Below are 288,358 nucleotides of genomic sequence, written 5' to 3' on the forward strand. Positions count from 1 at the left end.
TAAAGCTGTCAGCCACAAACAGATTGGCCCTCCTGATTTGTCGACCAATGCACCAGACCCCAGGCCCCACAAATCACGCCCAGGCGCCCAGGGACAGGGGGACGAGGGGGCCGGGGTAACAGCCTGGTGTCACCTGAGTAGGCCTGGGGCTGGGGCTAAGGTAAGTCGCTGGACATAGCGTGTCTGTCGGCTCCTGAAGAACTATGGGGAAGGTTGTGTACATGACTCTGTCTGACACTTTGAAATATGTTATGTAACATTATAACATGACACATATGTTGTTTGTGTCTGTGTAGACTGGGTTTTTTTTCTATGTCTGGAGTGCCACCCAAAAAGACTGACTCGTTGCTGTACAGTTGTTTGCAGACGCTGACGAGGGCGAGGCTAATGTTTCTAATATTTGTCCCACTGGGGGCACACAGGTTGAATCAACGTTGTCTGCACATAATTTCAATTAAATTACATTGAACAAACGTGGTATAGACATTTAATTGATGTTGTGCCCAGTGGGGTTTGTATATCTCTTCTCCCTCGTGCCGATGCCTATAGCAGGTTGCTATAAACCAGGGCTTCTGACCTTTCACATCAGCTTGCTAAGCATTGGGACTGCTGTGTCAGCCGACATCACACTCCTGTGACACGAGCCCACATCATCACCCCACCCCCTATGTAAGGGCACAGCTCCTACTGTGGTGATTGGCAGAGCTGCTAACCTGTCACAACCCCATTTGATTTACAGAGAAGGTGAGCACTCTCCTGCTTTTTTGGGGATAATATTGCATGCTCCTACTCTTGATACTAGGTCACTTGAAGTGACCCACTTGTGGGTGAGTGACTGTATCTTGTGTAAAAAGTTATAAATTAATGAGTGAATCCCAATGGGAACAAGGGAGAGCAGAAAATGATTTAGCTTTATTGTAAATCAAACTTTGCTCTCCCTTACCTTAACTAGGCCTGTAGGAGCTTACTCTCCTAACAACTTCCTGGAGTCAGTTGTTCTGACCTAATTAGCTGCTCAAACCTGAAGTCACAGACAGGTTACACGAACGTCTATCCTTTTCCCACAGCTGTCTTGCCTTGACTTCACCATTGAATTGACTAGAACCACATCTGACTGTAACAAGTGTTTAGGTTGATAAGGTTCACCTATTGTTTCATTTCTGCTTCCCTCAGCACGTTTCTGTTAATGAGCAACACACCTGTTTTCAGTCTGAGGTCTCCTCTAGACTTTCACAAACATTTTTGTTGAATGAAGGAAGCTGGTAAAATCCTTCACCGTGCACTGCTACACACCACATTACAGACAGTCAAAAACGTTGACTTTGTTTCTCAGATGGGGAAATGGTTCATTGAACAAGCATAGGAAACTGTGTTTAAACCTTTTACAATGAAGATCTGTGAAGATAATTGGATTTTTACAAATTATCTTTGAAAGACAGGGTCCTGAAAAGGGCCGTTTCTTTTTTTTGCTGAGATTAGATTATTTAGGCAAATTGTAGGGTTAGTAAAGTATAAATCATACAAACAAATGGTTTGGAGAGACTTTACGCATTAAATATATTGATGAATCAAAAATACAGTAGTTTGATGGATCCTGAAAGATGTCAATTTCAAGTTCAATTCATGAAATATTGGAAGGTGGGAAGAAAGTCCTATAAATCTACCCTAATTCTCACTAATCATGAAACTGTGAGACGTCGTGAACCATGCACCAGTCTTCAGGTTGAACCTGCTGGGTGTGGTCTGAATTCCATAATGATTCAAATAGGCTACATGTTCCAAATCATTGCACAACATCAGCTTAATATGATCCACGAATTCTAGCATGGATGTGACAGAAGAAAGAAAGGTAAACGGAATGGAACGAAGCAAAATGTAAGCTACAAATTGAAAACTAAAGTTACAGTTATAAATGTATGTGTATTACTGAGGGTGACTCTTGATAGTGGCTAATATTTAACATTATACACCTTGTAAAATAAAACTGAGAAAAGCTGTGGCATAGGCCACAATTAAAACATTCTAAAGCGCATACATCAAGGTTTACTCCTACAGAAGACTGAAGCTTGGGTGTCTCAATTTCATCCATGCAAATTATGAGGGCACACAATAAAAGTTCTGAAGAAAGGTGCAGCCATTTATAGCCTACTTCACAGTGGAAAAGGGGCTACAATGCATGTCATGTTGGTATGATTTCCAGTTTGCCTCCATATGGCTGGTTTCACATTCTTCCCCAGGGACCATAAGGAAAAATCATATAAAACAAATGTGTGTATTTACAATCCCCTTCTCCAAATGGATTACTCACTAACTCTTATAATAGCCCTTATCCATTTATCCATTACAGTGCATGGAGAATGCTATTATTTCTATCAGAAAAATTAAAGTAAATGCTTTTTCCACTTGGAACCGGTAGGTTCGCTTGAACTTATTCATGGTTTCCTCGCTCATTTTTAGGGAATTAAGTCAAAGTCAGAATATGGTGTATCTGTAGACACCTCCACCTGACCTTCATTTATTTGATTTCCACCTCAAACGAATAGTGGGTGAATAGCATGCTATTCTAATGCTTAAGTTCATGGTCAGAATAGCATGGAGAAAAGCGCATAAAAAGGGAATTGTGTATAAAAAGGGAATTCAATTCCATTGACGCCCACATAACTTGGTCCCGAATCCGGGACCTAACGAATAGCAGGTGAATAGCACACAATTCTCATGCTTGAGTTCAAGGTCAGAATATGCATAGAGAGAAAAGTGCATAAAAGGGAATTATGTTCCAAATCGGGTTGGGATCGGGCCTCTGGGAATGACCATTTCTAGACAGGATTTATTCCTGAATAATTCTATTATTTTAAGCTTCACATTTTAGAGACAGTTTCACCCCATGCACCATGTCACAGTATGAATTAGGCTACTGTAAATGTTGATGCGTTTTTTTAAATCAAATCTATAGGGAGTTTATATTCACTGCACAAAAATATAAACGTAACATGTAAAGTGTTGGTGCCATGTTTCATGAGCTGAAATTAAAGATTATTTGCACAAATGTGTTTCCATCCATGTTAGTGAGCGTTTATTCTTTGCCAAGATAATCCATTCGCCTGATAGGTGTGGCATATCAAGAAGCTGATTGAACAGCATAATCATTACACAGGTGCACCTTGTGCCGGGACAATAAAAGGCCACTCTAAAATGTGTAGCTTTGTCACACAAAACAAATCCACAATGCCGTTACACCTACTCCCGCCCCCCCTCTCAAGCACTCGACGTTGCCGGTCTACTAACCACCAGTTCTGACAACCATCATTATGCACACCTGCTCCCCATCATTATGTACACCTGCTCCCTATCATTATGCACACCTGTTCCCCATCATTACGCCCACCTGCTCCCCATCATTACGCCCACCTGCTCCCCATCATTACGCCCACCTGCTCCCCATCATTACGCCCACCTGCTCCCCATCATTATGCACACCTGCTCCCCATCATTACACCCACCTGCTCCCCATCATTACGCCCACCTGCTCCCCATCATTACGCCCACCTGCTCCCCATCATTACGCACACCTGTTCCCCATCATTACGCCCACCTGCTCCCCATCATTACGCACACCTGCTACCTGTCCACCTGAAAGTTTGCCAGAGAATTTAATGTTAATTTCTCGACCATAAGCTGCCGTTAACGTTGTTTTAGAGAATTTGGCAGTACGTCCAGCCGGCCTCACAACCACAGACCATGTGTATGGTGTTGTGTGAGTGAACGGTTTACTGATGTCAATGTTGTGAACAGAGTGCCCCATGGTGGCGGTGGGTTTATGGTATGGGCAGGCATAAGCTAAGGACAACAAACACAATTGCATTTTATCGATGGCAATTTGAACGCAGCGATACCGTGACGAGATCCTGAGGCCCATTGTGAGGCCCATTTTGGTTTTGTGTCTGTGACCAAAAGATGCATTTCTGTATTCCATGTCATGTGAAATCCAGAGATTAGAGATTAGGGACAAATTAATTTATTTCAATTGACTGATTTCCTTATGAACTGTAACTCTATGTAAAATCTTTGAAATTGTTGCATGTCAGCGTTGGTGTTATTCCTGAGAGACAGTAAGGCTGCCTTAGCCTCAGTGCAGTATGTTCACCAGCCGCTGGTAGGCCTCCCTCTCATGGTCCAGGCAGTGGTGCTCCTCAACATAGCGCTTCCCATTCCTCACCAAAAGCTCCCGCAGCTCCCCATCTACCAGCACCCTCTGGGACACATGCACAAATTCCTGGAGGAGGAGGGACGAGTACAATCAATGCTTCAGTATAAATATTTACTCGTATTTTACTCAAAAGTAAACTACTTGCTAAAAAAATTGTTATGAAAGAAGCCTCTAAGAGTTTATGAGGTGTAACCAACAACAGCAGTGAATAACATGAGGGAGTGTTGCTATTCTGAAAGATAAACTCATATTGAATATGCTTTGCCTTGCTAATTGATGGAGATATCTGTGACCAGTTCCAAATAGGCCTGTGCAATGGCCCTTTGCAACCTATTCTGATGTCTGCTGCTTCCTATTTGCTTATGAAGGGAGCAGAACACAAACCGTGTCTGTCTGATGCTATTTAATGGCCCTGCCACACCAGCTGTCAGGAGGAGATGGAGGAGATGGGGAGAAATATCAAGCAATTATGAAATGAGTAATGACATTATCCCTGAGCGCCGGTGGAAATGTTTGGAGCCCATAAGGTCCTTTTTGGATTCTGGCAGCTCATTTAGTGGCCTGGGAGGCTGGGACCAGACCCGTAACATAATACAGACTCACACAGCCGTTCAGTGAGGACTCCTGCTCCGGCACTGCAGCCAAGATCTCCTGGAGCAAAGAGCCTTGTGGGTAAACAGAGCTGCAGCCAACGCCAGAACAGCAGGCTGTTTCACTTCACTCAAGTGATGTGATCATGTTTGGAGGGCATCTTCATTTGAGATGGAGCCATACGAGGAAGCCATTAATTCCCAGCAATAAATACAATAAAACTGTATTAGTCACATACACAATTCACAGCAGGTATAAAAGGTGCAGTGAAATGATTTTGTGCTAGCTCCCTCAACCAAGCAGTACTTTGAGCAATATAAATAACAATAAGAGAGTCAAGTCAAAAATAAGAAGTGTTAGAAGTAATGGAAGAGGTAGTATGCATAGTAATAATGCACTGTATTTAACAATATGAAGTGGGTAATGACAAATAGTATACATTGCATTCGGAAAGTATTCAGACCCCTTGACTTTTTCCACATTTTGTTACGTTACAGCCTTACTCTAAAATGGATTTAAATATTTTTTCCCTCATCATTCTACACACAATACCCCATAATGACAAAGCAAAAACAGAGTTTTAGAAATGTTTGCAAAGAAATTTTAAAAAAGAATATCACATTTACATAAGTATTCAGACCCTTTCATCAGTACTTTATTGAAGGACCTTTGGTAGAGATTACAGCCTCAAATATTTTTGGTATGATGCTACAAGCTTGGCACACCTGTATTTGGCACACCTGTGACACTTGGCATTTAAGCCAAAGAGTTCAATCTTGATTTCATCAGACCAGAGAATATTGTTTCTCATGCTCTGAGAGTCGGGCTGTCATGTGCCTTTTACTGATGAGTGGCTACCGTCTGGCTACTCTACCATAAAGGCCTAATTGGTGGAGTGCTGCAGAGATGACTATCCTTCTTGAAGGTTCTCCCATCTCCACAGAGGAACTCTGGAGCTCTGTCAGAGTGACAATTGGATTCTTGGTCACCTCCCTGACTAAGACCCTTCTCCCCCAATTTCTCAGTTTGGCTCTGCGGTCAGCTCTAGGAAGAGTCTCGGTGGTTTCAAATTTCTTCCATTTAAGAACGATGTAGGCAACTGTGTTCTTGGGGACCTTCAGTGCTGCAGAAATGTTTTGGTACCTTTCCCCAGATCTGTGCCTCGAAACAATACTGTCTCGGATCTCTACCTCAATTCCTTCGACCTCATGGCTTGGTTTTTACTCTGACTGCACTATCAACTTTGGGACTTTATATAGACAGGTGTGTGCCTTTCCAAATAATTTCCAAGCAATTTAATTTACAACAGGTTGACTCCAATCAAGTCATAGTAAAGGGTCTGAATAATTCTGTAATCAAGTTTCAACATTTTTTTTTAACCTGTTTTCACTTCATCATTATATCAGATTGATGAAGAACATTTTTTATTTAATCCATTTTAGAATAAGGCTGTAACGTAACAAACTGTGGATAAAGTCAAGGGGTCTGAATACTTTCCAAATGCACTGTGTAACAGAATACCAGCGTTGTGGTGTGTGAGAAAGAGTTCTGAGTGCATGTATATTTTTACTTAACTAGGCAAGTCAGTTAAGAACAATTTCTTATTTTCAATGACGGCCTAGGAATAGTGGGTTAACTGCCTGTTCAAGGGCAGAACGACAGATTTGTACCTTGTCAGCACAAGGATTTGAACTTGCAACCTTCCGGTTACTAGTCCAACACTCTAACCACTAGGCTACCCTAAATATAATTTTGTGTGTGTGTTTATGGGTGTCTATGTGTGCGAGTGTGTGTTTGTGTGTACGTTTGGGTGTAATGGTTGGGTGTGTTGGTCAGCGAAAATCATCTCTAAGGTGCAGGTCTGTGCAAGGTGACAGCTAGGGTTAGCTGTTCAGCAGCCTGATGGCCTGGTGGTAGAAGCTGTCATGGAGCCTGTTGGACCACGGCCTGATGCTCTGATACCTCTTGCCAGATGGTAACAGAGTGAACAATCTGTGGATCGGTTGACTGGAATCCTTGACAATCTTTCAGGCCTTCCTCAGACCACCTGGTGTAGATGTCCTGGAGGGCAGGGAGCTCGCCCCCAGTGATGTATTTGGCCGTCTGTTACACCCTCTGTAGAGCCTTCCGGCTGAGGGTGGTGCAGTTGCTGTACAAGGCAGTGATGGAGCCGGCCAAGACCCTCTAGATTGTGCAGCTGTAGAACTTCTTGAGGATCTGAGGGCACATGCTGAGCTTGGAGCTTGGAGGGGACTATGGTGTTGAAAGCTGAGCTGTAGTTGAGGAGCAGTATTCCACATAGGTGTCTGTTTGTCCAAGTGGGATAAAGCATTGTGCAGAGCAATGGCGATTGTATCATCTGTGGATCTTTTTGGGCGGTATGCAAATTGGACGTGGCCCAGGGTGCCAGGTAAGGTGGAGCTGATATGGTCCTTGACCAGTTTCTTAGTTTGCTTGGGTATAGACAAAATGGTGGACATCTTGAAGCATGTGGTGATCACAGACTGTTACAGGGAGAGATTGAATATGTCCGTAAACACTCCCGCCGCTTGTCTTTACATGCTCTGACGATGCCCCGGCTGGGCCGGCTGGTTTGCGAGTATGCTCACACTTGAAGGCCTTAGGTCGGCCACAGATATCGAGAGCTCACTGTCCTCTTCAGCAGTGGGGGCTCTCGTAGGAGGATCAGTGTTGATAACCTGTAAGCGAGCATAGAAAGTGTTTTTGCTCATCTTGGAGAGAGGCAACGGTGTTTGCCGCGCACCTGGTTTTCCCTTTGAAATCCGTAATGGTTTCTAGTCCTTGCCACACGCATCTCGCGTCGGAGCTGTTGAAAAGCGAATCCATGTCCCTGTACTGAAACAAAAGACTGCAACATCGGCTAGGCGCTAGCAAGAGGGCAACCATCGTTGGCGCCATCTTGCTGGTCAATACAATTAAACGACAAGTTATGAGCAGTATGCTATAATAAATGGACTCTATAATAAATATACTACAGTTGTTCTGGCTCCAGGCATTCAAGTGCTTGATCTATAGTGCCTTTCCAACACTCGTGAGGAGTGTTTGTTGTGTATCAAATGAACAAGTCAACACCACAAATGAATGAATGGCTGATAACACATTGCCAGTGCTGGGAAAGGCTTGTGCAACATGCAAATGATCCTGTGTGAGAAAGTTGTGTCAGCCAGAGAGAGTTCCAATTGAAACTAGGTAGAGGTCATGGTTTAGCTTACCCTCGTCTCTGCAGCCATCTGTGTGTGAGGTTCACCGTTAGAGTGATTTCTCCATGGCTCAGCTGAGCACTTGCGTCGTGACCTTCCCCGGAGAGGTGAGCTATGCATTCCTAGTTTGTTCATTTAGCCTAGCAGATGCTCTTATATTCCCATGCCCTAATCACAGTCAACACAAATCTGTTGTAACAACAATATCATTGAGTAAAATAGAATAAATTAGAAAATGATAGTTTCCCAAATTAAAAAAGTTACAAGTGCATTACCTGATAATATGTGGTTGCTGTGTTGAATGGCTTTTTCTCAAAATCATTGATGATCAGATACTTCAGTTGTAGCTGGTTCTGTTGTTCTACATTTTTGAAGTTGACAGACAACTTTAGCACTGTTCCAAACGTAGACTGTCCTCTTTTTTAACAACAGCCTGTATAGATATCAACACGTCTCCGGTGCTGCAGCATAAGCTCGTTTGTTGTCATGCTCTGTTGTGGTATTATAAAACATATTCTGCTTGTCTCCAGTCATGTCAAATGAGGTATAATTGCATGAAATACGTTTATTAAAGGCAGTTTTTTTCTCAGACCGCAAATAAGATAAATTTATGCAGTGTTTTTAATGGATATCTTTTCACTTTTGTCCGTGGTGGTTTGCGAATCCACAACCTTTTGGCTACTTTGTCATGTAATGCTTAGAAAACAAAGAACAGTTTCTAAAACTGCATATCAAAGGCTCTGGTCTGTACTAGGAGTGAGGTTAAATGGTTGGCATGTTCTCTGCTTTCCACTTTATGTTTTCATTCATATCTTGGGTATAGGATAGGGTCACTTTTTGTTTTCAAGCGTTCAGGTAGGGTCGGGTAAAAATATATTTCACTGAAGAGAGGGCCATCCATTTTCATTTCAGAGAGATACGATTTTCTCCAGGTAACCCTCATTATAAATAATGTACAGTCCCTTATCTCATGGCATCATAGTAGCCTCACGCTAATGTCGCCCTCCTGCCTGCCACCACGCCAGGCTGAGAACGTACCCCCTGCCAGCTGACACCTACCTTTACTCTTTTCACATCAAACCTCTCTTTGAGCAGTTAAAGAGACCCTTCAAGGAACTCTCTTTTTCTCCACATGCTTGGTTGCTAATGTGCACCATTATACTGTGTAGTTCAGTGGATACTATTGTATCTTGACTCTTTCACCTGAGTGTACATTCTCACGAAAGTCTAAGCCTCTGAGACATGTCAAATTATGGTTGTAATTTTAAGCCTTACAAAAAACAATAGCATGAGGAGAGTGTGTCTAGTTCAGTAGGTTAATCCTCAGAAACAGCAGACTGTGTCAGGGGAAAGACCGCCCCATTCTAAGTGGGCCTGATACACCTCAGTGGTCGTAAGCCTCTCTTCTCATACCTAAGTAGCCAAGTAGCCAAAAGTACTGCTATGCTCAGTTATGTTGCTACAGCTGGTGGCTATGTCTTTCTTCTGCATTTCCACTGGTACCTCCAGATCCATTGCCTGAACAACACAGAACATGAAACAGACACAGCTACATCAAACCCCACACTCCTCACAACTGCTATTGTTAGCTAGCTAGATACCTACCTGCCTTTATTGACTTTACTTGTAGGTATCCCCTTGGGACTTCATTGTAATTCATTCAGGTAATACCCCCTCAGCAGGTTGTTGAAGTGAAACATGCTAATCAGGGTTTAAGCCTTCTGTGGATCGTTTTAATCTACAGTAATTAAAACAGATTAACAGGATTACACCCCATTCTCTATGAGAAGAATAAAAAGATAGTATGACAAGCTATTCATTATTATAATTGTTCTGGCACGGGTCAGATAACACTAAGCAAATAATGAGGTCCCCAAGTTGGAGTAGTAATGAATATTGGTGCCTTGAAAGAACTACACCTTACACCAACTGAGCTGGATACAAAATATGCATTGTGATATATTTTTGGGGCGGAGCATGCCACTGAAAATTATGACAATGATGACTATGATGATAAAAATATGTTTCCTGACTATGCCCTATATAGTGATCCCTCACTCTCCGAGGACATCCCCTCTGAGACTGAACTGTTAACCTGGGCTTCTATCCTGACCCCTGTTGACCTGGAGAAACACAGCAGTAGCAGCGCACTGTGTGACACAGGGCTCACCACAGGGCTCACCTCGGGGCTCACCACAGGGCTCACCTCGGGGCTCACCTCGGAGCTCACCACAGGACTCACCTCGGGGCTCACCACAGGACTCACCTCGGAGCTCACCAATGGACTCACCTCGGGGCTCACCACAGGACTCACCTCGGAGCTCACCACAGGACTCACCTCGGGGCTCACCACAGGACTCAACTCGGGGCTCACCACAGGACTCACCTCGGGGCTCACCACAGGACTCACCTCGGAGCTCACCACAGGGCTCACCTCGGGGCTCACCACAGGACTCACCACAGGGCTCACCTCGGAGCTCACCACAGGACTCACCTCGGGGCTCACCACAGGACTCACCTCGGAGCTCTCCACAGGGCTCACCTCGGGGCTCACCACAGGACTCACCTCGGGGCTCACCACAGGACTCACCTCGGGGCTCACCACAGGACTCACCTCGGGGCTCACACAGGACTCACCACAGGGCTCACCACAGGGCTCACCTCGGGGCTCAACACAGGACTCACCTCGGGGCTCACCACAGGACTCACCTCGGGGCTCACACAGGACTCACCACAGGGCTCACCACAGGGCTCACCTCGGGGCTCACACAGGACTCACCACAGGGCTCACCACAGGGCTCACCTCGGGGCTCACCACAGGACTCACCTCGGGGCTCACCACAGGACTCACCTCGGAGCTCACCACAGGGCTCACCACAGGGCTCACCTCGGAGCTCACCACAGGGCTCACCTCGGGGCTCACCACAGGACTCACCTCGGAGCTCACCACAGGGCTCACCTCGGGGCTCACCACAGGACTCACCTCGGGGCTCACACAGGACTCACCTCAGGGCTCACCACAGGACTCACCTCGGGGCTCACAGGACTCACCTCGGGGCTCACCACAGGACTCACCTCGGAGCTCACCACAGGACTCACCTCGGGGCTCACCACAGGACTCACCTCGGGGCTCACCACAGGACTCACCTCGGGGCTCACCACAGGACTCACCTCGGAGCTCACCACAGGGCTCACCTCGGGGCTCACCACAGGACTCACCACAGGGCTCACCTCGGAGCTCACCACAGGACTCACCTCGGGGCTCACCACAGGACTCACCTCGGAGCTCACCACAGGGCTCACCTCGGGGCTCACCACAGGACTCACCTCGGGGCTCACCACAGGACTCACCTCGGGGCTCACACAGGACTCACCACAGGGCTCACCACAGGGCTCACCTCGGGGCTCAACACAGGACTCACCTCGGGGCTCACCACAGGACTCACCTCGGGGCTCACACAGGACTCACCACAGGGCTCACCACAGGGCTCACCTCGGGGCTCACACAGGACTCACCACAGGGCTCAACACAGGGCTCACCTCGGGGCTCACCACAGGACTCACCTCGGGGCTCACCACAGGACTCACCTCGGAGCTCACCACAGGGCTCACCACAGGACTCACCTCGGAGCTCACCACAGGGCTCACCTCGGGGCTCACCACAGGACTCACCTCAGGGCTCACACAGGACTCACCACAGGGCTCACCACAGGGCTCACCTCGGGGCTCACCACAGGACTCACCTCGGAGCTCACCACAGGACTCACCTCGGGGCTCACCACAGGACTCACCTCGGGGCTCACCACAGGACTCACCTCGGAGCTCACCACAGGACTCACCTCGGAGCTCACCACAGGACTCACCTCGGGGCTCACACAGCAGTGAATAATGAGCAGGAGGAGTGGCAGGGCGTGATGCACGGCATGATGCATGATAACAAGTTAGATTACCTCTTTTTAATTTGCATTCTGCTAACACTACAGCAGACATAAGCAACGTTTGTTTACATGCTCTCTTGGGTCACACGAGATAAAGCGTAAGATAAGCCGGGCGGGGCGTCTTTGAATTTCTCTCTCTCAGAAATGGCAGGCTCTAGATCAGTTTGGCATATCTTTAGTCAGCCCTAAAGTTCTACTTAACTGATAACCATGAAAGAAAAGGCTTTACCTTTTACTGATTGCTTTTACTTCTTCAATAAAAAAAAGAATTCATCTAAGACAAAAATTGGAGAAAAATAACCATTTTAAAATATACCTTTTGACATGATTAATCTGTTGGTAAATAGTTTCTACATTCCAGTCAAAGCAGGTTAGACTTTATGCTGTTTAACTATGTATTAATCTTGAGCATTTGTTGATTTTTCAAGAATGTATTGAAATACATGCAGGGCACTCTACAAAAGGATTATGTGACTTCCTTGGGAAGAGGACTGTTCTGATCTGTACTGAATACTGTAGGCTACAGAGATCTAGAATTGAGTAGTAGCCTAGGTACTGCATAGTGCATACTTCTACCTTTTACAGTTCTGGGTCCATACCTCTACCCTCCATGAGATAATGACAGCCATGCCTTAATCATGACCATAAGATACACAACAATGGCACAGCTTATCATTTCTAACATAGCCAAATCATTCTCTGAAAATCCTGTATTTTCAGAGATTAATCCTGTATTTTCAGAGATTGGGGTCAGGGTGGGGTGCCCAATCTGATTAATTGTGCTGTGGGATCTGCGTGCATTAGCTGGCCCACTGCAAAGTCCTAGCAACATAGCAATTTAGGTCAAAGATGCTGCAAGCAAGCTGCTGTTTTCTTTTCTTTGTTTTATTGTCATGCTTATCGCTTTCAGAATTTAAATGTGATATTTGATGCGCATGTGTATCTTACTTACTTGAAAATACTCATCGTCCAGAAGCAACGCTGGGATTTACAAAGATAGAAGGGTCAGGGAGACAATATAAAGTATGACATCAGTGATTACTCGTCAATGATAGTCATGATACAGATAGCAATATAGTAACTTTAGTGGACAGAATAACAGAACCTGTGTGAAATTGTTTGCAGAAAGACATCATCATACGCATATATACCCTCCCTTCCCTGATCAACCTTAAACAACATTATCTTGCATTAAATAATTAGCAATACATCACCAGCATACTGTTATGTTTAAAACAGATGGATATGTTGTTGCTTTCATATCTAAGTGTGAGCACAGACACCACTGTGGTTCATTTGATGTCATCTACATGAATCACGAAAGGCTCTGCTTTCACTGAATATTTTTTTTATCAAACAACAACACAAACTACAACAGAGCAGGAAGCACCAGTAAAACATCAGTTTAGACAGTGGTGTAACCCTGACCAATTCTACTCAAAGGCGCCTTCGAACACAAAACACAATATGCAGTGCATTCGGAAAGTGTTCAGACCCTAACGCTTTTTTCACGTTTTGTTAAGTTACAGCCTTATTCTACACTCAGCAAAAAAAAGAAAAGTCCCTTTTCAGGACCCTGTCCTTCAAAGATAATTCGTTATAATCCAAATCACTTCACAGATCTTCATTGTAAAGGGTTTAAACACTGTTTCCCATACTTGCTCAATGAACCATAAACAATTAACGAACATGCACCTATGGAACGGCTGTTAAGACACAACAACTTACAGGCGGTAGGCAATTAAGGTCACAGTTATGAAAACTTAGGACACTAAAGAGGCCTTTCTACTGACTCTGAAAAACACCAAAAGAAAGATGCCCAGGGTCCCTGCTCATCTGTTGGAACGTGCCTTAAGCATGCTGCAAGGAGGCATGAGGACAAAAATTCTGGATAAATTGCAATGTCCGTACTGTGAGACACCAAAGACAGCGCTACAGGGAGACAGAACGGACAGCTGATCGTCTTTGCAGTGGCAGACCATGTGTAACAACACCTGCACAGGATCGGTATATCCAAACATCACACCAGCGGGACAGCTACAGGATGGCAACAATAACTGCCCGAGTTACACCAGGAATGCACAATCCCTCCTTCAGTGCTCAAACTGTCCGCAATAGGCTGAGAGAGGCTGGACTGAGGGCTTGTAGGCCTGTTGTAAAGCAGATCTTCATCAGACATTTAATTTTAATTTTTAATTTTTAATTTTTTAATTTTTTAATTTTTTAATTTTATTTTACTAGGCAAGTCAGTTAAGAACAACATCACCAGCAACAACGTCGCCTATGGGCACAAACCCACCGTCGCTGGACCAGACAGGACTGGCAAAAAGTGCTCTTCTCTGACGAGTCGCGGTTTTGTTCCACCAGGGGTGATGGTCGGATTTGCGTTTATTGTCGAAGGATTGAGCGTTACACCGAGGCCTGTACTCTGGAGCATGATCAATTTAGAGGTGGAGGGTCCGTCGTGGTCTGGGATGGTGTGTCACACATCATCGGATTGAGCTTGTTGTCATTGCAGGCAAACTCAATGCTGTGCGTTGCGGGGAAGACATCATCCTCCTCCCTCATGTGGTACCCTTCCTGCAGACTCATCCTGACATGACCCTCCAGCATGACAATGCCACCAGCCATACTGCTCGTTCTGTGCGTGAATTCCTGCAAGACAGGAATGTCAGTGTTCTGCCATGGCCAGCGAAGAGCCCAGATCTCAATACAAATTGAGCACGTCTGGGTCCTGTTGGATCAGAGGGTGAGGGTGAGGGCCATTCCCCCCAGAAATGTCTGGGGGGAATGGTGCCTTGGTGGAAGAGTGGGGTAACATCTCTCAGTAAGAACTGTCAAATCTGGTGCAGTCCATGAGGAGGAGATGCACTGCAGTACTTAATGCAGCTGGTGGCCACACCAGATATTGACTGTTGCTTTTGATTTTGACCCCCCCCCCCTTTGTTCAGGGACAGATTATTCCATTTCTGTTAGTCACATGTCTGTGGAGCTTGTTATGTTCATACAAATATTTACACGTGTTAAGTTTGCTGAAAATAACCACAGTTGACAATGAGAGGACGTTTATGAGTTTATAATGGTTTATATCAATAAAAATTCCTCATAAATCTACACACAATACCCCATAATGAGAAAGCAAAAACAGGTTTTTAGAAATGTTTTCATATTTATTTAAAATAAAAAACAGTATGCCTTATTTACACAAGTATTCAGACCCTTTGCCATGAGACTCGAAATTGAGGTCAGGTGCATCCTGTTTCCATTGATCATCCTTGAAATGTTTCTACAACTTGATTGGAGTCAACCTGTGGTAAATTCATTTGATTGGACATGATTTGGAAAGGCACACCTGTCCGGGACAGGATTGTGTCAAGGCACAGATCTGGGGAATGGTACTAAAACATTTCTCCAGCATTGAAGGTCCCCAAGACTCTTCCTAGAGCTGGCCGCCCGGCCAAACTGAGCAATCGGGGGAGAAGGGCCTAAGTCAGGGAGGTGACCAAGAACCATATAGTCACTCTGACAGAACTCCAGAGTTCCTCTCTGGAGATGGGAGAACCTTTCAGAAGGACAAACATCTCTGCAGCACTCCACCAATCAGGCCGATACAATAGAGTGGCCTGACGGAAGCCACTCCTCAGTAAAAGGCACATGACAGCCTACATGGAGTTTGCCGAAGCCACCAAAAGGAATCTCAGGACATGTTTTATTTTTTATTTCACCTTTATTTAACCAGGTAGGCTAGTTGAGAACAAGTTCTCATTTGCAACTGGCCAAGATAAAGCATAGCAATTCGACACATACAACAATACAGCAATATACATACAACACATACAACAATACAACATCACAGAGTTACACATGGAATAAACAAAACATAGTCAATAAACAAAAAGTCTATATACAGTGAGTGCAATTGAGGAAAGTTAAGGGAGTTAAGGCAATAAATAGGCCATGGTGGCGAAGTAATTACAATATAGCAATTAAACACTGGAATGGTAGATGTGCCCAAGATGAATGTGCAAGTGGAGATACTGGGGTGCAAAGGAGAAAGATAAATAAATAAATACAGTATGGGGATGAGGTAGGTAGATAGATGGGCTGTTTACAGATGGGTTATGTACAGGTGCAGTGATCTGTGTGCTGCTCTGACAGCTGGTGCTTAAAGCTAGTGAGCTATGAGTCTCCAGTTTCAGAGATTTTTGCAGTTCATTCCAGTCATTGACAGCAGAGAACTGGAAGGAAAGATGATCAAAGGAGGAACTGGCTTTGGGGGTGACCAGTGAGATCTACCTGCTGGAGCAGTGAGCTGAGATAAGGCGGGGCTTTACCTAGCAGAGACATGTAGATAACCTGTAGCCAGTGGGTTTGGCGATGACTATGAAGCGAGGGCCAACCAACGAGAGCGTACAGGTCGCAATGGTGGGTAGTGTATGGGGCTTTGGTACCAAAGGATGGCACTGTGATAGGCTGCATCCAGTTTGTTGAGTAGAGTGTTGGAGGCTATTTTATAGATGACATCACTGAAGTCGAGGATCGGTAGGATGGTCAGTTTTACGAGGGTATGTTTGGCAGCATCAGTGAAGGATGCTTTGTTGCGGTATAGGAAGCCAATTCTAGATTTAATTATGGATTGGAGATGCTTAATGTGAGTCTGGAAGGAGAGTTTACAGTCTAACCAGACACCTAGGTATTTGTAGTTGTCCACGTATTCTAAGTCAGAGCCGTCCAGAGTAGTGATGCTGGATGGGCGAGCAGGTGCGGGCAGTGATCGGTTGAATAGCATGCATTTAGTTTTACTTGCGTTTAAGAGCAGTTGGAGGCCCCGGAAGGAGAGTTGTATGGCATTGAAGCTCGTCTGAGAAACAATATTCTCACAGAGAGATCCTTGATGAAAACCTGCTCCAGAGCTCCCAGGACCTCAGACTGGGGCGAAGGTTCACCTTCCAACAAGACAAGGACCCTAAGCACACATTCAAGACAACGGAGGAGTGGCTTCAGAACAAGACTCTGAATGTCCTTGAGTGGCCCAGCCAGAGCCTGGACTTGAACCCGATCGAACATCTCTGGAGAGACCTGAAAATAGCTTTGCAGCGACGCTCCCCATCCAACCTGATGGAGCTTGAGAGGATCTGCAGAGAAGAATGGGAGAAACTCCTCAAATCAGGGGTGCCAAACTTGTAGCGTCATACCCAAGAAGAACCGTGGCTGTAATCACTGCCAAAGGTGCTTCAACAAAGTACTGAGTAAAGGGTCTGAATACTTATGTACATGTGATATTTTTATACTTTTGCAAACATTCCCAAAAAACGTTTTTTGCTTTGTCATTATGAGGTATTGTGTGTTGATTGACGAGGGAAAGAAACCATTTTATCAATTTTAGAATAAGGCTGTAACGTAGCAAAATATGGAAGAAGTAAACTGGTCTAAGTACTTTACGAATGCACTGGAGCCTAGCTTTTTATGGTACTGTTGTATTAGAGAGAGTTACAAAAAATTTGAGTAGGGGGAAGAACAGGCTAAATGATTTGATGGTTTATTTAAAGCAGTATGTTGGAGGATGCCCACACATAATCAATAGGAAATGGCCAATGGTGAAGATCACACAGGGAAACAGCAGGAGTAAAAGTAACAAGGTGCCCATTGATACAGCCACTCTTTGGCAGCACTTCTCAGAAGATCAATAATCAAGCACGGAAAGTAGACTGCTATCAAATCAGTGGACAACTTTCTGGTTTTAGTGCTGGAGGTGAGAACTAACTCTTACTATTGATAAGAGTGAACCCGACCTGAGGACTATTTTGCAGTGGCTCTCTACTTATCCTCCTTCCCAGACATCTTGTGTGGCCCTCTGCGTGACTGTGCCAGGACCTCTCATTAACAGTGGTGGAAAAAGTACCTAATTGTCATACTTGAGTAAAAGTAAAGATACCTTAATAGAAAATGACTCAAGTTAAAGTAAAAGTCACCCAGTAAAATTCTTCTTGAGTAAAAAGTCTAAAAGTATTTGGTTTAAAATATACTTAAGTATCAAAAGAAAAGTATAAATAATTTAAAATTCTTTATATTAAGCAAACCAGATGGCACCATTTTCTTGTTTTTAAATTTGTGAATAGCCAGGGGCACACTCCAACCTTCAGACATAATTTACAAACGAAGCATGTGTGTTTAGTGAGTCTGCCAGATTAGAGGCAGTAGGGATGACCAGGGATGTTCTGTTTGTCAGGATTTGGCCAGGGTTGTTCCGGTTTTTGGTCACTAGATGCCCCCATTGTGCTTTTTGACCTTTTGCTTTCCCTTGATCCCCATTATTATTTGCACCTGTGCCTCGTTTCCCCTGATTGTATTTAAACCCTTAGTTTCCCTCAGTTCTTTGCTCTGTGTTTGTATGTTAGCACCCAGCCCTAGTATTCTGTGTACTCTTGTTGATCCCGGTGAACGCTCTTGTGGAATTCTGTTTTTTTTGTTCTTGTTTATTTATTTTTGAGTATCTTTTGAGGCTTTTTATGCTTTACCTACCACCTTGTGGATTTACCTTTTTGTCTTGGAGGATTACCTTGTGGATTACCTTGTTCTTGTGGAATTCCTTTTGAGGTTGTGGAGTTACATGTTTTCCTGAAGGACTTCACTTTTTACTTTATTAAATACACCGTCTCAAGTACTGCTGTGTCTGCCTCATCTTCTGGGTTCTGCTGACTATTCTTGGCTCAGTTGGTTAAGTGACTGTTTCTCACTCCGGAGACCCGGGTTCGTAACCGGGTCCTGACACTGTTAAGTGTGTGTATTGGACCATTTCCGTTTCCTGCTAAGCATTCAAAATGTAAGAAGTTGTTTTGGGTGAAAAGGTATGGAACACAAAGTACAATATTTTCTAAAGGAATGTAGTGAAGTAAAACTAAAAGTTGTAAAAAATATAAATAGTAGAGTACAGATACCCCCCCAAAAACTAAGTAGTACTTAAAAGTATTTTTACTTAAGTACTTTACACCACTGCTCATTAATACCATTGCCCTCAGTTAACACACAATACTGTATGTGACAGAGAGAGAGAGTGACATCAGTGGCCTGATCCCATGCTGCCCTTTATGACACTGGTGCCCAGTGGAGTGTGACCTTACCCCAGGCAGGGTAGAAACACCCGACGGGCCAGACCATAATCTAGCCCAATAGATGTCCTGGTGCTGTGGCTCGTCAAGCGGTTGCACTGCAGCACCACAGTGGGCTGGCTGCTCTGAGAGAACAGGCAGGGTGGGAGTCAGGCAGGTGGGTCAGCCCAGCACTGAAACAGTAACTTGCCCCTGGCTCCTAGGGTTCAGCTCGGGAGATGCTCAATGTCGCCCGTTATTCCAGTTTAATGCCGGCTAATGCTGTTATCTATGCTACATCCAATTAGAGGTACCTTTGACCTGGCTCCGGAAGCACGTTGCAGTCCATGCAATGATCTGCTCTAACAGACCAACGCAGACAGTAAAGGAGGCACAGGAAGCTTGACCTCTCAGCTGTACAATCACCCTGATCCTATTACGGTCACCCACCTTAAGCCCGATGATGATGAGCACTACCAGGGGATTCTCAGTGTGCCACTCTGAAAGAAATCAACCAGAGACAGTGGCTGACAGCCAACCAGAATTCAAGTTACTTTCTTTCCCTTTGCTTCTGTGTGGAAATGCAAATATAAGAATAGCTCAGGTACCAGATTAGATAATGTAATTGTGGCAGGGCTTCTGTCCAGTGAAAGTCAAGGCAGAGGATCTATTTAGGGCAGCATATTGGGGCTACTGGGTAATCTTGAGGTTGCCTCCAGCAGATTGAAGGATCCTCTCTCACCCTCCTCAGGCCAAAGACCAACAGGAACACATACTGTTCCTCAGGCCACAGACCAGCAGGAACACATGCAGGTCCTCAGGCCACAGACCAGCAGGAACACATGCAGGTCCTCAGGCCACAGACCAGCAGGAACACATGCAGGTCCTCAGGCCACAGACCAGCAGGAACACATGCAGGTCCTCAGGGCACAGACCAGCAGGAACACATGCAGGTCCTCAGGCCACAGACAAGCAGGAACACATGCACATCCTCCCCACTCACACCTGGGAACAGACAGACAGGCACACAGACAGGCACACAGACAGACACACAGACAGACAGATGGCAGAGTGTATCACAACCCATTATAATGAACAGCGCAACTACCACAGCAGATAATGAGAGCCATTCATCAGCCAAGGTCATGAGGAGAAGGAGACAGCAGTGACTAATGCTCTAACATAACTCTTAGATCACAGCAGAAACATCGACGGAGAAGAGAAGTGGTGGAAGTTGGGAAGTTGTCCTACAAGCTGTGAGTCATGCAAACACAACAACTACAGACAAATCAGTTTCATCGAAATGTACAACACAGAAATTGGGAGTCACATTGATGCATTTAATTCCTAAATTGACTTTGACTGACTCCATATCAGACTAACCACATCAGTGTTTTTGTAGAAGTGACCTTAATTGAGATGCAGACTTAATCTTCTCTTTTCCCAGATCATCCACCTTCCATGCTCCCCCCCTCCCCCAGATTAGTGGGGGACTGGCTGGCCTGCAGTGGGCCTGGACTTCCATGCCAGCTACCACTGCACTTGTCCTGCCAAGCAGATCAAAACACATTTTCCCTAAATAACCCCTGGCCCTAAATAACACGTTGGCCTACTAGGCACCGCAGTGTGACTCTGTCAACAGTATGACACTCCTAGTAGCATTACCCATGTGTCATTCAATGTGACAAAAGGGACCAGCAATGGTAGAAATTCTGCTACAGTCAATATAATGAGTTGTTTAGGACAAGGTCTCTCAGGAGAATGCAGGACTGTAGGTAGGGGGTTACTGTTGTGTCAAGGTATAGGTTGCAGGCAACCAGGATACAATTGAGAGTGCCCTTACCAGAAACAACCTATAGAAATTCCCAGAATTCAATTTCTGTGTCGAGGTATTCTCCAATTCCCACACTTGAACTCTTGGTTTATAATTGTCTATAATTACTTAATTCTGTAATTTAGAATATAATAATATGGATAATAGATATTATCATAATATAACACATTAATATGGATATAAGATAATAATAGGTTACCAATCAATTCGTAACAAATCTATTCCTTAAGTACACATACCAAACACTGAGTGTACAAAACATTATGAACACTTACTCTTTCCATGACATAGACTGACCAGGTGAATCCAGGTTAGTGCTATGATCCCTTATTGATGTCAGTTAAATCCACTTAAAATCAGTGTAGAAGAAGGGGAGGAGACAAGTTAAATAAGCATTTTTAAGCATTGAGATAATTGAGACGTTTTTTCTATGTGTGCCATTCAGAGGGTGAATGGGCAAGACAAAATATTGAAGTGCCTTTGAACAGGGTATGGTAGTAGGTCTCAGGAACACCGGTTTGACACAACTGTGGGAAGCATTGGAGTCAACATGGGCCAGTATATGGAACGCTTTCGACACCTTGTAGAGTCCATGCCCTATTGAATTAAGGGTTTTCTGAGGGCAAAAGGGGGTGGGGATGCAACTCGATATCTTAATGTTTTGTACACTCAGTGTACATACTAACCCCTAACATAGACTCACAATAAAATATGATTTCACTCACAAGCAAATAAATACAATTGCTTGCACATACACAGTACCAGTAAACACATGACCGTGCTACAGTGAAATCCCTTCCTACCAGTCTAGATAAGGCCAGATCAGGAGGATAAGGCAACGCTATTACAGAACATCTTAAAATGACAGTACAGAGTGTGACAGGCATGCCACTAACCCTGGACCTGCTGGAGCTGAGGGAGGAAGCAAGGACCCTACAGTATCACATCTTCAATTCATGTAAAACAAAGCAATAAAAACGCTGTGTAACCTGGGGTATTGGTTTGTGAGATCAGCAAAATCTCCCGTCTGTGCCACAGAGGCCTCTGCAGCAGGGACATGGAAACCTGGCGCCGCAGCCGTGCTTGGTTTCTCCTTCGCTCTCTCAACCTGTTCTTATGACTTTCTTACAGCTTGTAAGGAAGGGCCACGTGAAATGTTCACAGGTTTATGATGCAATAGAGAAAAGATACAATGTTAGATTTGAGCTGAATTGCATCCCACCAATTCAGGGGAGGACAAACGGTGTCGACAAAAGGGTAAAACCTTTTCACAACTTCAGATCAAATCAAATACAGCAGGTGTGGATCTTACAGTGAAATGCTGACTTACAAGGTTAACCAACAAATGCAGTTTGTTGGTTAACCGGGGCACCGGTCAGTCGAGGTAATTGAGGTAACATGTACATGTAGGTAGAGTTAAAGTGACTATGCATAGATAACAAACAGAGACTAGCAGCAGCTTAAAAGGGGGGGCAATGCAAGTTGTCCTGGTAGCAATTTTATTAGTTGTTCAGCAGTCCTATGGCTTGAGGGTAGAAGCTGTTAAGAAGTCTTTTGGACCTAGACTTGGCACTCCGGTACCGCTTCCCGTGCGGTAGCAGAGAGAACAGTCTATGACTAGGGTGGCTGGAGTCTTTGACCATTTTTAGGGCCTTCCTCTGACACCGCCTGGTATAGAGGTCCTGGATGGCAGTAAGCATGGCTCCAGTGATGTACTGGGCCATTCGCACTACCCTCTGTAGTGCATTGCGGTCGGAGGCCGAGCAGTTGCCATACCAGTCAGGATGCTCTCGATCATGCAGCTGTAGAACTTTTTGAGGATCTGAGGATCCATGCCAAATATTTTATAAGAAATAGAGAAAGAATGGAGGGAAATGTATTTGCAGGCCTGTAAAAGCAAGCAGAAGAACTCAATAAAAATAGAGAAAATAGAATTCCCCAGAGATTTAGAAACTATTCATCTTTCTTAAGGGGAGAAACCGAATTGGATAAATTGTCTGTTGTGCCAGCAGCGTTTTTTTGGGCCTGTCTCCTGTCCCTTGTATCGCAGAAACACTGTTTTGTTCTTCTGCCTTTGATATTGAGGGACACTTTGCATAGCTCCCTGTCATTGCGTGTGTGTGTGTGTGTGTGTGTGTGTGTGTGTGTATGTTGTGTGTGTGTGTGTGTGTGTGTGTGTATGTTGTATGTGTGTGTGTGTGTGTGTGTGTGTGTGTGTGTGTGTGTGTGTGTGTGTGTGTGTGTGTGTTCCGCGGCTTTTGTCAGTGCGCCTGGAGACTTCCACAGTTTGAGACACACTGAACACAGAGGCTAAATAAGAGCTTCTGAAACACTTCAGCTTTCAAATATGATTTAAAATCGAATTTAGGGCAAATTATAGGGAGTTAGACTTGGAACTGATTTCCACCAAGAATATTCCCAATAACTGCCAGGAAATATACGACTCTTACACACTTTTTACTCTCTAGATGTGGCAGCACTGGAGGAAATCAACAGAATATTGTTTATAAAACCTGCTAAAACCTGCTCCACCTCAGAAGACCCAGCCCTCACTCCTGCTCTCCCCTGTCACTCACCAGCTTGCTCTCCCCTGTCACTCACCAGCTTGCTCTCCCCGGCCCTCACTCCTGCTCTCCCCTGTCACTCACCAGCTTGCTCTCCCCGGCCCTATTGGGCCTATTCTAACTTGCCTACAATACAAGAGAAGAGTTTTAGGTATCTGTCACTTTTATACTGTGTGTCATTGCGCAATCGCACAGGAGGGCAAAACAAGCCCTGTTTGGCAGAACATGCTCTGATTTACTCTGAACAAAACAAAAACAACTGGAAACAAAATAATATTGAAAAAGAAAACAGGCAGATGAGAAAGTGTCCCCCACTGTGCCTGAGTGTGAAGACATGGAGGGGATAAATGTTGACAGGACAGGCTAAGGGTTTGATCTCTTTCTGATACTGGAGGCGTTGATTCTGCCAGTGCGTTTTCTTGTGTCTGAGAAGAGCCGAGAAATAAAGTTATGAAGGATGAATATGAATTATTCTGGGAGGAGAAATAGAGCCTCAGCGTGTCAAGGCTCAAAAGAGGGACTAGAACAACTAGTCTGGTAAACAACATGGGCACAAAGGCATCTAACAAGGGTCTAATAACAACCACAAAACTGCATTAAAATCAACTCCCTTTCTGACACTGAAAAAAAAAAATCTTACCAATTTGAAACTGTTAATTAATTCTGGTTGACATGTTACAAGGTACTCTATGCTTTCTCAGACATACATGCAGAGAAACACACATGCAGTCATGTCACTACAAAAAATCATACAGAAACTATATTACATAGAAAACACAACAGCTGAGCTGGCAGAGACTCTTCTCTCATATATATTGACTGGGGTAGTGACTGTTGGGCAATTCCACGCCAGGGAGGCCCAAAATATTTTGGGTATGTTCTCAAATTATTTGTGATACAAATGTAAAAAGCATATCAAATATCCTTCCTCCCAATGAAGTTTCAATGTGAGAATTGCCAGAACAATCTGAGAAACCCCCCAAACCCCCCAGGGCCTTCCTGGAGTGGACAGTACTACTTGCACCAGTGTAGAAAACTGGTGAGGAATAGCCCTGTATGAGAAAGCTATTAATCACAGGGTGTTGGAGAGCTGCATCCCTGAACAGTTCTGAGCTCTGATGTACCTGGGATGGAAATCGGCCCACAATTTTAAATTTAAAGTCAGGGCTGTGGGGAAGCTGCTTTGAGTAATGACATACATTTACAATGGTGGTGAGATGAGGGGCTGACAGAGAGAGTGGGTGGGCAAGAAAGAGATGAGTAGATCTAAAGAGAGAATGAGAGAGAGAGACACAGAGAGACAGAGAGTGCGAGATAGAGAGAGATACAGAGAGAGAGAGACACAGAGAGACAGAGAGAGAGTGCAAGAGAGAGACAGAGAGAGAGAGACAGAGAGAGACAGAGAGAGAGAGACAGACAGAGAGAGATACAGAGAGAGAGAGACACAGAGAGACAGAGTGCGAGAGAGAGACAGAGAGAGAGAGACAGAGAGAGAGAGAGAGAGAGAGAGAGAGAGAGAGAGAGAAAGAAAGAAAGAAAGAAAGGTCTTCAGGTCTTTTTTAACGCTGTTGCTTAAAAATCTGTCATCTATGGTTTTTTCCCCGTTTGTCTCCAGGTTAACTGTTGCGAAAAAGGGACAGCACCTTAGTTCCTTAGAAATTCACACCAGCTGAAGCTCTGAGCTTCAGAACCAAAGAAAATAGTGTGTCTGTGAAAGGTCATTGTAATTACAATTATAGAGTTACAGTATCATCAGCTTGGCCTCCTCCAAATGAACAGGCTAATGTGCTCTGAATCTCCGTGCAACTTATCACACATACTCCACATGGGGTGATGAAAATTAGCAACCACTGTGTGACATATAAATGAGGTAAGATGACACACCTGGGATTGCTACCTGCTGATAGGGGTATAACACGCATGAGTCATTGCGGTATTTCTCCGGGTGTTTTTTTGTCACTCCAACATGTTTAGTAGGTAATACAGTTGGTTAGCAGATCTGGTCTGTTTCGGTGGGGCTGAGCTGGGGCACTATTGGCTCAGCAGATTTGCGGCTTGGAGACCTACACTGCTCTGTGCTGCTTTGGGCTGACCCATGTGGTGTGACAGACAGCCAATGGCAAGAGCGACTCAAAATACTCTACAGCAGCAAGTTATAATTGTGGGAGAACTGCTAAAGCTGCTTAATTCAACAGCAAATACTGCCACAGACAGATAGGGAAGAAGAGCTATTGGCAATGAATATTTCATCCTGCAGAGCTTACCTTGAAGCTGGACGTAGACGTTGCTGCTTTCAGACAGCTGGGTGAATGAAAACAGAGGATATGATATTGGCAAAAATACCGAAAGTTTAATGAAACAATTTAAACATACTACATGATTTGCATGGTCAGACATACCCCATTGAGTAGCACTTAGCAGTATGGAGACATTTTCATAATGGATAAAATTTCCCCCACAGATAACAATAGTTTGTGTTTATGTAAAGTGTATGGTTAACAAATATTGTCATTAGGTGGTACCTAAATTATTATATTGATATAGGGGAAATGGATAATCACAGCAAATGTATAATTCTTGGTAGTCTAATTCAACCCTGGCATATTTTTATACAGTCACGGCCTCAAAATAAGCAGAAATAGTGTCATCCCAGGAAGAGGGGGTGAGCCCATGCAAATAACTCACAGTTGATGTAAAGGAAATTGACTGGATGTTATCACACAGAGTTAGGCCAGATCAATCCCCCATGTGTGTTTTCTGTCTGAATAAAAAGTGTGGCCCTTCCTCCCTGCGCCTGTACTGACCGCATGCTGTCACTGCTAGATGACAGAGATAAAGTGTGGCCCTTCCTCCCTGCGCCTGTCCTGACCGCATGCTGTCACTGCTAGATGACAGAGATAAAGTGTGGCCCTTCCTCCCTGCGCCTGTCCTGACCGCATGCTGTCACTGCTAGATGACAGAGATAAAGTGTGGCCCTTCCTCCCTGCGCCTGTCCTGACCGCATGCTGTCACTGCTAGATGACAGAGATAAAGTGTGGCCCTTCCTCCCTGCGCCTGTCCTGACCGCATGCTGTCACTGCTAGATGACAGAGATAAAGTGTGGCCCTTCCTCCCTGCGCCTGTCCTGACCGCATGCTGTCACTGCTAGATGACAGAGATAAAGTGTGGCCCTTCCTCCCTGCGCCTGTCCTGACCGCATGCTGTCACTGCTAGATGACAGAGATAAAGTGTGGCCCTTCCTCCCTGCGCCTGTCCTGACCGCATGCTGTCACTGCTAGATGACAGAGATAAAGTGTGGCCCTTCCTCCCTGCGCCTGTCCTGACCGCATGCTGTCACTGCTAGATGACAGAGATAAAGTGTGCCATTCTCCTCAACCTGCAGCACACGGCTGGAATCTAATCTGGAAATAAAACATGGTAATATTGTTTTAATGCCACACTAATATGGAACGGGGCAGGATATTGTGTTTTGGGTAGTAAAACCCTTCTGTTTATTTATTGACGCTGTCAGGGCCCTGCTGTCTCTTGATGTGCTGTAAATTGGAAGTGAAAAACATTTCACTCGCTCGCTTGCACAATGACCTCTGAGATGTCTTGCTCTTTTAGACTGCCATGTTTTCGCTATCATTACATATATCATGCACATGATTTCGCACAAAATCAGCACATAATGCAGTTACGACTGCCTCAATACAGATGTAGATTAGAATTGTCATATGTGAGCACTGTACTATGAATAGTTGTGAAAACTGATAAATGAATCATAGCTACCAGAAATACTTCAGCCTCTTCTTTCAATTTGTTAGTAAATGCAACAGCAAATCAATAATATATATAATTTTAAAGTAAACAGTTACAAGGGCCTATGGACGGCAGGATGCATATCTCTTTCCTCATCACGATAATACAATTGCATTTTAGGGTTGGCATCTATGCCACTCCTTACCAAACAATAACAGTTGAGAAAATGTCAGAGCAGAAATCAAAGGCGAATGACAGCAACTCCATAAGAACTTCCTGAGGATGAGTAGGTGAGGGTGGAGAAGCTGCTGCTTCGGGTGTGAGAAGCAAGGATTTCTGCATGAATATACTAAGAATACAAAGGGAATGTTGAACCAAAGACAGTAGTGCGATGTATTGCTTAAGGAGTTTGAATTGGGCCAACAGGTTCTAGTTATGGATGACTGACTTTCATGATCAAGGTTCTTGAGGACAGGCAGTAGCAGCAGGGATCCTCTGACTGAGAAGTTTGAAGTCATGGGACCCAGATTGCACCAGTACTCCCCAGAGGCAATTATCCCTTTACACTCACAGTAGATGGGTGTCTTATTGCCCATACAAATCTAACAACACCATTGAAAATAAAAGACACAAAGTTATCTGTGAAATGAAAGGTATAGGCCCAGTTATTGATGAGGTCAATGCACCATTAGCCAGCAGAATTAGGGGCAGGGCGGGATGTCAAGAAGAGAGAACCACAAACAGCACAGCTGGGGTTAGCTCCCCTGGTAAGCTGGGGTTAGCTTCCCTGGTAAGACAGTTCAACATACTCTGTTTCATGCCAGTAATCCATATCCTAGGTCTCCTAGTGGTAGCTCAAAGTAGGCCTAATCCTGTCTTTGTTTTCCCACACATTATTTTGGTTCTTAATGGGAACCACTATGGTGCGTTATGCACTACTGAGACTATAGAAAGTGATAGATTGTAAATAAGTGCTGTTTGTGGGATTAATGGCTTTTGCGTGATTAAGTAGAAGTAGTATGATGGCTCAAGTCTCTGGGATGTTTTGTCTTACAAAGTCATAGTGAAAGAGAAAAGTGTTATGCTGAAATTGAGTGTGTCGGTTTGTAAACATGTCTGTGCACTCCCGGTGACTGGAGACCTCCAACATGTTATCTGGAGGAATAGTAGGACGAGAACAGGATGTGGCACAAATGATGATTCAACTATTGTCAGACGGGGTCTTAAATCAGGGTGAAAGTCAACCACAGTGGAAAACTGCTGAAGAAGTTTGGGGGGAGGGGAGTGGAAGAAAGTCCTACGCCACTCGAGACGTACAGTATGTATACAGCTGTGCCACTCGAGGGGTGCGCATTACAGCTGTTGCATATTTGATATTAAACAATTGAACTTCACTCTGAGTTTTGACTTTTTGTGTTAAATAAGGTTATTGAATATCGAATTTAACTTATCGTTAGTAACATGATACAAGTGTTGTGTCTGTATGGTTATATTTTTCAGACCAACTGCATGGGCTTTTTGGCTTTTTGGTATCAGAGCCCCAAGTCAGGCACCAAAAGGCTCCTGAACAGCTTCTCCCCCCAAGCCATAAAACTGCGACTGTTTGCATTGAACCCCTTTTATTTCACTGACTCTTGCACTGGCTCTATGCACTCACTGGACTCTACACACACACACACACACACACACACACACACACACACAGGGATGTATAGTGGCCGTTTTACAGGCTCCTTACCAATTACGTTATTTTGTGTGTTTTTTTTTGCTGTGATTTAAACTTTTTTTGTACATAATGTCTCCACCGTCGTTTTCCATGGCCGAAAAAGCTTTTGGACATCAATTTGGATGAATAATTCTAATTCAATGACTCTGAGCGCAGAACATATTGCTCACCCGGGAACAGGATCTAATCCCTGACACTTGGAAGAGGAAAAGACGGGGATATAGAGGCTGATGTCGGGGCAGCCTGATGAAACTACGGCGGTGAGCAAATAAACCACCACTACCCTCTGTTCTATCGGCGACTGTACAATCACTGGAGAACAAACTAGACAAGCTCCGTTCGAGACTATCCTATCAACTGGACCAAACAAACGGTAATATCCTATGCTTCACAGAGTCGTGGCTGAGCGAGGACATGGTTGTTTTTTCTATGCATCAGCAGGACAGAATAGCGGTGTCTTGTAAACTCAAAGGCGGGGGAGTGTGTCTCTTTGTGAACAACAGCTGGTGCGCAATATCTAATATTAAGGAAGTCTCGAGGTTGTGCTCGCCTGAGTTAGAATACCTCAAGAGTTGTAGACCATACTATTTACCAAGAGTTTTCATCAATATTTTTCGTAGCCATCTATTTACCACCACACACCAATGCTGGCACAAAAACCTCTATATAACCTCTATCTATCTATATAGGGCCATACAGGGCCTTCTAGTGGTCAGTGATTGTAATACAGGAAAACTTAAGTCTGTTTTACCTAATTTCATCTGTGCAACTAGAGGGAACAAATCTCTAGTGCACCTTTACTCCATACACAGAGACGCAAACAAAGCTCTCCCTAGTCCTCCATTTGGTAAATCTGACGATAACTTTATCCTGCTGATTCCTGCCTACAAGCAAAAGTTCAAACAGGAAGTACCAGTGACACACTAAATTCGGAAGTGGTCCGTTGAAGCAGGTGTTAAGCTACAGGACTGTTTTGCAAGCACAGACTGGAATATGTTCCAGGATTTATACGATGGCTTTGAGGAGTTTACCACCTCAGTCACCAGCTTCATTAATAAGTGCATCGATGACCATGTTCCCACAGTGACCGTACTTACATATCCCAACCAAAAGCCATGGATTACAGGCAACATCTGCACTAAGCTAAAGGCTAGAGGTGCTGCTTTCAAGGAGCGGGACACTAACAAGGATGCTTACAAGAAATCCCACTACGCCCTCAGACGAACCGAACCATCAAACTGGCAAAATCGTCAATACAGGACTAAGACGGATTCCTACTACACTGGCTCAGGTGCTCGTCGGATGTGGCAGGGCTTACAAATGATCACGGATAACAAAGGGAAACCCAGCCACGAGCTTCCCAGTTACACAAGTCTACCAGATGAGCTAAATGCCTTCTATGCTCGCTTCGAGGCAAGCAACACTGAACCAAGAGTGAGAGCACCAGCTATTCCGGATGACTGTGCGATCATGCTCTCCGTAGCTGATGTGAGTAAGACCTTTAAACAGGTCAACAGTCACAAGGCCGCAGGGCCAGACAGATTACCAGGACGCGTACTCAGCTGGCAAGAGTCTTCACCTCTCCCTGACCCAGTCTGCAATACCTACATGCTTCAAACAGACCACCATAGTCCCAGTGAACAAGAACATCGATGTCTTACATCAACACCATCATCCCAGACACCCTGGACCCACTCCAATTCCCAAACTGCCCCAACAGATCCACATATTACACAATCTCTATTGCACACTACACTGGCCTTTCCTACTTGGACAAAAGGAATACCTACATGAGAATGCTGTTCTCAGCATTCAACACCATAGTGCCCTCAAAGCTCATCCCTAATCTAAGCTCCCTGGGACTAGATCTTGGACTACCAGAAGGGCCACCCCCAGGTGATGAGGGTAGGCAACAACACATCTGTAATGCTGATGGGGCCCCTCAGGGGTGCATGCTTAGTCCCCTCCTGTACTCCCGGTTAACCCACAACTGCGTGGGTTAAGTTCACCGATGACACGACGATGCTAGGCTGATCGTGGACTCCAAGAAAAATAGGGCAGAGCACGCTCCCCATTCACATTGACGAGGCTGTAGTGGAGCGGGTCGAGAGCTTCAAGTTCTTCGGTGTCCACATCACTAAGGATCTATCATGGTCCAAACACACCAACGCAGTTGTGAAGAGGGCACGACAACACATCTTTCCTCTCAGGAGGTTGAAAATATTTGGCATGGGCCCTCAGATCCTTGAAAAGTTATACAGCTGCACCATCGAGAGCATCTTGACTGGCAGCATCACTTCTTGGTGTGGTACAGAGGGTAGTGTGTACGGCCCAATAGATCACTGGGGCTGAGCTCCCTGACATCCATGATCTCTGTACAAGGCAGTCAGAAAGGAAGGAAGGCCCAAACATTTTTTCAAGACTCCAGCCACCCAAGCCACATATTGTTTTCTCTGTTACCCCACAGGAAGTCTGGAACCATCAGGACCCTGAACAGCTTCTACCCTCAAGCCATAAGATTTCTAAACAAGACTGATGAATTGCTAATCAAATACCTACCCGTACTAACAGCATTTTGCACTAGCTTTCTTGCACTGAATCTATGCACACACACTCGACTCCACCCACACACTCACAAATACTTACACTGACATCCCAACACACACACACACACACACACACAACATGCAAACATATGCATACTGACGCCACACACACACACTTTGAAACTCACAACATACGTTACTGCTACTGTCTATTATCTATCCTGTTGCCTAGTCACTTTACCCTTACCTTTATGTACAGTACATAGCTATCTCAATTACCTCGTACCCCTGCACATAAACTCGGAACACCTGCTCTTTCCATGAAATAGACTGACCAAGTGACAGCTATAATCCCTTATTTATGTCATTTGATATCAACTGCTTAGGGATTTCACCATGAGGCCAATGGTGACATTAAAACAGTTACAGAGTTTAATGGCTGTGATAGGAGAAAACTGAGGATGGATCAACCTTGTAGTTACTCCACAATACTAACCTAAGTGACGTAAGGAAGCCTGTACAGAATAAAAATATTCCAAAACATACATCCTGCAAAAAATGGGGAAAAGAAATACACTTTGTGTCCTGAATACAAAGTGTTATGTTTGGGGCAAACCCAATACATCACATTACTGAGTACCACTCCTCATATGTTCAAGCATGGTGGTGGCTGCATCATGTTGTAGGTAGGCTTGTAATCATTAAGGACTCGCAAGTTTGTCCGGATTAAAACGAAATCGAATGGAGCTAAGCACAGGCAAAATCCTAGTGGAGACCCTGGTTCAGTGTGCTTTCCACCAGACACTGGGAGATGAATTGACCTTTCTGCTGGGAAATCTACACTGGAGTTGCTTAACAAGAAGACAGTGAATGTTCCTGAGTTGCTGAGTTACATTTTTGACTTAAATCTGATTGAATATCTATGGAAAGCTTTTAGAGACGTACACAGTGTAAGAATATTTGAAGATAAAACACAACGCAGTGTACTAACTGTCAATAGGGAATTAACGATCAATGGAAATGGTTGGTTTTCAGTTCAACATCGGTTTAGAATCTGTGTAGGAATGTCAGTCCTGGACTCATATCTACGTGTATCACGTTTTCATTGGTCTGAATTGTTTGTACATTGAGCCTGAAACAGGATACTTTATATTTGGCCATTGGCCCAATTTTACTGCAAGGAATTCTAATTGGTCAACCACAGGCTAGGGTTGAAGGTCATAAATTACACCCTGTTTCCTTGTTCTGTTGATAAAGTCACCGAGGACTGAGAATGAACCATCTTCTTCCCAGCATAACATTCATGATTTGTCCTCCTTGAATAAACCTATTTTTCAAATCCCCTTGATTTGCTTTGGGGTCCGTGTTATTGAAGAATAACATCAACTGCTAACACCAGAAAAAAATCACAGCTGAAATCACTGCCAAAGGTGCTTCTTCCAAGTATTGACTCAGGGGTGTGAATACGTACGTAAAATAGATATTTCTGAACATAATTTTCAATAAATGAGCAAACATTTCGAAAAACATCTGTTCACTTTGTCATTATGGAGTATAATGTGTAGATGTGTGAGAAGAAAAAAACATTTTAATCAATTTTGTATTCAGGCTGTAACACAGCAAAATGTGGAATAAGTCAAGGGGTATGAATACTTTCTAAAGGTATTGTAAGTGCCTTTGAACGGGGTATGGTAGTAGGTGCCACGCGCACCGGTTTGTGACAAGAACCGCAACGTTACTGGGTTTTTCAACAGTTTCCCGTGTGTATCAAGAATGGTCCACCACCCAAAGGACATCCAGCCAACATGACACAACTGTAAGAAGTATTGGAGTCAATATGGGCCAGCATCCCTGTGGAACTCTTAACACCTTGTTCAGTCCATGCCCGACAAATTGTTCTGAGGGCAGCCTCAATTAACTCTGCAATTTTGGAAAAGGAAGCGCAAGTAAGCATTTCACTGCTAGTCTTTTTTATTTTTATTTTATTTTATTTCACCTTTATTTAGCCAGGTAGGCCAGTTGAGAACAAGTTCTCATTTACAACTGCGACCTGGCCAAGATGGGGCGGCAGGGTAGCCTAGTGGTTAGAGTGTTGGACTAGTAACCAAAAGGTTGCAAGTTCAAATCCCTGAGCTGACAAGGTACAAATCTGTCGTTCTGCCCCTGAACAGGCAGTTAACCCACTGTTCCTAGGCCGTCATTGAAAATAAGAATTTGTTCTTAACTGACTTGCCTAGGTAAATAAATAAATAAAGCACACAGTGCGACAAAAACAACAACACAAAGTTACCCAGAAACAAACACAATAACACAATAGAAAAATCTATTTACAGTGTGTGGAAATGTAGAAGAGTTGGGAGGTAAGGTAATACATGGGCCATAAAGGCAAAATAATTACAATTCAGCATTAACACTGGAGTGATAGATGTGCAGATGATGATGTGCAAGTAGAGATATTGGGGTGCAAAAGAGCGAGGATAAATAAGGATATGGAGGCCACGGAGGCGGTTAAAGAAGCGGAGAAAGACTATGGTGGAGTGGGATCCACGTCCCGTGCCAGAGCCGCCACCGCGGTCAGACACCCACCCAGACCCTCCCCTATAGGTTCAGGTTTTTTTTTGGGGGGGGGGTACTGTCACGTTCTGGCCTTAGTTATTTTGTTATGTCTTTGTTTTAGTATGGTCAGGGCGTGAGTTGGGTGGGTTGTCTATGTTCTTTTTTCTATGATTTGGGATTTCTGTGTTTGGCCTAGTATGGTTCGCAATCAGAGACAGATGTCAATCCCTATAAAGAGGCAGATGTCAATCCTGCTATAAATGAGCCCTAGTCCAAAATTAAACAAATGATTATGGACTGCTTTGATTGGACTTATTATTATGCATACTGGATCGACTAGTTACCTTATGCTCTTCTCCAAACTTTCTATCCAGGAGTCTGGGAGATAATGTATAGGCCTAGGTCGATGCTGTTGGTTCATTGATTGTGCAGGGCAGCTTACAGAGTTAGCCTATGATAATAGTGAATTTGTATTTGATTTTGAATAGCCTAGTAATAGGGCATTTTTTATATTTTCATAATTAATAGGCTGACATATTACCTTTAGCTACAGAATATCTCACCAACGTGCGTTTCCACCTCCGACTCGCTGTCCTTCATTCCTTTCTCGAGCACGCAGATAGAGGGGCTGTCAACAGTTTAATTAAATATGTTTTGTTGTGAAAACATGTTACTATCATGTTCCCGGACTGATTTCACTTGGTTTTCCAAATGAAGCACTGGGCAGATGCAGGAACAGGGTTGGAGAGGCAATGGCATACAGAGTTTGGGTGGAAGATCACGTCCTGCAGCTAGAAGCTGCATACTCCTCAAGCAGTGTTTGATGTGTGAGGTGAAATAACCGGCGTCGCCTACCAGGCATGATTGAAAAACCAACATTCGCTATTCAACATGTATTTTTTCCCCTGGCCCTGTTTCTGCCCATTTGATAATGGGCCATTCTAAATCTAAAATAATTGAACATATTTTTAAAGACAAGGTTAAATTGAGAGTAATCTGATGGGTGAAAATATGATAACTTGATGAGAGAACAGCGTGTGCAACCTGAGGCAAGGAACAGAGCGCAAGCTTTTTTGTGACTTTCTCAAATCATTAATAGCTTATGGTCACTGTCACGGTTGTCGTAAGAACAGGACCAAGGCACAGCCTTAGAGTTCCATATCTTTATTTCCAAGTGGAACTTAAGCAAAACAAAAACTATAAACGAACAGCAAACTGTGACTACGTGTGCACATGCACAAACACAAAACAATATCCCACAAACACAGGTGGGAAAAATAGCTACTTAAATATGATACCCAATTAGAGACAACGATTACCAGCTGCCTCTAATTGGGAATCATACAAAACACCAACATAGAAAATATAAACTAGAACACAACATAGAAATTATAAACTAGAATACCCCCTAGTCACACCCTGACCTACTACACCATAGAGAAACAAGGGCTGTCTATGGTCAGGGCGTGACAGTCACACCATGCAGCCCATCTATGTTTGGATTTCTAAGACATGCTAAAGTTTGTATCATTCACAACTACAGTTGCCAAATAATTATAAATCTAGCGTATAGGACCTGTTTCAAATGATCACTTTTACGCTCAACATAGCCACTTCATACGTGCACTCAGAATGGGAAAAATATCCTTTCTATTTTATTCAACTGTTAAATTATATTTTTCCTATTATAAAAAAATATGTATATAAAATAATGGCATGGGACTTATAAGCATATCTTGTCTGCTAAATGAACAAGCCTGCAGCCGATGGCATGGCACATAGCCAGATTGTCACGTTCTTGATAATGGACGGACCAAGGCGCAGCGTGTGTAGAGTTCCACATCTTTATTACGGTGAAACTTCGAACAAACAAACAAAACAATAAACCAAAAGCGAAACCGTGACATCAGTGGTGCAACAAGCACAAGCACAAACACAATATCCTACAACCCAGGTGGGAACAATGGATAACTTAAGTAAGATCCCCAATTAGAGACAACCATAATCAGCTGCCTCTAATTGGGAAACATAGCAAGTACACCAGCATAGAAATAGGAAAACTAGAACACCCTGTATTAAGCCCCTTACAACAGCCCTCAGAGAACCAAGGGCTCTCTATGGTAAGGGTGTGACACAGATAACATACTGTAGGACAGCTCATATTCTATTTTCTTGAAATACATTTTCTTCATATCATAATGTTTCTTTAGACCTGCCTAAAATGAACAATGGATTTATTGTGATGATGTATATTAAATTGATTTTTAGACTTTTTAAATGTAGACGTTCCAAAGGTGCGCATCAGCGGTTTGTATGTGGCTTGTAAGAGTGGAGATGCTAAAGGTGTTTGTTAATTAACTGTCAATTACCGTGAGACCGGCATTCTTTTGCATGACAATAACCATGACAATAACTAGCTGAAAAAATGTCATGACCGCCACAGCCTCATCTTTTCAAAGCTCTTGTAGTGCATTCAGATGTCTGTCATCTGAAGCATATATAGAACCACGTAAAGACATGCACAAGCCTGGCAAGTATGCATGCCTCTCGTGCATGTATTTTTATCTTGTGTGCATGCTTCGCTTTAGGCGATAGAAATCTGAATGCAGAGTTGATGTACTTATACTTTCCTGTTTATATACTGTCTCACATTCCTACCGCCAAATGGACCAAGCGCACAGACAACCAGCTTGTAGAGGTCATGAGAGGAAATTAGTGATTCTAACACTCAACGTTTGGTTTCTAGGCAACTTTTACCCCTACCTACATGTACAGTACTGTAAATATTACCTCAATCACCGCTTACCCTCAGCACATTAACTCAGTACTGGTACTTCTTGAATATAGCCTTGTTATTGTTATTTTATTGTGTTACCATTTCCTTACTATTGATTTTTTGCTAATGTTTGTACTTTTTGACTCTGCATTGTTGGGAAAGGGCTCGTAAGTAAACATTAAAGTCTACAACTGTTTTATTCAGCATGTGACAAATAAAATTAGATTAGATTTTTGGTAATGTGTTTAGGGGTAGGCTTACTTTAAAAAAATAACATAATATCAAGGGAACTGCCCATAGCACAGTATTTGAAAATGGTTAGCGTGCCATGCAGTCAGCATAATCTGTGGTTCTACTGGACATGAATTGTTTCCCTTCATATATCTACAATCTGAGAGGCGTGCCTTTGTTACCCTTTCTATGAGCTTATAATATAAACTACAACATGAAAGGTACAGTTTACTTCACTTTTAATCATGTCAGCACATGTAACAAGCCTTTATTCTTCGTCTCCCCAATTCACTTAAACTATCTCTTTATTTCCCATGGGTTTCACTAGAGTACCCCCTAGTGGCTGGAATACCACTGTATTAAGCCCCTTACAACAGCCCTCAGCTGTTTCAATATTTACCCCGGTCATCTCTGGGCTCTCTCTGAGGACTGGCTGGCACTCCTTCACAGTGAAGTTTCTATCAGTCTGAACCCATTCCTCACCATTATCTGATACTAGCTGTGTGCTACTCTGTCTGCTCTTTTCATCCCTACGTGGCCTATTGATGAAAACTGGATAAGAATCCTCATCTGAGCTCTCAGACTCAGGACTCTCCCATTTTGCTGCTGCTTTAGCTGGTGTGGTTCCCTTCTCCACAGACCTATTGGGTGTTTCAACAGGTTCTTCAAATGGTAGGGAATTACATGACTTGAGCATATTGCAATTGCAGAACCCGGGCCCAGTCTGTACCCCTCTCGGATTTGACCTCATAGACAGGGCTGTTATCACCATTCCTGGTTACCATCACGTGTATTTGGTCTTCCCAGTGTGATCTTGGTTTTCCCGGACCCCTCACGTTCTGACATGGTCCTCACCAGTACACGATCCACTGAGACCAGAACCGAACTCATTTTCTTCCGATTGTAGTAGGCTTTTCCTTTGCTGATGATTTCTCCAGGTTTCTACTGGCGATGTCATAGGGTTCCGTCATCTGTTGCTGCCACTTCTTAGCATTATCCTGGTATGATTTCTCCTGTTCCTTTATCTGTAACCCAAAGACAAGGTCAACGGGTAGCAGTGGAGACCTTCCAAATAGCAGAAAATATGGTGAGATGTCACGGCATTCGTCTGTAGAAGGAGGAGCGGACCAAAATGCAGAGTGGTTGTTATTCATTTTACTTTAATAAAGAAACTGTACACGAATAAACTAACAAAACAACAAACGTGCGAAAACCTAAAACAGTCCTATCTGGTGCAAAACACAGAGACAGGAACAATCACCCACAAACACACAGTGAAACCCAGGCTACCTAAATATGGTTCCCAATCAGAGACAATGACTAACACCTGCCTCTGATTGAGAAACATATCAGGCCAGACATAAAAATTATGGTCAGGGTGTGACAGTGCCCCCTCCCCGGCCGCAAAACCTGAACCTATCGGGGAGGGTCTGGGTGGGCATCTGTCTGCGGTGGCGGCTACGGTGCTGGACGTGGCCCCCACTTCACCGTAGTCTTCCCCCACCTTGTCCACTTCCGTGACCTCCTAGCCACGGCAACCTTAATAATACTTAATAACACGGGACAGAGGGGCAGCTCGAGACAGAGGGGCAGCTCGGGACAGAGGGGCAGCTCGGGACAGAGGGGCAGTTCGGGACAGAGGGGCAGTTCGGGACAGAGGGGCAGCTCGAGACAGAGGGGCAGCTCGGGACAGAGGGGCAGCTCGGGACAGAGGGGCTCTTCCGACTCCGGCAGCAGCGACGTACAGGCGGGAGACTCCGGCAGCACAGGAGAGGAGGAAGGCTCTGGCAGATCCTGGCTGACTGGCGGATCTGGAAGAGTCTGGCAGACTGGCGGATCTGGAAGAGTCTGGCAGACTGACGGATCTGGAAGAGTCTGGCTGACTGACGGTGCCGGCAGATCCTGGCTGACTGGCGGATCTGGAAGAGTCTGGTTGACTGGCGGATCTGGAAGAGTCTGGTTGACTGGCAGATCTGGAAGGGTCTGGTTGACTGGCAGATCTGGAAGAGTCTGGTTGACTGGCAGATCTGGAAGAGTCTGCAGATCTGACTGGCTGACTGGCGGATCTGGAAGAGTCTGGCTGGCAACTGGAAGAGTCTGGCTAACTGGCGAATCCTGGCAGACTGACGGCTCTGGCTGCTCCATGCTGACTGGCGGCTCTGGCTGCTCCATGCTGACTGGCGGCTCTGGCGGCTTCTTGCAGACTGGCGGCTCTGGCTGCTCCATGCAGACTGGCAGCTCTGGCAGCTCCTTGCAGACTGGCAGCTCCTTGCAGACTGGCAGCTCCCTGCCGACTGGCAGCTTCTTGCAGACTGGCAGCTCCTTGCAGACTGGCAGATCTGGCTGCTCCATGCAGACTGGCAGCTCCGGCTGCTCCATGCAGACTGGCAGCTGTGGCTGTTCCATGAATACTGACAGCTCTGGCTGCTCCATGCAGACTGGCAGCTCTGGCTGCTCCATGCAGACTGACAGCTCTGGCTGCTCCATGCAGACTGGCAGCTCTGGCTGCTCCATGCAGACTGACAGCTCTGGCTGCTCCATGCAGACTGACAGCTCTGGCTGCTCCATGCAGCTCTGGGCTGGCAGCTCTGGCTGCTCCATGCAGGCTGGCAGCTCTGGCTGCTCCATGCAGGCTGGCAGCTCTGGCTGCGCTAAACAGGCAGGAGACTCCGGCAACAATGTATAGGAGGAAGGCTCCGGCAGCGCTGGAGAGGCGAGGCGCACTGTAGGCCTGATGCGTGGTGCTGGCACTGGTGGTACTGGGCCGAGGACACGCACAGGAAGCCTGGTGCGGGGAGCTGCCACCGGAGGGCTGGTGTGTGGAGGTGGTACTGGGTAGACCGGACCGTGCAGGCGCACTGGATCTCGTGAGCACCGAGCCTGCCAAACCTTACCTGGTTGAATACTCCAGGTCGCTCTGCCAGTGCGGCAAGGTGGAATAGCCCGCAATGGGCTATGCAGGCGAACCGGGGACACCGTGCGCAAGGCTGGTGCCATGTAAGCCGGCACAAGGAGACGCACTGGGGACCAGATGCGTAGAGCCGGCTTCATGGCATTTGGCTCGACGCTCAATCTAGCCCAGCCGATACGCGAAGCTGGAATATACCGCACCGGGCTATGCACCCGCACTGGAGACACCGTGCGCACCACAGCATAACACGGTGCCTGCCCGGTCTCTCTAGCCCCCAGGTAACCACAGGAAGTTGGCGTAGGTCTCTTACCTCGCGTCGCCATACTCCCTGTGAGCCACCCCCCAATACATTTTTGGGACTGACTCTCAGGCTTCCATCCGTGTCGCCGCGCTGCCTCCTCATACCAGCGCCTCTCAGCTCTCGCCGCCTCCAGTTCTTCTTTGGGGCGGCGATATTCTCCAGGCTGATCCCAGGGTCCTTCTCCGAATAATTTGTCCTCCCATGTCCATTCCTCTTTTTGTTGCTCCTGCTGTTGCTTTTGCCTGTTACCACGCCGCTTGGTCCTGTTGTGGTGGGTGATTCTGTCACGGCATTCGTCTGTAGAAGGAGGAGCGGACCAAAATGCAGCGTGCTTGTTATTAATTTTACTTTAATAAAGAAACTGTACACGAATAAACTAACAAAACAACAAACGTGCGAAAACCTAAAACAGTCCTATCTGGTGCAAAACACAGAGACAGGAACAATCACCCACAAACACACAGTGAAACCCAGGCTACCTAAATATGGTTCCCAATCAGAGACAATGACTAACACCTGCCTCTGATTGAGAAACATATCAGGCCAGACATAGAAATAGACAAACAAGACATCCAACATAGAATGCCCACTCAGATCACACCCTGACCAACCAAAACATAGAAACATACAAAGTAAACTATGGTCAGGGTGTGACATGAGAACCCAGTAGCATCACTGGTGGTTCAATTATATGCATGAATGTGTCACGAGTGTCGTATAGAGGAGACCAAAGTGCAGTATGATAAGAATACATTCTTCTTTTAATAAACAAAGAACACTTAACAAACTAACAAAGTAACAAAACGAACACGAAGCTATATAACACGAGTGCAGACAGGCAACTACACATAGACAATAACCCACAAAACCAAAATGGAAAATGGCTACCGAAATAGGATCCCCAATCAGAGATAAACAGCTGCCTCTAATTGGGAACCAACTCAGGCCACCATAGACCTACATTACCTAGACATATAAAAAATTGTACATGTTGCATTGGGGCCCTAGTTATTACACTGGATTTAATTTGTTTGATACACTTATACACTTTCTTGATAAACTGTTCAATGTCATGCTGCATGCCTGGCCAATAAAAGCATTCTCGTGCTAAGTTCAACACTCTTTCTGTTCCTAGATGGGACATTTCAGTGTGTAAGTACTTGTAAATCAGTGTTCTATACTGACTTGGTACCACAACTTGTGTCCTTTTTGCTGTTTTCCTTTGTAATAATCCATCTGGTGAGACATGGAGCCTGTTCCACTCTTGCAGTAACTGTTTGACTTTGCATGACTCTTGTTGACATTCTGTTGGTTTAGGCTTAGTCCTTTGACTATTCAGCTGCATCCTTTAACTGAGCCTGATGAGATCGTGTGGAGACAGTCGGTCTGTAACTGCCCCCCCCACAATGACAGCTCATCTTGCACTGATGGCTTTAGTGTGACCACGGATATCCAAGTTACACAGTCATTCTGTTGTGTCTGAACAACATTGAGTGTTGCTTTTACCATCTCAAGTGAGTGTCTCTCTGTGCATTCTTTCATGTAATGTTCAGCATGCAAAGGAGAGCGTGACAGAAAGTCTGCGTCAGTGTTTACCTTTCCAGGACGATACTTCAGTGTGAGATTAAAGTCAGACAGCTCTGCCACCCAGCGATGACCGGTGGCATTCAGTCTTGCTTTAGTTAGTACATATGTCAAGGGGTCATTATCACTGTACACTGTCACAGAAGGAGCATAAAATAGGTCATCTCGGAACCGCTCAGTCACTGCCCATTTGAGGGCCAAGAATTCCAGTTTCCCTGAGTGAAGGTGATAGTTTCTCTCTTCCTGAGTCAGGGTGCGGGAGCCATATTCAATGACCCTCAGTTTGCCACTTTGTCGTCGGTATAACAAACCTTCCAATCCCTCTTCGGAGGCATCAACATGCAGGATAAAAGGGTCCTCGAAATCTGGGTAAGCAAGCACAGGTGAATTAGTCAACACACTCACCAAGTGTTCTAATGCTCTCTGGTGAACATCCTCCATTATAACTTTCTGGTGGGGCAGAGCCTGTGCCGACTGCATAGCTATCTTGGTCCTTCGCTTCCCGGATGCTGGGGTCTCCGAATTCACTGCTAGTAAGTCATAGAGACATTTAGCATGTTGTGAGAAGGTCTGTACATAACCTCCATAGTACACTAGAAACCCCAGAAGTTTCCTCAGCTCTCTCACGTTTGTTGGTGGCCTGTTGGTGGCCAGTTCTTGCACCGCAGACATTATTTTTCCTAAATAACAGACCTCATTCTTGAATAGGTCACACTTATCAGCCCTGAGTTTAATACCCCATTCATTTTGCTGCCTGAGTAGCTGACGGACATCTTCCACATGTTGTTCAAATGACTGACTAAAAATAAGAACATCATCCAAATATGGTATACAGATATCTCTTATACCTGTTAAACTTTCCTCCATGCTTCGTTGGAAGGCAGATGGACTGTTTGATAAGCCAAAGGGAATTCTATTCCATTCATACAAGGGGAGCTGAAGGCAGTCTATTTTCTGGACTCCTCTCCCACAAAGCCTTGGTGGTAAGCCTTTCCTGGATCTAAAACTGTAAACCATGAGTTTTCTCCCAAATCATCAAGTATTTCCTGTACATGGGATATGGGATGCCTGTCCAGAACATTATTTCTTGTTTAATCCCCTGTAATCAACACAAAGTCTTAAACTCCCATCCTTTGTCCGTACATAGACCAGAGGTGATGCGTATGGTGAAGTTGACTTCCTGATTAAGTTTTTTTTCAGGAGCCCCTGAAGGTGGCTTTTCACCTCAGCATACAAGGGGCGTGGCACACCGTTGGATCTCTTTGTCACTGGTATGTTATCAGTCAATGTTATCTCCACTCTGAGATTTTCAATACATGTCATCCATGTCATCTTTGGCGAAAACAGCTGATTCCTCTCTGAGCATCTGTTTGACTAATTCTTGTTGTTTGTGGCTCAACTGCTGAACATCTACAGTTGGGTCTCACCACTCTATGTAACGTTGTCAGGGCCAGGCTCCAGTGGGGATCTGTCCTGAACCTGTGCTACGGTAACCTTTTCTCCACTGGGCACAGGAACCTGGTGACACGCTACTACTCTCTGTAATGTCCCTATCACTATTTGTCTTGGTAAGGTAATGTCATGTTTGGTAGTATTCACCACTGCAATGTCAACTTTTCTAGATGGCTGTTTTGATGTTTTCATGACCTGTCTTTGTTGGTCCAGGCCACAGATCACTCACGTCCGGATCAAATAACACAATTTCATCATTGAAGGGGGCCTCTCTTGGGGTACAGGGATGAATCCATTTTGTTTGTCCACCTGGAATGAAAACGACACGTCTGCCTGCTTCAATCAAGCATTCCTCTGTGTACTCTGAGTGCTGAAGCAGATTGAGTAGAGTCTTTGCCTTTCCCTGTCCTAGCTCAAGTGCATTTCTAAGCATATTTACTGTATACATCAGCTCGGAGGGCTCCTTGTTACATTTTGTTTGAACTATTTCTTCAATTACATTAAATGCAATGATTGGATTCTCCAATCTGACTAATATCGGAATCCTCAACTGTTTTCCTGCAATTATAAGGGTATAATGCGAGACCCAGATGCAGACACGGGAGGCAGATGGTTTGAGTCTTTAATATTTTTTTATCAATCCAAAAGGGGTAGACAAGAGAATGGTCATGGACAGGCAAAAGGTCAAAACCAGTTCAGAGTCCAGGAGGTACAGAGTGGCAGGCAGGCTCGAGGTCAGGGCAGGCCGAATGGTCAGGCAGGCGGGTACGGAGTCCAGAAAACAGGCAAGGGTCAAATCCAGGAGTACTAGCAAAAATAGGATAGAAGCAGGAGTACGGGAAAACACACTGGTTGACTTGAAAGCCATACAAGACAAACTGGCACAGAGAGACAGGAAACACAGGGATAAATACACCAGGGAAAATAAGCAACACCTGAAGGGGGTGGAGACAATCACAAGGACAGGTGAAAGAGATCAGGGTGTGACAGCAATGACCTCAGCTTTGGCATCAAGCAAACTAAAACAAATGTCCATCCAACCCAGAAAGGGAATTTCAGTGCCATTGGCTGACCTCAGATCTAGTTTCTCTGTATTGCCCATGATGGCTGCCAGTGGTCTAATTTGTGTTGCGTGACAAACTATGTTTTCTCCATTCCTCACTTATGATGGATACCTGAGCCCCTGTGTCCCATAGTGGTGCTAGGGTCTACACCCTCCATATAACACCACACTTGACATTTTTTTCCAATGAGCTGTACTATATTACAATGTCCTGTGGTAGCTGGGGTAGTTGGCCCCCATTCTCTCTGCCATGGGACAAGGGGCGTTGTGGTCAGTCTTGTGGGCAGTCTTAAATGTATGTTGGTGCTGTTTCCAATGATCCTGTTGGCACACTTTGGAACAATAGGCAGCTTTATGACATTTGCACTGCAGCCACTGCAACACTGGATGGAACTAGATGTATCTGAGGTCATTCCCCGTTCCATGGTTGTGACCCCCAGGCATCTTCCGATGGATGTGCGTTGCCCTACATCCTACTGCCTACTGTCCAATGGCTATCACTGCCACATTTGTAGCAATGATGGCAGGTCTCCCTGTTGGTTGGACTTGGTTTTCTGTTGGAGCGATTCCTCAGTGAACTGTCACCCTGGCCCTGCTCTGACTGTACTAATGAGGCTACCTGACAGGGCAGTTCTTTGATTGCTTCATTTGCATCAATTTTACTCAAGAGAGGATTGTAATTTATTTTGTTTTCAGACTTTGGTCTGTGAGGGCTCTGCCTGTGCACATTCCTCTCAGCTATCCCCCTTAACCTCACTCTGTACTGCGTTCACTCGTGTGGGTGTGAACTTATGTGAAATCCAGGCCTTTTGAATGAGTTCACTTTCATTGCCCTGGACAATTTACAATTTCTCAAGCAACAGTTCATCACTGGTGTTTATATTCTGGAGGTGCATTCTCATCTCTGCCCTGACATCATCATTAGTTAATCCTGTAACAATGGCCTGCAGGCATTGGCCCTTGACTAACTCTGTGCCATATTTCAGTCCTGATTGGGCACGAGCTGAGGCTGATAACACTATCTGTCTCAGGTCAACGAATCGGACTAGGAAGTCCAAGGCAGACTCTCCCGGCTCTTGTGTTGCTTTAGTCAATGTGTGATACAGCTCAGTAGCATCCTTCTCTGCATAATGTGTCCTCAAGATTTGCCTTAGTGCGTAGTGTCATGTCTGTTTTTCCCTCCAGATAACTCCTCATATTAAGCCCTGGGCTCACAGCTCTGATTATTGCTGCTTCTACTGCTTCCTTTATTTCTTTATTTCACATGGGCTTCACCAGAGTACCCCCTAGTGGCTGGAATACAACTGTATTAAGCCCCTTACACCTTCACTTGGCTTTCAGCAGCACCTTCTCCATAACTGCATGCTTCTGTTCAACTGTCACATCTTCATTAATGTCCCTTCCCCCGAAGACTACTCCTAAGGGCACTTGGATATCAGGTATAAAAAGTAAAAACAAACTTTATTTTTGAAAAATAAGTTCATATTATGATGTTGATCAAGTTGAAGGAGTTGGAACCTTGATTCCTATATTATTAGCTAGCTAGTTAACTATCATTGACATTATCAGTACAATTCACTTAAATTAAAGGGTGAATCAATAAGGGAATAGAAAAAGATGATAAGAGGATAATATAACTTCACTTAGAAGGAGCCTCCCTTGTTTGAAAAGGCAAATGGCAATAGCACCCTCAAAGGATGGCTTCTGCTCTGTCAAACTGGCCACCTCTGCCAACGAATGGAAATCCTTGGCATCTCGAAGCTCACAGGTGTGACCAACAGATCCAATGTGTGCCCTGAATTCAAATGATTGTAGCGAAAAAGTTGGCTAGCACTATATACCGTGCTATGTCTTGAAGTGTAAGTTGACTGGCTAGCTAGATGTATGAGCACTGATCCAGCTGGTTAGCTATAAAATAATGTTAAATTAGTGTAGAACTACCTGAGTTACAAGCTCAGCTGTTTAACATATAGCTAGCTCATCCAGCTGAAAGCTAGCTTGCTACTTACGTCAAAGTTTGCACACGTGGGACTATTGTTTACATGTTCTTCATAGGATCCTTGGGGCTTTGCAACTCTGACATTAGAAAATTGCTATGTAGGCATCATGGTAAAAAATAAAATAAAACAACAGCCAGGCTAATCCATTCCCTCAGGTTTTTTAAAATCTATTCCCTCTGTTATTTAAAACCATTCCCTCAGATGGTCGGCCTGATGTCATGTACACGGTTCCAGAGTTTTATGATACACATGATTACTTGTGTGGTGCATGTGTCACAGGAGGACATAAGCAGCTGCGAGGACCAGTGTGTCCACAGTCATGACATAGCTTGTGATGAGGAGGTGTACACCCTGTGCTCTTACATCATTGCAGAGAACAATCTTCCTGTTCCTGCAGGTGCATACATGACACTTGACCTCTACCCCATGCTAAGAGAAAAGCTGAAGGTACTTTCAAACCTCTGAGAGTCCATGGTGGGATGCTTGACTGAGACTGTAAGCCTATTTCATTCTCCCTCTACCACTCATAAATGCAGTGTACTAGGTATTTACGAGTCATTATTTGAGAATCAATAGATAAGAATTGTGTCTTGAAGTAACAGTACATGTTCAAATTTTCTGACAAAATATAATAAATGTCTCCTCTGAACAGTTGATGTTGAGATGTGTCTGTCAAATTCTGTGAAGCATTTATTTGGGCTGCAATTTCTGAGGCAGGTATCTCTAATGAACTTATCCCCTGCAGCAAAGGTAACTCTGGGTATTCGTTTCCTGTGGCGGACCTCATGAGAACCAGTTTTGTCATAGCACTTGATGGTTTTTGGGACTGTACTTGAAGAAACTTTGAAAGTTCTTGAAATGTTCTGATTGGCTCAAATGCATTAAGGAAAGAAATTCCACAAATAACTTTTAACAAGGCACACCTGTTAGTTGAAATGCATTCCAGGTGACTACCTCATGAAGCTGGTTGAGAGAATACCAAGAGTGTGCAAAGCTGTCATCAAGGCAAACGGTGGCTACTTTGAAGAATCTCAAATATAAAATATATTATATATTTGTTTATTTGTTTAACACTTTTGGTTACCACAAGATTCCATATGTGTTATTTCATAGTTTTGATTTCTCCACTATTATTCTACAATGTCGAAAATAGTAAACAACTGGTACTGTATATGTTGATGTCAAAGAAGGGTGGATAAGAATTTGGTGGATGGAAAGTTACTGAATGAGACAAGGGGAAGTGCAGAAAGTTCATATTCTGTTCCTAAGGAGGGAGGCAAATGGCAACAGTCTAGTTTCAGTTCCTGAAAAGGCAGGCCAGCTGCGGAACTAGGGAGGAGCGGGGAATTCGGCTCAAGGTCAAGTCAACAGATGAAGTGAGAAGAAACCTCTGGGAGAGGGGCCAGAGGGGACCACCACAACAAGCCTCCTACTACAGTCCTATCTCACACGCATACACTTCCACACCCACGAAGGTTCTAGCATCAGGCAGGGCCATGACAACACCAGTGAGAGGAACCAATTAAGTTCCTGCCTAGCAACAGAGATGTATTGCCTGTCTAGATGTGTAAGGAGTTGACCCTGCCTAGTAAGAGGTTATACATATTTGTGATTGTGTAATCATGCTTTTTCTTTGCAGCTGTATGAACCAGTGGGTGAAAAAACTTGGTTTGAGCTTTTTCCAGTTGTCCGTTTTAGTTTTTACTCTGTTTGTTCAGAACCCAACACAAGCTTTCGTCGCCAGATGAGGAAACATTGATGATTCTGCTGTACTTGGTTCTGTTATTGTTCCCTGTGGAGATAGAGGAAGCTGCCATGAGAGTTTCATTTGCTGCACGATGGGGTTTTTTGCTGGAAAGATATCGTCTTAACATTTTTACTTTTCTGAGTTCGTACTGTTTGACTAATGAAGTAGTGGGTCTAGCTCTTGGTGAATTCAAAATTATTGACATGTCCTAGTTAACTTTTTCCACAGTTTTGCCACAGTAGCCGTCTTTGGTGCTTTTAATTGTCTTGTCCCACCACTTTTTTCTCTCTGACTTGGGAGAATGAGTTGAATCCAACTTTGGAAAGTAAGCTCTGTTTTCTTAGCTTTGAACTTTTCACAAAGTTTTGCTGACTTCTCATGACTTTTATTTCTGTGTTAAACTTTTTCCATAAGCCTTTCTGCTGCTTTGGACGATCATCACACGATCATCAACTCTGGGCACGTATTTTGGGAGTTCGGCATCCATCATGACCTCGACTACAGTGCAGTCAATCTGAAAACAAAGATATTTTTTTCCATGCATCATAAGCCTAGATTTATTTGTTGATTTACAGTGCATTCGGAAAGTATTCAGACCCCTTGACTTTTTCTACATTTTGTTACGTTACAGCCTTATTCTAAAATAGATTATATAAAAAAATCCTCATCAATCTACACACAATACCCCATAATGACTGAGCAAAAACAGGTTTAGACATTATTGCAAATGTTGAATTTTTTTAAAACATTATTTTTTATCATCCTTGAGATGTTTCTACAACTTGATTGGAGTAAACTTGTGATTGGACATGATTTGGAAAGGCACACACCTGTCTATATAAGGTCCCACAGTTGACAGTGCATGTCAGAGCAAAAACCAAGCCATGACGTCAAAAGAATAGTCCATAGAATTCCGAGACAGGATTGTGTCGAGGCACAGATCTGCGGAAGGGTAACAAAAAATGTCTTCAGCTTTGAAGGTCCCCAAGAACAGAGTGGCCTCCATCATTCTTAAATGGAAGAAGTTTGGAACCACCAAGACTCTTCCTAGAGTTGGCCGCCCGGCAAAACTGAGCAATCCCAGGCAAGGACTGGGAGAATAGTCAGGATTGAGGGAAAGATGAATGGAGTAAAGTACAGAGAGATCCTTGATGAAAACCTGCTCCAGAGCGCTCAGGACCTCAGACTGGGGCAAAGGACAATGACCCTAAGCACACAGCCAAGACAACGCAGGAGTGGCTTTGGGACAAGTTTCTGAATGTCTTTGAGTGGCCCAGCCAGAGTCCGGACTTGAACCCGATCTAACATCTCTGGAGAGATCTGAAAATAGCTTTGCAGCTACGCTCCCCATACAACCTGACAGAGCTTGAGAGGATCTGCAGAGAAGAATGGGAGAAACTCCCCAAATACAGGTGTGCCAAGCTTGTAGCTTCATTCCTAACAGGACTCGAGGCTGTAATCGCTGCCAAAGGTGTTTCAAAAAAGTACTGAGTAAAGGGTCTGAATACTTATGTAAATTTGATATTTCCGCTTTTTAATTGTAATAAATGTGTTTAAAACCTGTTTTTGATTTGTCATTTTGGTGTGTTGTGTGTAGATTGATACGGGAAAAAGTCAAGGGGTCTGAATTCTTTCTGAATACACTGTATCTGTCATTGTTTGTATTTACAGGGCAGCTGTTACATGCGCCGATAGGCAGTCTTGCGGTAATATGACTGCCTTTAGTGGCTTTAATATCTATTTTATTTTGTGAAGCTCTTCAGCTGTTAATGGTTAGATTAATGGACAACATTCTTTTGATGTACCTGATTTATGTGGCTAGAATGTTGTTGCGACGAGACACTTTTCTTTGATGCTTTGAACTGCATTTATTTGTAATTTAATTTCCTTACAACTTTTGGCAATTACAATAGCTTATGAATTCATTGCTTGTATACTATTACAATATATTATTGAGACAAACTAATTTACTGCCTTTTTTGCTGCCTTTTCAGAACCATGGCTGATATGGCTGACTTTATAGTTAACATGAGTCTACTCTCCCAGGCTGTGTCACAGCTGAACGTCACCGGGAGCGGCTTAAAATTGGCACAGCGTCGTCCGAGTTGGTGGTTGACCTGTTGCGCTCTAGCAACTCCTTGTGGCGGACCGGGCGTCTGTAAACTGACTTCAGTCGCCAGCTGGATTGGTAAGGCTGGCTTCCGGGTTAAGTGAGCAGTGTGTCAAGGACCAGTGCGGCTTGGCAGGGTCGTGGTTCGAAGGACGCATGGCTCTCAACCTTCTCCTCTTCCGAGTCCATAGGGAAGTTTCAACGACGGGACAAGATCTTAACTACCAATTGGATATCATGAAATTTGGGAGAAAAGGGGGTAAAAGTAACACAAATACATACAGTATATAAAATAATAAAAAATAACATGAGTCTACTCCAGACTCTGTGGATTTGTGTAGCTCTAAGAACGGCATTCTCCTTTAGTAGACTTTCTGTAAGGTTCTATATTTATTTTCTTAGTCAACCTTGTGTTCTGTTTCATTGTGTTCTTGAACGTAGCCCTGTTTCTTTGTGTTCTTGAACATAGCCCTTTCTTTCATTTTTGTTAATTGATTTCACCTGTGTTAGTTACTCATTTCGTCTCATCAGTTCCTTATTTAGTTCAGTTCATTCTGTTTGTGCCTTTGTGAGGTATTGTTCGTTTTGAATCTACTAAGCCTTTTCCTAGCTCGTTTGTGAGAACCAGTTCTCCCCTCCAGTCCTAGTTTTGATTCAACTGCCTGTTTGCCTACCTGTGTATGACCATTGCCTGCCTGTGACCACGATTCCTGCCTTCTGTGAAGGCGAAATAAACACCTGCCGCGCTCTGCATGTGAATCTACACCTTTTTCTCCCTTAGTATTCATTACACTTTCAGGCTTAATCATTTCAATAACCTGAAAAGTCAGGACCCTCGCTAGCTGTCATAACCAAATTATGCATGTTTGTGATGCAAACGAAGGACACTATGCGCAAACTCCGATGTATGCCACATGAACAACAAGAACAGCATCATCTGCTGGATTATTTTAAGATCAGATCATGAAATAGCACTGTAACATGCCAATGGTTCAGGTTATTGAAAAGTATGTTTTGCCTACTCCTTACCGTACTGCTGATTTGTAAATATAGAGCACAACCATGCAGAGAGCCATGCAGAGAACACAACTTTCGCCACCCAGAAATAAATTTGCTTGCTATAGAGCCATCATGATTTGATTCAGGCAAATGCCTAGATGTGTTTATGATTGTTTCATTGTCAGAGGCAGAAATGAATCATTTCTTGGACTCGAGGCTTCAGCGTTAACAGGTGCAATGAATGTCAATGATGCACTCTCATCCCTGCACTATAGCTATTTTGTTATAAAACCAATAAAAGTTAGCAACCACATTGCCAGGCCTACCTTTTCATTGACGATGGTCTGTACAAGATCCTCATCCACCCCTTGTTGATCTCTCAAAAAGCGCAAGAATTCCTGACTCTGCTCCATCTTAGCTAGCCTATACTCCGGAGGATAGAGGAGGCAGACTCTGGTTAGCTAAGTATCCTAGCCTGGCTATCAGCTAAATCAAATCAAATGTTATGGGTCACATACACATGGTTAGCAGATGTTATTGCGAGTGTAGCGAAATGCTTGTGCTTCTCGTTCTGACAGTGCAGTAATATCTAACAAGTAATCTAACAATTCCACAAATACCCAATACACACAAATCTAAGTAAAGGGATGTAATAAGAAAATATACAGTGGGAAGAAAAAGTATGTGAACCCTTTAGAATACCTGGATATCTGCATAAATTGGTCATAACATTTTATAAGTCGCAACAATAGACAAACATGGTCTGCTTAAACTAATAACACACAAACAATTATAATTTTTCATGTCTTTATTGAACACACCTTGTAAACACTCAGAGTGCAGGATGGAAAAAGTATGTGAACCCTTGGATTTAATAACAGGTTAGCCCTCTTTTGGCAGCAATAACCTCAACCAAACGGTTTCTGTAGTTGCGGATCAGACCCGCACAACGGTCAGGAGGAATATTGTACCACTCCCCTTTACAAAACTTTTTCAGTCTCACAATATTCTTGGGATGTCTGGTGTGAAAACCGCTCGAGGTCATGCCACAGCATCTCAATCGTGTTGAGGTCAGGACTGACTGGGCCACTCCAGAAGGCATATTTTCTTCTGTTCAAGGCATTTTATTGTTGGTTTACTTCCTTCTTTTGGGTTTTTGTCCTGTTATAACACCTAACTTATGTTGAGTTTCAATTGGCGGACAGATAGCCTTACATTCTCCTGAAAAATGTCTTGATAAACTTGGGAATTCATTTTTCCGTCAATGATAGCAAGCTGTCCCAAACCATGATGCACCCTCCACTATAGTTTACAGCTGGGATGAGGTTTTGATGTTGGTGTGCTGTGCCTTTTTTTCTCAACGCATAGTGTTGTGTGTTCCTTCCAAACAACACAACTTTAGTTTAATTTGTCTACAGAACATTTTGCCAATAGCTCTGTGGAAATCCAGGTGCTCTTTTGCAAACTTCAGACATGCAGCAATGTTTTTTTTGGAAAGCTGTGGCTTCTTCCATGGTATCCTCCCATGAACACCATTCTTGTTTAGTGTTTTACGTATTGTAGACTCATCAACGGAGATGTTAGCATCTTCCAGAGATTTTTGTAAGTCTTTAGCTGACAGTCTAGGATTATTCTTAACCTCATTGAGCATTCTGCGCTGTGCTCTTGCAGTCGTCGTTGCAGGACGGCAACTCCTAGGGAGAGTAGCAACAGTACTGAAATTTCTCAATTTATAGACAATTTGTCTTACCGTGGACTAACTTTTAGAGATACTTTTGTAACCCTTTCCAGCTTTATGCAAGGCAACAATTCTTAATCTTGGGTTTTCTGAGATCTCTTTTGTTTGAGGCAAGGTTCACATCAGGAAACACTTTTTCAAATTTTGTGAATGTTTTTAATGGGGCAGTGCAGCTCTAACCAAAATCTCCCCCCAAAAATTTTTCACCTTTATTTAACCAGGTAAGTTAGTTGAGAACAAGTTCTCATTTACAACTGCGACCTGGACAAAATAAAGCAAAGCAGTGCGACACAAACAACAACACAGAGTTACACATGGAATAAACAAGTGTACAATCAATAACACAATAGAAAAAAAGTATGTCTATATACAGTGTGTGCAAATGGCTTGAGGAGGTAAGGCAATAAATAGGCCATAGTAGCGAAGTAATTACAATTTAGCAAATTAACACTGGAGTGATAGATAAGCAGATGGTGATGTGCAAGTAGAAATACTGGTGTGCAAAATAGCAGAAAAGTAAATAAAAACAATATGGTAAGTTAGTTGAGGTAGGTAGATTGGGTGGGCTATTTACAGATGGGCTATGTACAGCTGCAGCAATCAGTTATCTGCTCAGATAGCTGATGTTTAAAGTTAGTGAGGGAAATATAAGTCTCCAGCTTCAGCGATTTTTGCAATTCGTTCCAGTCATTGGCAGCAGAGAACTGGAAGGAAAGGCAGACAAAAGAGGTGTTGGCTTTGGGGATGACAAGTGAGATATACCTGCAGGAAGCACGTACTATGGGTGGGTGTTGCTATCGTGAACAGTGAGCTGAGATAAGACAGAGCTTTACCTAGCATAGACTTATAGATGACCTGGAGCCAGTGGGTCTGGCGACAAATATGTAGCGAGGGCCAGCCGACTAGAGCATACAGGTCGCAGTGGTAGGTGGTATAATGGGCTTTGGTGTCAAAATGGATGGCACTATGATAGACTGCATCCCGTTTGCTGAGTAGAGTATCAGAAGCTATTTTGTAAATGACATCGCCGAAGTCGAGGATTAGTAGGACTGTCAGTTTTACGAGGGTATGTTTGGCGGAATGAGCGAAGGAGGCTTCGTTGCGAAATAGGAAGCCGATTCTAGATTTAATTTTGGATTGGTGATGTTTAATATGAGTCTGGAATGAGAGTTTACAGCCTAGCCAGACACCTAGGTATTTACAGTTGTAAACATATTCTAAGTCAGAACCGTCCAGAGTAGCGTCATGAAGTTGGCCTGGGGATAGGTTTATGACAGTCATAAATACCTCTTCCCCCCTTTTTCCTCTCTCTACCCTGCTGATATTACATTTGCAAACCCCTTGGTTAACATAGAGATTCTGGGAACATCAGAAGGTGGGGGGAAATGAACTATATTCTGGTAATCCGACCAATTGAACATATGCTGTGGTACTTAATGAATATGATGTCAGTTCGGTTGTCATCTGAGACATTCTCATCAATGATAAGATGACATAAACTCTACAGTGGAATGTCTACACATCTGATTTATCGGATTCACATGGAATTATTGTTCAATTTAAATGTTTGAATATGAAATTATTTGTGATGTGATGAAATGTGATTTTAGCTTCTAAAATGTGAGAATTGGGTTTTCACAAGGTTAGGGTTCTGCTAAATCAGTGGCCCGTCCCTGTGAAGAGTCATGGGCTATAAAACTTTTCAGACACACCCTTCTGGCTCTACTATATAAAGCCTTGACGACAATATAACCTCCTGTTCCGAGGATGTGGGGATGACGGTCTGATGTCAGAATGGTTCAGAAAATAACTACAGAACGAAGCCAACTTCAGCGTGAGCTTTGGTTGTGAATGGTATGAACTTTGAACTCTTATTCACTACAGAAGTGATACCTCCTTGCCGTTGAGTTAGCAACAGCAGCTGCAAACGAGGGTTAGGAAGGAACAGACAGAGTATCCCGTCTATCACACAACGACGCTACTACAACATATCCAATGGACCACCAGAGACATTCTTCAAAGGACAAAGGACTCGGTTGGGCAACAAGGCCTTCCATCTACCACCAACCTACCGAAGCGCAGTTCAGAGTAAATATTTATTGCATTTTCCTTTTCCAAATGGGCGGTACTGTAGAATGCTTAAAATACTGTATTTACGATAGCACAGCTTCTTCCTTTGGTTCTCAGTCTTCCCGCTCTTTCACTCAAACCCAGCCTCTTTTGTGTAACAAGCTGTCATATCTGTTCCGCCCACTAGGGACGTTTTCCTTTATGACCTAATTTGTAATCAAGTTATGATTAATTATGTGTATGTGTAATTCTGTGTGATTAGTTAGGTATTTAGTAAATAAATAATTAAACCCAATTTTGTATTGCTGATTCAACTTGTTAGCCAGGGTTCATGAAGATATCCAATAATTTACAACTTTCAGATGAGACTCAATTAAGGTGACGATTAATGTTGACTGCTATTAATGTAAAATATTACTAGGTCTGTAAGAGTTTATTAGGAAGATCAGCTCTATAAATATTATTTCCTGGTGCCCCGACTCTCTAGTTAATTACATTTACATGATTAGCTCAATCAGGTAATGTTAATTACGGAGAAAGGATTTTATAGAATAGCATGTCATATCACGTAATCCGGCATAGCCAAAGACACGGCAGTAGTGATGCTAGTGGTACCCCCACAGAGACTGCCAGAGGTCCGGACAACAGCCCCTCCGATTTGACACTCTGAACTCTGTCTGAGAAGTAGTTGGTGAACCAGGCGAGGCAGTCATTTGAGAAACCAGGGCAGTTGAGTCTGCCGATAAGAATCCGGTTATTGACAGAGTCGAAAGCCTTGTCCAGGTCGATGAAGACGGATGCACAGACTGTCTTTTATCAATGGTGGTTATGATATATTTTAGTACCTTGAGTGTGGCTGAGGTGCACCCATGACCAGCTCGGAAACCGGGTTGCACAGAGGAGAAGCTACGGTGGGATTCGAAATGGTCAGTGAACTGTTTATTAACTTGGCTTTCGAAGACTTTAGAAAGGCAGGGCAGGATGGATAATATAGGATCCAATCTCGTTTCATTGATTCAACTCCAGGTTAGTTGACTAACGACTCCAATTAGCTTTTTGAGAAGTCATTTGCCTAGGGGTTCACATACTTTTTCCAACCTACACTGTGAATGTTTCAATTATGTATTCAATATAGACAAGAAACATACAATCATTTGTGTGTGATTAGTTTAAGCACACTGTGTTTGTCTATTGTTGTGATTTAGATTAAGATCAGATTAAATTTGATGTCAAATGTATTTAGAAAACCAGGTAAATTCTAAGGGTTCACATACTTTTTCTTGCCACTGTACATATACATATATGGATGAGCGATGATCGAGAGGCATATGCAATAGATGGTATAAGAGCGTCTGCTAAATGACTTAAATGTAAATGTATAATAGATGGCGTCTAGTGTGCGCTTTGAACACTCCCAGAGCAAAAAACTCTTTGAATTTAAAATCCGACAATGCTCTGAATTTGACAATGCTCTGAATTTAGCACAGTCTGGTACTGCAGATTGAATTTATGAACGGCCAGTGTCCCGTGTGCGCTCTGAATTTAGTAACAGACAATCTGACAACGCTCTGAATTTATGAACATCCTGGGCGCAATCTGGTACTCCAGATTGAATTTACGAACACACCCCTACTCCTCGGTGTGCGCTCTGAATGCTCTGAATTTACGAACACCCTAAAATATTCAGGTCGGAGCTCTAGAAAGATGCCCGAGGTCCCGACGTAAAATTCCGAGTTGGATGCCTGTTCCAAATTTTTTTTTTCCAGTGGGAGGTCGTTTTTTTCACGAGTTCCCAGTTATCTCGAGTACTCTAAAGTCAGATATTTTCGAGTTCCCAGTTGTTTTGAACGCAGCATTACCAAAACAAAGACGTGGCGGACAATTTCGCTCGCTCCGAAACCTAAACCAGTAGTTGCCACCAACTTCAATGACAATAAACATCCAATTGAAATGCGAATCTGACATTCCCGTGCCCCAAAAACATTGTCACGGATGAGCTACAGTGTTTGATTCATATCAGCCGTTTTCTAATAAAACAACTCAGCTAGCTAGCGAAATGCTAATTCGCGACGTTAGCTAGACTTGCGTTGCGAGTTCATAGAGAAATATGCTTCAGGATCATCGGGTTAGATCTTCCACCATGGGTAACAAAACCAGCTACTAGTTCGTTTTCAGCCACATATGTCCAACTCATAGCTTGTTTATCCAGTGACCACCGCATTTAGAAGGATAGCTACTGACTGAATCGTAGCTTGCTCGCATATTGGCCATGCAGTAAGTACATAATTATGAACGCCAAAAGATAGCTATCTAGCCAAAAGATCAGACACAATAATGTATATAAACCCTAGATTGTAAATGCTATGTATTGGCCATTGAGAGGCTTTGAAGCCACCGTTCGGCTACATTGGCACTCCCCTCCATATTAATATTGAATTCCACAGTATTTAAATTAAATGTTTCAAGGACAAAGTACATATATTTAAGTATTTTTGTTGCTGTAATGAGGACAGTAATCTAAAAATATAATACTTTAAATTAATGTTTAGTGCACATAATATAATGTAACGACTCTGCAGCTCGACCATGCTTTTTGGAGCACAGTCGATAGCGCTGGAATTCGGGCTAGTAGGTCGAGGGTTTGAGGCCTACACCCTGCTTGTTTCCTTGCACTAATTTAAAAGTATGCATGTAGTTGTATGAATAAATGTGGCAAAAACGAATGTAGATATTAAGAAATGCATTTCTACAGCTTCCAAAATATTTTTTACAACGTCAGTTAGTGCCAAGATGGAGGCACGGAATCTTCAACACAGCGCCCCCTAACGGCCATCTAGTGTAAATCAATAATTGGTTAGACATAATTACACCATCGGCAACAATAACTGGCGACAAATATTTTCAATTTAGTTTATCCACTGACCACCGCATTTAGGAGGATAGCGAGTTTACTAGCCAGGTAATACACACTAACTAATCGTGGATGCATTACCTATTTGATACATTTGGGTTAACTTTCTTACATAAAGCAACACATACCAGACCGTTTGTGGAAAGGTAAAAATAACAATTAGTGTGCTCGTTCTTTTAACGGTTGTACAGTTAAGCTAAAATAGATTGTTAGGTAGCTGGTGAGGTTTTTATTTCCCAATTCATTTGGTGATCAAGCTGAAGCTGGGTTTCACAATTGGTCGGTATGGCGTCACGCACTTAAATCGGCTCAACCAATCACCCAAAGGGATCTATGTCGTGACTCATGACTATTCATACGCCCTTACCCCGCCTTCTTACGTATCTGCAAGCCCTCCAGGAAGTGTTGAAGAAAATAGTATTGAATATCTTCCTTTTCGACCAATAGCGTATAAGCCTGTTTCCATTCCGGTCAATGGAGCTTCACTAAATACATTAAGTGGGCGGACTAAATAGCACAGCAACTGAACAAAACGCAGATTTGTAAAAATGTAGGTGTTAACTGCCTCATTCGCTTAAACTGTGACGTCGATCCATCTATTTACGGTATGGGGAAAAAAAGCACAATTTAGATGTTGCTGAACGAATTTACAGTCACGCGCCAGTGCTTTGACAGGCAGTGTGTGATTGTCCGTTTCATTACTAGTTACCCGAGTAGATATTCACTCTTCTGAACAATTGATTTTGTAGCATGTCGATCACAAACTGATAAGATAGGAGGCTAATGCCAGACGCTGGAAAGTCTGTCATTAATTGAAGGTACAGTATACTACTTCTCAATGTTAATATGCAAATCATAATCATGCTTAAAGTTAGTATGCTGGTGTCAGGAAGCACACCAAATTTAGCAAGTGTCTCAAACGGAGCAACCCTGTTGTAATTTCTCCAACATCTTAACTGTTGCAATTATTGTCATAACGCGTAATATCATAATCTCGTGTTCATTTTGTTTAGTGTTGACCGTATCCAGTAAACATCTCAAGTCAACAAGTCCGCTGACGATGGCCAGCAGGGATGCCAGTGAGAACACCCCTCTTTTGGACAGCAACTCTGTGTGCAGGACTGTGTCAGTGTTCCAGGGCAGAAGACTGGCGTGTGCAACGATTCTGCTTGCAGAATCATTGGAACGAGTCGCATTCTATGGCATCACTTCCAACCTGGTTCTTTTCCTTAACAGTAGCCCATTTTATTGGGACGGGACTGTGGCCAGCCAGGCCCCCCTGATGTTCATGGGGGTTACATACCTGATCTCACCATTTGGTGGCTGGCTGGCTGATGCATATCTGGGAAAGTTCTGGACCATTGCTGGCAGTTTGATTCTATACTTCCTTGGCATGCTGTTTTTCCCATTTATCACATATGACTACTCCAGGAATGCCCTATGTGGTGATGAAATTGCATTTCCAGTGCAACCTGCAGAGTGTTTGAGCTCAAACAGTACTCCTCCAAGCAATGTGACTTGCCCCACACGGGCACCTTACTGTGGGCCAGTGATCTACATGGGCCTTGTTCTCATCGCCCTAGGTGTAGGAACAGTAAAGTCCAACATCACTCCATTTGGGGCCGACCAGGTACAGTAAAGCTTATGAATAAGCAAAGCATTCTCTCTCAATTAAGACTTCTTCAGAGGGGCTTCTAAGGTCAAATGAAGGCTCAATGTATTGTACTTTACACTGTTGCTAACGCATTGTTGCTAATGTTATCCCATATGTGAGTTTAAGAGAATATATAACAGCCTAATTTATAAAGTCTGAAAGGTTCTGAACATGATCTTACTTTGGTCAGCCTTGTATATGGACTGAACTGGTAGTTGTGGAATAGGCTAAATGTTGATCTAGTACGCCTGTCATCTCTCTACATTTACCACGAGAACTCAATCAGCCAGGCCCCTGCTGGTTTACCCTTTTGTAATTTTCATCATGAAGTTACATTTGGGTAATGCCATCCATCAGGTCTGGTCAACACACCAGTCATCTAAGGCTGAGAAGAATGCTAGATGAGTAATTGTACATCAATGTAGGAAGTGAAACTCACATTTGTTCTGTTAAGTTTCTCATCACAATTCTAGATTAGGCCTACCTGTAAGACCCTTAATGAAAGAGGAAAGCCCATTTCAGTGGGAAATCTGATCTAGCTAACCCAGGCTGTCCCAAAATGTTTTCAGAGTTGGTGACTGATTAGCATAGATTTCAATCCCATTGTCATTTACCACATTTCTGATGGGTGATTGGTTTAGATTTGTTTCATTTTGATTGCCCAAGTTTCTATGGGATTCACAAAGTAATATTGAGGAAAAAAGGTAAATGCCACTGAGCAGGATTCATAGAAATCTTGTTCACCTGATTAGACGTGATTAGATTAGCCTATTCATAAGTTACTAGAAATAACTTATTGCTTTTCACAAAGTTCTCTTCCCATTTTTTTTGTCAAGCATGGAATAAAAGGAAGATGTTAGCACTGTTTATCACGTGGATGTTATACACTCATTCGCTGCCATTGAATGAGGGGATATACAATAAAATGTTTAATATAATTAGGGTGTTTCTCTTATTAGATAGCAATGTTAGGCCTATGTCTACAGTTTGATATGATACTACTATTCTGTTTTGTTTCCTAAAGATGCTCATGGAGAGCAGAATGCCATGACAATCCCTTTTGCCTCACAGGTAAAAGATCGTGGCCCAGAGGCCACTCGCAGGTTCTTCAACTGGTTCTACTGGTGCATCAACCTGGGTGCCATCTTGTCCCTGGGTGGTGTGGCCTACATCCAGCAGAACATCAACTTCCAATTGGGGTACATAATTCCAGCTGTGTGCCTGGGTGTCTCTTTCCTGGTGTTCCTGCTGGGGCGCACAGTCTTCATCAACAAGCCTGCTGACGGTAGTGCCTTCACTGACCTGTTCAAGATCCTGGTTTATGCCTTCTGTAACACACAGCCCAAAGAGCCCAACCTGCTACGGTAAGAGGGGCCAGGCAGATCACTGCTGTTACTAAAGCCCCGTTTCCAATGGCACATACAATTAGGGCCAAATTCAATGTGGCTCAAATGTAAATCTCAAATTCAAGCTGGGTAGAGGGAAATCCGGGCCAGCGCAGCCCAGTTTCACAACTGGTGCCAGCTCGATTAGAATTCTAGCTGGAATTCTAACCGTTTACCTAGCTAGCTAATGTCAGCAAGCTACATACATGGCTGAGTCTGGCTGGAACTGGCAGGAGTATAAGTAATGTTATTTACTGCATGGTGAGGGTGAATTAAAGTCTTCGTCTTGCTAGCTAGTAACATTAGCTAAGCTAGCTGCAGTCACATATTGGGTACCTAGCAACATGACATCATTTGTCATTTCTGGAGGCAGTGGAAACGCAATAGTTAGCCCAACCTGGGTTGACTTCAAAATTCCAATGGAAATGCGTCTTTAGTAGTATCAGTATCTATATGTAGGCTAGGTGTGAAAGAGGCTGTGCTCTATCTGATCTCAATGGAAACACAATCTTGACTTTGTAGCAAACATGTTCTAATCTACTTTGGGAGTAAAAAAGAAGGCTATGTTATGGTTGTTCTCTAATCCAAGATAGTACCACACCACTAGGTGTTGATCGTAGCTCTTTATGTAAGGTGACCAGATTTCTGACATTAAAACCGGGGACATTTCCAGTTCGGTGGTCAATCTATCATTAAAATATCCAATGTTATTATCTATGAAATAAAAAAGGGGGACATTTCCGGTTTCATGTATTTAGTCTTAACAGGCACACTGTGATAGACAGAGAAAACAACTATATTACAGAAACACTACAGACAAGACAGAACTGTCCGATCTGAACAGCCAGTTAGTGGTACTGGTAGAATAAGAGCAGAAGAGAACATGAGCAAAATTTAAAAAACAGACTATAGGATATGTGAAATACACTGCTCAAAAAAGTAAAGGGAACACTTAAACAACACAATGTAACTCCAAGTCAATCACACTTCTGTGAATTCAAACTGTCCACTTAGGAAGCAACACTGATTGACAATACATTTCACATGCTGTTGTGCAAATGGAATAGACAACAGGTGGAAATTATAGGCAATTAGCAAGACACCCCCAATAAAGGATTAGTTCTGCAGGTGGGGAACACAGACCACTTCTCAGTTCCTATGCTTCCTGGCTGATGTTTTGGTCACTTTTGAATGCTGGCGGTGCTTTCACTCTAGTGGTAGCATGAGACGGAGTCTACAACCCACACAAGTGGCTCAGGTAGTGCAGCTCATCCAGGATGGCACATCAATGCGAGCAGTGACAAGAAGGTTTGTTGTGTCTGTCAGCGTAGTGTCCAGAGCATGGAGGCGCTACCAGGAGACAGGCCAGTACATCAGGAGACATGGAGGAGGCCGTAGGAGGGCAACAACCCAGCAGCAGGACCGCTACCTCCGCATTTGTGCAAGGAGGAGCAGGAGGAGCACTGCCAGAGCCCTGCAAAATGATCTCCAGCAGGCCACAAATGTGCATGTGTCTGCTCAAATGGTCAGAAACAGACTCCATGAGGGTGGTATGAGGCCCCGACATCCACAGGTGGGGGTTGTGCTTACAGCCCAACACCGTGCAGGACGTTTTTCATTTGCCAGAGAACACCAAGATTGGCAAATTCGCCACTGGCGCCCTGTGCTCTTCACAGATGAAAGCAGGTTTACACTGAGCACATGTGACAGACGTGACAGTCTGGAGACGCCGTGGAGAACGTTCTACTGCCTGCAACATCCTCCAGCATGACCGGTTTGGCGGTGGGTCAGTCATGGTGTGGGGTGGCATTTCTTTGGGGGGCCGCACAGCCCTCCATGTGCTCGCCAGAGGTAGCCTAACTGCCATTAGGTACCGAGATGAGATCCTCAGACCCCTTGTGAGACCATATGCTGGTGCGGTTGGCTCTGGGTTCCTCCTAATGCAAGACAATGCTAGACCTCATGTGGCTGGAATGTGTCAGCAGTTCCTGCAAGAGGAAGGCATTGTTGCTATGGACTGGCCCGCCCGTTCCCCAGACCTGAATCCAATTGAGCACATCTGGGACATCATGTCTCGCTCCATCCACCAACGCCACGTTGCACTGTCCAGGAGTTGGCGGATGCTTTAGTCCAGGTCTGGGAGGAGATCCCTCAGGAGACCATCCGCCACCTCATCAGGAGCATGCCCAGGCGTTGTAGGGAGGTCATACAGGCACGTGGAGGCCACACACACTACTGAGCCTCATTTTGACTTGTTTTAAGGACATTACATCAAAGTTGGATCAGCCTGTAGTGTGGTTTTCCACTTTAATTTTGAGTGTGACTCCAAATCCAGACCTCCATGGGTTGATACATTTGATTTCCATTGATAATTTTTGTGTGATTTTGTTGTCAGCACATTCAACTATGTAAAGAAAAAAGTATTTAATAAGGATATTTAATTCATTCAGATATAGGATGTGTTATCTTAGTGTTCCCTTTATTTTTTTGAGCAGTGTACTGAACAACTTAATTAAGAAATAAGACGACGATGAGATTGGTAACTACATAATATACTTATACCAACCTAATTTGTACATTCTGCTGAGAAATATATCTTCTTCAGGATTGCTCTGTCTTTGGCCAGCTTTTCCATGAACTCCTGGCAGGGGAGGTTGAAGTTCGTCTTCACAATAAGCATGGTCTTGATGGTAGGAACAGTGAGCCTATTTCTTGCTGCTGTCCATATATCATTCATTTGGGAGAACACTCTCTCGACTGGTGCATTACTTCCAGGTAAGCACTTGACAACAGACGCTAATCTAGCCACGTTAGTGTGGGATGTCGTTCTCTTTGAAGTGGGTAACCAACGTGCTCCATCTCTGACTAAGCGGTATCTCAGTTGTTTTCCATTGTTCAAGCGATTTTATTTTATTTTTTTTTTTTTTTTTTTTTTTTTTTTTTTTCCCTTTTCCCCTTTAGGAACTCTTGCAGGCCAGTAACCTCATCAAACAATGCATCCTCATTGATGGTCACATTGGGGCATTTTTCCTGCAGTGTGCTTGCTGCCTTCTGGATCTCTTCACGCTGCGGTTGCCTTTTTAAAAGGAGACAATGTAAATATTTTAGATTATCTGTGTGCTTTCCCCATGCTTGCAAGTAGTTCACAGGCACAGTGAAAAATGATTGGGATGTTTTGAGAAAGCTCTCTTTAGACATTGCTCCATTTCCCTCTAGCTCTCTCAGAAGTCCTCTGACCAAAACTGGAATGAAGTTGTCATCACATCTTGCAGTCAATTTTGCCTCGATGTTTCTCAGAATTGCAGCTGACTCCACAGCACAGCAGTCCTGTTATTCAAGCATCTTGATAATGTCACTGAATATGGTCAAGTTTCCATGGACAAAGGCCAGCCAAAGTTCAGTCAGTGGATCTTTGAACATTTCTTGCAGGACAACAGGGCATTTGTCTTCAGAAAGAAAAAAGGATTTCAATGGCACATACCTTTTTAAGCACTCTTTCTAGAGCAGGGAGCATGGACAGCCAGCGAACATAGCTGTGTCCTAAAATGTTATGGTACTCCTGGCCAACAAACTCACAAAAGCTCTTCAGTTTTCTACTCTGATGGTGAAAATCTGAAACTATCCAAATATCTTTGTGAGCAGGTACTCAACATCAAGGGGAATCATATCCAAAGCTGTTCTGGCTGTGTTATGAATGATGCCAATCACCTCCCGCTGCAGAGCATTTTTAACTTTGGTATGGACATTGACCCTCCCCAGCCTATTCAGTCCTCCAAAGTTGGTACTTGTGTTGTCGGCAGAGAATGCCACAACTTTGTTTTGCAGGTTATATTTTTGGATGACCACCGCTGCAACCTCGTCTGCTGTTTCTCCTTTCAATTCAACAAAATCATGCAGTTTTGTTTCCACAGATGTGTTGCTACCATATATCTGACCACTACTGGCAGCAGCTTTACATGTCCATGATTGGACGCATCAATGGACAGGGACACAAATTCAACGTGGTCTAGGTCCTGTTACCAAAGTAGTTGCCCATGGTGTGAACACGTTACTCACTATGGCTTCACATTTTGTCCTAGCACATGTAGACTTCGGCTCATAAACTTTCGTGTCAGTTGTGCTGTGCAGTCGATAGATCTGTAACTATGATTGTGTCGCATAGTGTGGTATGCAAAGACACCCTCCTGCACAGCTAAAGCATATTCTTCTTGGGAAGGCTACCTTCTTGAAGAATGTGGTGACAGAGGGCATACCAACATGGGCAATCAGAGGGGCTTTATGCTTTTGTCTGTTGATGTTCTACCACTGCCGTTCTTCCCCCGCTGCCAATTGAAAAGAGGAATTACAAAGGGTGCAGTTAACCATTCTATCGTCTTGACCTGAGCGTATAAATGGAAATTCTCTCGTCATTAAAATGGCATTTCTGTTTCTTGGAAAGAGCCATTGTACCTCTATCTGCTCTTCACTCTCCTTGTGTCACTCTTTTACTCTCAACTTCTCCAATCTTTCTCCACTTGTCTTCCTGCTTTTTCTTCCTTTCCACCTCACTCTTCCACACTCTCCTCGCTTCACTCTTTTTACTCCCTTAACGTCTTGGCGCACCGATCCCTTTAGCGGGATCATTTTCAACCAACAGCTGCTGAATTGCAGAGCGCCAAATTTTAAATTACTAAAAATATTTAATTTTCATGAAATCACAAGTGCAATATAGCAAAACACAGCTTAGCTTGTTGTTAATCCACCTGACATGTCAGATTTCAAAAAGATTTACAGCAAAAGCTATCCAAGCGTTTGTTAGGACATCTCTCTCAGCAGCCAAAACATTACAAACAGCTAGCAGCAAAGTAGATTGCTTTTCTGAATTTCGTGACCAATAAAATGAATCGCTTACCTTTGATCTTCAGATGTTTACACTCACAAGACTCCCAGTTACACAAATGTTCCTTTTGTTCAATAAAGATTATTTTTATATCCAAAATACCTCCATTTGGTTGGCGCGTTGTGTTCAGAAATCCACAGGCTCGAGCGGTCACGATGGGGCAGACAATTTCCAAATAGTATCCGTAAAGTTCGTAGAAACATGTCAAACGTTTTTTTATAATCAATCCTCAGGTTGTTTTTACAAAAAATAATCAACATTTCAACCGGACCGTAGCTTTTTCAATAGAAGAGAGAGAGAAAATGTCTGCTCCAATCTGATGCGCATGCAAAACTCTGCTGGCAACCAGCCATCCACTGATGTGATCTTTCTCTCTCATTTTTCAGAATAAAAGCCTGAAACTATGTCTAAAGACTGTACACACCATGTGGAAGCCATAGAGAAAGGAATCTGGTTGATTTCCCTTTAAATTAAGGCATGCAATGGAACAGAGAGGTCTCAGGAAAAACAGCACTTCCTGGTTGGATTTTCCTCAGGTTTTTGACTGCAATATCAATTCTGTTGTACTCTCAGACAATATTTTTAGAGTTTTCTGTCCTAATCTGACAATTATATGCATATTCTGGGCCTGAGAAATAGGCCGTTTCATTTGGGTATGTTTTTCATCCAAACATCAAAATACTGCCCACTACACTAATATATATATATATATATATATATTAGTACACTATTAGATAAAATACTTTGGTTAACAGATTTCCATTGCTTACCTCATTTTTGTATTATTTTATCTAAAGAAATGGTTTGCAATAATAAATTGGCAGGCTCTGTAATCATATCTTTACCTTTCCTCCTATCTCTTTCATGCTTCTTTCTATCCAGTCTTCCTCCACTCCACTCTCTAACAGAAAACATTTTGCTAATGTATCCATGAAAATGTCAAAATATATTTTCACACTACTTATAATGCCAAATCATTAAAATTGTAATTTACAAATAAATATTCTCATAAGTAATTGTGCATTTTAATATAATCATATTTTCAAAATAGCCCGTCCACTGCATGTTTACATGTTTTTTAACCTAGTTACCATGACAGTGGCTGGCAACCTAGCTAGATAACTTGGTCGACATAGCTAGCTTAACCTAACATTAGCTATTTAAAACCTTATAAAGCAGAGCATCTATCTATATAATAAATTGTGACATCATTCGCTAGTATCTCAAACAAGTAACTTTGTTTGGTTGTGGATTCACTTGACACTTGCGAGATTCTGGCTGAGTTTTCCACAGCAGTTTTCTCTAAAACTAGCGTGAGCAAGAAGTTAGAAGAAGAAGAGTGAAGGAAGCTGATATAGCTAGCAGCCCCCTCTGCTGGACAAAACAAGCACAACGCGATTGAGACGTCAACCGGTAGGCTCTGCTGCCCGGTCTTGCCACGTATAATATTATTTCACTTTGCAGTCTGTTTTTAACGCACAGTTAAAAAGTGGGGACATTTCCGGGGACAGCTCCAGCCGGGGACTGTCCCCGGAAAACGGCGACGTCTGGTCACCCTATCTTTATGTTAAACCCTTCTTTGATCCCCAGCCTGTACTTTTTTTTGTGGTCTTCCCTGGCATTCATCCATCATCATCATTCATTGTGGAGGAAGTTATTCTGAAGTGCTGTTGCTTGACTTTGAATCTAAGTAGTACAATAAGTTCAAGAACTTAACATTGTTTTAAGTTGGCCAATCCTACAGCGTTTCAAGAATTCCATATTAAGGCTTTTTCTCAAGAGATAGGGATTATAGGCTTTAGTAGAAAATGGGTCCTTTTGACAGAAGTGCCATTATTTGAAGGAGAGACATAAACAAAAAAGGCCTGATTTAAGTCTCTTATCTCCAGCATTTAGTTTAATAGTAGCTGAGTTTATGTTTAAGGAGTATTTACAGAATTGTACCGCCCCTATCAAAACATGCAGTAGCCGCTTTGTAGATCTTATTAAAGTTGTTCAATTGTGTTATTCTTCTCTTGTTAAGGGCTAAGCCAACCATGCTTGATGGAGCTAAGGTGACTTATGGAGGGAGATTCCCTGAGGAGAAAGTGGAGGAGGTGAAAGCACTGCTGAAAATTCTTCCAGTGTTCTTTGCTCTTATCCCATACTGGACTGTGTACTTTCAGGTAAGAGATATGTATTAACCTCTCCTCCTTATGGTAACAAAGCAGTTTTAGTTTTTTTCATAGCAACATGCCGTCACATCAGCAACGGTGCGTTCAGTGTTATTGCAAGCAGAATAGCATTACAACTGAAGAAATGATGATAGTTTGGGGACTTTGAACATGTACTGTAGGCCTACGTTACTAGTGTAATTATTTGATTTTCATTGTGCTATAGATGCAGACAACATATTTCCTTCAGAGCCTACATTTAAGGATTCCTGACACCAGCAAAGGCACCAACAGCAGCACCGGCACCGACCAGGTAAACTCAAACTGAGCCTCGGTTTATTTTTTTTCTTATTCTGGAAGGTGTTATAAAGCCGCCCCCAGGTGGTAAGGGTAGGCAACAACACATTGATCCTCAACGTGGGGCCCCTCCTGTACTCCCTGTTCACCCACGACTGCATAGCCAAGCATGACTCCAACACCATTAAGATTGCTGACAACACAACGGTGCTAGGCCTGATCACCGACAACGATGAGTCAGCCTATATGGAGGTCAGAGACCAACCTCTCCCTCAACATGAGCAAGATAAAGGAGCTGATCGTGAACTACAGGAAAAGGAGGGCCAAACACGCCCCCATTCAATCGATGCGGTTGTAGTGGAGCGGGTTGAGAGCTTCAAGTTCCTTGGTGTCCACATCACCAACAAACTATCATGGTCTAAATGCACCAAACAGTCGTGAAGAGGGCACGACAACACCTATTCCCCCTCAGGAAACTGAAAAGATTTGGCATGGACCCTCAGATCCTCAAAGTTCTACAGCTTCGCCATCGAGAGCATCCTGACCAGTTGCATCACCGCCTGGTTTGGCAACTGCTTGGCATCCGACTTCTAGACGGTAGTACGGCCCAATACATTAGAGGGGCCAAGCTTCCTGCCATCCAGATTCTAGACTAGGCAGTGTCAGAAGAAGACCCAAAAAATTGTCAATGACTCCAGTAGGGCAATTGGTACCGGAGCGCCAAGTCCAGGTCCAAAGCCGTAAGACTACTGAACAATTAGTCAAATGGCTACCCGGACTATTTGCATTTTTTTTCACTGCTGCTACTCACTGTTTATTATCTATGCATAGTCACATTACCCCTACCTACATGTACATATTACCTCGACTAACCTGTACCCCCCCACATTGACTCGGTACCCTCTGTATATAGCCTCTTTATTATATTTTTACTTTTAGTTTTAGTCTATTTTCTTAACTGCATTGTTGGTTTAGGGCTTGTATTCGGTGCATGTGGCAAATAAAATTTGATTTGACCCGACAAAATGTGAGTAATAGATCTGTCGTTCTCATTGAAAGCACGTCTAAAAAAGATTAGTTTTTGCGTCTTTTACATACGGTTTTGTACAGCTTCAATATCTTTTTGTATTTTTCACAGCAGTTTAAATGGTACAATGATTCTCTACATAATACTTGCTTGTTTTGTCACACAAACTGAAATTAGGCAAACTGTTTTGAATTTTAGCATCCAGGAAATGGCAGAGCAGTTTTCTGTATTGTACATCTTTAAATATTGATCATTTATTTGACTGAGACACGCTCTGACAGAAAGACTCATATAAAGCATCCGATCGAGCGGAACAGCACCTCTCTGTCTCAGTATGTGTAGCCCATGTATCTGATGCTGTCTTGTAAAAAAGATTATGGCATGCCATACTCTTCTCGGCCAGATGGTATCAGATACATGGGCATCATATAGTAAGACAGAGGGGCGCCGTTTCGGTCGTTCAGATGCTTTCTCCGGTAAGATATATTTTCAGCCATGCAAATTGAAGGGAAGTTGGCGGGAGCACAGTGTACTTTTTTTATTGTCCAAAATAATTCATGCAATCATGCGGAAGTAACCTACTTTTTGAAAATACGTCATATCCAATAGGCTTAAGCAAATAGAAATTTGCCAAAATGTATATATTTTCTCCTGAAATAAAATCATTCAAAATACTCCATCAGAGCGCTCATAGAGCCACAGAGGATCATGATCTTATTTTATTTTTAAATCACAAGTGCATACAGTGATTTATCCTTTTAAAAGTTGCAGTGTACTACAGCACAGCTTGCATGGTGCGGCAGAATTCTAATGGCACGTTATTTAAGTGTCAACCACTGTTACCATTAATGCTATTTTGACCACCAGAGTGCATCTTTGAGAATCATTTGATAGCGTTCAATAGTGGCAGTACTAGAGATTTTACAACCTTTTTTTGTAAGAACATGGTGTATGGGACTGATTTTATGAAATGTTGCTTAATTTGCTTAATATTATGGCGTTTCTATTCCAAGAAAAGCGAAAAACCCTCTGGGTTTCCGTTAGGATGGAACGGAAAATATGGGGCTGTGCAACGTGACAGTAGGCTACAGTACTGGGCTATTTAGCTAAAGAATCCTGTGTCGTGCAGGCACGTGGGAGACCGGGGTTCAATTCCCCGATGGGGAGGAAGGAGTAGACTGTCCTTGTAAATAAGACTTTGTTCTTAACTGACTTGCCTAGTTAAATAAAGGTTACACTAAGAGCATAACATTTCTACACCCTAATTGTATAATTGCAGTACCAATACCCAAGACCTACACCACTTTTAACAGCACATTACTCAACACTAGTGAGACTCATGTCACCTACGGTAGGCCTACAGTATATGGAAAAATATGATGTGACTCTCCACCAATAATTGCATAGAGGATTCTAAATTGAAAACCAAACACCGCCTCATGGGTCTCCTGGTGGCGGCCGGCACAGGTATCGAACCTGCATCTGTAGCAACGCATTTTGCACTGTAATGCAGCTTCACCACTCGGGACGCCCCATCCACAAATTATCAAAATACAGAGAGGTGTTGGTAAAGGTATATTGTCCTGCTATGGGCTATTCTAATACTGTACATGGTGTCCAGGTCAGGATAACTAAAACATTTCTTTATTAAAGAGAGAATGTTGGTACTTATTTATTTTGATCCAAAGCCATGAATGAGTGAGTCACTCAGCTTTATGTAGATGCTGGGCTATATGGCTGTTTCATCAACTTGATAATATAGAATTATATTTTGGAGGTTAACTTGTTTTATTTAAACAATTAAAGTGAGCGAATTGTAATCTGAATAATGCCCAAAATAATACTTGTAAAGGCCAAAAATGTATTAGGCCAAAAATGTATTTATGTTTTTAGAGGGAGAGAAACGCTTGCCAACTGGGAGTCCCATAGGGCAGTGCACAAGGACAGCTTGCCATAAAAAAACAGACTATGGTTTGCAACTGCACATGGGGACAAAGATCGTACTTTTTGGAGAAATGTCCTCTGGTCTGATGAAATCGAAATAAAACTGTTTGGCCACAATGACCATCATTATGTTTGGAGGGAAAAGGGGGAGGCTTGCAAGCCGAAGAACACCATCTCAACAGTGAAGCACGGGGGTGGCAGCATCATGTTGTGGGGGTGCTTTGCTGCAGAAGGGACTGGTGCACTTCACAAAATAGATGGCAACATGAGGTTGGAATATTATGTGGATATATTGAAGCAATATCTCAAGACATCAGTCAGGAAGTTAAAGCTTGGTCGCAAATGGCTCTTCTCAATGGACAATGACCCCAAGTATACTTCCAAAGTTGTGGCAAAATGGCTTAAGGACAACAAAATCAAGGTATTGGAGTGGCCATAACAAAGCCCTGACCTCAATCCTATAGAAAGTTTGTGGGCAGAACTGGAAAAAGCATGTGCGAGTAAGGAGGCCTACAAACCTGACTCGGGTACACCAGCTCTGTCAGGAGGAATGGGCCAAAATTCACCCAACTTATTGTGGGAAGTTTGTGCAATGCTACTCAACATTTAACCCAAGTTTAACAATTTAAAGGCAATGTTACTAAATACTAATTGGGTATGTAAACTTCTGACCCACTGGGAATTTGATGAAAGAAATGAAAGCTGAAATCAATCACTCTCTCTACTATTAGTCTGACATTTCACATTCTTAAAATAAAGTGGTCATCCTAACTGACCAAAGATGGGGAATTTTTACTCTGATTAAATGTCAGGAATTGTGAAAAACAGAGTTTAAATGTATTTGGCTCAGGTGTATGTAAACGTCTGACTTTAACTGTGTGATAGGTTTATTTGGCTTATATGATTCTAATGGTCATACAGCTTCTTGACAGTGTCGTGAAGTCTGTTTTCTTAGTCCAAGGGTGTGTTCGTAAATTCGATCTGGAGTGCCAGAGTGTGCTCTGGGCGTTCGTAAATTCAGAGTGTTTTGAGATTGTCTGTTCGTAAATAGCAGTAGGGTTGATCCAAGCTGACCTCACATCTGCAGTCAAGCACCAAAGCTAACTGGCTAATCTGTTTTTCAAACTAGACCTTCTTAATGTACTTGTTCTCTTGCTCAGTTGTGCATCGGGGCCTCCTACTCTTTCTATTCGGGTTCGAGTCAGTTTGCTCTGTTCTGTGAAGGGAGTAGTACACAGCGTTGGACGATATCTTCAGTTTCTTGGCAATTTCTCCCGTGGAATAGCCATCAGTTCTCAGATCAAGAATGGACTGACGAGTTTCAGAAAGTTATTTGTTTCTGGCCATTTTGAGCTTGTAATCGAACCCACAAATGCTAATGCTCCAGATACTCAATTAGTCTAAAGAAGGCCAGTTATATTGTTGGTTTTATCAGCAATACAGTTTTCAGCTGTGCTAACATAATTGCAAAAGAGCTTTCTAATGACCAGTTAACCTTTTTTTTAAATGATCAACTTGGATTAGCTAACACAACATGCCATTGGAACACAGGAGTGATGGTTGCAGATAATGGGCCTCTGTAAGCCTACAATAGTCATTTACAACAATAACAATGTCTACACTGTATTTATGATCAATTTGATGTTATTTTAATGGACAAAAAAATGTGCTTTTCATTAATCTAATAAAAACATTTCTAAGTGACTTTTGAACGGTAGTGTATACCTAGTTGATATTGGCTGCTAACATGAATGACTTTCAGCTCCAAATGCAGTTGTAAAATGAAGTTTATTTCTGTAGCCAGTTTTGCGTCACAGTTTTTATGGCTGTAATGACAGGCTACATTTGTGCATAGATTTGCGTGCGCGGGAGTCACACGTTTTCTACCATTCCTTTTTGGGGGTCGCGGTCAAAGTTTGGAAATCACTGGGATACATGATAGTGGCATGGATTTGGATTATAGATGGTTATAATGGTAGGTAGGCTACAGTATTTGTTTTGGTTGCTGTCTTCTATTTCGACTGGAATTGTATTGGTCATTGTTAAGTGCAGCATTTATTCCAGTTCATAGTTTTGCAAAATACTCATCGGATTGGGCTGCTTTCCCTTGTTCTTGTACTAATTGCTCAATAAGTCTTGTGGGTGCTTTTTAATTTTTGTGTGTTGAGCACGTCACCCAAAATGTCTGTGCGTGGCACTGATTTACTACAATATCAAAATTTAAGAAACAAACTTCCAAACAAATGTAAACTTCTTGGTAGGAACACTAAACAATTGACTAAATGTGGGTTTCGACCCTTATGTAGGTGTGATAACCAGCCATAAAATATCAATCTCACAACAGGCATAAATGTGTCATGAGTGTTGTGACTATTATGGCAGGTTGACAGCTGTTATGACTGTGCCATAATGTGTTGTGACACTGGGTGTCAAGTAAAGTGTTATCAAATAATGCATTAATTTGTCGTTTACTGTTCTCATTCTCAGGGAGGAAACGTTTGCGTAGTTCACAACCAGCTACACTTGCGAGAAACAAATTTGGTTTATTTGATAACCATAATTTATGAATTTAGTCAATTTTTTCCTTGTCTTTTGTTTGGAGTGCTCCATGTGAGACATGAGCATGTCTGGTTTCTCTGTCCTGTTAATGTTGAGGGAGTGTGCACGCATATGTAGGAAAGTGCCTATTTGGGGATGTGATTTCTTATTGTTTTCACTCACCACTTCCAGCACTAATAAGCTGAGCTTCCCAGTAACTGTGCGAGGTGCAGAAACAATATGTTAATGAAGTCTTGAAAAAAAAAAAAGTACATCCATTGTGAATAATTTTCTCAATCCTCACCGTATTTGAAAAATACTCTTCCCCTCAATAATCATCAAGCCTCGATGTGAAATGTACACTGGTGTGGGAAAGTCTCAGGGGGCCAGGAATTGGCTAATTGATACAATGTTGCATGTTTGCACCTCTTCCAGATGTACCCAGCTGATTTGATACAATGTTGCACTTCATTAGTGATAGACCTAGTTCAAGTCATGACGGATAGAAAGGGAGGCAGACAGGCGAAGTAGAGAGATGGATGTGATTTTTAAAGAACCTACATTTTCGTCAGGACATTCTCTGCTGTTTTTATTTGTCGGCTTTATGTATTTTTTTATACAGTTTACATTGGAAGTTATAGGCCTACTGCTGCATTGGTCTCTAGGCCAGGGTTCCCCAACTGGCAGCCTGCAGGCCGAATTTGGGGTGGTTTTATTTGGCCCCCAAGTTAATACTTTTTTTGGGGGGGGGGGGTTCTTCTTGCATTCTACAAATGATTTGCAATTATCTTCTGCTTGCAATTATCTTCTGCACCCCAAACATACGCTCTAGAAAAAAGTGCCACGTGGCTGAATCTAGTTGATGATCCTTGCTCAAGACTGTCTCCTGAGTTCCATGCATGCACTCATTTATTTAGCTGCAGATGGTTCACTGTGCTTCAGTGTCCATATGGCATATAGACACATTAGTTGAATTTTAACTTTTAGATTTCTATAATTTTAATTCAGATTTTTATGATAAACCAAGACACAGTGATTTTGAGAAACATGCATGTGAAAATCATAACTGGCACGCAGATCGGTAAGATAAATTGGCCTCTAGGCCAGGGTTCTAGGCCAAGCTTTTACCCCTTTTCCAATTAGTAATAGTACCAACTTGGGAGAGGAGTTACAGCGATGGGACAAGACTACTATTACCAATTGGAAAAGCTTGGCCTAGAACCCTGGCCTAGAAGCCAATTTATCTTACCGATCTGCGTGCCAGTTATGATTTTCACATGCATGTTTCTCAAAATCAGGAGATAAGAGTGATCATAAAAGAGCAAGGATCATCAACTAGATTCAGCCACGTGCCACTTTTTTCTAGAGCGTATGTACCGACTCGAGAGGCAAAGGTCGAGAGCCATCCTCTGAAGCACAACCCTGTCAAGCAGCAATGCTTTTTCACACACTGCTCGCTTAACCTGGAAGGCAACCGCACCAATGTTTTGTAGGAAACACCGTACAACTGGCGACTGAAGTCAGCTTGCAAGCGCTCAGCCCGCCACAAGGAGTGGCTAGATTGCGATGATAAAAGGATGGGCCGGCCAAACCCTCCCCAATGCTGGGCCAATTGTGTGCCGCCTCATGGGTCTCCTGGTCATGGCTGGACCCAGGTCTGTAGTGACACCTCAAACACTGCGATGCAGTGCCTTGGACCACTGAGCCACTTGGGAGGCCAGGAAACTTGAAACTCGCATGCCCCCTATGAAGTGATTTGTTTAACAATGACATGACAACACGATGGCAACACCCATCCGTAGCACGCGCTCCAGCAGGTGTATCTCACTGATCATCCCTAAAGCCAACACCTCATTTGGCCGCCTTTCGTTCCAATACTCTGCTGCCTGTGACTGGAACGAATTGCAAAAATCCGTGAAGTTGGAGACTTTTCTCCCTCACCAACTTCAAACATCTGCTATCTGAGCAGCTAACCGATCGCTGCAGCTGTACATAGTCTATTGGTAAATAGCCCACCCATTTTCACCTACCTCATCCCCATACTGTTTTTATTTATTTACTTTTCTGCTCTTTTGCACACCAATATCTCTACCTGTACATGACCATCTGATCATTTATCACTCCAGTGTTAATCTGCAAAATTGTAATTATTCACCTACCTCCTCATGCCTTTTGCACACAATGTATATAGACTCCCCTTTTTTGTCTACTGTGTTATTGTGTTAATTGTTTACTCCATGTGTAACTCTGTTGTCTGTTCACACTGCTATGCTTTATCTTGGCCAGGTCGCAGTTGCAAATGAGAACTTGTTCTCAACTAGCCTACCTGGTTAAATAAAGGTGAAATAAAAAAAAAAAACATCATGACTGGTTGTTTTAAAAGGTAATACATTTTTACAGTTAAATGTAAATGTCTTTACTATAAAACCCATTTAAAATGTCCCTTTAAAAAGAATGTGCCCCAGCTGATTGCTATCTGTATGTGTGCCAGCATTTGTGCTATGATGATGGTGACTGTTGCTTTGAACAAATGCTAGATACTCTCTCATTTTGGCCATTACTTTTACTTGAAGGTTAAATATTACAGTTGTATGTCCTGATTCAGAATGGGAAGGATTAGTTTCCCTGTAGAGATGAGCCAGTATGTCGGTGATAATGCATCAGAGGCAACAGTTGGAAGCAGTCAAGGTTCCTAAAGCCCAGAGGATTAAATCAAAAGTTTGACCTAATCACATGAGCAATCTGTTTTTTTTATTGCATCTCTTGTGCTTCTGTCAGACATAATGTTCCTGGGTGATGCTCTTGACTAGACTAGGCCAGTCCATCTGTTGTAGTGTGTGCCCCCATTTCTCCCAGGAAGTAGCCTATTTGAGGTGTTTGGCTAATCCACAGTAAAATATGCATACTGTATGACTTCAAAGGAGAGACAAGCACCTGTTAAAGGGTGGTTTGGGTTTGTTGCTACTTGATACTTTTAGATTCCGTTGTCTCTCTGGCGTTTGGTAAGGGAAGTGTAGAGTAAAATGTGAACTGAAACACTTGCTCTTTAACCACACATTCTAGCGTGCTAAAACATCCATCTTTAAGTCCAAAAAGAGCAAAAGCATTCCACTTATTCAGATTTCCATTTGTATTTCAATACTATCTTTCAAAACTGATTTCAGGTGAAATTAACTTTTCTCAGATAGTGATATTTATGAAAAGGTCTTAACATTTTCAAGTGTCATTTAAACTGGAAATGTAATTACTTATTTTCATTCTCAGCATGCAATATGTTTCCAAAAAAATAACTGCTTTTCACCCTACTCTAAGCAGTCCTTAAAATGAAAAGGGAAGTGAGATTAGATATCTTTACCTTAGTAATGTTGTGCTCCTTAGATTCTGAGGACACATTTGAGCTGTATCTTAGAGTTGTGGTTTTATTTTTCCAGCAAAGGTCAGGAAAAAACAAAAATATGAATGTGTCATTAGTCTTCCAAAGTGCAGAGACTTCTTGAATAAAAAGCCACATTTTCCAGACTTTTGTCCACCTGTGTTTTTAAGGTGTCTTCTCTGTATACTCAGTCCAAGGGAAGATTAGTTGTTCTCATCTGGGCTATTTTTCTGATTAACATTTACCCATGTTAATGTGCTCCCTTACCCCTGTTAAAGTGTGCCGACTGGGGCACTTCTGCCTCTCAAACTAGATTCCCCCGGGTGCAAATACTTATCCAAAACATGAAAGTATGCTATGACACACTCATACTGCAAAGGCACAATGTTTAAATTACCAGCAGTTAGTCTAAGAAATGTAAATTCAGTCGGGCAATAAATGGGACCATCAGATGTTTAGAACTAAAGATGTTTTGGGAGTTCAGGACGCACTTAACATTTGAAATTCAAAATAAATCAGGCCTATGCAGCTTGCTGTAGCATTGTTTCTTATTCTAGCAGAAATAACTGAATTGTAGGCTACGTTTTGAGATATATAAAAATGTTTTCCCATATTGATTTCATTTATCTAATATTTTCATGTGAATAATTATGAAGAGTATTCTGTCAATGGACTTCTAGATCTATAGCTATATTATAATTAATATTGTGCGCTCCTTCTATGGTCATTTGCTAATGCTAATTGCTACTGCAATTATCTATTTCCCATTACACCCTAACACACTTGCTGCTGGGACATGTTAACAAACCTACAGTACATAGCTTTGAGAAATTCTGAATTATCCTGGTCAATGATCAATTGTTCTTTGGATTGGTAGGATTCATCTTTGTATTTATAATTTAGTGAAATGTAAAGGATACTTTCATAACTGTTTTTAATTAAAATTGAACTTCAGTTCAGTTTTAGTTCTGTCCATTCGAGGGCGCCAATACAGTGTCGAGGCCATCAGCACATCCCCTCTCACCCCCGAAGCACTGGACTGTAGTGCACTGACACTCTTTCTATTGTTTTTCATGCTCTGCACTTCTTGTACATATTCTCTTGTTTTTTTTCCACCCCTCTGAATTCCCGGCAGATCACGTTCCGCTTCCCTGCCGCCTGGCTGACAATGTTCGACGCAGTGCTTATTCTCATGCTGATCCCTCTTAAGGACAAAGTGGTGGACCCCATCCTCAAACGCAGAGGCCTGCTGCCCTCCTCCCTCAAGAGGATCGCAGTGGGGATGTTCTTCGTTATGTGTTCAGCTGTGGCGGCTGGTGAGTGGAGTACACTGAGTGCAACAGCTAACCCTTACTTATTCCGTGGCATGTCTAGAGAGACTTTTTAATTGTAGTTCATGCTAGTAAATCTTCCATTTACACCACCCAACATCCTCATCAAGCCACAGTTTCACCATTTCATACTGTTCACTATGATATGTCCCACATTTAAAGTGTCACATGTTAGGGAAAACCCAACTCCTTGATCTCGCATCTCTCAATGATCTGTGTTGCGGTTCATTATTCTGTGGGGGACATTACTGGTAGATGTCAGGACCAATGATGTGTGTCAACCCTAGATGACTGACAGGGTGCGCTGTTTGAAGCCACTGCGCAGCCATTTTGCGCGCTCTTCCATTGTAAAAAAATATATTGGAAGCTATAGAAATGCATTTATTAATGTCTATTCATTTTTGACAAGTATATTCTATTAGACACCTTAATGCATGTTTAAAAAATTATACGGCGAACAGCGCGACTATAAGCTCAATGTTAAATTCAAATCTCTATCATATTTGAGCCAATATATTAAGTGAACTGAACATGAATAAAAAACATGAAAAATAATAAAAGCATATATTTGTACTAATGTTACTTTCCCTACTACAACAAAGAAATATGTAAATGCATGTAATTTTGTTCTTAACATTTTATTGAAATACTGCAGAATTCCATTAATTGCTATGGGAGGACTGCTCCTTCTGGGAAATGCCAATATGGCACAGTCGTTGGCCATTACATAGCATCAGCAATCCAGGGTTTATACACATCATTGGTCAGGATTCATGAGGCAAACAGGACGAGCAAGCCTATAGTGAAGATGTCATAATACCAGGCACTGTGGCAGGAAGATAAAATAAATCGACAAGCCACTCTGATTTTTTTTTTACCAGGCGAAGAACATTTGTGCTGCTAAAATTACACCATCAAAAAACGGATGAGCGTGCTTTGTAATTTTTCTAAAACAATACATGTATTACTAGTAAAAAGTAACTAATGTGGTATATTGATTGATTACATTTGTGAACTAAGTCTTTTAACCATAGTATCACAGAAAAAACAAAAATGTTCACCTGCCCCTTTACGTGGTAGTGTGACGCTGTTTGTGCCTGTGAGATTGAGTCTGACTAATAGAAGCGCTGTCTTCTCTTCCCTAGCTGTTGAAATTCAAACAGAAAAATAACCGAGCTTGTGAACAAAACAATGTAAATGGTCAAACACAAGGACAGTCTCACTTCAAATCAAATTTTCAAATTTTATTTTTTATATAGCCCTTCGTACATCAGCTGATATCTCAAAGTGCTGTACAGAAACCCAGCCTAAAACCCCAAACAGCAAGCAATGCAGGTGTAGAAGCACGGTGGTTAGGAAAAACTCCATAGAAAGGCCAAAACCTAGGAAGAAACCTAGAGAGGAACCAGGTTATGTGGGGTGGCCAGTCCTCTTCTGGCTGTGCCGGGTAGAGATTATAACAGAACATGGCCAAGATGTTCAAATGTTCATAAATGACCAGCATGGTCGAATAATAATAAGGCAGAACAGTTGAAACTGGAGCAGCAGCACGGCCAGGTGGACTGGGGACAGCAAGGAGTCATCATGTCAGGTAGTCCTGGGGCATGGTCCTAGGGCTCAGGTCCTCCGAGAGAGAGAAAGAGAGAGAGAAGGAGAGAATTAGAGAACGCACACTTAGATTCACACAGGACACCGAATTGGACAGGAGAAGTACTCCAGATATAACAAACTGACCCCAGCCCCCCGACACATAAACCACTGCAGCATAAATACTGGAGGCTGAGACAGGAGGGGTCAGGAGACACTGTGGCCCCATCCGAGGACACCCCCGGACAGGGCCAAACAGGAAGGATATAACTTCAGTAGGCATTAGTTTCAAGTAAATTAGACCAACTTTTATGCATGTGTTCAGCGCTTCTAAAAATGAATATTTTACTCCATTCTTCACATGTGCACAGCCCCCAGCCAGGTAGTGTTGCAGCGTTAGGTGGAAAAGGCTATGTAGGATTTGTAGGTCTTTGACTTTGTGCAATTTTTTAAAACTTTTTTTTTTTAATTTACCAGCTTTGAAACAAAACTGAGGAAATACTTTGAAAACAGCTACTGCAACATTTATTTTACTATAAATGTGATCATACATATCAATTTTTATTCACAAATGCGAGTACTATGGAGCCCTGACCACCCTCTAATGTGGATGGTGAAATAGACATTTTACCCCCCAATTCCAAAATCATCTCGCAGGTGTTAATTTTAGACCCTGCTTACCCTGAAAAACGATTGTAACCATTTCCCTGTTTGACCACTAGGTTTTATGGGTATTATGACTCATACTGTGGTACTCTGTTGCTTGGCTTTATTTTAGCAGTATGTGGATCATGTTTCGACATAGTTTAAGGAGGTAAAGGGCAGGCAGCCAGGGATTTATTTGCAAAAATCCTAAACATTCATAGACCTGACAACTGGGGGGGTGTTTATTAAGTCTTGCAATGCGTTTGGTTCTTAAAATGGTAAACAGTTTCCAAACAGAGCAAACGAAACAAGGAAGGGACCTACTTATTAATAGAAACTTGTTTTTGTTTGGAGTAAACGGCCTCTGTTGCATAACGGACTGTGGATTATCTTTTGAAATAAAGTCTAATCAAATTAATTTGAATTGACAGTTTGACATTTCAATTTGGAATAAAATCTATTTTTTATAAATGTATTATTCTGTGCAGATTGAATAGCATATATTCAGGCAAAAACATTTTGAGTGAGACGAGCCTAAAGTCAGCGAAAATAGCTTTTCTCAAATCAGTGGCACGCTTGAGAACCAAATGCACATTTAATTTTATTTTTCGCTCCAGCATAATGAGCACTTTAAATGTGTTGGTGTCCACTATGACATTTGGGATATTGAATCCTGTCTTCACAGCTGAATGCTGTTAACAACCATTTGTAGAGGATAATTAATATCTAGTGTGGCGTAAAATATTTCATTTACAGTAGCATTAAACAACACCCCCACAAACACAGTCTGGTAGTCAATGCTTTGTTCTTGTAGTTATTCTATTTCTATTCTGCTGTATTTCTGTGTCATAGTGGATAGAGGGATAGTGATCCAGAGGCTTTAGCTAGCTGGTACCCCGTGTGGGGATGTCATCAGAGCCTAATGAAAGCCCCAGAGAAACAGCCCCTCCTCGCCAGAGACAGAGCAGCTTGGCTGGATCCCACTCACTACTGCAGCATTGTCATTAATAAACCACAGCCAACCACAGGCACTCTGTAGGAGCATCTACTTACCAACTTAGTGTGTGTGCACGTGCACACAAGGTATTGTAGGTAGGCAGGAAAGATATTTATTTTAGCCTGTTTGATGAGACAGAACTTCAACAGCATCAGTAGAATAAGTGTTTGTTTTGTTTGCCATTGTAAAGTTATAATAACCACTTTTAATTAGGCTATTCTTTACACAGTGCTGTCTAGATGCTCACTATGCCATTTATTATTGAGTATATACAGTGAGCTCAAAGTATTGGGACAGTGACAAATGGTATGTTGTTCTGGCTCTGTACTCCAGCACTTTGGATTTGAATGATACAATGACTGAGATTAAAGTGCAGAGTGTCAGCTTTAATTTAACAGTATTTTCATCCATATTGAGTGAACTGTTTAGAAATTACAGCACTTTTTGTACATAGTCTCCCCATTTTTAGGGGGCCAAAAGTATTGGGACGAATTCAATATAATAAGTAGTCAAAAGTTTAGTATTATGTCCCATATTCATAGCATGCAATGATTACATCAAGCTTGTGACTATATGGACTTGTTGGACGCTTTTTCTGTTTGTTTTGGTTGTGTTCTATTATTTTGTGCCCAACAGAATTTTGCTGTAAATTTCTAAATGGTTCACCTGATACAGATGTGAATACCCTCAAATTAAAGCTGACAGTGTGCACTTTAACCTCATGATATATTATCATTTCAAATCCAAAGTGCTCGAGTACGGAGCCAAAACAACAAAACATTTGTCAATGTCCCACTACTTTTGGAGCTCACTGTATTTATTTCAGATGTTGGAAGGCTTTTTCCAGCCTTTTATTTACCATAAGAATATTTTAAAAGGAAATCGCATCACTTGAAAGTAGAGCGAAGAAAAAGCTTGAATATTTCAGAGACAATTTGGTTTATGGCAGCGCAGCATCATCTACTGTGGCCATTGGTCACACAGAGGACATGGAAGTGGTGAATGCTGCACAACTCCTTTACTATACCCTGCATGTTCCCACCTCTTCATACTGCATCACTGACAGTACTCCCACTGGCGTATCTATGAAATACTCTCTTTTAATGTATAAGGCAGCAAATCACAGAGGCATAGTATATTCATTACTTTTGGAAACACTTTATGTCCTATACTTTTCATTGTCTGTAACATGCTATGTTCCCCTTCGGAGAGGGCTTTTAATTCTACTGCAGGCTGGTACTCTGTTACACCTGCTAACCATTATATTAAAGAAGCCTTCGCTCGCTGCTTCCTTTAACTCATCTCCTAGTGTATAGATGGGGAACACTGTAGGATAACTGACCTCATGATGGAACTGTATAGGGAACACACACCATAGGACACAGACAGATGTGCAGCTGTTTATCAGCCATAGTGGTATCTGTTGCCCCGGGCACAGCTAGCATCAACACTGCCTTGCACACCTGCCATCCTCAATTCACAGGGTTGGCATCTATCGCTATGCCGACCTGCTCTTGTTGAGTTGTGAACCACAACGCTGGCCCTCACCACATGGTGTGGGAAACATGCCAAAGAAGCTTTGACATTGAATTTAAGGCCAATGACATTGCATTTTTTAATCACTTTCAACAATCTGTTTAGCTAGTATTGAATATGTTCTATATTAGATGTCTAAAAGTAGCTCTAGTTTTATTTATTTTTACGCCCAGGGATAGGGCTCAAATGCCTTATATGATGTTAAAAAAGCAGTATATGTGTGCATGTAAGAAGTTGCTCTGGGCAGGGCAGCAACCGCCTTGCCTTGGATGGACAAGCAGTATTATAGCCTAGATAGATTATAAGGCCCCATCCCCTCTCAAATACAGCATTAATTGTGGGGCGACGATAGGAGTATGTCTCTGGGAGTTATCTAGAAATAGCTGCTGCTTCCATGATAATGGTTATCAAATAAAGCTTTTAGGAATCAGCAGCTGCAGATGACTACTGCTAGGGGTGTTATTGTTAAGTTGATGGCTCTCTCTTCCATTACAAACTTCTGTAATCACTGAGTGTGAGCGTGCAAATGTGATCTTAATGAAGCACTGGCTTTGATTTGACACTTAAGCCCTAATGGCCTGTCAGATCCCCCTAACTCCTGCAACAGAATATGTTTGGTTGTCTGTGTCTCTTAATATAGAATGCTTAGGACTTTTAACAAGTATTCTGTTTTTCTGATGGTTGTATTTTGAGGACAGGCATTTTTCGATCTGCCCTGTTTACGGTGTGAATGCATCTGCCATTTTTATTACTTGTTGGGGCTTGAGAAAGTGGTGCATCACGTCAAAGAAAGTTTTTAAAAGCTGAATCAGTCCAAGTTAATATCAGCAAAGGTGGATAGCCATTGATTTCTTTCGTAGTGTTTTCTTTTCCCTCATTAGTTATGTAAAAGTATCTCATTATTTTAATAATCCATAATAGAGAGTTCCGAAAGACGGGAACACGCTTTTGTTTCCATCTGTGTCTTATATTTATGCAGTGACATAATTCAAGCATCTCGAACTAAATACGTTTACCCCTACAGGTATACTGGAGACAAAACGACTTGAGATCATCAAGTCTAATGGCACATTCGACCAGGTCTTTGGCGACGTCATCTACTACGCAGCAGATCTGCCCATATGGTGGCAGGTACCTCAGTATGTGCTCATTGGAATCAGCGAAATCTTTGCCAGCATCGCAGGTGAGTAGAAAGCTGTTCGGTTGCCCAGTGGATATATACCATTATAAAGAGATTCAGAGATCTGATAATGACGATGATAATTGTCTAACAGATTTGGTTAACAATTCTAACTTGGTCTTGCAGTCCATACTAGATGGTAGATGGTTAGCATTCCTATCTTAATTACAGCACTACCATTATCCGGTAGGCAATAATGGCAGGTTTTTGTTGAAGTGCAGTAGTCAATATAAAAGTAAAGTAGTCTTTAGCGTGCGTTGTGATGAATAGTCTTCCTCTCCTCCAGCCTTTGAACAACCTGACATTGATGTTTCCTCTGTTCATTCTTAAGACTCCAATCAATGGTTATTTTCTAAAACACAAAAACCCTTCCTCTGCATCCTTACATATGTGTAGCAGCCGTTGTCTGAGCTACTGTTGAAATTGCTCGGTAAGGAGGGAGGGATCAATCAGTGGGGATTGATTTTGCCCAGGGCCTAAAATGAACACCCGCCAAATGCTGGTAGATTTTGGCATTGGCGGGTAAGATGACTTTCAACAGCCACGTTGGCAGGTGGTCAGGGCTCCACAGTGCGAGCATGTCACTCGCATTTGTGAATACAAATAGTCAAATATGATTACATTTTACAGTATACTGTAGCAAAATAAATTAGCAGTAGCTGTTTTCAAAGTTCTTCTGCTGTTTTTGTTTCGTAGATGTTAAATGAATTGCACTAAGTCAAATAACTGCGAATCCGATCCTATCCCACCTCGCGCTGCTACACTGTCTGTCTGGGCCCAGTTTTTCTATGTTTGAGTTCCAACTGGTAGCATAGCTGCGGGAAGTAGGGTGCTAATATATATAAAGAAAAAATGTAATTCAGATTTCTCAGGGGGGCTGCAGCACCCTTAGCACCCAAAATGTATATGTGTGTGTGTGTGTGTGTGTGTGTATTTCACAAAGGTAGTGCACTGGGTCTTTACTAGTATTAGCGGACCAATATAGACATCTGTAGCACCAGCAAAAACATTATTTTCCATCATCTCTTCTGTATAATCAAGTACAGTATCTTGCAGGGTTCAATAGTTGTTGCCATGTCTCCTCCTCTGTGATTTGTCATTCTAATGAAATCCACAAATGACAAAACCCTGTCCTCAAACATTTACATGAAAAGGTGCAAAGGTATGAGCAAAGACACAAATATTTTTTATCAAATGACATGGAAAACAACCCCTTTTTGTGCAGAATTAAGTTATCATCCTTACAAACCCCTTAATGTAAATGTACATTACTATATTGTACATAGGCTGGTAATCTAGGTTTGTTCCTGTAGACTTTCTATCACCATGGATAAAACAATACAGTAATTGACTTCATTGAGACATCAAGTGGTTTGTGATGATATGGCTCAGTTGGTAGAGCATGGTGCTTGCAAAGCTAGGGTTGTGGGTTCAATTCCCATGGGGGACCAATACAAAAACATATGAAAATGTATGCACTCACTACTGTAAATTTTCTTTGGATATCAGCATCTAATAAAATGTAAAAGGAATGAATAGACCTTTTCAGTTTACCCGTAGAAATAAGCATTTTGTTAAGTATTTCAAGAAACTGGAAAACCTATATCAAGCAAGTATTTTTATATTCCACAAGTATTATCAGATTAACTGTTTTGTACAGATAATTATCAGACTCAAGTTACAAATGCTGGTAAACACTCAAATACAAATGCATTTAGTTTTGAAAAATCAGCAGCGACCCCACCCCCAAACTATGTCCTGCGGCTATGACTGTTGGGTAGAGAAGACAACGCGGCTACTCGTCAGACTCAATCTCACAGGCACAGACATGATTCAAGTCGCGTCACCATGGTAACCTCCCACCCTTAAAGGGGCAGGTGAAATTTTGTCTCATTTGTGATATTTTCTTAGACTTTGGTCACAAAGGAAATTAAGCAATATACCACATTTTACACTATTCAAAGTTTGGGATCAGTTAGAAATGTATTTGTTTTTGAAAGAAGCACTTTTGTCTATTAAAATAACATCAAATTGATCAGAAATACAGTGTAGACATTGTTAATGTTGTAAATTACTATTGTAGCTGGAAACGCCTGATTACATTTTTTTTTTTAATGGAATATTTAGATAGGTGTACAGAGGCCCATTATCAGCAACCATCACTCATGTGTTTCAATGGCACGTTGTGTTTTCTAATCCAAGTTTATCATTTTAAAAGGTTAATTGATCATTTAGAAAACCCTTTTGCAATTATGTTAGCACAGTTGAAAACAGTTGTTCTGATTAAAGAAGCAATAAAACTGGCTGCCTTTTAGATTAGTTGAGTATCTGGAGCATCAGCATTTGTGGGGGGGGGGGGTTTACAGGCTCAAAATGGCCAGAAACAAAGAACTTTCTTCTGCAACTTGTCAGTCTATTCTTGTTCTCAGAAATGAAGGCTATTCCTTGTGAGAAATTGCCAAGAAACTGAAGATATCGTACAAAATGTCTCGCATGGAATAGCCATCATTTCTCAGAACAAGAATAGATGGACGAGATTCAGAAGAAAGGTCTTTTTCTGGCCATTGAGCCTGTAATTGAACCCACAAATGCTGATGCTCCAGATACTCAACTAGTCTAAAGAAGGCCAGTTTTATTGCTTCTTTAATCAGAACAACAGTTTTCAGCTGTGCTAACATAATTGGAGAATGGTTTTCTAATGATCAGTTAGCCTTTTTAAAATGATAAACTAGCACAACGTGCCATTGGAACACAGGAGTGATGGTTGCTGATAATGGCCCTCTGTATGCCTACAATAGTCATTTACAACATGAAAAATGTCTACACTGTAGACTGTAAATTTGATGTAATTTTAACTGACAAGAAATGTGCTTTTCTTAACCTGTTTTTGCTTTGTCACTATGGGGTATTGTGTGTAGGTTCATACGGGGGGGACAAGTTAATCCATGTTCGAATAAGGCTGTAACGTAACAGAATTGGGAGAAAGTCCTGGGGTCTGAAGACTTTCCGAATGCACTGTATGTGGGCTCAGTGTGTGGGCGTGGCAAAGATCAAAGAAGATGCTACAATATGAATCTGTAGAGAATTATTATGCCAACATTCATATGTTCGAAAGTGAAACTAATTCACGCTGTTCTACTCAGAGAAAGTAAAGTTATGCTTTGAATCGTGGATATGAATTGTCAGTTGTGCAGAAATCCTTTGCATGTCAAATCTTTGTCATTCCTGTGTGTGGTGACACACTTGTCAACTGCAAAGCCTACAAGCACAAAATGACAGGCAAGGCTATTTTCTTCTGCTTGCCCTTGATTGAACAACTGTTGCTCCTAGATAGATGTTGGCGTCGTCAGTTCATTGTCGTCACCGTAGCGATCGACTGAAGAACAGCTTTACTGTTGACTTAAGAACTTCTATTCACATGAGGAGCAAATCCTACAATCTGTCCTCCCTCATATCTTTGAAGGTTGAGGTATTGTTAGATGTAGATATTACATAAGCTCTCCATTTTGACTCTACAAGCAGAGTGCCATTGAAATCAATAGAATCCTACCTCATTATTTTCTTTCGATTTCTCCTGAAATCATGATCATTACCAGGCTCGGGCTTCAGTTTCGGACAGATATCAATTACCTGGATGACTGGGGTTGTTGACACCTCTCTTCATGATTGCGTCATCCTCCCATCTGTCTATTCGGTGCACTGTCATTGCAGTCACTTCGTCACCATATGTTTTTTTACATTGCATAGTTTCAAAAAAACAAGTCCACAAGGTCTATTGTATCATAAGAGGAATATGTTTTTTTCCACAATTTCTTCAACATGTCTTTCATACATAATCTCTATAATGTGTTAGTTATTGCTAGTTGTTTCTGGAGATTGTGTTTCTTCTCTTCCTTAGCCCAAAAATGGCATCTCCACAAAGGAGACCTTTTATGACTTAGTGTTTAGTCTTTGTATTGTGCCTCGTGGGGAAGGCTGAAATGTGAGCCAGACAACTGAGTGGTCTGCCAAAGCATTCAACACTGTCTTGAGTGAAGCCCCCGGCATCCAGTCATCCACTTTCTTCTGGCACCCATAGACTGACTCAGTCTAAAGAAGTAGCTGTGACTGTGTCATGGCCATAAGCTCTGTGGATCCCCGAGATGCCATTACAATGGCCAACCATGTTGGTTGTTGTGGAGGGATTGGTGTCAATGCCAGCTCTGCCACCTTATGGACCTTGGAAGCATTACTGCTTCCAACTTCAACTAGGACTAGTCCTAACCAGGGGGAAAAGACACTGTAGGTAGATGTTGTGTGGCTGAGGGCGGATGCAAAGACATTGCACAGATACAAAGAAAATGAACTAACCGGATTAAATCAATTGAACATGATTAAGTTATGTTTGGAACAGCGTACACATTGGTTCGCCCGAGGTGTCTATTAAAAAAACACTGGCAGTCACACTTTACTCCCATATCAGAATGCCCATGAAATTCAAATACAGACAGAAGAAAGCTGCGGGGAGCCCTAAAATAAACTTCCCCCACTGGGGATATCTTCAAGGAAAATTGGTTGACTGAATTGTGACATATGTCTGGAAAAACAGTTTCCCCTTGGTCTTATTCTGTTTGAATAAATCCTTTTAATACATCTAGGTTCCCACCTCCCCCACTACAATTCCTTCAGCCTCAGAGGGACTAGGGTAATTCTGTGCTGATACACCACCCGCAGTTCTCCTGCTTTCAGGCACTAAGAATATACGAAAACTTTGCAAAATGTTCCCCTCTGGGATTTTTAATTATGTATTGCTCTTTTGAAAATGTTAAAGGCTAATGTTTTTTTCCAAGAATGAAAAATCACCCCTGCAACACAGCCCTCGGGAGAAAGCTTAATAAAATATTTTAACTTTCTGGTTCCCTTTTGAATAATTCCGCCTCTTGGTGCAAGAAGGTCAGGCTGTTTTGTTTTGCGTATCGTTGGGAAGCGGACATCATTATTATTCCATCTCGACTCATTGTATCCACCTCCACATAGACAAGTAGGGGATTCATTGAAAATTGTCCTGCAAATACCACTTTTTCACTACAGATCCCATTGTACTGCTGTGCATTGTCCGAGAAACCTCATGCATTCCCCCTATGATATGTAGGCTATTACAGCTTTTTTCATTTGCTGTGAAAAGGTTACCCGAGGATACAAATAAAGAAATGTTTTCAGGTGGAAACAAATGGAAAGGTCAGGTATGTTGTGGCAGTTTGACAGTGTAATAAAGTTTTCACCCCACATTCTTTTTTTCTATTAGTAACGCTTATTTTGTTTCAGTCCTCCCTCTGTATCGTAACAAGCTACGTCAGTCCCAGGCCAGGTAACTGTGAGAGGAGTCCTGTATCGTAACAAGCTACATTAGTCCCAGTCCAGGTAACTGTGAGAGGAGTCCTGTATCGTAACAAGCTACGTTAGTCCCAGTCCAGGTAACTGTGAGAGGAGTCCTGTATCGTAACAAGCTACGTTAGTCCCAGGCCAGGTAACTGTGAGAGGAGTCCTGTATCGTAACAAGCTACGTTAGTCCCAGGCCAGGTAACTGTGAGAGGAGTCCTGTATCGTAACAAGCTACGTTAGTCCCAGTCCAGGTAACTGTGAGAGAGTCCTGAGTCCGTTAGTCCCAGTCCAGGTAACTGTGAGAGGAGTCCTACATTAGTCCCAGGCCAGGTAACTGTGAGAGGAGTCCTGTATCGTAACAAGCTACATTAGTCCCAGTCCAGGTAACTGTGAGAGGAGTCCTGTATCGTAACAAGCTACGTTAGTCCCAGGCCAGGTAACTGTGTGAGAGCTACGTTAGTCCCAGTCCCTGTGAGAGGATCGTAACAAGCTACGTTAGTCCCAGGCCAGGTAACTGTGAGAGGAGTCCTTAGTCCCAGTCCGTAACAAGCTACATTAGTCCCAGGCCAGGTAACTGTGAGAGGAGTCCTGTATCGTAACAAGCTACGTTAGTCCCAGGCCAGGTAACTGTGAGAGGAGTCCTGTATCGTAACAAGCTACGTTAGTCCCAGGCCAGGTAACTGTGAGAGGAGTCCTGTATCGTAACAAGCTACATTAGTCCCAGGCCAGGTAACTGTGAGAGGAGTCATGTATCGCATGCATTTTTTGGTAATTTTTCCCACAGGTGTAAAAAGGCATTCTTAAAACCCTATCAGGTTCTGAGACTCCATCAAAAATCGATTTCTCATTTATCTGACTTTCATTTATTTGCATGTCCAGCCTTTATTTAGCTTCACAATGAAGTATTTTACCATTTCATTTTCAGGGCAACCAGAGCTATAAGTAGAACACAAAACCATTTTGAGACAAACGTTTGTGTTCATTAGTCGTACTAACAAAAAAAAGGTCAGCCAAAGCAAAACCCTGATAAATGAATTTATATAAATGCTATAAGTAAAAAAAATCTCACTGGGAAGTTAATATCCAACTAGTCAGAGATAAATGTGTGGCATTTGGAGTTTGACAGCCAGTGTGAGCTTATAGACTATAGGAAGTCACAGGACGGTGTCTATGTGGAAGAACCATTTACCTTCTAACGACTTTTGTGTGGCTTGTGTCAAAACAATTTACACGTACATGTTCCTGTGATTCTTAGCTTTTCATAGATAGATTTTATCAATTTGCACTCTACAGACGTCCTTGTCTCAAACACAGCTCTAGCTCAGCCCCCGTTAATCACACAGACTAATGGTTAATATCTACGGATGAAAAAGAAAGACTAATCCAATGGTAGATAAACGCTCCAACATTAGTGGGACTAATTGGATAACAGAGGCTCCCCAATCTCTCCTGACAGCTGCAGTCATAGGACCTCATTTGAAAAATCACAGGTTTGACGCGACATTGATAATTTAATGTCAGCTAGCAGGCAGGCAACTCTCATGGCAAAAGAAACTATTTGACCCCCCCCCTCTTGCTCTCCCTCCCCCTCAATCTCCTCCTCTGTCTCACGACACAAAATATTGAGGGACTTGTCCAGAAACAATAGCAGCTGAATAGGTGCTTCAGACTGGTAGCCTGCTGGGGGGAGAATAGCTTTACGTTTCACTGATATTTAGCAGTCAAACAATGCTGCAGTGGGCCAAAGTCTATCTCATGTATATACATTTGTCAAGTTGTTATGGATGAAAGGCCTGTTATTCTAATATAAATCTTATCTCTAAATTGGAGCTCTACAGTGATTCATTGGAGTTGATTCTGTAGTGATTGTCCCTTGGCTACTGTGTCAAGGTGGGACCCGTGGGTAATGAGTCATACTCACTGTGACACACAGTCTGCTGCTGACCACTATACAACAGCCACATTCACACATGGCCAATGGGCTGTCCTCTGCCAAAGTCATCGAAAACACTTTGAACTGTTCATCACCCCCAGCCAGGGTACAGATATGGATGTTGTTTGCCCAGAGTCTAGAAATGTGTTTGGATCAATGTTAGCATCAGTCAATGTTTACTCTGTATGGCCAGATGCACTGCATGAGGGTTGACTTGTTAGTATTTATAGTTTATTCGATGAGTTAAGCGTCTCTGTCTCCTCTTCCAGGTCTGGAGTTTGCCTACTTAGCTGCCCCCAGGTCCATGCAGAGTGCCATCATGGGGCTGTTCTTCTTCTTCTCTGGGATTGGCTCCTTTGTGGGTTCCGGCCTACTGTCCATCGTCTCCCTCAAGGGGATTGGCTGGATGTCCTCCCACAAGGATTTTGGTAAGAGAGCAAACCCACAGCCAATACAAGCTCTTAAAGCAGGTTCTTATGAAACAATGTTCATTACTCACGTTAGAGGAGGTGGACAGGCTCTTCAGAGAGAAGCAATGTGATTGAGAATGATGGTGCATTGTATCGACTCAGCCTGCATAATGATCTGTATACGGACTCTAGGGAAACCTGTCGGCGCAATGGGCCTTAAACATAGTTCTGAGACTATCAATACACTGGTCATTGATCTTTATGAACACAGTTTTCCGGGGATGATGAAAACTATGATATTATGCTTCTCATGCTCAATGTCTTGCGTTTTTATAGATGTTACTGTAAAATTTATTTGACAGGAACATCAGCAGCGTGACAAATTACTGTTGTCCTCATATAGCAGAACACCGTATTGGCACTTGGATTACTTCAGCAGGATTTAGTCTCACAACGTCAACATAAATGCATTTCCTGGGGGACAAGAACTTTCATGTCTCGTCCTGATTTGAAAATCTATTCCAGGAGTTAGTAAATTAGTTGATCCGAAGAAGAAAATATGACCTGGTTCAATTCCCTTGTTTTAACAGTGTTTTCCGTCATAAATAGAGATGTCAGACTAACAACAAAAGGTTTGTGTAACTCTGTCGTAGTGATAGAATAAATGGCATGGCGCTGGCAGCAAATGGATGTGTTCCCTGGTGAGAGGAGCCTCCTGGCCCAAATGCACCTTCCTGGGAGTGTGCGGTAAATAAGACCACACTGTAAATTGTTTACCCATAAACACCTAATAGCTCATTAATACAGTGTGCTGACAGGTTGGGAGGTATTTTTGATGATGTAAGCACTTGGAGATGCTTGGCATGGCTTCCTAAATCCATCCCTCGCCTTCCCTAGGGGCCGTTTGTTTAGTAAGCATCATTTGATTGTTAAATGAGACCCCAGTTTGCCTGCGAGCTTTCTTTCTCTCGCTCTCTCTCCTTTTTGACAAAGTCATTTAAAGAGAGACCGGACAGCGTAAGGCTTTAGCCTCAAAGCCTGTCAGAAATCAGTTTGTTGTGCTGTTGTTTTTTCCACTTACTTTGCTGGGCTTTACCGATCTCTACCCCCCCCCCACACCACACTCCTATGACTCAGCGCTCTCATTTACATGGCTGAGGGATGTGTGAGGTGGAGGCGGAGTGAAGCATGGATTACTCAGCTCACCAAGCTCCTGTTTAGAGTGGTGCAGGCTTGGGGACAGACACCCAATATTAATCACAGGCTGTGGGCCTGATTACACAGCCCACTCCTCTTAAGTAAAGCTGCCACTTGGGCACACCAGAGAGCTGGCAAGCTAGCTAGCTACCTCCTTGTCATGCTGGAGACTACTACTCACCTCTCTGTCGCACTACACCACCACTACACCATCTGTACACCAATCTGTCCAAATGTAAAAGCATATGCTTTTGGTAACTAGTATTTGTATTGTGTATTCGACTTGGTGACGCCACATACTGTATGACTGGTCATTATCACATTCCTTTATGTGGTCCTAGAAAATGCAGCCATCGTCTCCTCTGACGGAGACTGCAATGTGCTCAGTTAACCCCACGGGTAAAGTCAACGAAAGGTCAACCTTCTGCCTTTGCTTGTACACCTACAGATGGTTTATTCTGCTGAAACGGGTGCTCCTTTCAGTTGTTGCCCAATGTATTTATTCATACATCATTGACTTTTAGGAACACAGATGCATGATGCTTTGAGTATGTAGCTGCAGTCAAGACCAGGAAATGGCCTTTTTATTTTTATTGTACCGCGTTCAAGTCCTGACTGATCCAGGATCAGATGTCTGGGGATTTTGGACATTCACAGTTTGGGTTGAGACCCTCATATCCTGCTCAAGGACCATTGGGTGACACTTAGTGAAATGTCAGTGTTTTAATGGGGGAGCAAAGGTTCCAGAAAAAGAGAAATGCTCAGAGCTATTCATCTTTCAAGAACTCTTGATTACAGCTACAGTATCTGGTATTCTTAATAATATGATACACTATGTATGTGGACAACTATTCGGCAAACATTTCACTCCAAAATCCTGGGCATTAATATGGAGTTGGTCCCCCCTTTGTCGCTATAACAGCCTCCACTCTTCTGGGAAGGCTTTCCACTAGATGTTGGAACATTACTGCAGGGACTTGCTTGCATTCAGCCACAAGTATTAGTGAGGTTGGGCACTGATGTTGGGGGATTAGGCCTGGCTCGCAGTTGGCGTTCCAATTCATCCCAAAGTTGTTCAATGGGGTTGAGGTCAGGGCTCTGTGCAGGCCAGTCAAGTTCTTCCTCTACTGATCTCGACAAACCATTTCTGTATGGACCTCGTTTTTGTGATCAGGGGCATTGTCATGCTGAAACAGGAAAGGGCCTTCCCAACTGTTGCCACACGGTTGGAAATACAGAATTGTCTAGAATGTCATTGTATGCTGTAGCGTTTACATTTCCTTTCACTGGAATTAAGGGGCCTAGCCCAAACCATGAAAAACAGCCCCCAAACCATTATTCCACCTCCACCACATTTTTACAGTTGGGACTATGCATTCGGGTAGGTACAGTGGTTCCTCCTTTAAAAGTTGCAGCGTACTGCAGCGCAGCTTATATGGTGTCACAGAATTCTATAGCACGTTATTTAAGTGTGAACCACTGGTACCATTAATGCTAGTTAGTGCTAGTTTGACCACCAGAGGGAATCTTTGAGAAGCATTTGGTAGCCTTTAATAATGGCTGTACTAGAGATTGCGGGCATGCGGAAGAACAGGGTTCAATTCCCCGACGGGGAGGAAGGAGTAGGATGTCCTTGTAAATAAGAATTTGTTCTTGACTGATTCCATGTGTTATTTCATAGTTGTGATATCTTCACTATTATTATACAATGTAGAAAATAAAGAAATGCCCTGGAATAAGTAGGTGTGTCCAAACTTTTGACTGGTATTTGCTTATAATTTGCTTATTATTATGGTATTTCTATTCCAAGTAAAACAAAAAACTCTCTGGGTTTCAGTTAGGATAGAACGGAAAATATGGCACTGTACAACGTGACAATCAGGAATACAGTACTGGTCTATTTAGCTAAAGAATCCAGTGTCCTGCGGGCACACGGGAGACCGGAGTTCATTTCCCGACAAGGAGGAAGGAGTAGGCTGTCCTTGTAAATATGAATTTGTTCTTAACTGACTTGCCTAGTTAAATAAAGGTTACACTATGAGCATAATTTAAACACCCTAATTTTCTAATTCTAGTCTAACTAATACCCAAACAGAGATTTTAATGAAAATAAAAATCTAATTGAATTTATTAAGACCAGTCCCCATGCTTGTCTCAGAGCAGTGCGAAACGGTGCTAAAATAGTTGTTGTTGCTTCAAAATCCTATTGCTTCCAACTTCAATATGCTCTTTAAATGAATAAGACCTACACCACTTTTAACAGCACATTACTCAACACTAGTGAGACTCATGTTGCCTACGGTAGGCCTACAGTATATTGAAAAACATGACGTGACTTTCCGCCAATAATTACATAGAGGATTGGAGGATATTTCTGTAATTCAGTGATATTTATTCCTATAGTAATTTGTTATGCATTTATAACTAAATAAACATTGGCATTTTGAAAGTGTTTTTATCATTTTATTAATGAAAACATAAAGATGCCATTATTAGTTACGTTGTTTTAGTTTGAACCTGCGGACTGGCACTAAGAACAGAATATCGGCAACGTTTCCCTAGTCGGCGCCATTATTAGTGCAATAACCCATAGTGTTGCCAGTATGGCGGGGTGGGGGTCCACCCCTTCCCACTTCCTCCTCGTCCCTTCCCCATGGGATAGGTCAGTCTTCTATGCACAGCTCTGTGCGGTCTACATTTTTTTCTGAGGTCTTGGTTGATTTCTTTTGATTTTCCCACGATGTCAGGCAAAGAGGCAATGAGTTTGAAGGTAGGCCTTGAAATACATCCACAGGTACACCTCCAATTGACTCAAATGATGTCAATTAGCCTATCAGAATCTTCTAAAGCCATGGCATAATTTTCTGGAATTTTCCAAGCTGCACAGTCAACTTCTGACCCACTGGAATTGTGAAACAGTGAATTATAAGTGAAATAATCTGTCTGTAAACAATTGTTGGAAAAATTACTTGTCATGCGCAAAGTAGATGTCCTAACCGACTTGCCAAAACTATAATTTGTGGAGTGGTTGAAAAACGAGTTTAAATGACTCCAACCTAAGTGTATGTAAACTTCCGAATTCATCTGTACATGTACTGTACATGTAAATACTAGAGCAAAATGTCTCCCTATGAAAGGAAAAAAAATCGGAGTTTTTTTTAATGCTGTAAATGCCATCTGATCAACTCCCAATAACTTTAAATTTAACAATGAATCTAACAGCAGAAGCCTGTTATTTCCTTTAATGGTGTCAAAGTTCCGCATAGTGATTTCTCTATAGATAAGCTAATAATGGTATTGATAGATACAATTATCAATGTATTTACAATTACCGATACTCATGATTGCTCTACTGAATCCTTTTCGTTTAGTCAATCCAGAAGTTTTGCAGCAGAATATGTTCAGGCACAGTTGAAAACATTGAAAACACTGCATTGATTTTGTACCAAAAAATGGTATTGAATGCCTTGAAGTGTGAAACTGTTGGAACATTTGCATTGAGAGCTTAAATGTATTGATCAATTTCAAAAACCTTAAATTGATATTGACGTGATCCATCTCTGCACAACATGACTTGCTCAAATACAGTACAACAGCCCAGCCATACAGTGGCATGGTTATTGCCACACACACTGTAAAAAAGACCCTTCAGCTATGACTGATGACCATCTCAGGGGTCTGTGTTGTTATTATTATTATTATTGCGTAATGAACTCATCGTGGTGGCTAGAATCATATTCGGAGGCAAACGGACACGGAAGTTCCCTTCAGCGTCCCAACTCTGAGTAGCGCTGCGTTCCTCCTACATATCGATTGAGTTGCACTTTTCCCTCCCCTACTCAGCATTTGGCTGTTTTAAATACTTGTAAAATATTAATGTGGTTCGTTAATGGTTCTTACATGTTTTTTATTTTGCTGCCGTAATTACCACACTTTTGAAAGTGCTTGCAGCCAAGTGGGCTCTGGGGAGCAGTCAGACTAAGGAAATTCGGTAAGTACCATTACAAAAAATGTAAACCTTGCGCAAATTTTCAAACACACCCCATAAACATGTTTTTCGCTAATCAGTCGTCCCCTAATATTCCCCCGGAGCCAGTTATATAACTTATTCTCCAGTGATGTTTATTGAATCTATAAAATACTACACAATTAAGGTCAATGAATGGGGTGCTCTTTCACCTCAACATGGATTTATTCAGCTGCAAGGATATGCATATTCTTGGTACCATTTGAAAGGAAACACTGAAGTTTGTGGATTTATTTATTTATACATTTATTGAATAAATTAATGTCTTCTGAGTGCAACCATATGAAGATCATCAAAGGTAAGTGATTAATTTTATCTCTATTTCTGACTTGTGTAACTCTTCTACTTGGCTGGTAACTGTTTGTAATGATTTGTCTGCTGGGCTATGTTCTCAAATAATTGTAAAGTATGCTTTCGCCGTAAAGCATTTTTGAAATCTGACACTGTGTTTGGATTCACAAGAAGTTAATCTTTAAACTTATGTAAAATAGTTATCTTTTCTGAGTTTTTATAATGAGTATTTCTGTATTTGAATTTGGCGCTCCGCAATCTCACTTGGTTTTGGCCTTAGAGACGTTAAAGCCATCAACCATGTTTAATTAAAGCTGTGCTTTCAGACTCTGAGTGTCAGCTATCGATTTTGAAATACAAGCAGCAGACTCTCTGCCAGTATACCCATACCCCCTGTGCTAGCCTTCTGTGCGCACTGTTTTTTATTCCCTATGAATTATTCAACATTACGTCAGAATCTATTCTTTGGTGTTTTACTTACATTTTAAACATGTCCCAGCTTGAGTGAGGTGGGGAGCATCAACGAACAAGGCCTAGGTGGAAAAATATGTAGTGTTTGGCTCCTCCATGCTATTTCTACACTGGTGGAGCTTTACCTATTGTAGAATCACTAAATGACTGTCGCCAGTCTAATCAGGAGAGACATTTCCTATCCTTTTGAATGTTAGATGAAATGTTTTCAAATAGTGAAATTACATTCACATAGATGGGCAGCACTGTTCAATCGTATGCCATTTCTAACTACATGGTTTAAGGTCCAATGCAGCCGTTTTTATCTCGATCAAATAATTTCTGCATAACAATTAAGTACCTTACTGTGATTTGTTTTCAGTAAAGATGGTCAAAAAGAACCAAATAGCTTCTTAGCCAAGAGATATTTCTCATGCAAGAATTTTATTAGGACTGTCTGGGAGTCGTCTGAGGTGGAAAGCGGAAAACTGAATGTGCAGTTATTGGCAGAGGTTTGGAACAGCCGTCAAATGAATAGCTGTGATTTGCATTAGAAGTGCTTCTGGCTGAACAGCAAGGCCAGTAAACCAGACTGCCAGGGGTGGAAAGCTTCTCTAATGCCAACAAAATTGTCAGACAATGTTCCGTTTTTAAGTTTCAAAATGGAGGATTTACTGCAGCTGTCGGCTTTTCCCTTCATGTCAAACTATAGCGGGGGGAAAAACAAGATTTTGTTTAGAAATCCCCTCCAGTGTTTGTTTGTATAGGGACAACTAATTAGCAGTGCCAACATTCAGAAGTAAAGACTGCAATCGCTGGGTGCAAATATAAACCTCAGGAAGAGGCTTCTGAGTAATGATCCACTGCTGAAACTGGAGCCTGGTGATATTTAACTGAGAAAGAAGGGTGCCAATTTATCTTAAGACCGAAGGGTAATATTGTCTTAGACAATTTGAATTCTATACTACTACAGATACAAGATGGTGATATGGTTTGTACTGAAAATAGTCAAATTTTCTATGACATGCTGTGCCAGTGTCTCCAATACACACACACACAGCTTCTATTTCAATCCCACTAAGCCAGAGTGAAGGTCAAACAAGGAAGTGAGCATCATTGTGATTTTAGCTTTTTATTGTATGTGTTCCTCTGAGGAAACAATCCTTTGATAATAGTGTTGAGACTCCCTGCCTCGCCTTACAGCTGAGGGTCCAGACTGTTCTGTTATTTCTCAAGCTTAAATCCCAGATCCTCAATAATACCCTCCATATGATCATTGAAGTGTGGGGTCAAACTGCGTCGAACATCTCATAAGTAAATAAGACCAGACGAAAGCAGCTTCCCTCTGCACTTTGACAGAGCTGTTTCTTCTCATGCACAAGCCACTTCAGACAGATATCCTTTCATTTATCTGGAAAGAGCGAGCTAAACTTGAAAGCAGAACCACTTTTGTTGCCATTTGACATTGCCAGGTTATGCCCATGCAGATGTAGGGTCTTAATTTTATAACTTTTGTTGCTGTGGTGTATTTGAGTTTTACAAATGCTTCTAAAGTTTGTAATTTCCACTTACAAATTTGACTTGATTTGCCCTAACCAACAAAAATGGCCATTCCATTATAATCCACACAATAATACATTTTTCCTGTTACTGCAGGATTATTTTCATGCTGTAGCAAACGGGCTCAAATTTAAGATCCTACATCTGTATGCCTGAATAAACCGTATGCATCCCTTTAATGTGGAACACTGCTTTGTGATGTTGTGGTCATGCTCCCATCCATCTGACTTCTCCCTTTCTGCAGGTTGCATCAAACACTGCTGTTTGTCATGTTTTGCTCTTTCAATACCCCTTACTTATTGTGACTCACGATTTATGACATCTGCATCATACCCTCTTCTCTTTCCATGTTGCACTGATTTCTGTCATAATGCCCTGTGCCCCCCCCCTCTCCCTCCCTCTAGGTAACATCAATGACTCCCAGCTCAACTACTACTTCTTCCTGCTAGCGGGGATCCAGGGCCTCACCCTGCTGGTGTTCCTCATCGTGTCGGTCAAGTACGACAAACAGAAGAGTAGTAGAGCAGGAGGTCAGAGGCAGGGTATCACTTCGTCTTGGTCCCATGACTGACCCCTGTCCATCTGACCTCACCCTACCTGCCTTAGTAGTTAGTGCCAGAACACCTGCCTGATATGGTACTGGACTCTCTAAAAACATGACACTTCAATACAGCTATGACCGGAAGTTACTTTTCGAAGCAGGTTAAGAGAGCATTTTATCCAACTCTAACCCTTTTCCTAACCTTAACCTAATTCTCCTAACCTGCTATGTTAATATTCCTAACCCGTTGTTTTTAGGGAATCTTGATTTGGTACCGGATAGAGTTTGTTCTTTTTACTTAATGGGTTTGTAAGACTATTACATTTTCAAAGCAAAAAAATATTTTTACCGTACACTCGCACACCCCTCACATGAGATCAAGTTCATCTTAATGTATATTTCTTGTACAGTACCTTATTTAAAACATCATTACTGTGTTTGATCAGAGTTCTCTTGAATATGAATGGTGTAATGTTCAATAATTTAAACCAATTATTTAATGTAAACTGATCAAATGAATTCCAAATAGCTCACTCCTATTGTCAGATAAGTAAGCATTACACGACTGTGGCCTTTTCACTGGTGCCATAGATCAATGAACAATTTAAAACAAGGCACACCATTTTGAGAAACTTTGGGGCTTCATCAACTGACTGATCAGGTTTGTACTCTTGTTTGTTTTCTTTGATCATTTGCACTAGAGGAATTGTGCCATATTCACACTGTATTGGACATTATTCAATTGTGATTAGGGGCTTGGTGTTTGCTATATTACTTGTATAAACTTGTTTCTGATTGGCATGTATAGATTAAATAGAACATTTTTGCTAACCATTATTTTCACTTACTGTATGTGTTTTCAATATGGAGCTATGTTTTCAGTCTTTAATTTTGATGTCATACTGTTGCTTATACACTGAGTGTACAAAACATTAGGAACACCTTCCAAATATTGAGTTGCACCCCCTTTTGCCCTCAGAACAGCCTCAATTCTGGACTCTACAAGGTGTCAAAAGTGTGCCACATGTTGACTCCAATACTTCCCACAGTTGTCAAGTTGGCTGGATGTCCTTTGGGAGATGGACCATTCTTGACACACAGGGGACTGTATCAAACACAAACCAGTGCAAATGACAACTACTATCATACCCGTTCAAAGGCAATTGTGTCTTGCCCATTCACCCTCTGTATGGCTCACATACACATTCCATGTTTCAATTGTTTCTAGGCTTAAAAAATATTCTTCAAAGTGCCTCCTCCCCTTCATCTACACCTGATTTTGAAGTGGATATAACAAGTGACATCAATAAGGGATCCTGGTCAGTCTGTCATGGAAAAGCGGGCGTTCCACATTTTTTGTACACTGTGTACACATACACTGTCTTTTAGCCGTTGATCTAGAGTTACTTAAATATCAAATGTATTTCTTTAATTAAACGTGCCTGCTAAATCCATGAATAACGTTTAGACTTCGACAATGCAATGATTTAATCAAACTTTAATATGATTACAAACAAAATCATGACAATAAATGTATATATTGCCAGTTGGTTCAACTTGAAAACCATTTTGGTATATTTACCATCATCATTTACTCAGAATAATCATCCCTAGCACAATGTCGTGTTATTCTGTGATTGCTGCAGCAGAAAACAACGTGAATTGTATCGTGAAAGTAAATGTTTTCATTAAGTTGACATTAGTTCAGACTGAACCACAATTTTAGAGTTACCGGTTTCTGTATGCACTTGGGGTGACGGTTAAGATGAAAATGTTAATTTGTAGTATTAGTCTGACTGTTGACAATGTCTAGCCTCTAGGATGTGTTAATGGATGTCTGTAGTCACCACATGGTGTCCTTATGGACTTTTACATACTGTAGCTTTTGGGGGTTGTGACTAATGTATACTTATCATACGGTAGACAATGTTCAGAGCGCATGTAGTTGGTATATTTCACCCCAGTCAAAGCTCTTTAATCGTTGACTCTGGCACTACAAAACTACGTATTTTCTGTTAAATGGCAAGATCCACAATGTGTTTTTTTTCCTTTACCCGACAAGTGATTGTTAAGGAGCGATCTGCAGGTTTGTTTTACCTACAGTAGACCTAAGTGCAAAACGTTCAAACTGAAAGTAAGGTATTTTACAAACCAAAATCTACTCGGGGTTCAAGGGAGGCAGAATAATTGAATTATTAAAGAATATAAGAGTTAGTAAACTGTCTTTGAGATATCATGAAGTACGGTTGTTTACAGATTCTCAGGTTGGTGGCTTGAAATGACCTTTTTAGCTAACACATTGAAACCATTTACTAACTCATTGACAATGGCTGAAAACATTTTGGCTGTTTTATTATAGTGTTTGTTGGATGAATGGTGGTTCTTTTTTGTGTAACCTTAACAGCTTTTGAAGAAACATTTTCTGAAAATGTATTCTGTTTTAATTATGCTGGAACATTGGTATTTAGAATGTTTTGTGGGGTTATTTTTGCTAATAAAATACTAAAATCGGTCTTTTCTACATTCAAATCTCTAAAGGAAACACTTTGTTTGAGATTGCTTATCCTTTAGGACTTGTAATGATTGACGTCTATTTTGAAGATGGGTAAATAACAAACCATAAGCATTTTAGTCATATTGATGCTGTATGTTTTACAACGGTATATTAACTGTTATGGTAGCATGAGCATTAGCATATATTTGCCATAGTCAGGGTTATATTATTTATCGATTACGTTAAGCCTCTTCCAGTCCTTTGCTACCCTGTTATTCCTCTTGGACATGGGAGACACCCACTGGCAGGTTGGCATAGAGTAGTTTGCATAACACAGAGCTCTTATTGTGACTCATGGGTGAAATGTAGCATTTCCAGCGAGGCGAATGCATGTTTCATCAGACTGGGATTGAAATTGGCACGTCCCCACAAATCATGTGTTAATGCTTAGGCCTTACAGCCGAGGCAACAACTCTGGGCTGTTTCCTGTAGTAAATTACATGGAGTCTGGTGGTTGGATTCAGACCACACAAGCGTGTCAGAACAGACAGCTTGATGTTTGAACTTAACACAATGCCTCCAGGTTATAGCTGTGTGGCCGCTTCTTTCTCACAAGATTACTTTTTGGCAGATATGAGTGGTTAAGGAGGAAGTCTTGAAGGGCAATAACATTGAAAAATACTGAATAATTGAAATATTGCTTTTGAGGTTCTGGGTTTTGGTCAGATTTATAGACCAGGCTTTACAAAGCAGTGGAGTTGGCGTGGTGTAAGCTATTTATGAGTCAATTGTTTCTGTGTGTTTCTATTCATTATCTAGACCAGGTATTCCCAAACTGGGGTACGCGCAATGCCGTCCAGGGGTACGCCAAATTTACATATTTGTTTTCTTCACATTTTCAAACCAACGGGGCTATACATTTGGGTGATTTTAAAAATATATATATATATATTTTTAATTTCTCACCTGAGTAGCCTCATTTCACTACCAAAAATAAAATTAAACCATCTGTTGTTCAGTGAAATAACAACTCAATGTCAAATACAGGTAGCCTAGTCAAATAATTAACATTCCATCACATTAACCGTTATTCTCTTGCGGGAATTCCACAAACGGTCCGTATGTAGCCAAACGTAGCTACTGCTCGTGTTGGTATCTGTACTGATGAGGCAAAAGCCATGACGGAGACATAGTGGAGTGGTAATGCACATGTAAGCAGTTGCTCCTGATGCTACTTGGGTCACTGCAGCATCCACTGAGAGGCTCTTGCTGCAAGGCCCCTGAACTCTCATGTATTTTCTGCACTATGCAATTATATGGGCAGTGACCATGTAACACTTTTACAACATGCAGAAGTGCACTGGTTATCAAGGGGCAAAGTATTGACATGTTTTTTTTAATTGAGAGACAAGCTTAAAGTTCCCTTTACTGACCATAAGTTTAATTTGACTGACCGCTTGCATGATGAATCTAGGATTACAGGGACTGTGCAACTATATTCAATGTGCGGGAAAAAATTGAGGCTATGATTAAGAAGTTGGAGCTCTTCTCTGTCTGCATTAACAAGGACAACACACAGGTCTTTCCATCATTGTATGATTTTTTTTGTCAAATGTGATATAGTGAAGAACCTGATAAATGCTGATAAAACATTTTTCTATTGACCTAATGGACACATGCTCAAACTTGCACACACTTTTGATAGACTTAAAGTAGCAATCTTGTCACGGATCCCTCCAGAACATTCATTACGCACACCTGTCCCATATTCCCACAGATTAGTATTTGTATTAAGTGTGTCCTTTGGTTTCCAGTGGGCTGTCCATTATTGTTATAATGTCCGTTGGTGTGTGTGAGTACCTGTGCTGTGTGTTTTGGCTTTCGTGCCATTGTGATTTGCGCAGATGATTACGGGTCTCGTCCCATGTGTTAATCATTGTTAATAATTTTGTTTGGGTTTCAACTTTGTGTTGTGGGTTTCAACCCTGTGCTTTGTTACGTGTTTGTTTTGGTTTTTGTCTCCATGCCCTTACACGGCACACCATAATTTGGGTGTAATAAAAACCCATATTACGCATTCCTGCACATTCCTGCACCTTCCTGCACCTGTTGCTACATCTACTTTTGTACTTGTAAATTGTACACTGCTCAAAAGAATAAAGGGAACACTAAAGTAACAAATCCTAGATCTGAATGAATGAAATATTCTTAGTAAATACTTTTTTCTTTACATAGTTGAATGTGCTGACAACAAAATCACACATTTTCAATGGAAATCAAATTTATCAACCCATGGAGGTCTGGATTTGGAGTCGCACTCAATCAAAGTGGAAAACTACACTACAGGCTGATCCAACTTTGTAATGTCCTTTAAAACAAGTCAAAATGAGGCTCAGTAGTGTGTGTGCCTGTATGACCTCCCTACAACGCCTGGGCATGCTCCTGATGAGGTGGCGGATGGTCTCCTGAGGGATCTCCTCCCAGACCTGGACTAAAGCATCCGCCAACTCCTGGACAGTGCAACGTGGCGTTGGTGGATGGAGCGAGACATGATGTCCCAGATTTGCTCAATTGGATTCAGGTCTGGGGAACGGGCGGGCCAGTCCATAGCATCAATGCCTTCCTCTTGCAGGAACTGCTGACACATTCCAGCCACATGAGGTCTAGCATTGTCTTGCATTAGGAGGAACCCAGAGCCAACCGCACCAGCATATGGTCTCACAAGGGGTCTGAGGATCTCATCTCAGTACCTAATGGCAGTTAGGATACCTCTGGCGAGCACATGGAGGGCTGTGCGGCCCCCCAAAGAAATGCCACCCCACACCATGACTGACCCACCGCCAAACCGGTCATGCTGGAGGATGTTGCAGGCAGCAGAACGTTCTCCACGGCGTCTCCAGACTGTCACGTCTGTCACATGTGCTCAGTGTAAACCTGCTTTCATCTGTGAAGAGCACAGGGCGCCAGTGGCGAATTTGCCAATCTTGGTGTTCTCTGGCAAATGAAAAACGTCCTGCACGGTGTTGGGCTGTAAGCACAACCCCCACCTGTGGATGTCGGGGCCTCATACCACCCTCATGGAGTCTGTTTCTGACCGTTTGAGCAGACACATGCACATTTGTGGCATGCTGGAGGTCATTTTGCAGGGCTCTGGCAGTGCTCCTCCTGCTCCTCCTTGCACAAATGCGGAGGTAGCGGTTCTGCTGCTGGGGTGTTGGCCTCCTCCACATCTCCTGATGTACTGGCCTGTCTCCTGGTAGCGCCTCCATGCTCTGGACACTACGCTGACAGACACAGCAAACCTTCATCAATCTCGCATTGATGTGCCATCCTGGATGAGCTCTACTACCTGAGCCACTTGTGTGGGTTGTAGACTCCGTCTCATGCTACCACTAGAGTGAAAGCACCGCCAGCATTCAAAAGTGACCAAAACATCAGCCAGGAAGCATAGGAACTGAGAATTGGTCTGTGTTCCCCACCCGCAGAACCACTCCTTTATTGGGGATGTCTTGCTAAATGCCTATCATTTCCACCTGTTGTCTATTCCATTTGCACAACAGCATGTGAAATTTATTGTCAATCAGTGTTGCTTCCTAAGTGGACAGTTTGATTTCACAGAAGTGTGATTGACTTGGCGTTACATTGTGTTGTTTAAGTGTTCCCTTTATTTTTTTGAGCAGTGTATATACAGTACCAGTCAAAAGGTGGGATACACCTACTCATTCAAGGGTTTTTATTTTTTACTATTTTCTACATTGTGAAATAATAGTGAAAACATGAACTATGAAATAACACATATGTAGTAACCAAAAACGTTACAAATCTAAATATATTTTATACTTGAGATTCTTCAAAGTAGCCATCCTTTGCCTTGATGACAGATTTGCACACTCTTGGCATTCTCTCAACCAGCTTCATGAGGAATGCTTTTCCAATAGTCTTGAAGGAGTTCTCACATATGCTGAGCACTTGTTGGCTGCTTTTCCTTCACTCTGCGGTCCAACTCATCCCAAACCATCTCATTTGGGTTGAGGTCTGGTGATTGTGGAGGCCAGGTCATCTGATGCAGCACTCCATCATTCTTTTTGATCAAAAAGCCCTTACACAGCCTGGAGGTGTGTTTTGGGTCATTGTCCTGTTGAAAAACAAATTATAGTCCCACTAAGTGCAAACCAGATGGGACGGTGTACAGCTGCAGAATGCTGTGGTAGCCATGCTGGTTAAGTGTGTCTTGAATTATAAATAAATCAGACAGCGTCACCAGCAAAGCACCGCCACACCATTACACCAGCGGTTGGAACCAAAACCCTCAAATTTGGACTCATCAGACCAAAGGACAGATTTCCACCGGTCTAACGTCCATTGCTTGTGTTTCTTTGCCCAAACAAGGCTCTTCTTATTATTGGTGTCCTTTTAGTAGTGGTTCCTTTTCAGAAACTTGACCATGAAGGTCTGATTCATGCAGTCTCCTCTGAACAGTTGATGTTGAGATGTCTGCTACTAGAACTCTGTGAGATGCAATCTGAGGTGCAGTTGATTGCCGTTTTCCGAGGCTGGTAACGCTAATGGACTCATCCTCTGATGCAGACGTAACTCTGGGTCTTACTTTTCTGTGGCTGTCCTCATGAGAACCAGTTTTGTCATAGCGCTGGATGGGTTTTGCGACTGCACTTGAAGAAACCTTCAAAGTTCTTGACATTTTCCACATTGACTGACCTTCATGTCTTAAAGTAAAGATGGACTGTTGTTTCCCTTTGCTTATTTGAGCTGTTCTTTCTATAATATGGACTTGGTCTTTTACCAAATAGGGTTATCTTCTGTATACCACCCCTAACTTGTCACAACACAACTGATTGGCTCAAATGTATTAAGAAGGAAAGAAATCACACAAATTGACATGATTCCATGTGTGTTATTTAATAGTTTTGATGTATGCACTATTGTTCTACAATGTAGAAAATGGTCAAAATAAAGAAACTCTTGAATGAGTAGGTGTGTCCAAACTTTTGGATACACCTACTCATTCAAGATTCTGTGTTTTACCTGAGCATGACCCCAAAACTAAGGAATTATTAGCCAGCCCTACTTGTTTATGAATTCCAGTCATTTATTGAAATGAGTGGAATTCTGATAGACTTTGGTTTTTAATGTAAAGATACAATTAAATTATATTATTATTTGTAGGAGAAAGCGATGGGTTTGAAGAAGCCTACATAACCAACCCATAAAGTAAAATGTTACATCCATATATGGCCAGCTATGTAAACTTTAACATGATTTATCCTGCAATAGATGTCGTTCAATTGGTAACATACATTCTTGCCTTCTTCTAATGCCTCTTAAAGGGAGAGTAATCTAAAAAATAATGGAATGTGATCTCATTACTGAGTTTGGGTAATCCAAAAGTTACGTTACTGATTACAATTTTGGACAGGTAACTAGTAACTCACGGATTACATTTAGAAAGTAACCTACCCAACCCTGTTATCAAACACCCTCACTAACGATAATTGAGTCTTGCAGTTGTAATTATTGAGTAAGATGGTATTTTCTCACAATTTCTCACATGTTGTTCATTAAGATAGGCTATTGGGACCATTAAAACCTTTTAATTGCTTGAGCCTTAAAGGCTGTGTTTACACAGGCATTCTAATTGATCTTTTTTCCACAAATTGGTCTTTTGACCAATCACATCAGATCTTTTTCAGAGCTGATCTAATTGGTCAAAAATAATGATACACTAGTGTTTATACCAATGATTTATATACATCATTGGTTTATACGCTGAGTGTAACGAATATTGAGTTGCACCCCCTTTTGCCCTGCGCACAGCCTCAATTCATTGGGGTGTCAAGTGTTCCACAGGGATGCTGGCCCATGCTGATTCCAAAGCTTCCCACAGTTATGTCAAGTTGGCTGGATACGACCATACCCCGTTCTAAGGCACTTAAGTATTTTGTCTTGCCCATTCACCCTCTAAATGGCACACATACAATCCATGTCTCAAGGCTTAAAAATCCTTCTTTAACCTGTTGTTGTTATTATTCACGTATCTATTGTTCAGTACCACAGCATGTTTTGTCAGTGCCGGGTTCCATAGCACCGGGGTGTGTGGCAGGGGAGCGTTAAGGTATGCCACATTAGTTTGGCCAGACGTGAACAGATACCTGCAAATATGTTTTTCTGGTTATGTTGTATGTACCAGGATGTATTGCTAAGATTTGTCATTATCTGCCAGGGTTGTTTATGTAGGCATACAGCCAGAGTCCCATCAAAATATAAAAATCTTCCTCCGCCTTGACAAAGCTTGCTGCTATGATCAGCTGTATATCACTCTGGCCTTGTGACCTTCACTTGTTTTCAAACAGGTTTAAAATGTCCCACCAGGTCTTGGAGTGGTACATTTTCCAACCAGCCTCACTATATGTCATAGTTGGGTGCACCCCTCATCTTACAGCTGGAGGCTTTTTGCCAGCCAATCTTTCATTGCCGTTGGGTGTTTGAGTCATCACTGCTATTTTCTGTAGTGGATCCGGGGGTGGGGAGCGGGGGGAATGTTGTTGTTTGTCATCCCACTGAGGTGCACAGGTCAGGCGGGAGACTTTGTTTACAAGGCACAGCTACTTGGCTCAGGCACCAGGGTTGTGTTTTTTAACAATGCTGTCTGCAGTTCCCCAGGGCTCCATCTGTAAAATAAAACATGGTTAGACTGGAACGGCAAGCTGAACTTGACAGCTGCTCTTTGTCTTTTATTTAACCTTTATTTTAACAGGGAGTCGATGCTCAGACCAAGGTCTCTTTTTTTCAGATGAGCCCTGTTTAGCACATTACATATCAAAATACAATATACACATTAAACTGCACATCCAGATAGACATTAAAATACACAACAATACATGAAAAGAAAAACAAATCATAAACAGACACATTCTTCAGTAAAAAGATTCCCTAACAGCCGTTAAAAGCAGATCTACCCAACTCGTGGAGATCACAGGAGGTTGGTGGCACCTTAATTGGGGAGAACGGGCTCGTTGTAATGACTGGAGCAGAATGGTATTAAATCCATGAAACACATGGTTTCCAGGTGTTTGCCATTCCGTTTTCTCTGTTTCCACATATTTATGAGCCGTTCTCCCCTGAGCAGACTCCTGTGGTGAAAATTAAAGAGATCTCCAGAGTTAGCCAACCCTGAGACCAGATCTTGTATCTCCTATGTCAACAGGTTAACAATGAAGTAAGGTATGGCAGAAGTTAATGCAGGAGGGCTTTTGAAACGTAGAGTGCAATGCATTGATCTACCTTTGTGGAGAGGGAGCACATGGGCCTCCTTCCAAAGGAGGGGATAGCACCCGAGATAATCTTCAGATAAAAAATGTCAATAGCTAGGTTTCTGTCCATTTGGGGACATATTTTCACGTGAATATTCTAAAATCTGCATTTTCCCACCAGTGTGTTTCCATCAAATGTAATTGTTGATAAAGCTGTGCGTGATGACGTAGTGCACATAACAATAATGTACTTTGTGCGGTTAAATTCCCATGTACCAAATAAAACATCACTTTTTCAACTCTTGTTTTCTCACAGAAATGTGTGTGATATATAGCGAGTGTGCCGACTGTTATTGACAGGGGCGCTCTAGTCAACAGCGCACAGGGCGCAGATACAGTATGGTGCCTGTGCAGTTGGCTAGAGCGCATGTATAGCCTACATTATTGTTTTTATTTACCATGCGTCGATGATAATGTCAACAGAATAAGACCCTTGATATTTATTAGAAAGAAGAATCATGCGTCCCCTTGCACTTTCACCATCCTATGAAGTTCATAACTTATATTTTTTCTTAAACTAGCATAATTAACTGCATGCTTCCTGACGAGCAGTAGTTGGAGGATCACACAACCTCGCGTGACTCCAAGTTTACTTCGATATGACGGTTATCATTTTACCAACATAAAAAGATCTCCCCTTTTCTAGCGTGTTTAGTTTTTGTCGACATTTGAAAAGTTTCATGAAAAATCTTCTGTTTCCATCAGGCCTGTCATTACATTTTGTATCCGACATGCACTTTACTCACATGAAACGGTTGGATGGAAACCTGGTTATTGACTCCACAATCGGGAGCAGAAATCTGCATCAAGAAACAATCAAGCAAATCACCCCCAGTGGATTTTTTTTTTACATCTTAAGGAAGGCATCTAGCCATCACAAGTAGAAAATTCATAAAGATTTGCTATAAATTGACTGATCTTCCAATGATCCAACTGGAGGGTGGGAGAGGGAAGAGCAGTCGACTGATTGAACAGGGTTAATTAAACCACAATTTCTTTCAAATAAAACACCTGCAGAGATGAAATGCTGATCAAAAGCATCACTTATCTTATTTTTCTCAGTAATGATGCCAGAGTCTGGCACAACTTGCTTAGGCAGGGAAGGAGAGGAATTTCCACACAGTGCATTTATTGTTTTCCAAAATTTAGAAGGATCACCAGCAGTCTGAGAAATGATGTGTGTGTTAGTATAGTGTACTGAATGTTTTTTACAAAAACTAAAAAAAACAATAAGATAATGGTCAATCAGTGAATATATAAGATATAAGGTGTACATCACTACCATGGGGAGAAAAGAACAGCTCATAATGACCTGTGAGTGTACTGCTGATCTCATGATCAATTAAGTCTATCCAAGTGGAGTCCTATGGGATGTTTATTTATGTTTGCCTGTACCAAGCAAGCATGTATTAAAGCTTTAATTTCATGTAGGTATACCTATTACCAAACACAGAGACTCAGGAGGGGAAAAATGAGGGGACTTGTAATACCATGTGCTGCTGCTTTGTCTCTATGTAAAAAGGCCAAAGCTACCACTGGGCAAAGAAACAGAGTGATAGTGGTGTGTTAATTACAGAGAGCCCTCCATCAATCATGTTAAATTCCTCCTAAGCAGAGCTGGCTTTCTGCGCCCTTCACAGTCCACAGTGCACAGCGTTCACAGTCCCAGCGCACTGCACTGCACACAGCCCCCACATCAATCCGCCTCCACTCCACTGATAGAGCCACAGCACAGGTCAAATCACACGGGGGAAGAAGAAGAGCAGAGGAAAAATAAATAATCATTCATCAGGACAGGGGAGAAGCAGAGACAAAGAAGCAGAGGAGACAGAGGGAAAGACCGAAGGAGGAAGAGAGAAACAGATATAGAAGGGAGGTTTTCATTCACCATAGAGCCTAAGATCAATAGAGGAGCAGCAGGGAATCATGTAGACAAGCTACTTGAACTAAATGAATAAAGGAATGAGGAGGGTCCGTATCAGTGCACAGGAGCTTTCAGGAGAGCACTATTAAACGGGCCTCGTAGACAACAGCTAGTTTAACTCAGCAGTGGAAAGGATATTGCTGTAATTTGCTGGCTCAGCTGTTTACTTTATAGGAGTGTTTGCTCACTGTCTGTCTGTCTCTGTCTGTCCGTCCGTCCATCCGTCCGGTGTCTACTCCCTAGCAGTAGATATTGTAACAAACGTTACATTGATTATTGATATTATGGCTGTGCTGGTTAGCTAAATGACTCATATTTGAAGTAACTCCAGTGGAAATGTTTTCCCCATCCTCTTTCCCGTCTACAGTAGAAGGCTTGGCCTATTTATTAGGGTTGATGATGGAAATTTTTCATTTCAAAAGAAATCCTATTCCACTTTGTCCTCACCGAGCATTTCTGCAGGCTCAGAGACGGGTTCATTTGACCATAATTGGCATTTAAATGTGAGGGGTTGTAGAGGAAATGTCACATTGACATGTAGTACAATCAGTATTCATGAGGTAGGCGTCATGTTATTGTAGAGAATCATTCTAATAGTTGCTGGTAGAATAATTGGTGACATCTTCATCCTTTATCCAAATCTAGCTGTTGTGCTACCAAGCTTAATGGATTGGTCTAATATACAGTTGAGTTAAGTATGGTTGGCTAAATTCTGAGAATAGAAGAGCAGCAAATTACTTACAGTTGCCTAATGGGTAAATAGTTTTCTTCACCAAGGAAATGTAGCCTTTGTGAAATGATTCCATTACTGGTAATTACTGTAGTCGATTACAACTCCTACACCATATTAACTATACCGTGTGGCTTATATGAGGACATAACTTGGAAAAGCACTAATCTCCAGTCATTGAAGATAGTGGGCAGCAAAGAGAAGTTAGTGTGGGCTTGTTTAATGTATTTCCATGTGGTTGGTGGATAGAAGTGGACACGCATACTCTACATTGTTGAATATTCTTTAAATGATAGATATGAAAATACAATATACAGAGCAACAATACAATGGCTTGTAGGAGGACTGTTCAGTATATACATAGCCGTTTCTCTGTGTCATCTGGTAAAGATGAGGATGAACCTAAAATTTGTGCCTTTATTTCAAACCACATGCAGGATGTTCTGAAGACTAACTCTGGTCTATTCTGGGAGGCCAGCCACTTATAAAGAAATGAATAAATAAAAAACGACACGGAAGAGGAAATCAATATTCAAAATGCTACAAAACTTCCAAAACCTTTCTATGAGTACTTTATATACATCTTAGATATTTATTCATGTTACATTTTTAAATCTACATATCATCTGCGTAACATTTCATAGTTTTGTCAATAATGCAGAGCTAGTCTGGGAACATGATTTAAGTCTACCTACAAAATAACCATAATGAAATAATGATGAAAAGGTAGGAAGATATTAAGAGAAACAAATTATCAAAAAATAAACAGACATCCTAATTTCTTTCAAGTTAATGATTTGCCATTATTCCTGTGTGGTATCATTACTATTTTGTCCCCTTAAATACATTTTCCAGATTTCAACCTCCTCTGGGTTTAGCATTAGGTGCTGTCCAGGCCAACTTCACTGTGAAAGGCATAAGGGTGAGTTCGCTATAAGTGCACTGAGCACACAGACTACGCCACCTCTTTTAAAGCACTGTCATTCAACCTCTCCATGTAGTTCCAGGGCTCCTTGGAGTCCCCTAGCTCTACGTCTTGACACACCCACTTAATGTCCTGGCTGTGGCCCATGCTCAGTGTGCTGACAGTGGGGCAACCATTGTCCGGCAGGATGGTAGTGAACGTGGTGAACTTCACACGCTTCCTCTTTGTGGTCGGCGAGTCTCCCTTGCTGTCCTTGGCTGTGCAGCCCCCCGTGTCTGCTGCTCGGTGCACCTGGCCCTGCACGTTCTTATGGACAGAAGCCCCGTTGAGCAGGTGGCTACCCTCTTCCAACCCTGCGGTGCAGTCCACCATGGAGGTGAGCTCGTCCTGCTGGGGGGACAGACTAACTTGACTCTCCAGCAGCTCCGCCTCGTTCCCCAGCCACACCCAGTCATGGGCGTGGTTCATGCTCTCCTGGCCCTCAATGGACAGCTCCTTGTGGCGGTACTTGAGAGTGTAGGAGATGCAGTTGATGAGGAAGACCAGGATGGCCAGGCAAAAGACCCCCAGCAGGGCGTACATGCCAATCTCCAGGTCAGTGAGCCCCCGGGCTGTCTGGATCAGATCATCGTCCATGTTGCGGCTGCGAGGGAGGTCCACATGAGCAGGGAATTCAGAGAAGTCTGGCATGTTCTGGACCTGATTACCATCGTCTGACAGCTTGTCTCCATTGGGCCTCCGGACGATGGTACTCGTGGTGGTGGTGACCCTCCTCATGACCCCGTTGTCCATGTCAGAGATGGAGCTGCCATAGTAGTGGCCATCCAGACCAGTCCTGTCCAGGGAGGGGGACTGCTGTCTGCGGTCGCTGGCCCTGTTCTCTAGCTCCTCACCCTCCGGACCGTAGTCACTGCCCCTGGAGGTGCCACTGTCGCTCTGGCCAAACTTCACCCTGACGTTGCAGTTCCCTGCAGCCAGCACGCTGCGGCGTTTGAACTTCTGGCAGAGCTCACAGACAGTCATCTCCACCCTGACCAGCAGGCCCTGGCCCTCTGACTCGGTTACGATCACAGGCCACTTCCAGGAGGGGTGCTGCTGCACCGTCACCACCTCCTCATCCAGAGACGTGGCCGTCAGGACAAAGTAGTCTGGGTTGTACATGTCCAGAGGAGCCATGGAGCCGTCACTGAACTGCAGCCACGCGCTGATCAGGGCCTCCTGGACAAACACATACATACACACACACAGTGAGTAGGTAACACACACAGAACCAAACACAGACATGACTACTTACAATGAACAAGAGCAAATAAAAACAAATATTTTTCTAATGTAACACTGACAGTGATCTCACACAGGTCACATTATCCCATTTTGAAGTGCTACATCAATCTCAACATAAGTAGAGAATAATGAAGGCTTCAAAAATACCAATTTAAAATTCACTTACAATTTCTGCATTTTTCCTGTGCTGTTATTTCATTAGGCAAGCCAATTGTATACAGCACCTTGTAGAGTAATTGTTAGGCAGGTAGCCTAGTGGTGAGAGTGTTGGACTAGTAACTGAAAGGTTGCAAGATCGAATCCCTGAGCTGATAAGGTAAAATATCTGTTGTTCTGCCCCTGAACAAGGCAGTTAACCCACTGTTCCTAGGCTGTCATTGAAAATAAGAATTTGTTTTTAACTGACAAGCCTAGTTAAATAAAGGTTAAAAAATGTTTAAAAAGTCCATGAGGAACAAGAAAGCAAAGTTGCCTGACTCAACACTTCAACAGGACAAGGTTCAAAAGATCAGAACGTAAAGAAACAACAAGATGTACTATTTTTGGTACTACTTTTAGAGATGTAGGCCTACGCCATTGGGAGTCATACAGACTCATATACTATAATAGTAGGAATGGGGAGGGTAGAGGATAGCAAACTAAGACCCACTGTTTCGCTAACTCAGCTGCTGTGCTCTGAGAGCCGAGGGCCCACAAAATAAAAGATAGGGAAAAGAACAGTCACATTAAAGACAGTTCATGCAAATGGTGATTTGACACATATAAGCATATTGGCCACAGGACAAATCCCCGGGAGCAAGGGGGAGATCCCTTCAGTAGTCCGCCATTGCTCTCTAATTACAGATCCGCTAGGGAATTACTGGCCGCTTATCTCCGCACGGACATCCTCCCTACAGAGATTGGACTGATAAAACTAGCCTGTCCTCCATTCTATCCCTCACTAGAAAGAGAAAGGGATGAGAGGAAAAGAAAGATAGAGGGTGTGTTGGGCGAGCTGATGGACAGATCAAAGAGGTCACGAGAGAAGGAGAACAAGGGAGAAAGGGAGGCGAAAGACGATAGGACAGCTAGAGCAGTGTTGCTTTTACACGCTCTGAGATTAAGCTTCCCTTTCTGTTAGAATGTGTTTCCTTAGGCATCTGTCACGCTGCCTTTCAAGAGTTGGAATTAAGAGGGTTAGGAATGCAGTGGAACAAATAAATACACACAACCAACCATGCACGCACGCACGCACACACACGCACAGTTTGCAGTACTTACTAAATGTTTACATTAAAGGACTGCAATTGTGTAAAATGGGATGAAAACAGTCATGGCTCACATTAAATAAACTACAGTAATTAACATTGTTACTGTTGCATCACCGTGGAAAAATCCCCCCTCTTACTCAAAGGGACTACTAACCGAGTAGGACGGTAGTTTCTGAAGATATACAGAATGTTGAACAGACCTGTTTGGGGCTCTGCAGCACTTCCTGTGTGGTTGCCGTGGCGAGGATGGCCCTGTTGCTTCCTGGGCTGAGCTGCAGGGACAGAGCCAGGCCAGTGACCAGCTGCACCCCCAGCTCTGTGATGGTCACTTTGTCATCTACCACCGTCACAGTCTTCTCTGCCAGGATGGAGTCAGACAGGGGGGACAGCACCTGGGCCAGTACACACAAGAGAGGAGAGAGACCATTGGGATCCAGATTATGGGCGGGACATGAAAAGTATACTCTTTGAAAGAAACAAGTTACTTGTGAGGACAAATTATTTACCCAAACATCATCAAACCTGAACTCTTTTGACATACAGGGGATGTGAGGTGAGCTGGTCTTTCAACACATTTCATTAGATACGGTTCATTCAGAAAGTATTCAGACCCCTTCCCGTTTTCCACATTTTGTCACGTTACAGCCTTATTCTAAAACATAAACAAAAAAAATCTACACACAATAACCCATAATGACAAAGCGAAAACAGATTTTTAGAACTTTTTGCAAATGTATTAAATATAAAAAACAGAAATACCTTATTTACATAAGTATTCAGATCCTTTCCTATGACACATGAAATTGAGCTCTGGTGCATCCTGTTTCCATTGATCATCCTTGATAACTTTCAAGAACTTGTTTATAGTCCACATGTGGTAAATTAAATTGATTGGACATGATTTGGAAAGGCACACACCTGTCTATGTAAGGTCCGACTGTTGACAGTGCATGTCAGAGCAAAAACCAAGACATGAGGTTGAAGGACTTGTTCGTAGTGCTCAGAGACAGGATTGTGTCGAGGCACAGATCTGGGGAAGGGTACAAAAAAATGTCTGCAGCATTGAAGGTCCCCAAGAACACAGTGGCCTTCATCATTATTACATGGAAGAAGTTTGGAACCACCAAGACTCTTTCTAGAGCTGGCCACTTGACCAAACTGAGCAAACTGAGAAGCTCCTTCGTCATGGAGGTGACCAAGAACACGATGGTCACTGTCAGAGCTCCAGAGTTCCTCTGTGGAGATGGGAGAACCTTCCAAAAGGACAACCATCTCTGCAGCACTCCACCAATCAGGCCTTTGTGGTAGAGTGGCCAGACGGAAGACACTCCTCAGTAAAAGGCTCATGACAGCCCGCTTGGAGTTTGCCAAAAGGCACCTAAAGGAAAAATTCTCTGGTCAAATTATCTTGTCTGGTGAAACCAAGATTGAACTCTTCAGCCTGAATGCCAAGCGTCACGTCTGGAGGAAACCTGGCATATCCCTACGGTGAAGCATGTTGGTGGCAGCATCATGCTTTGGGGATGATTTTCAGTGGCAGGGACTGGGAGACTACTCAGGATCGAGGGAAAGATAAACGGAGCAAAGTACAGAGAGATCTTTGATGAAAACCTGCTCCAGAGCGCTCAGGACCACAGACTGGGGGTAAAGGTTCACCATCTAACAGGACAACGAACCTACGCACACAGCCAAAACAATGCAGGTGTGGCTTCGTGACAAGTCTCTAAATGTCCTTGAGTGGTCCAGCCAGGACTTGATGGAACATCTCTGGAGAGACCTGAAGATAGCGGTGCAGCAATGCTCTCCATCCAACCAGACAGAGCTTGAGAGGAAATGCAGAAACTCCTCAAATACAAGTGTGCCAAGCTTGTAGCGTCATACCCAACAAGACTCAAGGCTGTAATCGCTGCCAAAGGTGCTTCAACAAAGTACTGAGTAAAGGGTCTGAATACTTATGTAAATGTGATATTTCAGTTTTTTGTATTTTATACATTTGCAAACATTTCTAAAAACCTGCATTTGCTTTGTCATTATGGATTATTGTGTGAGATAGATGTGTGTTTTCTTTTTAGAATAAGGCTGTAAACAAAATGTGGAAAAAGTCAAGGGGTCTGAATACTTTCTCAATGCACTGTATATAAAAGGCTGGTATACTCCTGAGTATAATGCCACACACTCATTCATATTCATGTGTTCACGGCTGAGTGGATATCAAACATCACCTTCACTGTGTTGTCACGCAACCACATTACCTTGTTTAGGTAGGGAGCCTGTTATTACATTATTTTAGGATGCTCTGTAAATCCCGCAGTGATTCTCAGCTCTGACCTTGATGCCTTCCAACATTATGCTGGCTTCCAATTACAATGATGAGTATATATATATATTTAGTTATTTCTCAGTAATTGGGGTGACCTGAACAAGCCCTTCCAGTATTCACTGCCAGGTGTTTGTTCATAAAACGTTCATCAAATGTTGGTGTGGACAGAAAACCACCATCATTCACACGGAGGGAGGCAAGGACCAATCAAGTGCTAATTTCAGCTGTTAATGGAATTTTCCTGGTAATCTAATTAGTGCACATCTAATTTCATTAATGTCATTTAGAAAATAAATGAGATCTTTCACAGAAACCCATTACCAGCTCTCTGTGAGGTAGTCGGTGTGACAGACAAACAAAACGTTTTTCACAGTTTTGTCTCATCTCGTGCTGTTTTCCACTGTTGGGCTGGAGGGTGTTTTCCTCTGTGCCCAGCCTAACGGGAGGCGGGAGCCAGGGGACGGGTATGGATGAGTGTGGAGATGAGGGCACGTCTGCCTGCAGACAGATGGATGAGTCCACACTGTCAGGCTGCTGATCAGTCTCACACAGACATCATTAACGGACTGCTGTTTATCCAGTTAGCCAGTGGAGGCTGACAAATGAAGGGGCCCTGCTAGTGAGAGATGACCTCCTTTCTTTCTGCACCAGAGTGAGGCCCCATTTACTGTCACCACAGACTAAAGCTGGGGACATGGGACCATTGATAACAACCTGACTGTACAAAGTGATAAGGAAAATGTTGGTGAAACAAAAATATAGATATTATCTCCTCCCATCCCATTGTTATAACTGACTTAAGATGACTGTTATAAGGTATTTGCCAGCCCTATTATTAAAACAGAGGGATGTTTTACAGTTATATTTTCAAATTCCTTCCATCCTCCCTCATTCCTAACTCACTTGCTCTGTTAATTTTTGCTCTGTCGTTGAATGGAAACTGCTGATTATAACACACATGCACAGATATACAGCGTACCTGGATGGTGGTCATCCCCATGTCCAGTCCCACCAGTATACGTCTGTTCTGAAGCTTAGCTATCTGGGGGTTCTCCACCTTCAGGAAGTCCCACACCAGCCCAGTGATGTCCACCTGCCAATCACTGCCGAGCATGAAGGCAGGCTGACCACGTGGGTTGGTGGATTCGGCCACAAAGTGTGTCAAAACTCGAACCATGGCATTCTGGTACTGTAACGTGCAGCTCCTCACTCTCCGGTCTTCATCATCCTCATCATCACTGTCCTGCGCAGACCTGCCATCACAAACAGAGGCAGTCTTTTAACATGAAAGCCTAAACTAACCCCAACACTGGATATGTCTAAGATGAACATACTAAGTGGAACATGAACATCTAACACCCACCCACTGACAGCAAATCCTGTTCAAGTTGCCATAAGCAACCAGTCATCTTCTCAAATAATGGACTGTGTCTCAATGAGAATATTTATTGCAATGTGAAAACAAGGCTTACAAGGTTACAATGTTGCTTTTGTGGAATTCACCTGTAAAGTTGCTTTAAACAAGTGATTGTATGTCATAGATACATAGCACACTTCTATGCTAAATAAACTGAGATAAATCAACTCAGCAAAAAAATAAATGTCCCTTTTCAGGACACTGTCTTTCAAAGATAATTAGGAAAACTCTGTAAAGGGTTTAAACACTGTTTCCCATGCTTGTTTAATGAACCATAAACAATTCATGAACATGCACCTGTGGACGGTTGTTAATTACAGACGGTAGGCAATTAAAGTCACAGTTATGAAAACTTAGGACACTAGAGGCCTTTCTACTGACTCTGAAAAACACCAAAAGAAAGATGCCCAGGGTCCCTGCTCATCTGCGTGAACGTGCCTTAGGCATGCTGCAAGGAGGCATGAAGACTGCAGATGTGGCCAGGGCAATAAATTGCAATGTCTGTACTGTGAGACTCCTAAGACAGCACTACAGGGAGACAGGACGGACAGCTGACCTCACCAGACATCACCAGCAACAATGTAGCCTGTGGACACAAACCCACCGTCGCTGGAACAGACAGGACTGGCAAAAAGTGCTCTTTACTGACGAGTCACGGTTTTGTCTCACCAGGGGTGATTGTCGGATCCACGTTTATCGTCGAAGGAATGAGCATTACACTGAGGCCTGTACTCTGGAGCGGGATTGATTTGTAGGTGGAGGGTCCGTCTGAGGCGGTGTGTCACAGCATCATCGGACTGAGCTTGTTGTCATTGCAGGCAATCTCAACTCTGTACATTACAGGGAAGACATCCCTGTGGTACCCTTCCTGCAGGCTCTTCCTGACATGACCCTCCAGCATGACAATGCCACCAGCCATACTGCTCGTTCTGTGCGTGATTTCCTGCAAGACAGGAATGTCAGTGTTCTGCCATGCCCAGCGAAGAGCCTGGATCTCAATCCCATTGAGCACGTTTGGGACCTGTTGGATCAGAGGGTGAGGACTAGGGCCATTCCCCCCATAAATGTCCAGGAACTTGCAGGTGCCTTGATGGAAAAGTGGGGTAACATCTCACAGCAAGAATGTGAGTTGTCAACAGTGTAATAATCACAGGGCTTCGCCTGTCCTGCTGCCTCATCACCTAATCACATCATGTCTGGCCATAAACACACACACACACACATGCACGGACACACACAAGGTTTGATATCATGATGGGAGAGAAAAGAGTGAAGTTATTCACTTGAAATGTTATTCTTGTGATTATCCTCTCGCATTGTCTCTATTTAGGGTCTGGCAATGAAGACGCGAGCTAAGAGTGTTAGAGATCAGCCTTGAGTAGTAGAGTTAAGGCACAGAACTTCCACTGACAAGATAAGAGGGATTTCAGGATGAGGGTTATTTCACATGCACAAGCACTCAAATCAAGGAATTAGTCTTCAGTAAGAAATAATACAAAAAGAAAAGTGAATAAAGAACTGCAAAAGCCTGTCTGCCTTATTTTTTACACTGTAGCGTGACATTTCCATCTTAACTGTGGTTATGGTTCAGCTCATCTTATTTATTGACAGATTACTGTAATTTCATCCACTCATACTCTCTACAGTGAGGGTCTTCCAGCTCCTAGGACCCGGGTCTGGATAGTGACTAGCTCCAGTCTAGAGGATTAGTCAGAGTATGGGCAGAGAGTGAGGATGTGATTGGGGCAGTATGAGGATGTGATTGTGGCAGAGTGGGGGAATTTGATTGGGGCAGAGTGGGGGGATTTGATTAGGATAGAGTGGGAGGATGTGTTTGGGGCAGAGTGGGAGGATGTGTTTGGGGCAGAGTGAGGATATGATTGGTGCAAAGTGAGGATGTGATTGGGGGAGAGAGAGGATGTGTTTGGGGCCGTGTGAGGATGCGATTGGGCAGTGTGAGGATGGAATTGGGGCAGTAGGAGGATGTGCTTGGTGCAGAGTGAGGATGTGATTGGGGAAAGAGCTCTTAATTGCTAGACTACCAGCCGCTTATTTATTTATATATATTTTAACCTTTATTCATACAGGTTTTTCTCATTGAGATAACATCTCTTTTCCAAGAGAGACCTGGTCCAATTGCAGCAGGGGGAACAACGTTTCAGGCGAAACAACTTACATACACTAATAAAACTATAAACACACATACAGAACAACAATTACATATTACGTTAAAAAAACACGAAAGTCTTGACTAAAAAACAGCTGTCCTAAAGACAATTACACTCTTCTATGATATATACATCGATCAAGTGTTTAAACTCCACCAACTAGATCAAACTAGATCATCAAATTTTTAATGTTCAGGAGAAAATTCCAGGACCACGGAGCTGAGTAACTAAAACTCTTTCTACCATGACCTGTTCTAATTTTTGATACTGTTAGAAGCAAATGAGAAGGGGACCATAATTTACCGACCTGATTAATAAAGAACTGGCATTAAAATGGCATTTTACCCAATATGGCCTTATAAATCAGTGTATAAGCCTACGCAAGGTCAATGATGACCAGCCACGGCGCTGTAGAAATCACAATGATGTGTTGGACATTTTTGATTTGTAATGAACCCGAGGGCTGCATGATACTCTGAATCAAGTGCTCTCAGGGTAGTGGTTGAGGCCTGCATATATATAACATTACTAAAATCTAGAACCGCCAGTAATGTACATCGTACCAGCTCCTTCCTGGCCTCCAAAGAAAAACAAGCCTTATGCCGGTAATAAAAACCTATTCTCAGCTTGAGCTTCCTTATCAAGTTCTCTACATGCACAGTGAAGCTCAGCTTATCATCAACCTACACACCCAAATATTTGTACACTTTAACTTGTTATAACTTGCTATAGTATGTCCAGCCATTGTAGCAATGACATGATTAGTAACATGCCTGGCATTTGAAAATACCATGCATTTTATTTTACACAAATTTAGATCGAGCTTTAAATCATACAGATTCTGTTGTATGATGTTAAATGCTCTTTGGGCATTTTCAAAAGCTAAAGATAAACTACTACCTCTTGAATAAAGAACAGTATCATCTGCATAAAAATTAACATCTGCTGTTTCAATAAGATCCCCAATGTTGTTGATATACACAATGAACAGTGGGCCAAAAATAGAACCTTGCGGAACACCTGAGCACACCTCTATGAACTCAGATTTACAACCATCTGCCAATACACTTTGTGTGCGATTTGATAGGTAATTTATAAACCAATATAGAGCATGACCAGTAATTATACAACATTTTAACCTTTGCACTAACACAGCATGGTCCACAGTGTCAAACGCCTTCGACAAATCAATAAAGACAGACACACAATGTAACTTCTTGTCAAGAGCACAGTGAATGTCATTTAAAACCTTCAATGTTGCTGAAACAGTGCTGCCAGACCTAAAACCTGATTGCATTCTATTTAGATGTTGTTTTCTTGGAAGTAGGCCTTTAGCTGCCTAATTACTAAGAACTCCAGTACCTTTGACAATACAGAGAATTTTGATATGGGTTGAAGTTGTCAAGTAGCGAAGGATCTCCACCTTTCAGGAGAGGCAGTACGAAAGCAGATTTCCATAACTTGGAGATTTCCTTAACATCAAGCGTGAGGTTAAAAATACATGTTAAGGGGGAGCAATGATGTATGCAGCTAGGTGCAGGAAGTGGGGGTCTAGTTCATCAGGGCCAGGGGACTTCTTTCCAACTATTTCTTTCAGGGCTTTACACACTTCTGAAACAGAGAAGGATGAAAAGGAGAACCTGGTGAAGGAGTGCACAGGGGTGTCAGGTAAATTCATAGGGGGCTCAATTATACCTTTGGCCTTTTCAAATAAACTGCCTGCATCTATAAAACAAAATGCTGATTCAAGGCTTTCAGAACGGAAGTTCTCTCAGTTACAATCTGTGTGTCGACCAACAATTGTTTCGGAAGCTGTGTATCTTTTTTGCACACCAAACCCTTCACTACTTGCCAGAATTTGGATGGATTATTTCAATTATCTGAAGTAGTTTTCAGGTAGTGGTCTGCTTTCAATTTATGGATCATAGCCAAACCCATATTTCGAAGACATTTAAAAGCCATCCAATAATCTGCCGAAGCAGTCCCTCTTGCTTTAGCCCACATAGCATTTTGTTCCCTTATGATTTTAGTAAGTTCCTTAGTAAACCAAGGGTTCTCTTTGCCTTTAATCCTGCATTTATTTAAAGGAACTATTGCATACATCCTGGAATGTGTTGTGGAAAAGGGTAGTTCAACATCAGGGATTAATTCCATTCTATTCCATTCAGTGATAGATACATCATGTATAAAACCTTCCGGTTACTAGTCCAACGCTCTAACCACTAGGCTACCCTGCCACCCCAAACCGCTTCCTGTTTCTTTTCATAATGACATGGAGATTTCTTAGGAATTTTACCATCTCTCACACAGGCAATAGCACAGTGATCACTTATGAAATTTGCAAAAGTACCAGAAGCATTAAAACGATGAGGAGTATTGGTTAAGATCAAATCAATCAAAGAGGATTTCAGAGGATATTTTATATTCAACTTAGTTATACTGTTGACAATCTGAGTGCGATTATAGGTATTGCATAGAATTTAGAGTTGATCAGAGCTAGATGTCAACCAGTCCTGATTCAGATCACCCATCCAGACAAACTCAGAGTTGACATGCTGTGATAACAATTCGAAAATACAATCCAGAGAGCCAACAGTAGTAGATAAAGGTATATAACAACAAGATACAACAATATTTAAAGATGAGCCAAGGTTTAGGTTCAAAGACAGATATTCAAATTGCTTAAGTTTAGTAACAGAAGTCAGAATGACCACTGAGAACTTGTCTTTTACATATACAGCAACACCACCCTCAGATTTATGATCTGTACGAAAAACATTGTACCATTTATGACACTATTTTTGCCTGTAATAGATTTTTGTAGCCAGGTTTCAAAAAGCATAAATACATCATGGTCGGCATTTTTTATCCATATATTCACAAAATCAAGCTTTGTCAGAAGACTTCTTGCATTCATATGCAAAAACTTCAGGCCACTCTGACTACTTCATTTGGCAGGGGTAAGAATGTCAGGACCTGGGTTAGATTGCACATTTCCAGACCATAGAAGCCACAAGATAATGGCAAGTCTAGGTCGAGGGTTACAACATTTGGATTTTACAGACAGCACTTGAACGAGAATCCATAGTCACCAGAATCTTTAACGTAACATATTTCAGGAGATGTGTAAAAGCGAGAGACATGTTTAAGTACTAAGAGAACAGTCCTGACATGTGAGCGCAAGAGTCCGATTTCTCCCATATTGTTTGGGAGAAATGTGCATAGTTCTCACGTGCATTTCGGAGCTAGCGTGGGGTTTCTCACAAAACTCGAGGGAGAAACAGTCATATATTTTGTCATTCATAGAGCAATGGGTTAGAAAAGTATCGCCAACATTGTAAAAGCCAAGGGTAGACAACAGCAACATGAACAACAGCAACATGTTTGTTTATTGTCCTAAGAGTCACTAATCAAATAGTCCAACAGCAGATCAATAAGAAGTCAGTGATGTATGAATATGATGTAGGTGAGCAAAACTATGGGGAGAGAGAGAGAGTGGCGAGTGCACCTGTACCAGAATGGGAGAGACAGACCAGGGCAGGCCAACACATTTCTCCCCCCGGGGGAGAGACCGTGTCCAAATTGTAATGTCGAAAGATGACAGTTAGTGACATTGTTTTGGCAAGTTCAGCATTTGAGGACAACATACACTCACTTATATAATAAGAAACATGCAGATGTTCTTAAAACAGAACATAAGAGCCCTTCACAAACGCTACCCGGTCCCGGAACAAAGGAAACATTGCCATGAGAAGAAAATCATCATGACATGTTGCACATCCCTCACAGAGAGCACACTTGTATCCCTGAACGAGGGGAATTCATTCATGTGCCTGCCTGTAAACACTTATCTTGTCCATGTTTTGATTGGTGCTGCTGGGAGGGGGAGGCAAACCCCGCAAATGCAAGACTGTGGAGCTAGAATTCTGGCAAGCATCCCACTCCCATGCCTGGACACACATAATCTGGATCCCAATGGTCTCTCTCTCTCTCTCTCTCTCTGTCTTGTCTCTGTGGCTCACTTAGCAGCCTATCTGACGAAGGCAGGTCCCTTCTCTTGGTATTGAGGCTCTGAATGGGCCCGTGCTCTGTGGGTTCCTTGGACTGTGGACGGGTGCCCGGTGCCCGCTCTCGTCACCAGTCACCCTGCTATTTTGCAAGGTTACGCCTGTTATTCCCTGATAAACAAAGATGAGAGGAGGAGAGGGAGGAAACAAACTCCCAGCGGTCTGTCAGCTTCCATGCCAGACCAAACACACTCATCAACAAGTACAACAGGAATGGACTGTCCCTGCTGATAGGGGCATACCAACACACAATAGGAAAACAACATAACACAACAAGCCCCCACAAATCCAAACTATATGCCTCTCACTTCAGTTAGTGAAAATGTTGAATAAGATAACAGCTAATTAGAAAGGAGCCAGACACCTTCATGTCCAGGCTGGCAGGTGAGAGAGGGGACTCAAACCATGTCCAATAGTGAACATGTCCAGTACTAATTATAGTATGTTGACCTATGTCTGCTCCCTCCATTGATGGGTGTCAAAGAGTGTGAGGCCAGCAGAATGGTGGGTAAGGTGCTATTGGGGACGAGGCCTCAGGGGAGAGAGTGGTGACCTTCAGACAGCTCTAATAATGTCAGGCCCTGCAGTGAGCCAGAAGCATCCATGGTAGTTGTGTCCAACACAACACAGCCCTCATTACCCTGTGTGAGCCCACCATGATGGCAATCCAATACAGTCAGTGTGATCAGAGCTCCCACTGTACACAATACTACACACAGGAGAATATACTTACTACAGAGGGGCAAGAGGCACTGGTACAGGGTCATTCAATTCTAAAAATAACATTGCACTTCAAGTTGAATGATAGGACAACATTTAGATTTCTGCCTAAATAGACATACTCAAACATAATCATTTTTTATGATGGCTATAAACAATAACTGTTAATGTTGCATAGCTTTAGAAAGCTCGGGAACTCACCTTTCTGATATTTTTTTAAATAATTTGCTGAGGTGTACTAACTTGTGAGGACACAAGCTCAAGCATGGTTTTTTTCCTATACAACAAAAGTTTGTCAATAAGGCTTGAAATTACTGAAGTGCTTTCTAAATATAGTAACAAACAAATTATAAACGACTTACAATAAAATGTCACATTTCTTATAACTGTAAAATAAATATGATCATACTTAGTGACAGTATTGGCACTATTTGATATAACTGTTGACAGCTAATTGTCTCCTAAGCGTCCACTGAGCGGTACAAAGACAACATTAAAATGTGTGCAAACTCCTTGCAACTTCAGCTTTAAGCAGGTGATCAAGAGAAAGTGCTCTTATTTAAATTCTATGAAATTATTTACTATTTTTTTCATGTTGAGAGCTTTAAATCCAGCTGAGAATATCCCAGTGAGATGAAACCACAATGTCTGGACTCGCTAGACGGTCACCGTTCATTTGCTGTCCCTCAAGCTGAGCTCACTCGCTCAGTGGAAGAGATCATTTTATTCTTTGTCTGGATAGGCCAGAAAACATGACACGTCACTCCTTATGCAAATGTGGGGTCTGAAACCCCACACTTCAATTCAGCTCCTCTTAGAGAGTCGAAACAGAGAGCAAACAGGTGGGACTTTTAGGCATCCCCATATGGGGAATTAATAACTAAGACGTTTTAAATTGATGTCAACTTGGACACAAATGATGTATTTGTAAATAGCACACAACAATATCCTATACTGCCAGAAAATCATGTTGGCTGGAGATAAATATGGCAGGCATTTATATATTAATCGTGTTCATACAAAGTGCAGAACAAGGTATCTTATGTTTACGATAAGAGCTGTTGTGCATGCTCTTTCAATCATCCCCATTTCCCATGTTCTGTCCACTTACCTGGCTAGGACAGCATGCATGAATAAGAGCCTATGTGATTCTATGGAAGGGGAAGAGGGACACATACCTTTGGCTGCTTGCCATGATGGGCACCCTCCACCCCTTGATCTGGCTGAGCTCTGTGTCAGACACCTCGATCTGGAGGGGCAGCCGTGGGATCCACACGTTCATCTCCAGCTGAGCACTCAGGTAGCTGTAGGTGAAGTTCACCATCATCCTCACCTTGCCCTTCATCTCCTTCCCATTCACAAACACATAGTCACACCTGTCTGACACCTGGACAGGAATAGGAGAGGAGGGGGAGAGAAGCATGTGTAAGTATCACAAGGAGATACCCAGACAAAGCAGCACCATCAGGACCAGCCAAACCCAAGTCAACGGACAATGCTGGCACACACACACACACTTTCCAAACTGTACTGTACTGTACTGTAGGATGTATTTGATCTCAACCCTTACAGATTGAGATGCACTATAGGCCAGATAAAGTGTTGTGTCCCTCAGCATTATTTATTGCCATCCCCTCTATTTATTCCCAACTACCAAAGGAGAGAAGAGGGCAGGGGCACATCTTTGAATGTGTGGATAGAGGGTTGCAATGCAGCCTCCTAGATGACCTAGATATGCCCCGGGACTAAATGCAGCACCAACAGATGGCAGCTAGAGAGAGGAAGGCAGGTCTCCGCTGATAACATGACAAACTCAAAATCATCTGTTTCATAAATGGCCTTTTAGAGGAAATCACTGGGCCAATTGCATGCCATTGAAAGAAGCAGGGCTTCGCAGCTCCTCATTGCTTTAGCTGCCTGACCTCGCTCCTTCACTAGCAACTACTCTTTGATCCACACCCAGCCTCTCTCTCTTAAAGCCCTATGAAGTAGCCATGTAGCACCACAAATACACACAAAACCTCAAAGGGCCTTCAGAGGGGTGGCCGGCAGTTACAGGAGTGCATCGAACACACAAACATGGAACACCCCCCCACACACACACACACACACACACACCTGCCCAGCCACAAACATACACACACTCACACACTTCTAAAAGCATACAGAGTAGGGAATTGATCTATTTTGAAAGCAGGTATTTTGAGAAAGCTCCCGTTAGCAGTTTACTACTTCAATGAGATGAAATCATAAAATATATTTTCCCATTTCCAAGTTGCTTCTTTATTGCCAGATATAAGAGATGAATAAGCAATCATCATTCACAGAACGTACAGTGTGTCTTCAAGGAAAAGGGATTGTGTGACAGATACCCAGCTCTTCCTGAACTCTCCTCTCCCTGCATCACTGCTCGTCTGAGGCAGCTTTAGAACCCCAGACTCCCACCTGCTCAATGCTCCATGTCTCCTGTTGTTGCTCATGTCCTTCCCTCACTTTCACCAAACAAAAGCACAAGCCTTTCTGGGTTTCAAGCCTTTGTTACTTATTTGCTCTCCCTGACATGAATCCTTCTAAGGAGGTCTGGGGTACACTGTAGGGCAGCCCAAGGGCTACAGTCAACTATCAGAGCTTGCTTCAAAGGACTGCTTTAGACTTAAATTCCCAAATGGATTTCTTACCACCGGATATCTTCGCTCAGCATGCTGCTGCTGTAGTTTTCTACGTCTGCAATAGGAAGCTTTGTAAGGTGAACCCACCACACTATGTCTTATTGTTTCTTCCTGGTCTGGGGAATAGTCATTCTGTATTAAACCAATACATATTAGGACTACTATTTCTACAACTTATAATGGCACAAATAATGAAGAGGATGATGATGATGTAATTGTTTTATTGCAAAGACTGGCAGCATTGCTGTATTGCTACTGGTTTCTAATAAAGTTATTAAAACTCTGCTTCTTCACAACAGACTGAGCGGATTCTGCTCTGTCAGAGCTTGATGTGTGAGTCTGTTTGGACTGATAAAGATGTCAAAGGAGTCCTCACTTCTTATCAGGCTCTATTGTTCTCTTCACCCTCCCTCGCTCTCTCCCTCTCTCTCGCACTCTCTCTCTCTCTCTCTCTCTCTCTCTCTCGCTCTCTCTCTCTCGGGAGTAAAGTGCCTTCGACAGACAATGTCAAAGCCATTTCCCTAGAGTTGAAACTTTACAACAGGTCTGCACAGCACATCACGGTTGTAACATCACTGATAAACAAAATGACACTAAGCAACATTTCTACAAGTGCCATTTGATGTACCCCCCCACTCACCCACCCACACACACACACACACACACACACACAATGCAACGCTTTATGATTCACAGCAGTGCTTTGGCCGCAAAGATAATCACTGTCTGCGATATTATATTAAACTTACATCTGTCAGGGGTGAGTGTGGAGGACAGCAACATGTCCTAACTGCTTGTCTAAGTGCTGGGATTGATTCACATACAACACTATGGCACCTGACAGTAACTGCCTGCTGCAGCTTCTCTAATTCACAATAATCTGAGCAGAAACCATTATGGAGGACATGGTAGATGAAGTCCAGCCATCCTAACACATTACACGGACTAACACTGTCCCCCAGTGGCACATTATCAGCCATCTTAACTCACAATCAATACTTTTACGTCCACACTCACCATCCTCCTCCTCAGTAGGCTGACACGGGAAGGCTGGTATTGTAGAAGACTGGAGGGAAGCGACCACTTCACTGTGAGTTATACAGTCTCTGTCACACTCATCCCTCAAGATATCATAAACGTCCAGGAGGATCCAGAGGCACATTAATCAGACACATTAGGCAGCTAACGGGAGAATACTTACGGAGGACATTAAGGCTGTCTCGGGATCTAGCCCAGGAAATGAACGACTCGCCAGACAGATACAATCAGTGGTAGATATGAGGGATGGGATTGGAGAAGCATGACGGTGGGCAGGCCTAGGTGTTGAATATAGGAGTTGGCTTGACAGAATCAATTAAGCAGCCCACGGTCCACATCAGCTGTGCCACTCATATCAGCACAGCACCTAGGGGCACCCGTGAATCCTCCTGTGCCCCCTCCCTGGTTGGAGGAACCCATCTACATGGCAATAAACAGACCAGGAATCCACGTAAATCAGATCCCTCCCTTCAAAGACAAGTGCTTAAATTCATAAAAATGAATTGAGTGAAGCACCTGAAATGGCAGTCTAAATTAATTTGTGCTCTTCATGAACAATGCCTTCACTTACAGACCAGGACTGTTATTAGACATAATGTTTCAGGTCTGGGATTGAGAGCTTTATTGGTTTCACTTTCACACCAAGGCTATTGTGTTACATGTAGAATGTCCCAAACATTTTGTATCTTTCACGCTACACAGATCAGAGGTGGAGAAAACAAGAATGAGTGATGATGTTGCTTTCCTGAGAACTGGTCTATACAGCTAATATCATTTATCCTGAGAACTGGTCTATACAGCTAATATCATTTATCCTGAGAACTGGTCTATACAGCTAATATCATTTATCCTGAGAACTGGTCTATACAGCTAATATAATTTATCCTGAGAACTGGTCTATACAGCTAATATCATTTATCCTGAGAACTGGTCTATACAGCTAATATAATTTATCCTGAGAACTGGTCTATACAGCTATCATTTATCCTGAGTGCAGTGGTTCCTATACAGCTAATATCATTTATCCTGAGAACTGGTCTATACAGCTAATATCATTTATCCTGAGTGCAGTGGTTCCTATACAGCTATCATTTATCCTGAGTGCAGTGGTTCTAGTGGTGACAGCAGCGCTCAGTGGAACTGGGAGAGGACGATTGATACCCCAGATCTCATCTGTCATAGTACGTCTGCACTGACTCAACCTATAGTTTGTAGCTTTATGGATGACAGAGATATGGATTAAACGGGGTTAACTAGTACAACAATGGGTTCATCTGAGCAATCTCAAGCAGGAGGCGATAGGAAAGAATACCACATAAATACCACATACATGATTGTCAGAGTAAAGCCAAAGGATGAACAAAGGGTCGTTACAGCAATGGAGTCAGACCAATCACGGCAGCCTGATAAAGGGAATGGTATTTGTGATGAGAATTCTGTCTCCTTTGCTCTCTCCTACTCTCTTTAGCTCTCACTGTGTAATTCAAAGTGAGAATATGTACCCTAGACTAGAGTGTGCATGGTGAGGTGCAAGATTTCATGCTCCCTGCGTCAGTTTCGTCAACATTTAAAAAATCCAAACCTACATGGGCGGTTTGTGTAGACGCTAGGTCTAGCAGAGGAGCTACAGTGATTGAATGTGAGCAATCATTCTCCCTCACCAGTATCTTCAATGAGTGATGCCAGAGGCTGGCTGAGAGAGGGGACACACAGAACCCAAACATCACACGTTCTGCAGAGCAGAATGCCTTACACCTCCTGGAGAGGGTAACTCAACTACTGTCAGACTAATAACCTCAGTGTACCCACAAATACTGCACAGAGTGGGACACCGAACTGATCTGGAACCAGGGGAGAGTGTGGGCCGCTCACATACGCTACTCTCTTTACTGGCTGGCACGTTTGCCTACATTGGGTCTCATCAGTCCTTTAGCAGGCCTGTCAAAGCCATGCACCGCAAAAAAAGTATGTATACAAATATGCAAACAAATGATAATATGGCCAAATTTTTGCCTGTACCTGTCAACACAGATCTGTTTTTAAGTAGCGTTATTCTCTAGCGGGGGTTAAGGGAGAATGTCAGATGAGGCATCCTTTTAAAAGGATTCAGTGTAATTATATAGCTACAGAGTGAATAAAGCAGCAGGAAATGAGCACAGTGATTCATTATTCAGGTGATGTGGCACCCTGTGTTTACTTAACACTGCCTTCAATTCCCCAGGCCCAAATTACATGAAGTAGTTATGTTTACACTCATGACTAGAAATGAACTGACACAATCTAGCTCTTCTTCACCCAACCGGTTTATACATTAAACACGTGTATTTCTACTCAAAGCACAGGCATCCTGTATCAGCAGCCTCTTTATATGCGGTTGTTCCTTTTCTCAGAAAATCACTCTGGTGTGGAGGGTCTTCAGTTTTCTAACTATAGCTGACAACACAATGCTAATGTGGTAGAGCAGTCGAGAGAAAACGTTTCCTCTAAAACACACTTGAAGAAAATCATCTTTTAGATGTGGAGTGTAAAAACAAGGCCAAAATTCCATCCTCCCTGTAGCTCATCAGAGTAAACAGAGTAGCGACCTCTTTCTTTACAATGGTCAGTTAACACTATCATACTGGGCTTATAGGAAGCTCTATTGGATGTCTTAATAATAAATGTGCCTGTAATTAGGATGGCCCAGGTTTTTGTCTCCCTGGCTGAATTCATCTTCATGACATGTTCAAAGAGAGGGAAACCGACATCAACTGGCAGAGCCTTTGGCACATAATGGACCTGTCTGTTGACAGCCCAGCCAGTTAGGATGGGAAACAGACTGTGGACAGATTGAAGGCTCTGTCTCTACTCCAGGTGGTGTTTTGGAGAGTTAGCCATTCCATTGATAATGAACCAGTCACTGTGAGTCAGGAGGAGGATTTCTCAGTGAACAGAAGTGAGCCATTGATGTGGAGGCTCTGCCTGAATCCCACTGTACTGTTCTGGGCTTGGTGTTGTGTTTTGTGTAGTGTGCCCTCGGTTTGAGAGAGTCACGGAAAAGAAAAGAAAACTCAAGCGACCTGTCATTGATGTTTTCCTATTAAATGCTTTCTTTTTCTGTGTTTGTGTATCCTGTCTTGGGGCTTAAATCTGAAAACAGACACTCTAAAAATAGAGAGTTTTCTTGTCTGTTCCGGATTTGTTTATTGATTTAACATACTGTAGGTTTGAACGTATAATTCTTTGCAAGGCCAAAATGACATGTATATTGTCAATAATTACATATTTGCTCTCATTCAATCCTATTTAGTTCAAATAAATAATTCCCAGTGTCTTAGTTGTTGCATAATCAGGTACACCCACATGCACCCCTATTTTTCTCTCTTTACTGCTGTGCAAATGTAAATAATGTGTGCCTATTTGTCACATGTCAGTGGCTAACCTGAATAGAATCCTAAGGCACTTTACAGCCTGTGTATAACAGTTGAGATTATAATTAAACTACAGTGGGGCAAAAAGGTATTCAGTCTTCCCAGCCTGGTGCAGGTCTACAATTTTGTTTCTGGTGTCCTTTGACAGCTCTTTCGTCTTGGCCATAGTGGAGTTTGGAGTGTGACTGTTTGAGCTTGTGGACAGGTGTCTTTTATACTGATAACAAGTTCAAACAGGTGTCATTAATACAGGTAACGAGTGGAGGACAGAGGAGCCTCTTAAAGAACAAGTTACAGGTCTGTGAGAGCCAGAAATCTAGCTTGTTTGTAGGTGACCAAATACTTATTTTCCACCATAATTTGCAAATAAATTCATTAAAAATCCTAAAATGTGATTTTCTGGATTTTTTTCTAATTTTGTTTGTCATAGTTGAAGTGTACCTATGATGAAAATTACAGGCCTCTCTCATCTTTTTAAGTTGGAGAACTTGCACAATTGGTGGCTGACTAAATACTTTTTTGCCCCACTGTATGTGAACACAAGAAAAACGCAGTGCTTCAAAGCAGTGTTATGTGTGGAATGAAGTCAATATCCAAAGTCTGACGACTGAAAAGACTTTGGATGAATGAAAAATGAAATACAAATACATCTTTCTAAACGTACTTGAGTTTTGTCACTTCTTGCAACTGGCAATGAGTAAGGCTCAGACTACAGTCAATACAACAATAAATGACCATGCAACTGCACTTGACCATTCTTCAATATGCTCCACCTTCCATGAGCTAGCTGAATCCCATCTCACTGGAAACTCCATCTCACTCACTAAACACTGGTCACTAAACACTGGCCACTAAAGATTGGTCACTAAACACTGGTCACTGGAATTCAATTAAGACATCTGCACACTCAAATAATACCAACATGTAAAAACAATTTTTTTAAATTGCATGACGCTCATGCAAACATGCTGCCACTTTTTCGATCAGCAATATTTTCTAACCATATACAAACTCAATATGCACATAAATTACTTGAAATGTTATGGTAATTTGAGCGACAATGTTTCAAAATTACACTGCTAGTGAGAAGAGAAACATATTGAAATACTTCAATGCAAGAATGAGGCTTAGAAAAACATTTATTATAAGTTTGATAATAAAGATTTTTTGTTGTCTATGACTCAAATCATTTATTTCGGATTAGTTTCCCCTGACTGACCTTGACCACATCTTCATCTGTGGAGCGACAGTCCACTGCCTCTGAGACGTCAGTGACCGTGCCGTCTGCTCCGATGGTCACCACCTTCACCGGGACAGCCACCGTCTTCCCTGTCAACACGGCCGTGTTCAGGATCTCTGTGTCCTGAGAGAGACACAGGGGACCATCACAGTCAAACACATGGTAATATCAGAATACACTAAGGAGAAAAACAGCTGAACAATCAGAACCGTTACTGAGTGGACAGCTCTACAACAGCACCATGGACAGTTTTAGAATCATCACCACAACTGAGTGGACAGCTCTAGAATCATCACCATTACTGAATGGACAGCTCTAGAATCAGCACCATTACTGAGTGGACAGCTCTAGAGTGGACAGCTCCAGAATAAGCACCATTAATGAGTGGACAGTTCTAGAATCAGCACGATTACAGAGTGAAAATCTCTAAAATGGACAGCTCCAGAATCAGCACCATAAACTGAGTGGACGGCTGTGGAGTAGACAGCTCCAGAATCAGCACCATTACTGAGTGGACGGCTGTGGAGTAGACAGCTCCAGAATCAGCACCATTACTGAGTGGAGGGCTGTGGAGTAGACAGCTCCAGAATCAGCACTGCTACTAGGTGGACAGCTCTAGAACGAACACCGCTTTTGACTCATTACTGTTAGTGAGTTCACAGCTCTGGGTAGAGAAGCAAGCTCAGTACTAGTAGTGAATGGGCAGCTATGTCTGACCTTAGTACTGTTAGTGAATGGGAACCCTAGTAGAGAAAGAGGATCGGCAGGGGTTCATTACTCCCAATAGAGCTCTTAACCTTTCATTACACAGCCATCACACTGTCAGAAGATATACTTGGTTCAATTAAGACAGGCGCGGGAAAGGCTTTACTGTCTTAGCCAGACTTACATTGTCTGTTATAGCCATTCACTACATCTCAATTTCAATTAGACGGCTAAATAAGCTGAACCACCACTAGAAATGCCTCGGAGCCAAGGTACACAGCCTTTAAGTCATTGAGGACTGTCTGCTCTTTGCTCTATTGAGGAACCCACATGACAATCGAATCCTATAGAGTGAAAAAGGTCATACCAAGCAAGGTCGTCTTGTTTAATTGCTACTGTGAAACCTCTATAAAGAGGTTCACAATCATTTCAATGGTTTGGCTTTGAAAGGGCTTTACAATGGGCAGACACTGAGCGGCCCTCTTTACTTTGCTCAGTTAAAGCTGTATTGAAGACTTGGCTCTCAAATGCTTTGACAACGGCATGACATTATGCAGAATTTAGGTATGGATATTAACCTAATTCTAAAATGAAGTCTCTATCCTTTCATATCACTAATACTGACACCTTGTGACAGGCTCTATCTGCTGTGTGTTTGACTTCCTGTCAACATTGCCCTTTCTCTGCATGAGGGGAAAACACATGGATTTGTACACTGCTCCTTAAGACTTTCACTTGTGTTTGTGTGCTTGTGAATAAGAGGCATTGAAAAAAAGAGAGAAAAGGTGGATTAAGTTCTGTTAAAAGGAGCGTGGACGTTTGTAAGCGTCAATTACCAGTCCGTTCAGGCTTTGGAGTGAAATTATTATTGGTTGAGACAAAAAATACCAAGGACTCACAAAATCAATAATGTGGCACTATCTTCAAATGTCTTTTCATTATATTTTTTTATAGACTGTAACATTGCATAGCAATAGCATATAGATTAGCATAGCATATAGATTCTGACTTTGCTGACTTTGATTCAAATCCCCTAAATTAGGGGCTGCAGTAAATTAATTCTGTCCCTGCTGGGATTCCTCCATTTCCAGAGGGTCTTTTATAATAGACGATGAGGTAAATGGTTGAGACTCGGTGAAACACAGAGCATTACAGAGGCTGGAAGTGACCCAGCAGGCTGGAACCAGCAGGAGAAGCGAGAGATCAGGTCCTGGCAGTAATAAGCCACAGTGGAATCTCACAGAGATGCTTCAATGGCCCACACAGCCAGCCACACACAGACAGCGCAATTTAATGCAAAACGGAGCGCATTGGTGCACAACAGGAGAGTTACTTAAAGCTGAGTCTGAATGGGACAGAGGTCATAGGGAAATATGAGCCAGATTCCTGTAGTATAGGAATGATTACTCTATTAACCAGTAATGCTACCACCTGACTGGGAAAGACTCTTTAAGTATGGGATACATTTCTGTCACTCTTGTACCTGAGAAACCAGATACCTACAACCCACTTATTTTGAGCGACTACCTCACATGGCCTTGATACGTGTTGTTCTGCGACCCAGGAGCAAATAGCTACCAGTTCTGAACTCTATTTGATAGCCAATCAGCCCTGTCTCAGCCACACAGATTGAGAGTGTTTTTCAGCCTTTGCCCTGTAACGTGTAGGAGAAGTGGCTGTCCAGTTTATCATGCGGTTCTCTGTTAGCATTCAGCACGGTGCAGTCGCTGCCTGGCAATGTTGTCTGGACCATAATTCTTGCCTGCGTCTGGCTTGGATCTGAAAATAAGTGAGATTTATGGTGTCAGCCAGAGTGACACAGCCAGCATGAGAAGCAGCCAGCCAAGCTCCAAATGCTGTCCCAGCCTATAGGCTAGTGATCCGCTCACCACATCTGCCTCTGTTTGCCCTAAAGCATCCACATTCTAACCCAGGAAACTTGGCCAGTGCTCCCACTAGAGCAGGTCTAGCACACTGTTGAGCCATGGATTTGGAAGGCTTGTATTATTGATAAAGCACTGGTGTGACAAGAGAGAGAGAGAGCGAGAGAGAGAGCGAGAGAGAGAGAAGAGAAGAGAAGAGAAGAGAAGAGAAGAGAAGAGAAGAGAAGAGAAGAGAAGAGAAGAGAAGAGGTAAACACACATCTGTTGTGGATATACAGTACCAGTCAAAAGTTTGGACACACATACTCATTCATTTTTTACTATTTTCTACATTGAAGAATAATAGTGAAGACATCAAAACGATGAAATAACACATGGAATCATGTAGTAACCAAAAAAGTGTTTAACAAATCAAAATATATTTTAGATTTTAAATTCTTCAAAGTAGCCACCCTTTGCCTTGATGACAGCTTTGCACACACAACCAGCTTCACTTGGAATGCTTATCCAACAGTCTTGAAGGAGTTTCCAGATATGCTGAGAACCTGTCTGCTTTTCCTTCACTTTGCGGTCCAACTCATCACAAACCATCTCAATTTGGTTGAGGTCAAGTAATTGTGGAGGCTAGGTCATCTGATGCAGCACTCCATCACTCTCCTTCTTGGTCAAATAGCCCTTACACAGCCTGGAGGTGAGTTGGGTCATTGTCCTGTTGAAAATGATTGTCCCACTAATCGCAAACCACATGATTTGGCATATCACTGCAGAATGCTGTGGTAGCCATGCTGGTTAAGTGTGCCTTGAATTCTAATTAAATCACTGACAGTGTCACCACCAAAACACCCTCACACCATCACACCTCCTTCTCCATGCTTCACATTGGGAACCACACATGCAGAGATCATCTGTTCACCTACTTTGCGTCTCACTAAAACATGGCGGTTGGAACAAAAAATCTCCAATTTGGCCTCATCAGACCAAAGGACAGATTTCCACCAGTCTAATGTCCACTGCTAGTGTTTCTTGGCCCAAGCAAGTCTCTTCTTCTTATTGGTGTCCTTTAGTGGTGGTTCCTGTGCAGTAATTTGACCATGAAGGTCTGATTCACGCAGTCTCCTCTGGACAGTTGATGTTGAAATGTGTCTGTTAACTCTGTGAAGCATTTATTTGGGCTGCAATGTTTGAGGCTGGTAACTCAAATGAACGTATCCTCTGCAGCAGAGGTAACTCTGGGTCTTCCTTTCCTGTTACGGTCCTCAAGAAATCCAGTTTCATCATGTTGATAAATGTTTTTTTACTGGGGCCAAGCTTCCTGCTAGCCAGGTCCTCTATACCAGGCGGTGTCAGAGAAAGGCCCTAAAAATTGTGAAAGACTCCAGCCCCCCTAATTATAGATTGTTCTTTCTGCTACCGCATGGCAAGTGGTACGGAGCATCAAGTCTAAGTCCAAGAGGCTTCTAAACAGCTTCTACTCTCAAGCCATAAGACTCCTGAACATCTACTCAAATGACTATCCAGACTATTTGCATTGCCCCCCCCCCCCTTTTACACTGCTGCTACTCTCTGTTATTATCTATGCATAGTCATTTTAATAACTCTACCTACATGTACATATTACCTCAATTTCCTTGACTAACGGGTGCCCCCGCATATTGACTCTGTACCGGTACCCCTGTATATAGCCTCGCTCTTGTTATTTTACTGCTGCTCTTTAATTATTTGTTACTTTAAAAAAATATATTTTTAGGTATTTTTCTTAAAACTGCATTGTTGGTTAAGGGCTTGTAAGTAAGCATCTCACTGTAAGGTCTACACCTGTTGTATTCGGTGCATATGACAAATCAAATTTGATTTGATTTGATGTTTTGTGACTGCACTTGAAGAAACGTTCAAAGTCCTTGACATTTTCCATATTGACTGTCTTAAAGTAATGATGGACTGTTGTTTCTCTTTGCTTATTTGTGTCACGTCTGCCCCACTCTTCCCTTCCCCTGGCGCTTGAGGGCGCCAGATTACCCTGCATCACACGCTCCTGCCATCATCACTCACACCTGTCCTCCCTCGTCACTCGCTTCAGCGTTATTGCACTCACCTGGACTCACTTATCACCTGTGATTTCCTCCCCTATATTTGTCAGTTCCCTGCTCTGTTCTCCGCTGCTGCATTGTATTGTTTTTGTCTTGTGAATTGGTTTCTGACTCTGTTTCTGTCTCGCCTCTGTCTGTTATAATTAAATGTTTTACTCCCCGTTCCTGCTTCGTCATTCCGCGTGACAATTTGAGCTGTTCTTGCAATAATATGGACCAAATAGGACTATCATTTGTAAACCACCCCTACCTTGTCACAACACAATTGATTGGCTCAAATGCATTAAGAAGGAAAGAAATTCCACAAATGTACTTTTAACAAGGCACACCTGTTAATTGAAATCCATTCCACCTCATGAAGCTGGTTGAGAGATTGACAAGAGTGTGCAAAGCTGTCATCAAGGCAAAGGGTGGCTACTTTGAAGAATCTCAAATATAGAATACATTTCGATTTGTTTAACACTTTTTTTGGTTACTACATGATTCCATGTGTTATTTCTTAGTTTTGATGTTCTCACTATTTTTCTACACTGTAAAACTAAAGAAAAACCCTTGCATGAGTAGGTGTGTCCAAACTTTTGACTGGTACTGTATATATACTTATTAATGTCAACACACCACTGTGGCAGTTTTAAACCCAGCTTAATCCCTAATATGTTACATTTGATTGATAACTGTATTATAATACTGGGCCACTCATTATATATTGTCAACATGAGCATGTGATGGTTGAACGCGACAGAATGTGCACTTCAAATGTGACAGTCCTTCAACAGTCAAGAAATTTGAGTGACTAGATAACCCACTTCTCTGAAATAAGTGCATTCTACTTTTCACATTATTTGTGACCAGCGAAAATGATACGAGCAGAATAACATGATGATGAATATGATCCAGGCATAAAATGAGTGTCAAACTGTGTCAGGATGCTATTAAGCAGGCTAAGAGAGACACATCCTTTCACCCACTGTACTCTCCTCTCTGTGTAGTTCCCAGTGTCTCTTCCTCTCTCTCAGTCCAATGGGCTTTAAATTGGGTGGAAGTAAGTATGGTGGAGGAGAGGGGAACACATGACGATATATCACTGCATGACAACGTTGAGGATGTTTATAAAATGAACTCTGCCTTTTAATGAGGGTCTCTCTGTTTCTCTCTCTTTCTCTCCACCTGAGACCAAGCCAACTCTCTCTCCCTCTTTGTCTCTCTTCCACAGGCCAGTACAGGGGAGACAAGGTGGGAAGTGCTGCTGGATTCAATGGCTGCTTTGATAGTGGAGATCTTTCAGTGAGTGCCAGCCTGGGAACAGAGGTCTAATGAGAGAGCATGCTGGTAATCCCATGGCCACGGTCTATTGGTGTCGGAAATTAAACACAGCTATCACGAGGGAGGCCTCATTTGGCTGGTGGTATTACATTTAATTTATCTTGACTTAATTCAGGGGCATTATAGAGAGAGTTGGTCATTTCCTGGAAAACACAGAACTCACTGCTGACAATGGCTGTATTCTAAAAAGGAAAACAAGGAACAAAAACGGTTAATATATTTTCGGAGAAGAACAGAATCATTTTTATATGTCTGTCAAGTTGCTCTGTTCTAATTCTAACTGTCAGAATGCAGAGCTTGAGGCAAAGGATGCAGAAGTATGCTTTACAAGTATGAATATGACATGGTATAGATGTTTGTGTAGGGTGGGAAACTGATTCCTCTACATCAATATGACAGTGTGTAAGTTTGGATCAATTCCCCTGGAAGTACCGTAGTATGCAACTATTTTAAATGGAATAATTTGGCCTAAGAAGAGGCTCCTGGCTCCCCCTGTGAATAAGATAATGTAGTGTATGCTAGTGATGCACAATATAATTTCAGTTGGAGAGGTATCACTATACGGCCATGTCAGTGCTTCACACTTGACACACAACTCTTCAACAGTACAGTGCTCATCATAACCATGGTTATGTGCATCCTTCTTTCCAACAACTTCTCATTATTCCACACCTGTTCTGCCCATTCCTGGCAGTTTACAACATCATGTCTGTTCAGTACGGAAAATTGTATGAGCTGATTGCCAGTTAAATTCATAATGAGTGGTACATATGGTTGCTATAAAAGGCCAGATTCAAAAGGAAGCAAACAATTCTCCTCTGAACTGTTGGCGTTTCTGCTGTGCAATATAATCCACATCACAAAAAAAAAATCAACCCAAGATCTAGATGAGAATCATTGGACCTCCTCCATTTTTCTTACTGTGCAGCAGTACTGTTTGCCACTCGGGCTCCTGAGTGGTGCAGCGGTCTAAGGTACTGCATCTCAGTGCTAGAGGTATCACTACAGACCCTGGTTCGATGCCAGGGTGTATCACAACCGGCTGTGATTGGGAGGCCCATAGGGCGGCACACAATTGGCACAGCGTCGTTAGGGTTTGGCTGGGGTAGGCCGACATTGTAAATAAGAATTTAACTGACTTGCCTTGTTAAATACATTTTTTTTGTATAAACTCACTCATTAACTAACTGCAATGCCCTGAGGAAAGGAGGAGTGGGTTTGAAGAGAGAAGATTCAGGAGAATATCCACAGTGGAGAGATAACATTCAGACACAACCGTATATCACACTCTAAAAATAAATACTATAATTTAAACACATTATAAGGTTCCAAAATTCATAGATATCATCTCCTACTAGGGAAAATACTTTGGGTGAATTGCTGCTCTGTACATATGCTTAAACCAGAGAGCCCTCTGTCTGTCATGGATGGTATGAGGGTGTTGCGGGGACATGGCAATCCATATGACAGCTCATAGATAGTATTGACCCTTTAGTCTCATTGATTTGCTATAGTTCTACATTATTTATGAGTACACATGATTTATGGGTGAACCTGTCCTTCAGCAACCAAAGTGTCTCAATGACACTGCTGATTGGACAAATCCTTCCTAAAAATATTAATTACAGTACATTATGGATTGTGCTCCATTCCATAATTTACATGGACAAGTTTTCAATCAAAAACAAAATACCTTGCGATGTGAGTTGAGTGGTGTAAAATACAATGTGGACAAACCACAAAACTACAAAAGCAAGTTGAAGCTCTAAAACCAACAGCATCAATCATGGCTTCTAAAAAATGTATTAGTTTGTTTTTGTTGTTTTTGTGACAATGTTTTGTCTCTCGTAAGCTCTCTGGTGTTTTTTTTTGCTCTTTCCACTGTCTAAAGAAAGTCTATAATGTCTGAGAACGCTTTCAACTTCTGGTTGATTTCTTCAATGGAAAACACAGATACACAGATTCTGAATTGGATTGAGGTCTGAGCTTTGACTAGGCCATTCCAAGACATTTAAAATGTTTCCCCTTAAACCACTCGAGTGTTGCTTTAGGAGTATGCTTAGGGTCATTGTCCTGCTAGAAGGTGAACCTGCAAGACTGAAACAGGTGTCCCTCAAGAATCTCCCTGTATTTTGTGCCATCCATCATTCCTTCAATTCTGACCAGTTTCCCAGTTCCTGCTGATGAAAAACATCCCCACAGCATGATCTGCCACCACCATCTGGGGATGGTGTTCTCAGGGTGATGAGAGGTGTTGGGTTTGCGCCAGACAGCCTTTTCTTAATGGCCAAAAAGCCATTTTAGTCTCATCTGACCAGATTACCTTCTTCCATATGTTTGGGGAGTCTCCCACATACCTTTTGGCGAACACCAAACATGTTTGTTAATTTTTTTCTGGACACTCTTCCGTAAAGCCCAGCTCTGTGGAGTGTACCGCTTAAAGTGGTCCTATGGACAGATACTCCAATGTCCACTGTTGAGCTTTGCAGCTCCTTCAGGGTTATCTTTGGTCTCTTTGTTGCCTCTGATTAATGCCCTCCTTGCCTGGTCCGTGAGTTTTGGTGGGCGGCCCTCTCTTGGCAGGTTTGTTGTGGTTCCATATTCTTTCCATTTTTTAATAATGGATTTAATGGTGCTCCGTGGGATGTTCTTAGTTTCAGATTTTTTTTATAACCCAACCCTGATCTGTACTTCTCCACAACTTTGTCCCTGGCCTGTTTGGAAAGCTCCAAGGTCTTCATAGTGCCACTTGCTTGGTGGTGCCCCTTGCTTAGTGGTGTTGCAGACTCTGGGGCCTTTCAGAACAGGTGTATATATATACTGAGATCATGTGACAGATCATGTGACACAGATTGCATACAGGTGGACTTTATTTAACTAATTATGTGACTTCTGAAGGTAACTGGTTGCACAATATCTTAGGGTCTTCATAGCAAAGGAGGTAAATACATATGCACGCACCACATTTCCGTTTTTTATTTTTCACTTCGCCAATTTGGACTATTTTGTGTATGTCCATTACATGAAATCCAAATAAAAATCCATTTAAATTACAGGTTGTAATACCACAAAATAGGAAAAACGCCAAGGGGGTGAATACTTTTCCAAGGCACTGTAAACATATAAGAACTCTGTCTAAGTACAAATTACCTTTCTTTTGAAAGGTCATTTTCAGGGGATATTGAGGTTTGGCTATTATAGTGAACAGACAGGAAGTGAATCACCCTCTGGAGCACAGTGGCGAGGAATTGCTACTTCTCATGCTGGGCTAGGAAGCTGGTGAATAAAACATGGCTGGAAGTAGAACCACTATATTTTAACTTTATAGGACAAATCCCCTGCAGAGTTCATGAATACCATATCTGATACATTGTACATCTACACTGAACAAAAATATAAACCCAACATGCAACAATTTCAAAGATTTTACTGTTACAGTTCATATAAGGAAATCCGTCCATTGAAATTAATTCATTCAGCCCTTTTCCCCCACAAAAGAGCTTTACTACAGACAGAAATTCCCCTCAGTTTCATCAGCTGTCTGGGTGGCTGGTCTCAGACGATCCCGCAGGTGAAGAAGCCGGATGTGGAGGTCCTGGGCTGGCGTGGTTGTGAGGTCGGTTGGACGTACTGCCAAATTCTCTAAAACGGAGGCAGCTTATGGTAGAAAAATGAACATTAAATTCTCTGGCAAAAGCTCTGGTGGACATTCCTGTCGTCAGCATGCTAGTTGTATGCTCACTTAAAACTTGACACATCTGTGGCATTGTGTTGTGTGACAAAACTGCACATTTTAGAGTGTCCTTTTATTGTCCCCAGCACAAGGTGCACCTGTGTAATGAGCATGCTGTTTAATCAGCTTCTTGATATGACACACCTGTCAGGTGGATGGATTATCTTGGCAAAGGAGAATGCTCACTAACAGAGATGAAATATGCTTTTTGTGCGTATGGAACATTTCTGGGATCTTTTATTTCACCTCATTAAACACAGGACCAACATGTTTACATGTTGCGTTAATATTTTTGTTCAGTATAGATGAATGAGTCAGGTGGGTGGGAGGAGTCCTTATCCCTGATGAGTAAAAATGACAGTGAGTTGCAGCGCTCCAGGAGAGAAGACACCAAGGTCATGCACCAGGGACACAAGAGGCTCTCTGCCTGCCCCAAAGCACACGCATGGTTTGGGGAAGAATGAGGGCAGCAGCAGTGGGGCTAATGCATCTGGATGTGCTGGTGGTGGTATAGCGATGCTCTGCTGATGCTGTACTGATGCTCTGCTGATGCTCTACTTCCCGCTGTGGAGCCTGGGCTTCAAGGCTCTAGAGATGCAGCCAGGGATGCAACTCTGTCTGTATCAGCCTGCTCCATTTCAGCCTCCTATCTATCACTTTCAGCCGATCGATAGAGAGCTCTTCCTATGCTCTTGCTCAGGTCTGGTGGGAATGACCTCCTGATCTCTCTGACTGATTTCCTCACCTGGCTCCGATCAAGATCCATACAGCCAGCTTAGCTTGGCTTAGCTGCCCTCTGGACAGAAACCCCCCTCCGCAGGCTCAAATGTCAACTCCACTGCCGAGTCCATTACCAACCCCAAATAACACCAGGTCTGTTTTCTCTCAAGCTTCACAGGATCACATTTGCATTCAGATACAAGACCAATACAGAACATTTGTGAAAATACTGCCATTGAGATAAGTCAAGAAATTCTTATTTTTGGCAATCCTCTCTTTCTAGTGTTTTCCTGTAAATAACTTTGCATCATATTACCAAACTTTGCAGGCTGTTATTTTGAAAGCAGGTTTGTCCCTTAGGGCGACCGTAACGTGATCTATCTGTTTGACACAGGGCAGGAAACGTCATTGTTCAGAAAACATCAGTGGGGCATCTACATTTTGGGCTGATGTTTGGAGAGCAAAACTTTGGAGATTCTAATCATGGGCTTGCTTCTACTCCTGTATACACCCATAAAAGAGTCAACTTTAAAAGAAGCCACAATCACAACAAAAAAATGTGCCTTTCAATTATGTAGACATTTCAAGACACTCTGTATTTCACATCTGACACCAAAAGAATACACCATTAAAATAAGCACTTCTCCTCTTTTGAAAATGGCAAACTTGCAAACTTAGTTCCGCCCACACTAGGCTTGCCGCTAGAAGCCTCATCAACAACAAGTGAGAATCATTCTGCCTATCTATTCCAGCCTATTGTAGAGAAGGCTTTGTAGAGACGGAACATGGATAGATAGAACTGATCCCTCTCATTTAGAATGCAGTTTAAAAAGGTATTTAAACAGCGAGTCCTCTGTGATCAAGGAGAGAGTGGTTCCGGATCAGAGGACCATTCGTTATATGTTGTACTCATTAACATTCTATGTATTATGACACGTGAACACCGCAGTAGGCTCAAAGCTAGTGCTCTCTTTCATCAACCTCCCAGCTATACTGTACCAGCTTCTAATGGATTCGGGATTCATACATCAGCCTCCATTGTAGACTCTATGAGTCATTCGATGCAAAGAAATGCAATGCTTTACCCTGGCAAGGCAATCAGCTATAGCAGTGCCTGAGTGCCATGAAATTAGGGGGCAAATACAGGTCCCTGTAGTGTAGTGTAATTTGGTGTAGTGTAGATTAGTGTAGTATTGATTAGCGTAGAGAAGTGTAGTGTAATTTAGTGTAGTATAGTGTAATTTTGTGTAGTGTAGCAGTCTAATTTAGTGTAGTGTAGTGTAGTGGGGTGTAATTCAGTGCAGTGCAGTGTAGTGTCGTGTCGTGTGCTGTTCAGTTATTGATTGAGACCAGAGGACTTATACAGTGCCATCAAAAGTATTCATACCCCTTGATTTATTCTAATTTTCTTTGTGTTACAGCCTAAATTCAAAATTGTTTAAATATTATTATTTTTATATACATTTATCGAAAATGAAATACAGAAGTATCTCATTCATATAAGTATTCACACACCTGAGTCAATACTTTGTAGAAGCACCTTTGATGGCGTTTACAGCTTGGGTATGTCTGTATCAGCTTTGCACATACGGATTTGGGTTTTTCTCCCAGTCGTCCTTGCAGACTCTCTCCAGCTGTATTAAGTTAGATGGCAAGCGGCAGTAAACAACAATCTTCAAGTCTTTCCAAAGATTTTCAATGTGAATCAAGTCTGGGTTTTGGCTGGGGATCTTAAGGACTTTCACATTCTTGTCTGAAGCCATTCCAGCATTGCTTTGGCTGCATGCTTGGGGATATTGTCCTGTTGGAACGTAAATTTTCGCCCTGGTCTAAGGTCATATGCACTCTGAAGCAGGTTCTCATCAAGGATTTGCCTGTATTTGGCTTCATTCATTCATTCCTTCACTCTATCCTTACCCGTCTCCTAGTCCTTGCCGTTGAAAAGCATGCCACCATGCATCATGGTAGGGATGGTGTTAGAAGGGTGATGAGCTGTGCCTGGTTTTCTCTAGATATACTGTAGTGCTTTGCATTCAGGCCAAAAATTTCAATTTTTGTCTCATCAGACCACAGAATAGTTTTTCAACACTCTAGAAATTGTTTTATACCCTTCCCCAGATATATGTCTCATCACAATTCTATCTCGGAGATCCACAGGCAGTTCCTTGGACATCCTGGTATAGTTTCTGCTCTGTCATGCATTGTCAACTGTGGGACATTATAGACAGGTATGTTTATTTCTAAATCATGTTCCAAACGATTGAATTGGCCACAGGTGGACTCCAAGTTGTAGTGACATCTCAAGGATGATCAAAGGACATTGGATGCACCTGAGGTCAATTTGGAGTGTCATAGCAAAGGGGTGTGAATAGTTATGTAAATGTGATATTTCTGTATTTCATTTTCAATACATTTGGACAAAAAACATTCAAAACATGTTTTCACTTTGTCATTATGGGTATTGTGTGTAGATGGATGAGAAAAATTAATAGTGAATAAATTTTGAATTCAGGCTGAAACACAACAAAACGTCGTAAAAGTCACGGGGTATGAATACTTTCTGAAGGCACTGTACCTTAATACTTGGAGTATTCAGTTGTATATTCGTGTATCCGCACCCAGACCCTGATCTGAAAACAGTGTATAAACTTCACTGTGATGTCTGTGTGCTCATATCCTGTTACCAGAGCACATGTCTGGCTGGGTGCTGGATGCATGTTCTGCTCTCCTACCTGTGTGTCTGGTAGGGTTTGATAAATCCCTATCCTGCTATGTCACTTGCCTGGCTGAGAAAATGTGTACTAACGTGCAAGGAATATTTGTTGTTGAAAATAACAAATAAATAATGAAACATTCAATTGAGTATTGTTGATTGATGACTATATCATGTGAGAGACAAAGTAGCCGGAGAAGACCAGGGTGATGATCTATTGTTTAACGATACCATTCGGAGCGCACATGAATACAAACTGCTCCTTTCATTTCTCCTCATCTCCATGCTGTTTGAACGTGCTGTGTGTGAGTGAGCACAGTTTGCTGCCGAGGAAGGCTGAGACAGGACGACATACGAGTGGTGATATGATATATGCCCTGTCCTTTCAGTCTCTCTCCATCACTGGGGCAGTGCAGCATGGGTAATGATGATGAGGCTGGGCTGGACAGGAGCATATTACTTCAGGATGGTAAAAGATAATAGACCAGCCTCCTGCCGTGCTGCTGAGGAATCAGCTTAGCCTCCAATTACTTCGTCTAAGATCCATCTTTAAGTGACCCAAAAAACAAACAGCTACATCCCACTATTGGGGAGAGAAGAGAAGCCATGGGGAGTAAGTGTGGAGATGTCAGGAGAAAGCAATTAATCTACACTGTTAATATCAATGTACAATTCATTCGGAAAGTATTGACTTTTCCACATTTTGTTACAGCCTTATTCTAAAATTGATGAAATATTTTTTTTACCTCATAAATCCACACACAATACCCCATAATGACAAAGCGAGAACAGGTTTTTAGAAATTTGAGCAAATGTATTAACAGTAAAAAACAGAAATACTTTATCTACATGTATTTACAACTATTCAGACCCTTTGCTATGAGACTCGAAATTTAGCTCAGGTGCATCCTGATCATTTTTGAGATGTTTCTACAACCTGATTGGAGTCCACATGTGGTAAATTAAATTGATTGGACATGATTTGGAAAGGCACACACCTGTCTATATAAGGTCCCACAGTTGACAATGCATGTCAGCGCAAAAACCAAGCCATGTGGACGAATAAATTGTCCATAGAGCCCCGAGACAGGATTGCGTCGAGGCACAGATCTGGAGAAGGGTACCAAAACATTTCTGCAGCATTGAAGGTCTCCAAGAACACAGCCTCCATCATACTTAAATTGAAGAAGTTTGGAACCACCAAGACTATTCCTAGAGCTGGACGACCGGCCAACGGAGCAATCGGGGGTGAAGGGCCTTGGTCAGGGAGGTGACCAAGAACCCAATGGTCACTCTGACAGAGCTCCAAAATTGCTCTGTGAAGATAGGAGAACTTTCCAGAGAACAATGGGAGGAACTCCCTAAATACAGGTGTGCCAAGTTTGTAATGTCATACCCAAGAAGACTCGAGACTGTAATCTCTGCCAAAGGTGCTTCAATAAAGTCCTGAGTAAAAGATCTGAATACTTATGTAAATGTCCCATTTCAGTTCTTTATTTTTATTTTTTTTACAAATTTGCAAAAATGTTTGAAAACCTGTTTTTGCTTTGTCATTATGGGATTGCAGATTCAATAATTTAATACATTCTCAAATAAGGCTGTAACGTAACAAAATGCGGTATGAATACTTTCTGAATGCACTGTATGTTTGTCTGAAGTAAACAGAGAAAGGGAGGAAGGGAGAGAAGGAAGAAGGGAGGAGGAAAAAAATGTGAGGGAGAGCTCTTTTGAAAAAGCACAAATGAGAAAAGGAGAGCCATAGAAAAAGGGGGAGAGAAAAAATATTTTTAAGGTATTCCACCCATCCCATCCCACCATACCCATCCCATCCATCCCACCCATCCCCTAAACTAATGGACAACGACACATAGGCTTCTACTTCCAGCTTATACATATTATATACTATATACATTTTACAGACACTGTATATTTTACATTAGTTATCTTTTGTTTGTTTTTAGTCCCATCCATCAGCTCCCCTCAACCCTTCCATCTGTCTCTATACACCATCCAGTTTTGATTTCTATTTACCATATATCTGAATTCCCTTTGACATTTTTGGGCACTTCCAGAAATCCTGCTTCATGGTTTGAAATGGGTGACAAACCATTGAACAGCATTGTGAGCTGGCAGCGTGTAGGTGTCCCTGCTATAACGCTCAGGAGGAGGATGCTTCAAAGACGAAAGAAAGAGTGTTAATATTTCAAAACATTCTTCTCTCTCTCAGAGGTGTCACCTACAGTAGACTGCTATCACTTGGCTCTGGAAATGTAATAACATTTTTACTTATTTTTTATAATCAATTAGAGCAAAGGCACGGTAATTTAGGTCATGCCATAAATTAGTTTAGGAGAAACTGTGACAATAAGCCATAAATGTGATCCAACCCTGAATATGCTTGCCATTATTCATAGTCATTAGCTTTATTACATAATAACCTTTGCAGCATGGTCACTTATGGATTCCCCATTTTTGTTTAAGGGATTATTTCTGGTCTAAATTAGCTTCTCTGTTATGGCAAAAGACAATCTAGCCTATTAGCCTAATTAGTCCTAATTACAGATGAAAGCCTTTTCTAAACCAAAGCAATGCGCAAATCAACAGATGCCTTCAGCATTCTCTCTGAAGTCTCCCCCACTCAACTAGATTAAAGAGATTAGAGCAGCACCCTCTCTCTTTCTCTTTCTTTCTCTCTCTCTCAATTCAATTCAAAGGGCTTTATTTGTATGGAAACATGTTTACATTGCCAAAGCAAGTGGAATAGATAATAAACAAAATGGAACAGTAAAACGTACACTCACAAAAGTTTCAAAAGAGTAGAGACATTTCAAATGTTATATTACTGGCTGTGTACAGTATAGTCATGTAACATTGTGCAAATATTTGAAGTACGAAGGGAAAATAAGTAGACAGATGAATATAGTTTGCATTTACAGTGGTGTTTGTGCTTCTCTGGTTGCCCTTTTCTTGTGGTAACAGGTCACAAATATTGCTGCTGTGATGGCACACTGTGATATTTTACATAATAGATAAGGGAGAAACTCCCCAAATACAGGTGTGCCAAGCTTGTAGCGTCACACCGAAGAAGACTCGATGCTGTTATTGCTGCCAAAGTACTGAGTAAAGGGTCTGAATACTGTGATATTTAAGTTTTATTATTTTTTATAGATTTGCAGAAATGTCTAAAAACCTGTTTTTGCTTTGTCATTATGGGGTATTGTGTGTAGAGAGAAAAAAATAGTTTTTTACTCAATTTTAGAATAAGGCTGTAACGTAACAAAATGTAGAAAAAGTCAAGTGGTCTGAATACTTTCCGAAAGCACTGTACATTTGGCAGGACGGTAGAAAGTGCAGCTCAGTTTCCACCTAGTTTTGTGGGAAGTGGGCACTTAGCCTGTCGTCCCTCGAGAGCTAGGTCTGCCTACGGCACCCTCTCTCAAAAGCAAGGCTATGCTCAGAGTCTGTACGAAGTCAAAGATTTCCTTAATTTATGGTCAGTCACGGTGGCCAGGTATTATGCCACTGTGTACTCTCTCTGTTTACAGCCAAATAGCATTGCAGTTTGTTTTATTTTTTGGTTAGTTCTATCCAATGTGTCAAGTAATTCTCTTTTAGTTTTCTCATGATTTGGTTGGGTCTAATTGTGTTGCTGTCTTGAGGCTCTGTGGGGTCTGTTTGCGTTTGTGTACAGAGCCACAGGACCAGCATGCTGAGTGGACTCTTCTCTAGGTGCATCTCTCTGTAGGCGATGGCTTTGTTATGGAAGGTTTGGGAATCGCTTCCTTTTAGGTGGTAGTAGAATTTAACAGCTCTTTTATGGATTTTGATAATTAGCGGATATCGTCCTCATTATTTGGTGTTTTAGGTTATACACGGAAGATGTTTTTGCAGAATTCTGTATACAGAGTCTCAATTTGGTGTTTGTCCAATTTTGTAAATTCTTGGTTGGTGAGCAGACCCCTGACCTCACAACCATAGTGGGCAATGGGTATTATAACTGATTCAAGTATTTTTTGCCAGATCCTAATTGAGAATTTTATGTTTCTTTTTATGGCATAGAATGCTTTTTTGGCCTTGTCACTCAGATCATTCACAACTATGTGGAAGTTACCTGTGGTGCTGATGTTTAGGCTAAGGTAGCTATAGTTTTTTTGTGTGCTCTAGGGCAACGGTGTCAAGATGGAATTTGTATTCGTGGTTCCTGGACCTTTTTGGAACACCATTATTTTTGTCTTACTCAGATTCAATGTCAGGGCCCAGGTCTGACAGAATCTGTTCAAAAGATCTAGGTATTGCTGTAGGCCCTCCTTGGTTGGGCACAGAAGCACCAGATCATCAGAAAACATATCATCAGAAAACAGTTGATACAGTATATAGACTGATTATACAAACATTAGGAACATCTCCGTCATATTTAGTTGCACCCCCTTTTGCCCTCAGAACAACCTCAATTAGTCAGGGCTTGGACTCTACAAGGTGTCAAAACCTTTCCACAGGGATGCTGGCCCATGTTGACGCCAATGCTTCATACAGTTGTGTCAAGCTGGCTGGATGTCCATTCTTGATACACACCGGAAACGGTTGAGCGTGAAAAACCCCAAAGCGTTGCAGTTCTTGATACAGTCATACCCTGTTCGGAGGCACTTAAATCTTTTGTCTTGCAAATTCACCCTTTGAGTAGCATACATAAACTCAGCAAAAAAACGAAACGTCCTCGCTCTGTCAACATTTATTTTCAGCAAACTTAACATGTGTAAATATTTGTATGACCATAACAAGATTCAACAAGTGAGACATAAACTGAACAAGTTCCACAGACATCTGACTAACATAAATGGAGTAATGTGTCCCTGAACAAAGGGGGAGTCAAAATCAAAAGTAACAGTCAGTATCTGGTGTGGTCACCAGCTGCATTAAGTACTGCAGAGCATCTCCTGCTCACGGACTGCACCAGATTTGCCACTTCTTGCTATGAGATGATACCCCACTCTTCCACCAAGGCACCTGCAAGTTCTCGGACATTTCTGGGGGGGAATGGCCCTAGCCCTCACCCTCCGATCCAACAGGTCCCAGGCGTGCTCAATGGGATTGAGATCCGGGCTCTTCGCTGGCCGTGGCAGAACACTGACATTCCTATCTGGCAGGAAATCATGCACAGAATGAGCAGTATGGCTGGTGGCATTGTCATGCTGGAGGGTCATGTCGGGATGAGCCGCCTGCAGGAAGGGTACCACATCAGGGAGGAGGATGTCTTCCCTGTAACGCACGGCGTTGAGATTGCCTGCAATGACAACAAGCTCAGTCCAATGATGCTGTGACACACAGCCCCAGGCCATGACGGACCCTCCACCTCCAAATCGATCCGGCTCCAGAGTACAAGCCTCGGTGTAATGCTCATTCCTTCAACGATAAATGCGAATCCGACCATCACCACTGGTGAGACAAAACCACGTCAGAGAAGAGCACTTTTTGCCAGTCCTGTCTGGTCCAGCGACGGTGGGTTTGTGCCCGTTTTGCAGGTGATGTCTGGTGAGGACCTGCCTTACAACAGGCCTACAAGCCCTCAGTCCAGCCTCTCTCAGCCTATTGCAGACAGTCTGAGCACTGATGGAGGGATTGTGCGTTCCTGGTGTAACTCGGGCAGTTGTTGTTGCCATCCTGTACCTGTCCCACAGTACGGACATTGCAATTTATTGTCCTGGCCACATCTGCAGTCCTCATGCCTCCTTGCAGCATGCCTAAGGCACGTTCACGCACGCAGATGAGCAGGGATCCTGGGCATCTTGCTTTTTGTGTTTTCCAGAGTCTGTAGAAAGGCCTCTTTAGTGTCCTAAGTTTTCATAACTGTGACCTTAATTGCCTACCTTCGGTAAGCTGTTAGTGTCTTAACGACCGTTCCACAGGTGCATGTTCATTAAATAAGAATTTGTTCTTAACTGACTTGCCTAGTAAAATAAAGGTTAAAAATTTTTTTTTATGGTTTATTGAACAAGCATGGGAAACAGTGTTTAAACCCTTTACAATGAAGATCTGTGAAGTGATTTAGATTTTTACGAATTATCTTTGAAAGAGAGGGTCCTGAAAAAGGGAGTTTTTTGTTGTTGTTGCTGAGTTTACATAATATATCTCAATTGTCTCAAGGCTCTCTAAATACTTATTTAAACTGTCTCCTCCTGTTAATCTACTCTGATTGAAGTAGATTTAACAAGTGACATCAATAAGGATCATAGCTTTCACCTGGATTCACCTGGTCAGTCTATGACATGGAAAGAGCAGGTGTTCCTAATGTTTTGTACACTCAGTGTATGTTGAAGAGGTTGGGGCTCAAGCTGGATCCCTTTCTCACCCCACAGCCCGAGGAGCTCCTGTGTTTTTTTTGTGCCAATTTAAGCGTACACTTAATGGATGTCATCTTGTCATATGTACAGTATTTTCCTCAACAACACCTTCCATCAATTTATATAGCAGACCCTCATGCCAAATTGAATCAAAATATTTTTTTAATCAACAAAGCCTAAGAAAAGCATACTTTAGTTTTGGTTTGTTTGTTTGTCAATTAGGGTGCACAGGGTGAATATGTGGTCTATCATACGTTCATTTGGTAAAAAGCCAATTTGACATTTGCTCAGGTTTTCACTGAGAAAATGTAGGAGTCAGCTGTTAATGATAATGAAGAGGATTTTCCAGAGGTTGCTGTTGACGCAGATCCCACAGCAGTTATTGCGGTCCAATTTGTCCCTACTTTTGTGGATGGGTCATCAGCTACTGGTTCCAAATATCGGGGAAGATGCCAGAGCTGAGGGTGATGTTAAAGTATAGCTAATTTGAATTTGTGGTCTGTATAGTTTATCATTTAATTTAGGATACTATCAATGCTTTATGGGTTGGAGGATGTTTATATCTGGTCCAGTAGTTCATTCAATGTAATTGGAGAATCCAGTGGGTTCTGGTACATTTACATTTTAGTCATGAAGCAGACGGTCTTATCCAGAGCAATTAGGATTAAGTGCCTTGCTCAAGAGCACATTGACACCTGGTCGGCTCCAGAATTCAAACTAGTGAGCTTTTGGTTACTGGCCCAATGCTCTAACCACTAAGCTACCACCATCTGGTTTTCTGTCACCCATCAGTAATAATAATGCTCTTCTCTTCTCCCTGGCCTATGGCGAGCTGCCTGCTCTCCTCTCTGAACCTTCTAGGTTACTGCTAGGCTACTATACCACTCTCTGGTTCTCTGTCACCCATCAGTAATAATAATGCTCTTCTCTTCTCCCTGGCCTATATAGAGCTGCCTGCTCTCTTCTCTGAACCCTCTACACCCCAAACAAAAAGGATCAACAGTTGGAAGACATCATTGTTGTGTCACTGATACAGGCCTTTGTGCAGTCCCCTGTCCTGTCCTACCAAAGAGACAGAATGTAACGCAGAAACACAGTTCATGTTCATGTTTTCCCTCTGGCAGGGGGGAAGTGGAGCAGAATCAAGAACTGCTTTTATATTACCTTACTTCCTCTATTCCATCAGCAGGTTTAGGAGGGGAGGATGAGAGGGTGAGGAGAGGAAGAGAGGATATGAGGGGAGGAGAGGAGAGGAGCAGAGAGGCTTTTCATGCCAGAGTGATTCCAAGTAATCTAATTCAGCCTTCCTCGCTGGTGTGCCTTCTCTAGCATTGAAGCATACATAATACACAAACACATTTCCCGACACATACTCAAGTCTCTGAATGTGTGTGTGTGAGTGTGTGAGTGAGTGAACATACAGTGCCTTCAGAAAGTATTCATACAGCTTCCCTTGACTTTTTGCACATTTTGTTGTGTTACAGACTTCAAAATGGACTTCAAAATGGATTAAATATGTTTTTTCTCACCCATCTCCACACAATACCCCACAATAACAAAGTGAAAACCTGTTTTTCGAAATGTTTGCAAATGTATTGAAAATAAAAATACAGAAATATCTCATTTTCATAAGTATTCACACCCCTGAGTCAATACTTTTTAGAAATACCTGCAATTACAGCAGTGAGTATTTTGTTGTACATTTCTAAGAGCTTCCACATCTGGATTGTAAAATATTTGCCATTATTCTTCTTAAATTCTTCAAGCTCTGTCAAGATGCTGATCATTGCTAGACAGCTATTTTCAAGTTTTGCCAAGGATTTTCCAGCCAATCTAAGTCTAAACTGTAACTAGGCAACTCAGGAACATTCAATGTCATCTTGGTAAGCAACTCCAGTGTAGATTTGGCCTTATGTTTTAGGTTATTGTCCTGCTGAAATGTGAATTAGTCTCCCAGTGTCTGTTGGAAAGCAGACTGAACCAGGTTTTCCTCTATGATTTTGCCTGTGCTTATAGCTGTATTCCATTTCTTAAAAAAATAAAAAAAACTCCCTAGACCTTGCAGATGACAAGCATACCCGTAACATGGATGCAGCCACCACCATGCTTGAAAAGTTGAAGAGTGGTACTCAGTGATGAGTTATGTTGAAAGGAAAGGGGGATACCTTGTCAGTTGGACAACTGAATGCATTCAACTGAAATGTGTCTCCCGCATTTAACCCAACCCCTCTGAATCAGAGAGGTGCAGGGGGCTGCCATAATCAACATCGCATTTGCCCCAAACACAATGTTGGGTATTCAGGAGAAAAAGTTTCTTTGCCACATTTATTCCAGTATTACATGAGTGCATGGTTGCAAACAGGATGCATATTTTGGAATATTGTTATTCTGTATAGGCTTCCTTCTTATAACTCATTAATTTAGGTTAGTTTTGTGGAGTAACTACAATGTTGTTGATCCAACCTCAGTTGTCTCCTATTACAACCATTAAACACTGTTTTAAAATCGCCATTGGCCTCATGTTGAAATCCCTGAGCAGTTTCCTTCCTCTCCGGCTACTGAGTTAGGAAGGACGCTTGTACCTTTGTAGTGACTGGGTGTATTAATACACCACCCAAAGCCCAATTAATAACCTCACCATGCTCAAAGGGATATTCAATGTCTACTTTTTTGTTGTTGACATCAACCAATTGGTCAGAGGCGACCCTGTTTCTGTTTTTGAGCCCCACATTTTTAGCAAAAAAATGTATTCAAAAAGTATTGTTTTCTTGTTGGGGCTAGCTTGTTTTGCATGTTATTTTGGCATTAATATGTGTCACATAATAGTTTCCAAACAATGTAAAAATATATATATCATTAAGTTAATAAAGCTGTATACAAACATGGTCTCTTTTTTGTTTTCTTGAGTAAGGCAGCTCCAAAATGCAGGTGTTTCAGCCTAGCTCAATGATTTCTGTGGTGGTGGAGCAAGACAGCAGAAAATACGGAGCGTTGCGCCGTTATTGGCTCAGAGGTCTGGCACTCATGGGGACACTACGTCACTGCCAAGTTGAAGGGTTGACTTAAAACATTCTAGCCCATTGGTTGCTGCCATAGAGTTACATTAGAAGTGCCCCTAATAATTTTGTCTATTTGCCCCTCTTAATTTCACCTACTGTTCTGACTTGGTGGTGCACATGTAGCCTATAACCTGTTTTAGAGAAATGTAATCATTTATTATTGTAAGAGCTTTCATTGTCTGCTTATATACCCCCTTTATTTATCATATGGTTCTGACTTAGTGTACAGGGAGAACACTGTAAGAACGGCCCATGTTCTGAAATCTGTACCCATGTTCTGAAACATGTACTAAACAAAAAGTGCTAAACAAATAGTTATATTGACTATGTCCGTCCTAGCACGCTCATTAATGTTTTAAGCGATTAACTCTCATACGCTCATTGTCTCCTTAGTTTGTACATCTCACTTGTCATTATAAACCAACTTTGTTTAAGCAAGTTAGCCATATCAGCTATGTTTTTTTTAAAGGCAGTTTATGAGGCTGAATTAACTGTTTCGCTGCCAGACAAGGCTCCACTGATAACCAGCTGTAGCAGAGGTAAGATGTTGGAACTGCTGTTGGGACAGCTTCATGTAGGCCCTAATGTAATGTGTGCTCTGGGAGTCAGGAAGCAAGTTCAGGGAATGAATAATTTAGTAAATGAACAAAACATAAAACAAAACATGAAGAACGCACAGACATGAAACTGAAACAGAAACAATGACGCCTGAGGAATGAACCAAAGGGAATGACATACTGTATATAGGGAAGGTAATCAGGGAAGTGATGAAGTCCAGGTGAGTCTGATGACGCGCAGGTGCGCATTTGTTGATGACAGGTGTGCTCCATAACAAGCAGGCTGGTGACCTAGAGGCCGGAGAGGGAGCACACGTGACACCTAACAGTTTGTGGGTACCGTTTGTGTCACGCCCTGGCCATAGTTTACTTTGTATGTTTCTATGTTTTCATTGGTCAGGGTGTGATCTGAGTTGGCATTCTATGTTGGATGTCTTGTTTGTCGATTTCTGTGTTTGGCCTGATATGGTTCTCAATCAGGGGCAGGTGTTAGTCATTGTCTCTGATTGGGAACCATATTTAGGTAGCCTGGGTTTCACTGTGTGTTTGTGGGTGATTGTTCCTGTCTCTGTGTTTTGCACCAGATAGGGCTGTTTCGGTTTTCGTACATTTGTTATTTTGTTAGTCTACCGTGTATAGTTTCCGTATTTAAATAAAATGAATCACAACTACGCAGCATTTTGGTCCGCTCCTCCTTCCCACAACAAAAGTCGTGACAGTTTTTCACAGTTATAGTGCAATTCATGTATAGTTTAGTGTTGTGTGGTGTAGTGGCTTAGCTGTCATGAATCCCACTAGTTTTTTTAATGTTGTTGCACCACCAAGATTAACATGCTAAAATCGCCACTGCAGTTGGTGCCCTTCTTTACGAGGCATTGGAATACCTCCCTGGTCTTTATGGTTGAATCTGTGCTTGAAATTCACTACTCGCTTGTATTTGACATTTTGGACCATTGTGTGTAGATCAGTGATACAAAATCTAAAAGTAATCCATTTGAAATTCAGGCTGTAACACAACAAAATGTGGAAAATACTTTTAGTGCCTGAATACTCTCTGAAGACACTGATTGTGCTCTGTGACTCAAATCAAATCAAACTTTATTTGTCACATGCGCCGACTACAACAGACCTTACCGTGAAATGCTTACTTACAAGCCCTTAACCAAAAGTGCAGTTCAAGAAGAGTAAAGGAAATATATACGAAATAAACTAAAGTAAAAAATAATAAAAAGTAACACAACGAGGATACAGGGGGTACTGGTACCGAGTCAATTTGCGTGGGTACAGGTTAGTTGAGGTAATTTGTACATTTAGTTAGGGGTGAAGTGACTATGCATAGATAATAAACAGCGAGTAGCAGCAGTGTACAAAACAATCGGGGGGTCAATGTAAATAGTCGGTGGCCATTTGATTAATTGTTCAGCAGTGTTTGGACCATGATAGTTCGTTGGTGATGTAGACACCAAGGAACTTTAAACGCTCGACCCGCTCCACTACAGCCCTATATGGGGGCCTGTTCGGCCAGGCTTTTCCTGTAGTCCACAATCAGCTCCTTTGTCTTAATCACATTGAGAGAGAGGTTGTTGTCCTGGCACCACACGGCCAGGTCTCTAACCTCCTCCCTATAGGCTGTCTCGTCATTGTCGGTGATCAGGCCTACCACTGTTGTGTCATCAGCAAATTTAATGATGGTGTTGGAGTCATGCCTGGCCGTGCAGTCATGATGGAACAGGGAGTACAGGAGGGGACTGAGCATGCACCCTTGAGGGGCCCCTGTGTTGAGGATCAGTGTGGCGGATGTGTTGTTACCTACCCTTACCACCTGGGGGTGGCCTGTCAGGAATTCCAGGATCCAGTTGCAGAGGGAGGTGTTTAGTCCCAGGGTCCTTAGCTAAGTGATGAGCTCTGTGGACACTATGGTGTTGAACGCTGAGCTGTAGTCAATGAATAGTATTCTCACGTAGGTGTTCCTTTTGTCCGGGTGGGAAAGGGCAGTGTGGAGTGCAATTGAGATTGTTTCATCTGTGGATCTGTTGGGGCGGTATGTGAATTGGAGTGGGTCTAGGGTATCCGGGTGGATGCTGTTGATGTGAGCCATGACCAGCCTTTCAAAGCATTTCATGGCTACCGACGTGAGTGCTACGTGTCGGTAATCATGTAGGCAGGTTCCCTTCGCTTCCTTGGTCTGCTTGAAACATGTAGTTATTACAGACTCGGTCAGGGAAAGGTTGAAAATGTCTGTGAAAGCACTTGCCAGTTGGTCCTCGCGTGCTTTGAGTACACGTCCTGGTAATCCGTCTGGCCCCGCAGCTTTGGGAATGTTGACCTGTTTAAAGGTCTCACATTGGCTACTGAGAGCATTATCACACAATCATCCAGAACTGCTGGTGCTCTCTTGCATGCTTCAGTGTTGCTTGCCTCAGTGTTGCTGGTGCTTGTCTGGTAGGCTCACATCACTGGGAAGCTCGCATCTGGGTTTACCTTTGTAGCCCGTAATAGTTTTCAAGCCCTGCCACATCCGACGAGCTTCAGAGCCGGTGTAGTAGGATTCAATCTTAATCCTGTATTAACACTTTGCTTGTTTGATGGTTCGTCTGAGGGCATAGCGGGATTTCTTATAAGCTTCTGGATTAGTGTCCTACTCCTTGAAAGCGTCAGCTCTAGCCTTTAGCTCGATGCGGATGTTGCCTGTAATCCCCATGGCTTCTGGTTGGGATATGTACGTACATACGGTCACTGTGGGGACAACGCCGTCGATGCACTTATTGATGAAGCCGATGACTGAGGTGGTATACTCCTCAATGCCATTGAATAAATCTCTGAATATATTCCAGTCTGCGCTAGTAAAACAGTCCTGTAGCGTAGCATCCGCGTCATCTGACCACTTCCGTATTGAGCGAGTCACTGGTACTTCCTACTTTAGTTTTTGCTTGTAAGCTGGAATCAGGAGGATAGAATTACGGTCAGATTTGCCAAATGGAGGGCGGGGGAGAGCTTTGTATTCATCTGTGTTTGTCGAGTAATTTTGGTCTACAGTTTTTTTTTCTGGTTGCACATGTGACGTGCTGGTAAAAGCTATGTCTGAGGTTGTGTGTGTGAGTTGTGTACATAATATGAGTCTATTTTGTGTGGGTTTTGTGTGAGACAATTTACAAAAGAGAGGCAGTGAGAGAAAACCCGGTTGTATACTGAACATGAGAATGGTCTGACATGAGTCTGCACTTTACTAGCCAGGAAACTACAAAGGTAGGTAGGATTGGACACTACAACAAATGGAGGGAAGAAAGGAATAGAGAAACAGACAGATTGAATGATTGAAAAAAGATTGAATGAATGAAGAGTGAATGAATTGATATAGGACTGGAGTAAGGCTGGACAACAACAGCTCACAATGTCAATATCAGCAATGGAAATGTCCACCGAGCATTGACCAGGTGCAGTCCTGAGATAGGCATGCATTGAAATGTTGAGTCACTCCATTACATATAGTCATAACCATAAAAATAGAATCACTCGAACAGGCATCTATTTCCAAGGTCATAACTGGCTTAATGGAAGGCTTCCTGAATAGAATACAGAATCAGGAAAGGATGACTAAGCATCAGAGTTTGCATAGCATATCCATACACTGTACACGTATGTAACCTGCTCTAATGTATTTGAATACAGCCTTCATCTTCTCATATGAGCCTCTCGCAATGATGATTATGTCCATAATTGATTCTGCCAAGTTTAGCAAGTGATTCTAATAGCAGATTAATTATGATAGATCTTTGTCGCTTTATAAAAAACTTTATAATTGGCCTTGAACCATAAATCCTTATTGCACTCAAAATGCATAATGATTTCATCATATTATGAGATACCATTAGAATGATGGGTAATAGGGCATTAAGCGTTAAGGGGGGGTTAAACATGAATGATTCATGAACCCTAGCCTGGTAGGGGCCCCTAAATGTTTAGAGAATTATTTGTTTATAATTTAAAAAAATGTTAGACCAAAAAAATCAGTGATGAAAATTAAAACGTATAACCATAATCAGATCAGGCATCTCTACCCAACCATCCAGTTTGTACCCCCCCCCCCCTCCCCATAATGCACATGGTTTGGTCCAATATTCTACGGGAGGAGATCTGACAGTTGCTCTGGATTGTAGCCTAAGCATGAGAGATATTGAAACAAAATCGGGTTTTCAGAACAGGAAACAAAGGAAACAAAGACAGATGCTGCAAAATGCAGTAAAAAAATTACTCATCACGTTTTTTCCCAGAAAACAAAATGAGGAGAAGGATTTGAGTGGTAAGTCAATGCAGATGGCCTGCGAACAGAGTAGCCTAGCTAGCCAATATAGCTAGCTTGATAGCTTGCTCGGTCAGAGCAGTAATTATTAACATGATGATGAGCTACCACTACCAGCTATGGCTAGCTAATTAGCTTTTATTTATATATTATTATAACTGTATTCCCCAATATTTGCGAGCTAGCCAAACTAAAATTAAAACCTAACATGTAGCCTAACGTACGCTAACCCCATTCCGTACAAATGGGCGCAACCGCGACATTCAAACGAGGCTGCAAAGAAAGCTAATGTGACTGAAGCGACTGCGTTGACAACAAAATCTGGTGTGAACTACGTTTCTATTCAAGTGTTGATTGACATGGTAATGGCTCTATAGTATTGGAGAAAAGTTGAAAAAACTGACCCCTCCGACGCCATGACACGTCACGATGTAACGTACAGCACGCATAAAGCAACGAATTCTGTCTTACAGCTTCTCCCCACCAGGTGTAGCACTTCTCTCACCGTATAAAAAGGGACAGGGTAAGGTGGGATATCTAGTCATTTTTTGGGTCATCACTGCAAGCTATCATGACTCTCAAAAGCCACTGTTACCTTCTGAAGATCCCTTTCGCACCGCCCTAAATACCCGATTCAAATTTGACACAAACCTTCAAATAGGTATGTAATGACACATTATATAAACTCTTTATAGTGCTTAATTTACATTTTAGTGGCTATAAGGTGGTAAGATGGACAGATCGAGTGAAAAAAGCCGTTTCCCCACACATCTCTCCTTCTCACTATCACGCAATAGGTTTCGCTTCCCCACCCGGCATTTTTAAAAAGACCCGACAGAGCTTATTGCCTTCTTGAATCATGCAGAGATGGGAATCATGAAGGTCTCGTTATAGATTTTGTTGGAAATGGGAGAAATTGTGCTTTACAATGGTATTGATATTACAGTTGATCTGGAAGTATTACGTTTTTTGGGCGCAAAAAAAGGTCAATTGTACAGACCAGCGCGATGTACAAAAGTGAGTTAGTTCACGTTACCTATCCATACTGTAGATGCTACTACTACTGCTGTAGACAAAGATCCCAACATCTGTCTACTGCAGGAAGTTGAAACAGTGGACCTTGGAGGTGAGGCAGTTGTTTTGTAGCAGCAGCAGAATAACTAGACCATTTTTAAATTGTAAAGATAGGCACATGATGACTTAGACACACTTAAATACGTATTCTATTTGATATGTATTCTATTAAAATGTTCAGTGGTAGATTTTTAGTATGGTAACCTTCGTAGGAGCGAACATTAAACCTACAATTCCCTTTGTTTACTCACTTTCTAGTGCCTAGGGAGCCCCAGGTAGGCAGAATCAGCCGAAAGCTGTCAGACAGACTCTGATGCAGAGGAGAGCAGGAAGGAGGAAGAGGAGTTAAGGAGTAGTAGTAGTGCCAGTGAAGGAGTGACAGAAGAGATTGAACAAGCAAGTAATAAGGGAAAGGAAGAGATTGGACCGATTCAAAGTGAGGAAAATGAGCTTTTAGATGATCCAGCACTGTGGCCAGAGAAAGTACAAGACCATGAAAGAGAAGCTATTGTTTGCATACTAGCCAACAGGTGTGGTGAGGAGACATAACTGTATATAATCATGCCCCCAGACTCAGAAGGCAAGCCATTACCCAACTATTTACAGTACAGTAAGTCAGCAAACGGAAGAGAAAAGGTGAAGACTGGCTTATTTATACTAAGAGTGTAAAGGCATTATGTTGCATTCCTTGTGTTCTTTTTTATCATGAGCAAAGTAAACCATCACCCAGTTCTTTGAATGGTAAGGATGGCTATAAGATATCATCCGTGAAATGGTGGAGAATGTATGACAAACTTCCAGAGCATGAGGATGGTGTGTCTCACAAGAACTGTTACCGGAAATGGAAAAATCTGCAGCATACCGTAACTACAGCTACAAGTATAGACAGTCAGCTGCAGAAACAAATCCAGTCCGAAATGTATAAAAACAGAGCACTTCTAGAAAGGATTTTGGATGTGACACTGTATTTAGCATCTAATAATAATCTGATGATCTTGATGATGTGCATAATGGAGATTACCTAGGCTTACTTGAGCTGTTGTCAAATTATTACCCGCTATTACGTGTGCACTTACAGAAAGTCAGAGACAAAAAGAAAGGAGCACGACTGACTCAATTACCTCAGCTCTGAGAGCAAAAACAACTTCATAGGAATATGTGGTCAAAGGATTTTGAAAGCAGTACTTTATGAAAGAGAAGATGCAATCTATTACTCGTTATATGTGATGCAAATCCAGACATTTCCCATACTGAGCAAAATGTATTATTGGTGAGATATGTACACAAAGATAAAGTTCAGGGAACAGGTGACTGGGAAATAATTGAATGTTTTCTTGAATTTAAAGACTTTGCTAGAAAGTCAGGCAGTGACATTTCTGAAATGATTTTGAGTGCATTGGAAGGGCATGGTATTGACATAGCAGATTGCCGTGGTCAAGGCTATGATAATGGTGCAAATATGTCATGGAAAGTGAAGGAAGTTCAAGCACACATACTGCAAAATAATCCACTGGACACATACTTACCTTGTGCCTCCCACACTCCTAATCTTGTGGGTGTACATGCAGCTCAGTCGTGCCCAGAACTATCAACCTTTTTGGCTGTGGGAATCGTCTTTACAATCCGTTCAGTTCCAGCCCAGAGCAATGGGCCATTCTCAAGGAAAAGACTGGCTGCTGTCTTAACCGCTTTTGCTGCGGTCCGACCGGTGTCAACTAATTTACAGTCTATCATCAAGGCTCTAGACATGCTTCTTGCTACCTGCAGCCTGACAACCAAAGCCAAATCTGAGGCAAAAGGTCTGAAAAACTACTTCATGTCTTTCAAGGCTAAAAGTTTTGCAGTGTATTGAGAATAGAAGCCTAATTCTTCAGTCAGGAAATATTTATCTGGACACTGAATCAGCTCACATTAATAAGGCACTACAGGAAGAAATACAGGCTCTTTGTAATCAGTGGGACGCTCTTCTGGCAGAAGCCTCCATGGTGGCAAATGAAATGGGTGTAACTACTCAGCTTCACAGTGAACAGAGGAGTCGCCAGAAGTAAAGAAAATGTTTCCCTGATGAGACTGAAGATGACATAGCAAATGAACAGAAGTCAGACACTGGATTTTGCAACAGTGTTTTATGTGGCTCTGGATGGTATAATCAGTCATTTGGACATGCGATTGCAGCTATATGCAAGGAGTTTTCATCAATACTTACATTTAGGAAAATGACTGAAAAGCAAATGTGTGTATCTTGCAACAAATTGAGAAAGAATTACTCCAAAGATCTCACAGATGGATTTGAAAATGAAGTGTGACATTAAAAACGATATATGGTGCCACTTCTTCAGATGGTCTTTCTCCTGTAGAGATCCTAAAGGACATCCACACGATACAGCTACAGAGCATTTTTGGAGAGGTGTGCATCGAATTGCGAATGTCTGTAACATTTGCTGTGGGTGAAAGTGCCTTCAGTAAGCCGAAACGTATAAAGAACTATCTAAGATCTACAATGTGCCTAGACACGTTGAACAGCCATGCCATCCTTTCAATTGAAAACCAGTTAGCTAGAAAATTAAACTTTAAAGGCACTATAAATTAGTTTGCTCACAAGAAGGCTTGACGCTGGGCTATTGGAGCAGTGTAACCTCTGAGTTTTGTTTACAGGGAACAAACACAAGGACAAATGCCTTATCCTGTTTCAGAGTATTTTCTGCTATGGTGTATCCCCTGTTGAAGTTACTCAGGAATGCCCACATAATGTCTTGACACTACAGTTGTAATTTCACAGATGCTTGTTCTCTGTAGGTACCACATTTATGCCTGCACCCCACATAGTTCAGGATTGATTTTTATTTGGGGTATGCTATTTAGGCATTTACTTAGGAATTAAGCATAGGGCAGAAGAGGGTTAGCCTTGTTTATAAGAATTGGTAATACATTCTTTAATCTGAAACATGGATCATTAGTAATTTCTTCATTAAAACTGACTACAATACCATATATTAAAAAATATGTCACCAATTGTGTAGTTATTTATAATAAAGCATCATAAAAATCTCAAGACACAGACAGCTTTTGTTAACATTAGGAACCAAAATGTTTTGCAGTAATATTAATATAGGCAAAGGATGAAGGTGGAAACTAGAATCTGTACAATTGTAGTATAGAGCAGCAGAGGCTTATAGTTTGTACATTTAATAACACATATTGTTCAGTACGTTATTTTAATCTGAAACATTCTGATTTCTATGTTAGGGGCCCGGTAGTTGTTAATTTCATGGGGCTCCAAAATTCTGGCAACGCCCCAGGCTTGGAGTGTACAGTACTTCACAAAGATCCCAAGTCAGTCTGCACTTCTGACAGCTACAAAAACATCTCAAATAGTATTCCCTCATTAACAAGTTTGCAAATACTCTATACTAAAATATGAGCTAATTTATCTGCAAATAAAAAAGACTGAGCCGTAAGTGGGTATCATGCTCATTCTGGTACCCACATAAGGTTCGCTCACAGAGACGGTATGAAATATTGATATGAGAAAGATACATTCTCTATACAATTTGTGTCAATGCAAAGTGTGGGTGCAATTATCCTTTTGTTGGCACATCAGAAAAAAGGAATATGAAAAGGGAAATATGGATAATATACTGTACCTCTGCAAACATAGCATCAATTATCCGGGACATGAGTCTGTTGACACCAGGAAGAGAAGCTGCTGCTTCAGCAACAGTTTACAGGATCCTAACACGTTTAAAAAATGAGGGCTGCCTTACACCCACGGCCACCTATAATGTAGCTATAGAAACTGCTAATATGGAACCATTTATACATATATATATATATATATATATTATAAATAACAGTTAAGCTAATGCAGGCTATTGCGATTAGCATGAGGTTGTAAGTAACAAGAAAATTTCCCAGGACATAGACATATCTGATATTGGTTAGAAAGCTTAAATTCTTGTTAATCTAACTGCACTGTCGAATTTACAATAGCTAGTACAGTGAAAGAAAACCATGTTATTGTTGGAGGAGAGTCCACAATTTTGAATATGAAAAGTTATTAATAAACAAATTAGGCACATTTGGGCAGTTGATACAACATTTTGAACAAAAATACAATGATCCATTGGATTATTCTAAAACGTTGCACATGCACTCCTGCCATCTAGTGGCCAAACTCTGAATTGCACCGTGGCTGGAATAATACATTATGGCCTTTCTCTTGCATTTCAAAGATGATGGTACAAAAAAATACAACAAACGGTTGGTTTTTTCTTTATATTGTCTTTTACTAGATCTATTGTGTTATATTTACCTACATACCTTTCACATTTTCCCAAACTTGGTGGTACAAATGGTACCAAGAATATGCATATCGTTGCTTCAGGGCCTGAGCTTCAGGCAGGTAGGATTGGGTATGTCATTTTAGGCAAAAAAAAGAAAAAATGGGGCAGATCCTTAAGAAGGTCCCGACAGTGCACAACATTCATTTAGCATACCACAAAATGAAGCCCTTACAGATGCATCACAATCCCATAACTCAACACTGGCAAGCAACATGTCATGCTTGTAAGTGGGTGTAATTGATCTCTCTGGCATCTTTAAGTTGATTTTCTCGATCTAACTCTGTTTTTGAAAATCAAGGCAAATGGGGTGAGATGTTCTGTGAAGTTAAATAGAGTAGCTTTGATGAATCTGCCCAGCAGAGGCTCATCTGTATAGCAACCTAAGAGAGACACACACCTCCAGGCCTTGCCTCAGGCCACAGAGAGCCTCTGGGCCCCAGACACAGGGCCTGCTGAGGTCCACATGTACCCACTCCATGCCAAAACACACACTCCACAGGCAAAACACTGGAGCTACAGGTCTGCAAATCAGTATAGTTATATCAGATCTAATATTGATTTTGTAATGTAGGATAACTATACAGTAAATGTATTACGCCAAAATCATAGTGTACAGTATGATTGTAATCCTATGGCATTCTATATTTTGTTTATCTTTAAAAATGATGTGTCTTTGTTCTTCTTACATTTGTATTTAACTAAACTGAAAAAAATATAAACGCAACATGTAAAGTGTTGGTCCTATGTTTCATGAGCTGAAAATAAAGATCCCAGAAATGTTACATAGACACAAACACCTTATTTCTGAAAAATGTTGTGCACAAATTTGTTTACATCCCTGTTGGTGAGCCTTTCTCCTTTGCCAAGATGATCCATCCATCTGACAGGTGTGGCATATCATTTAGCTGATTAAACGTAAATGATCATTACACAGGTGCACCTTGTGCTGGGTACTATAAAAGGCAACACAATGTCACAACACAATACCACAGATGTCTCAAGTTTTTGGGGAGTGTGCAATTGGCATGTTGACTGCAGTAATTTCCACCAGAGCTGTTGCCAAAGAACGGAATGTTCAAGGTAGTTTTAGGGAATTTGGCAGTATGTCCAACCAGCCTCACAACCACACCTGCAGGATTGTCTGGGGGGGGGGAGTAATTCTGCTGAGGAGTATTTCTCTCTGTAATAAAGCCCAGTGGTGGGGAAAAACCCATTCTGATTGGCTGTGCCTGGCTCCCCAGTAGGTGAGCCTATGCCCTTCAAGGCCCACCCATTGCTGCACCCCTGCCCAGTTATGTGAAATCCATAGATTAGGGTCTAATGAATTTATTTCAATCGACTGATGTCCTTATATGAACTATAACTCAGAAAAAGCTTTGAAATTGTTGCATGTTGCGATAATATTTTTGTTCAATATATTTTAATTACATTACGGTATAAAAGTAAATATAAGATGCTGTTAAGGGAAGTGTTGTCACTGTTCTGAACAGCAGGATGCACACTGTGTAACCCATGGAACTTTGAATGAATTTCAGAACTCTGGCACAGCCCATCTGCTCTATGTGTTGTAGTGACTTTGACTGACTGACTGAGTGACACCACTCACCATAGCCAGGGGCACAATGCCCCCAGGTCTTTCTGGGCAAGCCGGATCTCTGTCTCTGCCTCCTGTATGGTGGCATGGCTGCCCGGGTACTCAACCTGCCACGTGATCCAGCGGCTGCCCAGTGGACCCAGGAAGCTGTCCACCTCCAGATCCACCTGTAGGACCCTCTGGAAACCCACATCTGACCTGCAGCACAGACAAAGAGAGAGATGGGAGAGGATCAATATTTTATGAGAAAGTAATGGTGTTTCCATAAGCTCTATCAAGACACATTCCTATGACTAAAAATAGTGGCGTCTAATGACTAAATCTATGTCTGTAAACCATGACATTTTATAGACTGTGCTTCTACAAAAGGACAAATCTCTGGTCCTTGGTATGATATGCACTGTTAGCTGTTTCTCACAACTCTGTATTGACATGCTGTGTACTGCCCATACAGTTACACAGTTGCTCTGTACAGTAATATATATGAGTCTGTAGCTCAGAGGGAAGCTCCACATAACTGTTACCCTGCTCCACCCTGGTCTCATAGATTAGACATAACATAATAAGCATAAAATTAACATATGTTCTGTTTGATATGGTTATGTAAGACAGATGGTTACTTCAGGAAAAAACAAAAGTAGGATGGTTGGTCGGGGTGGATGGATGGGTGTTTAACATGAACGTCTAGCAACCCAAATGTTGAGAGTTTGAATCTCATCACGGACAACTTTAGCATTTTAGCTAATTAGCAACTTTTCAACTACTTACTATTTTTTAGCTATTATGCAACTACTTAGCATGTTAGCTAACCCTAACCATAACTCTAACATTAACTCTTTAACCTAACTCCTAACTTTTAAACATAAACTTAACTAACCCCTAGCCTAGCTAACGTTAGTAAGCTAGCTACTGTTAGCCACCTAGCTAGAATTCGTAACATATCATACGTTTTGTAAATTCATAACATACAATACAAATTGTAATTCAAAAAATATCATACAAAATGGGTGATGGACTTCCACAAATTAATACATACCATACGAAATGTAACATATCATACTAAATGGAGCTTCTCAGATTTACGTACAGAATAATACAGGTGCCTGCTCTGGACATGAAGGCTTGGGCGTTTACCACTGCCCTTGTTTGCAACAGTACAATATGAATATATATATAATTGTATGCAAGGAGAATATACGGCAGGGCAGACAAATGGAGAGCATTCATAATATAATTTCCCAGTGACAGTCTCCGGTGCTCAGAGTTTAAATATAGCCAGGAGGAAGCAAAGGTCAGCTTTACACAGGAGCAGGAGGAGAATGGAAATGGCACCAGATCTGTTAGCCATGTCTTGTGTGTCAAATGGCAGGGCTCAGGGCCAATACATTTCACACAGTGTCTACGAAGCGCAATGGCACTAAACAACATCTCCTTCATTTGAGGCTTGCCAGAAAGAAAGAGAGATTGAAAGAGATAAATATGCACTCTCTCTAAAGCTCTCTTTATGCTGCTTGGACAACGACGCCAGTTTGTCTACAGTGCATATGGCACATGGCACCCTTTCCAGCATAAATTTCCCTTTTTTATTGTTGTGATGAACAAAGAACAACAAGCAACAAGCATTGTACTTCAAGAAAAGACATCTGAGCAAATATATAATGCTCTCAATTATGAATGTGACTCAGAAAACAGGAAAACGCCTCCCGAGTGACTAAAGCACTGCATCCCAATGATAGAGGCGTTAGTACACACCCAGGTTTGATCCCAGGCTGTGTCGCAGCTGGCCGCGACCGGGAGACCCATGAGGTGGCACACAATTGGCCCAGCGTTGTCTGGGTTAGGGGAGAGTTAGTGTCACGCCTTGGTCTTAGTATTTTGTGTTTTAGTTAATTAGTTGGTCAGGCCAGGGTGTGACATGGGTTTATGTTATTGTGTAGTCGTATTGGGGTTTTTGTAGGCATTGGGATTGTGGTTGATTAGGGGTGTGTTTAGTTTAGGTTTGGCTGCCTGAGGCGGTTCTCAATCAGAGTCAGGTGATTCTTGTTGTCTCTGATGGGGAACCGTATTTAGGTAGCCTGGGTTTCACTGTGTATTTCGTGGGTGATTGTTCCTGTCTCTGTGTAGTTTCACCAGATAGGCTGTAATTAGGTTTCACGTTCCGTTTTGTTGTTATTTATTTATATCAGTTATTTCATGTACCGCGATTCATTCATTAAAAAACATGAGTAACCAACACGCTGCATTTCGGTCCGACTCTCTTTCAACAAACGGAGAACGCCGTTACAGTTAGGGATGACCGGGATGTCCTTGTCCCATCGTACTCGAGCGACTCCTGTAGTGGGCCAGGTGCATGTACGCTGACTTTGGTCACCAGTTGTACGGTGTTTCCTCCAACACATTGGTGTGGCTGGCTTCCGGTTTAAGCGAGCAGTGTGTCAAGAAGTAGTGCGGCTTGGCAGGGTCGTGTTTCGGAAAACGTATGGCTCTCGACCTTCGCCTCCTCCGAGTCTGTACGGGAGTTGCGGAAATGGGACAAGACTGTAACTACCAATTGGATATCACGAAATTGGGGAGAAAAAGGGGTCAACGGTATACACCAAAAAATAAATCAGGAAAACAATTAATAATAGATCAGGCGTTTTATGTGCTGAAACCTGGGTTTTTGTAAGGCTCACACTCATTCCCCATTCACATATTCTTTTTCACTCAGAGTGAATGAGTGATTTTTTTTGCGTCCGAGCGCACCTCAACCCAATTTCTCCATGAAGCAGAAGTGTGTAGAAATATTTAAAATGACAACCAAATAAGTTGTGCCACATTCCATAACAGAGTAGCAATCAGTGTGGAGAGAGATGGGCTGTGCTGTGCTGTCAGAGCAATGGCATGACAGAAAACTGCCTTACATAACTGCCTCCTCCACAGTCCTTCTGACAAAACAGATGCCAATTTCAAATCAAATTAAAGGTTACTTGTCACATGCGTCGAAAATAACAGGTGTTGACTTTACTTTGAAATGCTCACAAGCCCTTTCCCAAAAATGCAGTTAAAAAGTTTTTTTTTTAAATGTAAAAAATGAAATAGTAACAATGTAAAATAACAATAACAAGGTTATTTACAAGGTGTACCGGTAACGAGTCAATGTGTAGGGGTACGAGGTAGTTGAGGTAAATAAGGTAATATGTATAGTACATATACAGTAGGTAGGGGTAAAAGCAGGACCTGGGTTAAGGGTGGCCCGCCCTACTGTACCTCCTTGCCCGTCCAAATAAAATATTGAAATACATTTCTAATTTATTTGACCGAGACACACGCCAACAGAGACGCATCAATCTCAGATAAAGCATCCGAGAGAGCAAAACAGCACAGCACCCCTCTGTCTCTGTATGTGATCAAAATAAACAATCTAAGGGCAATTAGATTAACACAAATTAAACAATGAATGTGCAAGAATTGGCGGGAGACAGTGAGGTACATTCTGGAGAGCTGAGTGCAAGCATTCTGGAGAGAGATGCCCATATCTTCGCCACACGCCCCTCCCCTTCTTCTTGTCTCAACATTTTATATGATACTCGAGACACATTATCTTCACACATTTGAGATGCTTTTCAATGACAGCCGGAACTCAATAATCAGCTATTAGGCCTATTGGCACACGCACTGCCAAAATTTCTGGCTTCCCAAATAGGCATAGGCATAGGCCTATGCACTTGTGATTTGAAACAATCCACAGCTATAAGCTTATTTTCTTATTTTATTTGTCAGCTTTAGGTCTATGCATTTTATTTAGTTGACAATTGAAGTTATTGGTCTACTGCTGCATTGGCTAATAGGCTGTGTTTGAGTTCCATGCGCTAATTTCTATAGCTGCCAATGGATCATGGTGTATCAATGAGTCCATATGATTGCAGCGGGTTTACTAACACAAGTTGTAGTAGTTCTAGTTGACTATGATGTGACAACGATGTAGGCTGTATTTAGCTGTTAGCAGTCATGATATGTAGGTTTGGCTTGGAAAAGTATTTTCGCCTGGTCACAGACAGCTGATGTGTTGTGCACTGAAGTCCACAAGCGAAGGGAGGAGGAGAGTGTGTAGATAGTTGCAAGAAGGAATTATATATACAATGAGCAAAATGATTATGCTGTTTTTATGTGGCCGCTATGGAAGTGAACTGTTTGCGTGTGATCAGAGGTGTATTCATTCCACCGATGCTGTTGAAAAACATTTCTTAAAACAGATGCAAACGGAAGGAAACAGGGATAAACATACCTTACTTGGTCCAATAGAAATTCACATTTGTTTTCACCCTAGATCAGCTAGATGCAGGCAAGAGTTTTCAAGGCAGTGACTGTCTGTCACCTTGATTACCCAAAATTCTCTCTACCTGTGCACCTGTGTTGAAAACTTTCAATCATAGGCTCGGTTGAGGCAACCTCATGATGGGTGCAGGGAAATTTGAGTATCATGTAGTAGCCTAAACCTGTCAATGTTATATTGAGCTGGGTGAATGGAATATCAATAACAGTGTACATAGAGCCAGTGCAAGAAAAAAAAGTGGGTCAATGCAATCGACCGGTTGGTGATCACTGAAGTCAAGTCAAACTAATAAAAGTGACTGAGGAGCAGCAGGATATGGCAAGCTAAACTTTTAGAAAAAAAGGGTTCCAAAAGGGTGAACTTAAACACTGAAAGAATAAAAAATTAATAATTCTCTCCGCAAATTATTCTGCACAGGAACAGAAGATGATTTCAGGTTTTTGATATAGAGATGTCAAATATTGCCCTCTCTATGGCATATCAAAGGTGGCTGTGAAAATTAAGGACTTTACGAGGTTTCATTTTCCTTTGAATATACAGTAGCACGCCAGCTTCTGAGATATCAGGAAGATATGATGCCAGATAACAGTTTTCTTTGTTCTCTGAGCTTATCATTAACACACAGACATTCAGCAATTTAGCAATTTTGTCAATCAAAAAAATCAGACTACAATAAAAAGAGCAGAGAGAAACATTTTTGAGTAATGAAGCCCGTAGAAAAATAGATAAGATAGGAGAGGGGAGGATATGGGAGGAGAAGAGAGATTGTGAATAAATAGGAAATATGGAGGAAAAGGGAAATTCATATAGCTACATGCACATATTATTTTGGCCCTTTGACTTTGATGACACCACCTTGTTCATACGAGCAGTGGAAACAAATGGCAACAGCTACTGTGAAATGAGTCCTGGTGAGCAGCTTGTCAGGGGATATTAACACTGGACAGACTGGTGGGGGAGGTCTACCATGCAGGTGAGGGTAAATAAGCCTGAAAGAACATTAGTTTACACCATTGTAACACTCACTGTGAGTCACTGAATAGGAACGTCGCTATATAGCTAAAAGCGTGAAAGTGTCCGTGTGTGTGTGTGCATGCGTGTGTTATGTGCTAATAATCGACAGACCATGTAAGCTGTCAGAATGCGATGCATTTAATTAAATAAAGTACACTTAAAGGACAAGTTCACTTTTTTTTCCCAAATCTCTTTTCAGATGTAAATGTATACGGCATTTTACAGAAGTGTCCAGACACTTTTTTTTGCGATTTCACATGGTTTTGAGAAAATTACCCCACCAGCAATAGACTTCCTCATTGTTCTGCAGTATGGGGGCTACGGAAAAACATTAACAAAAGCTCCAAAAACACCCAAATACGTCCTTTTAGAAACGGCAAAGCTCTCAGTATAGTGATGCAGGTCTTTAGATGTTGTACACATGAAAATGTGTAATTCCGAACTTTATCCACAACGTCAAATTCCACTTTGTTGGAGTCGAGCGATGTTTTTCCATGTGCCAGCATGCACATTCTTTCTCGTTCCAATTGTGGTGATATGAGAAATGAGAAAGCACACACATATATTGCTGGTGGGGTAAGTTTCTCAAAACCAAGTGAAATAGCAACAACAACAAAAAGTGTCTGGACACTTCTATGACATGCCATTTACATGCCATTTAAAACAGAGATTAGCTAAAACAAATGACTGGTAAAGGAGATACTGTACCTTACTTCATTTGGCCAATAAACCACTAGTTCTCATGGATGGTCGGGGCAGGATAGGAAGGCTGAAAATACTATTTTATTTTCTATTTATCAATAGATGGCTTGCTGTAACACTGCATGTACAGTTCCATTGTTACAGTCCAGGCTCTGCTGATGTGTTGCTACTGTTGCACTTGACCCATGTCAAATCAAATCAAAGTTGATTTGTCACGTGCACAGGATACAGGGTGTAATGTGTACAGTGAAAAAGTCTACTTGCAAGAATTCCTCAACAGTACAGTACACTTTATAAAAATATGAACAAATAAATAATACAAAGTAGTAAACATTTGTGAGAGATACTGGTCCAATGTCCTAATGAATTAAAGATACACGAAGAGAGATCCATCTAGGATTATTCCTCAAAACTTCTGTCTGTTATCAAATCAAAATCAATTTTATTGGTCACATACACATGGTCAGCAGATGTTAATGTGAGTGTAGTGAAATGCTTGTGCTTCTAGTTCCGACAGTGCAGTAATATCTAACAAGTAATCTAACAATTCCCCAACAACTACCTAATACACACAAATCAAAAGAGGTGACTGAGATTATGTACATATAAATATATGGATAAGCGATGGCCGAGCAGCATAGGCAAGATGTAATAGATGTTATAAAATGCAGTATATACATACGATATGAGTAATGTAAGATATGTAAACATTATTAAAGTGACATTATTTAAAGTGGCATTGTTTAAAATGACTAGTGACCCCTTTATTAAAGTGGCCAGTGATTAGGTCTCAATGTCGTCTGTTTAGCAGTCTGATGGCCATGAGATAGAAGCTGTTTTTCAGTCTCTCGGTCCCAGCTTTGATGCACTTGTACTGGCCTCACCTTCTGGATGTTAGCCGTGTGAACAGGCAGTGGCTCGGGTGGTTTTTGTCCTTGATGATCTTTTTCGCCTTCCTGTGACATCGGGTGCTGTAGGTGTCATGGAGGGCAGGTAGTTTGACCCCGCTTATGCGTTGTGCAGACCGCACCACCCTCTGTGGAGCCTTGCGGTTGAGGGCGGTACCGTTGCCGTACCAGGCTGTGATACAGCTCGACAGGATGCTCTCGATTGTGCACCTGTAAAAGTTTGTCAGGGTTTTGGGTGACAAGCCACATTTCTTCAGCCTCCTGATGTTGAAGAGGCTCTGTTGCGCCTTCTTCACCACACTGTCTGTGTGGGTGGACCATTACAGTTTGTCAGTGATGTGTGCGCCGAGGAACTTAACTTTCCACCTTCTCCACTGCTGACCCTTCGATGTGGATAGGGGGTGCTCCCTTGCTGTTTCCTGAAATCCACGAGCATCTCCTTTGTTTTGTTGACGTTGAGTGTGAGGTTGTTTTCCTGACACCACACACCAAGTGCCCTCACCTCCTCACTGTAGGCTGTCTCGTTGTTGTTGGTAATCAAGCCCACTACTGTTGTGTCATCTGCAAACTTGATGATTGAGTTGGAGACGTGCATGGCCACGCAGTCGGGGGTGAACAGGGAGTACAGGAGGGGGCTGAGCACACATCCTTGTGGGGCCCCAGTGTTGAGGGTCAGCAAAGTGGAGATGTTGTTTCCTACCTTCACCACCTGGGGGCGGCCCGTCAGAAAGTCCAGAACCCAATTGCACAGAGTAGTTTAGTTATCACATTTAGTTCAGTTATCTTAGCCTTCTTGGGTACAGGAACAATGGTGGCGATCTTGAAGCATGTGGGGACAGCAGACTGGTATAGGGAGTGATTAAATATGTCCGTAAACACACCAGCCAGCTGGTCTGTGCATGCTCTGAGTACGTGGCTATGGATGCCGTCTGGGCCAGCAGCCTTGCGAGGGTTAACCTCTTGGAACTCTAGGGGCAGTATTTCATTTTTGGATAAAAAACTTTCCCGTTTTAAACAAGATGTTTTGTCACGAAAAGATGCTTGACTATGCATATAATTGACAGCTTTGGAAAGAAAACACTCTGACGTTTCCAAAACTGCAAAGATATTATCTGTGAGTGCCACAGAACTGATGCTACAGGCGAAACCAAGATGAAACTTCATACAGGAAATGAGCAAAATTTTTGAAGCGCTGTTTTCTAATGTCTCCTTATATGGCTGTGAATGCGCCCTGAACGAGCCTACAATATCTGCGGTTTCCCCAAGGTGTCTGCAGCATTGTGACGTATTTGTAGGCATATCATTGGAAGATTGACCATAAGAGACCACATTTACCAGGTGTCCGACCGGTGTCCTGCGTCGAAATTGGTGCGTAAACTTCAGCTGTAAGTATTTTTCCATGTGATTGAGAGGAGAAAGCAGACTTCCACGAACGATATATCAATGAAGAGATATGTGAAAAACACCTTGAGGATTGATTCTAAACAATGTTTGCCATGTTTCAGTCGATATTATGGAGTTAATTTGGAAAAAAGTTAGGCGTTTTGGTGACTGAATTTTTGTTTTTTTTTGGTAGCAAAACGTGATGTACAAAACGGAGCGATTTCTCCTACACAAAGAATCTTTCAGGAAAAACTGAACATTTGCTATCTAACTGAGAGTCTCCTCATTGAAAACATCTGAAGTTCTTCAAAGGTAAATTATTTTATTTGAATGCTTTTCTTGTTTTTGTGAAAATGTTGCTGGCTGAATTCTAGGCTCATAGCTATGCTAGCTATCAATACTCTTACACAAATGCTTGTTTAGCTATAGTTCAATAGCATTTATTGAAAATCAGAGATGACAGTGTTGTTAACAAAAGTCTAAGCTTGAGAGCAAATATATTTATTTCATTTCATTTGCGATTTTCATGAATAGTTAACGTTGCGTTATGCTAATGAGCTTGAGGCTACAGAGAAGGAGATGGGAGGGGCGCAGTCCTTGTTAGCGGGCTGCAGCAGTGGCACTGTGTTATCCTCAAAGCGGGCAAAGAAGGTGTTTACTTTGTCTGGAAGCGTGACGTCGGTGTCCGTGACGTGGCTGGTTTTCTTTTTGCAGTCCATGATTTCCTGTAGACCCTGCTACATACGTCTCGTGTCTGAGCCTTTGAATTGCAACTCCACTCTGTCCCTGTGCCGGCATTCTGTTTGTTTGATTGCCTTGCGGAGAGAATAACTACACTGTTTATATTGAGCAATATTCCCAAACCTCTTTCCAAGGTTGAAAGCGGTGGTTCGCGATTTCAGTGTTGCGCGAATGCTGCCATCCATCCACGGTTTCTGGTTAGGGTAGGTTTTAATAATCACAGTGGGTACAACATCTCCAATGCACTTCCTTATAAACTCACTCACCAAGTCAGCGTATAGATTGATGTTGTTCTCTGAGGCTGACCAGAACATATCCCAGTCTGCGTGATCAAAAAAATATTGGATTCCGATTGGTCAGACCAGCATTGAATGTTTCTAGTCACTGGTACATCCTGTTTGAGTTTCTGCCTATAAAACGGTAGGAGCAAGATGGCGTCGTGGTCTGATTTGCCGAAAGGAGGGCGGGGGAGGGCATTGTATGCATTGCGGAAGTTAAAATAGCAGTGATCGAGTGTATTACCCCGCTATTACTGCAATCATTATGCAGATAGAATTTAGGTAGCCTTGTTCTCAAATTTGCTTTCTTAAAATCCCCAGCTACAATAAATGCAGCCTCAGGATATATGGTTTCCAGTTTACATAGAGTCCAGTGAAGTTCTTGAGGGCCGTTGTGGTGTCTGCTTGAGGGGGAATGTACACAGCTGTGACGATAACTGACGAGAATTCTCTTGGCCCTCAGTTGATTGTAAGGAATTCTAGGTTGGGTGAGCAGAATGACTTGAGTTCCTGTATGTTGTTATAATTACACCATGAGTCGTTAATCATGACGCATACACCCCCGCCCTTCCTCTTCCCAGAAAGGTGTTTATCTCTGTCGGCGTGATGCATGGAGAGGCCCGGTGGCTGAACCGATTCCGAAAACATATTCCGAGAGAGCCATGTTTCCGTGAAATAGAGAATGTTACAATCTCTGATGTCTCTCTGGAGGGCAACCCTTGCTCGAATTTTGTCTACCTTGTTGTCAAGAGACTGGACATTGGTGAGTAGTATACTTGCACCGCCGTTGTTTTGGCTCGGCTTCTGGGATTAGATCCATTGTCCTGGGTGGTGGTCCAAACAGAGAATCCACTTTCGGAAAGTCGTATTCCTGGTCATAATGTTGGTAAGTTGACATCGCTCTTATATCCAATAGTTCTTCCCGGCTGTATGTAATAAGACTTAAGATTTCCTGGAGTAACAATGTAAGACATAATACATTAAAAAAAACGCAATACTGCATAGTTTCCTAAAGACTAGAAGCAAGGTGGCCATCTCTGTCGGCGCCATTTTGCAAAGTTAATCACGGGCATCACAGGGGGACCAGCTCCCTCCCTCCAGACCCTGGGACAGACAGTCTCTCAGACTTCCAGCATGGACTCTACATAATTTACACCAAAGGCCTTTGGATGTGTTCCATACGGCTGGGCTGATAATCACTTGTAAACTGGCTGTGTTGTTCTACTGAGGCGGGGCCATGTCTGAGCCAGGTCACACAGACAGGCAGTCAAGCCAACAGCACCACAGAGACACATTTGGGAAGAGCTAGATAAGGGCTGTGGAGGACTGAGGAAAGAGCAGCTGGCAGGCTGGCTGAGATGAGATGGGAAGCTGGAGAGAGAGCTGACAAAACTGAGAGTCCTCACTCTGGCATGGAGAGGAGAGGAGACAGGCTTCACACAGGACAGGCCATCTCAAACCTCTCATTCTCTCAATCACTACAACAAAGCATTACCAGCAGGGGTGAAATAAACATGTTGATAAGACCCAGCCATCACATATATTAAAACAACATTCGCTATTCACAATGATACAGGTATTCATGTCATGCTAAAAACAAGTCCTTTGCAAACAACAGTATGTGGTTCATGGTGTATTATTCTGGTACTTCTGATGTGGTCTGAAACTCACATTTGAGATACCTGAGCGATTTCAGTCACACACAGCTAACAAAAGCCTATCTTGATAAGAGGAGGCTAGCTATTGAGTGTTTAAGCCCCAAGGAGTCTAAAGAAATAAAGATTTAAATGTCACCAAGAATAAACTGATTGAAAAAATAAAACTGTCCTTCCAGAGGTAATTCATTTCTTGCAGTCCTCTCTAGAGAAAGACCATAATTGAAACTGGCTCTATTGTCCTATTATCAGAGCCAATGTTTCACTGTGACACTGTCATTTAATCTCTGAGAGATGTGATAGGTGCTTCTGTGTTTTCTCCCTTACACCGCTGGGGCTTACACTGCTACACAACCATCATAGGTGTGTGTGTGTGTGTGTGTGTGTGTGTGTGTGTGTGTGTGTGTGTGTGTGTGTGTGTGTGTGTGTGTGTGTGTGTGTGTGTGTGTGTGTGTGTGTGTGTGTGTGTGTGTGTGTGTGTGTGTGTGTGTGTGTGGGTGGAATTTTTCATGAATGTGTAAAACTGCATAGCTAATTGGACATTGGGAAGCCAGGATGCAACCACACATAGCACCACACAGTCTGTAAGAGATGGGGAAATGAGGTGTCAGAGGCCAGTGTGAGATGTGGTGATGGACATATCCTGCACACAGTCAGTAGAATAGAAGCACCACACTATACTACATCACACTACAGGAAGGCTTTGAAGGGGGCCTCTTGCAAACTCCACAGCACTTGTGAATTCAAAAAATAATCAAATTTAGGGCTCCAGTGGTGCTAGAAAACACTACCCTGAAATGCCTGCTGTTCCCATGCGCATCAGGGTGGAACAGTGATATATCCCTCTGCATCACACACACGCACGCACACACGCACACACACACACATACACAGAGTAACGTATTTATTCTGAGAGGAGGGCTCCTCACACATGTAAGATAACCTGTCATATTCGATCAGGAATCAATAGTTCACAAACATCACCTTGCTTTACTACATTTATATAAATCCAAAATATTTGAAGATAGGATACAGGCATTATGGGAAGTATATTATATGACAAATACAGAGACTATAAAAAGTGCTCAGAAATTGTGTAGACCACGTTTTTATGAATTCCTGGATGTATTGTATAATATAACCTGTGGCTAAAAAGGTACTTTTATTTCACATAAATTATGCAATACGCTAACTGCCAATTACTCACTACTGTCATTCACCTGCTTGCTGACTGATTCTGTGCTTCAGAGTCATCTGGCTTGTCTCTGAGCAAAGCTACCGGCAGTCATAAATATGCAAACAACTCTAGCAGAAGTGAAGTGCTAGCAAAACTGTAATTTTCTATTTCCTTATCTCAGCAAATTAAATCCATGGAAGTCACATGTGAAAAGCACCAGTCCAGTATATGCCTGTGTGTGCTACGAAGAAGACTTGTGCTGTGCTCAAAACAGTCTGTAAAACATGCACACACTGTTCTCAGCTGCAATGATAGAAAATATAAAATTACAATATACAGTGCAATTTTGCAGAAAAGGGGAAAATGTAACAAAAATTGGTCAAACATATATCCTTATAAGCTTATGGACTAGGAGAGGCTGTATAAACATAGACCTCAACAAGCCAATCATAGCTACTGTCTATATATTTCCTTAAACGTCCTGCATGAATACAGAGAGCAGCCAGCTTTGTTTTTCTACTTTGGCCAACTCTTTTCAAATGTGGCTGCAATTTGGTTAGCCTTGACAATGATAATACATCAGAAGGATAGAATCAGTTTAACTTACAAAGCCCTTTTAGTCAAACTACAACTACCAGGGACCAGGAAGGTGAGAAGGGTGGGTGTAGGAAATAGGACGAGAAGGAACTGCAGTGGTAATAGCCAGTGAAGCCCAGATAAAATAGATAGAGAGACAGGGGAACAAGCCGAGTCCCCTCTGAGACCAATACCCAACGGAGCTTTTCAATTCAGCCTGTCCAGAAAAGAACGAGAGATAGCGACAGGAGGAGAATATACGTAAACTCCTACTCAGACACTGTCAAATAAAAGGAAGACAAGAATGAGAATAATAGTGATACATGTCAGGGAGATGTTGCTGGGTGTTTGCTCTGGAATGTTCATGGTTATGCAGTGAGATGAATGGGTTATTCAAGTGGCCACTGGAGAGATGAAGCTGTCAAGGGTAAAGGGGCGGCAGATAGCCTAGTGGTAAGAGTGTTGGTCCAGTAACCAAAACATTGCTTGATCGAATCCCCGAGTGGACAAGGTACAAATCTGTTGTTCTGCCTCTGAACAAGGCAGTTAACCCACTGTTCCCCAGTAGGCCATCACTGTAAATAAGAATTTGTTCTTAACTGACTTGCCTGGTTAAATTAAAAAAATATTTAAAAAATGCAATCAAGCCAAACGCACACATAATATCATGTTATCACAGCAGAGGACCTTTGCATTCAGCATGAAGTAGTAGCCTGTACAAAATGTTGTGCAAAAGTGGTGTGGTGTCAGGGTTGGAGGTAGGGCCCCCCCAGATATCATATGATAGCAAAATGTGTAGAATTGCAGGATATTTATTTTAAAACTGCAAAATCTTTTCTCAGGTAAAATGTGAACAATAGCATGAGCTGAGCTATAAAACAGCAATCTTTTTCTCTACATTTTTCCCTTTAAAGCAGGAATCCGCAGGTCGTTGGGAGCCCCATGCTGCCCCACCTCTTGTGTTGCTTTTTCACTTTCAACAAAGTGGGTTGAGCCCTGAGCCGACTTGGGCTGGCCATCTGGGCAAGGTGTGTCTTTGAACGATATCCCACCTACTCAAACAACCCTTGCTGAGGCATTGCCCCGGCACTGGAGAGGAAGTAATTTGCAAGAAACTGTAACGCCCTGACCTGAGTATTCTTTGTTTTCTTTATATATTTTGGTTAGGTCAGGGTGTGACATGGGTGATGTATGTGTTTTTTCACTGTCTATGGGTTTTGTAGGTTTATGGGGTTGTTTACCATCTAGGTGTCTGTTACAGATACAAGTATCCTGTGTGTGTATCCTGTGTGTGTGTTTATTTTCTCTCCTTCTCCCCTCACAGGTGAAAATCATCACGCCCCAATCAGTCACCAATCATCCATCAGAAGACACAGCTCCTGTTTCCTACCCAATCACCGTTCCTTTCCCTTTGTTTAAAAACCCTGTCACTTGTTTGCTGTGGAGCTCAATCTCTCTGTAAATGCCATGTCTGTAGGTCTCTCTGTTTAACTCTCTCTTTGTGTATTGACCTCTCTTTTGTTTGAGCACCTCCATAGCACTTTGTCATCACCTGTGAGTATTGTTTTTGGTTATGGTATTTGTTTGTTTGTTGGTGGGAAAAGGGGGAACCAAGACAAGTCGCCCATGGGCATACACTACCCGTAGGTAAAATTTGTTAAATACACTAGTTAGAACTGGGCGGACCACCCACTGTATTTTTGGTTAGTTAGTTAGCTGTTGTTAACGTGGGCTAGTCTAGCTTAGGGGTGTTTTTGAATACTTATTGTTTTTTTACTTGGGTCCAGCTCAGCCCCTTTTCCTGCTCCCCCCATTACTGTGTGTTTATTAATAAACCCTGAGTTTGACGGTAGATTTTCGTTGTCGTAGTTATTTCGTTCTCTCTTTTACTTTGTCACTATTAGAATTTGTATGAGTTATGTTACGGGTCTCATTAACATCCCCCCTAGATTGTCGGGCCAAAAGGGATTCGTAACAGTGTCTGTGTATGTCTATGGTTGCCTAGATTGGTTCTCAATTAGAGGCAGCTGTTTATCGTTGTCTCTGATTGGGAACCATATTTAGGCAGCCATCTTCTTTGGGTATTTTGTGGGTTATTGTCTATGTGACGTTGCATGTTTGCACTCAGTTTTGATAGCGGTCACGTTCATTTTGTTATTGTTATTTTGTTTGTTTAAGTCTACTTCGTGTTTTTTCGTCTTTCATTAAAAAGATGTATTCACATCACGCTGCGCTTTGGTCTCCTCACTACGATGATCGTGACAGAAACAAACACAAAGCAGACAAAGCCAACCCGTTAGCTTGTTTGTTTGCAGATAAACTGTTTTGGTAGAAGGGACAACATTTTCAGAAAATGTCGACAGAAACAAGCATCATTCTTGGATCTGAATCAACTCAACCCCAAAAAAGAAGTGAGAAAAAGATTGCCCAAGACCAATCCAGAAACCTGATAAAGATTGGAATTAATTTTTAAAGGTTGAAGTTTTTTTTTTTCATTTTTTCTTCTACCATACCCCGTTCAAAGGCAGTTAAAGCGTTTCTCTTGCCCCTTCACCCTCCGAATGGCACACATACAAGTGACCAATAAGGGATCATAGCTTTCACCTGGTCAGTCTCTGTCATGGAAAGAGAAAGTGTCCTTAATGTTTTATACACTCCATGTATAAACAATAGCCTGAATGTAGGCACATTTTGCTGGGGGGCAATGAGAAGTTTCAGGATCTTTCGTCCATGCATCTCAATGGCATTTCCATTGATATTGGTCAAATTCCATTGAATCTATGCAAACATCACACAAACATGTATTTCTCAGGGAGATACTGGTGGACACATTCTCATTTCGAGGGAACCTGAGGTTGTAGAAGTTATGGTTGTGGTACAAAATAATACCAAAAGAGAGGTAAGAAATACTCTTGAATTTTTTCTTATTTAAAAAAAAATAATATATATATATATATATATATATATTTAACCAGGTAGGCTAGGTGAGAACAAGTTCTCATTTACAACTGCGACCTGGCCAAGATAAATCAAAGCAGTTCGACACATACAACAATACAGAGTTACACATGGAATAAACAAACATACAATCAATAATACAGTAAAAAAAGTATATATACAGTGTGTGCAAATGAGGTAGGATAAGGGAGGTAAGGAAATAAATAGGCCACGGTGGCAAAGTAATTACAATATAGCAATTAAACACTGGAATGGTAGATGTGCAGAAGATGAATGTACAAGTAGAGATACTGGGGTGCAAAGGAGCAAGATAAATATATATATATATATATACAGTATGGGGATGAGGTAGTTGGATGGGCTATTTACAGATGAGCTATGTACAGGTGCAGTGGTCTGTGAGCTGCTCTGACACCTGGTGCTTAATGCCAGTGAGGGAGATATGAGTCTCCAGCTTCAGTGATTTTTGCAGTTCGTTCCAGTCATTGGCAGCAGAGAACTGGAAGGAAAGGTAGCCAACGGAAGAATTGGCTTTGGGAGTGACCAGTGAGATATACCTGCTGGAGCGCATGCTATGGGTGGGTGCTGCTATGGTGACCAGTGAGCTAAGATATGGCGGGGCTTTACCTAGCAGAGACTTGTAGATGACCTGAAGCCAGTGGGTTTGGCGGCGAGTATGAAGCGAGGGCCAGCCAACGAGAGCGTACAGGTCGCAATGGTGGGTAGTATATGGGGCTTTGGTGACAAAACGTATGGCACTGTGATAGACTGCATCCAATTGGTTGAGTAGAGTGTTGGAGGCGATTTTATAAATGACATCTCCAAAGTCAAGGATCGGTAGGATGGTCAGTTTTACGAGGGTATGTTTGGCAGCATGAGTGAAGGATGCTTTGTTGCGAAATAGGAAGCCGATTCTAGATTTAATTCGGGATTGGAGATGCTTAATGTTAAAGTCTGAAAGGAGAGTTTACAGTCTAACCAGACACCTAGGTATTTGTAGTTGTCCACATATTCTAAGTCAGAACCGTCCATAGTGATGCTGGACAGGCGGGCAGGTGCGGGCAGCGATTGGTTGAATGGCATTGAAGCTTGTCTGGAGGTTAGTTAGCACAGTGTCCAAAGAAGGGCCAGAGGTATACAGAATGGTGTCGTCTGCGTAGAGGTGGATCAGAGAATCACCAGCAGTAAGAGCAACATCATTGATGTATACAGAGAAGAGACGAGAGACTGCCAGAGGTCCGGACAACAGGCCCTCCGATTTGACACACTGAACTCTATCAGAGAAGTAGTTGGTGAACCAGTTGGTGAGGCAATCATTTGAGAAACCAAGGCAGTTGAGTCTGCCGATGCTTTGTGATTCAATAATAATTTGGTTTGTAATCGACCAAAATAGTTAGCTATATAGTTATAGTTAGCTATATGAGGCCGTTTGCTTGTTGAGCCCTTTGCCTACATTGCATAGCTTTGAATCTGAATGAATATCCAATGTGGTCAGTCAAATTAACAATGGCTCATCTGCATGACATATTGGTAGACTAGCTATGGGCCATGAAGTCATAGGATGGTACATTAGCAACGACACCACATCCTATGTATGTAAAGGACAGTATTGACTTATTTGGTAGTAATGTCTTTCCACCCCCACCCCCCCCATTTAGGTGTAGTCAACATAGCATTGATGGCGATTCACAACCCTGGAAAGCAAAGGAGAAAAAGTGGTTGAATTAATTAATGGTGTGTACTTTCACACTATAATATACTCATATTACATCAATATTATGTTATCAAAATCAACGTTTATTTGGCATATGCACAGGATACAGTGGGGTCTATACGGGAATATGACTGCATTATACTGTACTACTGAAGTAACAATTTATTTAATGTTTTCCCACATAGTGCCAACAACCCCCACAGACTCGGACTTGTCCCTGATGTCCCACTAATAGCTACAGATTGTTACACCAGATAATGTGATTTAAGCAAATATGTTTATTATCCATTACTGGTAGTTACAGGATAGGTACTGTTGGGTATAGCACAGAGAATTTTCGACCAAATTTAGCGATACTGTCTTCGTCCTCAATTCATGTCATAAAATGTTTGTGTCCAGCTGCAGGGGGTCAATTTGAATTTAGAAAATGCTCCATTATTGATCTTAGGCTTGTGTGCGGGTGCTCGGCCATTGAAACCCATTTCATGAAGCTCCCGACGAACAGTTCTTGTGCTGTAGTTTCTTCCAGATGAAGTTTGGAACTCAGTAGTGAGTGCGGCAACCGAGGACAGACAATTTTTACACGCTACACGCTTCAGCACTCAGCGGTCCCTTTGCGGCCTAGCGGTTGTAGCTCCTAGACATTTCCATTCCACAATAACAGCACTTAAAGTTGAGCTGGGCAGCTCTAGCAGGGCAGAAATTTGACGAACTGACTTGTTTGAAAGGTGGCATCCTGTGATGCCGACATGTTGAAAGTCACTAAGCTCTTCAGTAAGGTCATTCTACTGCCAGTGTTAGGCTATGGAGAATGCATGGCTGTGTGCTCAATTTTATACATCTATCAGCAACGGGTGTGGCTGAAATAGCAGAATCCACTAATTTGAAGGGGTGTCTACATATTTTTGTATATATAGTGTTTTTATAAGATGCATACTTTCAGTTTTTCCGAACTCACTTCACTTGCTCATAAGAGGGAGGCTTGCGCTACCCAGTGCTGGCACATGCGCAGATCAAATACACAGCTGGAACACAGATTAAGTTGTTTTACATGTCCTAATAATTCGAAAGATGGCTCCGCAAATCAGGCTTTCTAATCGCCGTGTGCTTACTTCAATTATGACCTCAAGCCATTCGATCTTGTGAATTGAAATAATGAGAAATAAAGTTGATTCGGTTGGTTTCTGGTGGAGGTGGTAGAATGTCACATTGACATAATACTTAGGGCGATGCATGCCGTGGAGCTGAAAGGTTAGAATGTTCATAATCATCAATGGCTGACTTTGTGTTCTCCATACAAAATGTCCATAGTGTGACATTGGGAAACATGTAAGAACTTTTTACTTCAATAGTATATGGTACAATGCAAAATACACTCCACTCTATTTTGCACTAGGTAGCCTAGTGGTTAGAGCGTTGGATAAGTAACCGAAAGGTTGCAAGTTCAAATCCCCAAGCTGACAATGTACAAATCTGTCCTTCTTCCCCTGAACAGGTAGTTAACCCACTGTTCCTAGGCTGTCATTGAAAATAAGAATTTGTTCTTAACTTGCCTAGTTAAATCAAGGTAAAAAAAAACATAGGATGTGGTGTTGTGCTGTAACCAGTGTAATGTGTCATGCTAATTACTTGATGGCCCATATCTAGCCTCTTAAGAATCTGACCCTTTTTTCAGAGACAGCAGGGGTTTACATCATAGAACCCAGTTCCAACATTAGAATATAACAATTTATTTTATCAAACAAAACTATGCTACATTTTATCTCTGGGACCCTCAGGATGAAAAATAAGAGCAAGATAACAATGTAAAAACATTATTTACCTTCATTGGTGAATGTATCAAACCAGTTGCCGTGATAAAAGTGTTTTGTTGACATGCTCTCCAAACAATAGCAAGGTATTTCTTCACTGTAAAAGCTACGGTAAATTAGACTAATCAAATTGTATTCATCAAATGCGCAGAATACAACCTTACAGTGAAATGCTTACTTATGAGCCCCCAACCAACTATGCAGTTTCAAAAATACAGACAAGAATAAGAGATAAAAGAAACAAGTAATTAAAGACCAGTAGTAAAACAACAATAGCGAGACTATTTACAGGGGGTACCGGTACAGAGTCAATGTGCGGGGGCACTGGTTAGTTGAGGTAGTATGTACATGTAGGTAGAGTTATTGAAGTGACTATGCATAGATGACAACAACAGAGAGTAGCAGCGGTGTAAAGAGGGGGGGGCAATGTAATAGTCTGGGTAGTCATTTGATGAGGTGTACAGGAGACTTATGGCTTGGGGGTAGAAGCTGTTTAGAAGCCTCTTGAACCTAGACTTGGTGCTCCAGTACCGCTTGCCGTGTGGTAGTAGAGAGAACAGTCTATGACTAGGGTGGCTGGAGTCTTTGATAACTTTTAGGGCCTTCCTCTGACACCGCCTGGTAAAGGGGTCCTGGATGGCAGGAAGCTTGGCCACAGAGATGTACTGGGACATTTGCACTACCCTCTGTAGTGCATTGCGGTCGGAGGCCGAGCAGTTGCCATACCAGGCAGTGATGCAAACAGGGATTACCGGTACAGATGGTGCAGCTGTAGAACCTTTTGAGGATCTGAGGACCCATGCCAAATCTCTTCAGTCTCCTGAAGGGGAATAGGTTTAGTCGTGTCCTCTTCACGACTGTCTTGGTGTGCTTGGACCCCATGTTAGTTTGTTGGTGATGTGGATACCAAGGAACTTGAAGCTCTCAAACATCTCCACTGCAGCCCCGTCGATGAGAATGGGGGTGTGCTCGGTCCTCTTTCTGTAGTCCACAAACATCTCCTTTGTCTTGATCACATTGAGGGCGAGGTTGTTGTCCTGGCACCACACGGCTTGGTCTCTAACCTCCTCCCTATAGGCTGTCTCGTCGTTGTCGGTGATCATGCCTACCACTGTTGTGTCATCAGCAAATTGAATGATGGTGTTGGAGTCATGACTGGCCGTGCAGTCATGAGTGAACAGGGAATACAGGAGGGGACTGAGAACGCACCCCTGAGGGGCCCCCGTGTTGAGGATCAGCGTGGCAGATGTGTTGTTACCTAAACCCTACCACCTGGGGGCGGCCCGTTAAGATTCCAGTTGCAGAGGGAGGTGTTTAGTCCCAAGGTCCTTAGCTTATTGATGAGCTTTGAGGGCACTATGGTGTTGAACGCTGAGCTGTAGTCAATGACTAGAATTCTCACATAAGTATTCCTTTTGTCCAGGTGGGAAAGGGCAGTGTGGAGTACAATAAAGATTGCATCATCTGTGGATCTGTTGGGGCGGTATGCAAATTGGAGTGGGTCTAGGGTTTCTGGGATAATGGTGTTGATGTGAGCCATGACCAGCCTTTCAAAGCACTTAATAGCGACAGACTGAGTGCTATGGGTCAGTAGTCATTTATTCAGGTTACCTTAGTGTTCTTGGGCACAGGCACTATGGTGGTCTGCTTAAAACTTGATGGTATTACAGACTCGGACAGGGAGAGGTTGAAAATGTTAGTGAAGATACTTGCCAGTTGGTCAGCGCATGCTCGGAGTACACGTCCTGGGAATCTGTCTAGCCCTGCGGCCTTGTGAATGTTGACCTGTTTAAAGGTCTTACTCACATCGGCTGCGGAGAGCGTGATCATACAGTCTTCCAGAACAGCTGGTGCTCTCATGCATGTTTCAGTGTTATTTGCCTCAAAGCGAGCATAGAATTAATTTAGCTCGTCTGGTAGGCTCTTGTTACTCGGCAGCTCTCGGCTGTGCTTCCCTTTGTAGTCTGTAATGGTTTACAAGCCCTGCCATATCCAATGAGCGTCAGAGCAGGTGTAGTACAATTCGATCTTAGTCCTGGATTGATGCTTCACAGTGCAGTTAGATTAACAAGAATGTACTCTTTATGCCCATACAAGATATGTCTATGTCCTGGAAAGTTTATGCTACTTACAACATCATGCTAATCACATTAGCCCACGTTAGCGCAACCATCCCGGTATAGGGACACCGATCCCGTAGAGGTTTTAATTGTGTAGATACTTCTCTATGAAAACCAATGGTCCAAACCTCTTGTCTCTATCATAATCTGTTCTAAAGCACATTATCTATTAATTATTAAATCAAAAAGCATAACAAGAAATTCCATATTATTTCTTACATCTATTTTTGTGTTAATTTTACCACACCCAGCCTCTCGGGTGGCGCAGTGGTTAAGGGCGCTGTACTGCAGCGCCAGCTGTGCCATCAGAGACCCTGGGTTCGCGCCCATGCTCTGTCGTAACCAGCCGCGACCGGGAGGTCCATTGGGCGACGTACAATTGGCCTAGCGTCGTCTGGGTTAGGGAGGGCTTGGTTGGTAGTGATGTCCTTATCTCATCGCACACCAGCGACTCCTGTGGCGGGCTGGGTGCAGTGCGCTCTAACCAAGGTTGCCAGGTGCACGGTGTTTCCTCCGACACATTGGTGCGGCTGGCTTCCGGGTTGGATGTGCGCTGTGTTAAGAAGCAGTGCGGCTAGGTTGGGTTGTGTATCGGAGGACGCATGACTTTCAACCTTTGTCTCTCCCGAGCCCGTACGGGAGTTGTAGCGATGAGACAAGATAGTAGCAACTACAACAATTGGACACTACAAAATTGGGGAGAAAAAGGGCAAAAAAATGAAATATATATATTTTTAAATAAATGTTTTTACCACAACTTTTACAACCTCAGCTTCCTTCAAAATCAGACTGCCCCCACGAGTATCTGCCTGAGAAATGCATGTTTGTGTGACATTACTTTACCGAATTGTATAGCTTGATCCATGCTGTTGACCACCTAGCTAGCTATCATAGATTCGCTAACGTGGTCAATGGAATGCGACCAAAACAATGGAAATGCCATGGGTCCCGAATATCCTCATTGTCCGCCAGAAAAATGTGCCTATATTTAGGCAATTGTTTATATGTGTATTTCACACTATGTTGAGGAAACAGAGTATAATGTTTGTATTGATGTGAACCCCAATACATGTTAATGTCATAATCACCAATCAACTGCATTACAGTTAAAAATGGCTTCATGCTAGTTATGCTACCAGTTTATACCAACGGTAGTCAGTATTTAGCAGTCACTTCTTCTAAACCTGAAAAGGGACTACTTCTAAATGTTATGCAGTCAAAACAGCCAAATATATCCAAATCGTACTTAAGTAACCACATTGTGGGCCTCCTACATGACAGATTTGACAAATAGCCACATTGTTAGATCAGATTTGTTGAATGTGCTCCAATACGGAGTCCTCCACAGTCTGCGTTCCATTGACCTGTTTACCACATCTATTATAATCTACAGACCAAATACACTATCATGTCAACAATCTGCATATCTAGCTTTAGCTAGCTGACATTTTTTTTTGCAGTGTAGCTTCATGATGTAGCTATCGTTAGATTCCTTTGAGTAACGTTTCAAAACAGTCAGAATACAGAAGATGTTAGCAAGCTAGCTAAGTAGCCGTGTCAGCTAACTTGAACAGTGCACACACTAAGGCTAGCAGCTACACTTACCTACCAGTCCATGCAAATAGTGGCCATTTCGGCATCAGTCTTTCACTTTTCAAAATTAATTCCAATGTTTTTGGATTGGTCATGAGCTATCTTTTTCTCATTTATTTTTATTTTTGCGGGGTTGAGTTGATTCAGATCCAAGAACCAAGAATGATGCTTGTTGCTGTCGACATTTTATGAAAACGTTGTCCCTTCTACTGAAACAGTTTATCTGCAAACATGGTAGCTAGCATGTTGGCTTCGTCTGCTCTGTGTTTGTTTCTTGCAAGTGACTTCCTCTCCAGCTCCGTGGCCATGGCACAGCAAGGGTCATTTGAGTAGGTGGGATTTCGCTCAGAGACACATCTTGTCCAGAAGGCCAACTCAAAGCGGCTCAGGTTTCAACCCCCTTGTTTTTGTTGTAAGTGAAAAAACACCACAAGGGGTGGGGTGGCATGGAGGCTCGCACAACCTACGGATTCCTGCTTTAAAACTGCAACATTTCTCTTAGTCTCATGGCAAGATTTGTTTTGAACATTATAAAATTGCAAATTGAAATGAATGAAGTTAACTGTTTTCCCCCCAAAAAATCAATCTCCTGGAGGTTGGTGCCCCGGGGCCCCAAATGTGGTAGTCCGGCCATGTGTGGGGTTTTACAATAGGTTCCATGGTGAAAGCAGAGAGGTGTGTACTGTTGAGTAGTGAAGGTTACCAGACTGCCATCTACACTCTTATAAAAAGGGTTCCAAAAAAGGGTTCCCATGTAGAACCCTCTGTGGAAAGTGTTCTACATGGAACCCAAAATATTTATTCAAAGGGTTTCTTCTAAGGAGACAGGCAAATAACCATTTTACGTTTAGATAGCATGGTTTCTTTTAAGAGTGTATCCGTCTGTCCATCAGGTCTGTCTGTCTGTCTGTCTGTCTGAATAGAGATAAATTGAGCAGCCGGTCTGGGAGGCTCTCTGCGGTCAGTGTCACACTTCCCCACTAAATGCTTCTTAACTGCAGTCCATGAGCAGCAGGACCTGACATTCACTCTATAAAGCTGGTGCTATTCTCTAATGGCATGACAGTCAACCAGCTTTTTCATTCACAAGTGCAACTGCCAGCGAGAGCATTACAACAGACCCAGCTAAGAAAAGAAGGCAAATTGTCCATGTGATTATGCAGTGGGAAGGAATGAGAATTGCTATTGCAACATGGCTCGTGTGCGCACGTGTGTGTAAGAAAGTGAGTGAGAGAGACAGAGGAAGAGAGGTTGAATCGAAATTTGTATTCCAGTCATATTTCCTAAAATCAAAGTTGGAAGATGAAGCAGTGGCATGCAGGTTGCCTTGGTAATTGGACTGATACAAAGCTGCTAGCTGAAATGAATTTTGTTTCTGAGATTGTGAAGGGGAAGCCCACCAGACACTATTCAGTGAACATGTACACTATCGACAGTGCTACACATAGCATACAAACGTGGATACAAATAACAATTTGATGACCACACATGTGCCACCTGTCTCTGAATATGATCTCCTTACACAGAGATCCAGCTTTCCTACATTACTTGTCTGCTATATTAAATATGGAACTAGAACGACCAAAACCAACTGAAGCATGTCTAAATTTACTTATCTCTTAATTAACAGTAAAACTTATGTTCTATCAATGTCAATACATGCACATATAGATTTACACTGTGTCTCATTATTACTCCTTCAACTTTATTTAAATCAAATATTTACCAAAAGAACAGGTGTTCTACAGCGCTATATTAGATTTTAGGTTGGTATTTTCTATGAACAAGGGAAGGAGGTGAACATTCTAATTTCCATTCATCGTATTCTCTTGAAAACATGTAAAAAAGATTTGGCAATTAGATTTTGAATAACTTACTGTTACTGAATTAAAGAAGTGTTTTAATATGCATCAGATTCTTTTAAATGAATCATTTATTTCTTCAACCTTTTTATATTGTGTCACCAGAGAAAAGGCTGAGTGGTATTAATTATACCATTATAATGAACCGTGGGCATAAACCAAAGGCTTCTCGCTAGAGTGTATCAAACCCAGAGAGGGGATCACATTTCCTATTAGCCTAACAGCATTCTGCAGCATTCATCAGCTAACAAACCCCAGCTCTCACACACTCCTCTCATACTCCGTCTCGCCCAATCTCTCTCTAACACACAGGCACACACACACACACACACACACACACACACACACACACACACACACACACCCCAAAAGGAGAGTAGCCCTCTACAGTAATAGTAATGTTGTTTAAGAATGATACCCATGAAGGTTGTCATGCACTACATAGGTACAGGGACACAAGCAGATATACTCTCTTTACTGAAGAGGGTCCGGCTAAGTATTTACTCACAGGATCATGAGTCTCTCATGAGTCTCACAAGCAGATCATGAGTCTTACAGGATCATGCATTAAATTAGTAGTTATGTTGTCATAGGTTGCTATATAAACTGTACAATTCAGTGCTCTATTGAGGAAGCACAAATACCAACAACTCATTATTCTAAGTGCTGGAGAAAATATTTTGCAAGTACGCTACTTTAACACTTTGTACAAAGCAGACATGCAGTTTAAAGTTGAACTGAGAAATGCAGCAGACAGAGAAGAGGTATTGGATATTATTCCATACATAGCAGCAGCAGTCCACAGACTCCATAAGTCATCTTGAAGAGGTGAAGCAAATGCCCTGTGCCAACAGGTGTCCAATCAGAAATGAATGCCTTTCTACAGAAGAACATCGTTAGCACCATACCCCAGAATGACTACGGAAATCATCAACTGCCTCAGCTTAGAGTTATGGTTTCCTGTTATTAGTATACTTATTTTAGGCTACTGTTTCAACAGTATTGTTGCTCCTCTCCAAAACATTCCATTCCACCATTCCAACTCTCTCACTTCATACCCCCAAATCTCTTTCACCCAAAGAGAGAGGATCAGTAAATCTCAACCCCACCCTTTCACATTCTGCAACAAACTGGAGCTTGAGTTGACCACAGATGACCACTGGGGCAGTGGGTGGGCAGTGGGTACAGCACTCATCCACACACAAGGGGGCAGCAGATAAGCTGATATCCTCTTCCTGGCTCTTCGAGGGTCTTTAGTAAGTGACATGACGTGATGACCACCTGCAGCTGAGAGACTGGGAGAGCCTGTCCTCCTCTACAGCCTAATGAGACTGGACCTTAGAAGTCCACCATTGTTGGCACAGCAACTGAACCCAGGGCACACACAGGGTTCATTGACTAAGGGTGCCTAGGGTGTCCAATCAATGGTACTCTATCAAAATCGCTCTTTTAGCTGTGGCAAAATGCAAAAGAAAAAGGTTAACAACACTGTTAATTCAGGCTCTCTGAGTCTGAGAGGGGAAGAGGATACGGCGGGAATCCGTTTCAGTTCAACAAGGATGTGCTCCTCAATTGGGTCCGTGGTAAACAAGGAACATGCATTCATGTTATTTAAGTTTAGTCTTAGTGGTATCAAGGACTAAATTCAGCCTATTCAGACAGATCTGTACAATATAGATCTACTTTTTAACACACAAACACAAGTGCAGGCACACACATACACACACACCTAAATACACCATTTGTGTTGTTATGACAGTGGCAGTGAGGGGCTGTCGTACTGCTGGGGCTGAGAGAGGACAGACTCCAGTCCCATGCTGGCTCTGCTGCCTCACACCCCACAGGCTCACTGCAATCAGTCAGGGCTCAGTGGACAGAGGCACCGCCCCCCCCCCGCCCAGGCCCACCCGCAGAGCCTTATTTCTTATCCCCCATCTCAGACAGGAGCACACACACACACACACACACACACACACACACACACACACATACATACATACAGAGATCCTCGATCGATTGCAGTGTGACCCCCTGAGATGTTAACCCAGACAGAGAGTGTGAACATGGTTTGGGGATGGACAGATTCAATAAGAATACCATCTACCCATGTTCTAGTCCAGGGGTAGGCAACTAGAATCAGTCACGGGACAATTTTTGTCAGAGCATATGTTCGGGGGACCAGAACATAATTATTATAATTTGTACACTGCAAACTGACCACAACAAAGCCCAAAAATAGATTATATTTTAAAATAACAATAATTTCATACCTGGATTACATTGAGACACGATCACATACAGTAAGTCTCTTTTTTATTTGTGGGAATTCTTGAATAGATTTCCTAAATTATTTTTTGTTTGTTGCTGAATTCTTGGGAGGGTGGGGGGGGGGGGCAAAGGTTGCCAACCCTGTGAATGTTCTAGTTTCTCAAGACAATGAAAAGACAATGGAGCGATAAATGTTACAGGTCATCAACATGTTACATGTGATAACTACGACAACTACGATGACCTACAGTATGTAGATGACCTACAGTATGTAAACATAAGTAACGTAGGCTATAGACCCCAGCCATTAGTAAGACCAACATCCTTAAACATCAATGGCAGTGTTTTCCAGCACTACAGTGTTTTTTTTACGTGAACACAACCCACATCACAGCTGCATCTCTCTCCCACAGTGTGTCAGAAGTGTGTTTAAGTATTTAGCAGAATTTAGCCCCCTCTGTGGTACACCAGTTAATGAGCTCAGTGCTACATTATAGCCAAAGCAATTAAACACATGAATGTCACACACACACACACACACACACACACACAAAAAACAACCTAATTTGCAAACATGCAGTTTTCCAATAGCCTGTGCAGCTTTCCATCGATCAGGTAATCAGTCTGGTGTGAGCTGAGCACTCTTCTCAGCAGTGTAGAGATTATGAATCATAACCGCTAAACTGCCTCCACTCACTCAGGGGTCCATCTACAGAAATGAGACATTGATCCATAATTGGAAGCACTCAGTCATAAAATATGATGACTAATTAGAAAAAGTGAACTTAATGGCAAATATTTACATATTCACACACTGCTTCAACATTGGTTACAAGCCAGAACTATGAGAGAAAGGATGTCTTGGATAGCAGGGCAAACAGGTAAAACAGATCATATAATGGGATTGAGGCACATTTTAAGTAAGGACTAAACACTGACGTTCTGTACTTTACCTTGGAAATAATGGATGACACAGCGGAGTTAATCTTTCCAAGGTAATGTACAAAATGACGGCGTTTATTCTGCTTATACCACAAACAATATGAAAGCACACATTTACTGGTAGAAATACTTTTTTCGTTGATATTTTCATTTATTAAATGATATTATACCAAAGCGTTGTTGATTACTCATTTCTGATTGTCTAGAAGTGCATTCTAGAATGGACATTAAAACCAGATAACAGGACAGTTGGAAAATATATCAGGACACCTTGCAATCATGACCCAGAAAGTGCCTACACATGTAGTTCATACGCCCTACAAATTTACAGAAAGCTAAACCAACAACTACACAAAACTGAAATTAGATAAACTGTAACAAAGAAAAACATAGTTAGCTAGCGAGCATTGATTTGTTTTTGCAGGGATATTTTTTTGGAGCATCTGATGGCCTGACATGGTGAGTGCTAAACATGAATTTCTCTGGTCGTTGCAGTCATGACACAAGTGGCGCTATTCTGTCAAATCCTCCCATGTTTCTAGTTTGACCAGCTGGTTTCAGAACTGATACTTGTTCATTTGGTTGTCATATTCGCAGATTTGTTAGCAACAAACTATTTAAATAGCTTCTAGCCTAGGGTTTGATATGCAATACAATCTCTTCGTAACTAACAGTGAGTGTTGATGAGTAGGCAATCTCAAAAGATAAGAAAGTATGAATTTGCTTATACAAATGAACGAGGCTCCGAAGAGGAGAGGCGAAAAGGATCAGAGGACCAATATGCGGCGTGGTAAGTGTCCATGGTTCTTTTTAATACGTAAATGTACATATGAACAACTGACTACAAAAACAAGAAATGTGAAAAACCCCAAACAGTCCTATCTGGTGCAGACACAGAGACAGGAACAAACACACAGTGAAACCCAGGCTACCTAAGTATGATTCTCAATCAGAGACAACTAATGACACCTGCCTCTGATTGAGAACCATACTAGGCCGAAACATAGAAATACCCAAAATATAGAACAAACAAACATAGACTGCCCACCCAACTCACGCCCTAACCATACTAAATAAAGACAAAACAAAGGAAATAAAGGTCAGAACGTGACACCGCCTCGTCCCACAACGTCATCCATTATTTCCAAGGTAATGTACAGAATGTTTCTCCCTTAATTAATTTTTGCTGCACTATAGTAATAAACCAAACATGTCTTAGATATATACTGTACATAAACTCATATTGTCCCAGACTTCAATAACCTATCCTATAGAACAAGAGAAGCATGTGTATATTTTTATTATCAAGCACTTGTATTCTTGTGAGTTGCTTTAAAAGCTATTCATTTCCCATTGATGACCCCAGTGAAACAATAAGTTATTTGATTGTCCAATAACACCTCAGGTCACAGAAGTACTGTAGTGCTCCTAGAACAACACACAGTGTTCCTTCAGGCAAATACCCTGCTACAGGAGACCTGTCTCTCTCTGTGTATCGCTGGCGTCTCCTGTTGGGGCAGGTGACATGAACAGAGTGTGGCATCTCATCTAGTGGTGTGGAATGTGGCTGGGGGGCCGGCAGTGAAAGGCCCTGCAAATGATGGAGCCCGGGGCCTGGGGTCGGTGTACTGATACCCCTAAGAGTGGAGGGCGTCTGATTACATGTCAGTACTGGTAAATGCCTGCTAAAGGGGAGTCAGGCAGCAGCACAGAGAATGAGCATTTAGCATTTGAGTTTTTATTGCATTTCATCAAGTGGATGCCAGTTCTACCTGTTAACCTTGGCTTGGTGCAGGAATGGGATGAGACAGAGGAGGACACATAGACATGGGGAGTCCATGGTCCTGCTGCTCTCAGCACACACTATGGACAAGACGCTCTCACAAAGAGCCTGGACTCCTTTCTCCTTCTCCCGCTGCCCTCTGGCTGATTGATTCTGTAAGCTTGTTTACTGAGAAGAGTAAGAAGAGCAGCTCTCACTCTGTGTTCAATGTGATGAGGGTTCCAGTGGCCCAACACTCAGCAGGATAAAAACATCTCTTTCCTCTCTTCTTCACAATCTCAAATCTTGTATTTTCTCAGCCCATAGTATGTCTATCCTATGTGTAAAATATAATGTTAATTCTACTCCTCCACCATTCTGCAGAACTGAGGCCTTGATTTAATAGGGTCATTTGAATATCTCTCCTTCACAGGTTACAGAAATGAGACAGCCCTGGTGCCAGACAAGCAATCTTAAAGTCATATACTCTTGGAATATGCTGTGCCATGCATTATAAAAGCCAATCACCTCAAAAGAGAGGGTGAGAGGAATTAATTGGTACCAACTGGAAGCCAAGGTTATTTTGTAACATCGATAAATACAGGGGATAGTGGATTGACCATCACTATTACTTACACAACTTTAAGGAGATTTCATAGTGTAGAAGAGTTAAAAACGTTATTCCATCAAACTTCAAATGATTAGAATAGTACACCACGCAGAACAGAACAACCAGGTTAAGGCTCAGTGGCCCAAGCCCACGAACAGGAATATTCCAATTTCAGACAGAAGGGGGGAGTCAGATTGCTATGATCGCCAGGAACGTTACTTTTGATGTCTATTTTAAATTGTTGTGCTGCCTGTTGATGTTAAGTAGGCAGCTACAGTAGCTGAATGATGTTTACATCTTCGGGTTTTATTTCATTAAATGTATTTGATTTCATCTGGGTGCTTACGTCACCTACTAACACCCTGGTGCTACCCGTAGCTCCCGTTCTCCTCAGTCCGAGACAACACTGAGAGAAAGGTATTGTTGGTATTGGTAAGGTATTGTTGCAGAATACTCCTTTGTAAAAGTCCATAATGTGAAATAAATAAAACATCCCAAGGTTAATGCTGTAGATATTGTTATAAGGGAGTGTGAGACTATTCAAACATGTAACTTTCAGAGTTTTATTGTTGTTATTAATATAGTTTACAGAGTACTGAAAAGTATTGCTGTTGCTAGCTAGCATGCCTTTCTGTGCAGTGTTTCCAACTCCTCAGTAAAGAAAGAAGCTATAGGCTGTCCTAAAAGTTGCTAAATGATAATTGCATAATTGGCCATGTGCATGTAATTGTGATGGACCCTGTAGGAGAGAGGAATAATGTTGTGAGAAAGACAAAAAGTGAGTAAAAAAACACCCTAAATATGTTTAGAACTACAAATTAACTTTCTTCTGTCTATTCTTGTTTTTTTGTCACAACTCAAACCCTCCTCCTTTATCCGGGCTTGGGACCGGCAAAAGTAACGCAAAAGAGAAAATCTGGTAGAGTTCCTTAGTTATTATTTTTTATTTTATTTTTTTAAGTTTAGGTTTTTACATTTACATCCCGCCCTGAATGTAAGCCAGCGGCGGCTTCCCACATGCCCGATTCATTTGCAGTCTGGACGTGGAGGGATGAACATCTTCTGCTCTAACTGCGGCTGGGAGGGACTGCTGCACGAGGACTGGGCCGCCTGTGAGTGCTTTGGGACGGGGTGGGGCCAGCTGCAGCACCCGCTGCAGCACCCGCTGCAGCACCCGCTGCAGCACCCGCTGCAGCACCCGCTGCTCATTGAGAAGAGTAAGAACGATACGTGCTTTCACGTCAGTTCTTATAAGTCTCCAATAACATCAGAAAAAGTCGCTAGATTTGTTGCTAGTCGATTTTTTGAAATTATGTCGCTAGAGAGGTCTGAATGCTCGACAAAGTCGCGAAGTTGGCAACACTGTTTCTGTGATGCTAACGGTTAGCTGAGCTGCCAACTGATGCTAGCGTTGCATTATGGGAGATGCCGTTTTAGCCCTCTATGGTCTGAATGGGATAAAAGCGATTTCATGTTGGAGCTTGTTTGTATTACAGTATTTTTGTACATGAGTTGTTGTATTTGAATATTGTTAACACTGAAAGCACCTAGCAATGTATTGGGGATGTGAGACAGGATATGTGTTTTACCTTTCTTTATGCTCCTGTATAGAACAACTTGTCAGATGGTGCATTGGAGACTGATGTGTTCCTGTCCTGTCTTTTCACAATACTACTGCAGATCGACATAAAAGACCCAAAGACAGCCGTGGTGTCACTCTTGATTTCTTGGTTCTCTTGTGGTACATATAAAGACCGCTACAAAAGCACAAAATTATGTGGAATTCTTGAAGCAGAAGTGGTGATATTGCTGCACTGCATCACAATTTAATCTTCACCTTGACCCAAATAAGGAAAGATAAGCTAGTAATATTTGGGGTTAATTTAATTGACATTGTTCTGTTATTTTCCATCAAATGAAATCAAATTGTATTTGTCACGTGCGCAGAATACAACCTTACCATGAAATGCTTACTTACCAGCCCTTAACCAACAATGCAGTTCAAGAAATAGAGTTAAGAATATATTTGTTAAATAAACTAAAGTAAAAAATTAAATGAAAAAGTAACACAATAAAATAACAATAATGAAACTATATACAGGGAGTACCAGTACCGAGTCAATTTGCTAGTCGAGGCAATTTGTACATGTCGGTAGGGGTAAAATGACTATGCATAGATAATAAACAGTGAGTAGCAGCAGTGTAAAAAGTCTTTGACAATTTTTGGGCCTTCCTCTGACCACGCCTAGTTTATAAGTCCTTGATGGCAGGAAGCTTGGCCATACTTATGGTCGGATGCCGAGCAGTTGCCACACTACAGGCAGGATGCACTTGATGGTGCAGTTGTAACCCATGCAAATCTTTTCAGTCTCCTGTGGGGGAAAAGGTGTTGTCGTCACCTCTTCACAACTGTCTTGGTGTGTTTGGACCATGATAGTTTGTTGGTGCACACCAAGGAACTTGAAACTCTCGACCCGCTCCACTACAGCCCCGTCGATGTGAATGGGGGTGTGTTCGGCCCTCCTTTTCCTGTTGTCCATGATCAGCTCCTTTTTTTTGCTCACATTGAGGGAGAGGTTGTTGTCCTGGCACCACACGGCCAGGTCTCTGACCTCCTCCCTATAGGTTGTCTCATTGTTGTCAGTAATCAGGCCTACCACTGTTGTGTTATCAGCAAATTTAATGATGGTGTTGGAGTCATGCGTAGCCATGCAGTAGTGGGTGAACAAGGGGTACAGGACAGGACTAATCAGGCACCTTTTGAGGAACCCCCGTGTTGAGGATCAGTGTGGCAGATATGCTTTATCTTGGCCAGGTTGCAGTTGTAAATGAGAATGTGTTCTCAATTGGCCTACCTGGTTAAATAAAGGTGAAATAAATAAAAAAAAAAAAATATGTTGTTGCCTACCCTTACTACCTGGGGCAGTACCCTTTTCCGCAGCAGGTCTCCAAGGGGAACAGCCTCTGGCATGTTAATCCATAACTTAGGGATAAGGATTGGCTCTAAGGGCTGGGTTGGTCGGGCTGGGTCGAGAAGCGGGGCTGTGCTCGAGCCGCAGCTGGGGGAGCAGTTGCTCCTCCGCCCTCGTCTCGCCACCGTTGGAAGTTCGTCGTGCGGTCCATCTCGGGGGCTCTCATTCGTGGTCTCGCAAGGGGCTGCTTGTGGGGGTTCATCAGGGTGGTGTCCGCCGCCGAAGGCGGACCGGTGAGGGGTTGGGTCCGGCGGTTGGCAGCGACGACTGGACGCGCGTCGGGCTCTTCTCGGTGGATCTCCCCAGCTACGGCGCTCGTTGGCCCCGATTATGCGGGGTCTCCGGCAGGATGCCTTGGTCGGCACCTAGCAGCTGACTTAGAATTGGTGCGGACCAGGGGAATCCGAAGGTTTAATTAAAACAAAGCATCGCGAAGGCCCGAGGTGGGTGTTGAAACGATGTGATATCTGCCCAATGCTCTGAATGTCAACGTGAAGAAATTCAATGAAGCGTGGGTAAATGACGGGAGTAACTATGACTCTCTTAAGGAATTGTTAGCCACGGACTCTAGGGGTTATTACGTCTCTGTATGAGGAACAGTCAGAGAAGGGCGTTACCCAATCCGACATTGCGTCCCTTAAGGGCAGGGACCAGGATCCAGTTGTAGAGGGAGATGTTTAGTCCCAGGGTCCTTAGCTTAGTGATGAGCTTTGTGGGCATTATGGTGTTGAATGCTGAGCTGTAGTCAATGAACAGAATTCTCACATAGGTGCTCCTTTTGTACAGGTGGGAAAGGGCTGTGTGGAGTGCAATTAAAATTGCTTCTTCTGTGGATCTGTTGGGGCAGTATGCGAATTGGAGTGGGTCTAGGGTTTCCAGGATGATGGTGTTGATGTGAGCCATGACCAGCCTTTCAAAGCACTTCATGGCTATCAATGTGAGTGCTACAGGGCAGTAGTCATTTAGGCAGGTTTCCTTTGCTTTCTTTGGCACAGGGACTATGCTGGTCTGCTTAAAACATGTAGATATTACAGACTTAGTCAGGGAGAGGTCGAAAATGTCAGTGAAGACACTTGCCAGTTGATCAGCGCATGCCAGTACAGTACACGTCCTGGTAATCCGTCTGACCCGCGGCCTTGTGAATATTGATTTGTTTAACCATTTGTATGCAGGGGGCAGTATTTTCATTTTTGGCTAAAAAACGTACCCATTTGAAACTGCCTATTTCTCAGCCCCAGAGACTAGAATATGCATATAATTGTCAGATTAGGATAGAAAACACTCTAAAGTTTCCAAAACTGTAACAATATTGTCTGTGAGTATAACAGAACTGATATTGCAGGCGAAAACCTGAGGAAAATCCAATCAGGATGTGCCTCTTATTTTGAAACGGTGGGGGCTCTCAGAGTGAGTTTTGCGCTACAGAGTAAAGCGGCCATTGTTCCACCTGGTGTTATTGAAAAACCTACACACTAGTGTCCAGAGCATGGAGGCGCTACCAGGAGACAGGCCAGTACATCAGGAGACGTGGAGGAGGCCGTAGGAGGGCAACAACCCAGCAGCAGGACCGCTACCTCCGCCTTTGTGCAAGGAGGAGCAGGAGGAGCACTGCCAGAGCCCTGCAAAATGGCCTCCAGCAGGCCACAAATGTGCATGTGTCTGCTCAAACTGTCAGAAACAGACCCCATGAGGGCCTGACGTCCACAGGTGGGGGTTGTGCTTACAGCCCAACACCGTGCAGGACGTTTGGCATTTGCCAGAGAACACCAAGATTGGCAAATTCGCCACAGGCGCGCTCTGCTCTTCACAGATGAAAGCAGGTTCACACTGAGCACATGTGACAGACGTGACAGAGTCTGGAGACGCTGTGGAGAACGTTCTGCTGCCTGCAACATCCTCCAGCATGACCGGTTTGGCGGTGGGTAAGTTATGGTGTGGGGTGGCATTTCTTTCGGGGGCCGCACAGCCCTCCATGTGCTTGCCAGAGGTAGCCTGACTGCCATTAGGTACCGAGATGAGATCCTCAGACCTCTTGTGAGACCATATGCTGGTGCAGTTGGCCCTGGGTTCCTCCTAATGCAAGACAATGCTAGACCTCATGTGGCTGGAGTGTGTCAGCAGTTCCTGCAAGAGGAAGGCATTGATGCTATGGACTGGCCTGCCCGTTCCCCAGACCTGAATCCAATTGAGCACATCTGGGACATCATGTCTCGCTCCAGCCACGTTGCACCACAAACTGTCCAGGAGTTGGCGGATGCTTTAGTCCAGGCCTGGGAGGAGATCCCTCAGGAGACCCTCCGCCACCTCATCAGGAGCATGCCCAGGTGTTGTAGGGAGGTCATACAGGCACGTGGAGGCCACACACACTACTGAGCCTCATTTTGACTTGTTTTAAGGACATTACATCAAAGTTGGATCAGCCTATAGTGTGGTTTTCCACTTAAATTTTGAGTGTCACTCCAAATCCAGACCTCCATGGGTTGATACATTTGATTTCCATTGATAATTTTGTGTGATTTTGTTGTCAGCACATTCAACTATGTGAAGAAAAAAGTATTTAATAAGAATATTTCATTCATTCAGATCTAGGATGTGTTATTTTAGTGTTCCCTTTATCTTTTTGAGCAGTGTATACTTTAAATGTTTGACATGTTTCTGTGGACATTATAGAGACTATTTGGAATTTCCATCTGCGTTGTCGTGACCGCTTTTTCTTGTGGATTTCTGAACATAACGCAACAAACAAACGGAGGTATTTTGGGTATAAAAATAATCTTTATGGATCCAAAGGAACATTTGTGGTGTAACTGGGAGTCTAGTGAGTGAAAACATCTGAAGATCATCAAAGGTAAATGGTTAATTTGATTGCTTTTCTGATTTTCGTGAACAAGCTTCCTGATGCTAAGTGTACATAATGCTATGTTAGGCTATCGATAAACTTACACAAACGCTTGGATTGCTTTCGCTGTAAAGCATAATTTCAAAATCTGAGACGACAGGTGGATTAACAAAAGGCTAAACTGTGTTTTGCAATATTGCACTTGTGATTTCATGAATATGAATATTTTTAGTAATATTATTTGATTGTGGCGCTATGATATTCAGCGGTTGCTGACGAAAATGATCCCGCGACAGGGATGGGTAGCGCCAAGAAGTTAAAGGTCTTGCTCGCATCGGCTACAGAGAGTGTGATCACACAGAATTCTGGAACAGCTGCTGCTCTCATATATGCTTCAGGTGTTGCTTGCCTCTAAGCAAGTGTAAAAGGAATTTGGCTCATCTGGTAGGCTTGCATCAGTGGGCAGCTCGTGGCTGGGTTTCCCTTTGTAGTCCATAATAGTTTGCAGGTCCTGCCACATCCGACGAGAGTCAGATCCTGTGTAGGATTCAATCTTAGTCCTGTATTGACGCTTTGCCTGTTTGATGGTTCATCTGAGGGCATAGCGGGATTTCTTATAAGCGTCCTGATTAGTGTTCCACTCCTTGAAAGCAGCAGCTCTGCCTGTAATCCATGGCATCTGGTTGGGATATGAACGTACGGACACTGTGGGGACGTCGTCGTCGATGCACTTATTGATGAAGCCGGTGGCTGAGGTGGTATACTCCTCAATGCCATTGAATGAATCCCGGAACGTATTCCAGTCTGTGATAGCAAAACAAGCCTGTAGTGTAGCATCCGTGTGATCTGACCACTTCCGTATTAAGCGAGTCACTAGTACATCCTGCGTTAGTTTTAACTTGTAAGCAGGAATCAGGAGAAAATAATTATGGTCAGATTTGCCAAATGGAGGGCAAGGAAAAGTTTTGTATGTGTCTCTGTTTTTGGAGTAAAGGTGGTCTATAGTTTGTTTCCCCTCTGGTTGAACATGTGACAAGCTATAGGGATGAGGTAAAACAGATTTAAGCAGCCAACTACGACTAATTTAGTCAAGTCAAAAAGTGTGGCCAGAATAACAGCAAAGTAGTTGCATTTGCTTTTTTAAGCTGTTTTCTAGTGACATTTATTTGTATACATCCATAACAATGAGCTAATGAGGTGCGATTTCACCTGGCATAGAAAATGTGCTCACTCGTCAGGACAATGTTGTTTAGAAGAGATAGTCAACAACACCTCTAACACAATCACTTCAAACTGAAGCTGGAAAGACTGCAATCTCGCTGAACTTCGTTTCATTTGACCTTTTATCAATTTACATTTCTTTGTATATATCCATATCGTTGATGCCAGCTGATTCATGATTTCGACTGGCGAGAAACACTGCCTGCCTGTCTTTCTCGTCCCGACTCCCGAGTTCATTGCTATTGGACAGCTGGAGATCAAATCTCCTCTCTAGAAAATGTAGTGTTTTTCTAGAAGAAAAGTGAGATAAGATGCTTTTTATAGTGGAGATAAAGTTTATAAATTGCCTGGCTGGGCTGACGAGACAGTGGTTTTGAGCGGTCAGATGAAACAGAGTAAACAGGCATTTTAACGTCATAGATTTAGCCGGTGTTAACTTGTGGGATAGACACTGGCTGGAATGCGCTTCTAACCAATCAGCATTCAGGATTAGAACCACCCGTTGTAAAATTATGCACAAGACCACTTTGTCTTCCAAGTTTAGTGCTACCTGTAGCTAACACAGCAGAGTTCTCGTTTTAGCAGACTCATTCCAAAACAGCAAGATTGCCTCTCACCACGGGTCTAATTTAAAGAAAATTGTGTTTGGCTTTTTAGACAACATGAGATACTGCCTGAAGGGGTATGTAGTCACAAATCTGTTTATGGGTGGAATGCATGAGTAATAAATCCACGCAAGTTTATGAAGACCACGCTGTGCTTATTTATGTCCTTTTGTTTGGAACAGCAGCATTTTTACAACAAAACCAAAGCTCCCCCTCAGCGGAGAGCTGAATCTAGGTCTATGCTGCAGTACTGAGGCAGGCAGCGAGAGAGGCAGGCAGGGAGGAGTTTGGATATTGCTGTGTGTTGTTAGAGACAACACTGTATACTAATGTGCCATAGCCACATTCAAATCCTTTGGGATTAACCTCTAAGAGCAGGATATTCACTCACATAAACTCATAAACCCTTACAAATCTGAAACACATGAACCCACGGTGGGCCAGGGAGACCACATTCAAACTTCAATCTGTCTATCAGTCTTCTGGCTCACGAAGCAGCCTGGCCCATATTTACCACATATTGTTTTAGGCACAAATTCATTCCAATAACAATGTACAGTGTACCACACAGAGCTATTAAGTCAGTAATGAGCCTGGGAGCACAAATCAGAATCTCATTGATATGGACTTGTGTAACCATAATGGGTGACCCACATCCTCATTGGTTTGCTTTTCTAATGGAAGTTATTACATACTGATTTATGTCGCCCCACCTGCACATTGTGACACTCGTGAGTGGTGGGAAAAGTACTCAATTGTCATACTTCAGTAAAAGTAAAAATACTTTAACACAAAATGACAAATTAAGTAAAAGTGATCCAGGAAAATACTACACTTATGTGAGAATGCTATTCATTGACAACAGCTCAGTGTTTGTCACCCCAGTACCCTCAAAGGGTACCCTTCTGTACTCTTCTGTACTCCTTGTTCACCCACGACTGCATGGCCAGGCACGACTCCAACACCAACATTACGTTTGTAGACGACACAACAGTGGTAGGCCTGATTACCGACAACGATGAGACAGCTTATAGGGAGGAGGTCAGAGACCTGGCTGGGTGGTGCCAGAATAACAACCTATCCCTCAACGTAACCAAGACTAAGGAGATGATTGTGGACTACAGGAAAAGGAGGACCGAGCACGTCCCCATTCTCATCGACGGGGCTGTAGTGGAGCAGGTTGAGAGCTTCAAGTTCCTTGGCATCCACATCAACAACAAACTAGACTGGTCCAAACACACCAAGACAGTCGTGAAGAGTGCACGACAAAGCCTATTTCCCTCAGGAAACTAAAACGATTTGGCATGGGTCCTGAGATCTTCAAAAGGTTCTACAGTTGCAACATCGAGAGCATCCTGACTAGGACAGTCTAGGACAAAAAGGCTTCTCAACAGTTTTTACCCCCAAGCCATAAGACTCCTGAACAGGTAGTCAAATGGCTACCCAGACTATTTTCATTGTGTGCTCCCCCCCACCCCTCTTTATGCTGCCTCTTCTCTCTGTTTATCATATATGCATAGTCACTTTAACTATACATCCATGTACATACTACCTCAATTGGGCCGACCAACCAGTGCTCCCGCCAATTGGCTAACCGGGCTATCTGCCTTGTGTCCCGCCACCCACCACCCACCACCCGCCAAACCCTCTTTTACACTACTGCTACTCTCTGTTCATCATATATGCATAGTCACTTTAACCATGTCTACATGTACATACTACCTCAATCAGCCTGACTAACCAGTGTCTGTATGTAGCCTCGCTACTTTTATAGCCTCGCTACTATATATAGCCTGTCTTTTTACTCTTGTTTTATTTCTTTACTGACCTTTTGTTCACCTAATGCCTTTTTTGCACTATTGGTTAGAGCCTGTAAGTAAGCATTTCACTGTAAGGTCTACACCTGTTGTATTCGGCGCACGTGACAAATAAACTTTGATTTGATTTGATTCTAACATTACTTGGCTTTAAAAATACGTAAGGAGACAAAGTATCCAAATTAAATGGAATTGCAAAAATATACTTGAGTGTCAAAAGTAAAAGTATAAATAATTCAAAATTCCTTACTATTAAGCAAACCAGACGGTACAATTTTATTTAATATATTATTTATTTATTGATAGCCAGGTGCACACTGCAACACAGGCATAATTTACACATTTTGTGAATCCGCCAGATCAGAGGCAGTAGTGATGACCAGGGATGTTCTCTTGATAAGTGCGTCAATTGGGCAATTTTCTTTTCAAAATGTAACGAGTACTTTTGGGAGTCAGGGAAAATATATGGAGTAAAAAGTGCATCATTTTCTTTAGGAATGTAGTGAAGTAAAAGTTGTCAAAAAAAGAAATAGTAAAGTACAGATACTACTTAAGTATTTTTACTTAAGTACTTTATACAACTAAAACTAGGACATTTTGTTCAATCTCCAGATTGTTTCTTTGGCTTGGCCACGTAATAGAAGCAGAAAGAGCACTGTGCTACTCGGGTGTAATCTACAGCGATTAGTGTAATCACCAGGATTGTCACGCCCTAATCTGTTTCACCTGTCCTTGTGATTGTCTCCACACCCTCCAGGTGTTGCTTATTTTCCCCAGTGTATTTGTCCCTGTGTTCCCTGTCTCTCTATGCCAGTTTGTCTTGTCTGTTTCAAGTCAACCAGCGTGTTTTTTCCCCTGTGTGCCTGCCTGCTTTTACTATTCTCTCTTTTGCTAGTCCTCCCGGTTTTGACCCTTGCCCGTTTTCTGGACTCTGTACCTGCCTGCCTGACCAGTCTGCCTGCCCTGACCTCGAGCCTGCCTGCCACTCTGTACCTCCTGGACTCTGATCTGGTTGGACATTTTGCCTATCCACGACTTTTCTCTTGCCTACTACTAATAAATATCAAACACTCAAACCATCTGCCTCCCGTGTCTGCATCTGGGTTTGGCCCTGAGCCTTTATAAGGATGTCTTATTCAAGACATCAAAGACACCATCTCATCTCCCCTCTTTCTCAAAGAGGGCTGATTCATTGCAAAGCAACCCATTTGAATGTCCCTTTCCCATTATTTGTACATCTTAAAAACCCAGCAGTGATGAGTTTTGATGGGACTGGGCTGCAGCAGAGAATAACAGAATTGATCACACGTCATTCCAATTGTGAGAGGAGAATATATAAATTGAGCAGCGTCGACACAATTATGCATTGGTGGAAATGCCAATGGGCCTCCTCTATGTGAATGAAAGCCAGGGGGAAGCTTCATTGTTAAGGGTGCTATCATTAGGACAGTCATGCTAACAGCCCACTACAGGACTAATCTAATAGACCCATTTCCTTTCTGCCTTGATTTCTGCTACATTAAGGCCCACTGTATGCTACTCATTCCCTACTGTTGTTAAAGTGGTATTGTAGGGACCTTTCTGCTGGGATACAGAGTCGAGTTGTCAAAGACACACAGGATATATGGGAGACGGCATAAACGCTATATATATAAAAGTATGTGGACACCCCGTCTAATTCGTGGATTTGGCTATTTCCGCCACACCCGTTGCTGACAGGTGTACAAAATAGAGCACACAGCCATGCAATCTCCATAGACAAATATTGACAGTAGAATGGTCATGACGTGGCCCTTTGGGGTGTATATCGTGGCTCCCCCTTCTCTCACTCTCTCCACCACAAGTTGTATGGCTTTACGACAGGTCATAAATACCTGGTAGAAACTGCCATGCAGTTTTGAGAGAGAGAGTCCACCAGAACAAAAAGCTTCTCTTTGTTCAAAACTCCTAATCCCCAAAATGGGAGAACTAAATAATATTTAAATTGTTGAGAATGTGGGAATGGTCCGTGGACACTTAAGGGACAGTCATGTCGAGTGTGTTTCATTTGGTGACCTCATGAAGGACAGGAAACACGCATACAGTTGATGTCAGCAGTTTACATGCACCTTAGCCAAGTACATTTAAACTCTGTTTTTCACAATTCCTGGCATTTAATCCATGTAAAAATTCCCTGTCTTCGGTCAGTTAGGATCACCACTTTATTTTAAGAATGTAAAATGTCAGAATAATAGTAGAGAATAATTTAATTCAGCTTTTATTTCTTTCATGACATTCCCAGTGGGTCAGAAGTTTACATACACTCAATTAGTATTAGGTAGCATTGCATTTAAATTGTTTAACCTCTCTAGGGTAGGGGACAAGCATTCTGAATTTTGGATGAAAAGCATGCCCAAATTAAACGGCCTGCTACTCGGGCCCAGAAGATATGATATGCATGTAACTGGTAGATTTGGATAGAAAACACTCTAACGTTTCCAAAACTGTTAACTTCTTCGATATAGGGGGCGCTCTTTTAATTTTTGGATAAAAAAACGTTCCCGTTTTAAACAAGATATTTTGTCACGAAAAGATGCTCGACTATGCATATAATTGACAGCTTTGGAAAGAAAACACTGAATTTTAATACCTTCCAATATCTTGACTTTGTTGTCCTTAAGCCATTTTGCCACAACTTTGGAAGTATGCTTGGGGTCATTGTCCATTTGGAAGACCCATTTGCGACCAAGCTTTAACTTCCTGACTAATGTCTTGAGATGTTGCTTCAATATATCCACATCATTTTCCTCCCCATAGTCTGGCTTTTTTATTGCTGAGCGGCCCTTCAGGTTATGACGATATAGGTCTCGTTTTACTGTGGATATAGATACTTTTATACCTGTTTCCTCCAGGATCTTCACAAGGTCTTTTGCTGTTGTTCTGGGATTGATTTGCACTTTTCGCCTCAAAGTACATTCATCTCTAAGAGACAGAACATGTCTCCTTCTTGAGCAGTATGACAGCTGCATGGTCCCATGGTGTTTGCGTACTATTGTTTGTACAGATGAACGTGGTACCTTCAGGTGTTTTGAAATTTCTCCCAAGGATGATCCAGACTTATGGAGGGCTACAATTTTTGTTCTGGGGTACTGAGCTTGAAGGTAGGCCTTGAAATACATCCACAGGTACACCACCAATTGACTCAAATTATGTCAATAAGCCTATTCGAATCTTCTAAAGCCGTGACATATTTTTCTGGAATTTTCCAAGCTGTTTGAAGGCACAGTCAACTTCATGTATGTAAACTTCTGACCCACTGGAATTGTGATAGTGAATTATAAGTGAAATAATCTGTCTGTAAACAATTGTTGGAAACATGTCTTGTGTCATGCGCAAAGTAGATGTCCTAACCAATTTGCCAAAATGATAGTTTGTTAACAAGAAATTTGTGGAGTGGTTGAAAAATGAGTTTTATTGACTCCAATGGAAGTGTATTTAAACTTCCGACTTCAACTGTAACTGTATTTCTTAAAGTGTACATTCCCCAGCTGTCAGGTTTATATCTAAATATTGTGAAACGTATGTGTGTCACGCCTTGGTCTTAGTATTTTGTGTTTTAGATAATTAGTTGGTCAGGCCAGGGTGTGACATGGGTTTATGTTATTGTGTTGTTGTATTGGGGTTTTTGTAGGCATTGGGATTGTGGTTGATTAGGGGTGTGTTTAGTTTAGGTTTGGCTGCCTGAGGCGGTTCTCAATCAGTCAGGTGATTCTTGTTGTCTCTGATAGGGAACCGTATTTAGGTAGCCTGGGGTTCACTGTGTATTTCGTGGGTGATTGTTCCTGTCTCTGTGTAGTTTCACCAGATAGGCTGTAATTAGGTTTCACGTTCCGTTTTGTTGTTTTGTATTTATTAGTTATTTCATGTATCATTCCGTTTTTTCTTCATTAAAAAAACATGAGTAACCAACACGCTGCATTTCGGTCTGACTCTCATTCACCAAACGAAGAACGCCGTTACAGAATCACCCAACACACACGGACCGAGCAGCGTGTTAACAGGCAGGAGCCACAGAAGAGGCAACAGAAGCAGCTTCAGTGGGAGAGGCTGCACCACTTGGAGAATTGGACATGGGAGGAAGAACTGGACGGAAAAGGACCCTGGGCTCAGCCTGGAGAATATCGCCGCCCCAAGGAGGAACTAGAGGCAGCTAAAGTGGAGAGGCGCTGGTATGAGGAGGCAGCACGGCGACGTGGATGGAAGCCCGGGAATCAGCCCCAAAGATTTCTTGGGGGGGGGCTTTCAGGGAGTATGGCTACGCCAGGTAGGAGACCTGCACAAACTCCCTGTGCTTACCGGGGGGCTAGAAAGACCGGGCAGGCACCGTGTTATGCAGTGGTGCGCACGGTGTCCCCAGTGCGGGTGCATAGCCCGGTGCGGTATATTTCAGCTCCGCGTATCGGCCGGGCTAGATTGAGCGTCGAGCCAAATGCCATGAAGCCGGCTTTACGCATCTGGTCCCTAGTGCGTCTCCTTCGGCCGGCTTACATGGCACCAGCCTTGCGCTCGATGTCTCCGGTTCGCCTACATAGCCCAGTGCGGGCTATTCCACATCGCCGTACTGGCAGGGCGACCGAGAGTATTCAACCGGGTAAGGTTGGGCAGGCTCGGTGCTCAAGAGCTCCAGTGCGCGTGCACGGTCCGGTCTATCCAGTACCACCTCCACACCCCAGCCCTCCGGCAGCAGCTCCCCGCACCAGGCTTCCTGTGCGTGTCTTCGGCCCAATACCACCAGTGCCAGCACCACGCATCAGGCCTACAGTGCGCCTCGCCTCTCCTGCGCTGTCGGAGTCTCCCGCCTGTTCAGCGCTTCTAGAGCCTTCCTCCTCTACAGCGCTGCCGGAGCCTCCTGCCTGTTCGGAGCAGCCTGAGTTGCCAGTCTGCATGGAGCAGCTAGAGCTGCCAGTCTGCATGGAGCAGCTAGAGCTGCCAGTCTGCAAGGATCTGCCAGTTTGCAAGGAGCTGCCAGTCTGCATGGAGCAGCCAGAGCTGCCAGTCTGCATGGAGCAGCTAGAGCTGCCAGTCTGCATGGAGCAGCCAGAGCTGTCAGTCTGCTTGGAGCAGCCAGAGATGCCAGTCTGCAATGAGCTGCCAGTCTGCATGGAGCTGCCAGTCTGCATGGAGCTGCCAGTATGCAAGGAGCTGCCAGTCTGCAAGGAGCTGCCAGTCTGCAAGGAGCTGCCAGTCTGCATGGAGCTGCCAGTCTGCATGGAGCTGCCAGTCTGCAAGGAGCTTCCAGTCTGCAAGGAGCTGCCAGTAGGCAAGGAGCTGCCAAAGCTGTAAGTCTGCATGGAAGAGTCAGAGCTGCCAGTCTGCAAGAAGCCGCCAGAGCTGTCAATCTGCATGGAGCAGCCAGAGCCGCCAGTCAGCATGGAGCAGCCAGAGCCGTCAGTCAGCATGAAGCAGCCAGAGCCGTCAGTCAGCCAGACTCTTCCAGATCTGTCAGTCAGCCAGACTCTTCCAGATCTGCCAGTCAGCCAGACTCTTCCAGATCTGCCAGTCAGCCAGACTCTTCCAGATCTGCCAGTCAGCCAGACTCTTCCAGATCTGCCAGTCAGCCAGACTCTTCCAGATCTGCCAGTCAGCCACTCTTCCAGATCTACCAGTCAGCCAGACTCTTCCAGATCTGCCAGTCAACCAGACTCTTCCAGATCTGCCAGTCAGCCACTCTTCCAGATCTACCAGTCAGCCAGACTCTTCCAGATCTGCCAGTCAACCAGACTCTTCCAGATCTGCCAGTCAACCAGACTCTTCCAGATCTGCTAGTCAACCAGACTCTTCCAGATCTGCTAGACAACCAGACTCTTCCAGATCCGCCAGTCAGCCAGGATCTGCCAGAACTGCCAGCCAGCCAGGATCTGCCGGATTCAACTGCCTGGCTGGGCTTCTTCTCAGTGCTGGGCTGCCCCTCAGTCCCGAGCTGTCCCTCAGTCCTGAGCTTCCCCTCAGTACCGAGCTTCCCCTCAGTACCGAGCTTCCCCTCAGTCCCGAGCTGCCCCTCAGTCCCGAGCTGCCCCTCAGTCCCGAGCTGCCCCTCAGTCACGAGCTACTCCTCAGTTCAGTGGGGTTCTGGGTGAGGACTATTAGGCCATGGTCGGCGGCGAGGGTGGATTATCCCAGGACGCGAAGGGGAGGAATTATGACATTTATGGAGTGGGGTCCACGTCCCGAGCCGGAGCCGCCACCATGGACAGACGCCCACCCGGGCCCTCCCTATGGTTTTGAGGTGCGTCCGGGAGTCCGCACCTTAGGGGGGGGTTCTGTCACGCCTTGGTCTTAGTATTTTGTGTTTTAGATCATTAGTTGGTCAGGCCAGGGTGTGACATGGGTTTATGTTATTGTGTTGTCGTATTGGGGTGTTTGTAGGCATTGGGATTGTGGTTGATTAGGGGTGTGTTTAGTTTAGGTTTGGCTGCCTGAGGCGGTTCTCAATCAGAGTCAGGTGATTCTTGTTGGTCTCTGATAGGGAACCGTATTTAGGTAGCCTGGGGTTCACTGTGTATTTCGTGGGTGATTGTTCCTGTCTCTGTGTAGTTTCACCAGATAGGCTGTAATTAGGTTTCACGTTCCGTTTTGTTGTTTTGTATTTATTAGTTATTTCATGTATTGTTCCGTTTTTTCTTCATTAAAAAAACATGAGTAACCAACACGCTGCATTTCGGTCTGACTCTCATTCAACAAACGAAGAACGCCGTTACAATGTGATTAAACAGGAAACTATTTTTTAAAATATGTAATGTGATGTTATCCTTCTGAATGAGAGTATGAATTTTCATATATAGATTAACTAGTCAGTGGCCACACCCCCATTACCCAGACATCATTGAACCACCCCTTTTCTACAGAGTAGAAAACCCACTTCCTACAAAATATACTCCAGAGAACACTGGGACAGAGTCCCCACGTTGGAATGGCCACAATTCTATAGGCCATCGGAGACCCTGCAGCTGTAGTTTTGGCTACACGGCTATTGATCACTACAGAATAAGAGCAAATCTTAGGCGTATAATTACTAGTCTGCAGCTAGAAATTACGTAAGTCTAGAACGAGAATACCGACAACCGCCGAAGCAGCTATTTTATGAGAACATTTCCAAATGGTGCTCTGAAGTATCCATTCTAACCACCTACAACCACAAAGTACATTGTGACTTCTGAGGAAGTTAACCAGAGACTCTGTGATGAACTGACTCTCCAGCAGACGGACCGGAATCCAACAGAGAAGACAACAACGAAATTCGGGAGTAAATATATAGATTGCAATTATTCTTGAGTGAGCAGCCGTTCATGTGCAAAGGATTAGCATTTCAATGGTTATAATTATCCACTGTGTGTAGTGAATCCATTTAGTCTTTCCCGCTCTTTCTCAGTCCCCACACCTTTCCTTTGTCTACCAAGCCGTCATATAGGCTTTGCCCACTAGGGACTTTTCTATCATTGTTAGTAACCAATATCTACTGTTCAATTGATATGTTTTTCTGTGATTATTTAGTTAGTTAGTAAATAAACAATTAAGCCAATTTGTATATTGCTGATTCATTACGGAAACTAGGGTTCGTGCAGATATCCAACGGTTTACGACGTTCAGTAATGAGAACTGATGAGGTAATGATAATAATAATGATAATTAATGAATAGAAAACTAATTAATCAGATATTAAAGTATCTAAATAGTTATATTCGGAAAATGATAACTCTGTACATCTCAACAATTTCCGTGGTGCCCTGACTTCCTAGTTAATTAATGTTTACATGATTAGTTTAATCATGTAATAATTAAACCTGGAGAACTGATTTGATATAAATAAGTCTTCACATTTAATGATAGTCCGGACATGACAATGGCCTTAATGAAGAGCTCAGTGACTTTCAACGTGGCACCGTCATAGGATGCAACCTTTCCAACAAGTCAGTTTGTCATATTTCTGCCCTGCTAGAGCTGCCCTGGTCAACTGTAAGTGCTGTCAGTGTAAAGTGGAAATGTCTAGGAGCAACAGCGGCTCAGCCGCAAAGTGGTAGTCCGCACAAGCTCACAGAATGGGACCGCCGAGTGCTGAAGCGTGTAGCCAGTAAAAATGATCTTTCCTCAGTTGCAATACTCACTACCGAGTTCCAAACTGCCTCTGCAAGCAACGTCAGCACAAGAACTGTTCGTCGGGAACTTCATGAAATGGGTTTCCATGACCAAGCAGCCGCACTCAAGCCTAACATCACCATGCGCAACTTTTGGGATTCATTTGTATGCATTTTGAACGAGGGAAACCGGTGGATTACTGAATCAAACTGACTTTTTGGGATATAAAGAAGGACTTTATCAAACAAAACAACCATTGGTTATATAGCTGGGGCCCTTGGGATTACAAACAGAGGAAGATCTTCAAAGGTAGGTGATTTATTTTATCGCTATTTCTGAGTTTCGTGACGCCTCTGCCTGTTTGGAAAATGTTTAATGCTTTTGTATGCGGGGCACTGTCCTCAGATAATTGCATGGTGTGCTTTCGCCGTAAAGCCTTTGAAATCTGACAAAGCGGCTGGATTAACAAGAAGTTAAGCTTTTAAACGATGTAAGACACTTGTATTTTCATGGATGTTTAATATTACGAATTTTGTATTTTGAATTTTGCGCTCTGCAATTTCACCGGATGTTGTCAAGGTGGGGCGCTAGCAACACGCCTAGCCCAAAGATTATAGATGATTCCAACTTTGTGGCAACAGTTTGGCAAAGGCCCTTTCCTGTTTGAGCATGACAATCTCCCATGCACAAAGTGAGGTCCATACAGAAATGGTTTGTCGAGATCGGTGTGGGAGAACTTGACTGACCTGCACAGAGCCCTGACCTCAACCCCATCGAATACCTTTGGGATGAATTGACACTTACAGTGTGTTTCAATCTCAGTCTGTGTGACAGTATCTCTTCACTGAGGCCTGGGAATTGGCTTCAATGACTGAAGTAGTTCTCTAAAGAGCCCGCTTCTGCTCTACATGAGGTCTCTCCCAATGGCCACCGAGGGGATATCCATCTGGACTGAGACAGTCTTCATTAACTTGGGCCAGACAAGGCACTTTTACTGAGGAGATAAGGGCCCACTTAGACTGGGTTATTATGACATGCTGAGGAAGCAGGGCTGCTGTTGTTTTAAATGTGCTGCTTTTCTTTAGTGCCACTGCAAGTGAATTTCCAATCTCCCAGAGTGCTCTTTTAGCTGATATCTGTGCGTTTCTATAGGAGCTTATTCTGATCCTCTTGTACAGTAGTACTGTATTAGGGAGAAAATAAATCTGTAACTGAAAAAGCACACTATTTCAAAGCGTGTGTTTTCTCATAACATGCAAGGCGGGTAGAAGTTGGCACTTTATTGTGTTGAGTAAGCAGTTGTGTCCTGGCGAATAAAGTCAGATTCTGTCTATTAGAACAAATATTAATGTCACTTTTTTCTGGCAGAGTTGGAGTTCTGGAGTGCAATCCAATAACAATGAACAATGTATCACTATAGTCATTCTGGTTTTGAAAATATTCCATTGAATGAGATGTGTGAAGTGGGCATTTTACAGCTGTGGTGGCCTTGTGGAAATAGAAAGCAAGCTAGTATGACAGACAGCACAGGGCCTTCAGAAAGTATTCATACCTCTTGACTTATTCCACATTTTGTTGTGTTACAGCCTGAATTCAAAATGGATTAAACAATATCCCAAAATGACAAAGTGAAAACATGTTTTTTGACATTTTTGCACATTTATTGAAAATGAAATACAGAAATATTTCATTTACATAAGTATTCACACCCATGAGTTGATACTTCGTAGTAGCACCTTTGGCAGTGATTACAGCTGTGAGTCTTTCTGGGTAAGTCTCTAAGAGCTTTCCACACATGGATTGTGCAACATTTTCCCATTATTATTTTCAAAATTATTCAAGCTTTGTCAAATTGGTTGATCATTGCTAGACAAACCATTCAGATCTTGTCATAGATTTTCAAGTAGACTTAAGTCAAAACTGTAACTCGGCCATTCAGGAACATTCACTGTCTCCTTGGTAAGCAACCCTAGTGTAAATTTGGCCTTGTGTTTTAGGTTATTGTCCTGTTGAAATGTGAATTAATCTCCCAGTGTCTGGTGGAAAGCAGACTCAACGCGGTTTTCCTCTAGGATTTTGCCTGTGCTTAGCTCCATTCCATTCCATTTCTTTTTTATCCTGAAAAACACCCCAGTCCATAATGATTAACAAGCATACCCATAATATGATGCTGTCAACACTATTCTTGAAAATATGGAGAGTGGTACTCAGTAATGCGTTATATTGGATTTGCCCCAAACATAACACTTTGTATTCAGGACAAAAGTGAATTGCTTTGCCCCACTTTTTGCAGTATTACTATAGTGCTTTTTTGAAAAGGGGGAATATTTTTATTCTGTACAGGCTCCCATCTTTTCCCTCTCTCAATTAGCTTAATATTGTAGAGTAACTACAATATTGTTGATCCATTCTCCTATCACAGCCCTTAATAAACTCAGCAACTGTTTTAAAGTCACCATTGGCCTCGAGAAATCCCTGAGCGGTTTTCTTCCTCTCTGCAACTGAGTTAGGAAGGATGTCTGTATCTTTGTAGTGACTGGGTGTATTGATATACCATCCAAAGTGTAATTAATAACTTTACCATGCTCAAAGGGATATTCAATATCTGCTTTTTTATTCGTACACATCTACAAATAGGTGCTCTTCTGTGCAAGGAATTGGAAAACCTCGCTGTTCTTTGTGGTTGACTCTGTGTTTGAAATTCACTGTTTGGACTGAGGGACCTTACAGATAAATGTATGTGTGGGGTACAGAGATGAGGTAGTCATTCAAAAAATCTTGTTAAACACCATTATTGCACAGAGAGTGAGTCCATGCAACTTATTATGTGACTTGTTAAGCAAATGTTTACTCCTGAACTTATTTAGGCTTTCCATAACAAAGGGGTTGAATACTTATTAACTCGAGACATTTCAGCATTTCAGAAAAATTGAAATGTAATAGATTTTAAATTCAAGCAGTAACACAACAAAATGTGGAAAAAGTCAAGGAGTGTAAATTCTTTCTGAAGGCACTGTACGACTATAGTACACTACAACAGCTACAGTAGGCCTATACAGTAGAGCTGGGTGTGGATAGGCTATCTGGTGCAGATTTCAAGCCAATTCAATGGAATTGCCACCACTCCACATTGTGTGACTCCAAGTCACCTATAGTATTCCCTTTAATACATAGCAGGAACAATATGCCTGCTGCACTGCCCATGTACTGGTTATAAAATACATCATATACACAAGGTTAAAGGTACTAGTGAATAAACAGGTAATAAAGTGGATAATAAAATTCCCCCTGGTAAAAAAGCTGCAGCTACAGCAGATTGACCGACAGTACTCACATCCACTCATTGTGCTGGTTTGAAAAGAGAGAACGGGTTGGAGAAATATTGCAGTCAGTGTGAGGCTGATAAATTGAAAGACAGCTCAACAGATGACATGGCTGTATCTAATCCCTCCAAAGGGCTCCAATGAAAAGACTGGGAGTGGGAAAGGGGGGGAGAGGCAATGCAAAAATAAAGGATAATTGTATATTATAGCCACGACTGGGCTTCTTGTGCCTATGGAGAGACTTGGGACAGCTGGGGGATTAGGGAGCAGTGGTCCATCCAACATGGCCCAACAGGACAGTCGGGGATTAGACAGAACATGCTTGCTCTTGTCTCTGACTCCCTCACTTCAATCAATGAAACTGACTTCACTACACACTCATGTGAGAGAGACTCGGCACAACCTGGTGCTGCTGAGACAGAGCGCTGAGAGTACACTAAGCATTATATCAGGGAGATGAGGCAAGAGAAGTAGAAGGCCTGAGTGCCAGGTTGACTGTGCCAGACTTGTTTGCCTGGATGTTTTCTTTTATGTTGTACATGATGCTTGATAATCAGTGTTGTAGTACTGCTAAGGACCATGTAGGGGTACCTCCCTGGTTTCTGATATCAAGATGAATTATACAACAGACCTAAACATTCAAAGTCTCTAGACTCTTTGAGGTTGGAATAGCAATCACTCTTTTACTTCTTTTGAACACACAGCTCTGCATTGAACTAACTAAAGTAATCAATGGATGGTTACTGCCCTAATACTTTTTGTGGGAGGAATTGTTTAACAAGAATTTAAGCAAGAATACTGGAAAAAATATATTAGAATTAGTTTAAAAGGCTAAATTCAAACAGCCACAGGGCATACTTTGAATTGAAGGTGACAGGGTCAAACTCTAAAGTCTTCTCTTTTCTTTAAAAATAAGTAGAGTAGAATGATGCTGATGAACTTAATAATCAGAGCTTTCCAACCTCCCAATCATCCGTATAATTACACCTGTCACTAAAAAGTTAGATGTATTAACCCAACTATCTGATCCATAGAAGAAAACCATTAGAACACACAAAGGGCCCGCATGTCACGCCCTGATCTTAGAGATCTTTATTTATTCTCTATGTTTGGTTCGGTCAGGGTGTGACTCAGGTGGGAAAATCTGTTTTCTATTTCTTTGTTGTTTTGTCTATCTCTGATTGGGGATCATATATAAATTGTGATTTTCCGTTTGGGTTTTGGTGGGATCTTATTTTCTGTTTAGTGTCTGTGCCTGACGGAAATGTTCACTTTCGTTTCTGAATTTGTTATTTTTGTTTGAGTGTTTCTTGTAGATACATTTCATGAACACTCTCCACGCTGCACTTTGGTCTCATTCCGACGACAGACGTTACACCGCATCCCAACTTAATTAACACAGCAGTAACCTTTTTCACATCCTGGGAATCTGTTTCCTATTTACTAGATATATTTAAGTACATAATACAGATAGGAAATTACCAAACAACTTTAAGGATATTTCAGTTTGGGGAAATTAGTATGCTAATCAAAAGAGAGCATACTATATTGAACATGGTGCTGTCAGGTGGACATCACTAGCAAAATGCAGGCTCAAACACTGTTACATTCTTATTTATAAGGCCATTTCAGGAAAACTGACGTTTTATGTATCCTCTCTTCTCGCTTGAAATGAAAAACACACAAACTCTGCTCTCAATCCTGTTTTATGCTAACAGTCCTGAAAATTGGAATTCCCTACAAGCCGACCTAAAATTCCCCGACCTGGTGTCCCTGGAGGAGTATGAGAGAAATAATCACGTATTTACCTGATTTGTTTAATAATAGTTAATAGTTAACAATGAATATGCTTAACAATAGTAGAGATATTTCTTTAGTGCCAATGCTGTGCTTCTGAGAAAGGATGGTTAATCTCTTCACCACTCACTCCCCGCAGCTGGTCTAACCATGTGGTCAGGGACATGGGATGGAGATAAGCTTGAGGAACAGATAGACCTGTATAGTTTCAATTTCTCTTTGTTTCTGAGCAACCTGGTCACACGACATAAGACAAAGAGTCTCTGAGAAGTGACCACAGTTATTCAGCCCATCCTGTTATTTTACTATCTTCCAAGGGCCCCGCTGTGGGGGGATGGAAGAGAACAGAGGCCAGCTTGGTAGAGAAAGGAGTAAACGGAACTGCAGTTATCACTTGTTTGTGCGCTATGACCTGTTACACCTGGCCACACGAACAAAACAAGGAAGCTTATGATGCCTTGATCTGCTGGGGAGGGGTGGAACCAACCATGACTAAGCAGTTCTTGGGTTTCTATAAAAAAAACTTGTTTATTATTGGAGCACTCAATCGATTCACCTTGTATGTCTGTGTTTTATTGACCTGCTCCCTTATCGATAGATTTTTAATAAAGTTAATATCCTGATTGGTGATTGACCTTGTCTCTCCTCATTATTGATTCGAATTTCCACAATATGAGTTCAAAGGACAAATAGATGAACAGGTTGTTGAGACATGTAGTTGATTCTAGTTTGCGTTGCCTTTTGTAAGGAAGCATGTTGTTTTACTTTACACACACCACAAACATGCCTGCACACACACACATCCACTGTTTGTTTGCTGTTGTATTTGTGCTGTTGCAAGTGTCTTCTGTCTGTGTTGTCTGTTTGGTCTTACATTGTTTGTTTTTATTTTTAATCTCAGCCCCCGTCCCCACAGGAGGCCGTTTAACTCTTGCCAGCCCGTCATTGTAAATAAGAATTTGTTCTTAATTGACTTGCCTAGTTAAATAAAGGTTAAATAAAAATATATAATAAAAAACGGGCATAGGCATCACCACATTTGGTTGCTTGGAAGTTGTGGGAACGTACATTGTTGGTTTCCCATGGTTCTCCCATTGGTTCTGTGAATGAAGCCATACGTTTCCTGACCGGTAAAACTGATTGTTTTTAAAACGTTCTGAGAACAGAAGTGAAAATTGTTTTGGAAATGTTTATTTTTAGGTTGCAGGGAGGTTCTGAGAATGTTTTACTTTGGTTCCTTGAAAGCTTTCCTGGGAGGTTTAATTAACACTCTGAGAACGGAAAGGATAGGTTATTTTGAGGTTTTTGAATAACTTTCACTGAATGTTTCAATACAAATTTTACTAACACTGATAGCTTATTTTGGGTTAACTTTTTGGAATTCAAAGGGCAGATAGGACCCACAGAAATTAATTTCCTTAACCTCTTACATCTATGGGGGCGCTATTTCATTTTTGGATGAAAAACGTTCCCGTTTTAAACAAGATATTTTGTCACAAAAAGATGCTCGACTATGCATATAATTGCTACCGTTCGAAAGAAAACACTCTGACGTGTCCAGAAATACAAAGATATTCTCTGTGCGTCCCCTAGAACGTGAGCTTCAGGCAAAACCAAGATGAGATGGCATCCAGGAAATGACAAGGATTTTTGAGGCTCTGTTTTCCATGGTCTCCTTATATGGCTGTGAATGCAAGAGGAGTGAGTCAACCCTTTCTGTCGTTTCCCAAGGTGTCTGCAGCATTGTGACGTATTTGTGGGCAGATCATTGGAAGATTGACCATAAGAGACCACATTTACCACGTGTCCGCCCGGTGTCCTGCACCGAAATTGGTGCGCAAAAGTCACCTGCCAGTATTTTTCCATGCGATACAGAGAGGAAAGCAAGCTTCCACGAACTGCATGTCAATGAAGAGATATGTGAAAAAACACCTTGAGGACTGATTCCAAACAACGTTTGCCATGTTTCGGTCGATATTATGTAGTTAATCCGGAAAAAGTTTTACGTTGTAGGTGACTGAATTTTCGGTTCGTTTCGGTAGCCAGACGCAATGTAGAAAACGGAACGATTTCTCCTACACACAGACGCTTTCAGGAAACACTGCGCATTTGGTATGTAACTGAGAGTCTCCTCATTGAAAACATCAGAAGCTCTTCACAGGTAAATTATTTTATTTATTTGGTTATCTGGTTTTTGTGAAAATGTTGCGTGCTACATGCTACTCCAAATGCTATGCTAGCTTTGCATACTCTTACACAAATTAGTCAATTTCTATGGTTCAAAAGCATATTTTGAAAATCTGAGATGACAGTGTTGTTAAGAAAAGGCTAAGCTTGAGAGCAGACGCATTATTTTCATTTTATTTGCGATTTTCAGAAATCGTTAACGTTGCGTTATGCTAATGAGCCTGAGGCTTTAGTCACAAACCCGGATCCGGGATGGGGAGTTTCAAGAAGTTAAGCATTAATCATGCAAACAATTGTACATTGTACTCTGACATGACATCAGTAAGATTAGAACCTATAATCTTCTGTTTTCTATCCAATCGGGCATCAGAATGGAGCTACTATGCCTTATTTTTATACGCATGCAATGCTGTTCATTTTAGTCTATTCAAAAAGACCCCATCTCAAAGGAAACAAGCACTCATTAAGATCAGGTGTTGCCAATTAGTGGGAGAGGCCAACACCTGAACACACTTAACAAGATAGAGGATAGAGAGTTTTGTTGACACTGAGAACGGAATGTATATGTATTTAATCAACATTCTTAGAATGTTCTCTGAACATAGTATTCTTGTGTTTTTTATGAAACGTTTTCTGAACATTCTGAGAAAGGAATGTATGTTTTTAAATAACAATCTTAGAACTGCTCTCAACATTGTTAAAGTTTTCTTGTGGTTTTTCTAAAAAGTGTTCTTAATGTTCTTGGAACAATTTGAGAACGTGACTAAGTAGAACCATGACGAAACCTGTAAGAAACGTTATGCTGAAGTACTGAAATTCCCACAGAAGAACGCGGTTTCTTAACATTCTCTGAACTATTTGAGAACATTCCCAATGCCAAAGCAGTTGGAGAACGCTCATATAACCATGTTTGAACTATTATGAAACCTTCTGTTAAAGTAATAAAATACCAAGAAAATTATTTTGTCAAGTTCCTTAAATGTGCGGAGTATGTTTAAAAGCCAAGCAACTATCCTGCACCATTCCCAGAAGGGGTTGGGAAGGTTGTATGCAAAATAATCATAGGACAACCATGCTCTCACCAAGAACTAAGAAACATATGGTTCTCAGAACGTCATGTGTTAGCTGGGTTTACTCAAGCCAACACTGTGATAGTTAGAGTCAAGAGTTATAAGGCAGACTTCGGTCCTATAGGGGAAGGTTGTGTAGATGGGAGAGTGCAGGTTGTAGATGGTTGTGTGTACAGTATACCAGTGATGTCCAATAGGACACCGTGGGGAGATCCAGGTGCTCCTGACTGACCTTTGTCCATAGCCGGACTCTTTCCTGCGGCAATGGAGGGTGACCACCCTGTGCCCCTCGCTCCTCACATCCTGGCTCACCATCCACAGGGTGGGGTTGCTGGGCCGGGCACCCAGAAACACCATGCCCTCTTTCAACTTGACCCTGGGGAAGAGGAAAAAACACACAGAAACTCAGGATGAGAGAGAACACAGTGCAGCATGGGTTGGTTAAACATGTGGTTAAATCAAACAGATCTTTAATTCACTGAATCATTGTATGCATCCAGCTGAACCTGCTCCAAACAGCTGAGGCCCAACAGACCATGTCGTCTTCGCCATAGAAATACACATTAAAGGATCAGATGGTTTCAACAAATCCCTTTTTCTTCATATGTGTCTCAGCTGTCTGTTATTTTCTTCCTATGAAATAATTACTCAAACTCTGTCACGTTCCAGCCAATTATGTGACGAACAGATGTATCCTCCTAGAAGAGGAAAATTGTGGACAGGCGTACATTTTTATCTCTGTTTTGTGGTGTAACTGCTGTTCTTCAGTTCAATAAAAAAACTGTATCACTGTGTGTACATATAATGGTAGAAATAACATTGTTTACAGTAAAACCATGATGTGTTTTGCTTCAACATGTATTATTGAAGAAGATTGACAAAAGTCTTTGTCCCTGGCACAGGGACTATGCAAGTTGTTTCCATGTGTATAATAGATACAATGTCTATTATCCTCCAGTAAGGATTATAATAACAAACATTTTCTGAATCTAAAAAGGATATAATGAAATGTGTTCAGTGACTGCAGCAAATTAAAGTAGGCCTATGTCCTTGGCAGAAAATACTGCAAAAAGGGATAATGTTCACAGGGAAAACCTACAAATGAAATGTTATTAGTCCATTCACTGCACATACTGTAGAGCAGTCGGGTTTCTGAGGGGAAATGATGGAAAGAAACGGAAAAGATTGCCTTTCTTTACATTATTAATCAGACTGAGGCCAGTATGGTGCACTCAGGAATAACCATTTGTGTCCTGTTACACCCTCCCAACACCAAACAACTTCCCAATACCACACACCCTCCCAACACTAAACACCTTCCCAATACCAAACACCTTTCCAACACCACACATCTTCCAACACCAAACACCTTTCCAACACCAAACACCTTTCCAATACCAAACATCTTCCAACACCAAACACCTTTCCAACACCAAACACCTGCCCAACACCACACATCTTCCAACACCAAACACCTTCTCAACACCACACAGACAGAGCTATGGACGGAAGGAATGACCATCCAAGATGTAAAGATTATAGTTTTAACCATGTTTTGGGACTATATAGGGTTAACATTTACTTTGTTTACAAACTTTGGAGTAAAACAAACATATATTTTGAGTTCTGATGTCTCACTGAACGTCTGGTTCCTGAGACTCTGTCTAGCTCAAATCCATGCCAGCTGCCCTCTGCCACAACAGCAATAAGAAACATTTTCTATCACCAGACATATATGCAATGACAAAACCCTCACTGGCCAGTCAAAATAAATACTTTGATGTGAAACCTTATTAGCGTATTACAGGAACAATGATTGGAGCATAATAAGACAGAAGCACAGATGGTGTGGTTCCACTCTCTACAAGATTGGGGATACAGTTCAGGGCTAATGGTCACTCAGAATGCATGGCTGCGTGTTACTTTCTAGAGATTTGAGCTCTCTTGACCAGCTTGTTCTTTGTCTTGGATGTTTGTTTGAGCAAGCTCCCTTTGGATGAAAAACAGTAAAGCCAGACAGATAGACCTAATGTGACAGGATCATACGAAAAAGAGAAGGGCGCTTCAGATTAAATTTCAGGGCTTCAAATGAAGCAAACACACTGAATGCCATACCCAGAATGCGGGTATGAAGTATTTAAGCTAATGTTCCAGGTAAACACACTCATCTAAGATGGCTCTCGCTTCTCACACACTTTAGAGATATTAAATACAGTAGAGGTATGTCCTAAGGCCTCACTCACTCACTCACTCTCTTTATTTTCCAGGAGGAGGCAGAGAGCAAAGGGGACATGGTTCTTGTTTCTCCTCACTTGAATAAACATGATGTCTCTCAGTAGTTTCCCATCCAGACATTGGATTTGAGAATGTTCTGTACTCGACTGAATCCAGCACTTAGGAATACAGGGCATTAACCTCCCCAACCATGTCGAAGCTGGGAGTGTAGTGTGTAGTACATTGAGTACATTGACTGAAGTAAAAGTCCCTTTATTGACTTAATGTTCAATATGGCCCTGCATCCAGTTGAGGAACCTCCTGCAGCTCTGTAGGCCCATCAGAGTTCCTCTAATGTTGGTCATCTAACACTCCCCATGTGGATACACCACTTCAAATACTGGAGCTTTTCAACTTTTCTAAACTTTTAAACTGACATATAGCATTTAGAACAGAATTATGGCAAATGTGCTTTTCATGTCTTTGACAGCTGGGGAGGGAGTGAATACTCATAACATACAAATAGACTATGAATATGAAAGCAACTCCTGAGAGACTCATTAGGTGTGACACCTTGGTCTTATTGCCAATGAGTGGTGTACTGTGGCAGTGCGAGGGTGAGCGTGTGATTGTCATGGTGCTGAAATGGAGTGCTGGCACAACTAATCTAAAGGAAATATCTATCTGCGATGTTCTTATGAAACATGAAATCAAGAAAATTGCCATTGTGTATTGCCTCCACAATACACAATGGAGTCTGGAAAACGTGGCAAAATTTAAAGAAGCTCAGCCAATTCACTAACAGCATACAGACCGAATAATGAATAGTCATTTTTATCCTTCGTTTTCTATCTCTCCTTGTACATCTCCCTCTCACAAAGCAACACTAATGGATGTAGTAGCACTCTCTGTACTATTGGGAATCAACACCTAAATAGCTAGTGAAGTCATAGGACAGTCTGAGACTTACAGAATACAATGTGTAACAGTATAACTTCTGTCCCTCTCCTTGCCCCAACCTGGGCTCGAACCAGGGACCCTCTGCACACATCAACCACAGTCACTCACGAAGCATAGTTACCCATCGCGCCACAAAAGTGGAACAACTACTTCCAGGTCTCAGAGCGAGTGACGTTGCTGACTGAAACAATATTAGCGCGCACCACTGCTAACCGTTTCACATCGGCCACACTCACCCCCCTTTTGATCTTCTCCTTTTCGCAGAAACCAGTGATCCGGGTCAACAGCATCAATGTAACAGTATAGCTTCCGTCCCTCTCCTCACCCCAACCTGGGCTTGAACCAGGGACACTGCACACATCAACCACAGTCAATCACAAAGCATCGTTAACCATCACGCCACAAAAGCCACGGCCCTTGCAGAGCAAGGGGGACAACTACTTCTAGGTCTCAGAGCGAGTGACGTTACCGACTGAAACACTATTAGCGCACACCACCGCTAACTAGCTAGCCATTTCACATCGGCCACAAATGCAGAAATTGGGTGTTACTCTGAACAAAGGAAAGTTGTGAGCTGACATTTTCACAGAAATTAAAGGTGGAGGCTTATTCTATATCAATACTTGTTGGGTCCAACCCGTCAGGGAATATATTTTCTTTGAACGTATTGAGCTATGGGCCAAATTGAATGTCCCGAATACCAAATAATGCACAGTAACAAATTAATAAAGAAAATATGATACCCACACCAACTGAAGAGGAAATGTCATGCGTTTTTAAATGTTTTCAACTGCCAATACTTCATTAACAATACTCTCAGATACTGCATGGGAGTCACAATATGCTTCTTCACAAATCTGTCAGCATAGCAAATCAAAATGGAGCTGAACATAACAAAGTGGACACTGCTAATCCTGAGGCCATCAGAAAGTTACTATAGTCCACTCTCAATTCTAACACCATTTCAGAATAACATCAGGCCCCCCACCACCAGGTTACACCCTTGCCTAACACTCTACCTCCTCATTCAGACCCTGATCGACGGCAGAAGCCACACTCTGTCTCCTTGGAGGGTTCCCTCAATAAATAATGATGAGATAACTAGGAATTAAGCACTGTCCCTCAGTGGAGCAGTGAAGGAAACAAACATCTTCAGAGGAAATCCAATAAGTTGGAAGCTGCGCTACAGTGGTCTCCAGCCGGCAGTCCCCTGCATGCTCCTGGGCCTCTCGCTCCCCTCTCCCTCGCTCCGCTCTGCCTGGCTCCATGATGCAGCACAGGCCGTTGGAGAGGGATGGCACTCTGCTGCTCATCGTTTCCCTCCATTACTCTGCTGAGGCCCATCTGCATCCTCCATCACCAGGCTAGGCGCTGCATGCAGGAGGCCATGTTTCACTGTTACACTGGTCCACCCCCTCCAACACAGTGTGGGTGAATGAGACAGCTCAGCAGGGAGGGGACAAAGTGAGTTTGTCATCAGGGGGACTGCTGGGGGACAACAGGGGGGATGGTGGTTTGCGATGGTTTGTGGCTCGTGGCTAATGGAAGCTGAGCTGAAACGCTTCAGAAGCAGCTGACACTATCAAAAATACTGTTGGGATGTACCCAGACCACCAAAACATCAGGCCATTAACACGCATGTACACATAACACACTCTTTATTTATTTATTTATTTAACTAGGCAAGTCAGTAAGAACAAATGCTTATTTTCAATGACAGCCTAGGAACAGTGGGTTAACTGCCTTGTTCAGGGGCAGAACGACAGATTTGTACCTTGTCAGCTCGGGGATTCGATTGTGTAACCTTTCGGTTACTAGTCCAATGCTCTAACCACTAGGCTACTTGCCCTGGAATATACAACAACATCCAGCCATTAACACACACACTTACCCTGAACTACACAACAACGTGAAACCCATTTACACACTATCTTGGCCCAGACTGCAAAAAACAGCTCATTATACTGTAGTAATGTGCAACACTGAAACATACGGATGTTCACCCAATTCTTCTCTTTGGACAGTAAACAGAACAAACATCACGCACTATGAGACCCACCAAGACAGATGCTTTGTTCAGCATTACATGGAGGTTGTTAAGGATTGTCTGAGACCAACTGAGATGTTGGTAAATAATATATTTGGTATGTAGAGCTTGCAGGTTTCTGGAATACAGATGTCTCATTCAGCACACATATTTTACATTAATGAGTGTTTACATTTGACATTTTAGTAATTTAGCAGACATTCTTATCGAGAGTGACTTGCAATTAGTGCATTCATCGTAAGATAGCTAGGTGAAACAACCACATATCACAGTCGTACCAAGTACATTTTTCCTCAATAATGTAGTTATCAGCAAAGTCATTGGTAGTAGGGCTTTAGGGGGGGGCGCCATGGGATTTATTTAAGATACTCTTTGAAAAGGATGGGTTTCAGACATTTTCGGAAGATGGGCAAGGACTCCACCGTCCTGACGTTAGGGGGAGCTCGTTCCATCATTGGGGTGAGTGGGCTTTGACTGGGCTGGGTAGGAGCTGAGTCCAGTAGGGGTGGAAGGGCCAAGAGTTCAGAGGTGGTAGACCAGAGGTGGCAGAACGGAGCGCTCGGGTTTGGGTATAGGGTTTGATCCTAGTCTTAAGGTAGGGAGGGGCAGTTCCCATGGTCATTACCATTGTCTTGTAGTGAATGCAAGATTTGATTGGAAGCCAATGGAGTGTGCGGAGGAGTGGGGTGACATGAGAGAACTTGGGAAGGTTGAACACCAGGCGGGCTACGGCATTCTGGATAAGTTGCAGGGGTTTAATGGCACAAGCAGGGAGCCCAGCAGTAGACGGGAGATGACAAGTGCCTGAATTAGGACCTGCACCTCTTCCTCTGTGCGGAACAGTCGTACTCTATGGATGTTGCAAAGCATGAACCTGCAGTAGCGAGAGAACGACAGGGTGTTGTCCAGGGTCACGCTAAGATTCTTAGCACTCTGGGAGGGACACTGTGGAGTTGTCAACTATGATGGAGAAGTCTTGGAGAAGGCAGGCCAAGGTGGAACTTGAGGTGGTGGGCCGACATCCAAGCTGAGATGTCTGCCAAGCATGCAGAGATGTGTCGCCACCTGGGTGTCAAAAGGGGAGAAGGAGAAAAGTGATTGAGTGTCAATTGCATAGCAATGATTGGATAAAACCATGTGAGGATATGACAGAGCAGAGCGACTTGGTGTATAGAGAAAAGAGGAGAGGGCCTAGAACCGAGCCTTGCGGGACACCAGTAGTGAGAGCTCATGGTGCAGACAAAGATCCTCTCCACGTCAACTGGTAGGAGCAACCTGCCAGGTAGGCTGCAATCCAGCATTGTGCAGAAACTGAGAAGCCCAGCCATGAGAGGGTGGAAAGGAGGATCTGATAGTTCCCGCTGTCGAAGGCAGAGGATAGATCTAAGAGGGCACCAACAGGAGGAGGAGAACAGGAGGACGAGAACAGGAGGACGAGAACAGGAGGACCAGAACAGGAGGACCAGAACAGGAGGATGTACATGTCTATTACATGGGCGTGCATGTCTAGTCAGTTCTCTTGTTCAGTTCACTGTGGGCCACTGTACTGTGACAGATACAGTATCGTCTGCCCTCTCCCATCCGATGGCTAAAGAGTTCACAGTGTGAGTGCGTTTGTGTAACAGATGTCCAGAAAAGACAAGAAGACTGATCTCGGCACCACTGTAACAAATTTGATCGTACCTCCTTTGCTCTGTCTTTTTAAAGAAAGGAATACCCAGCCAGCAGTCCCAATTGATTGGTGTTTATTTTGATTACAGACACAAGCAAGGAAGCACATTAGATGTGCGAGACAACAGTATATTGATGGCTGTAGATTCGTCCTTTGTCTGTTAGCATGGAAATAACTGTGAATTAGCAGGGAGCTAATGCGGCCATTACAATTGTAGCATGCTCCCTAACTTGGTCTTACAGAAATAACATGCAAAAGTACACCCAAGGATGCCTCCAAAATCTAATATGTACCATACACACATACAGTTAAAGTCAGAAGTTTACATACACCTTAGCCAAATACATTTAAACTCAGTTTTTCACAATTCCTGACATTTAATCCTGGTAAAAATTAGCCTTCCACAAGCTTCTCACAATAAGTTGGGTGAATTTTGGCCCATTCCTCCAGACAGCGCTGGTGTAACTGAGCCAGGTTTTTAGGGCTCCTTGCTCGCACAAGCTTTTTCAGTTTGGCCAACACATTTTCTATAGGATTGAGGTCAGGGCTTTGTGATGGCCACTCCAATACATTGACTTTGTTGTCCTTAAGCCATTTTGCCACAACTTTGGATGTATGCTTGGGGTCATTGTCCATTTGGAAGAACCATTTGCGACCAAGCTTTAACTTCCTGACTGATGTCTTGAGATGTTGCTTCAATATATCCACATAATTGTCCTTTCTCAAGATGACATCTATTTTGTGAAGTGCACCAGTCCCTCCTGTAGCAAAGCACCCCCACAACATGATGCTGCCACCCCCGTGCTTCACTGTTGAGATGGTGTTCTTCGGCTTGCAAGCCTCCCCCTTTTTCCTCCAAACATAATGATGGTCGTTATGGCCAAACAGTTCAATTTTTATTTAATCATATCAGAGGACATTTCTCCAAAAAGTACAATATTTGTCCCAATGTGCAGTTGCAAACCATAGTCTGGCTTTTTTATGGCGATTTTGGAGCAGTGGCTTCTTCCCTGCTGAGTGGCCTTTCAGGTTATGTCGGAATAGGACTAGTTTTACTTTGGATATAGATACTTTTGTACTTGTTTCCTCCAGCATCTTCACAGTGTCCTTTGCTGTTGTTCTGGAATTGATTTGCACTTTTCGCACCAAAGTACGTTCATCTCTAGGAGTGAAATCATCTGTCTGTAAACAATTGTTGGAAAATGACGTGTCATACACAAGGTAGATGTCCTATCCGACTTGCCAAAAATTTGTGGAGTGGTTGAAAAAACAAGTTTTAATGACTCCAACCTAAGTGTATGTAAACTTCCGACTTCAACTGTATATGTACAGTATATATCAGGAAATGTACATAGTTAACTCGTACACACTGTAAATATACGTAAATAGATTCCGCTATTTCTGAACGTGACCTACCGCTTGCATGTCAATAGACTGGGAAAAAGTGACGTTCACGTCCCCTTTCTGCAAGCATAACCAATTGTATAATATGTAAAACTCAACCAACCAATAGGAATACATATTTCTGCAGTACCAAGTGGAAACATAACCAACCCTGTTACATTTGCAGTCAAAGCGTGACTGTGCACTCTGCTGCTAGTTAAATCGATCTGTCGTGCCGCTCATCTCTGGCATTCAACAGGGAAGGGAAACAGCTGCTATAGGACCACTATCAGAGACAACAGTAACTACCATCTGGAAACTGCAGTATATGTTATTGGTAAGCAGTTTTTAGTCATAATAAAATGTTTATAGGATTACAATAAATCCAACATTTTGTCACACATTTTATACTTCTATAAATATGAATAAATATGAAGTCTCACTGTAAACAGCCGAGCCTCAGAGAGGCTGTCAACAGCACACACAACAGCACACCTTAGGAAATCAGTGTAAACACATTATCTCCCAGGACAGTCGTTTTATCAGCCATATCAGCCCCCACTTTTAATCTCTCGTGAATTATTCATCTAGCGTCCATTTTAACCATCACAATGTCAACATGAATGATAAGAAGGCATTTAGAATTCCCCACCTGCGCCCATGGCCATATTTGCATCTATTACATAACCTCATGTATTTTATAATTGTAGCCATACTGACAGGGGCATGGCAGACTGGGATGGCAGATGACCTGAAGTGGCACAGTAAAAAGAAAGGGCTGCGACGAATGTGACTATGGTGCATAGCAGTGAACTTGTGGCTCCCTGGCCCATGTAGCCTACTGTACCTTTATACCATGGACCGCAAGTGTCTACAACATCCCCTCAGTGGTCGAACATTCCACCTCACAGAGGGAACATGTTTCATTGGCTTTTCATTGAATCACACAGAAGAGATGACTGTATGTTGTGCCATTGCTCTCCTGAGTGCCCATACAGGAGAGAGGAAAATTTATTTGTATCCATATATGTGTGACAATTACACCACCCTTTGTGTCAACACGCTGTGCTATGTGCAAAAAGGAAGCATTACAAACCCATATTGAGAATTCATATGCCTGCTATCATGTTGTGTGGATCTGTGGTTTCCTCACAAATATGTCTCCTAATTGTACATTGATGACAGTCGGGGACAGAGAGAGACAGAGAAAGAGGATGTAGACAAAAGAGAGATGAAGATGGGGAACACACAACAAAGAGAGAAGCAGAGAGATAAATATGAATGGTAAGTTAATAATACTCATACATAACTAAAACACTTGCAAAACATTTCCACTTTTGCTCCATCCAATCAGAGGTTTTCCATTCAATTCAACTCAGAGGCACAATTGCTTTCCTGTATCTCCGTAAGATTACCTTAACCAAGAACTTAGATGGCTCTCCTTGCCTCAACTATTTCAAGAGGAAATCATTGACTTGGATGGCAGTTAGACCGTAATTTGTACAGTTACTAATTTACATAGAGGATCAGTTCAACTGCTCATCTATCGTGTATATGGCAGTATCTTCCCACCTAAAAGTGTCACCCTGTTCGAGATGAACTGATTAAAAAAATAAAAATAAACAGAAAAAGAGAGAGAGAGCAGGTAGAGGAGCTCAGCTGAAGAAAAGAGAGGCTCCCATCCTGCAGGAGAGGAGTGTGTTTCCACTGATTCCTAACGCAGGCACAGGCTAATCTGCAGGCAAACGTGTGCGTATGGATAAACATGCCTATCATTTACAGCACAACACCACCTCTCAGTCTCAACACACACACGACCAGGCCTCCACTAAGCTGTGACGGAGCGATAATACCGGGATGTCGCCTGAGGCAGGAGACTGATTTACCCTCACACTTGTTTTCCCCCCTTTTTCTTCCCTCACTCAATTTTTCATCCGTTCTTACTTTTGAAAATAGGGGGAATAAATAGTTCTGTACGTGGAGGAAATTGGTTGTAAATGGAAGGCCGATTGAATGCTTCAGATGTGCTCCCTGGAGATAATGATGTTCCACAAGATGATCAGCTGTTGAGAGAAGAGGAGAGTCGACTCATTCCACAAACCCTGTGATGGACAATGAAGGATGGAGTGAGGTCCATCCATATCCACTTTCATACCTACAGTATACTCTACATATACAAAATGTATGTGGACACCGCTTCAAATGTGTGCATATTGGCTATTCCAGCAACAACAGTTGCTGACAGGTGTATAAAATAAAGCACACCACCATGCAATCTCCATAGACAAACATTGGCAGTAGAATGGCCTTACTGAAGAGCTCAGTGACTTTCAATGTGGCCCCATCATAGGATGCCACCTTTCCAACAAGTCAGTTTGTCAAATTTCTGCCCTGCTAGAGCTGCCCCGGTCAACTGTAAGTGCTGTTATTGTGAAGTGGAAACGTCTAAGAGAAACAAAGGCTCAGCCGCAAAGTGGTAGATCACACAAGTTTACAGAACGGGACCACTTAGTGCTGAAGCGCGTAGCCGGTAAAAATTGTCTGTCGTCGGTTGCCATGACCGAGCAGCCGCACACAAGCCTAACATCACTATGGGCAATGCCAAGCGTTGGCCGGAGTGGTATAAAGCTCGCTGGACTCTGGAGCAGTGGAAACGGGTTCTCTGGAATGATGAATCACGCATCACCATCAGGCAGTCTGACAGATGAATCGTTGTGGTGGATGCCAGGAGAACGATACCTGCCCAAATGCATAGTGCCAACTTTAAAGTTTGCCGAAGGCCCTTTCTTGTTTCAGCATGACAATGCCCCAGTACACAAAGCGAAGTCCATACAGAAATGGTTTGTCGAGATTGGTGTGGAAGAACTTGACTAGCCTGCACAGTGCCCTGACCTCAACCCCATCGAACACCTTTTGGATGAATTGGAACGCCAACTGCGAACCAGGCCTAATCGCCCAACCTCAGTGCCCGACCTCACTAACGTTCTTGTGGCTGAATGGAAGCATGTCCCCACAGCAATGTTCCATCGTCTGGTGGAAAGCCTTCCCAGAAGAGTGGAGGCTGTTATAGCAGCAAAGGGGGACCAACTCCACATTATTGCCCTTGATTTTCGAATGAGATGTTCGATGAGCAGGTGTACTTTTGGTCATGTTGTGTATATTTAAAGATGTGCTTTCCATTTTACGTTTTTGTACGTTTTACAATTGCAAAATGTACAAAAACATATTTCTGTCATGGAGTGTAAATAGTGGCATTGGCACACAGAACCAGTCAGAGCTCTGCCAATACCAATACTACTAAGACAACAGGCAGTAGGCTACGTGGGGAGGAAGATCTGGGCATGCAGTGACACTTGGTATTTTGTGTAGCGTCCAGGCCTTTTTCACAGCCATCACAGCCCAGTGTTATTTACACCAGTGGCTTCCTCTCCTCCTCTCAACACTCCCAGGGTCAATGACCCCTCTACAGCCATGGGGGCAAGGAGTTTGTAAAATATAAGTATTGTGTGGCAGCAAAGGCTACTGACACTGCTCCAACAACATGAGGATTTAGCCTGAGAACAGAGAATGAATGCCCTGCACGTGATGGGAATCTCAGATAAACACGCTCACACACAAAAACGTAGGCATGGACACACACACACACACACACACACACACACACACACACACACACACACACACACACACACACACACACACACACACACACACACACACACACACACACACACACACACACACACACACGTACGCATAAACTCTCAGTGAGTTAATGAACAGACTGCTGTGGTACAAGGTTCCCAGCATGGCTTACTCTAATGCTCACAAAATTACTTTTAATTGGTGGATGAGAATAAATCAATGCAAACTATGTTTGGAAACTAACAGAGAGAAGGAGGAGGAAGAGAAGGGAAGGGGAATACCTCGTCAATTGGACAACTGAATTCATTCAACTGAAATGTGTCTTCTACATTTAACCCAACCCCTCTGAATCAGAGAGCTACAGGGGGCTGCCTTAATCAACATTCACATCATCAGCACCCAGGGAGCAGCCTTGCTAAAGGGCCGAATAGCAGATTTTTCTACCTTGCCAGCTCAGGTATTCAAACAAGGAACCTTTCAGTTACTGTCCCAACACTAAACGCTAGGCTACTTGCCGAAGAGACTGAATAAAAGATTGGAAGAGAGGAACAACGTCTAGCGTGGGTGGATCAACTACCGTGCTCCTCTGGAAATTCTGTCAGGTGACTGTACAAAACATTCAAAATGTTCCTATGATGCTCACTAATTTCCTCTGCATCACCAATGGAATACCAAATAGTGTGCAGAGATACATACCATTTGGCTGAGATGAAGAGAGAGACAGGGTGAAGTAGACTCAAGGCCATATCTTCACCGTAATTCAGTGGGGCTAATAGCATCGAGGAGAAGTCCTCAGAGAGAGAAAGAAAGAGAGAGGCCCCTGGGTGCTCCAGAACCCAACACCCTCCCATAGCAGCTTTGATGTAAATTACCCGTCCAGCCAGGGTTATCCTGTGATCGACACATCTTTATCCCAGACACGCTGACCTTTAAAAAAGCAGGAATGAAAGGAGGCCATCCCCAACTGGCAGAGAGAAGAGCACTAAAAAAAGACCTCACCCAGGAGAAACACAAAGAGATGACAAAGCAAGAAGTTCAACATCCCTAAAAACACAATGAAGGAGAGAGGAGAGGGCTTGGTGACGGTGGGTGTGCACTGTGCAGCGTATCTGTGGAAGAGTACATCAAATGTCATGGGGGAGATAAAAGACCATAGACCATAGGCGGAAGAGAAGGAACACTTTAGCTACGCCGAATCAAAACTCTACTCACGTGGCCTAAGAAATAGATCATAATCTCCTGCATGTCACCAACTATTTCCTTCCCCACAAAATGAAAATCAGACACTTTTTCCAATTACTTTAAACAGGTTAATGTGCCCTGAAATCTTTCCAATTTCAGGCCCACCAGGTAAAATCCATTAAAGCCACACATTCATTGAAATTGAATTAGGGATGCTTCTATTAGAGCCTACTTCCCCATTCTCTCAGCTGAGTGGCTCTGCTGGCACCCTGTCTATCTGTCTCTAACCACAGGCCAGATGGGATTAGAGGGAACTGGGTTCACTAATGTGATGCCAGAACTATTCAAATCATGTAAAACGACTGAGTACCACTAAGAGCCCAAAACAGGAGAGGAGAGTATGTTGGAGTCAGAAGCCATCTCCTCTTCAGAGGATGGGGAAAGGTGAGCCAGGGCAGAGAGAGGACTGGCCCCATAACAAAGTGCATCCTAATTAATGTTATTCATGAATTGGTATTGGATGCTGGTGTTTAATCCTGGATAAAGACACTTGCCTCCAATACCCACCCCATTTCATTACGGTGGCCTCAGAACAGGAAGAAAAAGATGGAGGTGAGGCGAAGAGAACAGAAAAGGAGACGGGAGAGACCTCATCCCATTTTTCCAATCACACTTTCTCTCTCTACTGACCGAACACTGATCATAGGGTTGCAGCATAGACACAGGCTCACTTCCCTTCCTCTGACTCATACTAGAATGGTCTTCCACAGAGAAAATCATTCCTAGGACATCACTGGTCCCCCTGTCCTAGGATGTGAACTGTACAACACATTAAACCCAGTGAGTGACGGGTGACAGAGCATATGACAGGCATATGGCATTGACATGGGAGTGAGGTGAGCACGTGAGGATTGCTGGGAAGGACAGGATAGCCTTTTTTGTGCCCAGGCCTCATCCTCAGCCCTGTTGACAGACAGACCTGGCCGAACACAGCCCAGGCTGTGCCACCAGCTCAGCTCTTAAGGTGCACACAAAGGGCCTTTTTATTTCCCCATAGTGGAAGTGTCCTTCAATCCCCCTATTCCCCTGTCCCCTCTCTCCCACCGTGCCCCCCAAAACATCACTGCTCTGAAACAATAGGTGTTTGATGAGCTAAGGACTTCAGTGAAAGGAGAGGTGAACTCAATATGTGGACAGAGAGAGAGAGAGAGAGAGAGAGAGAGAGAGAGAGAGAGAGAGAGAGAGAGAGAGAGAGAGAGAGAGTGTCAGGCCTCTGGGACAGATCAGGATAGTTTAACATTAGCTGTTGGATAGAAACTCACTCGCTTGGCCTTTTTACACAATAAGCCAGGTAGTATATTTCCACAAAGGCATTGGTTAATGTTGTCCATTATTCTACACACAAGCATTTATTACCATCTAATTCTGTAATTATTGTCCCAAGTATTTTACGAGAGAGAGAGAGAGAGAGAGAGAGAGAGAGAGAGAGAGAGAGAGAGAGAGAGAGAGAGAGACCTTAGTGCATGTGTCTCACTGTAGAAGACAGACTCGGTCAGTCATTGTGGACAGGTATTGACAACTGCTTTGTTTGAAGAAACATAAACAGCTCAGTTATTTCAGTACAAAGGCTACATGACTTAAATCAACTTTAGCAAGCTTTTATCAGTATGCAGCCCAGTACTCCAATCTCAATCTGTCTTCCCTCTTTTCTGAAGAAAATGTCTGATTATCTTGACCAACCCTGTTCCTGGAGAGCTACTGTCCTGTAGGTTCACACTTAAACTGTAACCTAGTGCACCTGATTCTAACAATTAGCTGGTTGATGAGCTGAATCAGCTTAGTTACAACTGGAGTTGGATTGAAAACCTACAGGACAGTAGCTCTCCAGGAATCAGGTTGGAGAGCCCTAATTTAGACACTGCACAAATAGTCGACTAGTGAGCGTTGAGTAAGTAGTCATGAATTTCTGTATTAGTCTTTATACAATTATGGCAAGACATTTCTATTACACAGACATCATATGCAACACCAGAGAGGTTAATGCGTTATGAATAATTCAACACCTCTACATTATCTGATTGATAAAATGACCCAACCATAAATGCAAGGTCTACATGACACAGATATGATGGCAGAAGACAGAGATAAGGAGTGGCTACCGGCAGGTGGAGACTGAATGTATAATGCTTGACGATATTAAGCATCAACAGTAGTTACATGGACTGAATGGCGCCGGAGGAGATGGCTGCCATTTTATGGGATCTTAACCAATTGTGCTATTGTGTGTGTTTTTTCATGTTATTATTATTATTATTATATTATTATTTTGTAGGTAATGTTTCTGACACCATCTCTTATGACTGAAAAGAGCTTCTGGATATAAGGACAGAGATTTCTCACCTCGTACTGGACAGAGATTTTTTTTTCTTATGAGTCTGACACGAAGGATTTACTTCAGACACCCGACAAGACCAACATCTCTGTCATTCTCATGAGAAAGAGATGGAGATATCAAGGACATAGGTTGGGGTGCCTTGTAAGAATCCGATGGTGAGTGGGTAATCTGCCTCTACCATCAGTCCTATTAGCTAATGTACTATCATTGGATAACAAATATCCTACCAACGGGACATTTAAAAACGGTAATATCTTATGTTTCACTGAGTCGTGGCTGAACGACGACATGGATAAAATACAGCTGGTGGGGTTTACGCTGCATCGGCAAGATAGAACAGCTGCCTCTGGTAAGACAAGGGGTGGCGGTCTGTGTATATTTGTAAACAACAGCTGGTGCACAAAATCTAACATTAAGGAAGTCTCAAGGTTTTTCCTCACCTGAGGTAGAGTATCTCATCATAATCTGTAGACCACACTGTAAAGCAAGAGAGTTTTCATCTATATTTTTTGTAGCTGTCTATTTCCCACTACAAACTGATGCTGGTACTAAGACCTCACTCAATGAGCTGTATACAGCCATAAGCAAACAGGAAAACGTTCATCCAGAGGCGGCGCTCCTAGTGGCAGGGAACTTTAATGCAGAGAAACTTAAATCCGTTTTACCTCATTTCCAGAAGCATGTGAAATGTGCAACCAGAGAAAGAAAATGTAGACTACCTTTACACCACACACAAAGACGCATAAAAAGCTCTCCCTTGCCTTCCATTTGGAAAAATCTGATCCTGATTTCCACGTACAAGCAAAAACTAAAGCAGGAAGCACCAGTGACATGGTCAAGAAAAAAGTGGTCAGATGATGCAGATGCTGAGCTACAGGACTGCTTTGCTACCACAGACTGGAATATGTTCAGGGATTCTTCCGATGGCATTGAGGAGTACACCACGTGTAGACTGGCTTCATCAATAAGTGCATCGATGACGTCCCCACAGTGACTGTACGTACATACCCCAACCAGAAGCCATGGATTACAGGCAACATCCGCACTGAGCTAAAGATTAGAGCTGTCGCTTTCAAGGAGCGGGACTCTAACCCGGACACTAATAAGAAATCACACTATGCCCTCAGACGAAACATCAAACAGGCAAAGTGTCAATACAGGACGAAGATCGAATCGTACTACACTGGCTCCGACGCTCGTCGGATGTGGCAGTGTTTGCAAACTATTACAGACTACAAAGGGAAGCACAACGACGAGCTGCCCAGTGACATGAGCCTACCAGATAAGCTACATTACATCTATGCTCACTTTGAGGCAAGCAACACTGAAGCATGCATGAGAACATTAGCTGTTCAGGACGACTGTGTGACCACGCTTTTAAACATACCTTTAAACAGGTCAACATTCACAAGGGCGTAGGGCCAGAAGGATTACCAGGATGTGTACTCCGAGCATGCGCTGACCAACTGGCAAGTGTCTTCACTGACATGTTCAACCTGTCCCTGACTGAGTCTGTAATACCAACATGTTTCAAGCAGACCACCATAGTCCCTGTGCCCAAGAACACGAAGGTAAGCTGCCTAAATAACTATTGACCCGTAACACCCACGTCTGTAGCCATGAAGTGCTTTGAAAGGCTGGTCATGGCTCACATCAACACCCTTATCCCAGAAACCCTAGACCCACTCCAATTTGCATACCGCTCCAACAGATCCACAGATGATGCAATCTCTATTGCACTCCACACTGCCCTTTCTCACCTGCACAAAATGAACACCTATGTGAGAATGCTATTCATTGACTACAGCTCAGCGTTCAACACCATATTGCCATCAAAGCTCATCACCAAGCTAAGGACCATGGGACTATACACCTCCCTGGAACGGGATCCTGGACTTCCTGACGGGCCGCCCCCAGGTGGTAAGGGTAGGTAACAACACATCCGCCACACTTATCCTCTACATGGGGTCCCCTCAGGGGTGCATGCTCAGTCCCCTCCTGTACTCTCTGTTCACCCATGACTGCATGGCCAGGCACGACTCCAACACCATCATTACGTTTGCTGATGACACAACAGTGGTAGGTAGGCCTGATCACTGAGAACGATGAGACACCCTATAGGGAGGAGGTCAGAGACGTGGCAGTGTGGTGCCAGGATATTAACCTCTCCCTCAACGTGATCAAGACAAAGGAGATGATTGTGGACTACAGGAAAAGGAGGACCGAGCACACCCCTATTCTCATCGATGGGGCTGTAGTGGAGCAGATTGAGAGCTTCAAGTTCCTTGGTGTCCACATCACCAACAAACTATCATGGTCCAAACACACCAAGATAGTCATAAAGAGGGCACAACAAAGCCTATTCCCCCTCAGGATACTGAAAAGATTGGGCATGGGTCCTCAGACCCTCAAAAAGTTCTACAGCTGTACCATTGAGAGCATCCTAGTACATCACTGTGACCAAGCTTCCTGCCATCCAGGACCTCTATACCAGGCAGTGTCAGAGGAAATCCCTAAAAATGGTCAAAGACTCCAGCCACCCTAGTCATAGTCATTGGCCCTCTGCTACCACATGGCAAGCGGTACCGGAGCGCCAAGTCTAGGTCCAAAAGACTTCTTAACAGCTTCTACCCCCAAGCCATAAGACTCCTGAACAGATGATCAAATCGCTACCCAGACAAATCGCTACCCCGCCCCCCCCTCTTTTACGCTGCTGCTACTCTCTGTTTGTTATCTATGCATAGTCACTTTAACTCTACCTACATGTACATATTACTTCAATTACCTCGACTAACCATTTACTCTGTACCGGTACCTCCTGTATATAGCCTACTTCTGTTATATAGCCTACTACTGTTATTTTACTGCTGCTCTTTAATTATTTGTTTTATTATCTATTTTTTGATTACTTATCAATTTTTTTTTACTAACACTTGTTTTTCTTAAAACTACATTGTTGGTTAAGGGCTTGTAAGTAAGCATTTCACTGCAAGGTCCACACCAGTCTACATCTGTATTTGGCACACATGACAAATAAAACCTGATTTGCTTTGTTTTGATCAATGCTACCAGACTGGCATCACATTGGAAAAGAATATGTGCTACAAAAGTACTATGTGTACTTAGTGTCTTTATAACAGACCTCTACTGCATATTGCACTCTCATATTCCTCCATTTTAACCAGCATGGTCGGTTTATACTCTCACAGAAATCTGTGAGAGTATAAAAAAAGTTCAGTGAGTGCCCAAGATGACAGCCAGACAGGCTTTGGTAGAAGTAAGTAGATGCCATGTTAAACAGGGATTAAAGAGGCTCATTAAATGATTTTTATTTCATGGCTAGTTCCTCCATAAACAGGAGCATGTTAATAAAGAGTGTGATTTATGGCAACAAGGGCACTTCCCTGAAGCTGTGATGACTCAATGTCATGACGGGGGAGAGGGAAGTGCAATCCTGATGGAAACTAGTCTCACATACACACAAACATTAGCATTCTTCCCTGTGCCAAACACACATTATTTTCAGTAAGCTTCATTTCATTACATTTTAGTCATTTAGCAGATGCTCTTATACAGAATGACTTACAGTACTGAGTGCATACCTTTTCATACTGGTCACCCATGGGAATCAAACCCACAACCCTGGCATTGCAAGCGCCATGCTCTTCCAACTCAGCACTACTTTAATCTCAGCCAACGCTCTGTTTACTCTCAGTCTCAGAGTTAATGAGACTGTGACAATTAATGCTGCATGTTTACAAACGGGCTGTGATGTTCCCTACAGAGTCTTCTTCTCAGCTTGGAGGCAGGGGGAGGCAGGGAGAGAAGGTGCCTGGGAGGGAGGGTGGCGGGAGACAGGGGAGGTGGGCTGGGAGGCAGGGAGAGAGGGTGGCTGGGAGGGAGGGATGGGGGCTGGGAGAGAGGGAGTATGGAGAATCCAGCTGCTGGAATCAGCAGCAGTCCCCTGCTGTGCCAGGCCCAGCATTTGGGTGAGTGTGCGGTGACTGAAGCTTCTCAGGAGATGGCAACAGCCCAGTGCTTAAACAGCAGCAGACCTGCTGGAGCTCAGAGAGCACTGCAGATCTCTTACTCTCTCTGGGGTCAGCATTACACTATATCAGGGAAGGAGCACAGATCACACTGCAGACCTCTCTCTGGGGTCAGCATTACACTATATCAGGGAAGGTACTACAGTACCATATGGTATTGTCACCACATGTCATAGGTTTAGAATAAACAAATAAAAAGGGGGATACCTAGTCAGTTGTAGAACTGAATGCATTTCACTGAAATGTATCTTCTGCATTTAACCCAACCCCTCTGAATCAGAGAGGTGCGGGGGGCTGCCCTAATCTACCTCCATATCATCGGCACCCAGGGAACAGTGGGTTAACTGCCTTGATCAGAGGCAGAACGACATATTTTTTACCTTGTCAGAATGGGAATTCAATCCAGCAACCTTTCAGTAACATGCCCAATGCTCCCACCCGCCAGGCTACCTGCCACCCTGAGAATAAAGTTCTATAAAAAGGCACTGTAATTAGATTGTGGCTCTGCCTGGCAGGTTAAAACTGGTTGGAAATCTCTGTAAAATATACAGTACCGTGAAAAGGTTTTAGGCAGGTGCTGTAAAGTAAGAATGCTTTAAAGTAATGCTGTAAATGCTGTAAACTAAGAATGCTTCAAAAATGTTAATAGATTATATTTATCAATTAACTAAATGCAAAGTGAGTGAACAGAAGAAAAATCAAACTCATATCCATATTTGGTGTGACCACCCTTTGCCTTCAAAACAGCATACATTATTGTAGGTACACTTGCACAATGTCAGGGATTTTGTGGGCATAGAGTCAGGTGTATGATTAAACAAGTATTCCAAACAGGTGCTAATGATCATCAATTCAATATGTAGGTTGAAACACAATCATTAACTGAAACAGAAACAGCTGTGTAGGAGGAATACAGCTGGGTGAGGAACAGCCAAACTCAGCTAACAAGGTGAGGTTGCTGAAGACAGTTTACAGTCAAAAGTCATACACCATGGCAAGACTGAGAACAGCAACAAGACACAAGGTAGTTATACTGCATCAGCAAGGTCTCTCCCAGGCAGAGATTTCAAGGCCGACAGGGGTTTCCAGATGTGCCGTCCAAGCTCTTTTGAGGAAGCACAAACAAACTGGCAACGTTGAGGACCGTAGACGCAGTGGTCGGCCAAGGAAACTTCCTGCAGCAGATGAAAGACACATCGTGCTTACTTCCCTTTACAATCGGAAGGTGTCCAGCAGTGCCATCAGCTCAGAATTGTCAGAAAACAGTGGGACCCTGGTACACCCATCTACTGTCCGGAGAAATCTGGTCAGAAGTGGCCTTCATGGAAGACTTGCGGCCAAAAAGCCATACCTCCAATGCGGAAACAAGGCCAAGCGACTCAACTATGCACAAAAACACAGGAAATGGGGCGCAGAAAAATGGCAGCAGGTGCTCTGGACTGATGAGTCAAAAGTTTTAATATTTGGCTGTAGCAGAAGGCAGTTTGTTCACCGAAAGGCTGGAGAGCTGTACACGAATGAGTGTCTGCAGGCAACAATGAAGCATGGTGGAGGTTCCGTGCAAGTTTGGAGCTGCACTTCTGCAAATGGAGTTGGGGATTTGGTTAGAATTAATGGTCTCCTAAATGCTGAGAAGTACAGCCAGATACTTTTCCATCATGCAATACCATCAGGCAGGCATCTGATTGGCCCCAAATGTATTCTGCGGCATGACAATCACCCCAAACATACAGTGAAAGTCATTTAGAACTATCTTCAGTGTAAAGAAGAACAAAGAGTCCTGGAAGTGATGGTACGGCCCCCACAGAGCCCTGATCTCAACATCATCGAGTCTGTCTGGGATTACATGAAGAGAGAGAAGCACCTGAGGCTGCCTAAATCCACAGAAGAACTGTGGTTAGTTCTCCAAGATATTTGGGCCAACCTACCTGCCGAGTTCCTTCAAAAATGGTGTGCAAGTGTACCAACAAGAATTGATGCTGTTTTGAAGGCAAAGGGTGGTCACACCAAATATTGATTTGATGTAGGTTTTTCTTCTGTTCACTCACTTTGCATTTTGTTAATTGATAAATATAAACTATTAACATGTCTATTTTTGAGAGCCTTCTTACTTTACAGAATTTTTTCACACCTGCCTAAAATGTTTGCACAGTATTGCGCACAATGAATTAATTTAGGGGGTATCATTCAAAAGCCAGAAGAACTGAAAAAGTACATCGTAAATGAATGTACGTAGCTGTCCCTGAATTTATCAGAGACATAGTATGAAGTCTGTTTGAATTGTTTGACAGTTCAATGCAGTAAACCTTTTTCCTCAACATCTTTAGCTACTGTATATCTACAGGAGGAACACTTAAGGTTCTCTGGACTGCCATCATTTTATTTATTTCATTTAACTAGGCAAGTCAGTTAAGAACAAATTCTTATTTACAATGACGGCCTACCCCGGCCAAACCCTAACCCGGACAACGCTGGGCCAATTGTGCGCCGCCCAATGGGACTCCCAATCATGGCCGGTTGTGATACAGCCTGGAACCGAAACAGGGTCTGTAGTGACGCCTCTAGCACTGAGATGCAGTGCCTTAGACCGCTGCTCCTTTCAGGAGCCCTGATTAAAAGACATATAAAAGGCACACAAATACTGTCACGGCCGCATACATTAGAGAGTATACAGAACAGCCGGCTATTTTCAACACTATTTGTCACCATACTGATCAGGGAGATGCTGCAGCGTTTTCTGAAAGATACTATGTAATTCCACCAGGACTCAGGAAGAAGGCTATACTGCTGACACTCAAGTCCACTGTTCAGTGACAAGGAGAGAGTGACATTACAAAGTAAATTGCAGACTGCACACAAAAGCTAGCTCGAAAGCTACCCTGTATGCAATTTGCATTTTTAAGAGCTACACAGAATGGCAACTGACAACAAGCAGAGGAACCTCAGTAAACAATTGTAGGTACAGATGTAGGATCTTAATTTGATCACTCTTTTGTTGCTGAGAATGTTCCTGCATAGCAGGCAGGAAATGCAATCTTGTAGGGTATTTGAGTTTTAAAGGCTTCTAAAGTTTCAGATCTGATTTGCACTAAAGAAAAATGTATCAACCCCTACAAACATTTCCAATAATTATAATCCACATTTCCCGTTGCTGCTGGATTATTTTCCTGCTGTAACAAACTGGCTCAAATGAAGATCCCACATCTCTACATAGAGGTGAGATAAAGCAGGTACATTGACGCGGGAGGTAATAGGTATGATTTTCTACAGGTAAGAACAGGAGTTATACAGATATTTACAGATAGAGGAGAACTGGGGCGGCAGGGTAGCCGAGTGGTTAGAGCGTTGGACTAGTAACCGAAAGGTTGCAAGTTCAAACTCCCGAGCTGACAAGGTACAAATCTGTCGTTCTGCCCCTGAACAGGCAGTTAACCCACTGTTCCTAGGCCGTCATTGAAAATAAGAATTTGTTCTTAACTGACTTGCCTAGTAAAATAAAGGTAAAATAAAAATAAAATAAAAACTAGTTCACGTAGACAGCTACTAAAGATGGATACAGGAGTGCTACTGTAAGTGGTAGTAGTAATCAATACAATACTCTGTGCATCTGCATCTCTTACTTCACCCTTCTTCTACCCAGCTCTAATCTCGTTACCAGACACTTCGAGTGAAGAGTCTGGTGAACCAACGCATCAAGCTTGGCCTTCGTTAGCCAATACAGAAAGACCGGGAGAAACTCCCAGCACATAGGCATTGGCTTAATCGGCTTAAATCTACCAACCAATCATCTCCCACAACACCTTCTCAGTGTTGTGATTCGCTAAAATTAAATGATGACAAATACCTTACTCAGTAAGTTTACTCCCATATAATTCTATGGTTACTCCCACTATGGCCAACTTTGACTCGTTTATGTCCCAGGTTTATATGAGCTGGGGAGGAGGGTAATCCAGCTCTTATCATGTCCCCCTTACACTCCTTACACCTCCTTACACCTACCAACAGCCATCTCGGGCATACACATCAACAACTACATCTGCTTGAATCACAGCCTGTGTTGACAACCCACTCACCCCCCCCCCCCCCGCCCTCTTGTCTTTGTGCATTATAAGCCTGCCTACCTCTCTCGTTTGTAATTGCATTTAGCTCTTAAAATATTTAGTTTTTTGGCAAGGATGTTGTTGATGTTTTCCGTCTAGTATATGCAATGGCAGAGTAAATAGCAATCTTGCGCTGAAGAATGGCTTTTGTATTTCTTATTATTCAATCTGAGCAGCATTCACTCAGTTTTGAAGTTTTGCCATGGCAAAGACTCATAGAAGGCAGGTGATCAAATAGATCCATAACCTGTTTTCTTTACCCTTCTTTACAATCATTTTCACATTCCTCCCTAAACTCCCGCACTGCAGGAAAACATCTGAACCCTCACTGTTTAACAGAAACATCCAGACTGACCACTGAGCGCGTAACAGATTACACAAGACATTGCCTACTTGGGCTGAATACATCACCATTTTAATTACCAACACATCTCAATTGACAAAGATGGAGATTCAATCATCTTCCTCTCATACAGATGCTATCAATTTTTTTCAACTTAAATATCCTACGAATTTCATACCAGAACATATAACATCATACACCACATGATGACACTGTGATTACCTGGAAGGCCCTGCTTGTATGGGCTCAGACACACCAATAAATTTGCCTGCCGAGAGTACTTAGCACCTCTGAACGGAATTTGAGAACTGTGTGCACACCGATTTGACAACTGTATAATCTGTGAAAAATGTCAGCAGTCAGACGTCTACAGCGGGTAGTCTCTAAAACACTGGCCGCTGAACGATCGGCAGATGAACGCTAGATCCACATTCGGTGTACGATGTGTACGAGCCTTAAGACTGAGCACAAATCCCAAACTGACAACACACTTTGCCTCAATATGTGATGCAGAAAGGATGGTTACAACACAGGCTGTTCCTAATGATATGTCGCACTGTCTGTGTCCCCATGCAGCTGGCTGGCTGTTTGGTCCCCAGTCCCCCAACCCTTTGCGTGGTACAGCTATCTCCCAGTATCAGCTGGAAGTGTGATAGATGGCAGGTGTAGGGAGTGTGAACAGGGCTCCTCAGAGCCCGTCAGGCCTGCACCCCTTGCCCATTAGTCTTCCATTAAGCCCAGTGCTGCTGACCCAGCCACCCTGATCACACACACTTTTATTTCCTTGTCAGTGATGAATCCTTAACTTCACTCCTCCATGAGGGGCCCCAAGATTCCTTTAAGGGGAAAGAAAAGGCCACGAGGCTCATCTCTCCCGATCCAGGAGGACTCTGAAAAACCACTTCTTTCTGCTCCTCCTTTTCTTTCATATAATGATTAATTGCCTGCCTGGGGAAAGTATGTCGTGTTCTCACTGTCTGGACTTTGATACTAGTTGAAAAGTGACAGGATTTTCATCTGAAGGAATGAAACATTAAAAAGAAGAAACAATTCAACAGCGGACTAGAAGAAGTTGAACTGCAGAGAAGTTCCTTATTCCTGACTCAAGGGTAAAGTGTATGGGTCAACTTTTAGTCATTACGTTGTGTGATTAGCTAGACCTATAGACCACAGGGGCCTTGTAAATCATTGTCGAGACTCCCTCCCTCCCCAAACTGGCTGGCAGGTGCAATTGTAATTCAGCAGAGTTTAGTATCTGGGTGCAGCCCATCGATTAGGCCTGGGAGATGAAGGGGAGAGTGACAGGTGGAAAAGATCACAGGGAGCTGGCTGAGAATCAATCCCTCCTGCTGATAAGCCATCTCTGCAGACCTAACAGGGATCAGGCCGCTGACAAATGCACTCGAAAAACTGATGTTGAACACTGAAACATTGACATCGAAAGCACCATATGAACAAAGAAAGGCCATGACCTTTGGAAATGCCACCCTGTTAAATAACCCAACACATTTTGGAAGCGCATGTAAAATGCCACAGTGTTGTATAGCATTTCTTCTCTGGTTAAATCCCATGATACTGTGGTAGGAGTTGAGGCTGAGACTAGCTGAACACATCTTTCAGAATAACAGAAATCTAGGACAGAAAAATGCATTCTCTTTTCTTGTTGTATGCTGACATTATTGACCCTATTCGGTCCAGCTTTAAATTACATTCAGCTTATAAAGACTTCATAATGCCTTCATAAGCACTACATAAATGTGTTGCAAAGCATCTATAACTTTGTCATGCTTTATAAATAATTAATAAATGTGGCATAACTGTGTGACATAATCACCCATGTCAAATATGACATATCACACTATGTTGAATATGATATGAGCATGTGCTTTATAAAGGGTGACTTGTGCTTAAGGATGGCATATGCTCTAAAGTGATGTAATGTTAGTAACATTACAACTAATCTCATTCCCAGACAATTCCGCCCACTTCCGTGGGGAAGGTCTGATGGACCAACGCATCAAACTTGTCCGTCATTAGTTAGGGTTAGGTTTAAAATCAAATATTAAGAAAATAAATTGTGGAAATGGGCAGGGTTTAGCTATAATTCTTACTTTTTGACTGCGTTAAGTAGTGACGATGACAAATACTTTACTCAGTAAGGTCACGCCTATAGAATTCCATGGTCACTCCCACTAAGGACAAATTTGAATGGTTGATATCCCAGGCTTGTATGTGCTGTGTGCAATAGCCTGGGGATGATGTAAAACCAAGAAACACTCAACGTGATGAAAACCCCCAACCTAAAGAAATTGAGTGTCTTTCTTCTGGAACCAAGTTACATGTTTCTCAGTACACACACATGCACACAACACAACCGAGCCATCCCAAGTGGTGTTCGGCCCAGTCAGGTATTTGGCACATTCACCCACTCCCCTGCCCCTGCTGAAAGATCAGCCACAAAATGTTGGCACCATTGTAACAGGTTGTAATCAAACCATGGTCTCCAGCATGGGAACAGAAGAGGAATACCTAGTGCGGTAGTTTTATGTTGGACTACTCCAAATCATCTTGGTTCTGACACACACACACACACACACACACACACACACACACACACACACACACACACACACACACACACACACACACACACACACACACACACACACACACACACACACACACACACACACACACACACTTTGCAGGTCACACATTTAAATACATTTCACACCCTACAGTAACCTGTGAATCATGAGAGAACCTTCATAAATCAACAGAAAATGAATAACCTACCTGTATGTATTGACAAATGTATCACTAACAGCTAAAACAAATAAACATTAAAGACATGTTTACACGATTCATATATGTATATATACTTTTGAATGGTAGTGTGTGTTTGGGGTCACTTACAAATGTCCTTGTTTTTCAAAGAAAAGCTCATTTTTTTGTCCATTAAAATAAATAATATTAACTACTCTAATTAACCAGAAATACAGCGTAGACATTGTTAATGTTGAAAATGACTATTGTAGCTGGAAATGGCAGATTTTTTATGGAATATCTACACAGGAGTACAGAGGCCCATTATCAGCAAACATCACTCCTGTGTTCCAATGGCACGTTGGGTTAGCTAATGCAAGTTTATCAACTTAAAAGGCTAATTGATCATTAGAAAATCCTTTTGCAATTATGTTAGCACAGCTGAAAACTGTTGTTCTGATTAAAGAAGCAATAAAACTGACCTTCTTTAGACGACTTGAGTATCTGGAGCATCAGCATGTGTGGGTTCGATTACAGGCTCAAAATGGCCAGAAACAAAGAACTTTCTTCTGAAGGACAGCATCCAAGAGTCGCCTCTTCACTGTTGACGTTGAGACTGGTGTTTTGCGGGTATTATTTAATAAAGCTGTCAGTTGAGGACTTGTGAGGCATGTGTTTCTCAAACCTGACACTAATGTACTTGTCCTCTTGCTCAGTTGTGCACCGCGGCCTCCCACTCTTTGTATTCTGGTTAGAGCCAGTTTGCGCTGTTCTGTGAAGGGAGTAGTACACAGAGTTGTACGATATCTTCAGTTTCTTGCCAATTTCTCACATAGAATAGCCTTCATTTCGCAGAACAAGAATATACTGACAAGTTTCAGAAGAAAGTTCTTTGTTTGCAAATTCTCAGCAACAAAATAATTATCAGCTTAAGATCCTACAACTGCTATCATGCAGCTCATTATCATGGCCAGTTTGTCAAGACTTCCGCCGAAGTTGGCTCTCCTGCCCATTCGGGTGGCGCTCGGCGGTCGTCGTCACCGTCCTATTAGGAACTACTGATCCTTTTTTCGTGTATCTGTTGGTTTTGTCTAATTGGTTTCACCTGTGTGTTGTTTAGTTAATTAGTGCTGTATTTATGTAGGTTGTCCCGCCCTTGTGTTTTGTGCGGGATTGTTATTTTGTCATTTCGTTTTGTCTGTCGGTGTTTGCTGTTTGTTTTTCTCCCGGTTATTCTTTTCCCTGTTTTGGAGTTTTTCACCCTGTCTTGCTTTTGGGTTGTCTGTTGTTTGTACACCGGAGAATAAACTTTATTATTCGCATTTCTGCTCTCTGCGCCTGATTCCACCCACCTTGACCAGACGTGACAGAATCCCGCACCAGACCATGGAATCAGCAGGAGCAGCAGCGTCTCCTCTCCCATCGATGGAAGAGAGGGTCCTCCATCATACCAGCGTGCTTCACCGGATTGGTTCTGCTATGGACCAAATGATGGAGAGAATGGATTGATGGGAGAGGAGTGGCCTCCCCACATCTTCTTTACCCACCCCTTCTCCAGCACCTCCTGTTCCTGCGACCTCATCTGGCTCTGGGGCTCTTCGGCTGACACTCCCAGGGGCGTTTGACGGATCGGCGGCTGGGTGCCAGGGTTTCCTCCTTCAGCTGGAATTATACCTGGCTACCGTGCGTCCTGCTCCCTCTGGAGAGGAGAGCGTGTGCGCCCTCATCTCCTGCTTGACTGGGCGAGCCCTTGAGTGGGCTAACGCAGTTTGGAATGGTCCGGACTCTGCTAAGGATAATTACCCAGAGTTCACCCGCCGATTTCGAGCTGTTTTTGACCATCAACCCGAGGGTCGGGCGGCGGGTGAACGGCTGTTCCACCTGCGTCAGGAGACGAGGAGCGTACAGGATTTTGCCCTTGAGTTCAGGACTTTAGCAGCAGGAGCAGGATGGAACGACAGGGCCTTGATTGATCATTTTAGATGTAGTCTCAGGGAGGACATCTGCAGGGAGCTGGCATGTCGAGACACCACATTCACACTCGATGGTCTTATCGATCTGGCTATCCGTCTCGACAACTTGCTGGCTGCTCGCGGGCATTCGGATCAGGTCCTGTCGTTTCCTATCCCCAGCCCCCCAGATCCTATCCCTTTGGATTTGGGAGGTACGGCGTCAAGGAGGACTGGAGGAGGAGTGTTCTCCTGCACCAGTTGTGGTCGACGAGGGCACACGTCCGACCGGTGCTGGAGAAACTCGTCAAGGAGTCGGGAGGACAGGCAGAACACTGCTCGATCACCCCAGGTGAGTAAGCACCAAACTCACTCAGAGCCTCCTGTCGGTCATGTGTTTGTATTGGTTTCTTTCCTGGGGTATCGTATTTCCACCTCCGGGGTGGTGATGGAGGATGATCGCGTTACAGCCGTGCGTAATTGGCCGACTCCGACCACGGTGAAAGAAGTGCAGCGGTTTTTAGGGTTTGCCAATTACTACCGGAGGTTTATCCGGGGTTTTGGTCAGGTGGCTGCTCCCATTACCTCACTGCTGAAGGGAGGACCGGTGCGCTTGCGTTGGTCAGCAGAGGCGGATAGAGCTTTCAGTCGTCTGAAGGAGCTGTTCACCAACGCGCCCGTGTTGGCGCATCCGGACCCCTCTTTAGCTTTCATAGTGGAGGTGGATGCGTCCGAGGCTGGGGTTGGAGCCGTGCTGTCCCAACGCTCGGGCGTGCCATCCAAACTCCGTCCGTGTGCTTTCTATTCGAGCAAACTCAGCCCAGCGGAGCGAAACTATGATGTGGGGGTTGGACCGGGAGTTGTTAGCTGTAATCAAGGCCCTGAAGGTGTGGAGACACTGGCTTGAGGGGGCTAAACACCCTTTTCTCATCTGGACTGACCATCGTAATCTCGAGTACATCCGGAAAGCTAAGAGACTAAATCCACGTCAGGCTAGATGGGCCATGTTTTTTACTAGGTTCCAGTTTACCCTCACATATCGGCCAGGCTCCCAAAACACTAAAGCTGACGCACTGTCTCGCCTATATGATACCGAGGAACGGCTAGTAGAGCCAACTCCCATCATTCCACCGTCATGTCTCGTGGCACCGGTGATATGGGAGGTGGATGCTGAGATAGAGAGGGCCTCACGGTCAGAGCCGGCTCCTCCTAACTGTCCAGTTGGGACCAAGTACGTGCCGAGGTTGGTCAGGGACAAGCTGATTAGGTGGGCTCATACTCTTCCCTCCTCGGGTCATCCTGGTATTAAGAGGACAGTGCAGAGTCTGAGAGGGAGATACTGGTGGCCCACACTGGCTAAAGACGTGAGATTTTATGTCTCCTCCTGCTCAGTGTGTGCTCAGAGCAAGGCTCCTCGGCACCTGCCTAGAGGTAAATTACAACCTCTCCCCGTTCCACAACGGCCGTGGACACATTTATCGGTGGATTTTCTTACCGACCTTCCCCCATCCCAGGGAAGTACTACGATCCTGGTCGTTGTGGATCGGTTTTCTAAGTCCTGTCGTCTCATTCCGTTGCCCGGTCTTTCTACGGCCCTGCAGACTGCTGAGGCTTTGTTTACCCATGTCTTCCGGCACTATGGGGTGCCTGAGGATATCGTTTCTGATCGGGGTCCCCAATTTACGTCAAGAGTATGGAGGGCATTTATGGAGAGACTGGGGGTCTCGGTTAGCTTAACCTCAGGTTTTCACCCCGAGAGTAATGGGCAGGTGGAGCGCGTTAATCAGGATGTAGGCAGGTTTCTGCGGTCCTATTGTCGGGACCGGCCTGGTGAGTGGGCAAGGTATGTTCCATGGGCCGAACTAGCCCAGAACTCCTTACGTCACTCCTCTACTAACTTGTCTCCTTTTGAGTGTGTGTTAGGTTACCAGCCGGTCCTGGCTCCATGGCATCAGAGTCAGACCGAGGCTCCTGCGGTGGAGGAATGGGTACAGCGCTCCAAGGACACCTGGAAAGCTGTTCAGGACTCATTACGGTTAGCAGGAGAATGGCAGAAGAGGAGCGCTGACCAGCACCGCAGTGAGACCCCCGTGTTTGCACCAGGGGACAGGGTCTGGCTCTCGACCCGAAACCTGTCTCTCCGCCTGCCCTGTCGGAAGCTGGGGCCGCAGTGTGTAGGGCCGTTCAAAGTCCTGAGGAGAATAAACGAGGTGTGTTATAGGTTACAACTTCCTAGGTATTATCGTATTAACCCCTCGTTTCATGTGTCTCTCCTCAGGCCGGTGGTGGCTGGTCCCTTGCAAGAAGGTGAGGTGCCTGAGGTCCCTCCGCCCCCTCTAGACATCGAGGGGTCCCCGGCTTATACTGTTCGACGCATTCTAGATTCGAGACGCCGGGTGGGGGGCCTACAGTACCTCGTGGACTGGGAGGGGTACGGTCCGGAGGAGAGATGCTGGGTTCCGGTGAGGGATATTTTGGATCCTTCCCTCCTGAGAGATTTCGCCTCCACCCGGATCGCCCAGCACCTCGTCCTCCGGGTCGTCCTCGAGGACGGTGGCGGCGCGCTGCAGGAGCCGCGCGTCAGGGGGGGGGGGTACTGTCAAGACTTCCGCCGAAGTTGGCTCTCCTGCCCATTCGGGTGGCGCTCGGCGGTCGTCGTCACCGTCCTATTAGGAACTACTGATCCTTTTTTTGTGTATCTGTTGGTTTTGTCTAATTGGTTTCACCTGTGTGTTGTTTAGTTAATTAGTATCTGTATTTATGTAGGTTGTCCCGCCCTTGTGTTTTGTGCGGGATTGTTATTTTGTCATTTCGTTTTGTCTGTCGGTGTTTGCTGTTTGTTTTTCTCCCGGTTATTCTTTTCCCTGTTTTGGAGTTTTTCACCCTGTCTTGCTTTTGGGTTGTCTGTTGTTTGTACACCGGAGAATAAACTTTATTATTCGCATTTCTGCTCTCTGCGCCTGATTCCACCCACCTTGACCAGACGTGACACAGTTCTTATATGCAAATAAGTAATCCTACACCTATATTCTAATAGAACATGATCTGCTTCCATAGACCTCAGAATAATTTCTTCAAAGCTGGTAGACATTAATATATGGTTGACCAGCATTTAGAAGATTAACATGTAATATGGATAACTTCACAGAGTTGTGCAGTGACGTTATCTACAGCATGTTGGTAGAGAAGAAGAAACAACCTGCCATTGGAGCATTTATGTACTGAAATTCTACCACATCCATTCTGCGAGACATCTCTGCTAGAGATACTAAAGAGCTGCGTAGTTGTGATTTTTATGTCACACACCCGATAGGTGCAGTGAAATGTGCTGTTTTAAAGGGTCAGCCATAGTAGTTTGGGGAGCATCTATAGATTCTTCACCTTGTCAGGTAGGTTATTCAAACCAACGACCTTTCGGTTACTGGCCCAACGCTCTAACTGCTCGGCCACCTGCCGCCTCCCTGATTGATGCTCAGTATGAACCCAAAAATAACCAAAAAACAATGAGTGACTGAGTATGTTAAAAAAAACATCTGCTTGTGAAAAATGAATATGTCACAGATTATTATTTTAGGGAGCTAGAATGCCACCACAACATTTTAATTAGACACACCATTTTTCTTCCAAATAGCGTTAGTTACCGTGAATGCAATGGAGAAGCTTATAGGGTATTAATTCACTAATCCATATGATTTGATGTAGGTTAGAGAGGAGCAAGAAGGAACTGGCAGTGCTGATGGCATGTGATGCTCAGTGTGTTACTCTGATCAGAGAGGAGAGGGCACGGTTAGTCTATCTGGCCTGATCTCTGGATGCAGCCAGACAGACTGACAGATAAACATCCCAAATAGATCTAAAACAGTCTAGGGGGATGATCCGGGCCAATCCTGTATTTGGAGGGGTTTCCAACAGCGACTATGGGGGGAGGTCATCAGTAGATGCCAGAGATTATGGATAATTTATATTGTATGTGCAACAGGTTAGAAATAAATAACCTCCAGCACAGTTGGGTACATGATTGACCACACTACCTTCAGGCTATAGGTAAATATAGCAGGGATACACAGGGTTAGGTACACCACACCACCCATCTCACAGAGGAGATGCTCATGCTTAAGCAAGATAGAGTTACATATCAGGCTAAACACAGTTGTATCTGTGAACAGATAATGATACTGAAATTGCAAGATATTTTTCAGATAAAAAGGGTTAAAATCCCACTCTGCCCATGGCTGAAGTAACAGAACCCTCCCTTTTAGAATCAATAGAGAAACAGAGCAGATAGTGATTATATGGGCTCCCACAAGAGGTTGTGTCCTTGGGCTTTTCACACATCACATAGTACACCATCATGACTAATTATTTTAAAAGCCCAGACTTCGGATTATAGCATATAACTCTATTATTTCATGTCTATATGCATTTCTGAATCTATTCACTGATATGATACAAAGTTGTGACAGAATGCACTTGACATTCAAATTAAACGGAAATCAATTTCGTAGTAAGAATTCTCACATTTTTCAAATGAGGTTGATTAATGAGAATTTATGAAATGCACTTTACTGGAAATGTACAAGGATAACCTACTTGAGGTAGAGTGCCTCGTGAAAGTATACACAACCTGTTACACAGTTTACACATTTTGCTGCCTTAAAATGTTATCTCAAAACCTACTTCACATTTTCAAAGTGAAAGAAAAAGTATAGAACATTTTCCAAATGAATAACAATACGTTTAAAAAAAAGTATTGATTGTGTTTGTCTTCACACGTAGTTCCTACCTGGTGGAAGTACCTTTGGCAGCCATTAAAGCTGTGAACAATTTTGAATACGATTCTACCAACTTTGCACAACTCTTACTTAGAGCAACATTAAATCCATTGTTTTTGCTCAAGTGCAGCAGAAATACTGTAGTTCAAGCTCAGTAGATTTGCTTGAGAATCATTGATGGGCAGCAATATTAAATCCTTGTCTCTGATTTTCAAGCAGATTTAAGTCAGAGGACTGAGACGAGAACACTCAACACCTATTGGAAAGCCATTCTGGTGTGTCTTTGGCATTAAAATGTGTGCAATAGTTCAGCTGAAATAAAAGGCTCTATCCCAGGGCTAGGTATTCAGAAGTCTGAGGCAGGGTTTCCTCTAACTTTTTACCTGGGCGTTGCTCGTTCCATACTTCTTTTAATACTGACAAACTCTCCAGTCTCTGCCGGTGACAAGCATACCCATAACATGATGCTGCCACCACAAAATGTCAAAACTGTTCAAGGGGTGTGCAGATTTTTTTACTAGGCGCTGTATGTGGAGCCTGGAGATATACTGTACATTCTGGCAATTTAGTACTAACATTAATTATGGGAAATGTTGTTACTTTCTGTGTCCCAATTTACAACACTGCATGGTGATCTTTTTGAAAATATCAAGGAAAATTAACAGTTGGTTAATATAAAAGTATATAAGGGAGAGCAACCTTGATCAGTTTATTTCTTAATTGACAGATTTTTATACAGCTGTTGTAAGGAGCTAAACTCTGATTTTCTTTATCTCCATATGCAAAATTATATACAGTGAGGGAAAAAAGTATTTGATCCCCTGCTGATTTTGTACATTTGCCCACTCACAAAGAAATGATCAGTCTATAGTTTTAATAGTAAGTTTATTTGAACAGTGAGAGACAGAATAACAAAAATCCAGAAAAACGCATGTCAAAAATGTTATAAATTGATTTGCATTTTAATGAGGGAAATAAGTATTTGAACCCCTCTCAATCAGAAAGATTTCTGGCTCCCAGGTGTATTTTATACAGGTAACGAGCTGAGATTAGGAGAAAAAAATCCTTGTTTTCCAGCTTTTCAGATTCCCTAATTAAAAAGCTATGCCATCACTGCTAATGCTTTGATCAGAGAAGAGTAAAAAGGGGGCTCCAGCAAGGAAATACAACACTATGATGATTTAATAAGTTGACCCATTAATTAGTCCTCTCTGATGAATAGAATACATGATCGTGATATAATTCAGTCGTTCTGCACATAAACAATTCACTTGAATGCATGTACGTATTAAGATAGAACATGTGTAGAGATCCATTCCTTAGAACTCTATTCTTATCAGTGTTTTCATCAGCATCAAGAGTCTGACCTCCATTAACTTCCCACAGAGAACAGTAATACCTGGGAGGTGTCACACACTTGTCAGCTTTCGATTAGTATATTCATATTCACAATGAGGAGAAGAAGAAGAGTTATATTTAGTCAACATCAGAAGAATAATTAAAACACAGGCCATGTCAGTAGTGATTTCATCTGCACAGTCTGCACAGGGCCAGCAACATTGCATTGTGCAAGGGTTTTTGCAGATGATAAGTATCCCTGTGGATCTGCATGCAGTGTGGTGGGTGGGTGACAGCCCAATGGGGTTGGATGGACAGTGCCCTGCTCAGCTCAGCTCAGTGTGGTACATTATTTCTCTCCAGACAAAAGGTGGGACTTTGGCAGGAGTGTGTCAACAGAATCTCTATCAAGTTACACGTCTAGTTATGATTTACATTTGGTTGAGTTGTCAACTAAGGTGAATAAAACATGAAATCAACAAAAGAAATGTGCCATGTTATTAGATTTAGGTTAATAGTTGGGTGAAAAAAATACGAAGCTCCCTTATATTGATGACACTTTGCAAATCTAATCAGTTGTTTCAACGTCATCACATTGAATTTATTTGTTGAAATGATGTGGAAATAACATTGATTCAACCAGTTTTTTCCCAGTGGGTTGCTGGCTGGGCCACAGATGCACATGTGATCCAATCTGCCGGCTTATAAAAATGTAAGACATTAATGGGCTAAATTCCAATAGGCTAGCTCAGCAGAAAAGGTGTCAGGTTTTGACACATATTGGCGCCTCCGTGCTGCCTTATTAAATACGTGAGGAGAATTGCCACCAGTAAAACTATCTGCTCCGTGCTCAGATGGGCTGGGTTTTTGTCCCTCTCTACTGAACCCATTTATCATTGTGCTCACAAGCTCAGATGCACAAATTAAATCCAGCGCACTGAGCAATTGGGCAGCTGCAAAATCAGACAAATGATAATCAAACTGATCCATGCCTCTGGTAATGGCTCTATTGGCCATTGGAATTGTAGTAAGAAAATAGTTTTTCGTTTATGCCAGCTGCAATTTGTGATCAATTTTGAATGTTGTGGAACCACTCACAAACACAACTGCCAATTGGCAGATCTCACATCAAATCCTTCATATCACTCAAACTCATGTCAATCCACCTTAGGTTTGGATATTTTATCTCATCTCAACCATCTGATCTCTGGGGTGCTTACATCTCAATTTCATATAAAATAATAGCTTCATCAGAATGTGGTCGGCTATGCGTAGGGCAATGATACTGGCCATTACATTAAGTGGCATCCACTTGGGCTTTCATCTCTATCTTGCACTCCAACTGAAATAGCGACTGATTTCATAGCTGTTTATAGTAGATGATTATGTCTCAAATGAGATTACACCATTATGGGTCTGGTGTAAGTGTCAGGCCTCTGGGACAGATCAGAATAGTTTAACATTAGCTGTTGGATAGAAACTCACTCGCTTGGCCTTTTTACACAATAAGCCAGGTAGTATATTTCCACAAAGACATTGGTTAATGTTTACCATTATTGTACACACAAGAATGTATTACCATCTAATTCTGTAATTATTGTCCCAAGTATTTTACGAGAGAGAGAGAGAAATCAGCCATGTTACAGTCTGGTCTCCTATGCAGTAAGCACACACACTATCACAGAGAGAGACCTTCCCCTATTAACCCTGAGCAGACAGTAAATCTGGGTCCAGTTTAAAGCAGTGCACCATGTCAGGCCCAGGTAGAAGTCCCTCACCTTTCTGCTAGGGCAGAAATATCACATTTACATAGCTATGTACAACTTGATTGGAGTCCACCTGTGGTAAATTCAATTGATTGGACATGATTTGGAAAGGCACACACCTGTCTACATAAGGTCCCACAGTTGACAGTGCATGTCAGAGCAAGAACCAAGCAATGAGTTTGAAGGAAATGTCTGTAGACACCCCGAGACAGGATTGTGTCAAGGCACAGATCTGGGGAAGGGTACCAAAACATTGGATCATTAGAACCACCAAGACTATTCCTAGAGCTTCCTTGACAGAATAAATATTATTGTCTTTGACCTTGCATTTACAGCAGATCTTACTTTCAAACGGTGTTAGCTAGGAGTTCTCAGCTGTTATCTGCTGCCATCATTCTTTCAAGTCATTACGAAATTTCTGAATGTATAAAATCAAACATTAAGCCTCGTAAACAATTAATGTTCACATCAATTTTTTTTATTTTGACCTGCCGTTTATTTGAAAGAGGCGTTTCCTTGCGGAAATCGGTGCTGTGATCCTTCCGCAGGTTCACCTACGGAAACCTTGTTACGACTTTTACTTCCTCTAGATAGTCAAGTTTGATCGTCTATTAAAAGGGACAGTTGGCTATGAAACTCAGTATTTAATTTAAGTTTTACAGGATTACATTTTTTACAAATTGATACTTGGAGTCAAAGTATCGTTATGATATCCTCCAAAATCATATTGATGTATATACAATTGATGTCGGAAGTTTACATACACTTAGGTTGGAGTCATTAAAACTCGTTTTTCAACTACTCCACAAATTTCTTGTTAACAAACTACAGTTTTGGCAAGTCAGTCAGGACATCTACTTTGTGCATGACAAGTCATTTTTCCAACAATTGTTAACAGACAGATTATTTCACTTATAATTCACTGTATCACAATTTCAGTGGGTCAGAAGTGTACATACATTAAGTTGAATGGCCGCTCAGCAAGGAAGAAGCCACTGCTCCAAATGACAGAAGTGAGTGCTACGGGGCGATAGTCGTTTAGCTCAGTTACCTTAGCTTTCTTGGGAACAGGAACAATGGTGGCCCTCTTGAAGCATGTGGGAACAGCAGACTGGGATAGGGATTGATTGAATATGTCCGTAAACACACCAGCCAGCTGGTCTGCACATGCTCTGGGGACGCGGCTGGGGATGCCGTCTGGGCCGGCAGCCTTGTGAGGGTTAACACGTTTTAATGTTTTACTCACGTTTGCTGCAGTGAAGGAGAGTCTGCAGGTTTTGGTAGCGGGTTGTTGTGGTGGCACTGTATTGTCCTCAAAGCGAGCAAGAAGTGGTTTAGTTTGTCTGGGAGCAACACATCATGGTCCACGACTGGGCTGGTTTTCTTTTTGTAGTCTGTGATTGACTGTCGACCCTGCCACATACCTCTTTTCTCTGAGCAGTTGAATTGTGACTCTACTTTGTCTCTATACTGACACTTAGCTTGTTTGATTGCCTTGCGGAGGGAATAGCTACACTGTTTGTATTCGGTCATGTTTTCGGTCACCTTGCCCTGATTAAAAGTAGTGGTTTGCGCTTTCAGTTTTGCGCGAATGCTGCCATCAATTCTGGTTGGGGAAGGTTTTAATAGTCGCTGCTGGTCCAACATCACCGATGCACTTTCTAATAAACTCACTCACCGAATCAGCATATACATCAACGTTGTTGTTCGACGCTATCCGTAACATTTCTCAGTCCACGTGATCGAAGCAATCTTGAAGCGTGGAATCAGATTGGTCGGACCAGCGTTAAACATACCTGAGCAGGGGTGTTTACTGTTTTAGTTTCTGTCTATAGGCTGGGAGTCGTGGTCAGATTTGCCAAAAGGAGGTTGAGGGATGGCTTTGTATGCGTCGCGGAAGTTAGAGTAACAATGCAGAATTATCCCAGCCCGAGTTGTGCATTCAATATGCTGATAAAATTTATTTTTCAGATTAGCCATGTTAAAATCCCCTGCTAAAATAAATGCAGACTCAGGATGTGGTTTCCAGTTTACATAGAGTTCAATTAAGTTCTTTCAGAGCCGGGGGGGGGGGGGATGTACACGACTGTGATTATAATCAAAGAGAACTCTGATCTACCCCCCCATCACTACTTCCTATACCCTGGCCTTAGTTGGCCATTCTGATACTCATACTGAGTACACTGCTGTCGACCAGTCATACATCAGAGGGGTGAGAATTGAGACAGCATTCCCTGATATGGATGAGGAAGATAGTTGAGCTGCACCACCATCACCACTGGGTGCAGGATGTAGTGGGCAGGATTTGAGCGTGCAGGACTAGGTTACTTTGTGCCTGATTCGAGTCTTAAATTAAAAGGGACCAAGAATAAACCCCATCTAAAGGCCTGGAGGAGAATAGAGGTTTAGAGCAAAAGCTGAGGATATGCCTTTCTGTGATAGGAATTGAAAGAGAGGGACTACAACCAATTCAACTGTAGAGCAATGTTACTGAAGCATTATGGGTCATGCTGTTGTATAATTAGTAAAATCTGTCCAGGAAAAACTTAAGAAAGCTAATTAACTCACAAGTCAGCCACAGTCCACCACGCACTACCACAGCCCACTCACCAGCCCACTCACCTGCCAGCATTCAAACACACTCGCCCCGAAGCTTTAGTAAAGACCTGGCATCTCTGCGAGTCCCTTCCTCCATTCCCCTCCTCTGAGCATTCTCTGAGTCATAGTATCCTGCACCTGCTGATTTCTTTTTCAGGCCATTGCTGCATACATTAGTTCACTGTCCATCAGCACACATAATGATAATGTGCTTACTGATGCATTGAATTTTAAAGATGAGGCAAATTTATTCTCCCTAAGTAGTTCATGCTTTTGGCTTTCAGACTGTGTGCATCCGATCCTGCGTGTACAAACACACAAACACACACACACACACACACGACTGTACAGCAGTGTACTCAATCAGGGAAATTGATTGGGGGAGGTGTTTGCCTCTTCAACAACAACAAATGGTGTGCCAACATGAGCGCAGTGGAAGTCTCGGGCCATTGCTCACCCATCTTGGAATACCTGATGGTCAAATGCCAACCCTTTTACCTCCCAAGAGAGTTTTCAGCTGCTATTGTGACTGTTGTATACATTCTAACTCAAGACAAGATGAATAACAAGCTGGCACTTAATGAGCTGTACAAGGCGATAAACAAGCAGGAAAACTTGCACCCGCAGGCTGCGTTATTTGTTGCTGGCGATTTAAATTCTGTGTCATTAAGACACGTGATGCCCAAATCCCATCAAAACATCAACTTCACCACTAGGGGAGATAAAGTCATGGACAACTGTTACTCTACCACAAGCATGCATACAAGGCCCTCCCTTGTCCCCCATTCGGCAAACCAGATTATGAAACCATACTCCTGCTTCCAAGCAGAAGCTCAAACAGGATGTACTCGTGACTCGCTCCATTGCGAAATGGTAGACAGAATCCGAGCTTATGCTACAGAACAGGGGTTGCAGGTAGCCTAGTGGTTAGAGCGTCGGACTAGTAACCGTAAAGGTTGCAAGATCAAATCCCTGAGCTGACAAGGTAAAAATCTGTAGTTCTGCCCCTGAACAAGACAGGTAACCCACTGTTCCTAGGCTGTCATTGAAAATACAAATTTGTTCTTAACTGACTTGCCTAGTTAAATAAAGGTAAACAATTATTTTTTTAAGACAGCTTGCTAGTGTTGATTGTAATATGTTCTGAGACTCCACCGATAGCATCAATGAACCACTGGTTTCATTAGGAATTGCATTGGTGATGTTGTCCCCACAAGTATTCAGCCCATACTTGAAATTGAGCTCAGGTGCATCCTGTTTCCATTGATCATCCTTGAGATGTTTCTAAAACTTGTTTGGAATTGATTAGACATTATTTGGAAAGGCACACACCCTTCTATATAAGGTCCCACAGTTGACAGTGCATGTCAGAGCAAAAACCAAGCCATGATGTTGAAGGAATTGTCCGAAGAGCTCCAATACAGGATCGTGTCAAATCACACATCTGGGGATGGACACCAAAAAATGTCTGCAGCATTGAAGGTCCCCAAGAACACAGTGGCCTCCATCATTCTTAAATGGAAGATGTTTGGAATGTTCGGATATAACTTTTCAGATATTTTATTATCCAATCAATTAGTCTTCTATTAATGAATTATTCTTTACCTTACATCAGTCTCATTTCAAATGTCGTTGAATTCTTGGTTAGCTGCACGAACCCAGCCTAAACTATGAATCATCCATACACAAATTGGCTTAATCATTTATTTACCAACTAAATAATCACAGAAATGCATAAAAAACAAACAGTAGATATTGGTTACTTACAATGATAGGGAAGATCCCCTAGTGGGCTAAACCGATATGACAGCTTGCTGGACAAAGGGAAGGGGGTGTGGACTGAGAAAGAACAGGAAAGACTAAATAGATCACTACACACTGGATAATTATTTTCATTGAAATGCTAATCCTTTGCACATGAACACTCACTCCTTTGGGAATGATTGCAAATAATATATTTACACCCATATGTCGTTGTCTTCTCTGTTGGAGAGTCAGTTCATCAGAGTCTCTGGTTACTCATGGTGGTTTCTCGGTCGGTGGTTCCTGATAGTGTCTGTTGTAATGGATATTGTTGTTTCGCGGTTGTCGGTATTCACATCCCATATTAACAATTTTTAGCTGCAGACAAGTAATTCGTATCTATGATTTGCTCTTATTCTTTAGGGATCGATAGTCTGAGTTTAACCATTTCCAGCCATGTAGCCAATGCTCCACGTGGTATAGTTTTGGTACTCAACTATTCACAATCACAGCGCCTGCTGTGGGTTCACTTAGTCTTGGTACTCAAACCTGTGCCACCTCAGCATGCGCTGTCTGAAGAGGATTTCCTCAGGATAGGGTTTTATTCGTAACAATAGAAGAAGGTGGTTTCATGATGCCAGATCATGTCTGTGCTCACAGGGGTGTGGCCACTGACTTGTTAAACTTTACAGGAAATACAATTCTCTCAAAATGAAAAGTTAATATCACATAATTTCACAAATAGTTTAATCTTTACTCATTCATTTTATACAACAATTAGATGCAAACACCATAATTGAGAAATGTACATATTCAGAAATATAGTTGTCTTTCCTGTCCTTCGTGAGGTCACCAAATGAAACACACACAACATAACTGTCCCTTAACTTGTTATGGCTGCAATCCCACTAACGGGATAAGTGTCATCAACAACCGCTGAATAGCATAGCGCTACATTCAATAAATATTACTACAATTATTTATATTCAGGAAATCACAGCTTAGCCTTTTGTTAATCCACCTGTCGTGTCAGATTTTGACAATATGCTTTACAGCGAAAGCAATCCAAGCGTTTGTGTAAGTTTATCGATCGCACGACAAAACATTAAGTACACTTAGCATCAGGTAGCCTTGTCACGAAAAATCAGAAAAGCAATCAAATTAATCGTTTACCTTTGATGATCTGATGTTTTCACTCGAGACTCCCAGTTACACAACAAATGTTCCTTTTGTTCCATAAAGATTATTTTTATATCCAAAATACCTCTGTTTGTTTGGCGTGTTATGTTCAGAAATCCACAGGAAAGAGCGGTCACGACAACGCAGATGAAAATTCCAAATAGTTTCCATAATGTCCACAGAAACATGTCAAACGTTTTTTATAATAAATCCTCAGGTTGTTTTTAAAATATATAATCGATAATATATCAACCGCAAATGTCTTTAACAGTAGGAAAGGGAAAAGCAATACCTATCCAAACTCTGTTGCGTGAGCAAAACTGATGTGACCACTTGACACGATGTTATCATTCTGGCTCATTTTTCAAAATAAAAGCCTGAAACTATGTCTGGAGACTGTTGACACCTTGAGGAAGCGTTAGGAAAAGGAATCTGGTTAATATACCTTTAAATCCAGCAAAGGGAGGCTATGGAACATGGAGTTTTCAAAATAGAAGCCACTTCCTGTTTTGATTTTCCTCAGGGTTTCGCCTGCAATATCAGTTCTGTTATACTCACAGACAATATTTTGACAGTTTTGGAAACTTTAGAGTGTTTTCTATCCAATACTAATAATACTATTAGAGAGTGAGAGAAGGGGACGCCACGATCTACACCCAGAAAGGGCCACGTCATGACACTTCTATAGAGGTGGCTCGACAGTGTAGACTGAAGCAGTTCTTAAAACAGGCGGGAGACCATGGCAGCAGTTCCCTTTGTTGCCAGGAGATGGCAGGATCGTGAAGGCTTAGCCAGGGGTGACCGAGGATGAGGGGTTCTTTAGGTGAAACTGAATGACCTCAGAGTGAAGGAGGCCAATCTGAAGGGTGATACCGTCGGTCATGCAAATCACAAGACCAGTTCCGAGAGGTTGTCTGTCCAGCGCATTAATCCTAAAGGGAGGATTAACAGGGATTAGTTTGACTCTTAACTGTTGTGCCAATAATTCGTCAATGAATTTTCCTGCAGCCCCCGAGTCCACTAGTCCCTCCACAAACTGAGTAACCCCATTAGCAGAAAGAAGAGCCGGGATACCAAACTGCCTTTTGGTAATATTCAAAACGTAGAGGTGCTTACCTGGGCAGAAGTGGAGGGGAGCGAATTGGACAGCTAGTGAGTAGGTGGTTACTCTCTCCACAATAGAGGCACAGGTTCACACGTAACCTCCATTGTCTCTCGGCCGGCGTTAGAGGGGCCCGGCCGAGCTGCATGGGTTCGGGGCTATTGGACCGTGGTGGACGAGAGAAGGGCGTGGAAGAATCGTAGGCAATGGGCAACTGTATAGGGCTGCGGTCCACCTGTAGGTTTCCAATGGATATGGACATCCAGATGTATTGGTTTAGATCTGCTAAATTGCCTCTGCAGGCTAGTTCGGTCTGTTACTCCTGATTAAGACCCCTCCAGTAGACTGTAAGGAGAGCTGGTTCACGCCATCCACTGCTGGCAGCCATGGTGCGGAACTCAAGGGCATACTCAGTGGTGGAGCGACGGCCCTGTCGCAGCTCACATAACAGGTCCCTGGTGTGATGACCTGAAACTGAATGGTCAAACACCTCATTGAAGAGGGCATGGAAACGTGATTCAGAGGACAGATCAGAACCTCGAGAGGCCCGCAGGGCTGTGGCCCATTAGAGGTTTGCCTGTGAGTAGGGAGGTGACGAAGTCCACCCTGTCTTTGTCAGAGGTGAAGTCAGCAGGGTGATTGCCTATGTACAGGTTACACTGAATGACAAATCCTTGACATTTCACTGGGGAGCCGTCGTATTGATTAGGCATGGATATAGTGGAGAATGAATGAGAGTAGGCTGTGGCACCTGATATTGGTGAAGCAGGAATGGACTAGCGAAGGAGGTCGCAGAGTTCATCAATCCGTTCCTCCTGTCGGGCTAGACGTAGCTGCAATCCACTGAATCCATTTGTCGTTTTCGGGGAGGTATTCTGTAATGAACACGAGGGAGACAGAGAGCTGGTTTCAAGCACGAAGCGCAGCAGCTGTTTAATGAATGGGACCATAGGAGGAGGTAGGTAGCTGGGTCCAAGGGCAGGCAAAAGGTCATACATGGTAGGTTAAAAAATGGCAACAGTACTGGCAGGGAATATGCAAAAGGAGTTGTGAGTGAAGCAGGCAAAAACTATCATACACAGGAGGCGAGAAGGACGGGAAAAACCAGAGCTCTGAAAAAGTATGTCTCAACAAACAAACAATACCTCAGAGTGATGGGGTGCAAAGAACTGAACTATATAGTGTGGGATGATGGCATGCAGGTGTGTGAACAGGTGATTAGAATTCCGGTGATTGGGATCTGGAGAGTGAGCTGGGGATCTAAGTGTTTGAGAGTGTGAGTTGGACGCAGACGTTACACACACACTTCCTATTGCTCCCACAGGCAACAGCTCCAAGTTTTATTTACATTTGTTTTCAGACAAATGTTTGTAAATTGTTCTTGGTGGAGGGCAAATTATTCAAACAAATTACGAGGGGAGAAGCAACAGTATTTATCTGGCGGTAAAAGTAAACACAGACACACACAAACAAATCAACATAATACACAACACCCACATACACACAACCATGCACTGCACAATGCGCACAGACACGCACACATACACAAACATGGTCTTAGTCTATAGAAACCTGAGACCCTCCTTGAAAGAAACATGTAATCAAGTGGTGTTATTCCATGCCAATATATTGATTCCAATATTGAATCAGTGCACTGTTTTCAATCTACCCTGAAGTCACTGCTGTCCCTGATGAAAGAGGCCATGCTAAGGACATCTAATGACACGTTTCTGATCACACAGAGGTTGTTTCAGAAGAACTTCTAAGACATGATCCTCACTTTATAATGTCTCAGCATATTGAGTTTCATCATGAAACACTGCATTGTGTTATTGAGCTACCTTAGATCTAATGCACATCTCCCTGTTCTAGATATGGACTCTGCAGTTGTTTGGATGCGGTGGCTACTTTAGATAATTAGACAGGAACATAGTAACCATCCTCTAATAGCAAGTCATTGTGTGACTCCCATCAATCTACGTCAAAATGCAAGCAGTATGGAGAATCCATTGATGTTGATCAACAGTACATAGGCTACAAAGAAAGTCCGGTCGGCGGTTAGCATGCTGAGTGATTGAATTGCTTGTAAGTAGAGCACTTTTATTTAGTGAACTTGCCTTTCTTTATGATACTATATGCTTTTGTCCTGGGGAAAATATCATTTTAAGTCTGTATTCTAGCTATTGTGGAAAAACTGATTTGCATATAAACCATCTAATACTGAGGGATAGTAAATTATCAATGACTTATAACCATACTAGTCTTACAATGATTGCTGAAAACATATTATGCTAATGACTTCATGTTATGTATTACTTGCATTATGTTAATTGTCCTTCAATTTGTGGATGCTAGGCTTATTCCTATGCTTTTTTTCTATTTTTTCTCTTTTGAAAGGAGATGAATTGGCCCAGTTGCAGGAATCCAATACACATAAACAAGATGAAATGGCATAATTGGACTTGATAGTGCAATCAGTTGTGTAGACATTCGGTTACTACCCACTCATCAATTTAACACAGCATGAAAATATCAAGCGAGAATCAACTATGAAGAATAAACAATTATCAGGCCTAATCCAGTTTAATCATATTCAGTCCAGAATGTTTATTATGGTGTACAGCAATGTTCCTCTGATTTCAAAACTTGTTCAAGTTGTTTAGATACATTACGGTAATTGCCATTGGTAATTGCAAATCTCAACACTGACTCATGTTAGCAGCATTGAATCAACCGATACTCATCTTGAGAGTAACATTCAAAATGACGGACACTTTTGGAATTAAATACGGGGACAATTTCCGATCATGCAAAAATATACCATGGTGAAAATAATTCTTCCTTTGGGAGACTGGAAACAAGAGAGACTGTATATGTCTCAGCCTATAGAGAGTAATTTGTCATTCAGTGGTCATATGGACTCTTAACAGCTCCAGGTAGTTACAGCTCAGGGCTTTGCGATCTGGTGGAGGAGATCGTTCCATCTGACACATGTAACACATCAGACAGACCTCAGGAAATTCCACGAAACCTAAGCCAGCAAACCAAGGTAAAGGTATGGACAAATATGTTTCTTCCAAGGGATAGATTGTCAAGTTTGATCACTTTTCTCTCCTGTTATTAAATAAGGTGAAGGTCAAAAAATCTGCACAATCACTTCACAATCCATATTAGATTATTTCAATCTGCTTGTTTATGTTGTCAGTCTGAATTAACTTGTAAGTACACAAATTAGAGTAAAGATATCATCTTTCCTTCTGGGTTTTTAATCACCCATGGATCTTAGCCAGATCCGAACTTCCTTCTATTCCAATCACACTAGACATGTTGTAACAAGACAGAAATATTCAAGAGGGTCCAGAAATTAGGTGCCAATCAAACAACCCATTGGCTGGCTATGATTGTACTTGAGTTCTCATCTCTGGTTTCTGTCACAGCATGAGTCTCTGAATAAACATGGAGTTGAGGGAGGTGAAGATTGAGAGTGGGAATCAGAGGATAAGGATAAAGTTGTTTACAGTACCACTGACAGGCTGTAATTACATTGAGCTTGATCTGTATACTGCTGAATGAAGTGGCTCATAGTAGGTTTCTGTTTACTATGTAGAGAGACTACGGGCACTATTTTTGGCTGGCGGTAGGAAGGCACAAGTGTCAAACGCATGTCAGTTTGCAATTTCATAATGTAAAAACTGGCACACTGCCATATATTTCCATCGCTGTCCATTAAACCGCTCGCATGTGCGGTGCGCATTGTAGAATGGTGTCATCCGTGTGTAGACCTACCACTGTGTGCACGTTGCTGCGCCTAAAATGTGAAGAAATAATAGTTTATGAAGATTTTAAGCTACACATTCTGATCTGTTCCATCAGCCTTATTAATTGATACGGCGTATACCTCCACTACACTATTTTCATATGCATTGTGGGGATTAAGAAGTGAGTATACACAATGCCCACTGAAAAATAAGTGGGTATATGGCGTATAACTGCATATACCCTTCACTACACCACTACTTACACCAGGTTCGGTGTTACCTGTCTCAGCTCTCCTGCGCTGAGTTTGGAGAGGAGGAAATATTTGAGGGATACTAGGGATATTTAAGACCTACCAAAACCTGGTCTTAGCACTAACGCATTTGGTTATGGCATTGATTTTTGACAGTGGAGGTGCACACACAGTACATCAACAATGTTTTTTTTAAATATCACAAGCAGCAAAACAGTCGACAGACATTCCTTTTTTATATATTGTACATTATCTTTGTCCAGCTCCAGTGAAACATTTGGACTCATTATGTGTGATGCCCATTGCATGAAAGGTGTCAAAGAAGCCTGTTTAGGAACATCAAGATATTTAAAAAGGCTGCTTATGGTTTTTCATTGATCATTTTGTAAAAATACTATGGACCTAACTGTTAATCGCTGGAATTCCGATTGCTGTCCATGGTGCTGAATCCCCTTGTAGACTATATTGTCCTCTTTGTTTGTTTACCTTTCACATGGGAAAGTCACTACTGGCCATATCAAAGGCGATGGTAAGCTATAGCTAAGTATATTTGGGTCATTAAACTGTGAGTGAACATTCCCTCTCTCTCATTATATTGGATAATTTCCAAGCTCCTGTGAAAATGTTGGAAGTGCGAAAAACTGTCCATAGTCTACGTTGTCTTAGGCCCAATGTTATACGCCCACAGGGAGCAATAATGGTGCTTGTAACTGTATTTAGACATGGCCTATTTAAAACAAGTTGTCGTTTCATTTTATTAGAATTTGATTTGAATTATTCACTGTCTTTTTAGTTCTTATCTTAAATAGTTAATTTAATCTTGATCACTGACAACATTTGGCATTTCCATGGCTCAGACATAATGCATTTTACAGTAGGGCTATTTCAGTGTGAATGCTATGTTAACAATATACTTCCATATTGAAGCCATGCAATTACTGTTCAAAAACATTTTGTTATTTTATTTTTGTAGGCTATTTAACAAACTAACATTTGTTAAATAGTCTATAACAGACTAACATTCAAATTGCCATTGATGACAACGCAATACATAAAATACCATAAATACACAACTTAAAGCAACCATGTACAGTTGAAGTCAGAAGTTTACATACACTTAAGTTGGAGTCATTAAAACTCGTTTTTCAACCACTCCGGTAAGCATATCTACTTTGTGCATGACACAATAACTTTTTCCAACCATTGTTTACAGTCAGATTATTTCACTTATAATTCACTGTATCACAAATGCAGTGGGTCAGAAGTTTACATACACTATGTTGACTGTACCTTTAAACAGCTTGGAAAATTCCAGAAAATGATGTCATGGCTTCAGAAGCTTCTGATAGGCTAATTGACATCATTTGAGTCAATTGGAGGTGTACCTGTGGATGTATTTCAAGGCCTACCTTCAAACTCAGTGCTTCTTTGCTTGACATCATGGGAAAATCAAAATAAATCTAAGACCTCAGAAAAAATGTTTGTAGACCTCCACAAGTCTGGTTCATCCTTGGGAGCAATTTCCAAACACCTGAAGGTACCACGTTCATCTGTACAAACAATATTACGCAGCCGTCATATCGCTCAGGAAAGCGACGCATTCTGTCTCCTAGAGATGAACGTACTTTGGTGCGAAAAGTTCAAATCAATCCCAGAACAACAGCAAAGAACCTTGTAAAGATGCTGGAGGAAACAGGTACAAAAGTATCTATATCCACAGTAAAACAAGTCCTATATCGATATAACCTGAAAGGCTGCTCAGCAAGGAAGAAGCCACTGCTCCAAAAACACCATAAAAAATCCAGACTACGGTTTGCAACTGCACATGGGGACATAGATCGTACTTTTTGGAGAAATGTCCTCTGGTCTGTTGAAACAAAAATAGAACTGTTTGGCCATGATGACCATCGTTCGGGGGAAAAAGGGGAAGGCTTGCAAGCCGAAGAAAACCATCCCAACCGTCAATGACAGGGGTGGCAGCATCATGTTGTGGGGGTGCTTTGCTGCAGGAGGGACTGGTGCACTTCACAAAATAGATGGCTCCATGAGGGAGGAAAATAATGTGGATATATTGAAGCAACATCTCAAGATATCAGTCAGGAAGTTAAAGCTTGGTCGCAAATGGGTTTTCCAAATGGACAATGACCCCAAAATTGTGGCAAAATGGCCTAAGGACAACAAAGTCCAGGTATTGGAGTGGCCATCACAAAGCCCTGACCTCAAGCCCATAGAAAATTTGTGGGCAGAACTAAAAAAAAGTGTGTGAGCAAGGAGCCCTACAAACCTGACTCAGTTACACCAGCTCTGTCAGCTCTGTTTTTTACTTGGATTAAATGTCAGGAACTGTGGAAAAACTTTTAAATATATTTGGCTAAGGTGTATGCACATTTCCGACGTCAACTGTATTTAGCCGTTCTGATTGGCCAGTGAGTGGCCAAGCCTCAACACAACTTCAACTTGTTATTTAATCAAAACCCAGCCTGTTCGCGCCTCCACTTGCTACTATGCCCATATTCTGGTTGTGAAAATAGTAAAAATAAGACACCATGCAGCCAGTGGTGGTGGAAGCTGAGGGACTGAGTACAGAAACCATAATAACGTTGTGTATAAAGAGATCTAAGTATTTTCTTGTCCTGGTGATTGGGCATGACACATGTACACACGAGGACACTCTTATCACCTAGTAACATGCAGAGGCCTGAAACCAAAGGCCTCTCCATATCTGAATCTCTCAGCTGGCCACTACAGACTGGTAATCACAAAATACACTACTGCCAAATATAAACACCACAGGCTAAGTCTGTGTGACCAGTTTTTTATTAATGGGATAAAAAAAAAGATTATTTACAAACTTGCCATTACCTCATCTCACCAGAATAAATATCTGGTGATTAAATGTTATGTTCTAGTTTTCATTTAGATTATAATGTAGATTTCATGTGAAAGTCAGAGATCGCTGAGAGAGATATTCAACATCAAATCTAGACTCTGAGAACAATGGAATATATTGGACATTTATGACAACTTGTCCTCTATTTCCATGGTTCAGGATGAGAAAAGTATTGTGTAACTAACTTAAACTAGTTTCAGCATTTCCACTCACCTACTCAGAAAACAATCCAATCAGCCAGTTGGCTTGTTTTCATTTACACAGGTTGACAAATTGGCTTGACCCTAAGTCACGACATCTCTTATGGTTTATAAATGTTCCCAACCAGTGTGATTAAGATCAGGCTTGCAGTCATTACACTAATGGAAATGCATTTTAATTAATGACATCCTCATTTGCATTGTGTGTTAATTATCTAAATCACTTAATCTCATCTGCACATTCTAATTACAACTTACAGCTTCAATGAATCTGACAATTTATCTGAGATAGAGATGCTCCACTCCCTGTTTTCACTGAGTTATATAAGCTTGGCTAAAATGAGTAAAGTAACTTTCATTTTAGAGACCGCAAAAACACTGAGGTAACTTTATAATTAAATCAGAACTAACAGCCAAACTACCAAACGTTACACTTGCCCTATACTCCTTGCTAATTGAATTACAACTTGGGTGTTTTAAATTACAACTGTTGTTTTATTTCTTTACCTACCTATTGTTCACCTAATACCTTTTTTGCACTATTGGTTAGAGCCTGTAAGTAAGCATTTCACTGTAAGGTCTACTACACCTGTTGTATTCAGCGCACGTGACAAATATACTTTAATTTGATTTGTATTACGAAGAGTTGTTCATTTCTCAAATGCTTCACTCTTTAATACAGCATTGCAGAGACACTTTGTATGAAGATATGCACAGGTCTAATTATTAACTTTTAATATCAGAGCATGTACAGAATTGTCTTACCTTAGAGTGAACATTTCCACAGGAGAAAAGGCTGAGGCAGTGATGAAGGCAGAGACAGTGTCCCTCTGCCTCATGGGCATGGCTGGCAACATGACCAGGAAGTTACTATCCAGCCTGTGTTCAGTCAGGAAAGGAGTGGCAGGGATCTGGTACAGACGCACACTGCCGATCCTCCTCATGGGGGTGGAGGTGGATGAGCCGAACAGACCCTCCTGATCCGAGCGGATGGAGTTGCCTTTCTGGGCCTCCTCAGAGTGGCACTCCCCTTCCTCTGTTGACTGTAACATGTAGTAGAGCTCCACGGTGGTTCCCTCGGCCAACTCTATGGTCCTTTGACGCCCAGGCACTACGCTGGGGGGGCTGAACCAGCCAGCCAGGGGCTCCAGCTCAGCTACACACAGCCCCAGTTCCCCCTTCAGCTGGCAGGTGCCACGCACCTCCTGGGTCTCATGGAAGGCAAACATGCGTACGCAGGGCAGCTTGTCGATGGCGCTGTAGTCGTCCCAGTCCCTGCCGGCCACATAGAACAGCACTTGGACCCTGGGCTTAGCCAGGTAGATCCTTTCCTGAATGATGAAGGTCTGAACCTTCCAGTTGAAGGTGAACATGGAGGACGCCACAAAGGCTCCAGGGTGCTGGATGAGCTCCGGGGGGACAGGCTGCTCCACAGAGAGGGGTCCATAGCTGGCGTTTACTGAGGGCATGCTGCGGGCCTGATAAATGAAGAAGGGCTCTGTCCGCGACAGCAGGCTGGAGTTCCTCATAAACTCCTGGTTGGCCTCCTTCAGGAAGAAGGCAGACTCTGCGTTGACCACCTGGTAGTTGACAGGCAAGTAGGTGGGGATGGACGAAAACCTCTGCAATCCCTCCAAGACTCGACAGTCTGCTACTACAAGACAGAAAAGAAGGGCTGAGTCAGGACAAGCTCAGACAGTGCTTGCTTGTTCTACATCCTGTAAATTTCCTCTAAAGCTTCCCTCAGATAAAACTAGAATGGCCATTTGGACTGGAGTGTACCTGATAGAACTACACACAGACAGCAGAGATGACACTGACTAATGTAAGCTACTGTCAGGCATACTTTACAATATATGTAATTATGTTGTAAATGTAATTTCATGGTGTACGGTTATTGTAATGTTTTGATATTCTTAAAATGAAGGAAACTAACTCCATGAGTCAGGACCATTGCACATTACATTACTATCCATATATTTTCTCATTTTGTAATAAAACAATAATAATAATACATATTGATTTGAAATTCACAAAGACCGAAATGGTCACATTTCTGGGAAGCACATCTGGAATAAACACATCATAAGTTTTGGTCAATGATATTCTACTTAGAACTAGTATCTTTTTCATGCTTTGCTGCCCCCTCCCCCGCTCCCTTCATGTTGGCTGCACCGAACATTCAAAATATTCTGCTCTGAAAACGGAGTGAGATCCAATTATATTGAACCTCTGGTAAATCAATCTTTCAGCTGAGCTCAGCTCAGTCTCCAGATGGAAGGGAAATATGCAATATTCTAGTGTGAGAACAAAGAGTACTGCACAAAGCCAGAGAGGTGCCGACAGAGAGTAGAGGCACCAACACAGACGACACCAACAGTATGATGACAAGATTATCAACACAGATTGTGATAAAACAAGAACAAGTAAACATTTAAATATGTATAACGTTCATGAAAAGCTCAGGTATAATTATCATATTGCAACTCTCATGAAAGATGACTTTAAGTAGATGTATGTATGTACCTACAATTCTATTTGTTGAAATTCTGTACTTTTTCGGGTGATCTGAGTTATAAATCTGTCATTCTCATTGAACCAAGTCTAACAAGCGGCAGATCTGTTCAATGTGAGCTATTTCTATGCTTCCCGTTCTTAAATTTGATCTTTTGCATCTTTTACCTTCAGTTTTGTACGGCAGCTTCAAAGAGCTGAAAACAATATTTTCGGTTATTGAAAATATGTTTTAGGTGGTAAAGTGATCTTCTACACTATACAGTGCTTGTTTTGTCACAAATTGAAATTCGGCAAACTATTCGAATTTTAGCAACCAGGAAATGGCGGAGCTATTTCTGAATATATCACCTTTAAATAAGCAAGATGTACATGAACATACTGTATGAATGGATGTAATCATTGGAGTTTATGTATGTAATGTGGAGTAATCATGAGTTGTTTCTGGTGGGCCATTGTTAACAGGTCCCACTCCATGATGGCCTGTGTGATGAGGGAGAAAACACTACACTGGTAAAAAGGTTTTAATCACCCAAAGAGTGGGCTATGACCTTCCTTTTAAGAGCAATCTACTGTGATTACTACACCCCTCCCCCCACCCGCACAGCACACTTCCATCTTCAACGTTTGCTGGGAGAGGATTTCATTCCTTAGCCACAGCCTTGTAAATCAATGTCCCGACAATTTACAAATCAGCCAGGGATTTGTGATTCATGGCGCCCACTTGACCTCGGCCCTGTCTGGCCCATGAAGGCAGCCTGGAGGCCGCGAGGGATGCAGCCTACCTACCTCTGCTTCTGAAGGGCAATACAACACTGTTTAGCTAAGGGGTTCACACTGTTTATTTTAGGGACTCTCTCTCTCTATAACAGCTCCACTTAAACATCACTTAGCTGTTATAACAGAAGACAGAGACCATTGAACAATAATATACCGCAGTGTAATTTGTTATTTTCTGAACATACTCGAGAAGTGTTGTTTGTACACAAGAAGCATTGTTGCAGATGGTACGACGACATTAACAAATGAAAAGCTTGATAGTCCAGCAAGAGCAATACAAGATAGAACAATCAGGAACAAAGTCTCCTCCTCTGTTGTCCCATGGTGGCAATGTTTCTATTCACATCTCAGGTTGCTGTCTCAATCCAGCAAGCCTTGTAAGACAGCACTTACTCCAAAGGCTTCAGCATTTCTCTCATGTCTCTACTATAATGATATTTATCGTCTGTGCTCTGCAGATGCCATAACACACTTGAGAAGGAATTAAATGTCCCTTTGTGCCTCACATACATAGGCTAATGCTTCACATAGAACACTGTTAAGTGCACGTATACACATCTGCAAATGGGATCACTCGTCTTCTTAGTCAATCAGCCTGTTTTTAAAGTCAGTCAGATTTATTCCCTTGTTAACAGCTGTCAAATTACCATTTTCTAACCGTTAGTCACGCTGTATTGACAGTGAATGACAAATATCATACACTGCGTGGGCAACATTTTGGTGTCTATGGAGTCAACAAAAGTCTGAGATATTTTCAAGAGAAGAATTACCTGTCAATGTTAAGCGTTATCACAGAGATTAGCTATGCAGTGTGTGCTGAAAGGAAAACCTTTATAGACTTTATATATTAGTGCGAAGTTGACTGAATTTGTTGTCCCCCACAATGAAATCGGGGAAGGGACTGTGGATCTGGCTCCGTCTGTTAGTACATTCATACATTAGTCACACGCGATATCTAAGGCAGCACTTGGGTGAATGATGCGTAAGTCACACACCATATCTCAGACAGCACTTAGGTGAATGATGCATCTTGCCATTGTAAATCGGCGATTGGCCAGGTGGTGGCATTATAACAAGAGATTGAAAATGCAAACTTTAAAAGGTCACGCTCCTCACCCCATTTTGACCTAAATTCATGAAATTCAGTACATAGTTTCCTCTCCTCACAAGGAACACATTTGCCTCAGGGACCCATAAGGTCCGCCATTATGTATTTTTTGTTATACTCTTCGAGCACCGAATGACCGATCTGCACAAAACTTGATATTTGGAAACTATGGACAAAGGTCTCTCAAAAATATTTTACAGACTAGTACCTAAAACAACATGGCCGCTATTGACAATAACATTCAGGTGGGTGTGGTCTGGCACGTAAAAGCATATAAATCTGTCAAGGATATTCATATTGTAACACAATTTGGTACACATGTTGCAAACACTGTCAAGACTCAACATATGCAAGAAAATTCATATCGACCACACGGTGGCAATATAACGGCACATGTTTACAGTACCAGTCAAAGGTTTGGACACACCAATTCATTCAATAATTGTTTCAAAAATGTACTATTTTCTACATTGTAGAATAATAGTGAAGACAAAACTATGAAATTGAAATTACACATATGGAATCATGCAGTAACCACAAAAGTGTTAAACAAATCAAAATATATTTTAGTAGCCACACTTTGCCTTAATGACAGCTTTGCACACTATTGGCATTCTCTCGACCAGCTTCATGAGGTAGTCACCTGAAATGCATATAAATTAAACAGGTGTGTCTTGTTAGAAGTTCATTTGTGGAATTTCTTTCCTTCTTAATGCGTTTGAGCCAATCATTTGTGTTGAGACGAGGTCGGGGTGGAATACAGAAGATAGCCCTATTTGGTAAAAGCAAGTCCATATTTTGGCAAGAACAGCTCAAATAAGCAAAGGGAAATGACAGTCCATCGTTACTTTAAGGCATGAAGGTCAGTCAATACGGAACATTTCAAGAACTTTTAACATTATTTCAAGAGCCGTTGCAAAAAGCATCAAGCACAATGATGAATGAGGACCACCACAGGAAAAGAAGACCCAGAGTTACCTCTGCTGCAGAGGATAAAGTTCTTTAGAGTTACCAGCCTCAGAAATTGCTGCCCAAATAAATGCTTCAGAGTTCAAGTAACAGACACATCTCAACATCAACTGTTCAAAGGAGACTGCATGAATCAGGCCTTCATGGTCGAATTGCTGCAAAGAAACCATTACTAAATGAAACCAATAATAAGAAGAGACTACTTTGGAGAAGAAACATGAGCAATGGACATTAGACTGGTGGAAACCTGTCCTTTGGTCTAATGAGTCCAAATTTGAGATTTTTGGATCCAACCGCTGTGTCTTTGTTAGATGCAGAGTAGGTGAACGGATGATCTCTGCATGTGTGGTTCCCACATGAAGCATTGAAGATGGTGTGGAGGTGCTTTGCTGGTGACACTGTCAGTGATTTATTTAGAATTCAAGGCACACTTATCCAGCATGGCTACCACAGCATTCTGCAGCGATACGCCATCCCATCTGGTTTGCACTTAGTGGGACTATCATTTGTTCTTCAACAGGACAATGCCCCATCACACCTCCAGGCTGTGCAAGGGCTATTTGACCAAGAAGGAGAGTGATGGAGTGCTGATTCAGATGATCTGGCCTCCACAATAACCCGACCTCAACCCAATTGAGATGGTTTGGGATGAGTTGGACTGCAGAGTGAAGGAAAAGAAGACAACAAGTGCTCAACATACACTACCTTTAAAAAGTTTGGGGTCATTTAGAAATGTCCTTGTTTTTTTTAAAGAAAATAAAAAAAATTGTCCATTAAAATTACATCAAATTGATCAGAAATACAGTGTAGACATTGTTAATGTTGTAAATGACTACTGTAGCTTGAAATCAGCTGTTTTTTAATGGAATATCTACATAGGCATACAGAGGCCAATTATCAGAAACCATCCCTCCTGTATTCCAATGGTACATTGTGTTAGCTAATCCAAGTTTGTCATTTTAAAAAGGTTAAATTGATCATTAGAAAATCCTTTTGCAATTATGTTAGCACAGCTGAAAATTGTTATGCTATTTAAAGAAGCAATAAAACCGGCCTTCTTTAGACTAGTTGAGTATCTGGAGCATCAGCATTTGTGGGTTTGAGTACAGGCTCAAAATGGCCAGAAACAAAGACCTTTTCTCTGAAACTCGTCAGTCTATTCTTCTGAGAAATGAAGGCTATTCCATGCGAGAAATTGCCATGAAACTGAAGATCTCATACATACAACCAGAATAGAAAGAGGAGTGGGTGGCCCCGTTGCACAACTGAGCAAAAGGATAAGTACATTAAAGTGTCTCGTTTGAGAAACAGACGCCTCACAAGTCTTCAACTGGCAGCTTCTTTAAATAGTACCCTCAAAACACCAGTCTCAACATCACCAGTGAAGAGGCGACTCTGGGATGCTGGCCTTCTAGGCATATTTGCAAAGAAAAAGCCATATCTCACACTGGCCAATGAAAAGAAAAGATTAAGATGGGCAAAATAACACAGACACTGGACAGAGGAAGTTTGGAAAAAGGTGTTATGGACAGACGAATCTAAGTTTGAGGTGCGACGCAGAAAAAATGAAAAGATGCTAGAGGAGTGCTTGACGTCAACTGTCAAGCATGGTGGAGGCAATGTGATGGTCTGGGGGTGCTTTGGTGGTGGTAAAGTGGGAAATTTGTACAGGGTTAAAGGGATCATGGAGAGTCCAGCACAGTCACCGGATCTCAACCCTATTGAGCTGTTGTGGGAGCAGCTTGATCGTATGGTATGTAAGAGGTGCCAATCCAAGCCAATCCAAATTGTGGGAAGTGCTTCAGGAAGCATGGGGTGAAATATTTTCAGATTACCTCAACAAATTGACAACTAGAATGCCAAAGGTCTGCAAGGCTGTAATTGCTGCAAATTGAGGATTCTTTGATGAAAGCAAAGTTTGAAGGACACAATTATTATTTCAATTAAAAATCATTATTTATAACCTTGTCAACATCTTGACTATTTTTCCTATTCATTTTGCAACTCAGTATGTTTTCATGGAAAACAATGACATTTCTAAGTGACCCCAAACTTCTGAAAGGTAGTGTATGTGTGAACTCCTTCAAGACTGTTGGAAACGCAATCCAGGTGAAGCTGTTTGAGAGAATGCCAAGAGTGTGCAAAGCTGTCATCAAGGCAAAGGGTAGCTACTTTGAAGAATCTCAAATATAAAATATATTCTGATTTGTTTAACACTTTTTTGGTTACTACATGATTCCATATGTGTTATTTCATAGTTTTGATGTCTTCACTATTATTATACAATGTAGAATATATTAAAAAAAATAAAGAAAAACCCTTGAATGAGTAAGTGTGTCCAAACTTTTGACTGGTACTGTATATCTATTGATCTGTTTGACTCACATGCTCAGGGACATGAGTAACTGACCCACACTATATCTCAGACCCCACTGGCCCAATTTTGACTACACTTCGGTGAATGATATGCCTTGCCATAGAGATCCGGCATTTATAAAATGGCCCAAGGGGGGCGCTATAGTTATCATCTGTATGTATGTCAGTCACACACAATTTCTCAGAAACCACTGGCCCGATTTTGATTAAACTTGGTTGAATGATCCGTAATTTACAAAATTATACTGAATGGCCCAAGAGGGTGCTGCATTATTGTTAAATGATGCCTTGTTTAAATTTCTGAGGACCATTCTAGACATTTGTGAACATTTGATACAAAATAAAGAAGAAGTTAATTAACCTTATTAATCAACACAATTTTTATTTGTTTGTGACCGAATTTAGCAGTAAGATTTCTAAACTGAGAGGACAAAAGTTTAAAGGAAGAAAAAAAGGGATGTTATAAATTCAGACTCCCTAGAATGTAAAAGTCTTTGCAGATTATTACATTCCATTCAAAGCACCAGCAACAAATGGAAGCCCTGTGTGACCACATGAAATCTACCAATAAAAAATAGTTATGAATTTGACATGTGTATTCAAAAGCAGATAGCTACATTCCTCGATGCAATATTTGTGAGGCAGCTTTGTAGAAAGACAAAGCCATTCCATGCTCATTGTAAAATAACATGCTGGAGATAGATTCATTGATGTATATAATAAAGGAGGTTGGAATTGTATGTTTACAACAAATACACAAAGCACTGAATGTGTTTTTACATCAGAAAATTATTCTTAAACCTTTTACACAATTTTTTTTTTCATTTGTATCTTAATAAAAGCAGCTTGAAGCCACCAACCTTTGAGTAGTTCATTATGTGACTATGTGGTAGAGTAACTGCAGCATATTGTAGTCTACAATATGCTTACACCCATAGACAACTGTGAGATCCCATTTCCCAGGCGCTGGGTATTTGTATGCAAATCTCTGATGGAATCAGTCTCTGGAATTGGCTCAGAATTTACAACCTCAAAAAAACAGAAAACATCAAGAGTGAAAAAGGAAATAAAGAGGGATGGGAAAACTTTGAACCCAAATCCATAGTAACCAAGAGTCAGCATGCCAGTGCTTGGAATGGAAATAAATCATGTACATTGAGTTTACAAAATATTAGGAACACCTGCTCTTTCCATGAAATTGACTGACTGGGTGAATAAAGTTGAAAGCAGTGGTGGAAAAAGTATCCAATTGTTATACTTGAGTAAAGGTAAAGATTCCTTAATAGAACATGGCTCAAAGTAAAAGTCACCCAGTAAAATAGTACTTGAGTAAAAGTCTAAAAGTATTTGGGTTTAAATATACATAAGCCAAGTGCAACTAGTAACCGTTGCAAGATCGAATCCCAGAGGGACACATTCCAACACTCAAACGTAATTTCCAAGTTAAGCATGTGTGTTTAATAGTCCTGTATTAGTGGACCGATATAACCGTCAATAGCACAGGCATTTTTTTGGTTTAATGAGTTACTGTATGTATGATAATAACAACTTTGTTATCTTTCTGATACAATGTATCAAGTTCTCTCAATACCTTGAAAATTTATTTTTTCCCCCTTCCTCTCTGGCAATTGAGTTAGGAAGGATGCCTGTATCTTTGTAGTGACCCCCTTTACCTCACACAGAGAGATGGGTACAAAGCTCTCCCTCGCCCTTCACTTGGCAAATCTGACCATAATTATGTCCTCCCGATTCCTGCTTACAAGCAAAAACTAAAGCAGGAAGCACCAGTGACTCAGTCAATAAAAAAGTGGTCAGATGAAGCAGATGCTAAGCTACAAAACTGTTTTCCAGGACAGACTGGAATAAGTTCCGGGACTCTTCCGATGGCATTGAGGAGTGCACCACATCAGTCACTGGCTTCATCAATAAGTGCATCAATGACGTCATCCCACAGTGACTGTAGTTACATACCCCAACCAGAAGCCATGGATTACAGGCATCATTTGCACTGAGCTAAAGGGTAGAGCTGCTGCTTTCAAGGAGCGGGACAATAACCCGGAAGCTTATAAGAAATCCCGCTATGCCCTCCGGCAAACCATCAAACAGGCAAAACGTCAATACAGGACTAAGATTGAACAGTACGACACCGGCTCCGACGCTCGTCGGAGGTGGCACGGCTTGGAAACTATTACAGAGTACAAAGGGAAGCACAGCCGATAGCTGCCCAGTGACACGAGCCTAACAGACAAGCTAAATTACTTCCATGCTTGCGTCGGGGCAAGTAACACTGAAACACGCATGAGAATATCAGCTGTTCCAGAGGACTGTGTGATCATGTTCTCCTCAGCCTATGTGAGTAAGACCTTTAAACAGGTCAACTTTCACAAGGCCGCAGAGCCAGACGGATTACCAAGACGTGGACTCCGAGCATGCGCTGACCAACTGGCAAGTGTCTTCACTTACCTTTTCAACCTCTCCCTGTCTGAGTCTGTAATACCAACATGCTTCAAGCAGACCACCATAGTCCCTGTGCCCAAGAACACAAAGGCAACCTGCCTAAATGACTACAGACCTGTAGCACTCACGTCTGTAACCATGAAGTGCTTTGAAAGGCAGGTCATGGCTCACATCAACACCATGATCCCAGAAACCCTAGACCCACTCCAATTTGCATACCGCCCCAACAGATCCACAGATGATGCAATCTCTATTGCACTCTACACTGCCCTCCTGTACTCCCTGTTCACTCATAACTGCACGGCCAGGCACGACTCCAACACCATCATTAAGTTTGCCGATGACAGTGGTAGACTTGATCACCAACAACGACAAGACAGCATATAGGGAGGAGGTCAGAGACCTGGCCGTGTGGTGCCAGGACAACAAACTCTCCCTCAACGTGATCAAGACAAAGGAGACGATTGTGGACTACAGGAAAAAGAGGACCGAGGACAACCCCCATTCTCATCGACGGGGCTTTAGTGGAGCAGGTTGAGAGCTTCAAGTTCCTTGGTGTACACATCACCAACAAACTAACATGGTCCAAGCACACCAAGACAGTCGGGAAGAGGTCACAGCAAAACCTATTCCTCCTCAGGAGACTGAAAAGATTTGGCATGGGTCTTCAGATCCTCAAAAGGTTCTAAAGCTGCACCATCGAGAGCATCCTGACTGGTTGCATCACTACTGCTCTGCCTCCGACCGCAAGGCACTACAGTTTTTTAGTTTTTATTTTATTTATTTTATTTTTTTATTTTACCTTTATTTAACCAGGCAAGTCAGTTAAGAACAAATTCTTATTTTCAATGACGGCCTGGGAACAGTGGGTTAACTGCCTGTTCAGGGACAGAACGACAGATTTGTACCTTGTTAGCTCAGGTTTGAACTTGCAACCTTCTGGTTACTAGTCCACCACTCTAACCACTAGGCTACCCTGCCGCCACTTGGCAAGTCAGGTAAGAACAAATTCTTATTTACAATGACGGCCTACTCCGGCCAAACCCAGGGTAGTGCGCACGGCCCAGTACATCACTGGGGCCAAGCATCCTGCCATCCAGGCCCTCTATTCCAGGCGGTGTCAGAGGAAGGCCCTAAAAAATGGTCAAAGACTCCAGCCACCCTAGTCATAGACTGTTCTCTCTGCTACCGCACGGCAAGCGGTACCAGAGCGCCAAGTCTACGTCCAAGAGGCTTCTAAACAGCTTCTACCCCCAAGCCATAAGACTATTGATATTCTAATCAAATGGCTACCCAGACTATTTGCATTGCCCCCCCCCCCCCGTTATTACGCTGCTGCTGCTACTGCTTTTTCCCCCAACTTTATTTAACCAGGTAGGCTAGTTGAGAACAAGTTCTCATTTACAACTGCGACCTGGCCAAGATAAAGCAAAGCAGTGCGACACAAACAACAACGCAGAGTTACACATAGAATTAACAAACATAGTCAATAACACAATAGAGAAAAAAATGTCTATATACAGTGTGTGCAAATGAGGTAAGATAAGGGAGGTAAGGTAATAAATAGGCCATAGTGGTGAAATAATGACAATTTAGCAATTAAACACTGGAGTGATAGATGTGCAGAAGATGAATGTGCAAGTAGAGCTACTGGGTGCAAAGGAGCAAAAAAAAATAACAGTATGGGGATGAGGTAGTTGGATGGGCTATTTACAGATGGGCTATGTACAGGTACATTGATCTGTGAGCTTCTCTGACAGCTGGTGCTTAAAGTTAGTGAGGGAGATATGGGTCTACAGCTTCAGTGATTTTTGCAATTCATTCTAGTCATTTGCAGCAGAGAACTGGAAGGATAGGCGGCCAAAGGAGGAATTGGCTTTGGGGGTGACCAGTGAAATATATCTGC

The 288,358-nt window shown here is 42.5% G+C and overlaps 2 protein-coding genes across 2 annotated transcripts; one reads left to right on the top strand and one right to left on the bottom strand.

The window, feature by feature from the left end:
* Nucleotides 1-58,325: 58,325 nt before the first annotated feature.
* LOC135540583 (solute carrier family 15 member 4-like) lies at nt 58,326-102,713 on the top strand. The gene is made up of 9 exons (XM_064967097.1): nt 58,326-58,723; nt 58,919-59,535; nt 60,631-60,923; nt 67,847-67,988; nt 68,203-68,289; nt 78,291-78,471; nt 84,276-84,434; nt 91,995-92,153; nt 100,065-102,713. The coding sequence occupies exons 2-9, from the start codon at nt 58,966-58,968 to the stop codon at nt 100,229-100,231; spliced, it is 1,758 nt and encodes a 585-aa protein (XP_064823169.1). The 5' UTR covers nt 58,326-58,723; nt 58,919-58,965; the 3' UTR covers nt 100,232-102,713.
* Nucleotides 102,714-112,946: 10,233 nt separating this feature from the next.
* LOC135540599 (transmembrane protein 132C-like) lies at nt 112,947-226,310 on the bottom strand. The gene is given in 8 exon segments (XM_064967099.1): nt 112,947-114,820; nt 116,337-116,528; nt 119,436-119,709; nt 128,007-128,215; nt 135,165-135,308; nt 169,627-169,649; nt 169,652-169,812; nt 226,179-226,310. Coding segments are annotated over 8 exon segments (2,316 nt in total). The 5' UTR covers nt 226,304-226,310; the 3' UTR covers nt 112,947-113,632.
* Between the last annotated feature and the right edge of the window lie 62,048 nt (nt 226,311-288,358).

This window comes from Oncorhynchus masou, chromosome 1 (genome assembly GCF_036934945.1).
Source record: "Oncorhynchus masou masou isolate Uvic2021 chromosome 1, UVic_Omas_1.1, whole genome shotgun sequence".
NCBI lineage: Eukaryota > Metazoa > Chordata > Actinopteri > Salmoniformes > Salmonidae > Oncorhynchus > Oncorhynchus masou.

Excerpts from the sequence above, each read along its gene's own strand:
- LOC135540583 (XM_064967097.1), top strand. The coding sequence starts at position 58,966 with ATGGCCAGCAGGGATGCCAGTGAGAACACCCCTCTTTTGGACAGCAAC. Across the intron at positions 59,536-60,630 it reads CTCCATTTGGGGCCGACCAG|GTAAAAGATCGTGGCCCAGA; the intron begins GTACAGTAAAGC and ends TTTGCCTCACAG. Across the intron at positions 60,924-67,846 it reads AAAGAGCCCAACCTGCTACG|GGCTAAGCCAACCATGCTTG; the intron begins GTAAGAGGGGCC and ends TCTCTTGTTAAG.